A 284770-nucleotide genomic window follows, 5' to 3' on the forward strand; every position below is an offset into this window, starting at 1 on the left:
CCCACCCCACCACGAAAGATCGCTCGCTTCAAGGACGCGAAACGCTTAAAACGGAGAATCGTGCCACTCATAAAGAGGAGAACGTCTGCCTGAGAAGTCTTCCTCCGGGAAGGGGAGGAGGAAGGCGGGGAGGTCACAGGGTGGCGGAGGCCGGGGGTCCGCAGACACTGACCCGCTACGGCTCGGAGGGGACAGTAAACGTTTACTGAGAGGCGACGTTGCCGCACGCAGTAGGAAGAAGTTAGAATAATTAGACGGAGCCGCAGTCCCGGGAGAACCCAGCAGTCTGGTAGAAAGGGTTAAAGAAAATGCAGTACATCGCAGAGGATGTAAACCTCGCCAGCCAGGAAAGCCGCCCAGAGCCGGCGATGACTTAGCGGGATAGGAAGCGGGGTGCGAGGAAGCGGCGACGCAGACACGCAGCACTTCGGGCAACCATGTGTCATTAGGATTCTCCTGGAAGACAGTGGTAGCATTTGAGGTTGGAGCAGTGGGCAAGGGTCCAAAAAATGCTCGTAATGGCTTCTGACCTAACCGGATTCATTCACCCAGCGTATCCAGTGTGCCCTTTTCTGAACCCTGAAGGATAGCAGCGAGCAAAACACTCCTCTCGTGGAGTGGACATTGTAATCGCAGTTCCTACACAGTATAACAACTTCCACAGCATGTAGAAGTTAAATGTCGTAGTTCAGGTCACACTGGGTGGGACTGACCCTGGGCCTTGCCGGCCTATTGATTGTGTAACTGAGCGATTCACCACCTCTGGGCCTCAGCTGTCCACCTGTAAACTATAGATCATAGTTGTGCCTACTTCATAGGGTTGTGAAGATTTAATACGGGCTGGTATGTGTTCTTAGCCTATAGTAAGCGCCATATACGTGCCTGCTTTTAATTATTTACACCACATAGCAAAAGTTCTTAACATATGTTTGAGAGGGAACAATCCGGCCGTGTTTGGACGTGCGCATCCGCAGTCCGTTCTTGTATCTGTTGATTCAGCAAACACTAACCAAGTGATGAGAATAAAAGGTGAAGGAATAAGCTACTTACAGCTTTGCCATTCAATACTTCAGTGTCTTTTACGGGAAACGATGTAAGCAAAGAATGACAAGATTTAGGGCAGTATCTCTGTTATCAGAAGGGAGATTAGTCTGCCTATGGGAGGGGCAGATGTTAGAAGTTTGAGTATTTTGGACTTCAGTGTGTGGACGGGGATTCCAGACACGTGAACAACAAAGGGCCAAGACATGAGTAACAGTCCAAGTTTAAGGAACTCAAGTTTAGTATGACTGGTTGGGGTGACTTTGGAGGTATGAATGGGACCCATTAAGTCAAAAATTGGCGGGGTGGGGGTAGTTAAAATGGGGATAGGCTTGAAAGGGTTAAGACTGAGAGGCAGGAAAACCACTTAATAGATTCCTAAAATAGGAAAGATGACAGAGGATGCATTAGGGCAATCATTAATTATGAGGATGGAGAGGAAGAGATGGGTTCAGAAATACGTAAGAGGTTAAAACAGATGAAGTCAAATGAGAGTAAAAGTCACAAAACTCTCAACTCTGAGGCGTAGGTCAAGGTTGTGCCAGCCACTGACTGACATAGGGCATTCAGGCTGTAGCTAAATTATTAAGATGGATAACTACTTGAAACAACTTGATTACTTGAAGTTACAGCACATACATTCCTGTGGGACAGTATGATCTGATGCTACAAGATTACCAGAGTTCAAAAATATTAAAGACATAAAGAGGGGAGAATTTAACCTTTTAGAGATTGACCAAGGAGTTGCATGTTTCATTTTGTAGCAATATCATAAAAAAGGCCATGAAACAAGTTACAAGAATTTATATCTCAAGCACTGGTCCTTGTGCAAAACTGCAATGCTGGTATGGGCAGCTTGGTAACCATTACAAGAGGTCAGAAAAGATGACAGGAGTCTTCCCTTGCACGAGCCCTGTCGTTCCTTTACAGTTTATTCTGACATCTGTGACATCCTGTTCTAGATTTGGGTGGAGACGCGACGATTTCTGACAAGAGGCAGAATATCTTCCCCCTTCAACTCTCAGGTGAAAGAGACCTAGGTTTGACTCCCACTTACGCCACGGACGAGGATGAAAAGGGGATACACTGTCCATCATCAACTTCATAGTTGGAACCTGCCCAAAGTGGTCTCCAAACAAGGGAAGAACTATGTACGTGCCCCTCACACATTGAATCCAAGCCATTCCAAATGCACAAACTAAGGCTTGCTTTTGGATAAATGGAAATAACTTCTGAGTTTCACCACAGGAAAGCTATATGGAGTACTAAATTATCAAAAAGTTGCTTAGTAAGCAAGGGGTGGCAGATCTTAATGGCTCGTGACATGTGCTATAATGCTGCCACCCAACTCTACAATAAGGGAACTACGACAATGTTTTAGTCCTTGGCAGGCAACCCCTCTGCTCGATAAACATCGCTGATCATCACAACAGCAACGGCTCTTTGCCAGGTACTGTTAGTACGCTCGCTTCACAGCTGAGGAAGCTGAGGCCCAGAGATTGAGAAGGCCTAAGGGCACGTAGCCAGGCTTCAAGCTCAGGTGACACAGTTCTACCTTAGACTGAGCACAAGCACCGCAGAATTCTTTCTGCCCTCACAACATTCATAAAGGAGGAAAGCAGGGCCTGGAGACGAGGGGACTTGCACAAAGTCACACAGCCAATGCGTGTGAGAGCTGAAATGTGAAAATATGTAAGTACGTGCATGATTTCACTTATCACAGGCAACTGCTAGCTAAATTCTGTTATTCTTGTTTTAAGGATGAGGAAATTGAAACTTAGAAAGTTTAAGAATTTGTCTAAGGATGAAAAACAATTTTTTTACACAGTGGATCTTTTTATTAAGATCTGTATGTATAGTCTGCAAATACAAACAGGCATCCAGTAGACACATCCAGAACAAAGAGCATGTTATGGACACCTAACACTTTGTGGTTCCTAGCAGGACAGGTGATTCTTCTGCAGAACACACTCTTCCCTCTGCACACACGTTAAAAATCCATCAGGGGACACTGCCCCACCCCCAGCTGTCCTGCGGCCGGAGGGTGCGGATCAAATAATTAAAAAAAAAAAAAGGATGGGGAAGGTACATCTCAAGTGGTAGAGAGCATGCTCAGCATGCATGAGGTCCTAGGTTCAATCCCCAGTACCTCCTCTAAAAAATAAATAAGTAAATCTAATTACCTCCCTCACCAAAAAATAAATTTTTAAAAGAATTCACTGGAGCCTTCCAAGTCACCACTTAGGAGTCGCAAAGGTGTTACTTGTGAAAGGCATTTCTGGGACAAGGCGTGCAAACCAGTGTGTTTCCAACAATTTGCACAGGAGAGCGCTCCCAAATTCAGGTTAAGGACTAGATTAGGGTCCATTTTGAAAGTGAAAATAGAGATAAGGCTGTGAGCAATGGAGATTATGCAAAGAAAGTAATATACATAATTCACATTCTATTATCAGTATGTTAATGCAAACATTTGTGGTTAACTGAATTTAGTTTCAGGCAGCAGACACTGTTGGTGCAGGCACAGTATCAGCATCGTTTGGAGGGACATAAAAAAGCAGGTGACATGGGACCTGCATTAGAGTGATGCCACCAAACTGAATCAGGACTTGGAAGTGAAATCAAGTGCACCCAAAACCCTGCATTATTTCATTCATTCAACAAAATTTGCATTTGAAGGTGTTCTCTAAGGCAGGCACTGCCTTGTGAGCTGCTTCTGTGAGATAATCCCCTGGAAGTAGAAGACTTAAGTCTTGATAGATTTCCAGAGGATTTTGAAAGAAGAGCTGAACAAATAGCACTTTTTGACCAGCCCCCAGTCACTAGCAGAGCTTGCATCTCCTTCTCAAGGCCCTTCCTCCACCTCCTGACAGTGTCATCTTTCCCTCCGGACCTCTTCTTCCCCCTAATTCTAACCCTGCCAGCTGTCCCCTTCCTGCAACTTGTCCCTGCCTCCCTCAGCAAATTGTTTCCACATTTATCTCTTCCCTCTCCAGTTCCCCCTCGTCACTGGCTTCGGTCCCTGCGTGTTCCCACATTGCAGGCACTGGCCCACATCTGTCTCTGAGTCTTACCAGTTCTTCCTTTGAAATGTTTCCCCGGGCACTGCAGAAAAGGCAGTGAGGTTGGATGTGACCTTGGAATGTAGGAGATGGAATCAGAATGTGCCTGTGTTTGAACACCGCTTACTAGTTGAGCAACCTCCCTGTGGCTCAGTGTTTGTTTTTGGTTTTGTCTCATCTTTAAAATGGGGATAACAGCTAACAGAGAACACATGCTGAGTGTTTCTGTCTCCTGGGCACTGGGCTAATCCACTGACGTGGACTATGTCATGCTCGTGAGACAGCCAGGATATACACGTTGTTTGTGAGCACTTCCAGGGAGGATGTCTGGAAAGGTCTTTGAACAATGCCTAGCTCTCAACAGGATGCTATCGCATAAAAATAACTGTTTTTCTCTCCATTCCCTCCGTCACCAGAGCCTCCTCCAAGGTCTCCTTGACTTCCCACTGAATTCATCCTATCACTACTTCTGAATTTCTGGAGACACGCTTTGCATATTCTCTATTCAAGCCTTTCTCGTTCCCTATCAGCTAAACTTTAACTCCTGGCTTTTTTTTTAACTTGACTTGAATTTATTTGTTTATTTGACGTATAGTTGATTTACAATGTTGTATTAATTTCTGGTGCACAGCATAGTGATTCAGTTATATACACATATATATTCCTTTTCATATTCTTTACCATTATAAGTTATTACAAGATAGTGAATATAGTTCCCTGTGCTAAACAGTAGGACCTTGTTGTTTATCAATTTTATATACAGTAATTAGTGTCTGCAAATCCCAAACTCCCAATTTATCCCTCCCCACCTCCTTTCCCCGCCCCATAACCATAGTTTGTTTTCTATGTCTGTGAGTCTGTCTCTGTTTTGTAAATAAGTTTTCATTTGTGTCCTTTTTTTAATGATTCCACAAATAAAGCAATATCATAGGGTATTTTTTTTCTCCTTCTGCTTACTTAGTATGATGATCTCCAGGTCCATCCATGTTGCTGCAAGTGGGATTATTTTATTATTTTTGTGGCTGAGTAGTATTCCATTTTATACGGATAAATATAATGGAATACTACTCAGTCATCTGTCAGTGGACATTATGTTGCTTCCATGTCTTGGCTACTGTAAATAGTGCTGCTATAAACACTTAGGTGCACATATCTTTTCGAATTAGAGTTTCCTCCGTTTATATGCCCAGGAGTGGGATTGCTGGGTCATATGGTTAGTCTATTTTTAGTTTTTTAAAGGAATCTCTATACTGATTTCCATAATGGCTGCACCAAACTACATTCCCACCAACAATGTAGGAGGGTTCTCTTTTCTCCACACCCTCTCCAGCATTTGTTATTTGTGGACTTTTTAATGATGGCCGTTCTGATTGGTGTGAGGTCATACCTCACTGTAAGTTTTGATTTTCATTTCTCTGGTAACTAGCGATATAGAGCATTTTTCATGTGCCTGTTTGCCATTTGTATGTCTTCCTTAGAGAAATGCTTGTTTAGGTCTTCTGACCATTTTTGGATTGGGTTATTTGGCTTTAGTTATTAAGCTGTATGAGCTGTTTATATATACCGGAAATTAAGCCCTTGTCAGTCACATCATTTGCAAATGTTTTCTCTTTCCGTAGGTTGTCTTTTTGTTTTGTTTATGGTTTCCTTTGCCGTGCAAAAGCTTATAAATTTAATTAGGTCCTGTTTCTTTATTTTTGCTTTTATTTCTATTGCCTCGGTAGAATGTTCTGGCTGGCTTTTAAAGCTGGGTGGCATAATCCACTCTCTACCCCTCCTTCTCCCCACCCCCCACCCCTGAGTCTACATCCCCAGGTAAGCAGACTGCACTAACAGTAAAGGGCTCTCTTGCCCTCTGGCTTCATCCAGCAGGAGATGGAAGGGGCGGGGTTTCTCTTTTCCCATCTCCCTTCCTGCCTTAGGTTGGCGGCTGCTCTTCTTCTAGTGGAGACCACGGTTCGTGAGGGACAGCCCTCCCTCCCTCCATGCAGCGACCATCTCGGGGTTCCAATGCCCTTACCTCTCCCGGCTCTGTTGGACTTGGGCTTCCCGTCTTACTTCCGAGTAAGATGGGAGGCCTCGGAGGGAGCCCAGGGCGCTTCTCTATTCCGTGGTGCTTTATTTTAACCGCCCACAAGCTTGTAAATAATAGCGTCCTTAACTCTCCTCAGTCATCACAGTGGATTAAGCCTTCCGTTTCCTTCCAGAACTCCGATAGGCACTGAGCCCTCTGTAGTGACTCCCACCCCTCTGACTCTGTCCCCTGCGCCTGAACCTGCCCCTCTCCAGGTCTCTCTGCGCTCAGATTTCTTCCTCGTCTGTATACATCGTCCTCCAACTTGAAAAGATCCACCTAGATCCCTAAACCCCTTCCTTCACAAAGTCTTTCCTAAATCATTTTGGTCCTGGTTAATCTCTTCAAAAATCTTAGAATCATCTGTTTTTATAGCCCACGTGCCATCTGTCAGCCAGCCCTGATAAGCCCACCTTCAAAGTCTACCTCGAGTCGGAGCACTTCTTGCCCGGACAGCACAGAGCCCTCCTGTGTCCTCCTCCTTCAGGCTTCATCCTGTTACCACCTGTTCTCAATAGGTAGCTGAAGGATCCTCTTAAAACCAGTCAGATCTGCCCTCCTCTCAGGAAAAAAAAAAAAAAAGGCACTCCGATGGCTCCCATCTGACCCAGAGAAGCCTGCGGCCCAGGAGGCCCCAAGGAGCTGGCCTCTCTGGTACTTCTCTGCCCTCTTATCCCACTATCCTCCCCTCCTCTCACTCTGCTCCAGCCATGCCAGCCACCTTCACGTGCTAGGCATACAGCTGCCTCAGGGCCTTTGTACTTGCTGTTCCTTCCGCCAGGAAGCCTCTTCCCCTAGAAAACTGGATGGCTCAGTTCCTCCCTTCCTTTAGATCTTGGCTCAGATGTTACATTCTCAGCGAGACCTTCCCTGACTACCTAAATAAAGTAAACCTTACCTTCACTCTGCCCAATTTCCCTTTTCTCCTTCCTGCTTCCTTTCTCACCTTCGTGCTGTTGACCTTCCAACTTACTGTGAAATGTGCTCATCTGTTCTCTTTATTGCCTGTCTCCTCCCACTCCATGAAGGCAGGCAGAGATTTACGTGTTTTGCTCTCTGCAATCTCTCTAGAGCTACAAGGAAGTCTGATATATGGTAAGTACACAATAAATATTTGTTGGATGTTTAATGAAAAACTCCTGGACCAGACAGTCCCTCAAATATGAGAGAGTTATGCTCTCAACACTCAAGCATAAATCTTTTGGATGGTGTGATGGTTAGAGCCGGGGACAGCCCACAAAACCCTGCTGGCCTGTAACGAACGTAGCTGGAGACCAGGCCCCCGTGTCCGCGACAAGACCAGCAGTGGTAGAGCATGGAAGGCTGGGAAGCCTTGTCCCCGTCCACGGGTCTCCCCACAGTGACCCTAAGGAAGAAGGGCCTCCCGGCTTCTCTCAAAGGCAGGAGGAAAGAGTTTCAAGAGGCGGAGGTGAGTGGAAAGATAATTTTCAGGGGCAAGAATGGCGCCTGCTTTAGGGGGAGGACCTCGGCGTCTCAGGGATGGGACCTTGTGTCATGCCTTTCCCGCGGGCGTGCTGTGGCCTCTGATCCCTCCTCCCTGGCCACACAGTTCCCCTGTGCCCTGGGAGACCAGCTCACCTCACCCCAACTGCAGCAGCCTCCGGCCTGTGCCCCAGCAGAAGGAAGCCCACCCCGCTGGGTCCCCAGCCTTCTGGTTTCCTCAAGAGGGGAGCGTGGGAGGGAGGGGACATCCCACAGCCCCATGAGGAAGTCTGGAAAGAGGAGAGGACAAAGGGTGGAGGGAAATTCTAGATGGGAAAGGAGAGCTCCGAGGTCTCTGGGCCACTTGCTGGAAACTGCTCCCCTGTGACTCAATGGCTAAGTGTACACTGGGTGCCTAAGGCAAGACTTGCCGTTTTCTGTGCGTGTGACACCTAAGTGCAGTAGTAACGTCCCTGTTTACAGCCCGGAGAAAGCGTCCTGGTTCCTCTTTTTCACTTATGGGCAAGTGGGGCCTAGAGCTGGATAAAGCAACCCACAGTCTAACACAAGACAACCTTAACTGAAAAAAATTAAAGCCACCAATGGTTTAAGATAGGTTTAAGATATTTAATGAGACGAGGTTAAGGTAATGCTTGAGTTAAGAACCCAGAATCTCTAATCTTGTCCTTAACCAGCCCCTTCCTCCCTGGAGTTCTCCAAGGAAAGTAGGAAAGTACGTGGGTGGAGAACATTATTAACTTTAGTAACCCTGCCCCCAGCCCCTGGTGTTCTGGGCGAGGCGACGTGGGGAATTATTTGTTCAGGCCCAGCAGTCTCAGGAGACTATGACACAGTGGCCCGGAAGTGCCAGAGCCAAGGTGGGGTGGGGGAGGTGGGACCCAGTAACCAGAGGGTGCACCCAAGGCTTGGAGAGGCCCATCCCTGCCAAGGATTAGGGCCTGTGGGCGTGGCTCCTCCACCCAGCGGATCTTTCTAGCTACGGGAGAGTGAAAGACTTGATCAGCCTCCTCCCTGGAGAACCCAGCTTGATCTCTGGAAGAATTGGCTGTGTGTGGGGCTGCACGCGGATTGGTTTGTTTCCCAGGCCTTTAAGAGAGCAGAAACCAGCATACTGACCAGCCAGTGGATTCATGCTACTCACACAGAGATAACAGAAGCAGTGCAGTCATAGGCAGAGCCAGAATTATCACAGTGGGTGTGTTCATTACAAATCTGAGAGTAGATTTACTTTCCATACAACTAAAAGATACAATTTCCTAGGGGAGGGCACAGCTCTAGTGGCAGAGTGTATGCTTAACATGCATAATGTCCTGGGTTCAAGTCCCAGTACCTCCATTAAAAAACTAATTAAATGAATAAACTTAATTACCTCCTCCATCAAAAATACACACATAACTACATACATACATACATACATACATACAATTTCCTGCAACAAACCTGTAAGACAAGCTTTGCCAAAATCTAACCTCGCAAAGGTTTCACGTGCCACAAAATTTAATTATAAAGCCTTAGCAGAGTGCAGAATATGACAGGAGAACATCTTACTCTTTGCAGTAAATAATTCAAAAACTCACGATGCCAAGATCCACTGTAAGATACACACTTACCTTGGACCAGATCTTGGTCCCATGTGGCTCATGCTTCCTAAATAGTAGCTTCAGAATTGCTATCATCTAAGTTCTTCAGCTTCCTTTTTTTCTTTATAGAAGAGAGTAATGACCAGCCCACCATCTTCAATTCTCTACAGTCTTAGAACTTTTCAAGGATTCTAACTGCATGGTTGTCTCATTAAGATGGGGTTGGACTGAGCTGCAAGTATAAAGCCTCCTCAGTAGCAAAGAACACAGATCTAAACTTTTGACAGTTACATAAAGCAGGAGACACACAACCTGCCTGCTTTTTCCCGGCCAAGCATAGCTTCCCAGAGCCTCCTACATTCCCCACAAGAACCCCCAGCAAGCAAAGTTTCCATCAGGTGGAAGAACTTTTTTTTTTGGCCATTCTCCTGGTTGTTCTTTTTTTAGCTTCCCAACCATCTTTCACACCTGACACCTCTCTAGGCTTTAATGTCCTGCCACCAAGTACAAAACACCTCAGCATTTTTCTGAATGCATTCTGTGCATTTTAACACACCATGAGTGTGCACCTTAACACACTATTTTGACTAGGGGATGTTATGTCACAGCCTAAAATAAATCAACTGCTACAATTGCATCATTTTAAAAATCAACCAAGGCATGCATGAAGTAGATGCACTCATCTGACCCCTCAGCTTCATTCCAGTGATGAACTTTACCCCATCGCTGGTTCCTGGGGCATAGGGTGTTGGGTGGGGGTGGGGGGAAGGGGAGGTTGCAGAATAACAAGGAGGTCAGGGACAGGGATAAGGGGAAGGCTCAGGAACGGGAGGGATGTGGATGGAGCAGGCAGGACCATGGTTTCCGCGGTACTGGGAAAGCTGAGCATACGCATGCCCTGTGACCCAGCAGCCCCATCTCTGATTACACACAGCAGAGATGCATGTTTGTATTCCTCAGAAGGCATGTGCGCATATGTTCAGGGCAGAACTATTTAGAATAGGCCCAAACCAGAAATATCCAAATACCCATCAACTGTAGAATGGATAAATAAACTGACATTTATTCATAATACTGATAAACTACACAGAAATGAAAATGAACGTTCAGTATACATGACTCATAAACATAAGAGTTGAGCAAAAGAAGTCGGATGACAGAAAGTGTTACGGAGCCCAAACTCGTTCTGCTCGCTGCACGACAGGCTAATAAATTGGGAGACGAGGCGCTGGGGCAAGGAATGACAACTTTATTCAGAAAGCTGGCAAACCGAGAAGATGGCAGACTAATGTCCTAGAGAACCATCTTCCCCAGGTCAGGATTCAGGCTCTTTTTATACTAAAAAGGGGGAGGTGTATGCTTGGTTGTTGCAAACTTCTTAGTGTAGGAACTCTTTGTTTTTGGAATTCATTGTTCTAGCAGCTGTTCACGTGGGTCAGGTCATGGTGTCCCTGTAAACCTCCCACAAAACAATATTTTCTATTCTGCAGTTTGTTATCTCTATATGAATGGAGAAGTGTTACCATCAGAGGTCGGAGCTCTCAGAGAATGGGCTCTCCTGTCTATTTCAGGCTCTAGGCAACATTCTTTCACAGAAGGTGCAGAACCAGCAAGACTGAGCCTAGAAAACAGAGCACAGGGTTCAAGTCAAAGGAACAGATCTCATATGGAATCAGATTTGTTCTTTTCTATTACGGAAGTACATACTACATCATTGCATCAATGTGCAGTTCACAGCCAGGCGAAACTGTGGCACTGGAAGTGAGGCTAGTGGGGTTACCTTTGGGGTGGGGATTGTGACGGGAGCGACACTTCAGGATTTCTGAGAATGCTCTGTTTCTTAATCTGGGATGTGTTACTCACTTGGTGAAAAATTCCTCCAGCCATATGCTTGTGACTTACATATACTTTTCTAAATACATGTTACACTTTGATTAAAAAAAGTTTCCATTAAAACAAAGGAGACGAGGTGGGGTGGGTGTAGCTCAGTGGTAGAGAGCTTGCTTAGCATGAAGAAGGTCCTGGGTTCAATCCCCAATACCTCCACAAACAACAGCGAAAAAAATCTTGGCTCCCAAACATATTTTTAAAAAAGGGGAGAGAGACAAAGAAAACGTCTTATGGTACCCATGGTTGTCAGAATAATGACTCCCCCAAAATGTCCACATCCTACTCCCCAGATTTTGTGAATATATTATATTACATGGCAAAAGAGACTCTGCAGATGTGATTTAGTTAAGGTTCTTGAGATGGGGAGCCTACCCTGGATTATCCAGGTGGGCCAATGCAATCACGAAGGTATAAAAAAGAAAGTAAAGAGTCAGAATCCAGGAAGAAGGAAGCAGAGCTTGGAGATGTGCTTTGAAGTTGGAAGCAGGAGCCGAAAGCCAAGGAATGTGGGCAGTCTGTAGAAGCTGGAAAGGGCAGGGTTTTCACAGGCCCCCCCAGAGCCTCCAGAGGGAGCGCAGTGACTCCCAACACCTTTGGTTCGACCCATTGAAATTCTGTTTTTTTTCCTTCGTCAGGATTTCTCTTTTTTAAAAAAATTGAAATATAGTTGATTTACAATGTTGTGTTAGTTTCATGTGTACAGCAAAGTGATTCAGTTATACATATATATATTCTTTTGCAGATTCTTTTCCATTATAGGATATTACAAGATGCTGACTGTAGCTCCCTGTGCTATACAGTAGGTCCTTGTTGTTTATCTGTTCTGTAGATAGTAGTTTGTACCTGCTAATCCCAAACTCACCTTTTATCTCTGCCCACCTCTCTCCCCTTTGGTAACCACAGTTTGTTTTGTTTTGTTCTGATCTTTTTTTTTTTAGAATTTTATTTTGTTTATTTAGAGGATTCTTTTTCAGACTGTGTTTATCATTTATTTTATTTAATTTTTTAGCTTTTATTAGTTTGTTTTGAGGGGGAGGAATTAGGTTTATTTATTTATTTTAGTGGAGGTACTGGAGATTGAACCCAGGACCTCATGCATGCTAGGCGTGTGCTCTGCCTCTGAGCTATACCCTTCTCCCAACCAGTTTTTCTTTTTTCTTTCTTTTTTTTTCCAGTGGAGCTACTAAGGATTGAATCCAGGACCTTGTGCATGCTAAACACACACTCTACCACTGAGCTATAGCCCACCACCCCCACTTAGTTTGTTTTCTACATCTGTGAATCTATTTCTAGTTTGTATCTTTTTTTTTAAGATTCCACATATAAGTCGTATCATATGATATTAGTCTTTCCCTGTCTGACTTACTTCACTTAATATGGTAATCTCTATGTCCATCCGTGTTGCTGCAAATGACATTATTTCATTATTTTTGTGGCTGGGTAATATTCCATTATATATATATCTCCCACATCTTTATCCAATCATCTGTTGATAGACATTTACTATATCTTGGCTATTGTGAATAGCACTGCTGTGAACATTGGGGTGTACGTATGAAACTCATTTTCGACTTCTGACCTCCACGTTGTAAAATAATAAATTTGTATTAAGCTCCTAAGTTTGTGGTCATTTGTTACAGCAGCAATAGGTACCAGAAGCAACTTTTAAGATCCAAATAATCAACTCCAGTAATATAATTAATAATTTGCCAAGTTACATGAAACCATTTAATTCATCATTCAAAAACTCCAGACTCTGGAAAAGATACCTCTTTCTTCCTTCTTAGCTTAATTAGAGAATTCTCAAAAGTAGGTTCAGATGTGACTCCAAGCTATTTAAATGTAAATGATCAAAGTTATTTCCATCTGGCCACTTAGATTTTGTTTCTTTAAGTTTGGGCTTCTATCAGTTATTGGGGTTTGACCAGAGGAAGCAAACCACTCGGTATAGACAAGGACATGACCTTTTGCCATTGAGGAAGCTGGTCAAACAGTCTGTGTAAAGCTGTTATCTTCCCTTCTGACGCTGGAGTCTGAAGTCCACAGGGCGGGCAGTTGGGAAGAGAAGGTAGACATAGGAGGGTTGAACAAGGACAGAAGAACCCACAGAGACAGAGGGGAGCCCATGTCAGTGACTCACCGCCAGCCTCCAACTTTGAGGATGTGGCATCTGCAACCTCTGTCAAAGAGCTAAGTCACACCTGGAGAAGCCAGAGAGAAAAGAGGAGCTCCGGAGAGGCTGGGCCAGAGGTAGGCGGTGCACATGAACTCCGGCAGCACCTGCATGCCCCGCACAGGCCTGCTGAGTGTAAAACACCACTGGGCCCTGACTCCACTCCTGCCTTCCAAATCTGATGCAAAATGTCTCTCATAGCCCAGCCTAACTGAGGGGGAATTCTGGGAAATGCACTTCAGCTTGAGTTGGCCCATTACAAAGCCACCACATGGCCCCTTTATGAGCTGGCATCCCTTAGGGAAAATTCCTTCACTTCATCTGAAAAATGGAAAGTATAATACTTTCACATGGATTTTCATAAGAGTTAAAAGAAATAATATGCCTAGACTATAAGACCCTCAAAATTTTGTTGAGTTAGCCCATTGATCCTATTACTAACTTAAATGCTCAAAGAATGTGCTTTTGGTCCAAATGTGTCACTCATAAGAATAATTAGCTTTGTTGAAATAGTAAAAGAGGATTATTACATGCAGATTTAAGGTAGTGATAACATCATAAATCTCGTATCCATTTCTGTAGGACAAAAGGCCTGGTGCCATAAAAATGGCTTTGTGGTGAGACGAGTTGGCCCATTACATGGGCCAACTGACTCTGGGCTCGTACGAGTCATGTTGGGTGAACGTGGTGACTATGCTGTTAGTGAGGGGAGTGATGTTCTCGCCTCGCAGAGCTGTCATATTCACTTAGAAAATATAGGTACCTGCTTAAAATAGTACTTGGCACATAGCAAGTGCACAATAAACTTTTTTTTTTCCCTCTGAGTAATAATGATTTTTTTTTTAAAGGAGGTACTGGGGATTGAACCCAGGTCCTCATGCATGCTAAGCATGTGCTCTACCACTGAGCTATACCCACACCCCCGCCAAGGTTATTTATTTTTATGAAGTCAAATGCAATATGACGTGAAAACATTAATTGATCTTAATTTTTTTTTTACTTTTTAAAACTGCAGTATAATTGCCTTACAATGTTATAGATGTTTCAGGTTACGACATAGTGATTTGATGTTTGTACATTACGTGGTGAGTCTGGTTATCATCTGTCACCATGCAAAGTTATTACATTATTGACTATTTCATCTCTTTTGTAACTGGAAGTTTGTACCTCTTAATCTCCCTCACCTATTTCACTCATCCCCCCAGTCCCCCTCTCCAGCAACCACCCGTTTGCCCTCTGTATCTGTGATCTGTTTCTGTTGTGTTATGTGTGTTTGTTTTTGTTTCTCTAGATCCCACAATAAGCCTTTGCTCGCCATCATCATCATCCCTATTAATGTGGAGAAAAACAGCCTGCAAGCAATCAAATCCTAACCTCCGTGTAGGATGTTGGTGGTTTTGTTTTCTTCTTTGTGCTTTCCTATGTCTTCAAAACCATCTACAATAAATTTACATATTGTTTGAAACAGCCTCCCCTCCCCCATAAAACCCTTTGTCTTTTTTTCATAAGCCCCTTTCTTTTGACTCCATTCACACATTCTCTAGTCTGCCTTCTGCTCCTCCTCATATGCAGAGATACTTAGGTCCTTTCTGTGTTCCCAAGACTAGGCACACGTCTCACCCTCTCTATTCAGTTTTCTATCGTTACTCCATCTTTTTTTTCCATTATTTTTATAAATATGGAATGCTTCATGAAATTCCGTGTCATCCTTATGCAGGGGCCGAGCTAACCTCCTCTGCATTGTTCCAGTGTTAGTGTATGTGCTGCCAAAGTGAGCACGATCTTTTAGATTCCTCTTGCTTGCAGAAGAGTGACAGTTTCTGTCCTAACTCCAGATTATTAGGTAAACAGTAGATGGATCTTCTGAATAGTTGTACTGTAAAATTCAAACATGATTAGCATAGGGAGAACATGTTCTTCTAGCCAGTAGGCAAGGCATACCCTGCCAAAATCAACTCTACCTTCTCAATGTCTGATTCAAATGGCAAATATTTCTCCATGGCTACCCTGTGATCTAAATTTAGTTGCCTCAGCAAAAGTATCCACACTTAAAAAAATATTTATTTCAAGATTCCAAATAAATGCCATGCTGAGTTTAACAACGTCAAAGCACAAGCTTGGTTTTATTAACCAAGTGATGCTCTTCTTTGACTGTTGTTTTGCACTTTTCCACTTCTAATTTTTATCTTGACATTCTCAGGCCTATAGAAAAGTTGAAAGACTGGTACAAAGAAATCTTAAATGTCCTTCGTGGAGTTCACCAGTTGTACGACATTCGCTTTGATTCATTTGTTTATCTGACACATTTAAAATCAAGTTGTACACATTATGACTTTTCACCTCAGGTAATTTAATATGCCCCTACTAAGAATAAGGACACAGTCGTACATAATTACGGTACCATGACGACCCCCAAGAAAATGCAATAATTTTTCAAGGTTATCTTCTTGGCAGCATATATTCAAATCTCTCCAATTGTTGAAAATTGCCAATTTGTATATTATGAACAATGCTATTTAACATTTTTTGATATCTATAAAATCCGTCTAACTTTAGAATATAATAAAAACATTTCTCCTAGACCTTCTATAGTTTTAGGTTTTACATTTAAATTTATTCTCCATTTTGGGTTATTTTTTATATACAATGTGAGGTGTTTTAGTGTGTGGATATCCAATTGTTGTAGCACCATTTTTGAAGACTATTTTTCTGCATAAATTTCCTTTGCACCTTCATTGCAGATCAATTGGCCATATCTGTGTGAGTCTCTTTCTGGCTTCTCTACTCTGTTCCATTGATCTCGGTGTCTGTCCTTTCACAAATACTACACTGTCTCAATTACAACGATTTACTATAGGAAGTCTTGAAGTCAGGTAATGTAAATCCTCCAACTTTGTTTTTTTATTTCCCAAATGGTTTTCATTATTTTATTTCCTTTGCTTTTATATACAAATTTTAGAATCAACCTGTCAATTTCTACCAAAAAACAAATTCCACAAACATTTCGGCCATTAATAATCTTTGTCTTCCCTTCTTGTGTTCTCTTGTGTTTCTTTAGGGTAGGTACTAAAAAATGGCATTACAGGCACATGAGAAATAATACATTTCAACTTACAAAGTACTGCTGAAAAAAGTTTTTTAATTAAAAAAAACAAAAATAAAAATGAACAAAAATAAACAACCCCCCAAAATAAAAAAACAAAAAATGAAGAAAAAACAAAAAACAAGAAAAATTGTTTAAAAAAAAAAAAAGAGAAAAGTGGAGGGTGGCGGTATAGCTCAGTGGTAAAGTATGTGCTTAGTACATGCAAGGTCCCAGGTTCAATCCCCAGTACCTCCATTAAGAGGGGGAAAAAAATACTGCTGAATTCCTCAGTCAATTCTTACAACTTCTAGAATGGAGATAAATATAATCAAAGTCATTTCCCAGAGTCTCGAAGATCTAAAAGCATAGCATGTTTGGACAGGTGTTTTAAATACACGTAATTTAGGTTATGTCTCTGCCAAGCCTGTTTGAGTAACACTAATCTCCCATTTGTTTCACTCAATACGTTGTTGCGTGTCTATTATGTGTGGTTCTAAGCTCGGAGGATGAAGAGGTGTGGAAAGCAGACAGGTTCCCACCTGGTAGTAAGGAGTGTGTATTCTCACTGTCATGAACTCAGGTGCTCTGAGCAGTGCCTCGTCCGTCACAGGAATTCAACGCACGCTCGTGCTGTCCTCACTTTGAACACAATAGCCCTTCCTGGTTTACTGGTTGAAACAAGTAGTTTCCCTACTAATAAGAGCCACATTTTTACCTTTCTAAAAATACACCACTGTCTCCAACTTAGTCCATAATGACAGAAACTCAGGAACTCAAAATTGTATCATGTTTATCTGAGAGAAATTAAAACGTGACCACAAAAAAAACCCTTTGTGCCAAACGGGTCACTGCAGCTTTACTCGTAAGAGCCAGCAAATAGAAACAGCCCAGCTGTGCATCAATAGGAAAATGGATTAACAAATTGTGGTCTTCTCATATATTGGATTTCTGCTCAGGAGTAAAAAGGAATGAAAAGCTGGGGCATGCAATAACATGGATGACTCTCAAAAACAGTCCTCTGAGTGAAAGAAGACTGTTACAAGAGAGCACATCACATGGTTCCATTTATGCGAAGTTCTGAAAGAGGCACAACTGATCTGTTGTGGACGAGGGAAGGCCATGCGGGGACCTCAGGGGTGACGGTGATTTTCTTTTTCTTGATAAGAATTTGGGTTACACAGCTGTGTCTCAGCAGTACACCTGTGATTTGTACATTTCATCAGATGCAAATTTAACCTCAAAAGAAAAAATAGAACTGTAAACAAATCTTGAACTCTCCTTTAATAATGTACATGCTGAAATACTAGGGGGAAGTGTACTGATGTCTGCAACTTACCCTGAGATAAATGAAAAAAATAAGATGAATTGTTGTGTGGAGGGAGGAACGGGTAGATGGACATAAAGATACAGAATAAAGCAAGGATAGTGAAAATATAAATTGTGGAATCTAGATGGTGGGTACATGGACGTTCTCTATAAGATTGTCAACCTTTTTGTATATCTGAAAATTTCATAATAACATGTTGTGACAAAAATTGTATCACACATTGGGGAAATGTAACTGAACTTTTATTGTAAGGTTAACATTTAGCCAGATGAAACTGAGTTCAAATTCTAGCCATGCAGTGGAATCTAAAGAAAGGACACAAATGATCTTATTTACAAAACAGAAACAGATTCACAGACATAGAAAACAAATTTATGGTTCTCAAAGGGGAGAGGGGTGGGGGAGGGATAAATTAGGAAGTTGGGTTTAGCAGATACACACTACTATATACAAAATAGATAAACAACAAGGTCCTACTGTACAGCACAGGGATCTATATTCAGTAGCTTGTAATAACCTATAATGGAAAAGAATCTGAAAAAGAACGTGTATGTATAGGTGTAACAGAATCTCTGTGCTGTACATTAGAGGCTAACACAATATTGGAAATCAACTATACTTCAATTTTAAAATTAATTAATTAATAGAATAAAATAAATAAAAGAATAGAATAAAAAAATCAGAAAAAGAAATCCTAGCCATCCAGCTCCCTACCGAGTTTAACCTGTACCTGCTACGGTTTTCTCAGCTGTTATGCGGACATGGTTCTTCTTTTGCAGGGTTTTGTGAGAACCACATTAGGCAGTACACTTAGAGTATATTAAAGACACGGCAGGTGAACAACGAATGGGAGCCTTTATACTGTCATTGGTGACTTTAACGTAAGAGTTCAAAGAAGATAGCCCTCGATGTGGACCGCAAAAATCTAAGGAGGCTTCCTGGGGTGGGGGTGATTTTACACGAAGAGTAGAATTCAGACCGAGCAAATCAAGGGCTTTCCTGGTGGGAGAAAAAGCCTGAGGAAAGACCTAGAAACAAGAATGAGGTCACCAGGGCAAACCTGGTGAGGAGAGAAGACTCTGTGTTTTGTTTCCTTCAAAATAAAATTAAAATATCTGCATATGTCAGGGGAGGGTATAGCTCAGAGGTAGAGTGTGTGCTTGGCATGCACGAGGTCCTGGGTTCAATCCCCAGTACCTCTATTAAAAATAAATAAATAAACCTAATCACACCCCCTGCCACAAAAACTAATTATAGAAGTATATCTGCATATGTGAATCTCCAGATAAAGGAAGACTTGTTGCACAATTTACCCTGCCCCCCTTGAATCCTTTTGGGGGCAGGGTCTTTAAATACTGCAGTGAAGACAATTTTCAGTTCTGTTGTTTGAGAGTAGACTGTTACACTCTACCGCCTTATAACTTTCTTGAAACAAAATTTCATCCTCTGTACCTTTTCTGCTAGAAGATGTGCTGGTTAACTGGACCTGGCAAGAACTGAAGCTGTCAACCAGAGCCCTTTGTCTACTGGGGCTAAAACTCCAGGCCTACCCCCTGCTAAACATGTGGACTAAAGAAATGCCAGAGGAAGGGCGCCCTGAGAGGGAGACCCATCAAAGCACCTGAATCTGAGCCTCCCCCCGCCGCCTTCACTGCGCTCTCCAAGGTGCAAACCATCACCCCTCTCGGCCTCCTGCACGGTCTCGCTTCCGCTTTTGTTCTGTGTCGTTGGCAGATGACGGCCCACGAAGGAGTCCACATCCAGATCCCTGGAATCTGTGACTTTGTTATCCTTACATGACAAAATGGCTTTGCAGGTGGGATTAAGGACTTGAGACGGGAAAATTCAGGAGGCAGGAGGGTCAGAGGTGGAGAAAGCGATGTGACAACAGAAACAGTGCACAAGGTGATGCACTTGTTGGGGGTGGTACACAAGCCGAGGAAGGCAGGCGACCCCCAGAAGCTGGAAAAGTCGAGGAAACAGAGCCTCCCCTAGAGTCTGCAGAAGGAATGTAGTCCTGCTGACACCTTGGTTTTAGCCCCGTGAGACGCGGCTCAGACTTCTGTCCTCCAGAACTGTAAGATGATAAACTTGTGTTGTTTTAAGGCACCAGGTTCCAGTAGCCAGAGGTAGCTTTCAGAACTGTCAGCCAGAGCACACTGGTTGATTCCTTGTTCACGACGCTTTCCCATTGTATCCACAATAAAACCCAAATCGTCTTTTGTGATCTGGCTCCTACGTACCTATTTTTCCCAGCCCCTCCTGCTCTTCCTAACCCTGCTTCAGCCTGCCTTTACTTCCTTCATTAAACCTGGCTCATGTCTACCTCAGGGCCTTTGCATTTGCTATTCTTGCTGTTTCTTCTGATCAGAATGCTCAACCTGCAGACCTTCACACGGGGGGATCCTTTCCTCTATTTCAATCTCTTCAGAGATGACATCGTCCCAGAGCAGTTTTCCCTAAACACACTATGTTAAATAACATCACTCCATTTTCTAGTTTCTTACCCTCTTTTTGTTGTCTTCATAACATGGCTTCCTGAAATTATTTCGTGTACATAGTTTTAATTTGTCTCCTGCTGGTCTTCTCAGTCAGGTGTAAGCTGAAGAGGACTGGGAGCTTGCCTGCTCACTGAAGAATCTCACAGCCTTGGCGGGCACAGGGGGTCACCCTCACAGCTCCATGTTGCATGAGTGCACAGACTGCCTCCCCCATCCTGTACCAGTTTTACCAGGGAACCACCCCCCCGATAAATCACTTTTCATGCCATTTGAGGAAAGACATAGGGTCACTGATTATTTTATTTCCAGGTCTTCCTGGCAGAGCTGGGGATAAATTGGCAAATAGCCCCCAAAGCAGTCACGAATTAAATAAAAAAGAACCCCCATTCAAAAATACCTCCCCAAAATCGAGTAGCAGGAGATTTTTCAATATTTTCAACTTACAATGGGTTTATCGCGACATAACCCTATCTTCAGTCAAAGAAGAGACAGCATAGGTGGGGCAGGGGTACAGCTCAGTGGTAGAGCATGTGCTTAGCACGCATGAGATCCTGGGTTCCATTCCCAGTACCTCCATTAAAAAACAAAATCCTAACGACCTGCCCCCTCCAAAAAAAATGGACTCTTCTTAGGAACATCGTGTTCTTCATTTATTCAGATTTCTTATGTCCTCCAGTCAAGTCTTTGTAGAGAAAAATGCTCATTTTTGATGCTGACCAAGACCCATTCTGAGTCCAGAAGTTCCGAAAAGCAGTGTGCTCCCTTGCTAAGTATCCAGGCTCTGTGTATCCTGATATCTAAAAAAATCACTTCATTCATATTAGCTCAGTTAAATTAGTTGTATTTAATATTTAGTTCACTTTGACCTCAAAGATAAATGAAATAAGAAGTGAAGCAGAAAGCGAGAAGACATGTTACAGTAGTTAAGACTGCCTTTAAATACATTTCTTGTGAAAAACCCAATCAGCACTGGTGGAAATTGTAATCTTGCACATTTTAATATGCAGCCACTTCCTGAGACAGACACATCCAAGCATGCGAGGTTTTCAGCTTTTCTTCTCTATGAATCATGCGTAACAGATTAGTTCAGAAATTTTCATACATAACTTGAATGTATCATTAGTTTTCATACATTTTTCAACTTGAATTTTCTAAAGTGCTTTCAGAGATTAAATATAATATTAACTTAATTTGAAGTTATGAATTAAACCTAAAACGCAACAGTAATAAGGATGTAAGGAAATGCTGAAAGACTTAACAAATGCTGTATTCTAGTAAGATACTGCAGCCAGATCTTATGAGCAAGCTTTCTCGTTTATCATGCTCAACTTGACGCTGGTTAAATCAAACGTATTTTCTAAGGCTTTACTCAACAACATATATCGTTGTAAAAGGGGACAGGTCCACCAGGAATCTAGTTACCGCACGCTCTGAAAATCACGGAGGAATAGTATCAGACACCTTACTGGGCGCTGTGTGCAGGGACTGCTTTAGCTCCTTGCACCCCTGAGAAAGGCATGATTACCCCTCAGTTAAGCCCTGTTACCAGTCTTGCGCCCCTTCCATTGCGGGGTCATGTCATCTACAAGCAAGATGGCAGTGGAGCCGCGGTAACCATCCTTGATCAGATCTGCATGTGCCCCACGTGGAGACTGTCCCTAGCGTCCTTGAGCTGGGGTTCCTTCTCCCCAGTAACTTTCTAATGACGTGGTACATTTCCATGCCCTCGAAAATTTCAAAATACTCGTTTACTTTCTTTAAATGGATGTGGAATCAGCATCTGGAAGGTAACACACTGATTCTAAAAGTGGAACTGGCCACATTGGATTTTTTGGGAAAAATAGCAGCTTCTTGTTAAATTGAATCTAAATCTAACCCTGACAAAACATGTACAACTTCAAAGATAAATTAACAATTTTTATACCAAAGTAGACATTCGTTTCCTGTGATTCTGTTCAGTTTTAATTTCCTATTTACAGGTATTATTTTTAAAATATGCATTTTCATTTGCTTCAAAATGATAAGGATGGGCTAGATTGGCAATGGTTTGATGGCTCTGGGGACTGGTTGACTGGAACATGGGGGTTTAGTATACTGTACTGCTTCTGAATGTGGGTGAAATTACCCCTAACTCAGAGGGAAAAAACCCAAACTGCCAAATCATAGCATAGCCACACAATAAACTATTAAGCAAACATTAAAATATTTTACAAATAAAGAAAACTGCAAATGTGTATAAAAAAATGAACATGTTTAAAATTATTAATTTTAGCTCCTGGGATTAAATGATTTCACTTTACATTTATTTTTCAGTTTTTTAAAAAACATAAACCTAAACATTCATGATCTGAAAACCAATTTGTTACCAAGCTGCATCCCATTATCTTTTTAAGACTCTTCATCAACTACTTAATATATATTTGTTTTTATTTTTAATTGAATTTTTTCCGTATATATATTTTTTTCATCACCTACTTAAGCTTAATGTTTTGAAATTCTGAACTGTCTTGCAATTAAGTATTTTTACTGCACACTCATGGAACTGTGGATTGTCATAGGCAGATAATATATGGAATCTGTCCATAAGGATTAATAGAAATATCCCATATTTTAGTTTCACAGTGCTTGTTATAATGGGAAAAAATGTCTAAACATCCGACAAATTACGTTCTTGAAATAAAATACTGTGCAGTGCTTTCAAATGGAAGTATACTCATTAACCTAGGGGAAAGTTCACAGTTGAGAAAGATTACAAAATAAAATATATGACACCAATTTCATAAATTCATACAAGCATAGAAAAGAATCTGAGAAAAAAGCATCTTAATTAGTAGTCTAGTGAGTGAATTATAGTTTTGGATGTTTTTAGCTTTTTTGTGTTCGAGTTTTTCCCCCAGTATAAATGGCTCCTGTACAAATATTACACACACAATTTTTCCTCCCTGCACTTGCCTAATGCCCCGAATTCCTGTCCGCGTCCCCACACTTCCACACACTTCCCCAACACTCCTACAACAATCTTTTCTTGTCTCTGGGGTTCCACGATCATCAGGTATCTCCGAATCAGGTACCAGGTTCTGTGCCTTAAGTCTTGTGATTAATGCGCAATTAAAAGGTCAAATTCAACCTCTGACAAGCCGAGAGAACGCAGGGTTCTTGCTAACTGGTTTTTCTAGTTAACTAATGAGATCGTCTGATTTGTTAGCATCATTACTAAACAGTTATGTTCCTTGTCCCTCCAGGACGTCTGGTACCTACATTGACCGTTTCTAACACAGCTCTCATTGTTCAGAACTAGTTGTTGAAAAGGCAAAAGATTAACTTTTTCTAAGTACTGATCCCAGAAAAGATGCCTCGACATCATTGACTTTTTAAAAGAAGTAATTGTTTTCTGACAGCTAAGAATATCCAGTTGAAGGTTCATTTTATTATAAAAGGATAATGCTTAAGGCAAGCATGTCATTCCAATTTTCTACAAAAAAAAAAAAAGGAATCTTTTAGGTATTAATCTACAAGTCAAAAATCCCTGTTGTGCTATTTTTTAAGACAAAAATTAATAAATCTCTTTAAACGTACTGCTAGCAATGAGCTCAGAATAAGACAATCTTTATGACTGTAAACACTTCTCACAAACCTAGCAGTGGGATGCTTGGGCAGCACAAACACTGCCAGTTGGGTTACAAGGTTTAAAATTCATTATTTTTTCCCCATTTTTTTTTTTTTTTGCGGAGGGGGGGACATACTTTTAACTGCTACAAGTAATTGCTAGAAATCATGGTACCAAAAAATTGCATGAAGTATCCAAACACACAGCAAATACTCTAGCTCCATGTTTAAATTTTCATATTCACTGACCTATTCCTCCAAAACTTAGAAACTAAAGGAAAATCTGTGTATCAGTTTCAGGCCCTCTACAGCCTCATGACCACCCAGCACTTCCCTATTCCCCAGGGGCTGCCGAAGCCCTCCTCTGGGCGTCAGTTCAATCCAAAGGAACATCTTCGCGTTTTTTTCTGCTGTGTCACGTTTCACATGCCACGCTTCCCGTGAACGCTGCTCGCCTCGGTCACTGCAGTGGCTCACCGTCCTTGCAGAGTTCTATGACCCTCTAGGACTCATCTTTGTACACGCAAATTACTTCCAGGGTAGACATCTGAACTTTGTTCCAAGGCCTCCCCTCTTTAGCAGTAACCGAGGTAAGCTGCCACCTCTGGCCCATTTCTCTATTTGCCAAATCAGGTGTCCACCACCACCTTTAAAGACTACTTAGGTGGCAAAAGTGAAGTGTAACACACACAAAAACAAGTCTCAAAAAAACAGTATGCAAATACAACCCTAGCAGATCTAGTTCTAGCTTACTCAGTATTTATAAACTCACCTCATATGGAGAATGAATAATTATGTAACTCTTTGCTTTAGAGGACACTGAACTGATTTCCCATTAAAACAGGTTAGTCCCACAAACATCTTCAAAGTACACTGTAGAAGTATTGTAGAAAAATGAAATATGTCACTCTTCCAAAATTTTGGGGAAAAACAAATGTAGAAATTCTTTAAAATAAAATTTACACCAGAACTTAATTCATGTGCTTCAAGAAATTCTTTCACAACTGAGATTTTATTGGTTGTTTTGAGGATCAGTACAGACATTTCCATTTGTACACAATTCTTAACACACATACCAAAAATCTAAAATAATCATGTAGTTGTGATTCTTTTCCAAACAGTTATTCCAGTGACTTTCCAGCTGAAAATTTGGAAACAAATTTTCCTTAACAGGATATCAAGTACCAGTATCATCCAATGTTGATATGCTGTTACATCGTAAGTCCCACCAATTCACAATTTAATATCATATACACTACACACTCAAATTTTCAATCGTTCACAGCACATTAACAAAGTTACTAGGAAACTGGACTACCACGACCAAAGATGTTACAGAGTGCACAAAATTCCGATGAGGAGAGCCAAGATCAAGGAGTGGTTTGCTTTAGGAAACAATTCTACCAAAAACAACATGGGAAGAGAAGTAATTTAAAGTGTTCAAGACATTAGATGCACAACTGACTCCAAATTGCGATTTAATTATGCTCTCTGTATTATAGGATATAAAAACTACCCCCCATCTATGGAATGTTAAGCTGACACTGAAGACAATCAAAGCCTCCCATATTCAATATCCCACTATTTTCTGGTTGTATCAAAAAATAAACAACCAGCAAATGATTTCACCTCTTAAAAAAAAGCATTTACACTTAAAAAATGGGATGAGGTGGGATTCCCTCCTTCTTAAAAATGTTTCTAGAGCTACTAAAAAACTTGCATTTACAAAATAGTTGATAAAAATATTCCTCTGGATTGTACAAGAAGGGAGACAGGGACCACTGATAAGACCAGGTGTATGCTATTAATCAGACTTGGCTTCTTTCTCTCCTGCTTCATCAGAGGCTGGGCTCTGCAAATCAAAGGAGAAATAGTGATCAAACATTTGACTTCTGTATCATTGCTATTTAGGGATTTTAGCATTTAATACAATGTTAAGTTTTACTTAGTGTTACTACTGTCTTAGAAATACATTCAATCCTCATTATTTGTAGATCCTGCACTTGTAAATTCGCCTACTCACTAACATTTATTTGTAACCCCTAAGTCCATATTCACGACACTTCCACGGTCACGTGCAGACACAAGGCAGCGGAAAATGTGAGTCACCTGACACGTACGTTCCCAGCTGAGGTTGTTCTGCTTTCTTGTTTCAGCTGTAATGCTGTAAGTAAGTGTCCTGTGCACTATTTAGTGCCACACATTTCAGTTTTTGTGCTTTTGGCTGACAATGTGGACAAGTGTAGGCTACATGCAAGAAAGCTGTGCTGTGCCGCGTGGAGAAAATAAATGTTGGACAGCTTCATTTAGGCACGAGTTACAGTGCCGTTTCTGTTGGTCCTGAATTCAATATAACTTATCAAAAGCTTCTATTAAACAGAAACACACATAAAAGGTTATGGTCTGATCTGCTGACAGAATGTGATCAGAACATCAGAACATTTCAGGAATCAAACCCTGTATTTCTACTACGTGCAACTGCCCAATATTCAGAGCAACCTTACAGAACAGAGCCATCATGAATAAAGAGAATCAACTGTAGTTTAACAAAAGATAACAGAAGCCAAATTCTCCACTTATAGCTGGATTAGTTAATGTCATCTTAATGTCACATGTTTGATGTGTAACTAGAACTAGAAATGAAAAGTAAACTGATTACAAATTTCACAGGAATAAATAGTTGATTACTTTAAAGTCTGATCTATGAATATAAAAGTCTAAAAGTTAATACCCTAAATTATATTTTCTGGTTAGCAAATATAATGGTTTTTTAAAAAAAGGCTTGGCTTCATAAAGGTTAACCTTTTGCAGCCTTGCAAACAACTTATTTCTTAAGACCTCTTTTTCTCATAGCTTAAAAGGATAGAGATGGAGGACATCAATCTTTTTGTTTGATCTTAGTTACTATTTAGTCCTACGTAAGTGGCTACTTCTAAGAAAAATAAACCTTCACTAGAAATGCAAGTGGGAAAAACATGGCAAATGAAGGAAATGGATTACAAAATTTTTTAAAAGCAATATCCAGAATATAAAAACAAACAAGACTCATAGTTCTATAGATGGCAATTTGGAAAAAAAAAGACTAGAATATTTAACAAAACCCTGAGGTTATGTAAAAAGAGAAAAATGTGTTATACCATTTAGTAAAATACACACCAGGAATTAAATTAATAAATGCTGTGTACAATGTAGATGCTTAAAAAATTCATTTACATACATATATATTTTCAAATATGAACTCATAAAAAATCATCTGTCCACTCACTTGGGGTTACTATCCAGAAAAATGTTCAACATTATAAAGGATAAACAGTGCCTTGTCTGCTACGTAAAAATATACAATTTATTACCCACTCTTCTGAGTCAAGGTTAGTAACACAAACACACACACTCCTGACCTCCTCATTTTTAGTTTCTCCGTTTTCTGCAGGTAAATCTTCTTTAGGCTCTTGGTTAGCCACTTCAGCCTGTTTTCCCTTTGCTCCCCTTTTCCCTTTTGTTTGCACTTTTTTGCCTGAAGATTTATCCTATGACAGAATAAGAGTTTATATTTTAAGTATCAATGTTACACGTACTAACATTTTCTGACTTGCTAGAGAGATGTATCCACAACAGCTGCGATGTTAACCCTAGGTCAGCCTAAGTTACACGACACACCTTAAGGTCCCCCCCCAGTCATCAGGACGACGTTTGCCAAGGAGAACCCTACCAGAGCCTGCACACCGAGCCTCACCAGACTTACGATTAAACCTAAAGCCTGAGCTGCAATACTACTTCTCTGCTTTCTCTACCACCCACTAGTCTCTGAGGTTCCACAGGACAGAACAAATGAGGTGGAGAATCACTGGAGGAATCTCTTCCCCACTGAAACCCTACCCACCCCTAAGCTTCTTTTGAGCCCAAATAATAATCAAATTGTCAAATAACCACTGTCCTGACGAGACGCTTACCCTCACAGTAAGATCATTCACCTGAAAAAAGCACCATGTTGTAAGGTCAGGGTGACTATCCTGCTACAGTTAATCCCTTGATATCATATAATGAGTAGCTAAAAGGCTCAATTTTGAGTTTATCGTTTTCATTTAGGTGTTTGAAGAATCTGAAAAGCACAGGTATTAGTACGATGATAAAAAGAGGTTCAAAAGTTAATGCACTTTAATGTGATACAAAACAGTGTTTCTGTATACCATACATTAATGGGGAAAGAGAAACTGAACAAATGTTTATTTCCTGTAAATAGATAACGCAGTAAAACAGTCGAAATAAGGCCACCAGTGAGTTGTGTAAGAACAATACTTGAGTTAAACAGCCACAAACACATGCAAGGAGATCTCACACTTCCAATGCTGAGGTGGAACAATCAGTGCAATTTACTCTGCACCAACGCATTTCACACATAAGGACAGCACGAGGACTATCGCTAAACTCATTATCTTTAAGATAAATAATGCCTTATGTAAACAAACATAGTTGGGACAACACTGTTACATACACGGCTACCATGAAGTGTCACAAATGCTTCTGTACTTAAAAATGATCCATTTATAATCTGATTTCTTTAGACTTCTCATTAATTTCGTAACCATTATCTCAGTAACATAAAAATGTAAAATCTTAAAAGTGAAAACAAAATATGCAATATCCTGGACTGAAATAACACGACTTTTAACTATTAATAGCTGGAAAGCGAGATAAATCAACATGTCTGTAGTACAGTAATCAATATATCAAAAGCTTTACCTTCTGTTTAAGCCTTTAGAATGAATCAATTACAAAGACAAAGATTACAGAAACTAAAGGGGAAAAAAATAGCTCCTCCCTTTCCCCATCATGTTTCCTTTGGGAAAACTGAACTGACAGGTTTGTTTCTCAAGGAACACTGAAGACTTACCTGTTGGCCTCTCATTGAGTGAAAGAAAATGTTGATTACATCTGATTTCCCAGACTCAGCTGGAGGTAAAAATCTGAACTGGTTTCATTAAATTTTTTTTAGACCAGATCAAAATATAGACAGAGGTAAATGAGAATAAGAAGAAAAAAATCTGAGAAAATAGGCATAGTATTTCAGCCAACTGATTTATTAAAAAAGGCAAATAATAAAAGATGTGTAAGAATAGTACGGTGTTCACTCAGACATCTTGCAACAAGATCCACTATTTTCCCCTCCGTTAAGTTTCTAGGGTACTCTATTTTTCGTACAGATTACATTATTTCCTTGTGTGAGAAGTTCTATACTACATACACCTATACCTTCCTTGATCTGTTAAAAAAAGAAATCACAAAATAGAACTTTCTACTGGAAAAAAGTTAAGATTTTTACCCTCAGCTCTTTAAAACGTTTAAACAAAAAAAAAAAAAGGGAAAAAAACTTTTGATTGAGCTTCCACCTACACTTTTCAGAAAGGAGTAATCAGGCTAAGGATTATTTGAGGAGACGTCTAACAGCAAACTCTCACTTAAGCTCTGAGTTAACAGAAATTAATCACACCATGAACTCCCCACAATGAACATGAGAGCTTCACAAAGAATGGTTCCCATGCTATATCCAAAAACAAAGTAACAAATAATACACACGTATTTTGCCCTTCCAACTTAAGTTTTAACGTCATATATCCAAGCACAACTTCATTCCAAAGACCTGCAATGTGAATAATGCCATCATGAATCTATTTTAGAGCAATAGCCATCACGCTACCTACAATTAACTCAAAGCCTGTTATGGTAAAATAATTTAGTGAACTCCTATACATACAACTGTATATAAAATACTTTTAGAATACTGGTAGTCCTGTTACCAGGGAACACAACTCTTTATCTACCCCCCCACACATGATCCCCTACCTTGCCTTGCGAAACTTACATACAAAACTTACATACTCCCCTTCTCCTGGCCTCAGTCCTAGCTTTGCTGTTGTCAAAAGAGGAAGTACAAGCACGTAACCAACAGAGGAGCACTAACCATAACGTACACAACACAAACAATGGATTTCCCTGGTGAGCGAAAAGTATTATTTAGTATTTTCACCCGTCTTAAGTTTACTCCTAAATTCTGCAACAGTATTAAAAGGATACATTATATTCCCATAAACCAGGATGACTACATCCACTGTATTTCACCCAGACTAGGAAAAGATACTGTTTACTTAAGTTATTAAAACACAGAACAAAAGTAGGTAAATAAGTACTTTTTCGACTTTCCGGGAGACGAGGGCATTTAACTGCAAATTATTTTGAGACACTCAAAAGTCAAGATCTTGCTCGCCGGTGGGGCGCCTTAGGTAGCACTGCAGCATTTCCAAGACACCGCGGTCTCTGAAGGTAAGTTTGAAACCTACCTTTCCTGCCGCCTTTTTTGGCTTCGTTTCCACTTTTGCAGGAGCAGGTTTCTGAAAGGCAAAGGTAACACTTGAGTTTCCACTCGCGTAAGATCCCACGGAAAGGAAAGGTTATGGGGCTCGCCTTACTTACAGCTGACAACCTCGCCGATCTTCTCTTGGGCTTTAGGGGAAAAAAAGGAAAATGAGCGAGGAATGAGGGATGCACTGCAAACCGAACCCACCCCCGGGAGAGAAGCGGGGCTCTTACCTCCTCCTTCGCCGCCCCCTCGGCGGAACTGACCTGCGGAAAAGCAGACGGCGAGTGGGCGCAGCCCGCAAACAAAAGTGCCCGCGCCCCGCGCCCGCCCGCGAGAACAATGCCCGGCCGCGTGACGTCAGCGGCTTCCCGCCGCCGCGTTCGAATCTCCCACCCGGCTCCTCGGGCCGCCGAACGTTCCAGAACGGCGCGCCCGGGGCCGCCGCGCGCCCGCCCGCCCGCCGCAGAGCCAGGGAGTCTCCGGAGCCCAGCCCCGTCGATGGCGCGGCGGGGCCGGGGCCTGGGCCTCGCGGGGCGCCGCAGGCGGCCCGGGCGGCGGAGGGGGCGTGTGCGGGCCGCGGCCGGCGCTCACCTTCCTCTTGGGCATCGTGGCGGCGGGGCGGGCGCGTGCCGGGTGCCTGCGGGCCGCGGCGCGCCGAGAGCCTTCGCGAAGCTGGGCTGCCTGGCCGCTGCCGCTCCTCCCGCCGCCCGAGCTGCTGGGACCCGCGGCGGGGGCGGTGGGAGAACCGGATGGAACCGGATTGGGAGCCCGCCCCCTCCTCCCCCCCGCGTCCCCCGGCCGCGGGCTCCCCCTCCCCGCCAGCCGGGCCGCCCCCCGCCCCCACCCCCGTCCATTGGCTGCGGGGCCCACCGCGCCGCGGCCCGCGTCCCGAATAGGTGAGGCGGGCCGTCACTCGACCACTGCGCCCCGCCCCCGCTCTCGGCGCCCCCACCCTGCCCGCCGTCTCGCGGGGCCCCAGACCCAGGCAAGGGGGCGGGGCCCCACAGGCCGCTCTGGCCTCACGGTAGTTTGTTTGAAGCCGAGCCGCAAAGTGCGGTCTGCGCGCCGACTGGCGGAGGCCCGCCACGTGGTCTCCGAGTGATCCCGCCCACAACCCTCCTGGATACCTGGGTGCCCGCCAGCTCCCTTAAAGCCCCGAGGGTCCAGTGTCTCCCTTCTAGGGTGAATTGGGTTGGAAGGTTTGTAGTTAGTCTCATAGACTGGGAAGGGAGAGACAACATGTTCAAGTACGAATCAGTTCGCCCCATCTCCGTTGGTAAGAAAGGCTATCTAATAGGTCTCCAGCTACGCGGGCCTGCGGCGAGTGGGTCCTAGCGCGCAGGCGCCGGAGGGGAGGTCGTGGGAAGGAAGGTAGGCGCGGGCACGCGCGGGGCGCCACTGCGCAGGCGCGGGTCTTTGCGACGTCCGTGACTGGCGATCCGGCAACTCTGTTAGGTTGCTCCGCGTCCGCTCTGGCTGTGTAGCTTCTTTTGGGGCATGCGTTCCTGGAGGAGCAGGGCTTGCTAGCGGTTCGTCTCGGAAGCCTAGTGGGCTCCTGAGTCCTGGTCCTAGGACGTGGACACACTCTCAGGCCCCTGGCCTGGCCGACCCCTCCTCGCAGAAGTGAAACGGGAAGCACGGCCATCGGGCTCCTGCCCATTTTTTTAAACCACTTGCTCACCTGGGCACCTTTCTGAAGTGGAAAAAGAGCTTCGGGCTGGGGTTCTGAGCTGGGAATCCCGGAACCAGTGAGATCACGTTATGTTTCTTTAATGAAGAAGAAACTGTCCTGTTTAAACGAACAGATTTGAGTTGGGTTACTGTAGAAAAAGGTTTTGATCAGAAAATTGTCAGCTGGAATTCATGGAAAGGAGGAAACATTGGAGTACTTTGAGTCCGAAAGATTGAAACAGACCAAATGTCCATCATTTGAAAGGCCCAGGTAAACGATGGCGCCTTCACATAGTGGAATACTGAACTACTGCGAAAAATAATGAGTCTGCTCTTGATCAAAGAAGTGAATTCTGAAAACCGCTAGTCAGCCTCTGTAGCCCCCGATCGGGAACTCTAGTGCCTTCCCTTATTCAAGTAAGTCTTGAGTCCTTAGAGTGGTTTATAAAGTCCTCTGCAGTCTCGCCCCCTTCAAACGGTTTTCACTGCTGGCCACCCTGTTTCACCTTCCTTGCCACAAATAGGCCGGGCAGCCCTGCTTGGGGCCTCATCACCTGCTATTCCCTTGGCCTGATCTGCTTCCTGGGTTGCTTCAGACCAGGGCAGCTCTCTTCCTCGCCTCCTTAGGGTCTTTGCAGAAATGTCACCTCATTGATGCCTTTCCTGACCTTTCAGTTTGGGACTGCAACTCGCCATCTCCAGTTCTCTGCTTTATGTTCTCCATAGCATCTATTGACTAAATAGCTGTATTGAATATGAAGTTGTACATTCATTGTGTATCTAACGGAGGATGGACAAGAACGTGTCCCCAGGGGTTGCCTCTGGGGAGAACGATTGGAGTAGGATAAGATGAAAATTTCTCCTTTTGTTTCTTTTTTCCCCCTCTCCTATCTGCATTAAAAAAAAAAAATTAACATCAGAGTCCCTGAGTTTGTGGCACAAACATGTCCTGAGCACCTGTCATGTGCCAGATGTTCTGATAAGTCCTGGGATAGAGAGACTGCAGACAGGACACTATCCCATGGATTTGGGAGGGTAGTTTAGTGGAGAGATCAAGTACACAAATTGGCCTGGCCTAATAGGGGAAAGGGGAAGCCACAGGCAGGGAAATAGTCCATTCTCAGGCATGCAGACTTTGTGGAACCTGATGGCCCTCCAGGGCCTTCAGAGTGGCAGGGATGGACATGTGGACAGTGGACAGAGAAGATTAGAGAAAAGAGGCAGAAAAAAGAAGGCCGGCCTGCAGAAAGCATTTGATGTCAAGCTAAGGAGTTTGGCCGTTACCCAAGGAGTGGGAGACATTGCAAAGTATTAAATCAAAGGAGTGATATGCTGAGATCTGAACTTTCTTCATAAAGATCTCTCTCTCATGAGAACTGGAGATGCACTAGGTCAAAGGTGATGAATTGGTGGCCTACAGGTGTTTGCTTTGGTCAAGTTTTGTTTTAATTAAAAAAATTTCCCCCTTAACAGAGGCACTGGGGATTGAACCCAGGACCTCCTGCATGCCAAGCATGTGCTCTACCACTGAGCTATATCCCCCTCACCCACCAAGGCTTTTTAAAAGTTGTCATCACAAGCACGTGGAGCAATTGGAACACAGTAGGAAAACTGTTTGTTAGTATCCTTTAAATCTAAACAGACCCTGTGACTCAGTAACTCCACTCTAGAAACATACCCAACAAAAATGCTTCCATCTGCTCACTGGGTGACATGAAGGAGAATATTCATAGCTGACTGATTTCTGGAGGCCCAGACTGGCAGCAACCTAAATGCCCACCCACAGGAGAACAGATGAATAAATGGAAGACTATCAAAAATGAGAAACAGCTGTTCGCAGCTCCGCACAGGTTGTGAGTGAATCTCACTAGCACAGTGTTGAGAGGATGTCGGACCGCAATACCGGGTGATCCTATTCATACGCTGTTCAAAGGCAGGTAGAATGAACCCACTCTGTCAGCAGTCAGGGTAGTAGTGGGGGTGGGTAGGTAGCTAGAGACAGAAGAGAGCAGTAGAGGACTTTAGAGGGCTGGCCGTCTATTTCTTGATCTGACTGTTGCTCACACTGTTGTGTTCACTGTGTGAATATTAATTGAGCTGTTCACTTACGTATACACTTCTGGATGTATATCAGCAGTAAAGTTTTAAAGTTTCACTTTTTGGCAACATATCAACATCAGATGATTTCATACACACACATTCAGCTCTTCACCTTCTCCTGGTCTCCTTTGTGTGTGCATTCCACAGGCTGCACTTGACCTGGTAACTTGTAATGAGGCATCCTTTCTCCAGGGTGCCAGGGTGCCAGCCCTACTGAGTTCTCTCACCTGTATCCTCTGCCTAGCCTCTGAAAGCATTTTAGTTTGAGATGCCTGTATATGAGCGTGGGTAATGAGAGATGCCACCTTTCCATTTATTTTTGGAACAGATTTATGTGGTTCCGAATTCCAAAAGTACAGAATGATTTCCAGAGAAGTCTCTGTTCCACTTCTGTCCCTCCAGATACCCAGCTCTCTCAAGGAGAAACCAGTGCTGCTGCTGTTTGTGTATCTTTCCAGAAATCTCTTATGCACATACAAGCAAATGTGTGTATGTATGTTCTTTCTTTCTATCTTTCCCCCTTATTTTTTGCGCTCTTGGATTTTTCACTTAATGGAGTTTGTTTCCTGTTAGTACTTAAGGTTCCTCCTCCTTTTTATTGCTGCATTGTAGCTCACCATGTAGATGAACCAAATGCTTTAAAACCAATTCTCTGTTGATTGAACTTTTCAAATTGCCTCGAGTCTTTTGTTCCCACAAAGGATGCTGCCACGAATAACCACTCACATACATGTCATGTGGCACATTGTATAAAATAACAAAATGTCCTTACAGACCCCAGTAGTGACTTCAGTTATTTTTATTATAAAGTTCACTTACATCTCTGAACACTTAAAGTAAGGTTAAAATGTTTAACGCTTAGAGGCTTTAAACAGCTCTAGAGCTAAAATTAACTTTGAATCCAGAAATCTCTGCAAAACCAATAAAATTTAAACCAACAACATTAACATGTGGAATGGGTTTTGCTAAAAGCAAATGGCTACATGATATGGTGCACGGCCCATGTGATCCCCATGGAAGTAGTTGTGGCCCTTTATGTGTATAAAGCCATCATCCATTCAGCTCTCTGTGGTGTGACTTCGGTTTCATATGATAAAGATACACTATTTATAAACTAAATCATCTCTGTGCTTTTATAATTACCTGTAAAACTGGAAAGCTGGTCCTACTTGGTGCCAAACCTAAACACACACCCAGCACAGTCACAAAAACATAGGCAGTGCTTGGCTAAAAGTGGACTCTGCTGGGTGATCCGGAATGTCAAATGATCACAGGAATGCACAAAATTTTAAAAATTCCCCAAGAACCCACAGGATCCTTGTGTATATTCATTCACGGAAGTATCCTCACCATGACTCCCCTCTGGGAAAAGCACGCATTGATTCAGGCTGGTTGACTGGGAAAGAGGTGCTTCTAGAAGGAATTCTAGAGAGAAGAGTTTAAAGCTTAACGTGGGGCAGGGCTGGTGGTGACAGACAAGGTTCTGAGGGAAATCGAGGCGGTGGAATCAGCAATAGGCCACAGGCTGCCAGCCTGTGCCTCCTCGGTACCAGGTGCCGCCCTAGACGCTGGGGATACGGCGGTGAGTGCGGGGGTTCAGCTGCCTGGCCTCCTGGGGCTCTCGTTCTGGTGGGGGCACAATAAAGAAGGCAACAAGGGTCTTTCACGTGGTGACAGTGCCTTGAGGGAAAAGTGTCACAACATGGAGGATGCTGGAGGCACCCTGATGGGGCTGCCGTGGGCGATATAGTCAGGGGGGGTCTCTGAGAAGAGACGTGAAGGCTAAGGTGAGCTGGGCCTTTGCGGGATCTGAGGGAGAAGCCTCTGGACAGAGGAAACAGAGATCCTGAGGTAGGATCAACCTTGGTGTACCTGAGGGAGGGAACGTGCGGTGGTCAGGGAGGGAAGCAGTGGCCGGATGTGAGGGCAGGGGCTGAAGTGGGGAACTGATGTCACCGATTTGACCTCGAAGTAGACAGGCTGAGAGGTCGGGATGTGAAGTTGAGCTGCTGGGAGGAGGCTCAGGAGACCAGATGAGACATTTAAAGTTGTCTAGGCAACGAATGACCAGGATGCTGGCTGTGGGGATGGAGGTGAGTGGAGGGAGGATTGGGGGTGTATTTTAGCGGGGGGAACTGGCAGGATTCTTAAGGGGATTGGTGTGAGGGAGAGGAGAGAGACTTCTGTCTAGGAGCAACAAAACCCCAAATCAGCATAAACAGTAGGAAGATGGGTTATCTCCCATCACGGGCTGTCCCTGACCGGGGGGTTTGGCGGCTCGGCGTGTTAGCACAGTCTCAGCTTCTTTCCTGTCTTCTGTTGTGCCTCCTTCTGAGTCGGCTTCATCCTCAGTCTGGAATTGCAGTTTCAGACTCACATCCACATTTATAGCATCCAAGGAGGAACTGTCTCTTTTCCCAGAAGTCCTCAGTCAACGGCCTTTACTTATTGGTCAGAATTGGGTCACATGCCAGGGGGATGGGAGGCCCTCAGACCAAATCAGGCCCACCCCTGGAGTTGGGAGGAGGGCCAGGTGTGGAGGGAGTGCGGGCCTGGACAAAGTAAGGGCTCTGTGAGGAAGGACAGAGAAGGGAAGGGGCTGATAATCATCTACGTTCAGTAGGCTGTGTGGGTCAGGAGCCATTCACCAGGTTAGGGACACGGGTGTGAGGGGAAGCCAGTGGGTTTGGTGCTGACAGACTGAGTCTGGGGTGTTTGGGGAACATCCCAGGCAGTTGGGTCTACAGGCCTGGAGCTTTGGGAAAGGACATGGATGAAAGGAGAGACGTGCTGTGAGGGTTGAAACCACAGTCATATGGATCGTCAAATAGGGATTGGAAAGTGTCTGCTACACTGACGACTAAGGGTGTCCCCACCTGTCCTGATGGAGCGATTTCATTGTGTGGTAGGGAGGAAACCAGACTGAAGTTAGAGAGTAGAAGGGAAGGGCAGAAGTGGAAACAGCCCTAGACCCCACTTTGCTGTGCTGTGCTGTGTCCCAGGAAGCCCAGTCTCTGGGTCAGTTTGTCCACATGCTAAAGATGGAAGATCAACTGGGGCAGGTGTGCAGTGAGCCTGTGAGCAAGGAAAGGTACGAAGTGAGATGATGGTCAGAACACTTGAATGCCTGCTGTTCACTGCGCTGCTGGATATCCTAGCTGCTGCAAGGACGACGTGCAAGGGATGCAGATGAGAGCAAAGGTACAGGCCCTGATCCAGGAGCTCTCGAGGACGACGAGGCTGACGAGTTGGCCAGAAATGTCTGAACACGAAGAAAGAGCCCGAAGATGACCAAAAGTCATAGAACTTACCATATCGTGTAGATTTCTAGCCTGCTTGCAAACTTCATGGATACATGACTATACAAATAACTGTTATTAGATAAGGTCATTGGAATTACTATTGTTACACGCTTTCCCTTCCAGCAGTCCATAGTACTGATTGTTATTTTAGAAAGAGCACTAAGCCAGCTGGAAGTTGGTCATATTATTCTTTCCTGCTCACAGTGAGGTTTGGCTTCCCAATTATGGAAAGGAAATGTCTTAATTTGTTCTTGCTGCTATAAAAAAAAATGCCATAGATTGGGTGGCTTATAAACAACAGAAATCTATTTCTCACCATTCTGGAGGCTGGAAAGTCCAAGATCAAGGCACTGGCAGATTCAGTGTCTGGTGAGAACTCACTTCCTGGCTCATAGACTGCTGTCTTCTAGCTGTGTCCTCACCTGGCAGTGGAGGGAAGGCAGCTCTCTAGGGTCCTTTATATAAGGACACTAATCCCGTTCAGGAGGGCTCCACTCCCGTGACCTAATCACCTCCCAAGTCCCCACCTCCAAAACCATCACGTTGGCGGTTAGGTTTCAGCTTTTGAATTTGGGGGAAAGACAAACATTCAGTCTATAGCAGGAATGCTCCCTGCCTCTATTCCAAATCCCTCAGCTTCTGTGGCTTCAAAAGAGAACCACCCCCTCAAATGGGCAACCACTTCATGATATTTATGGCTTGAGTGGAAACAGTCTACTGCATTGTTAAGGGGCACTTCTTCTCCCTGATTCTTGAAATCATATGTGAGTTCAAGGTTTCCCTGGCTTGGGTGAGCTCTCAAAGTGGAGGCAGTGGTATAGACGCGTTCAGCTGACATGGTTTGAAGGATGCCCCATTCACAAAGTTACAGGAGGAAGCTGTCTCAGGTTTGGTGAGATGTTGCTCCATGTCTGTGGTGTAGAGTGTTGGCCGGAATAACAATTAAAAACAGGAAAAAAAATGTTTACTTAATGCTCCTTTTACATTTTTCAAATAAAAAAGAAAGATTTCTTTCTGAATCCTTTCTCAGATTGTAACTGATGCTTTGTAATTGATGAAGTGTGCCCTTTGGTGTAATTTTCATTAAGGAAAAAATGGGAAGAGAGGGATCATAAGGTGACATTTCATTACAGTTAAGTGACACAGAAATCATATGAGAGAGAGAGAAATCATAGAATGCGATTCCCATCTGAATGACTTCTTTTCCTTGCCAGGCGGAGAAACCAGATACAGGCTGGTCAGCGAGTCTTAGGTATTTTTCCTACTTATTGAGCCTGAGTGTAATTAAGTTGTCTTGTGACTTACGGTCTACATGGTCACGTCGTCTGGCATCACCTTCCTGCTGCTAGCACTGATCATATTTGCACGTTGTAAAATGCTCTTTGCTCCTTTCAGTGGTACTGGGCTGTGTAATCAGCTCAGCCTACCACTCTGTATGAAATACCATAAATTTAGGTTTGATCTAAAAAGAGCTTTCTCATCACCAAAAGGTGCCTGTCCTGTAAGCTGGGCCAGCAATGTTATTCTCGCCATCAACAGCCCTAAGTGGGGTGAGAGACTGAGACTTGTAGATGAGTCGAATTTACTTGTATGCCTGTCTTGCACACCCTTCTGGTCTTGATGAAAGTTGATGTGGAGAGTTTCACCTTTCTCATCTCTCATCCAACCTAAGGGAACAGAGAACTGCCTCTTCTGGTGTAGTGCTGGTGAGTTCACGGTTGTTGGGGGAGGCAGGGGGGTCAGAAGGCTGTATTTTTCTCTTTTTGTTCTGAAAATTTCTAACACAGACCCATTAATCAATCCAGTGGCATGAAATAAAAAGAATGTAGTCGAGGAAGTCCCTCGTTAGTCCTTTCGTGCTCTCCAACCCCACTTTAGATCAGATCCCTCTTATTGAGTAGCATCCTTTTGTACATTTTTGAAAAAAAAGTTTTAAAAGGTGCACATACCATTATTATTTCATCCATAACCCTCTTTTATTTTATATTATTTACTAACAATCTAATGAGTGCCCATAAACCTGTCATCCAACCTTGGAACAAGGACATAGGCAGAAACTTAGGTAAACCTGTGTGTCCCTCCTGAAAACTCTGTATCCTGGCCGTTACAGTTCTTACAGGTATTTGTTTAGTTAGGCCCCAGGGGAACAGACTGGGACGTTTGGTTCCTCACTGAATTGCAGCCAGCAGTTAGTAAAGTGTCTGAGATACAGAAGCCTTTAATACCTACAATTTTTAAAAATTAAAAAAAATTTTCCTTTTTTCTTTTTTAATTTTAGGGGGAGGTAATTAGGTTTTTATTTATTCATTTATTTTAATGGAGGCACTGGGGATTGAACCATTGCTAGGGATGCCCTCTACCACTGAGCTGTACCCTCCCCCCAGACTTTTTAAACTGTGGTTTAAAAAAAAAATCACATAAAACTCACCTGCTTTAAATGTAAAACTCAACGATTCTTAGTAAATCTGTGTAGTTGTGCAATTATCACCACAAGTTTTAGAACATGTAAATCACCTGGCAAAAATCTCTCCTGTCCATTCTCAGCCAATCTTGATCACAGCCTCAGCCCCAGGCAGTTCAACTTTCTCTGTTATTATAGTTTAAAATCTTCTGCTCCTCAAAAGACATGTTTTTAAAAAATTTTATTTTTTTATTGAAGTGTAGTTGATTCACAATGTTACTTTCAGGTGTACAGCAAAGTGTTGCAGTTATACATATACATACATATATATATATATATATATACATACATACATGCATATTTTCAGGTTCTTTTCCATTAGAGCTATTACAAGAAATTAAATATAGTTCCCTGTGCTATATAGTAAGTCTTTCTATTGATTGTTGACCTGTTTTATATATAGTAGTGTATATATGTTAATCCCAACTCCTAATTTATCCACCCTCCCTTTCCCTTTTGGTAACCATAGTTTGATTTCTATGCCCATGAGTCTATTTCTGGTTAGTAAATAAAATTTGTATCTCAAAAGATACTTTTAAGAGAATGAAAATAAAAGCCACAGACTGGGAGAAAATATTTGTAAAGGATATACCAGATAAAGGGCTTGTATCCAGAATGAACTGAAAACTCTGTACTAAAATAAGAAAATAAACTCTGTAAAAAAAGGGGGAAAAAGAGTTGAATAGATCCTTCATCCAGGAAGATGTAAGAATGACAAATAAGCACGTGAAAACCTGCTCAATATCAGCAGGTTTGTACAAATACAACAAAAACAAACAAACCCCAAAAAACTACAATAAGATAACACTACCCACAGATTAGAATGACTGAGATTTAGAAGATTGCTCATGCCAAGTATTGGTGAGGATGTAGAGGAACTGGACTCAAATCTTTCCAAAATGTCAATGTAATAAAAGACAAAACAAGGCTATGGAAATGTTCCAGATTAAAGGAGGTCAAAGAGACATGTTAATTAAATGTAATGGCTGACCCTGGTCTAGATCTTGTATTGGAGAGAAAATGTTACAAAGGACATTATTCAGTCAACTGACAAAACTGGAACATAAATGGCAAGTTAGATAAAAGTATTGGATCAATGTTAACTTTACTGAAGCTGATAAATATACTGTGATTATACAAGGGAACTTTCTCAGCGACATACTGAAAGAGAGAAAGCACATGATAAAGCAGATCAGCTAAAATGTTAAGGTTAAAGTAGGTGAGTATGGGCGTGGCTGGGTGTATATGCTCGGTGGTGGAGCGCATGCTTAGCATGCATGACATCCTGGGTTCAATCCCCTGTACCTCCAAATAAAAAAGTAGGTTAATGTGAAAACAGGGTATTGGGTGTTCTTACACTATTTTTATTTTTTGCAAATCTTCTCGGGTTGGAATTGTTTTAAAAATTTTTTTTAAAAAGAAAGAGCTAATGACAGTTTTATTTACAGACAAATTTCTGGACATAGCACAAAACCTGTGAAAATTTGAGGTCTAAATGAAGTTTATTGCACTAATAACAAGAAGATTAATTTTTAACCTACTGAAATTTGCCTATTGAGAAGGGCAAATTAGCAAAACAAAGAGACTGAAATAAAAACATCTTAAAGGTTATTTGGTTCTAGCAATATTTTTCTAAAATTGATGTGAAATTCGCGTAACAAGCAATTAACCATTTTAAAGCACACAATCCAGTGCATTTGTACATTCACAATGTTGTTCCATCACCAGCTAGCAATAGGAATCTTGTTGCCTTTAAAGACAATTTAACATTTGCATTTCAAACTTTTGCATAAATGCTTTTTTTTAAAACAAGTAGAACAAGTTTAACAAGTTAAGAAAAACAGCAAAATAGCTCAAATTACAATCTGTTATATTTTTCTTTCTGATTAGCTTCCCCCAACACACACACACACACACACACACACACACACACACACACACACACACACACACACACACGAATGTTTGAATACTGAGCTACGCTGAAAAGCAATTTTCTAAAAGATCCTCGTAACTTCACTCATCGTTAGCTATCTTGGACCCTAAAACAGGCTGCTAACATGTAGACAAGTCCAGGCCTCTGACAGCCACTGGGCAATATGACTGCTATAAAATTTGTTTCTAGTTTGTGCTAAGTTACTAAGACAAACACCGCAGATTTTACTTAATTTACTCTGAAAATTGATGTACCCCTAGTTCCCGGTGGAAAGCCTTGTCAGTTTGCTCTAAGCCAGCAATGTATGTGATCATCATCATCATTTTCATTTAGTAAAACCAAGTGGGCAAAGCTCAGAGTAGGTACATTCAGTTCCCGCTGACGTGTTCCTTCTCTTTGTGCCGTTTCCCTTGGTTTGGGAATAGTTGAGGCGATCTCGTTTTCACCTTGCATCTCAGTGTTGCCTCCTGGGTGTGCCTGTCTTGAGAAGAATCTGCCTCGTGTGGGCAGCTGTCAGTCACTGACCTGCCCCTCAATTCTCGGCGCGTCTCTGGTCCCTGCTGACATTCCTGAGTCTCTGACCGAGACTTGGTTTCTGTTAGAGAATTCATTTCTGCAGTCTCAGTCATGACTGGTTTAACATTGACATAAATGCCACTGATACAGAGCTTGCTAAATCCATCCCCTGAAGTCCCATGAAGAGGGATTGTTATATTGTCAGAGGTTCCAAGATCTGTCTGTTCTGAACAAGAAATGCTTTGACGAAAGCCCCCAGTGGTGTTTCTATTTTCTGCCAGTCTTGCTCTGGGCTGAAATCCATTTGTAACACTGTCCCAGTCTTTATCTTCCATGGGATGGATGCTTTTTCCTTTCTTTGTTTTTTAACTTGACGTCTACTGTGAGACTTGCATGGTGTTGGCAGCAGCTGTGACTTGCTAGATTCTTTTTCTTTTTTCTGCTGATATACTTGACTCAAGTCTTGAATTAAAGAGTAGGGTACTCTTATCTGCCTCTAAAAAGTAAGAGTTATGCCTCTTCTCTTAACAGAACTTCTGAAGTTCGTGTAAAGATCTACCTTCCCTTTGCGAATTACATTCCTCAGAATAAACACTGACACTCTTTGAACAGCTTTGGTTACTGAAGGTGGACCGTAACCTTATTGGCTATAGTCTTTGGACTGTATTTCTCACTGTAGTATTAATTCTAGCACTATTTTTTCCAAACGTGCTACTCTAAATGGTTGTTCCTCCTTTTGGCTGAATTCACTATTACCTGATTGGCTTGTCTGACCACTCAAATCAGCATGTGGGACATCTGGGAACTGCTTACTGATCTACCCCCAATTCCATTTCTAGTCTTTCAAATGTTGGGAAGGATTCTTCTATTGTATTTTGCTGTTTTGAACCACCTTTAAATCTAGTCTTTGGAATGTTCTATTGCCATCGGGAGTCACTGAGGCTTGGGTTCTTGTTTGCCTAGCCTGAGGACTATTTGATCTTTGATGCCTATTTTTAGTATCGTCTCTGCTGGCATCTGACTGTTGAATGCCTCTATCTTGATCAGGATTTCAAATCCAGTTCTTTTTTTCATGATTTATGCTGATTTCCAGGTGAAATCAGTACCCCTCACTGGATTTGTTCAACTCACAGATCTCGAAATTTGACTTCTATCTTGTTCATGTCAAGTGTTTAGACATGTTAACACAAAAATCTCCACGATAACTGGCTCCTCAGTCTCTGGTGTGGGCGCCAAGTTTCGTATTTCTCAGCTGAGGCTGAGCTGAGGCATGTGCCTTGACTCATCTAACAGCTGTTGTAGTGCTTCTGATTATTTCCTCAGTGGTGCCTGGAAGCTCATTGTCTCCCTCTGATACTTCAACACCAAGTTTATGAATAAACTGGGTTCTTCTTTGTGGAGCTGCTCTTGCTATCATCTTGGTTCTTTTTCACAAGGATTATGGTCTTAAAGTATGCAGAATAATGGTTTCTCCTGCACCCTCCCCGACCAAATTGTCCACATTCTATTCTCTAGAACCTGTGAATATGTTACTTTATGTGGCAAAGGGACTTTGTAGATGTGATTAAGCAAAATATTTTTAAATGGGGAGATTATCCTAGCTAATCCATATGGATCCAGTGTAACCTCAAGGAGCCTTATAGAGTGAAAGAGAGACACAGGAGGGTCAGAGAGGATGTGACAATGGAAGCAGAAGTCAGAGTGGCATGATTGCTGGCTTTGAAGATGGAAGAGGGTCACAAGCTAAGGGCAGGCAACATCTACATGCTATAAAAAGCAAGAGAATGAACTCTCCCACAGAGCCTCCAGAAGCATCACGGTCCTGCTGCACCTTGTTCTTAGCCAAGTGAAAGGAAGTCTGTATGGGCTTCAGACCTCCAGAATTGTACAACAATAAATTTGGGTAGTTTTAAGCCACCAAGTTTGTTGTACATTGTTACAGCAGCAAAAAGAAACTAATACAGTTTTGAGATGAATTTTGTTTACTACCTTAACTGGATCTACACTGATTCATACTGAGACGTCCTGGCTTTCATATTTTCTTTCCACATGTTAGTGGACTAATTCAATCTTCAATTGTTAGTGCTCTTTTTGAGAGTTGCCCAAATGAAATAGAGAGCTGAGTTGATCAAATTAGGTTGCCTCTGTAGGCCAGGTACTGCTGGTCTTCTCCCGCCACTGTTGCACAGTCAAGGAGACTCTCCAATGTTTTTGTCATATTCTTGCCTCATCAGGAATTGATGATCCTCCTCCTAGGGGGATGTGGTACTGGGTTGGGGTATGTTAGGGGTGGGGAGAAGTCCACACTCTCTCCTGCCTAAAAGGCAGAGGCTGGGGGAGTGGAGACAGGAGGATCTACCATCACTTTTCAAGAGGTGGTTTCTACTTCCAATTCTTCTAAACCTCTAGTGGGTAGAGGAGCTAGTAGCCTGGCTGCAGCTTTGGATGGTCCAGCTGGAGGGGAAGGCTGTGGAGGAGAAGGAGGCTGCAAGCCTGTCTTTTGTTTTGGTCAGTTCAGCCTCACCTACAAGTCAAGAAACCTTTCTATGGAAAAAATTTACTCTACTCCTTTTGAATAGCTTCGCGTTACATGTTTTCTTCAATCAGAAACGTATAGAACCACAGCAAACTGATCATTTTGTTTGGGAATTAGTTCTCGGACTCCAACCACGGCAGAAGAGGCAGCTAACCATCTTTTGCTTTATTTACTGTATGTAAACGTGAATTGGAATACTTTTTCTGTAAAACTTCATCTTCACCTAAATATAGGTTACTTCACCACAGGCTGAATGTAAACAGTGCCTTTTAAATTAATACTTATTTTTGGGGTATGCACTTTTGTAAATTTCTTAGATTTATTACAGTGTTTAGTTTTGAAATGTAAACCCTAACTACTTACTAACAACTACTTACGAAACGTTTTTCTTTTTATGGTTACTTGCTACTACAATTACGGTAGTTTTCTACTTATGGAAAGGTTTATTTAAAAATAAATATTTACTTAGGAATAAAGGTGAATCAGTTTAAAGGACATATTAATTACATAATAACACAACTGGTTTGCAGATACAACAAAGCTCGAGAGACGGAGCAGCGCTAACACCAAACTTTACAAAGCAGGTTCAGCCTCCGTGATGGGGGTGCAGCGGGAAGGCTACGGAAGCCGGGAAGGCCAAGGGGGAGGCTGCAGTTAAGCAGGATCTGGAGGAGAAGCCGGCCCCGCCTCCCCGAGTGCGGCGTAAAGCGCAGGCGCGGCGGCCTGCCTTTGCGGGGCGCTGGGCTCACTGCGCAGGCGCGGCCGTCGGCGTGGTCCCCATGGAGCTGCTTTAGCTGAGCCGGCGTCGCCGCCAGCTTGCGAGATGAGCGCGGCCGAGGCCGACCGCTGGGCGTGGCTGCTGGTGCTCAGCTTCGTGTTTGGGTGCAATGTACTCAGGATCCTCCTCCCGTCCTTCTCCTCCTTCGTAAGTGGCTGCTTGGCCCTTCAGGGGCCGGTGGGCTCTCCGCCTCAGTCCCTGGCGAGCCTGACGTGGACACAGATAAGGGTCTCAAACTGGCCTCTTGAGGGCCGGATTCGGCCTGCGGAGGCGTCTTGGTTGGGCCGTTCTGTGTTTTAAGGTATTTTTGAGGTAGTTGCTAGCGTCTAACAGCTGTAAAGCTTTACTCTCAAATCCGGATTTCTGGATTATTGGGGAGAAGAAAAATACCTGGCAACACTCGGCCACGTTTTCACGTGGCAACCCTCCCCAGGCTGAAGTTCCCAGTGCCCTGTCAGCCGCGCTCACTTCCGTTTCCCCTGGTCCCTGGGGGCGTCGAGCAGCCTTGGGCTGCTGGGGGCCAGTGCCTGGGGCAGGACGGGTCCAGGGCTTCCTCGCATGCGGTGTGAGCTGTGCCATGTCCTGGACGGACGGACGCATCTCAGGTGCATGGGCCCCCATTCTTGGGGGGTGGGGTGGGGTGAGAGTGTAGACAGAGAGTCAGTGCTTTGTGATGTTTCCTGTACCTAAAAGAGCGACGGGCGCTTTGCCCATCATGAGTACTTTACCTCGTGTCCAGTTGCCACAGCTGCTGTGACTGTCGTCTCATCTTCGTTACCTCTCGGAGGAGGTGTCTGACTCAGTCTAGTAATTGTGCTAAGTCATCAAGCTAGTAGTGACTGTTGGGGTGGAGATTTGATCCTCGGTTTGTGATTCTCCTCTGCCCTGCTTTTTGGAGCATGAATAGGGGTTTTGGTGGCAAATTTGATGGGAGGTGTGTAGGGGGAACCTAGGGGGCTGATCCCTGGGGAAGGGCGCCCTCTGTATGCCCACGGTGGCAGTAAAGGACTGACTCGGAGACTTCAAAGGTGGGGTGTACATGTAGCAGTGTCCTGGGAACTCAGTTCTGCCGCTTTTCTTTCCTAGTATAAAGTGGTGGTGGGGGGGTATTTAAGACTAGGCAGGATTTCTACTTTATGTTTCACTCTGTTGGTATCCATTGAGTGCCTGTTTTGTGTAAAAACTCTGTTCTAGGACCTTACCACCCAGGTTCTCCTGAGGCATAAGGAATTCTCTCTTAATGCTATCCCTCCCTCTTCAGAATCTTTACTTATTTTACTTTGTCTTTAAGATGATGTCCCAAGCATTTAGCATGGCATAGAAGACCCCTGAAGAGCAAGCCCTTGCCCACCTGTCTTCTTATTAAAAAAAAAAAAGTGGTAAAATACACACAATAAAAGTAACCATTGTAACCATTTTTAGGTGTGTATATAGCTCAGTGGCATTGAGTACATTCACATTGTTGTGCAATCATCACCAGCATCCATTTCCAGAACTTTTTTATCTTCCTCAACTGAAACTCTGTCCACATTGAACACTGACTCCCAGTTCCTCCTTCCCCCAGCGCCTGGCAACTACTATTCTACTCTGTCTTTATGAAGCTGACTACTCCAGGCACCTCATATAAATGAAATCATATAATATTTGTTCTTTTATATCTTGCTTATTTCACTCAGCATGATGTCCTTAGGGCTTGTAGCCTGTGTTAGGATTTCCCCTTCTTTTTGAAGCTGAAAAATCAATTGTGTGTATATACCACATTTTGTCTGCCCATTCATCTTTTGATGGCCATTTGGGTTGTTTCCACCTTTTGACTGTTGTGAGTAATGATGCTAGAATGTTGATGTACAAGTATTTATTCGAGTCTGTGCTTTCAGTTCTTTGGGTAAATACCCAGAAGTGGAATTGCTGGATCATATGGTAATTCTATTTTTAATGTTTTTGAGAAACTGCCATACTGTTTTCTGGAGTGGCTGCATCATTTTACATCCTCATCAACAATGCGCAAGAGCCCCAATTTCTCATTCTCCAACACTTGTTATTTTTAGATTTTTTTTGATAGTAGCCATCCTAATGGATGCAAGTGGCATCTCATTGTGGTTTTGACTTTTGTTTTCCTAATGATTGGTGATGTTGAACTTCATTTCATGTGCAACTATCTATATTTTGAAAAATGTCTTTTTGGGTCCTTGGCCCACTTTTTAATGGGGCTTCAGGAGCTGTTCCTAGGGGAAGGGTGCCCTCTGGGGGCCCACATTGAATGTGAGGGGCTGTGTTTTTGTGGCTGAGTTAGGAATTCTTTATATAGTCTGGATGTTAACGCCTTATCAGCTATATGATTTGCAAATATTTTCTTCCATTCTGTGGGTTGCCTGCCCATCTTTCTTGCAACGTCACCTCCATTCTTCCTACCCACCCCATTTCACCTGATATTGGAACCACATACGCAGCTAGTCTCAATTGTTCAAAGAGGCTGTGTTGGTTTTGTATTCCTCTATGAATTGTTGCTAATTTCTCATAAGCGGAGGGGGAAGGAGGAATGTGTTTGCGGTATGGCAGCGGCTATAAATAAGACCTGTCATCATCTCTGGCTCCTTCGCCAAGCTTACAGCAAACCTGCGCTCCAGCACACTCTCCTAAGAAGTTATTACTGCAGCCTGCACATGCACGAGGCTTGTACATATCAGGGTGGCTGTTTGTCATTTAGGTGAAAGAGCACTGGGTTCATCCTTAGACCTGTGTCCGTCCTGTGCTGCATCCTACAGGCTGTTCAACCTCTCTAACCTCAAACCAGTTAGCTTCCTAAACCTGCTTCCCCTTGGTAGTAACACTGTTTGGTCAGAGTTGTTAGCCAGGTTCAAAAGCATAACATTATTCTAACCGAGTACAGTCCCTGTTGTTGGCCTTCAAACCGGAAAAGTAATAAAGAGATCTGTTCCCCCTGGTCACTGGGTTTGTGCTGAGGGTCAGTGAAAAGCTGTAGGGAACGCACTGGTCCCGTGTAGCGTAAAATGCTGCTCCTGCACGACCATTGGAGGCTGCCCCGTCAAGAGCTCTGATGTGAGGATGCAAGTGGGAGACTCCCGATGAGCAGTTTGACTGGGAATGTGTCATGCCGCGGTACTTCAACTGTAACTTTCCCCCCAGCCAGAAGCAGGGGAGGGGCGCGCCACCGCTCTAGTCTGGAAGGCCCTTGAGGAGATCTCTCAAGTGTAAGAAGTCCTCACTCCAGCAAAGCGCTGCAAGGACCTGGGATGGGATCTCAGCCAAATACTGGGGTGGGGTGTTGGGGCGTGGATACGGACACCCAGTCCTTAGTGTTCACTTGATTACAATTTTCCTGAGAGTTCTTTATTTTTTCCCCTTCAAGCTGGTCCCAGGACACATGGATGAGAAAGCTTGGTTCATGTATGCGATCCAGGACTTTTCTTCAGCCAAAGGCGTGGGAGGAAGGGACAAAAACGACCCTGGGTAGCACTGTGCTGCGCAGGCCCCCCCAGATCTGGCGTGGCAAAGGGCGAGAGGAGGGTCCTAGTGAGCCACGTCCCCTGCGCAGGCGCCCCAAAACCTATGCGCTGGAGGGCGAGCCGCGTACACTGCGCAGGCGCCCTAGGCTTGGCGTGGTGGAGGAGGGGTGAGGGTCCGGGAGAGCCAACCCGGCGCAGGCGCCCCAGGACCAACGGGCTGGAGGGCGGCCCGAGGGCCCCGGCGAGCCACGTGCACTGCGCAAGCGCCAATGGCCCCTCCCTCACAGATCAGCGTGTTGCGGTCTTTGCACATGGGCACCGCGCAGGCTTCCGTTTTGGGAGTGATTTGTGTGGCTGACCACCAGTTTTATATTTGACTTCAAAATTACCCTTAGTTTTCTGCTCTGAAAAGTGGCCGCCTCCCTTTCCCTCTAGGGGCCTGGGTCACTGAGGTGAGGGGTGGACACTGCAGGACCTGCCACTGCGGGTCTTCCTGAGACCCTCCCAGTTTCCAGGGAGCACGTCGTCTAGGGAGTTCTTGCCGTGGACCAGGCATGAGGATGGGCCCCAAGTATTAGTTGAGGAGATGACAAGAGGGGGCGATGGGGTTGAGTACTCACGAGCAAGTGGGGCCTGGCTGATGGGGTCTTCCACATGTGGGAGACCAGTGCTGCGAGGAGGGGGTCTGACTTGGTGGCCCTGGCCACGGGTGACATGTGGGCCTGTTCTGGGTCTGCAGCTTGGCAGGGGCCTTGGCCCCTTCCCGGGGTAAGGAGTCGGCCCCCGTTGTTAGGGACACACCTGAGTGTGTCATTCCCAGGGGCCCCTGCCGTGTTCCAAGAGGGACGAGCCTTCGAGCTGTAACTGTCCTGCACAGTGTTCACATGGGTCTGGTCCAGCGAATTTCAGCCAGTGAGTGGTGGAATGAGGATTTAAACCTCCCCAGTGTGACCCCAAGTTCAAGTCCTGGCATTTTGTTGGCAACGAGAATATCGAACTTGGACAGGATCCTGAGGGGGATGCTGTGAGCTCACACCAAACAGCCAGCATCTGGGGACAAGAGTTACAGAAGGATTGGTTCTGCCCTTGTTTTCTCTCTAGATTCTCCGACCAGCCCATCGTTTTGATAAGAATGTTAAAAACTTACTGCTTTAGAGTTCTTTGTGAACCCATCTCCAGGTTCTTGAAAAGCTATATACCCCATACAGCTTATCTGTTCCTGTAAAGTGGGAGATTTAATACACTTTTAAGTACATAAAACTTAGATTTATTTTTGTTTTAAAAATTAGTATTAAGAATACATTTACATTCAAATCTTATTAAATCTTACAATTCAGTTAGTAATTCTGGTATATTTTAATGGTCATTTATAAAGAGCTCTTGGATTAATGTTGGTACCTACTGGCAACACTTTTCAAAGTTTTTTTCATACCTCTTAATGCAATCCCCCACCCCCACCCCCATCCCAGAGCACAATTGCCTGATTTTAACTATAGATCTTTTCTGTTGCCTTCAAGTTTATTATCCCACCTTTGTTCACCTTCCACTCCTGAGTAACCGGTTTTAACCAGTTTTTAATTGTTTTATGTACAGTGTACCTTGGAGATATTGAGGGTTCAGTTCCAGACCACTGCAGTAAAGTGAGTATCACAGTAAAGTGAGTCACACACTTTTTGGTTTGCCAGTGCATATAAAATTTACGTTTACACTATACTGTGATCTGTTAAGTGTACAATAGCATTCTGTCTAAAAAACCAGTGTACCTACCTTAATTAAAAAATACTTTATTGCTAAAAAAATGCTAACCATCTGAGCCCTCAGCAAGTTATAGTAGTAACATCAAAGATCACTAATCACAGATCACTGTAACAAATATAATAATAATGAAAAAGTTTGAAATAGTATGAGAATTATCAAAATGTAACAGACAAGAAGTGAGCAAATACTGTTGGAAAAATGGTGCGGATAAACTTGGTCAATGGAGGATTGCTCCAGGCCTTCAATTTGTTAAAAAAAAAAATTGTGAAGCATAGCCTATTTTCTCTGTAGTGCTTATGTGTTTGCCCCTCTATTTCTTTTTAAATCCTAGTTTTAAAAGTCAGGCTTACTGATGTGTGATTTACATTCAACAAAATGCGCTTCTCGTAGGTGGGCAGTTTGATGAGTTCTGGCACACATAATCAGTAAGACAACCATCAAAACAGGATAATCTCTCTGTCACCTCCAAATGTCCTTTCCCCACCTGTTTCTTGATTTACGAAGTTTAAGCAGCATCTGTAGAGTCCTTGCTCGTTAAGATCATTCTCTGATTTTTAAGGATAATTTGCCTCATTCCTATTTTCTTCTCAGGGTGGATCAGGTTGGAGTTTTATGTCCTTTAGTTAGAGTGTTGGGTTGTGGTCAGTCCAGGACAAAGGGGAGAAGGCAGAGCCGAGTTTGAAGACCCCCTACTGCAGGCTTGGGGCCTGCAGGAAGCGGCGCAGTGGTGAACACACTGTACTACTGCGCAGGCGCCCTCTGGAGACCAAAGGGCCTCGGTGCGCAGTCCCTGGACTGGCCTAGGAGACCCGCAGGAGGGGCTCCCCAGCTGGAACTGCAGAGTCGCCCTACTGTGCACCAGGCTGAGGGGACCGGGAGCTAGAGGGACAGACTCACTTATTGTTGACGATAATAACTGTCAGTTGACACACTCACTTGCTATGTGCCAGTACACTTAAATATATTATCCTCTTTCATCTTTTTTATTAATATATTAAAAAAATTTTGAAACAAAAGCAAATGTGCAGAAAAGTTACGCATACAATACAAAGGACTGGTTTTGTTTCCTGAGCCGTTTGTGAGTAAGTTGTCAGTTGAGCGCCCTCTTTCTCTGATACTTCAGTGTCTAAGCAGGGGCCTTGCCCGCAGTACAGCCGTCAGGTACATTGCTGCTATCTGGATCAGGGTTTCTCCTCCCAGCGACGTCCTCTGGAGCAGAAGGACCGCAGTCAGCACTGTGCGTTGTACATGCTTGTCAAGTCTCTTCAGTCTAGAAGGAGTCTGGGTATTTCCTTGGCTTGCATGGGCTGACATTTCCGAGTATCAGAGGGAGTGATTTTGCTGAATGATGTTCCGTGGGCATCTCTGTCCGATGTCTGGTGGGGATGTCACATACAGGTTGCTGTGTTCTCATTGCATCTCATCAGGTACTGTGGGCATTGATTTGGGCATGTACACTCATCATTAGGGGCAGGTGCCTGAGGAATTTTCAGTCCCCATGAGGCTGCCAGTGGACCTCCCCGCACCAGTGCGCTCTTGTGGTCTCCTTGCTCTCCTGGGACCCACGCCTGTCCCCGTGGTTTGTCGAGCGCCACCTGGCAGCCACTGCCATCTGGAGCCCCGCCACGGGTAGTGTTATGGCTGGTGTTGTGTGTGGGTGGGTGCATGGGGGATGCGTCTGGGGACTGCGCGGTGGTGACCTTCACACTCGGGTCGGAGTCCGCTACACCAAGGCCCTGGGGAGGGCGCCTGGGCCAGCTGTCTCCCATGTGGGGCCTTGCTGTCAGAAGTGCCACTTCACAAACATTTATGCCTGTTGTTTCCTCTGTGTATCTGTGGAAAACAGCGAGTTCACCCCATGTTTCCTATTCTAACCCGGCACCACAGGGCTCATTCTAGTTCTCTCCCGATCCTTATTTCCAGCTCCTTTTTCTGACAGCGAGAACACTGGCTCCCCTTTTCCTCAGTGTGTTTACTTGACTTGCTCAGTTCTTTGTAACTGATCTGCCACCTCCACCACCTCCTCCCCAGTATGGATGCCCGCTGCCCCAGTGGGCTCTGACAGAGTGTTCGGCTGGGTGTCTTCCTCCCCTCACCCTGACTCTCGTCCCAGGCAGCCCCTCTGTGGGAATACCCTCCCCACTGCGCCACCAACTCATCCCTGACATCTGCCATCCCGCAGGGAAGAGGATGTGCAGTCCTTGTCACCTGAATGCAGCTCTGAGAATGGCATTGGTTTTCACTTTATAATCACAATTTTACATCTAAAGTGAAGGATATGTGTGTACGGGAGCCATGCATGGACATGCATGCGAAAGGAAAAACATAGCTGAGTAGAGACTCGCCTGGGAGGGAGTTCTTGTTTTTGTGGTTGTTGTGGGTAGCAGGACCAGGACCAGGACCAGGACGAGGCAGCAGAGCCTAGCTCTGGAGGTAAAGGGCAGCTTGCCCAGCAGGAAGAAGCAGCGGGGTAGCATGGTGGAGGAGGTGAGGGGAAGGCGTACCCCACGTGGAAAGGCACCAATCCCAGCTGTTTACTCCCCCAGATGTCCAGGGTGCTGCAGAAGGATGCAGAGCAGGAGTCCCAGATGCGGGCAGAGATCCAGGACATGAAGCAGGAGCTCTCCACTGTCAACATGATGGATGAGTTCGCCAGATACGCCAGGCTGGAGAGAAAGATCAACAAGATGACGGATAAGCTCAAAACTCATGGTACTGATTGCACTTGTGGCATGGAAAGCTTCTTAAGGGCTGATTAATGGAGAATTCTTTATGGAAAGATTCATAGCATATCTGCTTTGATTCTTGAGTGTTCTCAGTGTTGATAGGAAGTTTTAAGTTGTCTAGAAGGGACCCAGTAATAATGATTACTTTCTCCTTAGTTGCTGGTGAACATTTGCCTTCTAAATGGAGAAACATGTAACATCCTCTTAGATTTTCTTCATTCTCTGTAGGTTGACATTTTCGAAATCAATACTTTTCTGAGAGAAGCCTAGAAAAATCCCATAGTGGATTCCTAGGGGCTTTTGTGAGCACTCTCTGAAAAATGCCTGGCGGTGTCCTTGTCTGAGTGTAGACTTCAGGGTAGGGATCAGGCCTTATCCAACTTTATGTTTGCCACTGTTCCTAACAGTCTCCAGGGATGGAGAGCACTTCTGTTGGACAGCCCGTGTGCTGAGAGTGTGTGTGGCTGTGGAAACATACAGCGGGGCCTGCCCGGGCCGAGACAGACTAGCCTCCCACCTGCAGATTAGTGTGCCATGTAGACTGGGACATCGGGAAGAAAAGTTAGTCCTGTTGGTAACTGCATTGTAAAAAGGATCTCTGATTTAGATGAATAGTTTCAAGATTTTTAAAAATTAAAGCCTTATATCTCATAACCTGTGTGTGATTCTACTTTAAATAATGGCATAGCGGGTGACTTTTAAGAAATTCTATTTTATATTTTCTAGGTATATTGAGCACATACATAGAAAATATTTTATGAGAGGAAATAACATTTCTGTGTACTTGAATATTTTCTTCATTTTTGAGGACGAATATGATCATCATCCTGGTTTTCCTTTCAGTGAAAGCGCGGACAGCTCAGCTGGCCAAGATAAAATGGGTGATAAGCGTTGCTTTCTACATATTGCAAGTAAGTGTCCTGTTGTGTCCCCTGCAGCCGTTGGAGTTGATAATGGACTGTCCTCCAGAACTGTGTGGCCCCAGAAACCAGGCCTGGGAATTCAGGCTTTTCGGCTTCCAGCCGCGGTGTTGAGCGGTCCTGCAGGCGTGCCAACTCTCAACACTCTGAATTTATAAGTTTAACTGAAAAAGAAAAAGCCTTTCTTCCTTTTAGTCTCTTTAGCCTTTCTCGTTTAGAGTTGTTAAATACTGGACTTTTTAGCAAATGAGCTTCTCTGGAGTCCTTTCATATCATCTTTATTTCAGTGCAGTGTTGGGATCCTGGGCGACCAAGTGAGGAAGCTTATTTAGACATGGTGTTTTCAGTGACGTGGGCCGCCTCTTGTCACGTGGGGTGCGGACACGTAGATGAGTGTCCACGTTCCAGACGGGGGCACGCCAGTCACTGAAGTCCAGTATCACCGAGGCCCAGCTTTCTTAGCCGGGGGATTTCTCCTTGTATCCTTCCCTGTGGGACTCTTCCTGCTGCTGCGTCCCCTAAGGTCCCGTGTCTGCTGCGTGTAGACTTCAGCGGCTGCTTTAAGTGATTGCTGAGGTTCGTGCTGGTGTGATGTCTGCTGGGGTGAAGGATGCGGGCCCAGCCCCCCACTGCCCAGGCTGCTTGGGTAGATTTGAGTGCGTTGATCCTGAGGCACTGTCACTTTGATTCAAGGTAGGTTTCACGGGGACAGGAGTTAAGCGAGACGCTCTCTTTCAGTTCTGCTCATTTGAGTGGCATAGGCCACGAGGGGGATGAAAGACAGCTGAAGGAACGCTGCTGGGAACAGACGAGAAAGCCGCGCTTCTCCACCCGCCTTCAGACTTAGCGGGCTCGGCTCTGCACGTGGGCGCCGGCACTCCTGCGTGGATGGAGAGCTAGCTAACATCGCTGATGAGGCGTATTTAGCACAAGCTGGCTGCTTGAAGGAGATGCTCAGTGAGAGGACACCTGTCCGATGGGAGACCTTGCTTAATTTATCAGCTAATTTAACAGCATGTGCCCGTGAGCGGTGGCTGTGCCTGTGTGTCTGTTGGCCGACAGAGCTTGAGGTCATTGATTTGGAGAGTTTCTGTTGTTTGCTTTCACGTTTCCCCACCTTTCATAGCGGTCGGTTGTGCGACAGACAGGATGTTCCCACTCACCAGCCGTGTCTCTGCAGGCGGCCCTGATGGTCTCGCTCATTTGGAAGTATTATTCTGTCCCTGTGGCCGTGGTGCCGAGCAAATGGATAACTCCACTAGACCGCCTGGTGGCATTTCCTACTAGAGTGGCAGGTAAGAGGGTTCTGGAAACACAGTGGAAGAGCATGGACTGGCGTGTGTGGAGGTGTGTGGTGGGGACTCTGTCCGCGACGTCAGCCCGCCGCCCGTGGGCAGTGCCCTGTGTCTCAGCCCCGCATGGGGCCTGCAGTGAAGAAACTGACGTGTGGAGAAGCTCTTTAACTTGTCCCGCGCCACTGAAGTGTTCAGTAGCAGAGCTAGAGTTCAGCCCAAGCCTGCTCCCAGAACCCAAGCCCAGTTCCTGGGGTCTGATACCCCGTTTATTGAAGCACCACCTCTAATTCCCAACTCCTGTGGTTCCGTCTCAGGTCCCACGATGCTTAGCCTGTCTGCAGCATTTACTGCTATCAGCCACTTTCATTTTTGAAAGATAATTTCTTTCAGATGTTAAAATCAGTATATATCATTGTAGAATGATTAGAAATAAAAGAATAGTGGAAAAAAGTCTCACTATCTATGGATAACTCTTAACGAAAAGACTGTGGTATACCAGCTTTTTTTCTATCTATTTTTATACAATAGAGGTCATCTAACACGGAAACACTTTTGCCCCTTTTACTGTACCTTACGTATGCTTTCTCCCATATCAATAAACTGCTGTGGGTTAGGAGACTGATGTGCTGCTGGCTGTGCCAAGAGGACAGCTTAAGAAGTTTCTTTATTAAGGGATTTTGAATAGCTGTTCTTCAGTTGGATGTATCCAACAGTCTCTCTGTTGAAGGATACTTACTTAGCTTCCTGATTTTTTGCTGTAGGGAATAGTGCAGGGCACATCCTTGTCGGTCGGCCTTTGGCTGTGATTTATGATAATGTGGAGGTGATTTCCTAAGCCAAAGGGATGACCGTTCCAAAGATTTCCAGTTCAGTCACGCCCCCCGCCACCTCCCGCCCCTTCCCCTTTCCACACCCACCCAGGAGGGCTCTGCTGGTGGTTCTCTGGGTTGCTGAGCCCAGGAGCAAGAGGCCACCCTTCCAGGCATCTTGCCCCTGGTCTTCCTGTCTCTCAGCCGTCTGAGGGGCAGGAAAGGTGCGGGCAAACATTGCTTGGTGTTCATAGTGCTGTTGTGAGAAGGAAGAACAAATTGTCAGACAGGGTGGTTTTACAATCTGTTAATCTCCTCAATACTATCTCTCTGGCAGGAAAGAGAGGTTCGAATCAGTGTTCATTGCTCTGACTAATTCCTGCTTAATAAAGGCAGCTCTGTGAATCAGTAGAAAGTCTGAATATTTTGCACCCACGGAACGCAGTCTTAGCCCAGCAGGACTCAGAAAGAACTGAAGTGCTCTTACTGCCTGTAAATAAGGTAGCGGCGGCAGGAAACGTGGGCGCAGCTCCGGGCGTGCTCTTACCTTACATTTCCTCGTTTTTAGGTGGTGTTGGAATTACCTGTTGGATTTTAGTCTGTAACAAAGTTGTGGCTATTGTGCTCCATCCTTTCAACTGAAAAAGAAGTTGAATACAGCTCTGACACTTTAAAAAATGGATTTTCAGTTGGGAGGTTAAAAATCTGATTTATACTCTTTCATTGTTTTTTGTTTTTGTTTTTTTAAAGGAAACAGAAGTTAGTTTTTTGGTTCAACGTGTTTGTTCTTGGGCTTCGTCAGATTCTCGTAAGAATCGTGAATTTGGGTATTTGTCATGACCCGTAAATGTCAGTCTCACACGTAAGCACTGTCCAGCATGACACCAAATTTGTAGTAAGAAATGTGTGACATTGTGGGAGGTGGCATTTTGTTATTTGTGACTTACACTCTTGATGTATTTTAAAGGTCACATTGACAGCTGGAAAGTCAAAGTTATTTAATAACTTAAGTACTTTAAAGACTTTGTGCTATTTTTAATCCTGACTAGAAAATAACTTAATTTTAATACCACTACTAGAGTTTGAAAATTTATTTTTTAATCTCTGCAGAACTTCTGAGAGAATAACACTAACTGACATAGCTTCTGTTCTTTCCTTCCTCTTGTTTAAAATGTCATTTGTTGGGCAAGACTTCGTTTAGTATTATCTACTTATTCGAAGCTGTTAATTTTTCATTATTGTGTTTTATAAATGTATTTCTGAGACCATAATGCATTGTTTTGTGCTTGAACTGTGTGTTTTATATTTAAAGCATTTCAAATGAAGGGTAATTTTAAAGCATTTAATATTTATGCTCTGTATAAGGAACAAAGTTTAAAAACGACTTAGGAAATCTGATTAAATTAATTTGAATGGATATACATTTGGCCCATAGAATTTAATTCTGCTAAGTATTTTTAAAAACATTTTTTTCTAATTAAAGTTTTTGCAAGTGCTATGTGACTTCTTTGCTTGTGGCCACACATTTGCTACGACCAGTCTGTGGCAGAGGACCATACCCATTAACTAAGTGGGCCACAGCCACATAAAGCTGAATTCTGTCATCAGTTTTGACAAGGTCATTTTTGTATTCCTGTATTCTCTAATGGTGTAATAAGTTCGTTATTATTTCTGCTAATTGTGCTGTGAAAGACAGTGCTGTACTGCGTAGTTCATTGTCACCGGAGTGGGTTTCATGGTCCCCTCCTCTCTCAGACATACGGGCACCCAGTTGACTTAGCTTTGAGGAAGGATGCGGAGCAGGGGACATGGCCGTATTTATAGTGGACGAGCGTCGTGGAGGACTCGGACACCAGCGTCCCACATCCAGTCACCACACTGGGAACGTTTTAGCCACCGAGGATGAGCAGCGACCTGCGGAGGAGTCGCCGCACGAGGAATCTGCAGGGGCTCAGGTCCCTTCGAGGCCACGCGCCCCATGCCTGTTTTTCGGGAGCTGCGGGCAGAAGTGGCAGGTCACACAGTGAACAGTCGGGTGGCCAGGGATGCGTGCCCGGGATGTCCTCGGACCACTGATCCGTGTAAAGCCTCCCTGACAGGACCCTTGTTTATCTGCTTACGGTATATTCTTTCAGTTAATCCTGCCAGGATTCTGACACGTTCACTAAGGCTGGGGGAAAGGATTTAGAGTTCACAGCTGCTAATTCTTTCCACGTTCATTAATAGTTTGTGAAGGTTAAGTAGGGGACATTTAAATATCCCTCGTGTTTCACATCGTTGTGGTTTTTGAAAAATGGTGTTTGTTTTTAAATAGATAATAAACGTGGCACTGAATTCAGAAGATAGAGAAAGGGGTGTGATGAAGGTGCGTCTCCTGACCTGCTCTCACCTGGCCCAGGGTTCCGGAATTTCCTGCTGTAACCAGTTCCTGCGGTTCTTACAGTGTTATTCCTTATGGTTATGAATACTGACGTGTGCTTTTAAAATAACTTTAAAAAATTATAAAAACAATACCTAAAAAAGACCCCACAAAAACTATTCGTCGCCTTTTTTTTCTTTTTTAAATCCTGCTTGGAAAGTACAGAGAAGGAGGAAGGAAGCAGAGTTGCCTCCGCTTCCACAGAACTGGGACTCCTGGTGTCACGTTCATGCTCTTCGCTCCTCTGAAGTTGTATAGGTAGCTCTAGGTTTTATGCTTCTATTAAAAGTCCAGGATCTAGTTTATAGCTGCATATGAAAATAGACATGTGTTTGATTTAAAGTACAGCTGAAGCTCTCTTCGTGCAAGTTCGGTCTCCTTTCTATTTATGGTAAGTCAAGCAGGGAGCTCTTTCTATTTACAAATCCACAGTCATTTCTGTCAGAGGTTAATATAGTTCTTCTGTTGCCACCGCAAGTGGGTGGAATGCTAACTAAACTCGTTTACTCTTCCCTGACCTGGTCAGACTCTGGCCACCCGTGGTTTTTCTTACACAAACATAGCTCTCTGTGGGGGCGGTGTGTCTGTGCTTGTGTGTGCGTGTGTGTGCGTGTGTGCGTGCACACCCGGGCACGCTGATGTTCCTGTCAGTCTATATTTAATTGGCTTTAACACTGTGTATGAAGCCTTCTCTGGACCACCTTAGAACATCGTGTTGTCTTTTTCCTTCCCCTCCTCACCTGAACATCTTAAGTAGTATCAGTATGACTGATCTGCCACCTAATTTTGTATTGACTTGTGTCTGCTGTTACATGTTTTTATTCCTAATGTTTTAGATATTTGTGTGTGTGTGATAAAGGGTTTTCTTCCTGTGAATGCGGCAAGTGCCTTCAGGGCCACCGACTGTTTCTTGGCCTTTTTGTACCCCTCCCAGCATGTTGTTAGTAATTACCCAGGAATATTTAATTAAAAAAAAACCAAACAACTCAGGTAATGGTTTTCTACTAGGGCCATGTATACCTTTCACAGGAAGATTATTTTCATAGTTGAGGGGTTACTAATGAACACTTACTAGAATCTTCTAGGGTACTGCTCTCTTACGAGTCCTCAGGACACGGCTGCTCGGTGGGGTCACCAGCTCCAAGGCTCTGCGTGTGGCGCTCCGCACGCCTCGCGGGCCCTGGGGCAGGCGGCTCGTTTTCTCTCTGGGCTCGCTGTTCTTGTTCGGGTGGGTCCGCTTTTCTGCCCGCACGTCGGCAGCACAAAGTGCGTGCGTCCCTCTTTCCACCCTCAGAGTACTGACTCCTGCGGCTGAGTTCAATCTTAAATTGAATGAATATTGTAGCTTTTGCGGGTATGTTTGCTGTTGCTTGTGCTTTTGGTGTCATCTCTAAGAATCCATTGCCAGAGCCAAGGTCAAAGACTTACCCCTATGTTTTTGTCTAAGAGTTTTAGCTTTTACAGTTAGGTCTTTGGTTCATTTTGAGTTAATTTTATATACAGAGAGGGGTAAGGGTTCAGCTTTATTCTTTTGCCCGTGGATATCCAGTTGTCCAAGCACCATTTGTTGATGAGGTTATTTCCCCATTGGGTGGTCTTGGTGACCTTGTCGAAAGTCAGTTGACTGTCGATACGTGGGCTTACTTCTGGACTGGCAGTTCTGTTCCGTCCACGTGTCTGTTCTCACACCTGTTCCCCAGTGTTTTGATTACTGTTACTTGGTAATACGTTTTGAAATTGGGGAGTATGAACCCTCCAGTTTTGTTCTTTTTAAAGATTGTTTGGCAATCCTAGGTCCCTTGCAATTCCATGTGAATTTTGGGTTCAGCTTTTCAATTTCCACAAAGAAGTTAGCTGGGATTCTGTAGGGGCCGTCGAGTCTGTCAGTTTGGGGCGCACTGCCGTCTTAATGACATCGAGTCTTCCAACCCCTGAACATGGGTGGGTGCCTTTCCGTTTATTTAAATCTTCAGTTGCTTTCAACAGTGTTCTGTAGTTTTCAGATGACAGGTTTTGTACTTATTTTGTTCAATTTATTCATAAGTATTTTATTCTTTTCAGTATGATAAGTGGAATTGTTGTGAAGTTTAATTTCAGGTTTTTTGTTACGAGTGTATTGAAATGGATATTTGTACATTGATCTTGTTTCATGCAACCTTCAGAGCTCATTTAGCAGTTTCGGTAGTTTTTTAGTGGATTCCTTAGCATTTTCCATGTATAAGACCGTGTCACCTGTGAACAGAAAGAGTTTTACTTCTTCCTTTCCAATGAACACTTTTTCTTCTTTTGTGTGCCTAACTGCTCTGGGGGAATGTCCAGTATGATGTTGAGTAGAAGTGATGAGTGTGGACTCACCTCTCTTCATCTGGTTTTGGTGTCAGGGTTCTGCAAGCCTTGTGAGAGTGAGCCAGAGAGTGTTTCTCCTGGTTTTGTATCCTGGGCCAGGTTGCTTAAGGTCTGAATGATTGACTCTTTGCAGGTATGTTGAACTTGCTGGTAAAAGCTGGGTTTTCTCTTATTCCTGATTTCAGTTTCTTTAGTGATTGTAGGGTTATTCAGTTTCATGTTTCTTCTTGAGTCATATTAGGCATCTTAGTGTGGGGATTTATCTATTTCTTCTCAACTTCCAAATATACTGGGATACAATTGTAAATGCTCTGTATGTGATGGGAAATACAAGCTTTAAAATTGTGGGGTGTGGTCTTCTGTGTGTGTCCATTAGGTCAGACAGACTTAACCAGTATCTTATCCAAATCTTTATCTGTAGTTACACTACTGCTCTTTTATTTGCTGAGCTGTCCATTACTGATAAAGGCATGTAAAGATCTCCCACTGTGATGTAGACTTGTAGTTATGTCAAGTTTTGCTGTATGTTTTTAAGTTATTTTTAAATGTATGTATGTGTAGAACTCATATAGCTTCCTAGTGGATTGGGCTCTTTATTATGCTAACCTGTGTTTTCTCTAGTAATAATTTTTGCCTTCAGGTCTTTTTTTTTTTTGATAAACACTAACTCTCATTTGAATGGCCTTTGCCTGGCAAGCCTTTTGTCTCCCTGTGACTTTCTGTATCTCAGTGGCTTAGATATATGTGTAGAGAGCACACAGCTGTATTTTAAAAATCCAACCCATATTGTCTTTTAACTGGAACATATTGAAATTACTGATATATTTGGATTTATGTCATATTATTTTGTGCTTTTATTTTTGTTTTTATTTGTTCCACTTTTTTCTGTTTTCTTTTTTCTCCTTTTCTGCTGTTTCAGGAGAACCTGTAGTTCTTTCCTCCTCCTGTGTTTCTCCCGTGCGTCCCTTCACTGCTCACATGGAACACTCTCCTCCTGACGCTTCTGATCACCAAATGTGTGCGGCTTTTACCCCATAACAAGCAATTCTTGGGGACACCAGTGGGTGTCCAGCAATTTAACTCAATTCTGACACTCTTTACCTGGCGAGATCATCAGATCCTACAGGTTAAGGCCCATAGGACTGCTCCCCACTTCAGATGCCCGTCCCAAGTCCAGGTTGTCACCTGTGCCTCTGACTGATCAGCTGTAAGTCAGAGGGTCCCACAGCCCCCTCCTCAGGTTTGATTAATTTGCTAGAGTGACTCACAGGACTCAGGAAAACCGTTCACTTTCTGTTCACCAGATAATTATAAAAGGATGTGGTAAAGGACAGAGATGAATGTGCAGAGAAAGTGATGTGTGAGGAGGGCATGTGGGGAGGGGCAGGAGCTTCTGTGCCCTCTCTGGGCACGCCCGTCTCCCCAGACCTTCACGTGGTCACCAACCCAGAAGCTCCCCACCCTGCACTTCTGGGATTTTGTGGCGGCTCCATCCCGTAGGCACGGTCAATCATTAACTTCATTTCCAGCCCTTGTCCCCTCTCGAGAATGGGGGTCAGGACTGCAAGTTCTAAGCTTCTAACCACGGTTTGTTCTTTGTGGTGATCAGCCCCCATCCAGGAGCCACCCAGAGTCACCTCGTTAGAACAAAGGACACGCCTGTCACCCAGGGAGTGACAGGGGTTTCAGGAGTCCTGTGTCAGGAAGGGACCAGACGCTGGGACAAACGATGCTCCTGGTGCTCTTGTCACTTAGGAATTTCCAGGGTTCCAGGAGCTCCGGGCCGGGAAGCAGAGGCGGAGACCACCATACATTTTCTATTATCTCACCATTACTTTTGTTTTTCACATCCCTCTGCCATACTTTTTGAAGTTATTTGATTTTTTTTGCTTTAGTGCTTACACTAGAAAATTATCAACGTTTAAGTTAATATTTTACTGTCCCCATCCGCAGCGTAAGCCTAGCTTCCCTCCCGTGCGCACCTGCATGTAGTTAATGCGGTACAGCCATGCTGCCTGGGCTCCAGCTTCCGTTTTTGTAACCCCTCAAGGCAGCGCTTGTGTACAACAGTGATGTCTGTTTAGAATTACGCACACATTTGCCACTGTCTTGCATGCGAGATCTTTTATCTCAAAATACTCTCCTTCTGCCTGAGGTCTATGTTAGAACAGGGTTAACAAACCACTGTTTGAAAAACTAGGCAGCAGCTGGATGTGGCCCGTAGGCGGAAGCGTGTCTGTTTTATTGGAACGTAGTCAGGCCCGTTTGCGCGTTGTCTGGGCTTTTTCCTGGTGCAGTCGGGGAGCTGAGCGGTTATGACAGAGGGTACCTGGCCCAGGCAGCCGAAAATATGTAGTATCCGCTCCTTTCCAGGAAAAGTTTGATCTTGTCACCAAACTGGGTTTGGATCCGCTTGCCCACGGCACAGCAAAGCCAACCTACTGACACCGGTTGTGATGAAGGAATGTACAGTGTTTATTTATTTGCAGGGTGCTGAGCAAGGAGAGTGGGCAGCTTGAGCTCAGAGGACCCGAACTCCCCGATGGACGGCTTCTAGGGGAGGGTTTTTATCTTATGTTTTAATTAAATATGAGGGGGGTAGGGGAGGGTTTTTAAAGGCAACATTCAGGGTGAGGGTTGCAGCTCACAGACTTTCTTCTGATTGGTAACAAGGTGGTTCTGAAAATTTAATCATTAGCCATCTGGTTGCAACCAGTCTGGTGTCCGCTGCTGTTGGTCAGTGTGTGGTCACCATCCTCCACCTGGGTGGGGGTCTTAGTTTCTGCAGAAGGACTCAGAGGTCTGCATCAGATGGTTACGTTTATTCCTTGAGGAGGAACGGGAACTCTGTTTCACTGCTGACTGTTGTTTAAACTGTTGTTACTTTCCTTGCTTGATTGCTTTTCCTTTGTTTCTGCCTGCCTTCTCGTCCCTAATTAGTAACTGCTCGAGTCTGCTCTTTGGAACTCTGGGAAGGCCTAGGAGACTAAAGCCTTTTTTAATAAACAAGAAGCCGGACATGGAGGGGCTTTTGTACCTGGGAGGGCCCCGCAGTGTCCTGCTGGGTCTCAGTCTCTGCTTTAGAATTTCCTTTGGAGAGGCTCTGATGGTGGCAAACTCTGTTTTCGCTTCTCTGAAAATATGTCTCATTCTTTTTTCCCTCAAATATGGAATGCTTCACAAGGTTCATGTCATCTTTGCGCAGGGGTGGTGCTCGTCTTCTCTGAATGGTTCTAATTTTCATGTGTGTGCTGTGGAAGTGAGCTCTCCCTTATTGTTGGTACTTTCAGAAGGTGTATGTTCTGGGATAACAGTGCTTCTGTCAGCCTGTTAAAAATACTGGCCAGTCTCCTGCCTCCTTTGTTGCTCCTGAGAAGTGCAGTTGCTGCGCCTTTGATGATAAGCTTCCTTTTTCTTGTAGGCACTTTTAAGATTTTCTCTTTGTGTTTGGTGCTCTGCATTTTCATTGTGATCTAGCTGGGGGTGAATTTTTTTTATTTCTGCTTATTTTGTTTGGAGTTTATTAGGCTTTCTAAATCAACGGATTCATATTCTTTGTCAGTTCTGGAAACATTAGTCCTGCTCCATTCTTGAACTCGAGCAGGACCCTGTGGGGCCCTTGAGTACCCAAGCCCCTCTGTGTGCCGTTTCTTATTTATAGGGAAAAAGTTTCAGTCTCCTAGACCTTCCTTGGGTTCCAAAGGGCATATTCAAGTGGTTACTAATTAGGAAAGTGAGGAAATATAGAAACAAAGGAAAAGCAGTCAAGAACAATAGTGCAGTAATTGAGGGGGGGGCAGGGTATAGCTGTAGTGGTAGAGCACGTGCCTAGCATGCACGAGGTCCTGGGTTCAATCCCCAGCACCTCCATTAAAATAAATGAATAAATAAACCTAATTACCTTCACCCCCAACAAAACAAAACAATAGAGCAGCAAGAAAGCAGAGCCCTAGTTCCTCCTCAAGGGGCATGCATAACAATCTGATGCATATCTTGGAGTTTTTTTTACAGGAACTAAGGCTCCCCCCACGTGGAGGAGGGTAACTTCAGGCTGAGCACATGATTCCTGGAACATCTCTGTTACCTCCTCACCAACCAGTCAGAAGAAAGTCACACCAAGTTTTGCCTTTAAAAACTCTTCCCTAAGACCCTTCAGGAAGTTGGAGTCTTTTGAGGACAAGGCGCCCGGCCTCCTTGCTGGGCCCCCGAGCACGCGTTTCTCTGCTCCAAAACGCGCCGTCTGGGCTTGTTTGGCCTCACGGGCACCAGGCACGTGGCCTTGGGTTCAGCCATGTTCTCTCTTCCTTCTTCAGAAACAATGTGTTAAACTGTTTCACTCTATTCATGCCTGTGAACCTCCTTCTGGCATTTTCCCTTTGCCTCGCTGAGCTTTCCTAGGGATCATTCCTTCAGCTCAGTCTTTCTACTTTCTTCATTCTGGTCTCTTCTGCTGTTCAGCCTGTTTACTGAGTTAATTTAAATTAAAGTAGTATATGTCTTCTGAGGTTTTTGTTACATATACTGAGTAATTGTTCTTTTTATTCATATTTTTCGAAACTTTTATTTCTTGAAACATTTATTTTCTGTGTATTTTTGACTGGGGGAAAAAATGCACAACGTAAAAGTTGAGAATTATGTTTTGTTACTCCTGAGGACTATAGCCCGGGAAGGCAGCCTGTCAGATAGCTCTGAAGGACTGTTCCAGAATAGTAAAGAAGGAGCCAGGATATATAGGAGTTTTAGCTGAAAAAAAAAAAAAATCCTGTAGTTGAACTTCAAAAGATTACTGCTAATCACAAAAAATGGGCATCTCAAGTTAATGATTTTAGTGCTTTTCTACATATGGGAAGATGCAAGAGTCTGGGCTTTTAAATTTATACCTTTAATATGCATCTTAATTATCTAGGGCCTGTGTCCTGTCTTTCTCTGTCCTGAGCGCCCCTCAGGGTGCACCATCAGGGGCCCCTGCCGTGACTGATGGCTTTATGGCCACTAACATCCTTTGTTTACTGAAGCTGCAGGTGACTTTCTTTGTCCCCATATAATAATACTAAAATGCGGAGTCTGCAAATCTGACCCTGTTGCTCCTTGTTTTCTTGTTTTTTTTTCTTACCTTTCTGGGGGAGTTTCTTGAGGGCGGGGTTAAAGGTAGGTGCTTCTTGAGAAGATTTGCATTTCTACTGCCATGGGGGTACCACCAGCCTAGATCTCTTTAAACTTTAGTTTTAGATTATAGAGACCAGGTAACCCAATTTTAGACTCTCCAACAGGATGAGGGCTGCTTGTGGCTACAGAGGTTCAGAGTTAAGGCAATTCTGGTAGCTCACGGCAGCTGGATGTCCCAGTTTGTGGGAAGGACCCCCTGCTGGGCGCCTACTTGGGCTGACTTTGTCCTCTGGGTTTTGTCCTGGAGGCTTTTTGGATACTCAGCAAATGCCCGCTAGGCAGAAGCTGACTTCAGAGCTCTGCTCCCTTGCCACCCTGGGCACCCACTTTCCCTAGTGTTTACCAGCTAAGCAACTGATTAAAAAACATGTTTGTATAGTTAATACGGCATTTGTAGCTTTTTTACAGCAGGAGTGACAGAGTATCTTGTCTACCAGACTACAGGAAATGGATTTCTTGTTTTTATTTTAAAGCCTTTTTTTCTCCTTATTATAAAGTTATGTCCATTATAGAATATTAGGAGGAGGTGGGTGTAGCTCAGCGGTAGGGCGTGTGCTTAGCACGCACGAGGTCCTGGCTTCGATCCCCAGGACCTCCGCTAACCGACAACAGCAACAAAACCCAAACAAAAAAGAAAATCACAGTAGAAAAAATGCCAAGAATCAACTTAAAAATTGGCCACAATCTCATTCCTCAGAGATAAAAGGTTAGCATTTTAGTTTGTTACCCTGTAACTTCCTATGCATATAATTTTTAAAACAAGATGACTACAAAGTAACGGGCACAGATGATGTTTTTATTGAGTAATTCCCCACAGAAGCACTTTTAGGTAGCTCTGATTTAAAGTTATGATTCGTGCTTTTGTTGTGGGGAGGCATAAGGAAGGACCCCTTGAAAATTCCTCCGTCCTCTGTAGAGCGGGGTCGGCGTCGTGAGACTGGTACCACGCTGGGCAGCGTTTCAGGAACCCTTTTAGTAAATGTCTCCGCATTTAGAGCTGGGCAGTTCTGTCCTTCCACGTGGGTTTGTGCGTCTCCCTGTATGAGCCTCCGAGGATTCCAGCTCTCCTCCCCTCTCCCGCTCCCCCTTTTATCCTGCCTTCTCTTTTCCCCCCACTGTGGTTTTCATAAAGATCAAAGCTTATGCCAGTCGTAGTATTTATCTCATCTTTGGTTTTAAATGCAATTCTTTTTACACCACGACTTTCACTCCCTTTTGGAAGTTTATTTTACTGTTCTCAGTTTTCAAAAGTGTGTTGATATTGATGAAATACAATTCGTATTTTCTGGCAAGACAAGAAAATTCAAACATAAAAACTTTCTCTGCTGGTTGGGCCTCCCCCTCCCTTGGGTGTGCATCATATGCCTGCATTAACCAGTCTCCTGAGGAGACGACATTCCTTCTTAATCTCATGAAAGGTCATGACTCCTTAGAAGATAACCTTCCGTCTTAATTTGGTAAGGTGCAGTGACCCCACTGCTTTGTAGTGTAGATCTGGATTGTGTAAACTGTCAATGATACGTTTGACGTATAACCTCTGTCTAAAAAACGTAACGTAACTGCGCTTTGACCTCTAATGGGCACAATCGCCCTCAAGAGCTTTCTGAAAGGCTGTCTCCCAGGTTGTAATCCTCAACCTGGTTCAAATAAAATTTCCATTTCTTTCTTAGATCAACCATTATTTGCTCTTTTTGTCCAAAGTATTACACACCAACCCATAAACATGTTTGGAAATAGTATGGTCTAAATCTTAAATAAGTTTCCCTTGTCAATAAATGAAGGTAAGTTAATGGATTAACACTGGGAGTACAGCCCCCTCTATATAGTCTGAATATAAAATATTCCGGGTGTAACAAATACATTCATTAGGACTGAACAGCTCACTTGAATGGACATGAATTATACCATTATGCTTGTTTCTAAGAAGACTGATAGAAAAAGGGTCAAGGTACAGGTATGCAACAAATATAAATAAAAAATGCTGAACCGTAGGTGTACATGAGGAAAGTGTCACCTACAAAGGCAGGACATTAGACGCCCAGTTTGGCAGAATAAGAGAACACTCAAAAATAATTTTCATAAAACCAAGCTTGGTCATCACTGCTTTTTTTTAAAACTTAAATTTAAAGAGAGGCTTCTCATTATATGGGTTCCTTTCAGAGCTGCTTCCGTGGTTTTAAGTTACAGAGTCATTTGACTCCTGACACAGTTCTCACTTGCAGGAGATGTGTATGTCTTGGGTTGACTGACTTACTGGCTACAGAGGCTCATGGGATATTGAACCATATAATAAATCAGTCTTCCAAAAGATAGTGGACATGTTTCAGTTGTAGGGAAAAAAAAGATGTAATTTTGTTTTTGAAATGTTGTCCTTGGCTAATGTACAGTGGATTTTAAAGTCAGATGAGCACTAGAACAAAACCTTAATTATCCAAAGTCTATTTAAGTAGTGAAAACACATACACGTATGTAATTAGAATGGTAAGATTCAAGGCCCATAAGACCAGAATATCAAACCAGAGTGGGTTAGGATATTGATTATATTTAAATAATTATTTTCCTCTTTCCTTCTGTCGGTGAAGATGACCTGATAGAACTGACCACAGTTACGTTAGAATCTCCGAAAGCATTGCTGGCGGAGGCCTGACCAGGAGGCACGCGGTGCATCTCACTCTGCAGCCTCTCCTCAGACTCTTTAACGACAGCAAGACCGGCTTGGTCGTTTTTTAAGATGCACCCTGAGCCGAAGAGCTCTTCCATCAGAACGCTTTTCTTCTCCCTGAAAGCTGTGTCCTTCGCTCTTGCTCGGGAAGACTTCCCGCAGGAGGGCGGGCCGGCGCCGGCCGGCCCCTCGGGCCTCGGCTCCCCCGCGGGCCCGCGACGCCGGCCGGTGCCGAGCGCGGCCCTGGCGCCGCCCGGGGCGGCCGGGCCCCCGGCGGGGAGCCCCTGGTGCAGGTTTTCCGTGGCTTCTGTGAAGGAGTAATGCTTCCTCTGTCTGAAGGGTGTCTTGACACTTGGAGCGGCGTTTTTATGCGGCTCGTCGCCCATGTCGTTGACTTCCGGACTTCGTCTAAACTCTTCTCTTCCTGGCTCGTCCTCCTGGCCGCCTTCCCCCTCGGGATGGGCCACCTGAGCTCCTTTCGGTGGCAGTTCCTGGTCCTTCAGTAACGTGGGTTTCCTGTCTGGATCGGCCACTCTCTCTCTCTGCGGTCCAGCGTTCTCCGGAGACGGCTCTGCTTCCGGACGCCCCCCGTCCTGGGATAAGTCTGTGTTAGAAAGGCAGTCAGCTGAGTGATCTTGAAGAGTGATGGGTTTCTACTGCAAGATGGATACTTAGCACACTGAGCTACATCTCCGGTCAGGCACGTTAAAATGACAAAAAGGAAAGAAAACACATGCATCTGACACTAGAATACAGGGGAGGGTGCTGTCATGTGAATTTATTCACACATCGAATAAATGAGAATCATGAAACAAGAGAAAAATGGCATTCATAAAATTTGCGTGATCTCTCCCCCTTCCCTGGGCATCTGCGGGGCGTTCTGCCTGGAGTGCTCGTCTCGGGTGACCCCGTGGGTCACTTCCTCCCTCCTTGCGAGTCCTACTGAGGCGCCATCGACACCCTCATCTCCCCACCACGGCCCCCTCCCCACCTCCTTCTGTCTGGACCGTCTTTGCAGCGCCTGCCACCCGCTCACCTAGACATCCCGCACGTCTTCCCGCCCCGGGACACGCGCACCCAGGGCGGGCAAGTTGCCCTCTCCTCTGGCCCCGCCCCCCAGTGCCTGGATCAGAGCCTGACACACAGCATATGCTCAGAAAATAGTTGTCGAGTGAGTGGCTCAACTTCCTAGGACAATATGAAGTACCAAAAGGACAAAAAAATAGGTGGAAAACGTCAATGGACCGGCGACTATAGAAGGACCTGCACCGGGTGGCGTGGCTTTCCGGGTGGGTTCTGCCGGCCCGGGGTGTTAATTAAACTTCATTCTAAGGCCACACCGCACAGCTCAGGTGTGGCCGCTCCTGGCCTGTACTGAGGCCTCTCCCCGCGGCTCCGGGGGAACCTGGGGAGCTGTTCCCAGTGACTGCTCTCTCCAGGGAGGTTGTGCCTGCCCAGCCGTGTGCAGTTTCACCCGATTTCCCTTGAGCAGTATGTTAACGTGAAAACAACGGGGCAGGATCTTCAAAATTCTGAGGGAAAATGATCTCCAACCCGGAATTTTCCTTCTAGTCAATTATTAGTCAAGTCTAGGGTCGGATAATGACACCTCGGGATGAAAGGCACACAGATTTACCTCGCACGCATCCATTCTCAGGGAGCAAGCAGAGGTTGTGCTGGCAGGATGTGATGGTGTTAACCAAGGAAGGGGAGGATTTGGCGGAGGAAACAGAAGGCCCAGTGGAGAAGGGGCGCCAGGCGCCAGCGGGAAAGGTGAAGGGAGGCCCCATCCTCTGGGGCACAGGCCGGAGGCCAAGGGGCTTAAGCATTAAGGGCTGACCCTCCAGCCTCCAGCGTCCTGGGTCCACCCTGACCAGGGCCTGGCGGAGGTGTCCCCACCCTCTGGTCCGGGCAGTCTGGGTTGGCCGAGGACCCTGGTTTCGCCCCCCAGGAATGCTCGGCTCTGACAGACTCCTGAGAGCTGGACATCAGCTCTGGAATCTGAGCACAAGAAGAACCGAGCAGCCCACCCGGGACTCTCCCTGCACCTGCAGAGCAGCCCTGAGGCCACCCGGCTCCCAGGACCTGTGACCAGGGCTCTGGCTGTGCCCCGGGCCTTCGGGAAGCTGCAGCCAGCCTCCGTCCAGCCTGCCTTCTCTGGACGCTTCGCTAGTCTCCGTGAGGGGTAGCGCTGCCCTTGGCTCAGCGGGGGTTGGGTTTGTGACTCAGTTTTTCAGAACTGAACACGTTGTTGAAGGGTCCGCGCAGGACAGGGAGGGTGAGGAAAGCAAGGGACGACTGGCATCAAACTGAAGAGGGTGGTGCTTCTGGGGGGCAGGGGAGGGTTGTGGTCACGAGGGGCCCACGGGCTGTCCCAGGGGACACCCACGTTCTGCTGCTTAAGCAAGGAAGTGGCTTCACAGGTGTTCATTTTACAACGGTTCTTTAAATGGAAGATCTCTCTTTTATGTGTACTTTTATACACACACAGTAATTCACAATTAAAAAAATAAATGAAGCGTAAAGGAGACAAATCGACTCTACTTCAATTAAAAAAAAGAGTAAAGAGACTTAAAGAGCTGTTAAAATTACCTTCTTGTTTTCTCTTGGAATCCTCTTGGTTTGGGAATTTGCTGATACAGTGAGAAAGTGCGTAGATTATTTCAGTCGGTTTTTCTTTACGCCCAATGTTTCCTGTTGTCTTTTTACCCTGTAATTTAGAAAAGTGGCAAAAACACATTTTGGGGGTACAGATAGTTTTACATTGTGTTTTATTCAATGAATACGAAATATCTTTTGTATAGAGCAAGTGATCATAGACTATTTTTGTAAAGAAATGTTTAATTAGACATTGCAAGAATTCAAATTTGCTGTACCTTAGTTGCCAGAGATGGAACATCTTCTGATTTTTGGGTTTCCTGGTGTCTTACACTTGTAAAGGAAAAACTTCTCCTGTCTGCTTGTACTGACTTTGTTGAAGAAACTACAGAACAGGTAAATCATGTGTAAGAAACATATTTTACATTTGGAAGCAATACTGATTTTACGTATAAAATAACATAGAAGTTTGTGATGTGATAATAAAACAAAATGTACTAGATATTTTCTAAAGGTTTTCAGTAAATTAATAACATTTGCCAGTTTCACTTTCTCACCTCCTGTTTCCCCTGTTTTGTCTCATTTGGGACCACAAGGGTTCTGGGTTCCCAGGCAGAGAGCACCGAACAAGCAGGAGTTAGCCTGGGTCAGCGCTGCTGTTGGGAGACACGGCTTCCCTGCTTGCAGAAGGGATTCAAAGCTGCAGACAGGCGGGGGGAGGGTATAGCTCGGGGGAGAGCCCGTGCTCGGCATGCACAGGGTCCTGGGCTCAATCCCCAGTGCCTCCATTAACAAAAAACACCGAAAACCAAAACCCAAAACTGTAGACATGCAATGGTAAGAGGGTGAGCCACCACGGTCTCCTGTGCCAGAGTTCTTGGCCATTGATGGCTGCGCTGCCCACGCCAAAGGGCATGACCACTGAATCCAGCAGTCACTTTCCTGGAAGTGTTATTCCATTTAAATGACCCCCTGCTTGATTTCAGCGTCCTCTCTGCTGGCTGTCACTCTGGTCTATGAGCCAGAAGGGAACAAGGGAAGGCAGGCCAGGAAATCTGAGGTCACAGCCTTTAAAAGTAAACATGTCGTTACTTCTAGCAGAATGAGAGGGGAGTGTTCCTACTGAACGTCTTCTGAGCAGGATCTTAGGCTGGGAGATCTGGAGGGGAAGATAAGGATGTCTTGTCCTGAAGGAAAAAATACTGCTCAGCAATAAAAAGGTGCAAACTAACCACATGGCGCAACATGGATGAATCTTAAAAACATCATGCTGAACAAAAGCAGCCGGGCACAAGAGAGGACCTGCTGCATGAGGCCGCGCAGGAAATTCCACAACAGGCAAACTAAGCTATTCTGACCCAAGGGAAACCAGAGGTGGCCGCAGGCCGGGGACGGGGGACCGCGGACTGCCAGGGCAGGAGGGGGCCTTCTGAGGAGATGGGATGTTCTGCATCTTGGCGGGGTGGTGGTTACGTGGGTACACGCGCTCGTCAGAACCTACAGAACTGCACGCTTAAAATGCGTGCATTTTATTGAGGTAAATTGTACTGAAATAAAGGTAACTTTAAAAATCCACACACTGGCTAAGGGACATACTTAGAAAGGTCAGTAACTGGCAGACGTTTTGCTTCAAGCCGAAAAGTTATCCTCTAACCTGCCTGAGTAAGGACAGAGAGGACAGAGGACGGGAAGACAGCATCTCTCTTCTCCTCTAGCTGTTTCAACCATGTTAGGTTTCATTATTCTAGAACCACAAAATGTGTTTCAATGCCTAATACAATGATTTTTTTAAAATAAAAAATTAAAAAAAATTTTGATGATATAAATTAGGAAAATCTGACTAGAGACTTCAAAATAGATTCTGAGCAAACACAATGAAAACATACCTTACCTTTTGGATAATCTTCTTTGTCATGTAGATTTTTAAGTATTCGATTAGTATAGATGTTTCTAATTTCCAGCTCTCGGTCCTTCTCCTAAAGGGAACCGCAGTACCAACATTTCTATAAATGTTTGCTTTTTCTCAACCTGAAGTTCTTGTAAAAAACGATTTAGGGTGAGTTCAGCGGTCTTTGAGCAAAACTACAGATTACAGCAGAAAGAGAAATGGGCCATTTTGTTATATATCATTTCTGACATCAGAAAGTACTAGCTTTTTAACAGTGACAAACCATTGTGATGGGGACAACATTTCTGAAGACTCTGCAAGCCAGTTCGTTTCACTGTAGTTTTTCTGTCCCCTGGGACTGTGTCATGAAGTTTTTGTTCTGTGTGGTCCAATACGGTGGCCACAAACCCCGCTGTGATTTAAATTAATTACAAAAAAATTCAGTCCTCAGTCATACGACCCATATTTCAAGCCCTCAGTTGCTGCATGTGAGTGGGGACCACAGTGTTGAACTGTGGGACCGAACAGTTTCCTCACACAAAATTAATTCTGTTAGATGGGCTGCGTTTACACAGCGAGTGCCAGGGGCGCAGCCTGCAACAAAGATATTGTTGTTCAGCTTTAAATCTCAGTGCTGACCTTTTAAAGTCTTGGCAAAACAGAAAGTTTGAAATCCTAGTTTGTTGAGGGAAAAAAAGGTGTTTCTTTTGTTTTTTAAATTGAAGTATAGTTGATGTACAATATTATACAAGTTACAGGTGAACAATATAGTGATTTACAATTTTTAAAGGTCATACTCCATGAATAGTTACTATAAAATATTGGCTGTATTCCCTGTGCTGTACAATATATCTTTGTAGCTTATTTTATACATAATAGTTTGGACTTCTTAATCCCCACCCCATCCTCCCCCCTCCCCTCTCCCCACTGTTTGCTCTCTAGATCTGTGAATCTGCGGTCTGTTTTGTTTTATTCACTAGTCTGCTGTATTTTTAAATTGAATGGGGTTCTGTGTCCCCTTAGGCTCAAATCTCTGGAATAGTCAGGAGTCTAAAACATCCTTAAAGTTTCTACTCCTCTTTCCCTTGGGTCGGCCCTAGAGGTGACGATGAAGCATGAAAGGCAGTCTCATCCTTCCAGATGAGACAGGACTGGTGGGAGGTAGGAGTATATCCTGAACGCAGGAGGGACGATCGGTGAGAGGCCTGAGTTCAACAACTGAGTCAGAGGAAGTGTCACAATGGATGGTTTTAAATTACTTTGTGTAACACACTCCCTGGGTGTCTTATTTTTCTTCCATGTATTTTTTTTAATGTATCTTAAAAAGATATTTTATTTGTAATTGCATTATTTAATTATTTTCATTTTTGGTGGAGGTGGGGGGTTAGTTAGGTTTATTTATTTTTAGAGGATGTACTGGGGATTGAACGCAGGACCTCGGGCATGCTAAGCATGCACTCTACTTGAGCTATTCCCTCCCCTCTGGCTTATTTCACTTAGAATGACGATCTCCAGGTCCATCCATGTTGCTGCAAATGGCATTATTCCAGTCTTTCTTATGGCTGAGTAGTATTCCATTGTGTGTATATGTGTGTGTGTATGTATGTATGTATGTATAAATATATATATAGACACCACAACTTTATCCAGTCATCTGTTGATGGACATTTAGGTTGTTTCCCTGTCTTGGCTATTGTAAATAGGCCAGCACTTGTTTTTGATAGTAGCCATCCTCATGGTGGTTTTGATTTGTGTTTCCCTAATAAACACTTGAGCATCTTTTCATGTGCTAGTTGATCATTTGTCTACCTTCTTTGGGGAAATGTCTATTTCAGTAATTTTTTCATTTTTGAATTGGGTCATTTGTTTTTCCATTGTTGAGTTTTCCATCATGGTCTCTTTTCTGTAAGTTCCCACCATCATCTCTTTTGTTTGTTTCACTTTGCTATTTATTTGTTGTGGAAACTGGGTTGTTTGTGCTGTAGAGTTTCCCACAGTGTGATGTTGATTGTGTCCCTGAGGTGTTATTTATCATGTTCCCCTGTCCCCTGTATTTCTTTTAAATTGGTCGTTAGATCTAAATGTTTAATCAATCAAGGTATAGGTTTTTTTGGCAGGAACACTCCCTGGGTGGAGGTGTGTACAGGAGTCAGGAAGTGCACAGCGTCAGATGGTTTCCCTTTTGTGACGATCATTGCTTAGATTCACTAACTCATTAAAAGCTCCAAAATAGTGATATTGTCATCCTATCATTCCTTTGACATTATTGATCAGAATGCCTTTACAAAGAGGATCTTCCCTCCTCACAAACTATTTGATTACTCCGAGTATGGGAAAGGTGAAAGTGATTGTTTCCTTTCCTTTATTTACCAGTTTTTGAAATAGTGTGCTGGTTCCCTAGTATACTCAAGATGACTAATCACTGAGGTGTTCTGTTTTGTAAGCAGCCCTGTGAACTTTTTGATTTCTATACATTTGATAAGTTTCTGTCCACATAGTTCCCTTTATCAGTCCTCAAACCACCTCATCTCTGGCCAGTAGGAACCTATTCCAGACTGATGGCTCCGGAGTCTCTCTGACATTCCCCTGATAGTTCTTACACTTTCCTTGCTTTTTTGTAGGACAGTGTGTCCCAGGCTCACATAGTATGTCTTTCATGCTCCAGACCTAGAATTTTTTTTTTAAGGTGACTCAGTTCTTTTTAGTGGGTTATGGATTTTGAAGACCAAGCTTGCACTAGGGGTATTCATTGCTAAATGAGTTGGTCGCATTAGGAAATATGTACTTATTTTTAAAGATAGAATGTCATAAATTCTTACTTTCATTTAAATTCACAACCAGGTCTACTGTTTGACCTTATCTGACTTCTGTATTTTCTTTCTTCCATCCCCAAATCCTAGTTCTCAATGACATGAACATAGTTCACCATGTGGTTTATCTCCTAAGATATACACGACAGTCTCAAAATCACCATTCCCTCACTGTCAGCAGGAGTGTGTGTCACTAGGCACATGCAGTGAAATTAACGTGCTTTAGGTCGCCTGGAATGGTGTCTCTCTGCGACATTATGCCAACACCGGAAAATGCAGTGGGTTCATTTTTTTCTTTCATTTTACTTTGGATTTTTAGGGAATGATTTCCAATTTTTTTTACATTTCATTCTGCTTCATAATTAGGCAAAACATTTACATGGTTCCAAAGTCAAATCTACCAAAAATATATTCGAGGAAACCTAGGTTCTACAGCTGTCCCTTCTACTTACTGCTCTCTCCCCACTTCCGTTGTCACCCTACTACGGGTTTTTCTAATTATAAGCAAATATGTGGATGTATTTGTTCTGTCTCCTTTACTTACATGCTGGCATGCTGCACTCTCCTCTGCCTGCCTTTTTCATTTATCAATGTATCCTGGCAATTACTCATATTACAATGTAAAGAGTCCTCATTCCTTTTTACAGATGCACAGAAATCCATTGTGTGGAGGTATATTTACTTTTCTTTTTTAAAATAAACTTTGGATCTTTCTTTTCATTAAATATTTTATCAATCATTAAGCTTTTTTCCTGTCAAAATTGTTTTTTAATGACTGCATAGTATTTATGTGCATATGGCTGCATATGAAAGTACAAATTTATTTTAAAATTCCCTGGTTGTGTCTCCGTGTGTGTGTGTGTGTGTGTGTGTGTGTGTGTGTGTGTGTGTCTGCCTCGACCAGTGGATCTTGAAGCCTCTCCTGTTGGATTTCTAAGCTGGTGGTTATGGCCACGCCCATTTTCTGGCATATTCTCTCTGAAGTTATCCTGAGGCTCCAGAGAAGAAAGGCACAGGACTCTCTCCCTGCTTTACGAGGGAGAGCTTACATCCAGCTTTCTCCCCTAATATCCTTCCCCTGCCTCTCCGTGCTCTCATGGCTCCCAGGAAATCTGAATTCCCTACGTGTCGTAAAAGTTAAAGATTCTTGTTTTAAAGAATTGAGCTTAAGATTTACTAGTTGAGGCTGAAAAGACCTGTTTCTTAAGTATCTTAGCTAGCTTTTCTAACTTGTCAAATACTTTAGAAGTCTTCAAGGCAGAAAGAGCAAAACTCTGAAAAAGTAAATATTTTTAATTCTGATTTTTTAGAGCACACTGTTAAAATATTGAAGTATAGTTGCTGTGCAATATGTAAATTACAAGTGTATAATACAGCGATTCATAATTTTTAAAGGTTATACTGCATTTATAGTTATTATCAAATACTGGCTATATCCCCCGAGTTGTACAATACATCCTTGTAGCTTATTTTATACCTAAGAGTTTGAACCTCCTACTCCCCTAGACTGCCCCCCCCCACTGGTAACCACCAGTTTATTCCCTGTATCTGTGATTCTGTGTCTTTTTTGTTACGTGCACTGGTTTGCTGTATCTTTCAGATCCCACATATAAGTGACCTCATACAGCATTTGTCTTTTTCTTATTTGACTTATTTCACTTAGCATGATACCCTCCAAGTTAGGGCACACTTTAAAAGACAGTTTTGCAAGCATATTGGCAAGTGAGACTGTAAAATGAATTTATGTATATATAAAATAGATATGCTAAAAGGGTTTACTGTATAACACTGAGAACAGCATTCAATATCTTGTAATAACCTATAATGGAAAATAACCTGAAAAAAATAACTGAATCACTTTGCTGTATACCTGAAACTAACACAGTACTGTAAATCAACTATACTTCGATTAAAAATAAATAAATAAATAAATAAAATGAATTTATGGGCCTCTAAAATTACTCTATTTTAATAATGTTAATTTTTTAATTGAAAAACTTATTTGGGTTTCCACTAAAGTGTTAACAAAAACCAGTAATATTACTTCATGTGATGACATAAAATTATAAGTCTTTTTAATGATAGATTAGAGCTTTAATTTTTCTAATTACAGTACATACTCACTAGGCTGTTAACTCATTCTAATAATTTCAGATCCTCTATCTGTTCACATGATTGTAGGGAAAAAAGTTAATTTGAGAAACATATTCCTAAAGTCAAGTAATTACAATTTATATTAGGCATAAATAGCTCTGATATTTTGGGAAGCAGAGTTTCAGAAATTCTGTGACATTTTGCTTTGGAAGAAGTACCTTAAGTTCCTGCTGCAGGCGCTTGACCTCCAGCTGCAGAGCGTTCGTAGCTGCGTGAGCTGCTAAGGTTTTCTGGCTCTCGCTGGCCAGCTGCCGGGTAAAGGCTTTGTTGTTCAGCCTCAGCTGTTTCTCCAAGTTCTGAAAACAGTATACATTTCAACTCTTCTAGAACCAATGTAACATTATACAAAACTTCAAATGTAATGGAACTAATTACATGTATGAAAAGCGCAAAATTTTAATACAATGTTAGTAGGTGGCTTGTCTAGAGGATGTGTATCAGAACTAAAAAGCCCCGCTGCCCCCGACAAAGTGAAAAAACCCAGATCCCAGCTTTAGAGAATAAATGTTTCCGGCCTAATGGTTTTTACATTCTGCACTTGATAAAAAAATTTTTTGAGCAGATCTTGAAAATCAGTAAATGTAATCAATGTCTTACTTTAAAACTAAACTGAAACAGGTCTGTTGAAACGAAGTGTTTTGCTGACCTGGCACGGCACACTCTCTAAAAGGCTTTCAAGCCTCTCTTGCCAGAGCTGACCAGTGTCAGCGCAGACCGTCCGGGACTGCTATTCTCCGGAACTGAGACCGGAGGTTGTGATCGGGACTCAGAGCCACACCACTTAGATGGAGTAGAAGACAGTGAAAGGACTGATTTAGCACAGCGACCGTCTCCAAACACACAGGGCTCACTGCTGCATAGCCACCTTCTCTCTGGGGTGAGACCTGTCTTACTGGAGAATTGTTTGATCTGGATTTTGACAGCAGCTTGGCTAAAAGGGCTTTTCTTTCCCTTTTTTCCACAAAGTGTGGTCTCCCCCATTCTAACATTAATACTTTCTCATTAAAGGAAAGTGGGAAATATGGTCAGCTAATAGGGTGAAGTAATTGCTAAAAAATCCCACTTCCTGAAATATTAGCATTTTAAAAAATGCCTATGTGTTTTGGCCCACAAATGTTTTCCCTCCACCAAATGCCCTACAACCAAATGAAAGTTCCCATATAACCAAGTGCTTCTGCCAGGAAAATAGCGAATTAGTTCTTGAATTCTTTTTGGCTTTGGTGTACAGCATAAAAACAGGAATTACTTAAACATGTGTGTGTCAAAATCTGTGGATGAGAGAGAAACACACTTCCTGTTCCATGACGGAAGATGTTAAGATGCATCCAATTTACCTGAAAGGCCAAACGGAACTTTGGTCTAGTAGTTACATGACTGAAAAACGAGGTTGCTCTTTACTTTCTGTAGCTCACATGTCCATTTTATGTGAGAACAGAGGACGATTTTTACCCAGGAAGAAATAACTGAGATAAAAAAGGGGTTAAAGTGAACTTAATATCTTCTTACTACTTCAAGATCATAGAAAATACTTGTCTCTCACCATTAAGGAATTAAACAGGAAATTGATTCCATTTATGTTCATGTCCATAGAGACCAAAAAATACCCAGTGTAAAACAGGCAGAATTCTCAATATAATCGACGCGTTTCTCCCAAATCACCCTTCATAACGTAATCCCCAAGCTTTTGACAGCCGGGCACGGCTGAGGAATATCAATCTATTCGTTTCTTCAATGATTTAAATTCCTTTTCCCTATTTGTTCCCAGGGATATTATTTGGGAAAAATTCCTGTTTCTAAAACACCAGAAGTGCCTCTGTGGTAATGGCTGGGCAAGCTGGTGAGGGGCACCAGGAGAGGGGCTGAGGAGATGCGGTTTAGGGTTTTAGGGAAGAGCCTTTTACTAAGCAGTTTGAAGTAGCGGTTGCTTTCTGAGAGGTTTCACACAACACAGCCCAACCCAGCAAAACCCCTTCAGCATGTGAACAAACACCCCTGACACCAGCAGCTGGACTGCTGGAGAATGGTCACGTCCAGACAGTGAGCCCAGCCACAAAAGGAGCTGTTTCTGCCTCTCCTCCCCGCCCTCGCTGCACCCCCCATCAGACACCACCATCTGGGTGCTGTGCCCGGTAAAGCACCTGGTCACGCTTCACCCCGCGGGGGCAAGTGTGATGAATGTGCCCCCCTTCATATTAATTTTGGAAACTGAACATTTCTAGGCCTCTGAAATACAGACCTGTATTTTTTTGTCATTTGCCTCCATTTTTGTCGTAAGAACAGACAATCTTTGAGTAAGTTCGTCCCTCTCTGCAAGGTTTTTGTCTTCAGAAAGCTTCTGCAGGGCCTGCAAGGCATCTTTCGTCTTCAACAGCTCGCTGTCTGTTTCTCTAAGTTTCCTAGACACAGTTCTCTCCTTTCCCTGGGATTTCCTAAGTAGCTGCCTTAAATTTTTTACTTCATTCTGATGTTTAACCATAATTTGAGGTAGATTATTTTGTGAATTCTCGTATTTTCCTATCGCTTTCAAGTGCCTAAACTGAAGTTGTTTCAGAAACTGGTTTTCTATGGCTGTGGCTTCCAGATTGCGGTGTAGATCAGCTAATTCGTTTCTCAGTTCTTTAATCTTATGAAGTCTTGCTGAGAGTACGCGGTGAGTCATAGCATCTCTTCTCTGCATAACCATATTGATTTGAGAATTAAAAAAGGCAGCATTCCCGTTGTGCTTTTTTTCGGCTGAGATTTCCTGCTGGCCTGTGTGAGCAGATAACCCAGTTACTAGTGATCTGTCTATAGATATGTAGGTTCGTAAATACACACGTATGTGTAATGCCCCCCCACCCCCACTCACATACACACGGACACACGCCAGCTGGAAGGGGAAGGACCTAGCATTTAATGAATACCCGTGCTTTAGGCCTGGTATTTGTATTTAGCTGTCTCATTTCATACAGTTCTGTAGGGTCAGTAGTAGTCCATTTTACAGCTAGAGATGATAAGTCATTTGTCCAAGGTTACATAACCAACCACAAAGTGACATAAAACCAATGGAAAGTAAGGTCTTCTCTGACACTAAAACCTGTATTTATTTCTATTATAAATCACAGCCGAGAGTCTAGACTCAGTAGAAGATGTAATACATTGTTGGATGAGCCCTTGTCATGAATCCCTGGGCCAGAGCGTTCCTGAATTTTGGGGGGTTTAGTTTTTGTGGTGCACCTATAGTGTTTCCATAGTACTCCCAGCAGGGTTGGCGACAGCGTACTTTCATCAGAGGTGATTTCTGTGGTGAAATATATGACTATATTTCATGCTAAGTGAAATAAATAAAGATCAGTTTCACGTCAGTTCAAATTAGGTTTTTTGCCAAATCAGTTGGTGCCAAAGATATGAAAGACGTTTGGTTTTCAGAGCTTTGTAAATTTCAAATGCAGATAAGGGATTCAAACTGTGGAATCTAACTGTGCACGATGTATGTCCTGTTGTGATAATCTCTACAAACGGCCAGACAGACTTCTAACAGACTCTTCCGTGGGACTTCCACCTCTGGAGATTAAGGTCTGTTAACTTTTTGAGAATTTGGATGGAAACTATGGGTCCTTCTCCCTAGAAAAGTTCACAAATGCAAACAGAGACAAAAAATGCAAAGGATTTCCTGGGGTCCCCAGACATGGGTCTTAGATTAGGAGTCCTTGCTCTGTAACTAGGAAGAAGGGGAACTGGAGAGTCCAGGTGGTCCAGCAGTAGCACAGGGGGTCCCAGGCACAGCTGGTCATCGCAGGCTGGGGGTGGGAGACAGGCTCTGGGTAAACCTGACAGTAGATGTGCCCCGCAGAGAGGAGGCTCTTATTTCCCACCTGGAGACTAAGGGCAGTTCTGATGGTCATAGTGGGAAAAGAGTTCCAGCTATCTCTACACAGGGGTTATTTACAAGCCTAGGATTGCCCACGTGTGAGGAATCACAGTCCGGGCAGGAGGTCAGGGAGCGAGCAGATTGAGGAGATCACACAGCCCATCCCAGTTTGGACCATTAGGAGCTGATGGTGTTGGCACTTTTAAAATCCACAAGGAAATGACATTATTAACAGCCTTTTGAACCAACTCTCTTTCTAAAGACTGTCTTTGCCAATATGCCTCACCGGACTTGAAGACCATCTTCCTGGGCTGTTGAGACAGATATTTACATTTCATTGGCGATGCAAACCTTGATCCTTCAGCTGAGAGGAAGGGCAAAACCCCAGTGAAATCCAGGTACTGCGGTACCTGAAAACGGAACCAACCTCGCTAGTAGGCTGCAGGACGGGAAGTCGTGCCGGGGGCTAGGCGCTACATTCTGAGCCTAGCTTTCCATTCTTTTGTAATTATCCTTAATTTCTCTATTTCCTCATTCCTTCCATAAACATTCACTTATAACACACATTTTCAATCTAGGAAAACAGTAAAACTGAATATGGACCACTGCAAATACTAGTGCTTTAAATAACAATGTGATTATAACCAGAAATTTGGTCTTGGTTGGGAAATTTTGCTTCTTACCTGTAGGCTGGGAGATTTTAGACACATTATAGTTTTTCTTCTCCTCCTTTTTTTCTTTTACTACAAGCTTCTCTAAATAATTTTTAGTAACAGCTGTTTCTGAATATTCAGAGAGAAAGTCTTCTGAATAATCGTACTGAGAACTTAAACTTCTGCAGGAACACTGAGACCTGCTATAATCAACACTCTTATCCGAAGCGTTACTGTTTCTTTGAAAACTGGGGCTGTTCCTCCTGGACTGTGCAGACCTCCTGCCGTTTTCTAAGGCCACACTGGGGAAATGTCTGTCTAGATTTGTTTCTGGTAGATCAGCCAATGACATAGTAAACAACCTAATAGAAGAAATGTATTTTTAGATTTACAGCTATTGACAGTCAAATGAACCTATGCTTTATTATATTTAGAAATGCATAATCAGGAATGCAAGACAACACATTATTCTGAAGTATTTTCTGGAAAAATTTTCAATTTGGTTTTTATATTTTTTTCTGCATAAAATATGACTCCTGAGACTGAACTTTGGTGCGATTACATTCACAGGAAATATAAAGTTCACACTGGATAACACCAGTGACTACGATTTATAAGTGAGTGAATTACAGTCTCATTCTCTAAGGCTGGCTGTTGGTTGGGATTTTCTGCCTTGATCAGAACTGAAGACAATGACAGTATTTGCTAAGTTTGGAGGGCTGCTGTGAAATGCAGCATTTAAGGAAATTCAAACATATTTGTGGAGATGCACACATTTTTATTTACTAATGATGAAATCACATACTTCGGAGATTAAACAAATAGAGTAGAATATAATTAATTTACTAGTTTTCTAGAGCTGATGTTTGTTCTGAAATTAAACTCTTAGTTAATAGTGGGTTGTAAACTCGATCCATCATTATAAAGTTCTTTATACTTTAATTCAGGAAATTTGCTTTCCTTTCTAACCTTCATTTAAACTCTTCTGACATGAATATGACCTCCCTGATTATGTCCCATGTGACGACAGAAGCAGCAATTCAGAATATGCCAGCCTCCCTGGGAAGATCATCTGGGCTTGGAACCTTTCGAAGGAAATCCACCGCATGGAAAATTTACGTTTATTTAATAAAGACCTGACCAGATTTTCATCCATACAAAACCCAAACTTTTATAAATAATGGATTTGGGAAATTCAAAAGTCAGTCTGTTTAATTATGAAAAATTTAACTGTTCAATGTGAAAAATCAAAATCTTTTTTGGGAACAAAACAATAGTAGAGTTAAGGTAGCCTTCAAAGAAATGTGTTTAAAAGCCAAAAATGAAAATGAAGTTTGATGCTGTGATCCTAATTTCTAAAAACTAACTGCATTAAGATGCACGTGGAGTCGCACTGCTTTTATTTAGGGTGAATTTGATTATAATTAAGTACACTTACAGTAATTTAAACATAGTAGTTCTTCATTTACAGATCAGGAATATTTTAGTTTAGTGAATTCATCCCCAAAGCAACTTCCACAGATGCTTCTAGGTTCTATGTAGCTAAAATAACTCTTCAACTTTTTGCTCCTAGCACCTCGCTTAAAATTCAGTGGAAAAAAATTATGGTGTTTCATGTCCACTTTAAATTCTTGGTATAGGGCATAGGCGGTGGTATCAAAGTTGATGGAGCTAAATAATCTGTGCACAGACAAGGCTAGATGGTAATGTCTCTCATGTGTTTTGCACAAACTCTCCCACACTTGCAGGGGGTCTGCAATACTACACTGTGTTGTCCTCACAGTCTAAGGACTCTGGGAGAGGTGACAGCCCACAGTTAAATACAGACTCTCTAACAATCCAAAAGTTTCATACAAAAGTTATCTCTGAAGAACACTGAGTGCAGCTCCACGATAGCTCAAGACGGCTACAAGAGAGCTTGTCACCAGTCCTGATCCTTGATAATTTACAAATAGTGGATTCCAGTGCACACCGACTCCTGACACTGCTGATACGCCCTCTTAGTTGTCCAAAGTGAGAATTTACAATGCAGAGAATAGGAAATCAAGCACAGAAGGACTTCAAATATATACTCTCCGTAAATAAGTAATATACCCTGGTTTAGTTACACACCAGATGGCTCCGCGTTTCTCTGTAATGCTGCCACCAGAATCCCTTTTATATGAGTCGACCTCAACCACAATTGAAACAAAGTAATCCATCTCCCAGGGGTCTTTAAAAGGGTTATCTTTTCACTCAGCACTTTGAATTCTCCTAATTTATCAAGAAAGTAAGAGAGAAATTAGCTGGCATCAGATCCTTCCTAAGAGGGGTCAAATACCAGTCCCTCTGCTGAGAGGTTTTTCCCTGTAATCAGTTTCTACCTCTTTCTGCATCTGATCGACCCTCAAGCTTTCTCCTCTTCTGATGAAATACATCAGGCAGTTCATAATCTCCCTACTACAGGAATCTTAGCCCATGCAATATTAGTGATATTAGCACTGTACTTAATATTTAACTAGTGCGTTTCTACCAACCACGTTCACACCATCTCATACTAAGCGCAGAAAGGGAACAGGCTCGGGCAGGGGAAGTGACTGTCCATGTTTTCCAGCTTCAGGGTCAGGACTTTTCTCATTAAGCATCATGACTGCAAACAACACATTGGTGGTAACACCACACAATCCTACAGCACAGAATCCATCCTTCCAGACACATTCTGCCATGGCAAAATCCTCAATTTTGAAGCTTTGCATCTGGGTTAAGAAGAAACCCAGATATTGGTGTAAGAGACCCCGAGGGACCAAAAACATTCTGCTTAGCCCTCGCAGCCTCGCCTGTCCTCGTCCCTGGGAGCTGGTCCTCCTCACCCTCTTGCTCATGACCTCAGCCCCTGATTTCCTCCCCACCCACCTTGAGGAATCCAGGTTGCCCCAAAGTGGTTGCTAATCTGTAAGAATTTGTCTTTGACCAGCTGTTCCTGACACAAGCTACCCTTCAGCTGACCCCTCCTGCTGAAGCCCCGTCAAAACCCCCTCCTCCTTCCCCAGCCTAGAACACGCCTTCTCGTGCTGGCCTTGTAGGACAAAGGCTTACTTCAACAGTGCTCTCCGTGTGACAGTCCCACGTTGTCTGACAGCTGCAAGAGTGGGAGTGTGACAGAGCGGAAGGTGACAGACATTTGAAGGCAGACTGACGTGGGTTTGAACCTTGGCCTGTCACTTACTTAGTTAAATGACCTTGGCCATCTGTAAAATGTGAATAACAGCAGCGATTTTTTAGGGCTGTTAAAAGGGGGAAGTAAGACAGTGTTGAAATCACGGTGCCTGTCACATAGTAAGCAATCAACAAATACTGGTTTCTCCTCTTGCAAGAGGAATTCTGGGGCAAACGCCAGGACCATCAAGGGCACTGCTGGCATCTTCGTGTGGGAGGTGCAGCCAGGAGTCAGTCTATTTGCCCCCTACTGTTTTCCCGGGGACAACACCTTGACCAATCCCATCTGACTGAAGACTCCCTGCAGACAGAGACTGGGCCTTGTTCCTGTTGCGACTTCAGGCCCAGCAGAGTGCTGCCCCACAAGCAGTATCTGTAAATGCCCGAATGATGGCCACGCCACCGCCATCACCTACTGTACGCCGAGCTCGGAGGTAGGAGCTTACATACACTGCTTAATTAATCGTGACAACAGCTCAGTGAAATAGGTATCATTAACTCTACTTTATGGATGCAAACGAAGGCTCAGAATGATGAAGTAACTCGTCCGAGATCACGAAGCCAGTGACTGGGAAGAACCAGGCTCTGGATCCAGGTCTGTCTGCCTTTAACCTTCCTTTCATTACACATACTGCTTGACCCCAAACAGACCTAATTTGATCCAATTTGTTTATCACTGCAACCTCGCAGTGTTAAATTGTGTCAAGACTTATGGGAAGCCTATGGGAATTACTTGCTATTTGGCTTTTCATTGTTTCAAAATCCTAGAATATGTGAAAATAACCACTTATTCCTTCATTTGTCAGACTTGGTAGGAACAGTGAGATGACAAAGGTAAAGAGGTCAGGGTGGGGAGGTATCTCTCCACTCCTAGATTAGAATGTTGAGGTAGGAGGATGTGGTCCTACCCCCCTATAATTAAAAAACCCTCCATCAGAATCACATGGTCATCAAAATGAGCTTTGACTGCCCCATGGCTGATACAGTAGAAAACTAGCCATCCTGGTCTCTCACTTTAACAAACATTGATGTAACACAGAAAAAGGGAGAAAAATTCTAATGGAAATCCATTGGAGCCACATAAACCTTAATGTCTATAAACAACATCTCTCCTAAAACAGCTGTACCAGATGAAAATGCACCCAGACGGAAGGCTGTCTAGGGTTAGCTGTAAGAGAGGGGCATTTAAAGGCTTCATTGCCCCCTCTCTGTGGATTGGCAAGAGTCACGGCCTCTGTTAAGGGCTGCACTGTCCCCTGTGGGTCTCTATTTTGCAGAGTCTCTATAGCAAGGAGACAGTAACTGTAGTTCTTTTAAAATGTTTGAAATATCACAATTAAAAATGTCTCAGTGACTAGGAATAGACTTACCATATGACCCAGTAATTCCGCTCCTGGGCATATATCCAGAAGGAACCCTACCTCAAAAAGACACCTGCACCCCAGTGTTCAAAGCAGCACTATTTACAACAGCCAAGACATGGAAACAGCCTAAATATCCATTGACAGGTGACTGGATAAAGATGTGGTATATTTATGCAATGGAATACTATTCAGCCATAAAAACGACAGCATAACGCCATTTGCAGCAACATGGATGTCCCTGGAGGATGTCATTTTAAGTGACATAAGCCAGAAAGAGAAAGAAAAACACAATATGAAATCGCTCATATGTGGAATCTAAAAAAAAAAAAAAAAAAGAAGAAGAAAAGAAGAAGACAAATGAACATAGATACAAAACAGAAACAGACTCACAGACATAGAATACAAACTTGTGGTTGCCAGAGGGGAGGGGGGTGGAAAGGGACAGACTGAGTTTGAAATTTGTAGATACTGACAGGTATATATAGAGTAGATAAACAAGATTATATTGTATAGCACAGGGAAATATATGCAAGATTTTGTAGTAGCTCATGGTAAAAAAGAATGTGACAATGAATGTTGTTTGTTCAGGTATAACTGAAAAATTGTGCTCTACACGGGAAGTTGACACAACATTGTAAACTGACTATAACTCAATAAAATAAAATAAAATAAAATAAAATAAAAGTCTCAGTGAGAAGAAGCCTTGGTAGCAAAATTGCTTGTAATCTTTCCTGCTTGACAACTGGCTATTATTAGTCAGAATGAGATGTACCTTGAAAGCATCAAGCAGCTCTCTGGAATATTCAGTCTGTTAAACAGTGGCTTTTTCATTGGTCTGTTAAAAATTGATTGATGACTAATATCAGGCCTATAACTACACTTTTAAGTTGATTAAATGATTTTAGAGTGTCTTTGTAGTAATAAAAATAGGCTACACCACATTGTTATCAGTAAAAAATGTAGGCAATCTCCACACATATGGATTTCTGATTTTGTGGTGTATTATTGAAAAATCTAGGTTTTTAGCCAACCACCTAATGTTCTTCTTAATTGACTAATTAATTCATTTAAAATGTTCAATTAAGGAGCATTTATTTAGTGTCTTCCAGGTACTGGGGTTGGGAAGAAGGCAAACTCTGTCTTCAAGGATTTGAAAATGAAGTTAGTAATTAGTGCTTGCTATATACTTTGCATACTACTTTTTGATATATCAAATTTATGACAGTGTGGAGTTCAGATTTTTTTGGCAGCATCTATATTTTGAACAGTCAGTGTTTACAGTATAACTGTACCCATTTTATTGCACTTGAGGCATGATTGCATTATGTTCCTATCATTTTAGGGCTCATAGCAGTTTCCTTGCTGTTCCGTCGGACTGAGGAGTACGACCCACAGCTGAAAACACTAATGGAAAGACATGATCCTGTCGATGATGCATCCTTTCTGGAATGCACGCACCATGGGGAAAAGGGATGGCCAATTATACGTACAATAAATGTGTATATCACATTCAGTTAATTATTTTTATTATAATTTTTTATCATTAACTATATTATAATTTTTATTATAATTATTCACTTAATTATAGAATGGGAAATAAGAATGTTCAAGATCAATATATATATATCTGAATAATTCTGAATATTACAACATTGTGTAATTGCCTTCAAATTTGCTCTTATAACAGGGCAGACCAAAAATAAACATGTGCAAATACAGCTTACAAGGAACTAACACATACCTGCCGTTCGTTACCAAATGTCCCTAAGATGTATGAAGATCAACTTAATGTTCTGAGCGGAGGGTTCTTCACACTGTAGTATTTATGAGGTTTCCAGGGTAGTGTTTATGGACATGCTTTGGTCTCTTTTTAAGAAAATAATATATTTCAAAAAACCTAGAATGATATTACAAAAGGAAAATGTTAAAAGCTCACAAATAAACATTTATGTAAGAAGAAGAAGAACAAAAATGCGAACCAGTATTAATCTGTGTACATTTATTTGCATATGGATTGCTTTATACTTCACACCCTGTAAGGCTTTTTCTCTATCAAAGTGAATCAGCTGCTGGCAACTGATTGAAAAATTTTTGGTTGTAATTATCAAACAGTCCTGCTGAAACAAGATTTGAAGGTGCCCCAACAGAGCAGGGCCTCTCAAAATTTGGGGCATAAAACAAAAGATTCACATGGCTCACCTGTGCCTTCTTTCCAGTACAAAGTTGAACATGAGTAAGGAAAGGTTTTGGATTGTATGTTACAGAAAACCCTAATTCTTAAAGGTAAATATTCTGTAGCAAAGTTATAATACTTCACAGGGACCATTTAGTTTTGGTTATGACCGTTTCCCAGCCCCAACTATTGTGTGGGTGGGAAACTGTATTATTCTGCACCAGTCCTGCTTCATGGGAAACAGCAGTGCGACTTACAAGTTTTCCCTCTTTTCTCACCCATTCTCAACACTTCCTAGTCTCTTTCCCACTTTCTTTTTCCTCTTAGCACATAGCATCAATCTAATATATGTATTTTACTTATTTAGTTGCCTGAATACCCCACTGAGCTGTATGCTTCGTGGTGGTGGTACTGTTGACTGTTCTGTCTACTGCCGCATCCCCTGTGCCCAGAAGAGTCCCTGGGAAATAGTAAGGGTTCAACAAACATTGATGAAATAAATTAGTGTTCAAGGTGCCTCTGTTTCCTTAATTCCTGTCTCCATATCCATTACTCCTGGCAAACTTGTCGCTACTGCTGACCCAACTCAAAATGCCCTGAACAAATGCTTTCCCAATATGATAAAGAAATATCTATCTCAAACTAAAAGATAACCTCATGCTTAAAAGTGAAACATTAATTTACATTGTTGTAAGGGTTAAGATAGAAATGCCAACTACCACTTCTGTTAACTAATATTTTTCTGGAGGTATAGCCAATGAAATTAGACATGAGAAAGAAATTACAGGTGTAAGTATTGGAAAAGAAAAGGCAAATTATTTATTATGTGCACATAACATGATTTTAAACTTAGCCCCACACAAAACTATAAAGAGAATTCAATAAAACTATAGGCTATTAGATATAAAAATCAATCTTTTCTATATATTAATTAAAATGACTTAGAAAATAGATGAAGAACTCCCACTTATCAGCTAAAAAATTAAAAATATCTGATACAGATTAATTCAAATAATACAAAGAAAACTCTGAAACAACTGAAAGAAATAAAAAAAGATTTATGTGAGTGGAAATACATATTGTGTTCTTATATAAATAAGAAGGACCAAGGGGATAAAGATGTAAATTCTCCCTAATTTAATCTACATAATCAAAATACTCCTAGTAAAGATGTCAGGAGTAATTTTTTAGGAATTTGACAGAATGATCCTAAATTTATATAATTATGAATATGAAAAATAAATGAGAACACAAAGGAACTTGAAAAAATGATGAGAAGGGACTACCTCTATCAGATACTGAGATATAAAGCTACAGTCATTAACAGAGCTGGATATCAGTGCTTGAATAGATAAAGCAATGTAATGAGATAAAGAGTTCAGAAACAGAAACAAATCCATGTGTAAACCTAGCATAAGATAAGGTGGAGAGAAGCAGACATTCAAGAAATGAGACTGAGCGGCAACGGGCTATACATCCGTCTGGAAATCAAAACAAAAGTGAATCGTTATTTCATTTTTTATACTTGAATAAATGTTAGATGAATTAAAAATGTCAATGTTACTACATGTAAAATAGATAAACAACAAAGACCTACTGTATAGCCCAGGGAACTATATTCAATATCTTGTAATAACCTCAACTAGAAAAGAATCTGAAAAAGAATATACATAAATATGTATAACTGAATCACTTTGCTGTACAACCTGAAATACTGTAAATCAACTATACTTTAATAAAAAATGTAAATGTTAAAAACAAATCTTAAAAGCATGGTGTGTGTCAAGAAATAAAGCTCACAAACCACAAAAGAAACTAGTAAAACTAGCTACCTGAAATTAAAAAAAAATTGAGTTATAATTGATTTACAATATTATATAAGTTTCAGGTGTACAACATCATGGTTCTCACATTTTTTAAAGGTTATACTCCATTTATAGTTATCATAAAATTTTGGCTATTTCCCTGTGCCATACAATATATCCTTGTAGCTTATTTATTTTATACATTGTTTGCACCTCTTGATCCCCTACCCCAAACTTCCTCCTTCCCGCTTCCTTCTCCCCACTGGTAAGCACTAGTTTGTTCACCATAACTGTGACTCTATTTCTTTTTAATATTCACTAGTTTTTTTTTAGATTCCACATATAAGTGATATCACACAATATTTGTCTTTCTCTGACTTACTTCACTTAGCATAATACCCTCCAAGTCCATCTATGTTGTTGCAAATGGCAAAATTTCATTTTTTATGGCTGAGTATCACATCTTCTTTATCCAGTCATCTAGTGATTAAGACACTTAGGTTGCTTCCAAATATGGCTATTGTAAATAATGCTGCTATGAACACTAAGGTGCATATATGTTTTCATTCTCTTTGGAAGTATTGCTAGGAATGGAATTGCTGGGTCATATGGTAATTCTATTTTTTATGTTTTTAGAAACCTCCATACTGTTTTCCACAGTGGCTGCACCAATTTACATTCCCATCAACAGTACATGAGGGTTTCCTTTTCTCCACGTCCTCACCAATATTTATTTATTTTTTTTTTGATGATAAGTATTCTTTTTTTGTGGGGGGGGGCAGGTAACTAGGTTTAGTTGCTTATTTTATTTTTGGAGGAGGTACTGGGGATTGAACCCAGGGCCTTGTTTATGCTAAGCATGCGCTCTATCCCTTGAGCTATACCCTCCCTCATGATGATAAGTATTCTGACAGGTGTGAGGTGATAATCTCATTGCAGTTTTGATTTGCATTTCTCTGATGATTAATGATGTTGAGCATCTTTTCACATGCCTTTTGGTCCTTTGTATGTCTTCTTTGAAAAAAGTCTACTCAGATGTTCTGTCCATTTTTTAATGGGGTTGTTTGTTTTTTTGTTGTTGAGTTGTATGAGCTGTTTATGTATTTGGATATTAACCTCTTGTTGATCATATCATTTGCAAATGAGTGTATCATTTGCAAATATTTTCTCCCATTCAATAGGCTTTTTGTTTTGTTGATGGCGTCCTTTGTTGTGCATAAGCTTTTAAGTTTAATTAGGTCCCACTTGTTTATTCTTGTTTTTGTTTCCTTTGCCTTAGGAGACAGGTCCAAAGAAATATCGCAACAATTTATGTCAAAGAGCGTTCTACCTGCTTTCTTCCAGGAGTTTTATGGTTTCCAGTCTTAACATTTAGGTCTTTAATCTATTTTGGGTTTATTTTTGTTTATGGTGTTGGAAAATGTTCTAATTTCAGTCTTTTACATGTAGCTGTCCAGTTTTCCTAGCACCACTTACTGAAGAGACTGTCTTTTCTCCATGTATGTATGAACAGTACCAGCTCTGCCAGTACAACCAGCCATCTGGCCTCAACGGTTTAATGCATGAAATTTGATGACTGTTCTCAATGACTTCTCAGGTTCAGTCCAGCATGAAAATCCATGAATTAAATAACCTATATATATACATATGTGTGTGTGTGTGTGTGTGTGTGTGTATGTGTGTATATGTGTGTGTGTATCAATCAGAAATTTCAAGCTTTATTGGATAACATGGAATTGTGCCATGGTCAGTTTGGGTGGTTATAGACAAGTTATGTAGGTTTCGGTTATTTAACAATTTTATATATTTTATGTATTTTTGACAAAAAGCTCAAATTCATTACCAGACTCAGCAACCAAAGAAACGCCTTCAGGGCTAGAAGCTGCGCCTCTCTACTCCCACCAAGTGGGGACAAACGCCACTACTGCACAGGCTAAAGGAAAAGTCAGCGCTCTTGGGCTAAATTTATAGAAGCGCAAACTTTCAGCTCCCCCTCCTGGCCACTTCTTTTTAGTGTTGACCTGATTGTTTTTTACTAGAATTTTCATTCTATTTTAATAAAATTGCAAGACAATATCCCACATCTGATCTTACACGTTTGCAATTTGCCCATTTCACCCGTTCTTTCAACACACAGGTAAGAGTGCTTATCCTGTGCCAGGAGCTGTGTGAGGCGCGGGGGAAATAGAGAACACGGAAATGTTTCTGTTTCCGTGGACCTGATATGTCAGTAATAAAATAATCACCGTAGGGACTGTTCTCAGCGTTTTAAAGGAATGAGCTACAACTCTGTGAGGACATACGACAAAGATCCAGACTGATCTAGACAGTGACCCGGGAAGTTCCCCCTAGAGGTGTCATCTGACTTGGGAACTAACTGGACAAAGAGGAAGGGAGAGCAGGAAGGCAGAACACTGCAGAGGGCAGTGCCGAGGCTGGCGGGGAGAGGAGGCCCACGTGGCTGGGGCCTAGGGGGAAGGGAAGGGTCAGTGGTCTTAGATGGGTCTCCAGAGGTAGGTGGGATGAAGAGCTGCAGGGTCATGGGAAGGCAGGTTTATGATCTGGATCATTCATGGAAGAGCAATGGGCTATGAGCAGTAAACGAGAAAGAGCCTGGGGAAGGGATGACACCATCAGCTCTGCCTTCTGAAGAGGACTCTGGCTGCAGGGCGGAGGAGAGAACAGAGAAAAGGCAGAGAGTCTCAGACTGCAGAAGGCTGGATGGAGGAAGGCGGGAGCTCAGACTAGGGTGCCTGTGACGATGAGGAGATGGGGAAGATGCAGAGGCGACAGTGTCACCACGGCTTGGTGACCCCTTGGATGCTGTGGTGAGGGGAAAGGTCAAGGAGGAATCCTAGGTTCCAGTGGAAGGGGGCCCCGCGGGGTGGGGGACTGTCTGGTCTTGAGGATGTAAAGTGTAGGTGTCTGGGAGGTATTAAGAGGCAATGCCACTCAGCTAGCTGGACTCAGGGTCTCGCTCAGAGAAGGCCAAGCTGGAGAGATAAGGCTGGGAGGTCAAGAGCACGTAGATGGTGAGCGTGGATTGGTGCCCCATGTCAGAATACAGGGCGCATGGGAGGAGGACATGAGGACTGACACTGCACTTTGAGGAACTGCAATCCAGGAGAGGAGAGCGAGCCGGGACGGAAGCAGGAAGAGCAGATGGCTGGGTGTCGGTGAAGGTGCCGAAGCCAAGGCAAGGCTGGGTTTCTAGAGTGGGATGTGAGCAGCAGCTTCAAATTTAAATGCTGCTGAGAGACGGAGCAAGAGGAGGCCTGGGACCGTCTGACTGGTGGTTTTTGCTTCACGGCAGAGATGACACTGGAAGGCAGACTGGAGGGGGCTGAGGAATAAGACAAGGGATGGGTGCACTGAATACAGCAATTTTTTACAGAAGTTTGCCCATCGAAGGGGATGAGAAGTTGGGCCATAACTGGAAGATGAAGGGGAACTGGGGTAAGGGAGTATGTGTGTTTGCTTTTTCTTCTTTCTTTGTGATGGGAGGCTCGAGCATCTTGAAAAGCCCAGGGAAAGAGCCAGCTGAGATGGAACACGTGATTACGCAGGCCAGAGAATCGAGAGCTGATAATGACAGCAGAGGGCTTCTGACGAGCAGGAGGAGGGGAGATCCAGAGCACAGGGAGGTTTACAGCTGTGGCAGCTGGGGACCGAGGAGACTCCCACCACGTCGCTTTACCTGTCTCTCTGAAGTGGCAGCCTGAGGGGAGGCAGGAGGGCGGACATCCCAATCCCTGTGCGAGTTGCAGCTGCCCTACTTTGTTACTCTGGTCAGGAAGGGTTTCACTCCGTGGAAAAAGAGACAATGGAGGCCGGGGTTTTTTGACTGGCAAGGAGACAGGTGTGTGGGGGCCGGAGGGCAGGGGCCTGTCATATCCATCACTGTATCACTGTGACTGACTGGAATATCGGCGCCCAGGTACTTACTATCAAAGTGATCGGCACAGGAATGACCATTTGTCTCCATTTCAGTTTGCTTCTTTTGGTACTTCTCTAAAAAAACCAAGAAAGAAAGAATAGGGAACAAACAGAGCCTAAATTCCTACATGACTTCTTTTTCTCACTTGGAAGAAGTCTATGCATTCTTTTATTCTTCCATATGGTCAGTTTTAAAGTTCTTGCCCTAGACACCCTGTCATATACTTAAGAAAGTTAAAGGGCATCTTTCCATTTTTAGCTGAATCCTAAGGTGCTAACTTAGCATCCTCTACTTGGTTTAAAAGTTGTAATTCTCAAAATACATATGAAAAAATACTGTATTTTTATCTATGGAAACTGTAAAATTCATATCCTTTTTTCCACCAAAGCTTCCGTGAAATAACAGAGAAAGGAAAAATAGCATGGCTGTCTATTCTCAAGGCAGGGAGACCAAATAGGCCACTGAAATAACCCAGGCCAGGACCAGGGTGGTGATAGTCAGGGTTGGGAGAAACGGCAAGATTGTGCACCTATTCTGGGTACATTTTGAAAGATATGTTGACAGACTGAATGTGCGGAGGGACAAAAACGGGAGTCAAGGAGGACACCAACGACCAGACAACTGGGAGAGAGACTTCCAGCGACTGGGGTGGATAAAGGTGTGGGAGGAGCAGGTTTGGGGCAATGTTTTGGACTTGCTGTGTTGGAGATGCCTTAGACATCTAAGCAGAGATGTAGGCAGGCAGACATGGATCTGAAGTTCAGAGGAGGGTCAGGGCTGGAGATACACCTTTGTGGTTCATTGGAATTTAGGTGAGTTTTGAGACTATGAAACAAGATGAATTCATCTAGAAAGTCATTGTAGATTAAAAAAGAAAAGGTTCAAGGTCATGCTCCGCAGTGAAAAACTGGTCTGAAAAAAGTTACCTGTGGGCCAAAGCCTGCAAGTTGGGGGAGGAGGTGAAATCGGCCCCCGTGTGTCGGGGGTGGGCGGTGGGGTGGGGTGACTGGGGCCTAGCCCCTCCCCCTGGTGGTACCCGGGCCAGCTCCGGGCCGACCCCTGCCCGAACGCCTCCAGCGGCCGGACCGCGTGCGGGCGGGCCCCCGGGCCAGGGTGGCTTGTGAGGGTGCTGCGAGGGCGCAGTCACGCTGTCCGAGCAGGGAAGGACGCCGAGGGCGGCTCTTCTCCAGGCCGCACGCGCTTTGCCGGAGGAAGGTGCGGGACGACCCGCTACGTTACCAACTCGAGTGAGAGCCAGGCAGCGAGGCCCGAGCTCGGCAGGGGCTAGGGTTGTGGGACCGGGCAACACCGGAAGGCTCGGAAAGTCTAGCAGGAGGCTCCGGCTGCAGCTGGGCGGGGACCTCGGGCTGCGGCGGCGGCGGCGAGGCGGTTACCTGCTCCGCGCGGCTCCGCGGTAGCGCCAACCCCGCGGCCTCCGGGCTCGGACGCGTCGCCCTGGAAACTGGCGCGAGGGGCCTCCTGGGACTGGTCTGACGGGAGGGGAGGAGCCAGGGGCGGGGCTGCGAGGTCTGCGCGCACGCGCACTGGACACCGCGTCTCGCCGGGCAGGGGCCAGCGGTCTAGGGCCGGGGTGTGAGTCCCTCCCCACCTGGCTGCCTAGACGTTTGCAAGCGGGCCTCCCGCCGTCCCTCGTTGGCGCCCTGGGCCCGCCTGCACCCTGGCCGCGGCCGATGCACATAGCGGGTTCCCAGCCTGGAAGGGGCGTGGACCGAGAGCAGAGCGCTCCTGTTAACGTCTCATAAAGATGGATTTCTTGGTGAAAGAAAATCTTGATAATAAAGCAGTATGTGTTGGTGTTGAGAATTCACAATGTATAGAAAAGTACCAAGAAAAAGTAAAAATCACCTCAATTTTAGAATTATAGGTGATTCTTATGCAGTGATTGCATAGACATTTTTAGTGATATAAGGGCATAATTAATGAATGTTAATATTACTCTCTTTTCTCTTCCTCACCTCCTCTTCCTCCTCACCTCTTCCATTGTATCAATGCCTTATTGAATGTCCTTGTATATGAATCTTAGGGGTCACCCTGTAATAGAAAAAACAAATCTGACTCCATATTAGATCTGTTCCATTGGCTTTAACCCTGTGTCCTGTTTTCTAGGCTTAGTCTTGTTAGCTCTGCACTCACGTAAAGATAACAAGTTGCAGAATAGAGAATAACATTTGTTTTGTTAGAGGTTTTCCAGGAGCACCGTGAGCTGGCCCACGTGGACAGCTGCAAGAACGAAGAGTTACTACACCAAGAAGTCTGCAACAATCAACCACTCCCCTTCCCCCGTTTTCTTTCTTTCTTTTTTTTTTTTGGTATAAAAGTAACCTGTATTCTGACTGGGGGAAGATGGTTCTCTAAGACGTTAGTCTGCCATCCTCTCGGTCTGCTGGCTTTTCCAATAAAGTCGCTATTCCTTGCCCCAGCACCTCATCTCCCAATTTCTTGACCTGTCGTGGAGTGAGCAGAATGAGTTTGGACTCAGTAACAATCCCTGACTGTTTTCTTAGGATAAATTCCTCCAGGATGCCACAGCCGCCTCCTCCATGAGTAGTAAGAGACTTAAAATAAGACTCACTTATCTCTAGAGGACTTAAATATTCACTCCCTCCTTTGCCCCTAAGGCCCTTGGTCTTGATTTTGAAACCCATCAGAATTGGGTCGCTAGCATTTGAGCTTCCTACTAGATTTTTAATTCTTCTAATTTTCAACACAATTCATATTATCTGTACAAATAAGATGGAGAGAGCCTGTTACAAATATCATTAATTTTCCCCCAGCGTCTTGCTTGTTGGAGATGCCGGTGCTGACAAGCCAGCTACTTCCCTGCCTGGTCTGAGATGTCAGTGAAACCTTACACGGTCCTCCGCTTGTCAGCTTCTGTTCTTTAGGAGAAACAGGTGGGACAGGGAGAAAACTAGAAACAGGCCACTCATAAAGGAATCTATTGTCTGACAGTTCACTGAATTTTTTTTCTTAATCTGCCAGAAAATTTTAAAGTAAGGAAGCCGCCCTTTATTTATTTAAAAACTCCTGTGGCAGGGCTGACCCTTCCTGTATGTTTGCCAAAAGCGCTGTAGACACAGCCTCCTCCGGCCCAAGACGGTGTTTTCTGAGCTTTTCCAGCCTCGGAGAGCGCCTCCCTCCTCCTTCCTCCTCCCTCCGCCCGGAGGCATCTCTCCGCAGGGCTCTGATTGGTGCGCAGCGCAGCCTTGCCTTTTAGGGACTGCTGTCGGCCTTTTAAAATGATAAGGGAAAGAAAGGGTCCAGCGGCTGCTTTTATCAACCAATCAGATATTTTCCTAACAGATCCCCCCGTGTTCCCGGGCCAATGGAGGGGAGAGCCCAAGATGCCTGGGCTGCTCCTCGGAGAGGCAGGGCTTAAGTCGCGCGCGGGGCAGGAGCTCGGACAGCCCCGGGCCCCCGCCAGCCCCCACCTGGCGCTTGTCTGTGTCCCTGTCAGGATTTGTCCAGCGCCGCGTTCCCTCACAGGGGTGTGGGGGGGAGTCCTCTTCCCGACTATCAAAATGGTTATCAAAGTGTTTGTTGCCACATCTTCTGGGTCCATAGCGGTAGGTGTCTGATGGAATTTGGGGAAATTTCTTCCTGTCCTATTTTCCGAATAACTCAGACTTGGAGGTAGCAGGAGCGGGTATGGCCCAGCGCTGGCCTTAAATTTCTTTTTGAGGCGTGTGTAAGTAAACGCGGCTCTGCGGATGCCTGTGAGCCCTTTGCTTTCTGCCTTGGTTTGAATGGTGTTGAAGAAGTGCATAAAATGTGTGATCCGGGGTAGCTGGGTGTGGAAGGGGACTCGAGGAAGGGGGCGTGTTTGATAGTAGAGCTTTTAACGTGTGATGTGTGTCGTGTTGTGTTGCATGTATGATAGACTCAGAGGCGTTTTTTTCTTCCTTTTCTTTTTTTCGTGGAGTGTTTCTGCCATTCATTCTTTAAGACTGAGACTAATTTAAAATTGCAAATAAATGGCACTTTGTGTAACAATATTTGGAGCAGATGATGGACCAGATCACTAAAATGACCCTGGGTGTGGGTGTAGTTACTTGCGTATGTGATGTAACCGTAAGGAAAGTGTAAAGTTAGCATGTGTAAAACTATTTATTATTTGAGGAAAATGATGTCACAGTCACAAGGGCAAACATCTCTAAGGCCACAGATTTAGACACCCTAGGAATCCACACAGACCCAAATTGGGGACTAAGAGCCAACCTCATAACATTGCTTTGTCTGATTTCCTTGCTAGGAATCACCCATCCACCTCTCCAAGTCCAGCCTGCGTTCTGTGCAGTGCAGACCTGCCTTAAGAAACAGGGGTCACAGAGGGACCCGTTTCTCCTTGGAAGGGACCCGGGCTTTAATTTTAGGCTTGAACCTGCAGTGTCTCCCTGGGACTGAAATTTCCGCCAGCATTTTAGCATAGGAGGCTGTGGGGAGAAAACAGTTTTATTAATCCTGAGAGTTGGAGACCAGCAAAGGGGCTGTTTCCTTTTATATCTAGTTCCTGGGACTTCTCAGCTTGCAGCTTGAGTTTCAGTGGTCACTCAGCCAGGGATGATAGCCGAGGCGAGTCGCTGGCAGGGGAAGGAGCCCTAACGGCACCTCCTGAATGCTGCCACCCCCAGCCCTGAAAGTTCTTACAGTTTCCACAGAGGGTAAGAAGAAAACACGAGAAAAGAGCCTGGTTGTCCCTTCTGAGCACAATTGATTGGCAACTGTGTAGTGATCTCTTGAACATCTTTTAACAGGAAAAGATGAGGAGGAATTCTAAATGTAAAACTGCAGAATCTCTTGTGGCTGTTGATGGATGACCTCAGAAACTTTCAGTTCATCTAAAAAAGCACATTTTTGGATTATTTAGATTAAAAAATTTTTTTTAAAGAAAATGGCTTTGGTAGGTTTCAAATAGGCTGTTGATGCTCATTGCTGGAAACTTTTACCACTAACCTGCCAATCTTTTACATATGCTGTAGCCCAGGTTTGAGTGGCCATGTGTATCCTTCTGGAGACAGTGGACAAATTGTATGGGTTTCTTAGGATTTGGTGTCCTACATTCTTGAAGTTTGGGAGCACGATTTAGTTAGCCTGGGAGGATCTGGAGGGGTACTGTTCATTCCAGGATCTTAGACAATCCAAGTTAATTCTGCTGCCCTAAGCACATGTTTTTGTGCCACATGGGACTGTATGACCTTGGGAAAGTTACCTTCACCTTACTAAACCTCAAATTTCCTTAACTGTAAAATGAGGATAAGAATAGTATTCTTCACAGCATTGTCCTGAGGATTCTGAAAATAAGCATGGAGGGCCCAGTGTAGTGCCAAGTAATAAATATCATCATTATTAATGTTGTAATTACTAGCTACGGTTAGCTAATATAATTGTTATAACCATCAGTTATTATAATTATTAGTGAGTGTTAGTTAATATTAATCAATATGATTGTAGTTATTATAATTATTAGTTATTATTAGATGTCTGCTTCTATGATGACATTTCAGAAGAATTGTGTCAAGCCACATGAATGGAAGAATTTCTGTCTTATCCTGAAGAATGAGAACTGGTTATTTCCACAGTGTCGGTGCTAATGGTTCTTGCTGGCTCGGGGAATTTCAGCCAGAAGCCTTTTTGCAGAAGAACCCAGCGCAGCTGCCTGTACTTACACTTTGTGCGTGGGGGTTGGTCTGCAAAACCTTTACCACTTATTTCTTTAGTCTGTAGACTTTAAAAATAGATTTTTGCCTGAAACCAAGGAGGGCACTATGACCTCTGTTGGATGAATGAAATAAATGAAAAAGGGAAAAAACAAATGGTAATCTCTTTACAGGGATTAAACATGCAGCTGCATCTAGCATCTTTATTTTAACAGCTGATGCCAAAGTGTGCTCACATGTTTTACCACTTAACGGAGGGAGTTGGTGACAGACCCTGGGAGCAGAAGAAGGCTGCATCTTCATGTGTGACCCTCCTCTCTTCCCGAAGACTGTTGTCACAGTGGGCAAAGGACAAAGGGAGAGAGGACAGTCCTCACTGTTTTCAAGGTGCAAAGATCCACCTTCTTTAAGGACAGACCCGTAGGTGGCTCCTGGATTTCTCAATCTTTTTTCCAATTTGTTTTGTTTTGTTTTGTTTTTCTTTCTTTGTTTTTATTTTGGGGGGAGGTAATTAGGTTTTTGTTTATTTATCTTTAATGGAGGTACTGGGGAATGAACCCAGGACCTTGTGCATGCTAGGCATGCACTCTGCTCTCCCCTGTCCACCCCTTTTTCCAGTCTTGACTGAGTGTTAATATAGTGGGAAAAACATGGCTCTTAAATTAGATGGAGCTGGATGTGAACCTTGGAAAATTCTTTAATTCCCTGGCTCCTCAGCTTTGTTGTCTTAAAATGGTGATCAGAGTTCCTGCCTGGCATGGCAGTCAGGATGAGGGGATGGCATAAGAGTGTGCTGGGTGCCTGACGGCGCAGTTTCCAGACTGGTGGTGCAAAGTGATTTTCCACACATGCCTTGGTTCTCACCAACACCAGCCAAGAAGGCAGGGTTCTGTCCATTTTGCAGATGAGGCAATGGAAGAGCAGAGCCCCTGCCCAGATAGGAACTTTCCCAGCCAGGATGGAAACGCAGGGCACCTCTCACTCAAGTGCAGTGTGCTTTTTACTACAGTACAGTGACCTTGTTTGGAAAGGTTTCTAACTGTACAAGACAACAGACAGGAGGTGCCAAGTGAGTGACCCAGACATCACTCTGACGCATCGCAGTAACCAACGGTGGCCAGTGACTTCAAGGCAGAGGACAACACTTTTTGATCAATAAATGTAACAGGATAGGAAAACAGCTCTCTGAGCCTCCACTGGGGTCCCAAAGGCTCCAAGTGAAAGACTCCAAGGACCCTGGACCCTCCAGAGGGGCTGCCCAGAAAGACCATGCAGACTGTAGGGCCAGCACTGGCCATGGTGCCCTGGAGAGGGGAGAAGGGCCGACAGGTGGAGGGGGAGTGTGTCTGGGGTGAGGACTACTGAGGTACTGTGCACGCCCCTCCCCTTGATGTCTTCAAGGGGAGACTTCCTCTGGGAGCCGAGGCTGTGTCCCTGAGGTCAGCCCAGGAAGCCACGGGGAGAGGAGCTGTCCTTCGCCAGGGTCCAGTGGGGCTCCTTAACAAGGACACACCAAGGAGGGGGACTACAGCAGGGTGCACCCCAACTCAGGTGGGCATCAGGGTGTGGGCCAGCCAGGTGAGCTCACGTGTTCCCCATGCCCCTGTCCCCTCCTGTGGGCTCATCCTAAGACCCTTCTCCAGCCCTCGGCAGAAGCCAAGTTCTCCAAACAGCCAGATGAGTGATGTGATGCCTTTGGCTCAGTTTAAATCACTGGTGTTGGGGGAGTTCAGAGGGCCAGATTTCATTTTTCTACTCTTTTTTTTGGGGGGGGTGGTAAATAAAATTTAACACTCTATCATGCACCCAATAGTAAGTCAACTGCCCATAGATGTCATTGCTTGTCAGTAAACAGATCCATTTCCCCTCTCCTGTTTTCTCTACGGCTCTTTGACTTTCCAGCAGAAGAAACGTAAGTCAGGACTTTGGGAAATGTCCTTCTATTCAGAAATTGTAAAATCAAATGAAACCCTTTTTCATCCCACCCCGAGTCTTGACGCATGATAAATAGAGATGGAAATAATGCTGGTGATGGGGCAGTGGCCGAGGCTCCCGGGAAGGCATTTGAGGAGGGAAGACAGGAGTTTGGGAATAAAGGATGTTGCCTTCTGAATGTGTAATTAAAAGTCAGCCTATCTAAAACAAAGACGTCTCTACTCTTTGAAACAGCAAAGTTATCTCTGAAAATAGCCAAAGGAGTAAGTAACTTATAAAGTGGCATGGATAATTATGGACAGGCTGGAAAGTACGTAGAGAAATCATGATTAGTTAAAATAATAATTTAGTCCAACAACCTGTCATCAGGTCTGGTGGGGTTTTGTAATATTCAGAAATTCAGCAGTGCAGCTATGGAATTTGGAGCACAGTTTCTGAGATGAGAAGCAGAAGGTCGGTGTGGGGTTTACCCCAGCGGAGCCTTGGGGGAGGGCCCGTCGGTGGAGAAATAGGCTGCCGGTCCTTTGATTCTGAGAGATGTGACACTCAGGAATGTGCCAGAGGACGGATGCCAGAAGCTAAAGGGACATTCCATCATTCCATACCTGTCTGTATGACTTTTATTTTTATTTTTTGTCTACACTTGCCCCAAACTGAAATATTATCTTGGCCTGGGTCTTCCTGATTATCTTAGGGCAGCTAAGAGCAGCCTTTAGTTTATTGATCTCATGCTTGTAGTCACATTATTTTTGCTATGTTGATGGTACAAACGTTAATTAAAAAATAAATGTGTGATTACTGTTTACATATGTGTGTATAGGTAATTTATATACAAAATTTTATATATAATTTATATTTTTTATATATTAATTAAAATTTAAATTATGGTATTTTATATTTATAATTAATATAATATATGCAATCAAGGTACCATCCAAACCAAATTATATAGAATTTAGTTTTGGTGGTGATTTTATTCCAAGACTTAAACATCCAATATACACCTTACTTTTCCTTATATTAAAGAAGAAACACTCTTTTGGTTTTTTTTCTGTTTTGAATGGAGGAGGTAATTTCAGGTTTATTTAGTTCTTTAAACAGAGGTACCAAGGATCGAACCCAGGACCTTGTGCGTGCTAGGCATGCACTCTACCACTGAGCTATGCCCTCCCCCAGGGAAGAAACACTCTATACACAGATGCTGATAGAATCATTCATTTTGGCACAAATGAATAAGAAAAACATTTTTTTTTGGCATACAAATCTCTACAAAATGAATTGGGTTTAACCAAAAGAGAATTTGAGTCTCGATGTTAGGTTTGGGATGGGTGTGTATCGTTTACAGCATTTGTTTGGAATCCTCAGTCTAGTCCCTCGCTGAGAAGCAAGTTACATGAAAGAGACAAGGAGCCTCAAAAAAGTCATCTTTAATGACTGTTTTCCTTATGAGACAATATTCTATTCAGGGTACTAAAAATTAAGATATTAGATATTTTCACATCAAAGGAAATTCTAATTTAAAATTTTAATCTTACTTTTAAGAAATGACCATATTCTGCATCGTTAGCATCTTTGGTGTGTTCTATACCTCGACTGTACAAATGAATTCTTGACATTTTTTTTCACCCAAATAAGCAGCTTATGAATCTGTTCATGTGAGGAGCTTGGCACTATGTTGTGTGTTGAGCAGGGGATCAATAAATAAGTATTGACTGGTTTGTTCAATTGATCTCTCCCGGAGTGCTTACAGCGGGGTCCACACAGTCTGCTGTAACCTGTTTACCGGTGTTTATGAAAGACAGCATCGTGCCTTTCTGGGAGTGAATTCTCAGACAGATGAGAGAAAACTGTAGTTGTTTTTGGGGAAGGAGTTCTGAGCTTTCAAGATGACCACATGCACCAGAAATGGTCGTTGGTAGATGCAGTCATTGCACGGGAACCATGGGAGGGGAAAGGGCGCTGGGGCGTTGTCTTAGGTGTGGCTGGCGCTTGACCTCAGGGAAGGAGTTGGGTGGGGGTCGGACAGGGGGAATCTATGGGAGAAGGGGGTTATTTTACCGCGTTGCTCTTCAATGTGCTGGCAGAAATATCCACCAGCATTTCTAGCTTTTTTTTTTGTCCTTCCCCCTAATAATCTCCACGTGGGCTTGTCAGCTTCCTGTATTATTTCTAAAGCTACTCTTGTCCAACGTGACTCATGTTCCTATGTTCATAACTGTGAATGAAAGGCCTTTGAGGATGGGGGTACTGGGTATTTGAGTTTCCTAGCATCTTTTTCTTTGTAACCAGTTCTTATTTATCTATTTTTGGTGTTAAGGCTTAGCAGAAAATTGAAGGTTATTTGAGAACCTCAAATAAAGCTACGAGGAAATCACCATTATTCTAATTATGTTGAGTATACTGTGATTAAAACGTTGATGAGATTAAAAATTTCAGAATTTAAATGATTACTCTGTTGATCCTTTATAATGGAGAGACGTGATTTTATTGTTTTCCTGGTTTAAATACTTAAAAGTATTCGTGTTGGATGGTATAGTTGGAGACAAGGTTTAATTTATGCAAACATAAGCAAAACAGTTGTTAGAAACAGCCTAACCGTCCTCTTTCTCTGCTCCCGAGCAGATTAGGAAGAAACAGCAAGAAGTAGTGGGCTTTCTGGAAGCTAATAAAATCGACTTTAAGGAATTCGATATTGCTGGCGACGAAGACAATAGGAAGTGGATGAGAGAGAATGTCCCTGGAGAGAAGAAACCTCAGAATGGGATTCCTTTGCCTCCCCAGATCTTTAACGAAGAGCAGTATTGCGGGGTGAGAGCTGATTTCTTGGAAAATTCTTCTGCGTGTGTATGTTTATCAGAAATTATTTAAAGCAGATCAGTTTCGAGGCAGCATTTGCATCTGTTCACATTTTCCAGGTCACGATCTATTTCTTCCGTCCAACACCTGGATGGTAGGTCCATTGTGAAGAATCAATATTTAAGATTTACAAAATGATGGAAACAGTCAAATGATAATTCAGGAATTCTTGGGATGATTTTAGGTTCCTTATTTTATTTTGAAGAATCGAGCTCACTGGTTCAAATAAAATATGCATTCAGTTGGAAAGAAGTTCTGACCGGCCTTGCAGGGTGCTCCTGCACGCACTCACACAGAAGCAGCGCTGGGTTTTCACTTTTGTAAAGAACTTGCAGAAGGAAAATCCTACTGCAGATACAAGAGCAATTTGCGTAAATGCCTCTAAATAATTAGAAGCTGTTCTGGACGTTTTGATTACAACAGCAATTGTGTTTTATACCTTTAGTAGTTCATTTTACCATAAAAATCACTTTTCCTTCAGAGTTTACAGATTATACTTAGTAAGGCAACTTGCTGAAAAGAAACATTTAAAAACCCCAAGCACTGCAGAGCATGAGAGCTAGCCATCTTAGGGGCCATGCAGGCCTTCTAGGCCGCTTTCCGGACGCGGCAGCGGGTCCTGGAAGGTGGAGGCTGCTCAGGCCCGTGCTGCCTCTGAAGCCTGCAGCCTGGCGGGGGGGCCTTGACTCATCTCTTCTCTTCTTGCTGCACAAAACTGCTGGTCGCTTCGCTTACGTTCTCTTTATTATGACATTTCTCTTCTGAAGCAGGCCCCCACACTCTAGCCTAGGGGCCAAGGCCCGCAGCTGCCTGTTTTACTAAGTAAAGTTTTACTGGAGCAAAGGTTTACATCCACACGAATTCATTCACCTGTTGCCTACGGCTGATTTTGCACACGGCAGAGCCGAGCAGTTGCGACAGAGACCACATGACCCACAAAAATATTTACTCTACACGTTTGCAGAAAAGCTTCCTGGCCTCTGATTTGAAGCGTGGATTGTTCAGTTGTTAGGTTTTGTATTAGTTTCCTAAGGCTGAGGTAACAAAACAGCCCTGCCCCCGGATTCACAGGTTGAAGTCCCAGCGCCCAGTGTGGTGGTATCTGGAGACAGGGCCTTTGGGAGGAGGGTTAGATGAGGTCACGAGGGTGGGGCCTTCACGCTGGGATCAGTGCCCCAGCAGGAAGAGGAGGCAGGACTGGCTCCCTCTCTCCTCGCCCTGTGAGCACACAGCTGGAGGCAGCCGTCTGTAAGCCAGGAAGAGCGCTCTGGTCAGAACCCGACTAGGCCGCCTCCGGCCTCCGGAACTGGGAGAGGACACATTTCTCTTGTTCAAGCCCTGTCCCGTCGATGGTTTTTCATTATGGCAGCCCAAGCTGACTATCACAGTACTTTAAAGTAACAGAAATTTATTTTCCCACAGTTCTAGAGGCCTGAAGTTTGAAATCAAGGTGCCAAGAAGTTGGTGTCTTCTGGAGGCTCTGAGGGAAAAATCCATTTCCGGCCTCTCTCCTAGTTTCTGGTGGCGGCCAATAATCTTTGGCATTCCTTGGCTTGTTAATGTGTCATGCCCAGCTCTGCCTCCAGCTTCACAGGGCCTCTCCTTGTGGGTCTCTCTGCATCTTCACAGGGCCTTCTTATAAGGACCACAGTCATTGGAACGGGCTCCACCCTAGTCCAGTATGGCCTCACCATGACCAGCTACATCTGTAAATATCCTTATTTCCAAATAAGGTCACCTTCTGAGGTTGTGGGTGGACGTGGATCTGTGGGGGGACAGTACAGGGAGGTATGAATTTACATGGCTGTTCTTCAGAGGCTTGTCTCAAAGTCCTGTGGGTCTGTTTTCAGTCTTAATGTGGCCAGCACTTGTGTAGTGGAATGTAAATTCCAGTCCAGCTCTCCGGGATTTCAGCTGGAGTTTCAGGAGTGCAGAGAGCACTTCCTCTGTCAGGAAGAGCCCCTCCCTTCCTCCCTGCCCTCCAGCCCTCCTGTCCCCCCGCTCCCCTCCAGACCTGTCACCTCCTGGCATCACTCTGCCCTGACCTGAATTTCTAAGAACTGTGGCTCTTGTTGGATGAGGAAAGGGAGAATTTTTCTGGGGGAAGGTAGTGGTGATGGACAATTTTTATTTTATTTTATTTATTAAAATGTTTTTTGCTTTTGTTTTTTGAGGGGGGAGGTAATTAGGTTTATTTATTTTAATTTATTTTTTCATGGAGGTACTGGGGATTGAACCCAGAACCTCCTGCATGCTAAGCATGTGCTCTACCACTGAGCTATATACCCTCCCCACTTATTTTATTTTTTATGAAATATTTTTTAATAATTGAAAAATGAATACACGTGCACACAGAACAATTAAAATGGTTCAGAAGTTGCTTGCAGTGAAAATTATTCTTCCTCCCATTTCAGAGCCCTGTCACTCTGGTTCTGCCTCTGAGGTGGGCCGGCTTCACAGGCCTGCTGCCTGGGAAGTCACACAGGGCCCCATGCTCAAGAGAGCTCTCTGCCTAGTTTGATGCTCCACTGCCGCTGTCTTGAAATTTATTACGATTTTTGAACAAGAGATACCTTGTGCTTTTTACACCAGCCCTGCAAATTATGTATCCAGTTCCTGCTCTGACCAATCAGCATTGGCAATTTCTAGTTTGGCCTTCTAGAAATTTTTGATGTATATTAATGACTGTATATAACTTAAAAATGGGGGCGTACTCTATACAGTTCGTTCTTTTTACTTAATAATTGTATCTCAGGGAGCATTGCCTAGCTGCACATACTCCTGATTTTAATGGCTGCATAATGTTTCATTGATTGCAACGTTTATTGTTGGCAGAGTCCTCTAAGGGAGAACGGTCTTTCACAGCTACAAATATTGCTGTAGAAATCTGCTTAGGTATCCAGAGCTTTGTATTCAGTCTGAGCATATATGTGTAGGATAAACTCCTAGAAGGTGTGCTGAGGTAGAGCATATATGCATATGCATATGTAGGCAGCTCACGTTTCAGTAGATCTTGGCAAATGGCCCTGGACTGGAATTGCACCAGCTGACATTTTCAAATGTAGTTTGAGAATGGCTAGTTCCCTGTGACTTGGACAACACTGTACATGCAAACTTTTGGATCTCTGCCAATGTTTTAGATGAAAAATGTGTTCTCACTGCTTTGCCTTGGATTTCTGTCTTTATGGGTGAGGCTGAATGTCTCTTCCTCTGTTGATAAGCTGTCTGTGTTCTGTGACTGGCTGTTTTTCTGTTTGGTTACAGATATCGTTTGTTGGTTTGTCTATGTACGACGGGAAGTCGCCCTTTCACTATCATAGATGTTGAAATAGTTTCTCATGTTTCTTATTTGTCTTTTGACTTTTTATTTAAAGTGATTTTTTTGGAATAAAGAACTTAAAAAATTTTGACTTTTTTTTTAATGGTTCCCACACTCCTAGTCTTGTTTAGAAAATCGTTCTGTGCTCTAAAATCATCAAAAGAATCATCTTATGTTTTCTTCTAGTATTTTTCCAGTGAAAGTAGGATTTTCAACGTCTTACTTTTATTTTAACTGTCCTAGTTACAGAAGAGACAATATTGAGGTATTTTCTTTCAACCTATGTTAACTCCCAGGGTAAAAGGTTTGCAGGTATTTTTCTGCTATAAAAATAAAAATAAAACCTCAAAGGCATTTCTTACTCTGTTTTGCTGTGATCTAGCAATGTTTTTCATTTTAATTGTGGAGGAAAAAGAAAAGATTTTCCAAGTAAGAAAAAAGACTTCAATTTTTAAGGTGTATTTTCCTATTTTAAGTATGGCTGTAGTGAAATAAGCATAGAAACTATTTTATGTTTAACTGTATTTAATTCTTTTCAGTTCTGCCTTCAGAGAAGTATTACTCGTTTATCTTACTTGCTGCTTTGCTAAATTCGCTTTTCTGCAGTCTGTGGATATTCTTAACAAAAAAGTGAATTAATGAGGCAGAGGGCTTTGTGTCTAGAAAGTAGTAAAAATGATTATTTGTATTGTAGGTGCAGATTTTAAAAGGAGACTCAAAGGTTCTGAAGGATATGTCAGGTTTAAAATGGCAGAAATCCAGACGGTCAATATTTCTTTCCACAAGATGGAAATGTGTTCTGTCAGAATAACTCTATTATTTAAGTCGACTCACTGGACTTTGGGGATTCTCGAATGGTCACCCAGAGGCCGTACCTGATGATGGCAGCAGGTAGAGGGGATTTCAAGGACAAGCAGTGGATTTCTCGGCACCAGGGCAGTGAGCAGACTGGAGGGCAGGGCTGGTCCTGAGTACCGCTGTGCCCCTGCCAGGCTGAACGCCTACTGCTCTGTGCAAAGCTGATGAAGACGTTATCCCAAGGGCATGGCAGACAGCTCTTAGCTAGAGAAAGGAGACACCGGATGGGAAGCCAGGCACAGCGGAGGCCAGGTTACCTGTCTGGCAGAGGAGTAGTAACTGGGGGTAGCAGATTGGTCTGGCGATGCCAAGTTGGAGTCTGTGCACCTTAGCCGAGGTGAGGGCTGGGATGCCTGCCTGGACCTGGACACAACCAAAGGGGACCTTGACTGTTCAACAGAGAGACAAGTATCTCTGGGGACTCCGGGCTGCGAGGGAGGACAGGATGCCCGCCCAATTAGGGCAGGGGGAGGGCGTTCTCAACACATCGATGCTACCGAACAGGCAACTTCATGTTATTAAAATTTTATTATGCAATATGCTGGAGATGAGAAAAACATATAGCTTACACACGAGTAATTCAAGTGAACAGCCGTGCGCACACCATAGGTTTGAGAAGTGTGATATCCCCAGAAATTTAGAAGCACGCTGAGTGCATCGCCCCCTTCGCGTCCAGCTCCCTCGGCACGAGAGGGAGCCCGTGTTGTGAATTTTGTGTTCGCCATTCCTTTTCTTTTCTTGCATCTCCCTTGTGTATATACCTAAGCAATAGGGTTGTTGACTGGGCTTCCTGAGTCTAAGGACTGGCATCTTCAACAAGTCTAGAAAATTATTAGCTATGTATTTTGAGTATGGCTTCTTCCCCATGATCTCTCTCTTTTAAAAAAATTTTAACTTAAAAAATTTTTATTTTTGGGGGGAATTAGTTTTATTTATTTATTTATTTACTTACTTACTTACTTACTTACTTACTTACTTACTTACTTAATGGCAGTACTGGGTATTGAACCCAGGACCTCAAGCGCACACTCTACCCCTGAGCCCCTGAGCTATACCCCATCCCCCATATTATCTCTTAGTTTCTCCTAAAGCACCTGTAAGACGTGTGTTAGAGCTTCTCGTTTTTCTATAATAATATTTCTTCAGCATTTCCCATATTTTTTCTTTTTTCCTTCTCCAGGTAATGTCTTTGGTTGAATTTCCCAATTAGCTAATTTTTTCATCTGATATGTCTGATTAGCTATTTAACCCACATTTTCACTTTTAGAGGGACTTTTTGGTTCTTTTCCAGGTTTGCTTCCTTGTTCTCTCTAGTTTATTTCTTGTGTTTTCAGGCTTCTCTTTCATTTCTTTATCTATATTAAATATAGATATTTTATGCTTTCTGCCTGATAATTCCAGGCAGAGATCTGAGTGTGTGCTCCGTGATTTCTGCTGGCTTTCACTCATAGGCTATATCTACTTCCCTATTTATTTTGTCATTTTTGACTCTGAACTGTTCATTTTAAAAAACGTTATTTGTGGATACTCTTTGAGGCCTGGAATTTGTTTCTGCTGGTTTCCTGGGAGCTCAATAAAAGCTAGAACCCTTTTACATTGGTTTCTGGACCACACATGCCTTGGGAATTTGGATCACAAGCTCTCATGAATTTTGGCTTGTGTTTAGAACGTCTCAGGGAAGAATGCCTTCTCTTTCACTGAGCACCAAAGTTGAATCAGGCAAGTTTCCTTCCATTATACTTTTCATGGGAGGGTTATTTCTCACTTATATTTACATTGAGCATAGAGCCCTCAATGGGGTTCTAATGTGTGTGTGTGTGTATGTATATATGTGCATGTATGTGTATATATCTGTCTGTATAGATATGTGTATCTGTGTGTATGTTTATATGCATATATATGTATATGTGCACATATTTGTATATATATGTATTTGTATGTGTATCTATGTATCTGTGTATGTCGTGTTCTTGCATGTGCATATGTATGTATATGTGTATATATGAGCATGTGTGTGTATGTGTGCACATGTTATATATGTGTATGTGTATCTATGTCTGTGCATGTACATTCTCATATATTATGCATATATGTGTGTATTATGTATGTATGTGTCTGTATGCATATCTATACATCTGTGTATAAATCTGTATGTATGTGTATGCTTGTATGTGCGTATGTAATTGTGTATCTCTGTGTGTGTGTGTGTGTATGTGTGTGTGTGTATTTTATAAAACTTTCCACCTCAAGGAGACCCTGGCTTTAGCTCCGTCCCTATTTTCTCTCTGTGGCATCAGAGTGGAAGATGAAGGTCTCCTGGGTTTGTAAGGAGCTCTCAGCCTGGATGGAAGCCTTGGTGTGTACTTACTCCTAGGACCCTTGGTCTCACCTGGATATATTCTTCTTTTTTTGTACCAGCTTAGCAATGCATTTATGATTTATTTTTTTCTTAATCTGACTTAAGTTTTTTTTGAGTTGGTGTTTCAGGGCATCTAATCTGCTATATTAACATAACTGGAAGTTGAAAAAAAATTTCATACTTATGATTTTCTACATCTATTTGTTAACATCAAGTAAAAAGCCCTGACCCACTGCTCTTCAGTCTGAAATTCTGAAGAAGCTATTTGGACTTAAGTTGTAGCAAAAGACAATCTCTTCAACTGTAAGAAAGCCTGTCTTGACTTGAAAGCTTCTACAGTTGGCAACTAGAGATGATCAGACATTTATCTATAGAATTTTGGGGAAATGGCATAAATTTACTTTATTACATTTTACCTACTTACTACTACTACTGTTAATGCCTCTGTCCTGTAATCTTTTTAACACCACCTAGAAAGTGTGTGATCCAGGAGTCAATCAGAATTTCTTTTTTTGCTTTCTAACTGCATGTTTCTTTTTTTTTTTTTTTTAACATTTTTTATTGATTTTTAATCATTTTACAATGTTGTGTCAAATTCCAGTGTTCAGTGCAATTTTTCAGTCATTCCTGGACATATACTCACTCATTGTCACATTTTTTTCTCTGTGAGTTATCATAACATTTTGTGTGTATTTCCCTGTGGTATACAGTGTAATCTTGTTTATCTATTCTACAATTTTGAAATCCCAGTCTATCCCTTCCCACCCTCCATCCCCCTGGCAACCACAAGTCTGTATTCTCTGTCTATGAGTCTATTTCTGTCCTGTATTTACACTTTGTTTTTGTTTGTTTGTTTGTTTTTGTTTTTGATTTTTAGATTCCACATATGAGCGATCTCATATGGTATTTTTCTTTCTCTTTCTGGCTTACTTCACTTAGAATGACATTCTCCAGGAGCATCCATGTTGCTGCAAATGGCATTATGTTGTCGGTTTTTATGGCTGAGTAATATTCCATTGTATAAATATACCACCTCTTCTTTATCCAGTCACCTGTTGGTGGACATTTAGGCTGTTTCCATGTTTTGGCTATTGTAAATAGTGCTGCTATGAACATTGGGGTGCAGGTGTCATCCTGAAGTAGGGTTCCTTCCGGATACAAGCCCAGGAGTGGGATTCCTGGGTCATATGGTAAGTCTATTCCTAGTCTTTTGAGGAATCTCCACACTGTTTTCCATAGTGGCTGCACCAAACTGCATTCCCACCAGCAGTGTAGGAGGGTTCCCCTTTCTCCACAGCCTCTCCAGCATTTGTCATTTGTGGATTTTTGAATGACAGCCTTTCTGACTGGTGTGAGGTGATACCTCATTGTAGTTTTGATTTGCATTTCTCTGATAATTAGTGATACTGAGCATTTTTTCATGTGCCTTTTGATCATTTGTATGTCTTCCTTGGAGAATTGCTTGTTTAGGTCTTCTGCCCATTTTTGGATTGGGTTGTTTATTTTTTTCGTATTGAGTCGTATGAGCTGCTTATATATTCTGGAGATCAAGCGTTTGTCAGTTTCATTTGCAAAAATTTTCTCCCATTCCGTAGGTTTTCTTCTTGTTTTACTTCTGGTTTCCTTTGCTGTGCAGAAGCTTGTAAGTTTCATTAGGTCCCATTTGTTTATTCTTGCTTTTATTTCTTCTAGGAGAAAATTTTTGAAATGTCTGTCAGGTAATGTTTTGCCTATGTTTTCCTCTAGGAGGTTTATTGTATCTTGTCTTATGTTTAAGTCTTTGATCCATTTTGAGTTGATTTTTGTATATGGTGTAAGGGAGTGTTCTAGCTTCATTGTTTTACATGCTGCTGTCCAGTTTTCCCAACAGCGTTTGCTGAAGAGACTGTCTTTATTCCATTGTATATTCTTGCCTCCTTTGTCGAAGATGAGTTGACCAAAAGCTTGTGGGTTCATTTCTGGACTCTATTCTGTTCCATTGATCTATATGTCTGTTTTGGTACCAATACCATGCTGTCTTGATGACTGTAGCTCTATAGTATTGTCTGAAGTCTCGGAGAGTTATTCTTCCAGCCTCTTTTTTTCTCTTCAGTAATGCTTTGGCAATTCTAGGTCTTTGATGGTTCCATATAAATTTTATTATGATTTGTTCTAATTCTGTGAAATATGTCCTGGGTAATTGGATAGGGATTGCATTAAATCTGTAGATTGCCTTGGGCAGTGTGACCATTTTAACAATATTGATTCTTCCAATCCAAGAGCATGGACTATCTTTCCATTTTTTAAAGTCTTCTTTAATTTCCTTCATCAATGGTTTATAGTTTTCTGTATATAATTCTTTCACCTCCTTGGTTAGATTTATTCCTAGGTATCTTATTACTCTGGTGCTATTTTAAAAGGGATTGTTTCTTTACTTTCTTTTTCTGTTGATTCATCATTAGTGTAAAGAAATGCAACTGATTTTTGAACGTTAATTTTGTAACCTGCTACCTTGCTGAATTCTTCAATCACCTCTAGTAGCTTTTGTGTGGACCTTTTAGGGTTTTCTATATATAGTAACATGTCGTCAGCATATAGTGACACTTTTACCTCTTCTCTTCCAATTTGGAACCCTTTTATTTCTCTCTCTTGCCTGATTGCTATGGCTAGGACTTCCAAGACTATGTTGAATAGGAGTGGTGATAGTGGGCATCCTTGTCTTGTCCCAGATTTTAGTGGGAAGCTTTTGAATTTTTCACCATTGAGTACTATGCTGGGTGTAGGTTTGTCATATATAGCTTTTATTAGGTTGAGATGTGATCCATCTATACCCACTTTGGTCAGAATTTTTATCATAAATGGGTGTTGAATTTTATCAAATGCTTTTTCTGCATCGATTGAGATGATCATAATCAGAATTTCTGATACCAAAGAATCACTTACTCATGAAGCTGTATTTCCTTAGCTAAGATTTGAGGCAGCTTACAAAAATACTGTCAGTACAAAAGAATAAAATTAATCACTGAGAGAATTGAGGTGGGAGGGAGGAAAATAATGAAGCTTTGGATAGGATAAACACACAGGAATTACATAACATTTTCTTCCCAATAGAAGTGGCCTGTCTTTGGGTTTAAGCTCTTAACACACATAATAGTAGGGCAGGCAGTAACCCAACCACGTTGGTTTGAGGGTTGTCCTGTTCATTCAGGCCAGACTCAACCGTACCTGCTGAAGCCCTTGGCAACACTGTTTTTTTGTTAAAAAAATTTTTTCTAATTAGGTTTATTTACTTGTTTATTTTTTATTTTTTTGAGGGAGAGGTAATTAGGTTTATTTGCTTATTTACATAATGGAAGCACTGGGGATCGAACCCAGGACCTCATGCGTGCTAGGCATGCACTCTACCACTGAGCTAGTTTGTTTAGGGCTGGACCCACCTGGTGACATGTTGACCTGGGTGTGGCCTGGCGTGGGGGGTGGAACTTCACAGGTTTCAGATCACTCTATAGTTTTTCCCATTTTGGCAACACGAGTGTCTTTCTAAGCCTCTGCAATCCTGTGGCTCCTGGTATCGGAGGGGCCTGAGATGGGTCAGGTCTGGGCCCTTAGGGACTGCTGTGATACTAGCAGAGAAATCCTAAGTTGTCAGAGTCTTCTTAGTCCTGTGTTGTTTGGACCCCAATCAGAGTCCAAATCCATAGGACCAAATTACAGGGAAACCGGCTAAAGATGTGAAACTTTTGGAGAAGACTTTTACTATGTATATCTTGTCAACAATTCCTGAACATGGATAATTTGTGTGTGTGTGTGTGTGTGTGTGTGTGTGTGTGTGAATTCTCACCACACTGTAACAGGCATAGTGAAAGGGTGAAAAAAACAAATGTAAACGTCCTACTTTTTGGGGTTAGTCATCTTTGGCAAAGCAAATGAGTGTAATCTTTTGTGTTAGCTCTTAACTTAATGGGTAATAAATATAAAGATCGACTTAGGTCAGAATTCTGGCTCACAAGTGTGTATTGGGTTTAATCATTCTTTTTCTTTGCTTCAAGGATTTTGACTCTTTCTTCTCTGCAAAAGAAGAGAATATTATTTATTCGTTCCTTGGCTTGGCTCCCCCTCCAGGCTCAAAGGTAAGCTTGCATACCCCCTTGGGGCCCAATACAGGTCATAAGAAGTGAGGACAAATTCCACATCCAAGGCTGTTTAATAAGTGGTGATCTTTAAGTTAACATGGTTTTAATACACTCCTTATTCTGACGGAGTCTTTTGCATAGAGATAATGCATGGTTTCTACTAAAACATGTTTCAAAACTGCTTTTATTGTTTGCTCTGCTTACACCTTGTTACAGTAAGCTTTACAATACCTAAGTTAAGAAATATCATTGCATTAAATAATCTCAAGTGCATTAATTAAATATGTAAAAATATACATCCTCAGATTATGTCTATGAAATTACTCTGTTACAAATTTCTCATAACAGCTTATATTAGTTAATTTAATAATGATCTGTGCTCCTAGACAGTTATTTTTATTTAAAATAAATTGAATTTTGATTTTTTAGTCTGATAGGAGGGAAAAAGTAAGGTCTAGACTCAAGAACAAAGTAAGTGTAATCAAGTTTTTCTCTCCCGTGTTGTTTCATCTTTGATTATGTATAATTATATCAGTTAGATAAATAATTATGCTAATAAAGCAAATACCATGAATTTGAGTGCCTAGTGGAGACCACCTGGATTCACTTTTTCTTGTCTTCACTGCATGCCTTGCCTCTTCCAAGTGTCTCATACAGGACTCTGCATAGATACAAGCCAAGCACACATTTGTCTAATTCAGTTACTTAATATTTTTTGGTGGAAGGAGGTAGTTAGGTTTGTTTGTTTGTTTGTTTATTTATTTATTCAGTGGAGGGATGGGGGATTGAACCCTGGACCTTGTGCATGCTAAGCACGTGCTCTACCACTGAGCTATACCTTTCCCTATTTCTTAATTAATTTGTTTGCTTGTGCCCAGTCATTTCAAGAGATTTGTGATGACTGAGTCCAAATTAATTCTCAGTGTAGGAGAAACAGCTCCCAGTCCTGTTTTATGGAGGTGGGTCTGTCTCAGAGGCAGGTGGGCATGTGTCCACATTCTTCAGATCACGCGTCTGTGGTTTCTTAGAACTTGGTTTACATGTGCAGGTGCAGCACCAGGTCCTTCTCCAAAAAGTAACATGTAGATTTCACAGTTGGTTAAGGGTTTTATAGGAGGAAGAAGCCTTGCCTTTTAATGAAATACCTTCTGGCTTTGGTCAACTTAAATGCAACATATTTCACACACTTTATTAACAGTTTTAAAAGTGCTAAAGGCATCACTTTATTTATCTGTTTTATTTGGTATAGGAGTTTGTTAACTGAGTCACCTTAGTTTAGCTGTTACGTTTAAGAGATGGCACCTAGTGTTAAGAGACATTTCTTGGTGAGGACACTTCTGTCTTGAAGAAGGAAAGGAAGGGTGGAGGGAAGAGTGTTTTAGGCAACGGTAAAAGCAAGTGCAAAGGCCCTGAGGCAGGAAAGAGCTTGGCAATTTCTAAGACCTGCCATGAGGCCTGAGTCACTGGAGTGAGGGGAAGGGGCACCATGGGAGGTGGGAAGGGCAGGTGGCCGGGCCATGGGCCACAGCAGGGCTCTGGAGTCTATTTTAGATGCAGTGAAGACATTGTAAGGGTTTTAAGCTGAGGGGTAAAGTCATCTTATTTCCTTCTCTGAAACTCTTTTGGCTACAATGGGATGAATGGATTGAAGAGGCACAAATTACTGTAGTTTTTTGGTGGCTTGGACCAGGATGGTGGTGGGGAGGACAGTACAGAAGTGGATGACTTTAGAGTCTGTTTTGGAGGGAGAATGGGTAAGAATTGCTGATGGATTGAATGTGATGGGGATGGAATGATTACTTCTAGCTGGTGGGTGTAGATACTCACTCTGAAGGAGGACCGCATTTGGAAATGTGGTTGAACTGAGAGGGAGAGTCCAGTTTTTACAATCGAAGACTGCTTTGCGGTTTTCTAAACAAAATGGATTTTTCTATCCCTGGTCAATAATAATCCGGCAGAGCTTTGAAATGAGAGTTTTCCTTTAACCTTTCATAGGTCAAATTCTTAGAGCCGCCCTCTCCACCCAGAGTCACAAAAAACAGGACAGAAAAGTAATAGAAAAATATGTTCTCTCCATGTTCATAGCAAATCCCAGGAATCTTCATTTCTTCCCTTTGCACAGTTCTTTAATGTTTTTTTCATTCTTCTTCTTGTAACACTACAAGTTTTAAACTGTGGCTATTGTCTTCAAAATGATCTTTTGAAACTTTTGTCTAATGCGCTATTAAATTGTATCATGATCAACTTACTCATTCCTTTATTTTTAATCTTATTAGTGTATCATCAACTTGTTTGTGCTGTTATGGCCTCGTAATGGTCCTTTATATAGCTTGTATAATACTCTATCAAGTTGGTGTGACATAATTTTCTTTGCTTATATTTTTGAACATTTGTTGCTCACAAGTTTTTAAAAATTGTAAGTAACTCTTTCATAATTGTGGCCATGAAATTCCCAGTGCTTTTAGTGAGACAAAACTGCTTAAGTATTTTTATGGGCCAGAAATATGCCACCCAATAGCTCTCTGATAGGATGATAACTTTCACGGTGTACCAGCTTCACTATATCAGTGATCGGTGTGTTTAATCTCCTTGATTTTAGGGCCATCAGATTCTATTTTAAAATTTGGCTTCTGATTTTGTTGTGCTACAAATAGAAATTTGGTGTGATGAGTTTCTATCTTAAATGCAACTTTATAACCCAACGTGTATTTTCATTTCTCTACGAAAAGACTTCTTTGAATAATAAAATTTTATTTTTACCTGATTAACACATGTATAACATTGTAAAGGTCAAACAGTGAGGCCAGGATTATTACAGAAAGTGGTCGACGCTGCCTTGAATCCTCACGTATGACTTTTCTTTAGTCTTTTATTTGTGCCTGTTTTTGTTTTTCTTGTTCCTGGGAGATTTTAGGATCTTCTTTTCATTTTGAATTTGTATGAGGAGCTGCTTGGAATTGATCTTTTCTTCCTCGTTTGTGCTGGGCACTTGCTGGGCTTTTTTTAAATCTGGAAAGTCATGTCCCTCAGGTCTGGGAGGTGTTGGGGGCACTATTTCTCTGGTCATTCTCTTCCCATTAGTTTCCATTTCCTTTGCTTTGCTCTTTTTGAAATTCCTTTTATTGGGATGTTGCCCCTCCTGGACTCATCATACAATATTTTATTCTTTGTTCTGGCTTTTTTTCACTTAGCTGTCAAGGTTCATCTGTGGGGCAGTACATGTCAGCACTGCTTTCCTTTTTATGGTGGGATAATATTCCATTGTACGAATAGACCATATTTTACTTATTCATTCCTCCGCTGATGGACATTTGGGTTGTTTCCACTTTGGGACCCTTATGAAAAATGCTGTTATGTCCATTTGTGTATCTTTTGTTTAATTTTTCTTTAAATATTACTATGTTTTATTACAAGCTGCTTTGCAAAAGAATCACTTGGACAGTTTTTTAAAAACTCAGTTTTCAAATTTTTATTCTTTTTTTTTACATTTAAAAATTTTGGGGGGGTTGGGGAGGTAATTAGTTTTGTTTGTTTGTTTATTTATTTATTCATTTATTTAGATGGAGGTACTGGGGATTGAACCCAGGACTTCGAGCATGCTAAGCATGTACTCTACTACTGAGCTATAATCTCTGCCCTAAAAAATTCAGTTTTTAAAAATGTAAGTGAATAAAAGCAGACAGTAGAAGTGTACATTCAATACCATCTCAACTACAAGGGGATAGACAAGGGACAAAAAAATATGAAAGGAATGATGAAAACAAATGTTCACAGCAGATTTCTTTAGGAAGATGGTGGGATTGTGGGTGATTTTTTTCTTTAAACAAAAATTCAGATGACAGAGTTCTACTTCAGACCTACTGACCCTCAATTATGAGGAGAGAGGGTCATGGATCTTCAGTTTTAAAAAGTTCCTTGGTTGATTCTGATGTACACTTCTGTTCAACAGCCACTAAGCTAGGGCTCGCTTAGCAAATATTCATGTATATGCCTCTCTAAAGTGAATGTGATGTCATATTTGCTTTAGTTAAAGAACTCAAACATTACAGAGAAACAATGGGGTCACTTTGTTCCTCTCCCCATCCCTGTTTCCCTCCTTTTTGGGGACCACCAACATCATGGATTTTTAAAAAAACGATATAAAACTATGTATTTATCTTCACAAGCAATACATCTTTTATTTTTATTTTTAATGGTATCGCAAGTTTTTGGAATGTTCTGCAGCTTCCTTTTTTCAAAATCAACATTATGTGTTGAGATACAGCCACACTAATGTATGTAATTCTGTTTCACTCTCTGCTGTGTTTCATCTTACCCAGTTGAAAAAAAGGTTAATCTCAGTTTTTAGATCCTTCCCCCACCCCAGTTTGTGCTTAGGTTCTGTCATATTGTGTGAAGTTCTCTTTGATTAAGTGGAAAAAGGGGATGGCCGTGGAATGATAAAGCCCAGCCCAGAGGGACCTGAGGGGACATCCAGTCCAGAGCCTTCTCTTCCTGGAGGAGGCGGCTGCAGCCCAAGGAGCTTGGGTGGTTTGCACTAATTAGCAGCACTGTCCGAGCTGGAACCTTTGGAGTTGTCAGCATTGCTCGGGTTTACAGGTGTTTATGCCTGGCACTTAGGCAAAGTCCTTCAAGTATCCTTTGGGAAGACAGACACTTGATGATTTATGGAAACGATGTTATTTGTCACAGTATCGTTTTGTAGTAAACAAGTCGTGGAGAAGTGTCAGCAAGGAAATTAATCTTGCTCAAGCTAAAAATAGACACTCTTGAGTATTATGGAGAGAATGTGCGCTTATACAATGATGTTCAGTATCATAAGCAGCATTATTGCTTTTAGAGCACATTTCTTGTCTTAGGTGGGCTGTCCCAGGCCAAGGGCCAGGCCGGTTTTCCCGGGAGAGCTCTGTAAGTACGCACTGTCTTCGTAAGGTCAACCCCAGCTCTTCACAAGCATCTGGTTGTGAGCATCACTCTTAATACCACACCCAGGTGAGGCCTTGGTTGCATAACCAATTTCCAATTATGCCCCGGTAACAGGGGCACAGATTCTTACTGGACCTAGACAAATAATGATACTTCCATAAAAAGTAAAAAGAGTTGAGATTATAGTCATTACCTGTTAGAGAGTTTACAGGAGATTACTTGCCTGTACTGGGATTGGAATTGTCAGTGAAATTAGATTTTCACAACGATCGAGGCTAATACTATTTATAACAATAAAATAATAATTCAAAGAAAAATAGAAATGAAGGGAATAAACAAACAAAAAGAAAGCTGGAGTGCATTAATAATATTATATGTAGAGAAATTCAAGACCAAAAGCATTAACTGAGTAAAAGCACTAAGCTAGGTAAAAGAGGTCTTATATAATGAAAAATGTTAAAAATCTATGAAGAAAATATAATAGTCACGGATCTTTATGGGTCATACTACATGACAGTCAAGTACATAAATCAGAAACTCCTACAAATATAGTGAAACTTGTTAAAAACATACTTTTCAATAAACATATTGTAGTTTGTACATATTATGCACTATTTTAAGCATACAAACACATGGAATGAGCAAGCTTAATTTTTTCCAGCAAACTTAATTTTTAAAAATTTAAAAATTTTTTCTTCCAGCTTTATTGAGGTATAATTGACACGTAGCACAATAGTTTAAGGTATGCAGCATTGTGATTTGACATACATCTGTGATGGAATGAGCCACAGTAAGTATGGTGAACATGCATCATCTCATATAGATACAGAATTAAAGAATAAGAAAAAAAGTTTTCCTTGTGTGAGAACCCTTAGGATTTACACTCTTAACTTTCATATATAATGTACAGCAGTGTTAATTATATTTATCATATTACACAGTATACCCACAGTACTTACCTTATAACTGGAGTTTGTACCTTTTGTCCACCTTTCATCCAACTCTCCTCCCTCTCCTCCTGCCTCTGGTAACCAGAAGTTGTTTCCTATGAGTTTGTTTGTTTTTGAAGTATAATTGACCAACAACACTATGTTAGTTCCTGGTACACAACATAGTGATTCAGTATTTTGGTACATTTCAAAATGATCGCCACAGTAAGTCTAGTTACCATCAGTCATCATAGAGATAATACATCATTATTGACTATATTCCTCATACTGTACAGTTCATAACAGTGATTCATTTATTTTGTAACTGAAAGTTTGTGCCTCTGTTTATTCCCCTGAGCTCCTAGTTCACACTTTATTTGTAGGATAAAACTATTCTTGAAGCTACCTAAATCTCCAAGTGTTCTGAAAAACACTCAGGCACACCAGCAAGCATCTCGATTCAGGCTATAAATCACAGGCAGAAGAGTCAGCAGATTTTGAGAAGGGTCTCAGATTCTCTTGGCATCCTGCAAAGAGGCGTCCTTGGACCCAGTTGCAGTTGGATGTACAATGGGGCTGTGCTCTATGAAGAAAGTCTGTCCTCTTAATCTCCCTTACCTACTTCTCTCCTCCCTCCATTCCCTTCCCCTCTGGCAACGATCTGTTTGTATCTATGACTCTGTTTCTGTTTGGTTATGTTTGTTCATTTGTTTTGTTTTTTAGATTTCACATATAAGTGAAATCATACAGTATTTGTCTTTCTCTCTCTGACTTATTTTACTTGGCAGATCACCCTCTAGGTCCATCCATGTTGTTGCAAGATTCTACTCTTTTTTATGGATGAGTAATATTCCATTGTATATAAATACACAAACCACATCTTCTTTATCCACTCATCTGTTGATGGACGCCTAAGCTGCTTTCATATCTTGACTATTGTAAATAATGCTGCAAGGAATATTGGGGTGCATATACTTTTTCAAATGAGTGTTTTCATTTTCTTCAGGTAAATACCCAGGAGTAGAATTGCTGGAATATATGATAGTTCTATTTTTAATTCTTTGAGGAATCTCCACACTTTCTTCCATAGTAACTGCACCAATTTATAATTTTATCAACAGTGTATGAGGGTTCCCTTTTCCCCACATTCTCACCAACTCTTGTTATTTGTTGTCTTTTTGATAATAGCCATCCTGACAGGTGTGAGGTGATGTCTCATTGTGGTTTTGATTTGCATTTCCTTAATAAGTAGTGATGTTGAGCATCTTTTCAGGTGCTGTTGGCCTTCGGTGTGTCTTCTTTGGAAAAATGTCTATTCAGGTCCTCTGCCCATTAAAATTTTTTTCATGTTGAGTAATATGGGTTTTTTGTATATTTTGGATATTAATCCCTTACCAGCTGTATTGTTTGCAAATATCTTCTCCCATTCAGTGGGCAGCCTTTTGTTTTGTTGATAGTTTCCTTTGCTGTGCAAAAGCTGTAAGTTTGATGTAGTCCACTTTGTGTTTGCTTTTGTTTCCCTTGTCTGGGGAGATGTATCCAAACAGATACTGCTAAGACTGATGTCAAAGAACATACTGCTTATGCTTTCTTCTAGAAATTTTATGGTTTCAGGTCTTACATTTAGGTCTTCACTCCGTTTTGAGTTTGTTTCTGTATATGATATGAGAAAGCACTCCAGTTTGATTCTTTTGCATGTAGCTGTTCAGTTTCCCAACACCATTTATTGAAGAGACTGTCTTTTTCTTGCTGTATATTCTTGCCTCCTTGTCACTGATTAAGTGACCATGAGTGTGTGAGTTTATTTCTGGGCTCTCTATTCTGTTCCATTGATCTGTGTGCCTGTTTTTGTGCCCGTGCCATGCTGTTTGATTTTGCGGCTTTGTAGTATAGTTTGAAGCCAGGGAGCATGATACCTCTAGTTTTGTTTTTCCTTTTTAAGATGATTTTGGCTATTCGGGGTCTTCTGTGACAGCAAGCAATTTAATAGATATGTATAAGTTACATGTACATACACACACGAATAAAAGTATATTAGATAGATATTAATCGAATGTATCCTTCTCTTACACTTTCTGAACAATTTCCAAATCTATTATGTTCTTGGTTACAAAGAAAACCTTCATAAATTTCAAAGAGGGATGATTTTACAGACTACATTTTTATCCCAAGTGTTATCATTACAACTTGAAAGAGAAATATCATAAAAGCTTAAATAATTATATATACCATTTCAAATAACTCCATATCCAAGGGAAAATGAAATGGAGATTACAAATCATCAGATAATAAGCAAAAGAGATTATTTCATACCCCAAACCCAGTATCTAGCCAAATACCTATACAGAGGAAAATTGCTAACTTTAAATAGTATTATAATTAAAAAGGAAAGGTAAAAATTTAGTAAAATAAATATTCAACTTATAAAAGTAGGAAAGCAGAAAAACAGAATAAAAATGTAGGCAGAGGATCAACAAATAGAAAAACCAAGATTAATTTAATACAAAAGGGAAGTACATGTGCGCATCTCTGTGTGTATATATGTACACAACTTACATATAACTTGAGTACATTTATGTGTAATTTGACTATATATAATTTGAACAGACAAATGAAATAGGTGAAACCCCTGACCAGTTGACATGTTACTTAGAACACTTTCAGTTATGCCTGGATCAACTTTTGTTATGCATTCAGAGGGGAAAAGTCTAAATAATACATTAGTAAACTGTATCTAGCAATGAGTTAAAGGCAATACCTCAAATTAAAGTAGAATTTATTTTATCAACATAGTTCATTATATGGAATTTTTAATGAAGAAAATCCATAAGATTGTGTCTATAAATACCAAGAAGATATTTTATATGTCATCAGATATTCCTAGTTAAAACAAACATGGATTAAAATATAGTAGAAGTAAACTGATTAAATATGATAAATGTCAATTATCAAAAGACAGCTGTATCATAATGAACCATGAAATATTGAAGCATTTCTCTTAAAATTAGAAGCAAGATAGGCATGCCTGTCATCATCACATCATTAAACATTGTTTTAGAGGCTGTAGTTATTACAGTAAAGTAAAAAAATGAAATATCTCGTGTATATAACACATATGAAATATAAAAATTATCTTTATTTGTGCATGATATAATTGTATGCCTAGAAATCTCAAGAAACTCCAATAAAAGCCATTAGAATTAGTAAGATAGTTTATGAAATTTCTAGGTAAAATAAAAACATACAAAAAGTAGTAGCCTTTATTTATATCAACAGTAATGGATAGGAAGTTAACATGTAGAAAACAGATCCCATTCAAAATGGTGATAAAAGTCTATAAAATGTTTAGAAATAAATTTATCTGAAAGGCAGACACCAACAAATACTAAATAGAGAGACCTGTGGTATCCCAGGATAGGATGCCTTGACAATAAGAAGCGAAACATTTCTAAAGTAATAAATACATTTACTACTACTTCAATGAAAAGCCTATTAAAATATTTTTGACACTAGAAAAAGTGATCTTAAAATGTATTGGAATAGTGAATGCCTGAGGAGAGCCAAACATTTTTTGAAAAAGGAGACTTTGTGTAGCAACTTGCTTTTCTGGATATTAAAATTCATGTTAAAAACTACTGTGATAAAAGCTATATATTTACATGGGAACTGATAAATATGTCCATGGAAAATGATGGCATATAAATAGTACAGGCACAATTCGTCATCTATCTGGAAAAAAACAGAGCCCTACTTAACATTATATACAAAATTAGATTCCAGGTGGGTTAAATCTGTAGATGTTAATAACTAATATAAAATAATAAAACTACATTTCAGAGAATAAAAGTTAGCTAAATTTGTATATAAAAGGCTACAAAACAAAAAAATCACACAATCTGTAAAAAAATCATAGCCTGGAAAAAAATTTGTGACCTGGTAAAGGCCTAATATTTCTATTATATAAAGAACCTCTGTATAGTCACAGTAGAAGACAAACAACCCATAAAAACGGGCAAAACACGTGAAGGCATTTATCTGAACAGGAAATGTAAGTAGCTAAAACTCATGAAAAATATGCCCTTCCTTTTCAGTAAAGAGGAAAATGTAAATTAAGACAAAAATGAAATTCCATTTTCTCCCCAACAGGTTGGCAAAGATTAAAGCGAGCAATTGTCTTCACTGGTGACGAGGACAAAGGGGACGGGGACAGGCACCTTGTCCCGTGGGGTTGTGAATTGTGGCAATTTCTATTTTTAGAAGGAAATCTAATCTTCCCCACAATTTTATTCAGTTTCTTATAGTGTTGTTGGTAGAGGCACAGACGTGGGAACGTTCTGAATAACCGTCAATCGGGAAATATTTGAATAAATGATTATATATTTAATATGAAGGAGATGTTAAAAAGGATGAGTTAGAACCACATGAATGAATCTGGACAAATGTCCATGAGATATCAAGCTAAAAAATTAAGCTGTCCATAGTGTGTTCCCATTTCTATTTTTAAAAAACCACAAAAATAAAACAAAAATAGCCTCCATGTCTGTATTACAATAGAGTTAGGTACATATAAAAATTCTGATAGTAAGTACTGTAGGAGCCTGGGGCTGGAGGGAGTGTATATGGCTCAAATTATTTCCAGGAGCTTGAAGGGCCTTTGTAATAAAAATAATCCCCCACCCCAGTTTTACTAAGGTATAATTAAAATGTAACATTGTATTAGTTTAAGGGGTACAGCATAATGATTTGGTATATATTTATTGCAAAATGATCACCACAATAAGTTTAGTTAGCATTCATCACCTTACATGGTTACAAGTTTTTTCCTTATGATGAGAAAAATAACCTACTATTTTAAAAGACTGGGAGCCACTGGATAAGTCAAGAAAACATAAAGTAGAAAGTGTATGCCAGCCCTGCCCCTAACTTGCAGTGTGACGCTTTTTTGCCTTTATTTTCTTGTCTCTAAGGTGTGAGCAGTAATGACTGCCCTACCAACTTCGGTTTTGGTGGTGTGGTAAAAATAAAGTGCAGGGTGAAGACAAACATACTTTGAATGATTAAGCAATGTTGGGACACAAGCTATTATCCTCAAGAAAATTCTCAACCAGTCTTAATTTATATGATGCAGGTGACAAAATCGCCCGAGGAGGCGTCTTCCCTTCCCAACGGTGACGTGGCCGGAGAGGCACAGAGCGCTGCAGAGGTGAGAGTCGTGTCTCGAACCATCTTCCCAAAGACCTACTTCCTCAGAACGTAATCTTTCTAATCTTTCTAGAATCCTTCTAAAGATTCTAATCTTTCCCTGTCTAGTTGTCCATCTACCTCCTCCATCTATCTGTCTGTCTGTCTATCTATCTGACTGCCTGCCTGCCTATCTATCTACCTACGTATCTATTTATCTATCTATCTATCTATCTATCTATCTATCTATCCTTTCTATCATCTATCTCTTTCAGTCTTTAAAATTATAAAGCCCCTTTCCACGTAAGCAATAGAAAACCAATACTGCCTAAGTATGGAACCCTTTGGCATTGTCTTCATAAGCCTTAAATGGGTGAATGAACTTCCTGTTAGGGTCTGTCTTACCCTGCATACACGGGAGTTGGCTCTGTTGACTGAACCGACAGATCCAATCAGCAACGTCGAAGTTGGCGACCCTCTCCTCAGGTGGCTGTGATTCATAGGTAGAGGTCCATGTTTGCTTCATTTACATGCTGTGTGTCTAAGTCAGAAAACCACAGCACACGTGGTCTGGTGTTTACCTGGAAGCTTATCCAAGGTTGGTGACACCATTTCCTTTCTGACCAGGGAACGGAGAAGACTGAAGAGAGTGGAGAGCACGGGGCAGAAAAAGAGGAGAATGAAGATGCGGGCGACCTCGCCGGATCTCAGGAAAAGGATGTGAGTGTTTGCTGTTTTCACTGGCTTCAGTTCAGTTCCACAAGTGCTTCTGGAGCTCCTGCCAGGTGTCGGCAGTCCTTCTGGGCACACAACAGTGAGTGTGAAAGTAGGGACCTGAGGGTGCAGTCTGAAAGAAGCAGGTAATTTTCACTCAGCATGCTAATTGCCATGTGGGAGGTAGGTAGACGGCTTAAAGGAAGACCAAGGAAGGAGCCTGGACCCAGGCCTGGAGGGACAGGCCGCACAGGCTCCAACAACTGGTCGTTGTGTTGTTCAGATTAGGTTGGGTTCATGTTCTTTCTAAAACAAGAGATCTTACGGTTTGGTTATGGGCCGTGACGGACTCCCAGAGTATATCCACCAGGAGGCTTTGTGGGGAGCCAACAGGAGCTGAGGCCAAGACCGGGGCTGTGGGGGCGGAAGCCCATGCCAGCTCACATCCAGTCAGGGGAAGGGCAGGTCCTGGCGGAAGCAGGGCCTGTGACCTACTTCTAAAGGGATTCCAGCTCAGGGGCTGCAGGACAAAGGGCCAGGGGGAGACTACGTTGCTAGAAGCACCACGCTAAGGTAGCGGGGGATCAGATAGGCTGCTCATTCAAGGAATTCTGGAGCTGTGGCTGGGAACCCAGGCAAGGTGGAGACCTTGGCATCCAGGGAGCCTGAATAGGGTGGGGTTGCCAGCATCTGACTGAGCTGCCCCTTGGGGCATTTCAGTGCGCTTCTGCCTTGGTCCAGTGTAGCAAAGGCTGTTTACCAAACCCTGATCGTTTGCATTAATACCTATTTATTGTTTCCAGGAGAGGCATGGACAGCTTTTAAAATGACTGGACCCTTGTTCCTAGGAGAAGGAATGTAGTTAGGAAAGGGGCCAAGACTGACGACCCCGCTTTGGAAAAAGCGGGTTGTCATCAGTTTGTCTTTATCCTAAGAAATTTAAATTTGAGAGGAACCAGGGCAGTAAATTCCCTCATATTTGAACACTGCTATTTCAGAATATTGATAATTTAAGAATCTTTGAAGTTTCTGCTTTGAAGAAACACAAGATCTTCAACCTTGACCTAGAAGTTAGGTAGAGTTTCATGGCAGCCTGTATAATTCAGAGATAATAAATTTAAAATGACATACAGTTTACTTATCTTATAATTTAAATAAATCCATGTTTTTATAATTTGAACTTTTCATGAATTGCCTAATGCACTCTTACAGCATTATTGATTTATGCATTGAAATTTAGTTTACTCCTTATAAGACAGAGAGACAAAGATAAAACACATTACACCCCAATCCCTTTTGCCTGGGAGACCAAGAGGAAGGTAGCGTGTTTATAGTCAGACCCTGCCTCCCACAGCAAGACTGGGATTTGCTTCAGAGGCTCAGCCACTGGGCTGGTTAATTTGATGATGTGAAAAGCCATCCAGCCTGGCGATTCTCTTTGTTAATATTTTTTAAAAAAATTGTGAGCCCTTTATAAAGTAAATTATAATCTTGTGACTCCTGTAGAAATTTAAAAAATCGTTTTGTTATTTTTGCACTGGCTGTGATGAAGAAGTAACTAAATAGGAGACATTCTTATTCTGGATGCACAGAGTATTAACATCAGTGACCCATTCTTTAATAATAGTTGCTCTGCGGGAAGATAGATTTTGACTTCTTCCCATCTGACAAGTCATACTCTTTGACTTACTGTAATTCAGTTAAATAAGAAAGAAAAAAAGACCATGATCTGTCAGTGAACATGAAAAACGACATCATCACATGATCAGCTTTGGGACTGACTACATAGAAAACATGATTGAAATTTAAAAAGGAGGCAGAAACGACCTGATATTTAGAATACTCCTTGTGTTTCTGTGCTTCGAGAACCTTCTGTTGGCGTTTCTGGTTTCGGATTGTTTTTCAGGGTTAAGGTAGGAAGGCCGGCCTGGTCATTCGTCCTCACACCTTCCCCGCTGCGCACCCGGGCTTCCGTGGGCTCATTTATGATGAACAGATAGGGCAACTCAAGCACCGTGTTCGACCTTCCTAACATGGGTTTTTAAAGTACCAGTCACATCTTAGTAGGCTTTTCTGGATAATTACTGCCCAGATAAACCCAAGGCTTTTAGATAAAAACTGCTCTGTTGAAACCATCTGGAGAAGATTTCATGGCTTCTTACCTTCTGCTCCTCCCTGCCCATTGTGTATTTGTTTATTTTTGGGGGGAGGTAATTAGGTTCTTATGTGTATGCATGTATGTATGTATGTATTTATTGGGAAGTAATTAGGTTTATGTGTTTATTTATTTCATGGCGACATGGGGAATTGAACCCAGGACCTCGTGCATGCTAAGCGTGTGCTCTGCGCCTGAGCTGTACATCCCCTCCCCCACCACTGTCTTTACACAGCAGCTCCCCGTGCTCCCTTCTCTGACCAGCACGCTGTGAGGGAGGCAACAGCCCATGATATTTGTGCGCTGAGATTTGGTTCCAGAGACTCATGTGCATGGAATGTCGGCGTCAGTGATTCCTCTGGACGTGATGAGATTCCTGCCTGCCGCCCCCCCCCCTCCCCGGGCTGGCAGGAAATTCAATCCCGGCGAGGTGTTTGGGAGACTCAGTCCTCCCTAGGGCTTCAGAGTCATCCTGGCTTCTCAGTGGTGGCGGGACGGGGCGAGGGCTCTGGTTCTTTGTGGTGGTCACGCTGGGATGTGGTTTACGCTGCTCATTGCCGCTGCTGAGAGCTGGTGTCTCCGTGTGGGTCAGGCCCTCTGCCCTGGCTGGGCACCAGCCCTCTGACCGCATTCGGCTGCTCCCTGGGGCAGAGTGCCCAGGTGCTCCCCAGATGCCCCAGTGGTCCCTGACTCAGCCTCTGTATCGGGCGTCACTCCTGGGACACCCACCACCTTCTGCCCGCTTCTCTCTTCCACCTGGCTGCACCCATCTCAGCACCAAGCTCTTCCTTCCAGGGAGCATCGAGCTTCATCGCCTCTCTGAGCCCAGGGTTTTGAAACGCAAGGCCTATCACTTCTTCCCTAGGGACGGGGAACCAGAGCAGGCACATGGCTGTCTTCTTGGCGTGTGGGAGGGACAGTGGCTCTCTTCTCTCTCCAGTTTTCTGTAGTAGGGAGAGCAAAGTGAGAGCTCGCAGCCTGATTCAGCCCACCATTCCTGATGAGGAATGCGAAAGCGTTTTAGCCTTTTATCCTGAAATAGCTACACGCTCTCAGGGACACAGTGCCGAGTCCTGTGTGCCCTTTCCCTGGCGTCCCCCGCGGTGACTCTCAAATGACACAGTAGGAGACGGAAACCAGGAATATCTCTGTTAGGTAGACATACAGACCTTCTTCAGAGCTGGCCATTTTTTCAAGCCTTGCGTTTGTGGGTTAAGAACCATTTTCAAGGGTGCAGTGCTGACAGCTCCCTCCAGCGGCTGGCGGTGTTAAGCCGAGTGATAGAACTGCTAAGTGAGTGTCTGAGTCATGTTCATCTCTGATCTCAACTATTGCCCATGTTCACCCAGCACACACTTGTAGACACTCAGAGGGTGCTATTTTAATGGGGAAAAATGTTTATAGAAGAATATCACATTGATTAAAAAAATGAGAAATGGAGACAGAAACCATGGTCTCCTTTAATGACATGGATTTCCCTGTCCACCAACCCAAGCTTCTGGGGTTCTTAACCACAAGATGCTAAGATGTATATTACCTACTTGTTGACAGGTTGGGGCAGCATTTGGGAGGCAAGATGGTGAACACTGAAAAGACCATTAATTTCTGCCTAGGAAGATCTTACCTGTAGGACTTAACAGTCCCCTCCCCTGATGACCCAGGGAGGATGAAGAGTGGCTTGTGAACAGTACTAGAAAAGTAAAGGAGGAAAGTGGAAGGTGACCTTGGCATCTGGGCACACCCTGAGAAAGGAATTGCAGACGGGGGGTGTCGTGAGAACTTTAGGAAACTCTGGACACATAAAAGATGCAGCTTATTCATCATTGTGTCTGGTTTTCAGCAAGGTCAAAGGTTTTAAAGTTGCATTCTTTCCAACTCAGTGGTCCTCTTCAAAATCTTTTAAGACCTTGGCTTGACTGACTCCATGATTTTGGTCCGTACATCACTTCACTTGGCTTCCTCCAAAATCGGTCTTGAGGATGGTTGCTTAACTGGGAAGTGGGCGTTGGTTTAGGTCCTCAACCAGCTAGTGAGTCTAGGGTTGCATCCGTGTGGTGCCTGCAGATGGAGAGAACCCTGCTCTTGTCCTCAATTTCCAGCCTCCCTGAGATCGGCTGCCCTCCTCCGGTCACTCTGGGCTGGCCCTCCCCTTCCTTTCACACCAGCCACTGCCTGACACTCACCACGGCCGACACCTGTCCTTGGTCCTGGCTGTGTGCCACGTCAGCAGCCGGCCTCCCTGGCCAGGTTCCCAACAGAAATAGCACTGGTGAGGTTCTAAGGCTTCCCACTCCAGAGGCTTCCTCTGACTAGCTTTCTTTGAAGCACAACAAGGTAAAATGATTTTGAGTTGTAGCTTCATCAAGTGAATGGTTCACATCCTGTTCTAAGACCTTGCAAAAGCTTGGCTTAATGGACCACGTGATTATAATGATCTTAAACATAACCTTTTGCCCACATAATAATTTGCTAACCATAAAAATCAATTCAGGCATTATATCTAGATGACTTTTAAGAATCTGCCTAATTCTGATAGTTTACAACGCTGTGAGCTAAGGTTGGACGTTTAAGTTTTTATCTAATTAGTATATCCCACCTCCTCCTAAGAAAGATTTCAGGCAGGAGTGGCATAAATACCTTCATTCAACGTTTTATTGACTGACTGGGTGCTGCCCTGTGCCGGGAAGTCCAGGGACTGGGGATGGAGAAATGAAAATGACCAAATCCAACTCCCAGAGACCTTCTACTCTGGTAGAGCTGGTGATGGTCATATCTAAGATTCTTCAAAGCTTATTTGATTTTTTGAACGTAAGTAGTTCTATGAATTCTGTGAGCAGTTACTTTCTCAAATGTCTCTTTCAAGAAATTAAGGTATATTCAGATATTAATAAAAGTCCTAGTTCTGTTGGTAATTTCTGCTAACTAACCTGTAAAAAGTTGAGACTAGCACTTATAAGTAAGGCCCCCTGCTGCCCTCCAACCTAGCTCTAAGGATCCATTTTTAATAATGTGCTTCTTGTTAATTCATTTGTTTCAGCTGTACACGATTAATAAAAATAATTGGATTTAGAAACATGTAAAACTCTGCACAGCTGATAATTCTGCGTTGCATATCATGAATTTTAATTTGATCTCACATGGATAGGAAAATTAATGTTGTTTGAGATCCAAAGAGTTAATGGCAGACTTTATATGTTTATTTATCCAGTCCCTTAACCCATTCATTGAGCTTGTACCTCGATTCTAGACAGTGGCGGGGTCCTGGAGATCCAAAAATAAATGAAGACACACTTTGTGCCCCAAGGAGCATACAGACTAGTTAGGGAGACAGATAAGTAAATGTTGATTTTGAGAGCCAATAAAGCCTTCTGGGTCAGGAAAGTCTTCCTTGAAAATATTATTTTAAGTAGTGTCCTGGAAGGTGTCCTGGAAAGTGTGGAGGAAGTTGCATGTGACTTGTTGGCTGAAATAAAGAATGATGAGCCTGAAGGGGTGAGTGGGGGCCAGATCATGACGGCCTTTCAGCCAGCCTAAGGTTTATGGATATCATCTTGATAAGGCAAAGGTGGGTTGTGTCTTAGAATGATATCTCTGGCTACAGTGTGGAGAACAGGCTGGAGATAAGGAAGACCTGAGGTGGTGTAACCCCTGGAAGGGAAGATGGAGGTCATGGCAGACGAAGGTCAAGGTGTGAGCAGAATTAGGCGATTATAAAGAGGTGTAATCAACCAACACCTGAATTTGCAGCAAGAGCAGGACCCTCTTTTCCTGGATATTATTTTAACATTAAAATTTGGTGTTGCCGGAATTTGTCTGGAGATCCCAGTGCTGAGAAACCTCTTGGGCTGACTCAACCTGGGCCAGCTGGATCAGGTTTTCACATTTTGTCTTTTCTATTTTTGGCGGGGTGGTGTGGGGTAATTAGGTTCATTTATTTATTTATTGTTATTATTATTTTTTTAATGGAGGTTCTGGGGATTGAACTCACGACCTCAGGCATGCTGAGCATGCACTCTACCCCTGAGCCATACCCTCCCCCCTTACATTTGGTACTTTCCTTGCCAGAATCAGAAATCTGAGAATATTACTCCAGAACTCCAAGACCGTGAGGCTGGGCCAGGCGAGGTGGCAGTGTGGTGGGTCCTCCATCACTTGCCTTCCATGATTCTGCCTTTTCTGTTACTCATCTCAGAGGCAGCGTGGTAGAGTAGGAAGGATACTAAACTAGGAACCAGGAGTCTCAAAATGTTTCCTGGGTCTGTGACATACTTGTTCTCTGATTGTTCACAGATTACTTAAACTCTGTGATCTTGGCGTCCTCATTTGTACGAAGAAGGGACTAAGTAAGAGGGTGTAAGTGAATATAAGATTGCTTTCAACTCCCCCAGTCTAAAATTCCGTGAGCTCACTGCCTGCGTTGTAAGGCCTTAGGGATTTTTAGGGACTGCTCTCCACTGAATTAAAGCAATTGTAGTCCTGTGGCTCCAGAGAGGCTTCTTAGAGGGCCGTTTTGGGGAGGGATGGAGAGGTTCTTACTTCCTTGCAATTTCAGGAGATATCACCTGGTTCTACTACTTTGATCCCGGGGAAAACAGAAATCCCAGTGTGTTGCCAGTGCAGAGACCTGTTTGAGCCTGGGATGGCCTCACCCTTTCTTACCTTAAAGTTTCTTTCTTTAACCAGAAATCAGTGTTAATACTACAGGTTCAGGAATGTTCCCATTTTGTTCTGATGGAGGAAGTTTTTGATCTGCTTTTATTAATTGGTTCAAAACTGAAGCAAAGGCATACTTAGAAGGACACAAAGGCAGAAAAGACAATTTTATTCAAATTGTCTAACTGCTTACGTATGTGGCCTGAATTTCCCCAGATAGCTCTATAGTTCTGCAATATGCTTTGGATATAGAGGCAGAATTAAACATGTAATTAAGCAGTATTACTAATGAATTGTATTTTATCAGGAATAAAAGTGATGAAAATATGTCCTAAATCTTGTGAGATTCCAAAATGCACGAAATAAGTAGGCATTGCTGAGTTATCATATGTTTGCTATTTATATATTTTCTCAATAAACTAATATCTTTAATTTTGATGAAGCATGCATTTTATTATAGTTCACTTAAGTTTTATTTATTTATTTATTAAAATTATTTTTAATGAAGTATAGTTGATTTGCAATGTTTTGGGTGTACAGCAAAGTGATTAATTTATATATATATGTATATATACATTTATTCTTTTTCAGATTCTTTTCCATCATAGCTTATTAAAAGCTATTCAGCATAGTTCCCTGTGCTGTACAGCAGGTCCTTGTTTATGTGTTTTATGTAGGGTAGTGTTGTACATGTCAATCCTAAACTCCTAATTTATCCCTTCCTCCCTTCCCCTTTGGAAACCATAATAGTTTTCTGAATTTTTAAATTCAACTTAAAACTTACATGAACTTCTATTTTTTTCTTTAATTTCTATTTATGGACCTAAGGAAGAAGAGGGAGAGACAGCCACGGAACAGGTACAGTAGCAAACTCCACGGTTGTGCGTAACAAAAACCAGCTTTTAAGTGAGAGAATTGCAGCTTTGGCCTCATTCTCCTTGTGCTTCGTGATATAGAGAAGCTGGTGCAACCTGTGCTCCCAGAACGTCCTCCTCTAGCTGCTGAGAAGAGAGAGATAAAATGAGTTGGAGGCTAATTTATCAAAGGGGAGTGGGCAGAAAAATAGGGAGTTTTGCTCCCTAGCAGGCACTGGGTGAGGAGTCCTTGATAAGGACCTTTAGGATAATTTTCATTAGTTGAGCATGACCACCAGGTCAGCACGCTGTTCTCGGATGGCTGACAACGTGGAAGAGGTGCTACCTGTCACAGTGAGGCATGATTGAGATGCTTACCCGGCTGCTTGCCTGTTGAATCTGCGCTTTATTAGCTGGACACTGGGGAGTTGTAACTTTAAACTTTAACAGGGACAGAATCATGACAATGTGTAGACAGTTCAGAGAGTGTTGGTGGATTCTGGGGGCAGGTCCCAAGTGACGTTCTCAAATTCTCCCTACTCTTACTTCATCCTCTCACGTTAGCTACATCGGAGCTACTTGCATTGTAGTCAAGAGTTTTAAGAGTATTGTCTTTGAACATTTTTGGATTAATCACTTTAAAATTGCTCATTGGAGAGCTAAATGAAAATCGAGAATGCAAAGATATGGAGAATATTGACCCAAAGTCACGTGTGTTGTCTGGGTATTTCAGGGCCGGGTCATCAACATTAGAAAGGGTCTCAGATGTCAAGAGAAACTCCCTCCTCAAACTTGGTGTTGATTTTTGAAATTGCAAATAATTCATGATCTTTACAGACAACTTAGAAAATACAGATAAAAGAAAAAAATAAAAATGGCTTATAAATGCATTTCCCAGAGATAACCACTAGCTACACACCCACACATGCACACACACACATTTATCAAACCTTGATGAGTACACTTTTGTAATCTACTTTTGTTCATGTAATTGATCTATATTTTGGGGGGGATGGTTAAATATAGATTGCTTCATTATTTTTAATGTTATTTCTATCAAAGTAGTCCCTGTTCTTAGACCTAAAAACTATTTTTAGCCTATTCTATACCATGATTCTTTTTTGCTTTTGTCAGTGAAGAACTTTTAATTGGAAATGAGTGACACAAAACATAAAAATAAAAATTCTAGATAGACCCTGTGTCAACGATAGCTGTGTAATGTGTGTATGTACATACACTGACAACAGTCTGAAGGGGAACAGTATGTGCTGATAGCTTAGCTGTTTTACTATTTTTTTATTAAAATTTTTTTATTCTGAAAGAAAAGGGAGTCACAATTGAGGCAATTCTATTATTTCATTGTCCATGATTTTTCATTATAAGTTACAGCTCTTCAATAATAATTCTTCAGTTTCTCTCTTGCTAGGCAAGCTTCCATTTTTAAAAATCCCATTTTTATATATAATAGTAGGACAAACATACTATTCATTTGGAAGTAATTCAGATTATATGTGTTGGTTGCTGAAAGCTTTGGCTTCAAGAAATTAGCTGGTTATAACAAACTATAACCAGCTTAAAACATTTAAAAGCCTCATCTTTTTTGACAAAATTCTATTTGCTGAGATTCTTTTTGTATTTTATTCTCCCATCTGCCTTCTGAATTTTTAAAGGTCATTTGATGAGACTAGTCTGTTAATATGAGTAAAGACTGTATGCTTAAGTGAAATCGTGAAACTCATCAGAAGTAATGCATTGTTCTGCAGAACCATCCCAAATTGTGGGGTCTGTATTTGGGAAGATGATGTCTTTGTGTGTGTGTGTGTGTGTGTTATGTGTTGTGTGTGTATGGGTGTGTGTTGTGTGTGTGTGTTTGGTGTGTTGTATGCTTGTTGGGTGTATAAGTGTTGTGTGTGTTGTGTGTGTGTGTTGTGTGTGTATGGGTGTGTGCGGTGTGTGTGTCAGGTGTGTACGTGTGCCCGGTGGGGGGTGCAGGAGGACCTCTACTCTAATCTGGTCTTTTACGCTCGTTTCCTCACTGTATCTGTTGACCCTGACTCTTCTCAATAACAACGTAATTTTTGTCAGAATGAGACGGAAGAAGTAACAGAGGAGGGAGCAGAAGGGGAGGCAGAGGAAGAGGAGGCTGACAAGGGGGAGGAAGAGGAGCCCGGAGAAGAAGAAGAAGAGGAAGAAGATTCTTAGGCCTCCTCGTGCTTTGTGTGCCTGACTTTCCAGGTAGCCGCGTGGTTCTGGGGGTGAGGACTTGTGTGTCACAGTCTCCTCTGGACCACATTCCACCTGGGGATAGGAGTGGAGTCCAGCTCAGCCTCTTGGTCTGGCTCCCCGAGGCCCTGGGCTGCGCCTTCTGGGGCTGCAAGGCTGGGGAAGCCCGTTTCTAGGGCGCAGTGGTTCATATGATTCCTTTAAAAAAGCCTAACTTTGAGATGAGTAGGGTTTGTTTTGCACTTGTCCCCGCCTCTTCCTCTTTGTTTAAGTGAAAGCACAGGAAATGTCCTGTTGTCCGCGTCCGATCACGTGGATTCCTTTACTGACCAGAACACTTGCATATCTACAGGGGAGTGACAGCTGATGTTCATAATGGTGGCAATAAATTATAACCTAAAACCCCGCGAAGCTGCCTGTTCATGAAAAAAATACTGCTGCTAGAGATTCAGTGATAAGGGCTTGATACTACATTTTCATTTATTCAGTATTCGCCAGAGCACTCAGGTAGGAACACTTTGGAACATGGTGCAGTCACTGTAGGTATCTTTGGCAAGCCTGCTTACCACCTTGTAATTTTAAACTCCTACCGACCGTGAAAAAGAATGACGGCGTTCTCAACAGTCTGGTGAGTGTCACATAAACATATCAATAACGTAATGATAGAGGAGACTGAGGACACAGGGGAAGTGCTCAAATATCATGGACCAAGCAGATAAGACGCTACACAACAAAACACCTAAAGATCACTACGTGCTGTAAAAACATCTGGTTCTAGCCGACACTTAGCCAATAAAACGTTACGTTATTATTAACATTATTTGACCTTACAACCAGATCTGAGGGCAGCCATTTATTTGTTCTCTAGGGCAGTGAAGCTGACAGTTCTTTTTAAAATTTAAAATAAAATACAACTTTTTTTAGTCTCCTTATTGTCCATATTCTGCCTCCACTGAAACACGTAAGACAGATTTTGGGGCAGGAAGGAGAGCATGAGGGAGTAAACACCGGGCACACAGTGGGTCTTCAGTTAAGGTCTGTGGTCAAACTCAGAGCCTTTCTAGGGAAGGATGGACAAAAAGACTCAGCTGGAGAAGGAAAAAGAAACCTTCGAGTTTCTTAAATATCAGCTAACAAATAGCGCTGCTCTGAGTACCAAGGAGCGATCTGAATAGTGTGAACCTCTCCTCTTCATCTCCTTAGGCTTACGTACATAAGCATTAATGTAAAAAATGGTGAATGTGTTTTTAGGAAACCTTGGAGCTGGTGAGAGTAGCCATCTCAATTTGTTCTTGGACCACTGAGGATTCATCACTCCTTTGTTCAGATCGCAAAGCCAGGCTAGCCCATCACTTGATCTTCTTCCACTGGTTTCTCTCCTGTTCTGGACACAGAGACCTTTACTTTAGGGCCAAGTGATTGTCACTTTGGAAGTGATCCCATCTGTTTATTTTTAGTTTTCTTCTGTGGTTACCAGGGAGAAGTCTGTTTTCAGTCTTATTAGCCTCCCTAATAAGGGACCCAGTTTTGACAAAAGAAAAAAGACACATTTATCTTTAGAAATTCTGTCTGAAGAGAGATGAGAAAGGAAAATATATTGATATTCATCATTATTCCCCAAAAGAAAAGCCCAAACAGCAAATACTGTTTAAATACATTTTTAAAAATATGTTTTTCTTCTTCTTCTTCTTACTAATTATAAATTTACTTTTTTGGGGGGTGGCGTGAGGTAATTAGGTTTATTTGTTTATTTATTTTTAAATGGAGGGACTGGGGACTGAACCCAGGACCTTGTGCATGCTGAGCACTCTCTCTACCACTGAGCTATACCCTCCCCCATAAACCCATTTCTATTCACTCTGCTTGTAACGTTCGTTTAAAATCAGGCAGTTTTAATGTGGTAATTAGAAAAAAAGAACTGAATGTGAAATGGCACATTGAGAGAGAATCCTTCACGTGGCCAGGCTGAATTTTTTTTTTTGAAAGGCAAGTACAGTTATGACCAGCACATTTTGCCTGTTTCTCTGATGGTTTCTGGTTTGGAATTTAGTCCCTAATAGTCTGTTGGGAAGTCGACATGTCTGACAGTGAAGGCGTGACTCCGGTACCTCCCTAAGTCCCACCTGACCCTGTGGAGAGATTCAATATCCTCCTTGGAAATGCAACCTGGTGGTGCAGTCATGCAGTCAATGGGGCAAGACACTCCTCTTCCAAAGGCACACCCGCCCCAGAGCTCACAGATATACCAGGCATTTTATTTGAAAAGATGGTTTTCGGGAGAACGTGGCAATGAATGGAACTAGGAAAGATTTCTTGTGTCCTGTGTCTTTAATTGATGCTAAATGAACGTCCCAGGAGAAACAGTGTATAATATGAGATGATTTCCGTCTTCTGTAAAGCTGCTGCTTAACACTGTCCTCTAGTCCAGCCGCGGACCGTTTAAATCTCCTCCTCCAGGGCTAAGCTATATACCCAGCCTCTCCATTTTCCATGGAAACGCAGTGGGGAAACTGTGTTTGGAGATGTCTGCTTCCTTTTGGTGTTTGATGATGTGTTGGTACAGAGAAAAGATAGAAACCTGGTCTGGTTTTCTCCGAGAAAAGCTGAGTTTCCTTTCTTTATGCCTGATGAGTAGTGGTTTCTAGAACAAGAGGCAGTGCTTCCCTTGGTTGCAAGTTAAACAATTAAGTTTGTGGTAAACTTTCTGTCGGTCTTGCACCATCTTCTCCCTAATCTTTCCCCTTTCTTTTAGGAAATCCAAGCCACGAAGCACCATTTCAACTGTCTCCCCAGAAACCGAACTCCACAAAATACTTTGGCTGGAAGCTACCCCCACTCCCTCAGCCCACCCGGGGTTCGCTGAGAAATTGTATGATCTGACACGGTTAGATGTACACCCATGTGTCTACTTAATCATATCAGCATGGAATTAGATGTGCAGATGTCACACGCATCCCTTCATGGGCCTGACATGTGGCCTTTGATTAATTTCTTTTCTTTTTTTTTGCTCTGCATGAATAGACCTTGCTAATACCCTCTAAAAATGATCTCAAAATAGAGAACTTTGTAAAATGACCGAAGTGTTTCCTTGTATGTATCTATGCTTCCTTTCTCAGAATTAGCTTTCCAGAGATCAATCATACAAATAAAAATTAATAGCAAATATCTTGTCTCGAGGAGCATATTTCTTTTTTTCTTTTTTTCTTTTTTTGGGTAAATGGTTTTACCTATTATCTTTTTTAAAATTAATTTATTTTTTATTGCAGTACAATCAGTTACAGTGTGTCAGTTTCTGGCACACAGCACAACATCAAGGAGCATGTTTCTTCATTTATAGTCTCTGTGTAGCCGGAACTCTGTCTGTTGCCAAGTTTGAATTCTCGGTAGAGCTTTTCTGTCTCCACTGGGATGGATGTTTTTTGTGGTGCTGATTCTTTGGTCCAAATGACACTCATTGTCTTATGATGTCATGTTTTGTGTTAGTCACTCTGCTGTGCGTGTTATCTCCGAAGCCTTGTTCACGGGTAGCCATTACTGTCCACCGTGTGTAGGGATAATGGTGTGGACGAATAAATTTGCAACCCGGCATCCTTTGCACGCTTCTCTGCCGACAGGAGTGGCTGCTTCTGCATCTCTTGCCCTTGACTGATTTGCAGCCATGGCTGTGATGTGCAAAGCTTGTGGCTATAATTTTGCCTCCCGGTGCAGAGTGTCTGTTCACCAACAGCTGGTCCAGCCCCGTGACTTGTTCACCAGGTAGATTTGAAGCATTTCTCTGCTCACCTTGCCCCACCTCAGTGTATGAGAGCTATTTTGTCTTTCTTGTAAGATTTTGCTGACACCTCTCCCCTCTCTGCGTAAGTGCTACCTAGCATATTTCTCCTGCTGCAAACATCGCATTTGTACTGTCAGAGGGGCCCTTCTCCTGTCTGTTTTCCTATTTCAGGACAATTATGGCCGTCAACTTGGAGTGGCCATAAACTTTTCCTCCTCCTGAATCTGCCTATTGATTAAAAATTTTTTTTGGTTTTATTGAAATGTAACTGACACAGAACATTGTATTATTGTATTAGTTTTAGGAGTACAGTGTGATGACTTGATGGATGTAAACTGCCTATTGATTTTGCAGCTAAGCATGTTTGTGGCGGTTGGAAATGCCATCCATGGTAGCAGAAGTCGTGTGGATCACGGGAACTCTGGAACAAACAGCTCTTTTCCTGTTACCCTGGTAACAAAAAGAGGCATTTAAAAGAGAATTAAGATTATTTTGTTCCAAATCATTGAAGTAGACAACTTTGGAAACAATTCTCCCTTTGTTAAAAATAGGGTGAGAGACTGCAGTGAAATGGAAATTCATATAGCTGAAAATTAATGTCTCTTTTGTAGTTCACTGAGTTAAATTATGTCCTGTCTGAAAAACGTGCACGGTTTTATAGAAACTCCACACTCAGGTAGGCCCTAAGTGGTTGCTGTTGGGATGGAGACAGTTTATTTAGTGAGGTGCCAATTTTCCTCCTATTTCTCCTGTTTTTAAATGAAAATAAGTATTTGTGCTAATAAGCAAAAATAACAAACCAGGTCACTTATTTAAATTGAACTTTTCCCTATGTTGCCTTTCTATAGTCAGTAATGTTCTAGGAGAGCATTTTTATTTACCCACATTTTATTTTCTTGAAGTTATTATTAAAATGCAAAAATCGCTTATATCAATAATACTATATGACTAGTATCACTTCTCTTCGAGATTTGGTCTCACCTGTCACGCCAACCACCAGTGACTAGTGGGTCCAGTGGCCCAGTGACAAATATGGACTGTGTGATGTCGAAAGATAGTTTAGGGTGGGGGGTGTAGCTCAGTGGTAGAGCGCATGCCTGGTGTACACGAGGTCCTGGGTTCGATCCCCAGTGCTTCCATCAAGGGGGGAAAAAGTGAAAACCACACAGTGAAAAAGAAGGCAAGTGAGGAAAAGAGACATTTCTGACAATACTATTTGAGACCTCGCCTCTTCACGAAATGAACCATTACATTTCCTTAAAAAAAAAAAGAGAGTTAAAAAAAGCTGCATGCTTTATCAATACAGGAAGCTTCTAAAAACTAAACAGCATTATAAATATGTACAAAAGAATAACTCAAAAGAAAAACCCAAGTGAAAATAAACAAAATCCTTCTGCAAAAAAGAAAAGGCCAGCGACATGGAGTAATTATGTGATGACCTGAAGCCAATAGAAGGCTAGAGAGTTGATTTATTAGTCTACAGATGGAACATTCAAAGTAACAGTTTCTTTTTTAATTTGGAAAGCAAGTACACAAAAAACGGAGCACATTTTTCTAATGACCGAACAGTAAATGCTTTCTTCTCCTCATCTGTTCTCCACTCCCCCCACCTCCCCCCAGGGGTTTTCTTGTATTTTTTTTTGGATTGAAATCTTCCTTTGGTTCAAGGATCTGAGATATGAGTTAAGGGGGGGGTTGTGGTTGTCACTGAGTTTTCTAGATCAAATGTGAAAGATGTAGAAAGGGAATGGAATGAATTGCCTACAAAATTCCTTGAAGAATGTTTTAAAATATTTTCTTTAAAAAACAGTGTATAAGTGTCCAAGCTGTGCACGGCTGGTGAATGCAAGGTGACCCTAGTGAGGTGTAATAATAAAGAAGGACCACTAGGTGGTGATGAAAGAGAAGCTTCTTGATACAGTGTTGCTGTCCTGGGAGCTCCCGTGGTACCTACAGGTGAGGGTACTGTTGGGATCAGAAAGCGGGGGTTAGGTATTTGTCCACTGGACAGAGAAAAACAAACAAACACCCTCCACGTGAATTGGTCAGTCAATTAGTGTATCATTTAAAATGCTTTCATCCAAGATAATTAATTTTGGGCAAAATATTGTGCATTGTTAAAAGCTATTAAAACCCATCCGACTCTTTGAATTTCACATCCGTAGGTCAGTTGTCTTCCAGAACTAGAGATCTGGAGGTTGTTTAAAGATGCAGTAATGCTTCCAGGGGTGGAATATTCAAACCGGACAGGGCTCAGCCAGGAGGGTGGGAGTAGCTTGGATGGAGGGGGTGTGGGGGGTGGGGAAGCACGTGGGGGGAACTCATTCAAGTCCAACAGATGCATCTTGTCAGCTCAGGAGTGGAATGCCTCCTCTCACTGACTCACATGAAGCAAACTTACAGTTTAGAATTAAAATTAGGCTGCTGATTATTGTGTTTCACAGTATTTTTATCCACTAGCATTTATTGGGTGCCCATTGTGAGTCAGGCTCTGTATTAAGGGCTCTACGTGATCCCTACAGTAACCCGGTGAGGTAGACATGGTGCCCATTTTAAGGATAAAGAAACTGAGGCAAGAGGGCGTTCAGTACTCGTGTGAGGTCACAAAACTTGGAAATGGCCATGTGGGGACTGAGATCTATGTATGTCCCACTGCAAGGCCAGGACCAGCCTCCCCAGCAAAGCCTTTCCGCTCTGTCCTTGACCACAGCCATGCCCCTGGGACAGTGCCTGGCCGGGCGGAGGGCAGTGTGGGCCTTGTCCTAAGAGCGCCTTCTTCCCTGGAGTCCTCTGGTCCACATAGTCTGTCTTTAGACTCCACGTCATGGTCAAGGTATTCAGGCCCTGGAGGAAGGTGACCCGCCCTTCTCAGCTGTGATCTGTTGTGGGCTGATTTCTTAGTTAATCATCAGAGGGCAATTCCATTCCCTTCTTGCTGTGGCTACCGATGCCAGCCCCAGTTCTAGAGGGATCTGAACCACTGTCAGCCCACAGCACTCTAGAAATTGGTTGGTGGCTTCAGATACTAAGCCTTAAGTTATAAAGAAAAAAACCCTAAAAATTGTCGTCTGCCTTTTCCAGTCTGGTTGTCCTGAGGTGCACCCCACCCACTGATGCTGAAGGATGCACCCAGAATCCTCTGGGGCTTACCTGTCAACTGCTGTCCAGTGATGCACCAGAAGCAGCCAGCCCCTCACGGTATTTGTAGCTGAGAGGATGGTTCCTTCTGGCCCCTTGTTTGGGATGACTTAATAAGGTGAATATGCCTTAATCCCAGGACATGAATTTTAGTTTGCCTGTTTTGTAGCAGGTCACCTTTCTCTGTGGTTCATTATAAAAAACATTTATTTTCTTTGTCTAACCCCTGGAAAGAAACAAAAGTTATCTAAGGAGGAAAATAAAGCTTATATTAAAAAGCTTCACACTCACAGACTAATTTCTCCTCAGATTCTGCAAAAATAAAGCAGAGAAATGCAACCTGGTTTTATTTTTCTCTGAGGACTTCTCCTTAGGTAGTATCTACAGACAGCTTTCTCCAGGCTTTGACTAGATTCATAGAAATTTAAACCTTTAAATACTGTTAGGTCAAACCGACTAGAAATGCACCTTGATGGCGTTTCAGAGTAGTTACACAAAGATTTCTGTTGTTGATGAAAAACTAATCAGTCAATCTGAGAAGGAAATGGAAATTTTTATTTGAGCCAAATTTGAGGATTATAACCTGGGAAGAGAATCTCAGAAAACTCTGAAAACTGGCCCACCAGTTAGAAGTCAAGGTTTATAAGTTTTTCGAGACACAGGGCTGTACATCAAATGATGAATTATTGACAGTTTACACAATCCAGATCTAAGCGTCATCCTAATCCAGATCTAAGAGTCATCCTGTTGGGTGACTTACAAGATCAAGAAGGGATGTTATCTTCCAAGGAGCTGTCTTGCTGATGTTAGGAGAATGTTGCTCTTTATGGTTGAGCAGGTGTTCCTGCCAGTGGGGGAGGTTTGGTCGATGCATGACACAGGTACACAATGCACAGTTGGGGGAGAGAAGGTCAAAGGGCTGTGAAGACATTTTTTGTGTTTAAATTTTTTCTTGTCTTGCCATAAAATAGGAATTTTATTTCACACTGTGCTATCTGGAGATGCTCTGTGCAATACTGAGGTAGGAGAATGGGAGTTCTGCGTGTCTCTGGAAGACACCTGTTGATGGTTCCCCACTTGGCTTGAATTTTTATTACCACGATGGCATCTTTGACCCACTGTGAAGATTCTGGGTGGGGTTCAGACAACAAAGTATTTTTCGAAGCTCCTCAGATGATTAAGATGTGCACCTGGGTTTAAAAAATCCTGGCCAGAAGAAATTTAGACCCTGAGAACACCCAGTTCTTTCTCCCTTACCTGTAGGAGCCAATCAAATGGATCATTCCCGGTGGACTTTTACAGAGGAACCAGTGGTTTTCTAATGCATATTCTTTAAGCCATGGAACTCTTTGGTCAGAAGGATCTGCAGTGTGAAAATCAGACGAGGGAGAGCTGCTCTGAGTATAGTTGTGGAGACCTTGACCCCTATGGGGACTCAATTCAGGGTACAGTTTGAAAACCCTTTGTTTGGCAGTAGATTTTTTTCTTTTTCAATCAACTTCATTGAGGATTAATTTATATAGTAATAGGCACCTGTACTGTTTTTGCAACACTAGCTGTTGGAGGACATGGCTGGCCGGTGCTGAGGGCGGTAAAAGAATTTACCAAAGACAAAGAAAAGTTTGAGAAACAAAGAAGAAGTTTCATAGACACGCTGCTAAAGGCAACAGTGGGCCACACAGATGAGAGGTGTCTGTGTGAGCACCGAGGGTGGATAGGGGAACAGACTTTCACTGGCTATAAGTGAGGTAAGAGAGTTAGTGTCTGTGAAGAGACAGTGGGATTTATGACTCCGATAAGGAGGAAACACGGGCTGAGACAAGGCAGCCTGAGCCATTGTGAGGCCAGCCGTTTCCCAGGGCTGTTAATTCTGCCAGGGCAAACACACAGCAGGAAAGGGTGTACTTTGTTTTCTGAGGCATTGCAGGTGGACATCTGAGAGCCCAGGAGTGGGGGAGGCAGGGCCTCGGCAGACAGCAGCTGGCACTGCACTAGCCGGTTCTCTAATTTCCTGACACTAGTGGGATGTCTTACAATTCAATTCTGACACTAACTGTAGGAGTTAGCTCAGATCCTCCAGGCTAAGGGCTCAGTCCCATAAGACTGCCCCAACTTCAGATGCCAGCTGAAAATGGGGGCCCCAAGCTTTCTGCATTTCTGTCCGGTGGACTACAAATCAAGACATTCCGCCCCCTGCCCTGCCCCGCCCCAGGCTTGACAACTTGCTAAAATGACTCACAGAACTCAGTGAAGCACAATCCATATAATTCACTATGTAAGGTACAAATGACCAGCCATACAGGGAAGGGTCCTGAGCATGCAGCAGAGCAGGACCCCGTGGGGTCCTCCCTCGTACAGATCCTTTCCATGCCCTCCATTTCTTGTTTGTAGGACAGAGGCTTCCTTCAGCCTCCTTGACCTTCCCTGAGTTCCCAGGGGCAGCTTCACCAGGGCAGGAAGGGAACACAGAGGGAGGAGCAGTCAGGAAACAACAGTGCAGCCTTGGGCAGGGTCCTGGTTCCTCCACAAGGAACATACCTAACTGTATCTCTGAGATCTTCTGCAGGAACTAAGGCCCCCACTCACGTGGAGGATGGCAACTTCAGGCTGAGCACAGGCTCCTGGAGTACAGCCCTGTTATCTCCCCACCAGCCAATCAGAAGAAACACACCTGGCAGCCCCCACCCCAAATTTTGCCTATAGAAACTTCTCCCCCCAAAACGATTGCAGAGTTTGGGGTTTTCGAGCATGAGCTACCCATTCTCCTTGCTCAGAATCGCAGTAAACTTTTCTCTGCTCCAGACTCCGATGGTTTGGTTTGTTTGGCCTCACTCTGTGTCCAGCACACAAACGTTTTTGTTCAGGAACCTGCACAGGTGCCTCTGTCCCTGCGGAGCAGGAAGACACCACCCTCCCAGTTCACTGACATGCTCAGCAACTGGGAAGCTTCCCCTAACTTTCACTCATTTATTCCAGCAAGAAATGGATTTATTTCAGGATTCATTCTTTTCAGTAAAAAATGGGTTCATTTTAGGGTTAACAGAGAATTGCAATACCAGGTCTGCAACCATCAGGAGCCACAAGCAAATTGTCTCATGGCAAGGGAAGGAAAACACTTTTCCTTTTTTTAAAATCAAGGTTTCTTTGTGTGGGCACATGTCATTAAATCATTAGGTGGGTGAATGAACATAACCTTCAGCTCCTCTCCCTTCCTGGAAGATGGGGCAGGTGGGGCTGATCCGTTTAACCTTCTCATCACAAGGTTGGTTTTACTGGAAACCAACTCTCAACCTGAAACCACCTAAACTCCCCCCACACCTCTCCCCCTCCCCCAGTTATCTGATGATCCAAAGGGGCTCCTTATGAATAACAAAGTCACTCCTATGTCCTATCACTAGGAAGTTCCAAGGGTCTCAGGAGCTCTGTGCCAGGAACTGTAGATAAAGACCAGATATACAAAGACACTCCTATCTCTTATCACTAATGGAGTTCCAAGGATATCAGGAGCTCTGTTCCAGAAATTGCAGATAAAGACCAGATGTATTTCATATTATAACCATGGCACCCATGTTAATTGTTTGATGAGTTCTGAGAAATGTGCTTACTCATGTCCAGCACCTCTATCCATCAAGATCAGAACATTTCTATCACCGGGTACAGTTCTCTTGCATTCCTTTGCCTTCCAGCCCATCCACAGGCAGCCACCACTCTGCTTTCTGACTCTATCGAGTTCCTTGTCTAGAACTTCAGATAAATGAGGAAAACAGCTATTTTCTCTTTCTTTGTCTGGCTTCCTTCCCTCTTGGAAATGTTTTGGAGATTCATCCACGTTGGTTTGTATCCTTCCGTTGCTGAGAATGGGATTATCCTCTGGTAATTTGTTTCTTTATCCGTCTGTTAATAGGCATCTGAGTCACTTCTAGTTTCTGGCTATTCTGATAAAAGCTGCCATAAACTTTTATAGACAAGACTTTTCGTACACAAGTGTTTTTTTTTATTGATTTATAATCGTTTTACAATGTTGTGTCAAATTCCAGTGTAGAGCACAATATTTTCAGTTATACATGAGCATATATATATTCACTGTCACATTCCTTTCTCTGTGAGCTACCATAAGAACTTGTATCTATTTCCCTGTGCTATACAGTATAATCTTGTTTATCTATTCTACATTTTGAAACCCCCATCTATCCCTTCCCACCCCCCACCCCCTTGGCAACCGTAAGTTTGTATTCTATGTCTATGAGTCTGTTTCTGTTTTGTATTTATGTTTTGGTGTTTTTTTTTTAGATTCCACATATGAGCGATCTCACATGGTATTTTTCTTTCTCTTTCTGGTTTACTTCACTTAGAATGACATTCTCTAGGAGCATCCATGTTGCTGCAAATGGCATTATGTTGTCGGTTTTTATGGCTGAATAGTATTCCATTGTATAAATATACCACAAATGCTTTATCCAGTCATCTGTTGATGGACATTTAGGCTGTTTCCATGTCTTGGCTATTGTAAATAGTGCTGCTATGACCATTGGGGTGCAGGTGTCATCCTGAAGTAGATTTCCTTCTGTATACAAGCCCAGGAGTGGGATTCCTGGGTCATATGGTAAGTCTATTCCTAGTCTTTTGAGGAATCTCCACACTGTTTTCCATAGTGGCTGCACCAAACTGCATTCCCACCAGCAGTGTAGGAGGGTTCCCCTTTCTCCACAGCCTCTCCAGCATTTGTCATTTGTGGATTTTTGTATGATGGCCATTCTGATTGGTGTGAGGTGATACCTCATTGTAGTTTTGATATGCACTTCTCTGATAATCAGTGATTTTGAACATTTTGTCATGTGCCTCTTGATCATTTGTATTTCTTCCTTGGAGAATTGCTTGTTTAGGTCTTCTGCCTATTTTTGGGTTGGGTTGTTTGTGTCTTTCTTACTAAGTCATATGAGCTGCTTATATATTCCGGAGATCAAGCGTTTGTCAGTTTCATTTGCAAAAATTTTCTCCCATTCTGTAAGTTGTCGTTTTGTTTTACTTATGATTTCCTTTGCTGTGCAGAAGCTTGTAAGTTTCATTAGGTCCCATTTGTTTATTCTTGCTTTTATTTCTATTGCTTGGGTAGACTGTTCTAGGAGAACATTTTTGAGATGTATGTCAGATAATGTTTTGCCTCTATTTTCTTCTGGGAGGTTTATTGTATCTTGTCTTATGTTTAAGTCTTTGATCCATTTTGAGTTTATTTTTGTGTATGGTGTAAGGGAGTGTTCTAGCTTCATTGCTTTACATGCTGCTGTCCAGTTTTCCCAACAGCATTTGCTGAAGAGACTGTCTTTATTCCATTGTATATTCTTGCCTCCTTTGTCAAAGATGAGTTGACCAAAAGTTTGTGGGTTCATTTCTGGGCTCTCTATTCTGTTCCATTGATCTATATGTCTGTTTTTGTACCAATACCATGCTGTCTTGATGACTGTAGCTCTATAGCATTGTCTAAAGTCTCGGAGAGTTATTCCTCCAGCCTCTTTCTTTTCCTTCAGTAATGCTTTGGCAATTTTAAGTCTTTTGTGGTTCCATATAAATTTTATAATGCTTTGTTCTAGTTCCGTGAAATATGTCCTGGGTAATTTGATAAGGATTGTATTAAATTTGTAGATTGCCTTGGGCAGTGTGACCATTTTAACAATATTGATTCTTCCAGTCCAGGAGCATGGACTATCTTTCCATTTTTCAAAGTCTTCTTTAATTTCCTTCATCAATGGTTTATAGTTTTCTGTATATACTTCTTTCACCTCCTTGGTTAGATTTATTCCTAGGTATTTTATTACTCTGGGTGCTATTTTAAAAGGGATTGTTTCTTTACTTTCTTTTTCTGTTGATTCATCATTAGTGTAAAGAAATGCAACTGATATTTGAACATTAATCTTGTAACCTGCTGCCTTGCTGAATTCTTTGATCAGTTCTAGTAGTTTTTGTGTGGACCTTTTACAGTTTTCTGTATATAGTATCATGTCGTCGGCATATAGTGACACTTTTACCTCTTCTTTTCCAGTTTGGATCCCTTTTATTTCTCTCTCTTGCCTGATTGCTGTGGCTAGGACTTCCAAGACTATGTTGAATAGGAGTGGTGATAGTGGGCAGCCTTGTCTTGTCCCAGATTTTAGTGGGAAGCTTTTGAGTTTTTCACCATTGAGTACTATGCTGGCTGTAGGTTTGTCATATATAGCTTTTATTAGGTTGAGATGCGGTCCCTCTATACCCACGTTGGTGAGAGTTTTTATCATAAATGGGTGTTCAATTTTATCAAATGCTTTTTCTGCATCTATTGAGATGATCATGTGGTTTTATCCTCCCTCTTGTTGATGTGCGGTATTACATTGACTGATTTCTGTATGTTTAATCACCCTTGTGTCCCTGGGATGAACCCCACTTGATCATGATGTATAATCTTTTTATGTGCTCTTGGATTCTATTTGCTAATATTTTGGTGAGGATTTTTGCATCTATGTTCATCAGTGATATTGACCTATAATTCTCTTTTTTGGTAGTGTCTTTACCTGGTTTTGGTATCAGGGTGATGGTGGCTTCATAGAATGAGTTTGGGAGTATTCCCTCCTTTTCAATCTTCTGGAAGAGTTTGAGAAGGACTGGTATGAGTTATTCTTTTTATGGTAGAATTCCCCAGTGAAACTGCCCAGTCCTGTACTTTTATTTGTAGGGAGGTTTTTTATTCTTAATTCAATTTCATTTCTAGTGATCAGTTTGTTCAAGTGGTCAGTTTCTTCTTGGTTCAGTCTTGATGGGCTGTGTGTTTCCAGAAACGTGTCCATCTCCTTTAGGTTATCCAGCTTGGTTTTATATAGTTTTTCATAATATTTCTTATGATATTCTGTATTTCTATTTTATTTGTTGCAATTTTTCAATTTTCCCTTCTTAGTTTGCTTATTTGTGCTCTCTCTTTTTTCTTTGTGAGTTTGGCTACAGGTTTGTCAATTTTATCTACTTTTTCAAAAAACCAGCCTCTGGTTTGATTGATTTTTTTCTATGGTTTTTAAAAATCTCTATTTTGTTTATTTCCTCCCTGAACTTTATTATTTCCTTCCTTCTGCTGCATTTTGGGATTCTTTGCTCTTCTTTTTCTAATTCTTTTAGCTGGTGGGTTAGATTGTTGATTTGAGGTTGTTCTTCTTTTTTGAGGAAGGCCTGAATCGCTATAAACTTCCCTCGTAGCACTGCCTTTGCTGTGTCCCATATAGTTTGTGTGGTGGTGTTTTCATTTTCATTTGTCTCAAGGTATTTTTTAAACTTCAACTTTGATTTCTTCATTGACAATTCATTTTTTAATAGCATGTTGTTTAATCTCCATGCTTTCCTTTTTTTCTCTTTTGTTTCTCTGTAGTTAACTTCTAGTTTTATGGCATTGTGGTCAGTAAAGATGCTTCAGATCATTTCTATCTTCTTAAAATTGTTGAGGCTTCTTTTGTGCCCAAGTACATGATAAATCCTAGAAAATGTTCCATGTGCACTTGGAAAGAAGGTATATCCTATTTTTGGGGGAGTGTAATGCTTTGAAAATATCCATCATATCTCATTTTTCTATTGTATTATTTAGATTTTCTGTTGCCTTATTTATTTTCTGTCTGGAAGATCTATCTAGTGATGTTGATGTGGTGTTAAAATCTCAGACAATGATTGTATCCCCATCAATATCCCCCTTTATCTCTGTTAGTAATCATGTTATGTACTTAGGTGCTTCTATACTGTGTGCATATATATTAACGAGTGTAATATCCTCATCTTGTATCACTTCTTTTTTCATTATAAAATGTCCTTCTTTATCTTACTTTACGGCCTTTGTTTTAAAGTCTATTTTGCCTGAAATCAGCACTGTTACACCTGCTCTTTTTGCTTTTCCATTTGCATGGAATATCCCTTTCCATCCTTTCACTCTCAATCTTGGGAATGGTTTCTCTGCTTCTTCATATTGCTCATCTCTCTCTGGCACTGTGGCTTATGGAGTATCAGTTATCTATTGTGGTCCTTAAGAAGTTTATTTATCTATCTAATGCCTATGTAGGAATAAAACTTTCAAAAAAGAGAGAGAGAGAGAGAAGGAGAATTTTAAAAGAAGGGAGAAGAAAGGTTTGAAAACAGTGTATAATCAATAATAGAAGAGCAATTTGAATCAGACTAGCAATCGAGTTGAGATGTCTTTTTAAAAACCCTTTAAAAAAAGGAAAAAAGATAAAAAAACAATATTTGAAACCCATGTATAATCAATAACAGGAGATCAAAATCAAAAGAAATGAAAATGAAATCAGGTGGATTTAAAAAAATAATAATATAACTACTTTAAAAGAAAAGTTTAAAAGAAGTTAAAACTGGACTCATATACAATTATTCAGGAAAGTAGAAATTAAAAAGGTAATAGAAAATAGAACAGATAAAAAAAGATAAAATAAAGAGAGAATTTTAAAAGAAGGCAGAAAAAAAGATTTGAAAACAGTTTATAATGAATAATAGAAGAGCATGTTGAAGCAGAATAGCAGTCGGGTTGAGACATCTTTTAAAAACCTTTAAAAAAGGAGAAAAGAGGATAAAAATATTTGAAACCTGTGTATAATCAATTACAGTAGATTAAAACCAAGAGAAATAAAAATGAAATGACGTGGAAATGGTGGAGTAGAAGGATGCTTGTAGCTCACCCTGTCCCAGAAATACACCAAAACTAACAATTACAGACCTACTTAGCCAACCAGAGCACCTGCTGAATTCCAACAGAACATTGCTGTCTTCGAGAGACAAAGATGCCAAAAATCTGGTAGGAGAAAAGGAAAAAAGAAAGAAGGAAAAGCAAAACAGTGCAGGACCAATCCCACGGGGAGGGAGCGAGAAAGGAGGTCTGGCGCTCTTTCACTGGGTCTCCCCTCTCCGATGGAGAGGCCAGCGGATGGAAGGGGAGCTTCTGAGGCTCAGATATGCCCCGAGGACCCCTTGACCAACAGAACTGAATTAAACAGGCACAGAGGGTCCCCGTGACACCTAGCCCGAGACACAAGCTGGCGGCTGGGGCCGGGACAGGCCGCCCGAGCCGGCCGGAGGACTGGGGCAGCTGCACTGAGGCAGCCCTGGGGACTGCAGGGGGCTGTGCGCCGTTACTGGGAGGGGATACAGAGCGGAACAACCTCAGTCCCCCATAAACTGCGAAAAAAGCAAAGCAACATGGCTGGTGTGCCCTGGAGGGAGGTGCGCTGTAGCCTTTGTCTCTTCAGACCCGCGCCACCATTACTGGCACTTCTTGCGAGAAGAGAGACGTGGCGCGGCCAAGGCTGCCACCTCCTCCTGTGCGTAGCGCCGCGGCGGGGGCGGACCGAGCCCTGAATCCAGACCCGGGGGCCCCACAACCTCCTAGGCAGGACTGAGGCTTGTCTACAGCCAGTGGCAGATAGGCTCTTTCTGCCTGGCACCTCAGAGTAGTCGTGCCACCAAGACAAACAACGAGCTGAGATTTGGCACGGAGCAGGGGCGGAGCTGTTCCGTGGTCTTCCCCGAGCCCGCCTACGGAGCGCTAACCTGAGGCCGAGTAGGCAGCTGCACAGAGCAGCAGAGTGGCTAGCACCGGAAGAGGGTGTGCGGCCACCCCAGTTCCTGGCAGGAACTCAGCACCTGACCACGGTGCTGGGAGGGGGCACGACCTGCCCACCTGCCTCACCTGAGCGCAGCATCTGACTGCGGCATCGGGAGGGGCAGTGACCCGACCACCCACTGGGTAAGAGCTCAGCTCCTGACCCAGTGTTGGGAGGGGGGGCGATCTGCTAGCTGTCAGCCACTGGGAGCAGCACAGATGAGGGCACCAACAAAGGGCCTCTGGAAACAGCAAGCTGAGTTCGCAAAACAGGGCAAAGACACAAAGAGTTCTTGATAAAATCATTAAGAGCACACCGTCTCCAGGAGAACTAGATAACTGATACTCCTTAAGCCACAGTGCCAGAGAGATACTAGCAATATGAAGAAGCAGAGAAACCACTCCCAATTAAAAGAGCAAGAGAAATCCCCTGAAAGCACGATCAATGAAAAAGACACTGATGGCCTACTAGATCTTGATTTCGAAAAAGGACTGGTCAAAGTACTGAAGGAACTAAAATAAATAGTGTTTGGAGATATAAAATATGTCAAAAATGAAATAGAAGCTATAAAGAAGAGCCAAGTAGAATTAGTAAACTCATTTGCTGAGATGAGAGCTGACCTAAAGGCCATACAAAGCAGGCTGGATAATGCAGAGGAATGAACAAGTGACCTAGAAGATGGGACAACAGAAAGCACCCAAACAGAACAGCTGAGAGAAAAACAAATTAAAAAACAATGAAAACAATATAAGGGACCTATGAGATAATATAAAGTGTGCCAATCTATGCATAATAGGGGTTCCAGAAGGGGAAGAAAGAACAAAGGGGATTGAAAAGGTATTTGAAGAAATCATGACTGAAAACTTCCCAAACCTAAAGAAGGAATCAGATATCCAAGTACAGGAGGCTCAGAGGGTCCCAAACAGGAAGAACCCAAACAGGCCCACACCAAGACATATCATAATCAAGATGGCCAGAGTCAAGGATAAAGAAATGATCCTAAAGGCAGCAAGAGAAAAGCAAAGAGTGAGTTACAAGGGAATTCCTATAAGGTTCTTGGCGGATTTCTCTACACAAACACTACAGGCCAGAAGGGAGTGGCAAGATATATTCAAAGTCCTGAAAGAAAAAAACATGCAGCCTAGGGTACTCTCTCTAGCAAGGCTATCCTTTAGAATAGAAGGAGAGGTAACTTCACAGACAAGCAAACACTAGAAGAGTTTAGCAACACTAAACCCATACTAAAAGAAATATGGACAGGTCTACTCTAAATAGAAAAGAAGCAGATGCTACACAAATGAGAAACTCATAACTGGAAAGGAGATAACTGCCATGAATTACAAAAAGAATAAACGCAAAATTGTAAAAGAAGACATCTAAATCATGAAGAGTGGGAGAGGGAAGCAAGGAAAGCCACTGTGGGAAACAGCATGGAGATTCCTCAACAGACTAGGAATAGACTTACCATAGACCCCAGTCATGCCGCTCCTGGGCATCTATCCAGAAGGAACCCTACTTCAAAATGATACCTGCACCCCAATGTTCATAGCAGCACTATTTACAATAGCCAAGACATGTAAGCAGCCTAAATGTCCATCAACAGGTGACTGGATAAAGAAGATGTGGTATATTTATACAATGGAATACTACTCAGCCATAAAAACTGACAACATAACGCCATTTGCAGCAACATGGATGCTCCTAGAGAATGTCATACAAAGTGAAGTAAGCCAGAAAGAGAAAGGAAAATACCATATGAGATCGTTCACATGTGGAATCTAAAAAAAAAAAAAAAAAACCAAGAAAAAACCCCCAAAACATAAATACAAAACAGAAACAGACTCAGACATAAAATACAAACCTGTGGTTGCCAAGGGGGAGGGGAGTGGGAAGGGACAGACTGGTATTTTAAAATGCAGAATAAATAAACAAGATTATACTGTATAGCACTGGGAAAAATATACAAGATCTTGGGGTAGCTCATAGTAAAAAAAAAAAAGTGACAATGAATAGATACATGTTCATGTATGACTGAAAAATTGTGCTCTACAGTAGAATTTGACACAACATTGTAAAATAGCTACTACTGAATAAAAAAAAGTAAAACAAAATGAAATGACATGGATTTTTAAACATAATAATAAAAATATTTTAAAAGAAAAAGTTTAAAAGGGAGTAAAACTGGAAGCATATATGACTGTTTAAAAAGTAAAAATTAAAAAGGTAACAAAAAATAGAACAAGTAAGAACAGATTAAAAAAAACGGGGGGTGGGTGTTCTCCTGGAGACTGTGTGCTCTTAATGTGAAGTCTTTCTGTCTTCGTCCTGTTTTGGAAGCTCAGCTTGCTGCTTCCAGAGGCCCTCCATTGGCGCCCTCCTCTGGGCTGCTCCCAGTGCCGGTCGGCACGCAGATCTTGCCCCCTCCCAGCACTGGGTCAGGTGCAGCTCTCCTTCGCTGTGGACGGGCGGGCCCCTGCCCCTCCCGATGCCGCAGTCAGACGCTGCAGACCGGCTCAGCAGGCAGGCTGATCGTGCCCTCCCAGCACGCGGTCAGATGCTCCGTTCCTGCCCGCAAGGCGGGGGGCCGCCTGCCCTCTCCCGGCGCCGGTCGCTCGGCTGCTCTGTGCCGCTGCGCGCTCCGCCCCGGGTTGGCGCGCCGCAGGTGGGCTCCGGGACGACCGAGGGACAGCCCCGCCCTGCTCCGGGCCAAAACTCCGCTTGTTTGTCTTGGTGACTCGAATTCTCTGAGGGACCAGGGCGGAAGGATCCTGTTTGCCTCGGGCTGTAGACGAGTCTCCGTTTGGCCCTTGAGGCTGCGGAGCCCTTAGGTGCGGATGCAGGTTTCGCCCCCGCCCCCACCTGGATGCTCAGCGCCGGAGGATATGGCGACTGTGCCTGAGCCCCGCCTCTCTTTGCTGGAAAACCTTCCGGAGGTTTTCAGAGATGGGGGTATGCACCCTTCCCCCCAGGGCACATCAGCCGTGCTGTTTCATGGAGGGCTCAGGTTGTTCTGCCCTGTGCACCCTCTCATCCACGGCTCACAGCCCCCTGCAGTCCCCAGGGCTGCCTCAGCGCAGCCGCCCCCGTCCACCGCCCGGCTGGGGCAGCCTGTCCCGGCCCCCAGCTGCCGGCTTGCATCTCAGGCTGGGTGTCGCGGGGACCCTATGTGCCCGTTTAACTTAGTTCTGTCGGTCAAGGGGTGCTCCGTACAGATCCGAGCCTCGGAGGCTCCCCCTCCCACCCGCTGGCCTCTCCGTTGGAGAGGGGAGACCCAGCGAGCGAGCGCCAGTCCTCCTTTGCCGCTCCCTCCCCGCGGGACCTGTCCTGCTCTGTTTTGCCTTTTCTTCTTTCCTTTTTCCTTTTCTCCTACCCGATTTTTGGCGTCTTTGTCTTTTGAAGAGGGCGATGTTCTGTCGGAGCACCGCAGATGCTCTGGTTGGCTGACTGGGTCCGTGGATGTGAGTCTTGGTGTATCGGTGGGAGAGGGTGACTTATGAGCGTCCTTCTCCTCCACCATCTTGGCCTCTCCCTGTACACAAGTGTTTTTATTTCTCTTGAGTAAATACCAAGTAGGGAGATTTGATTGTAGGTGTTAGGGACAGAATGTACTTATCATTCATTCACCTCTGTAACCAGAGCACTGTGCCTTAAGCCCAAGCATGAAGTGAATTTCTTGGTCAGAAAAGGGAGCTCATAGTTATTGAATGTTTGCTACGTACCAGATACTCTTTAATGGACTTTTCATTTATTGTCTTATTTAATCCTTCCAATGACTGTAAGACCTAAGTGTTATTTTTATAGAAGTTTATTTTCAGTTGGGGAAATAGAGGCTCCAAAAACGTAAGCAGCCTGCTTAGAACACACACTAGGAAGTTGTAGACCTCGGATTCAAACCTCTGTTTGACTCTAAAGGGCAGTTTTCTTTGTTCCTACTATTTTTGGTCCCTTCGCACACAGCAAACGTGATCTAATCTGTGGGAGAATCCTTAAATTCTCCAGAGAGCCTCTTTGGGATCAGCAGAGACCTTCAGGTTAGGTCCTGCTGCAGTGACGTCTAAGAGTTAGCCCATAACCCTGGGACACTGATTGTTTTTGGCATCATTTACTGTTAAAAATAAGGCCATCATGAGCTGGGTTTAAATTTTCACCTGGGTTGCCTGTGTTGTCAACCTTTTGCTATTAAACTTATTCTCCCTGCCGCCTTGCGGAAGTTTAGACCAGTCACCTGGCACTTCATGTGTTCATTGACAAGAATCAGCTCTTCCACCGTGTTCATTGGCTAGTCTGTATTCTGGAGCTCTTCTCTTGAGTCGTGGGAATCTTCGGGGGCAAAAAAGGGAGATTTGTGGGATCCAGTGTTCAAGACTTTATGTCCATCTATCTTCTTCAAGTGGGTGTAAGATACAGGAGACGGGTCTCTGCAGAGTTCAGTGTGGCACCCAGCACCACAATGAGGACAGAGTGGGCTGGAAGCAGGCTGCCTTTGCTGGAACACCCTGGGTTGCTCATATTGATGAACAAAGTGTTGAAATACTTCTGCAGCAGTCGGTAAATAGTATCCTGCCCTGGCTCTCCTCCTGGGACGCCCTCCTCTCCACTGCCCCATGACCCAGCAACTAGAGGGTTAGCACCCAACTCTGCAGGGCCCCCCTCCCCCACCTGGTTCCAATGTCTTCGCCACCATCCACTCCCACTGATTGGCCACCATGACATGAAATTGCTAAGTCATTTGAACATAACTCTTGAGTAAAAGTTATTTGCAAAACAGATTTATAGGCATTAGGTCACCTGTATTCTTACCTACTTTTCAGTATCAAAAAGCCGACAGCCCATTGTTTTATCCCTTTGTGTTGCGTACATATAATTTAAGTATAAACAGTTGGTTAAAGCCGATTTCCAAGTTTCTCTGGTCGTGCCAAAGCATAAGCAGACATTACGATATAACAGATACAAACATGAATTTTGGGGTCAGACAGCTTCACTTTTTAAAAATAATTTTTAAGTTTTTACAATTTTAAAGGTTACTTTCCATTTACAGTTACTACAAAACATTGGCTCTATGCTCTGTTTTGCACAATATATCCTTGAGCCTGTCTTACACCCAATAGTTTATACCTCCCAGCCCCCACCCTTATACTTCTCCTCCCTGTACCTCCCACTGGGAACCACTGGTTTGTTTGCTATGTCTGTGAACCTACCTCTTTCATGTTACAGTCACTAGTTTGCTGCATTCTTTAGACTCTACGTAGAAGCACTAGGAGACAGCTTCACTTTTGATTTTTGGTTCCACTGCTTCCTAACATGTGTGATCTCTGGTGAGTTATGGAGAGTCACACAACTTCTCTGTGCCTCAGTTTCCTGATCTGTAAAATGGATACAGTAATATCGACTTCACAGTTGTTAGGGAGAAGTGAGTTAATGGGTGCAAAGGCCTCACACCAAGTGCTCCCAACACGTTGGCCGCTGTATCTTGGTTGAATTCTTGTGGCTCCCTCTGATGAGTGCTATTTTAAGACATTTGCGGCTCTAGCTGTTAATTCCAAAAGAGCTTCTTCTGTTGCTTCAGACTGACTTTGTCGGAGTTGATTTCAACTTCGTGCTTTTCTGTCTTTATTTTTTGGTCAGAGATTCTTTCCCTAAGGATTAATTCATTTAAAATAGTAGAAAGTAAAGAGAAAACAGGCTTTACAAATGAAAAGCAAGCTTAATGCTTGAGTTTTGGTCCTTTTTTTTTGCCTATTGAATTGGAGGGGAGGAGGCCATCACTGTGAGCCTTGCCTCTAAAATCAACTGAATACAAAGAAGTGTGGCTTTTCTGGGCAGAAACCCTGTAAATTCCTTAGGGTTTGAATCTTTGATTTTATTTATTTATTTATTTATTTATTTATTTATTTATTTATCTATCTTTGATTTTAAATCATTAATGATAAATATGGTGATTTCTGTTCTGACCAGCCATTCTTTTCCTTGTATTTTTGAGTTGAAGTAACAAAGCTTAAGGGCAAAAGCTATAGCAGCCTTCATTCTAAAAATGTCAGGGAGTTCCACTCTAAAAATGGAAAGACAGGCTTTGTCTTGTGTGTGTGTGTGTGTTTGTGTGTGCGCGCGTGCACGTGCGCATGCGTGTGTGTGAAGACGATAATAAGATCAAAGAGATGGAGACACTGAGCAGGAAGTGGAGAGCAGGGAGTTTCCAGATCGAATGCACAGTCCTCACAATGGCCGTGCACTCAGCCAGTGGTCTTCCTTCTTCCACACACAGACCTATGGAGAAATGGTTACGGACGGTTGATAAAGTTTTTCTAAAAGATAACGATCGTTTCCTATAAGAGTACTTCCTTTCTGAACACCTATTCTTGGTTCAAAGTTCATTTGATGTATCTTGGGGAAGACAGGAAGAAACTAGAATTAGATCTAAGAAATGGAAAGTTTTTCTTTTTTGGTGACGGTGGTGGGAGATTCTTTCAAAAGATGCAATTGCAGATAAGCTTTTATTTGTTTTATGAAAAATAATAATACAGTAGAGGCCCCAGACTCCTCTTTCCTTCTACCAGTATAATCTCGATGGCAGCTAAGGCTAGTTGTCCTTTAAGGTCTGTTTAAATTTGGCTCAAACTCCTGTTTTGTTCATAGAAGAAAACCTGTCCTGCACTGGGAACTTTTCAAAGGACAAGAATGTCTTGATGAGATGTTAGTGTACTGGAGAGAAGAGCTACCATGACGATACGTTTATGTGTACGTCGAACATGTGCGTGTACATGTATCTGTTACAGCTGCTTTGCCTTATGAGACAAGTGGCATAATTTTGTTTGACTAAAATAATTTTTAAGTTAAAAGGATGGGAAGGCAAACAAACCCCCTTAAAATGGATTCTTTCCAAATAATTACAGCATCCATGTGGCTGAACTGGGACTGGTCGGATCTTGCTGTGTTTGGCGCACTGGGGTGTATTTGTGGGTATACTGGTGGCAGAGGCGGGACTCGAATCTGGATATTATGACATTGCACACTTCTCCTGGATGTGCCCTCTGAAGTCATGGGGAGAACTGTGAATTTTATCTGAGTGCCTTTCTTCTGGTCTTGCCCATGTTCAATCTAGTACCATCAGCCACATCAAATTTTATCACGTCAATTCCCTGCTTGAAATCCTTCCTTTCCTGCCTCCTGCTTTTAGCATGAAGTCTGGACTCCTCTGTGTGTCCAACGAGGCTGTGCTGTCCGGAACTGCTCTCTCGCTACACTTCCCGTCACACTTGAGCAATAGTGAATTGATTTTTTTAAAGTGTCTTATGTTCTCTTTTGCTTCTGAGCCACTGTCCCAGCTACTTTCTCCCCTGGGGTGCTTTTGCACATTTCATACCTAGAAAATCCTCATTATTCAAATTTTAGCCAAGACATCATTTCCTCTGTGCAGTCTCCCCTGATGACAACCCCCCTACCCCAATCTTTCCTGTGTCCAGCGAGCCTCTCTTAGCAGTACACACATTCTGTTTGTTTAGAACTCTTATCACCTTGTTAAATGATAAACCCAAGGCCAGCCTGGGGTAACTGGGCAACGGCCACAGCGACCAAGGCTTCTAGGAGGAGCCCATCAGCTCACTCTTTAGTCTTCCTGGTTCACCGGCACAGAAGAAGAGGTGATCCAGAAACGTCATGCCCACGCCTCAGCCTGCTAGGGTCGGTGATCATGCAGCCGTCCCTGAACTGCTACTCAGTTGGCTTGGCCAGGGCTGGGGGATGGTGGGCACTGACAGCACGTGGTGATGGGGTTTCTCGTACACCTCCCTTCCTTGGCTGGGGCAGCGGTGTGCCTGTACGTGCCACTCCCAACTCAGGGACAACTCTGTCATCGAGTCTTTGTCATAGAACCATCATGCACTTACGTTGTGCATATTTCTTTATGAACCACGTCAGAAGAAGAAGGAATCATGGATGAAACTGGATGAAATCAGAATCAACCAGTGAAGGAAACTTATGAATAAACTGAGTTGAGAAGTTCAGGTCAGGAGGCTGGAACATGTAGTGCCACTGCTCAAAAGCATGTTGATGGCTTGTGCTTAAATGTGACATCTCTAAGTCAGTGGTTGGCTCTGCAGGTCAGTGTGTAGTCAGTCTCTCCCTTTGTTCTATTTCAGCCACACAGGTGTACTTGGCTGCTCCTCAGACACCCCACGTATGGTCTTGGTCTTGCCTCTGATTTTGCTGTTGTGTGCCTGGCCCTCCCCCATCTCCATGGCTTATTTAGGTCATGACCTTCAGACGTTTGCTCAGTGTCATCTTGTCAACAAGTCCTCCCCTGACCGCTCAATTTCACTTGTTTGTTTGTTTGTTTGTTTATTTATTTATTTAGGTTGGGGAAGTAATTAGGTTTCTTTCTTTTATTTTTTTAAATGGAGGTACTGGGGACTGAACCCAGGACCTGCATGTTAAGTACGCACTCTACCACAGACTCTACCTTTCTCCGCTGACCATTTGGTTTAAAATGGAACTCTCTCCCCCTAAATTAAACATAGAGTTACCATGTGACCCAGCAATTCCACGCACAGGTCTATCTCCAAGTGACATGAAAACGTATGTCCACACAAGAACTTGTTCACCAATGTTCACAGCAGCATTACAAAGCAGAAACAGCCAGGTGTTCAGTCCACTGATGAACAGATAAACAGATTGTGGTCTCTGGGGGGCGTGGAGGGTTTTCAGCCACAACCTGGAACGGAGCCCTGAATGGAGTCCCGCACAACCTGCAACGTGGGTGAACCTTAAAGACGTTGGGCTGATTGAAAGAAGCCAGACACAAAGGGCCACAAGTGGTAAGACGCTATTTATATGAAATGTCCCAAACAGGCAAATCCAGAGACGGGTAGATCTGTGACTGCCAGGGGCTGGGAAGAGGGAGCAGAGGGAAGTGGCTAAGGGGTACTTTTTTTTTGTAGAGGGGCAATGGATAATGAAAATGTCCTGAAAGTAAATTAGAGGAGATGGTTGCACAACTCTAGTGAATACACTAGAACCCACAGTATTGGGCAATTTAAAAGGGTGAACTATATCCCAATAAAGCTGTTATTAAAAAATGTGAACTCTCTGAACTCCCTCCTGGTACTCATTATCTCCCTTTGCTGGTTTATTTTCCTGCTAATCCCCTTACTGTACCATTTATTCTGTTTACTACCTGTCTTACCCCCCCTGGATTATTAACTCCATGTGAGTAGAGAATTTTATCTGTGCTGTTCACGATCGTATCCCTTGGGCCTAGATTAGTGTATACAGTAGGTGCTCAATAAATCTGGATTGACTAATTGATTGAATACATGTGACTATACAGCCGACCTTTGAAAAATGTGGAGGTTGGGGCAATGACCTTCCACACAGTTGAGAATCTGACTGTAACTTATAGTTGCTCTCGGTATCTGGGGCTCCAAATCTGCAGATTCAACCACTGTGGATGGTGTAGTACAGTGGTATTTACTACTGAAAAAAAAATCCATGTATAAGAGGAGCTGTGCGGTTCCAACCTGTGTTATTAAAGGGTCAACTGTATATAAATTGAAGCTGGCACAAGGATGTCCTTTTGAAAAGATGATAAAAAGATGGTTGCTCAGGTAATGAAAAGAGAATAAAAATGGAGACACTTCCGTGTTAGATGAGCATAAAAAAATGGCTTAATGAAACTGAGTTTGAGTTGAAAACCTCAGTACAGAATTATGACTTAGTGTCAGACTCCATGCTCTCTGTGAATAACTGAAGGTTCCTTTCTGGGGTCACTTTGCCTACAGATGTGTGGTCCAAGCAACTAATAATCAATCTTTCATTCTCTCTTCCTCCAGGAAAACTTTGGTTCCCTAATGTTTTAAAGTATAGTGTATTAAGAGAAAATTTAACTATTTACAATAGCCAAGACATGAAAACAACCTAAATGTCCATCAACAGATAAAGAAGATGTGATACACACATACACACACACACACACACACACACACACACACACACACACACACCCCAATGGAATATTACTCAGCCATAAAAAAGAACGAAATAATGCCATTTGCAGCAACATGGATGGACCTAGAGATGATCATATTAAGTGAAGTAAGTCAGACAGAGAAAGACAAATATCATATGCCATCACTTATATATGGAATCTGAAAAAAATGATACAAATTCTATTTATAAACCAGAAACAGACTCACAGACGTAGAAAACAAACTATAGTTACCAAAATGGAAAGGGTGGGGAGAGATAAATTAGGGGTTGGGGATTAACAGACACATGTTAGTATAGTATAAAATAGATAAACAACAAGGACTTACTATATAGCACAGGGAGCTACATTCAATACCTTATAATAACATGTAATGGAAAAGAATCTGAAAAGAAAAAAATATGTATAACGGAATCACTTTGCTGTACATCTGAAACCAACATAGTAAATCAACTAAACTTCAACAAAAATTAAAAAAAAAGAGAATTTGAGGTTCATTAAGACCAACCAATCAGCAGATGATTGCTACTGAAATGACAGTTTGTTACTCAGAGTTCCTGAAGGAGGGGGCACCCCGTGCCATGGAAGGGCTACACGGGAAAGCAGCCGAGTGGATCAGGAAGCAGAGGGACACCGGGAAATGTGGGCAGGGGGCTTGATTGTGGTTCCTGTGGGAAGGAGCAGCCTAGGCAGGCAAGCAGGCTTAGGAAGGGTTAGTTTGAACAATTCCAGTGGACTCTGGGGCCTAGAGACGGCCTAACTGTCTGGTACCTGGACCTGGGGTGATTAGAGCAGGGGAATAGTGGTCCAGCACATGAGGGGAAGTGGTCAGCGTGTGGGTTCCAGATCGGTTGCTTCTCATTTGGAAAGCATATAGGTTACTGGTTCTCTCTAGGACTTGGCTAGCCCTGGGAGGAGCAGTCTTTCCCGGGTCAGCAAGACCCCAGATGCCAAGGCATCAGAGGTACAGAAAATAAGTCATGGTTAATACTCCTGAAGGGTGCACAGCACTAGAGCTCAGATCTTGGAAACCAAGATAATCCTGACATGTCTTGCTTTGAGAATACAGAAGCACTGGGGGTAAAGCATATGCTGGAGTGGGCACAGAGGCCATCCATGAAGAGGTTCCCAATGTGGGGTGGCCAAGTACTGGGGAGCTGGGCCTGAAAAGCAATGATAACAGCCAGATGGAACAAGCCACATCTAGCAAAACCTTAAGTCTGTGAAGATGCTGAACAGATCCTGAAAGATGCCAGTGACTTGTGTCCTATCCTGGTCGTAATGTTCACAGGGGCTTATGAATTATCTGTTCCAGGCACACTGTAACATATTGAGCTAAGTTATGAGCTCTTCACTAAAATTTTGGCCGACACCCAGACATTATTAGTCTTTACACCCTTAGACCTGTTCAAGTCATTCTGTTGGAGGTTGTGAATGTATACAGTTCTTTTTTATTCTGGCCTACATGTATCTTTATTGAATAATGTGTTTGATACGTGTGAAAAGTCAGAGCTGATTTCTAACAATTTCTAACTATTAATTGTATTTCAAATGCTTAGCTTACACACACTGCACATGCACCTTTGCACGCATGCTCGCACACACATGGTTGGATCTCCTGCTCCAAATTCCTAAAATGGCACCAGAACACTGCTCTTGGAGTCAGGGAAATAACCCTGGTTCTTAGCTTGAAATATGCTGGGGAAATGTCTCAGCAAAAGATTAAAATCAGTGCACCATTATTTCCACAAGCCTTGTTTCTTTGCTAATTTACTCCCTGTCTCTCAGCTCTGAAGCCAACAATTGTTGCACAAAGCAGTAGATGACGTCGTATATTTCCTGCTCCTTGAAGTCCAGCCAATACTTGGTTTTACTGTTGCTTGGTGGCATTTGGAGGGACATTTTATGAGGATGGTGGTTTGGTGGCCCTCACTAATTCTGAGCAATAACCCAGCCTCTGAGTCCCCCTCCTTGGCTTTGCTCTGGAGAATGGACATTGGAACAGAATGACTGTTCTGCAGAGAAAGAGAGTGAGACTGAGAGTTTCTAAAGCTGGATCCTTGTTTCCCTTTCTCCATAATGTTCCTGTTTAACTAAAGGGTGGCTGGGTGGAGTCTTTCCTTTAGTTAAGCTATAAGTAAAAAATTAAACCTATGTGGTCTACAGGGAAGGCGAAACTAACACAGGTCTTTCAGGAGTCACGAACAGTTACATGTCAGACTCAGGATTTGAACTCAGGTCACTCCATATCTCAAGGTTATGACTCAACTTCTCCGCCCTGTTTATACAAGACAGACATTGTAAACATTGTAACTACTCCCTCTGAAACTTTTCTCCCTTTCTCTCCTCTTCCTCCTGGTCAGGGCTCCTCCTTCCAATGCCCCCCCCTCTTCCTCATCCTCCTCTCTTCCTCCTTCTTGTCGTTCTTCTTCTCCCTTTCCTCCTCCTCCCCCACCACCTTTCTTCTCATATTATCATCGGCACCACATACCGAATGCTTACAATATGGTGTCCTGAGTCTCGTGTCACTGTTTTACCTTCCGTGTCTCATAAAGTCATACAATTGGTGTCATCATTCCTATTCCAGCTGACACTCAGAAACATTACATGGCCCACCTCAGTTCTGATGGCTAGCAAGGGGCTGGGATTTGACCCCAGATCTGCCTGTCTTCAAAGCTGTTGCCTGAACTCTCATTGAGAACAGTGCCTTGACATCCACTTATCTGTAACTCTTAATTGTGCAAAAAGAAAAAAAAAAAGCACATAGTTTTCCCCCTTAGAATGGGTTCAGCGGTGCTCAGTCCTTGTAGGTTTTATAAAATTCCGAGGTCAGTAATAATGCCCCTGGTGTTGTTTTATACTTGTGTAGATTGGGTTGAAACTTCATAATGCCAGCTGGGATTCTGATGCCCACCCAGAGCTGGTCACATCTCAGCTTGTGTGACCCTCACATGGTTGATGTGTGGGGCCGGCTTCCAAAAGTTTCTCTGAGAGACCCCTCCTGGAGCTGGAGCTACTACAGTGACACAGACGGCCCTCCAGAGATCTTTGCTTTCCTTCAGGGCCCAGAATGATCCACCTGTGCTTCACCTTGAGTAATTCTGATCACCCAGAAAGAATTTATGCCTACAAAACATCAACTGTGGGTTTTAGTTGGTTGCTGATATTTTTACTTTATTGTGTCAGTAATACATGTTTGAAGAGGAGTGTTTTTTTTTTTCTTTATTGAATTAACTCATCATAGGAACCTCAGTAAGAGGCCCCACCAGGATGTGAAATAGTCATAAAGTAAAGACATTTACATAAAAACATAAATTCCATTCATCGAACCAAGCTGCGTGCATGGCTGTTGGTAAGACCACATCTCACACACAGTGCTCTCCAGTGCCAGATCTGAGATGGATTATTCTTTGATATCAGAGGGTCACGATGGTTTTAATCCAAGAATGACACAGCGTAGAAAATGTGTGAATAGAAACCAAGATGCCAGTTTGTTTTCAAGCAATGTCTGTAATCTGGGAAGCAGGCTAGGAGGACCTGGTAACTATGGCAACAACATTGCCACAGTGAAATGGCCCTCGGAGCTCAAGGTGGTGGGGCTGGGAGGCTGACTCCTACAACAAAGCCTTTTCTGTGTACAGTGAACCCAAGAACGCTGTGGGCTATAGCAGTGGCCGCGATAAACCTACAACCTGAGGACCCGTGAGGAAAAATGTGAGTCTTTATCATTGCACATTAATTATTTTAGGAAAAGATGAATGAAAAATGCTAGCAGACCTGATGAATGTTGCCACGTGATTCGAGCTCTTCTCCTAAAAGGTGTCTTGGCTTCATTTGACATAAGAGATTTGATGTTCGTGGTCCACAGAGTCTGGATGTGTTCTTTAGCTAGTTTTTATTTTATGTACAAAGTGCATGGTGGCCAAAGCTGTCTTGCAAATCTAGAAGGGACTGTAAAAGCCGTCTTTCCTACAGAGTTTGTTTCGAAATAACCCCCAGTTTAGAATATTCTGCCTCCACAAGGTGCTATCTTCGTTGGTTTCGCCATCAGTTCCCCATTCAGAAATTGAAACAGGATTAAAAGTAGCACCTTTTTCGTTGTGTATGATTTCCAAGGTTGTCTCCTGGAGTCACATTATTTAGGGAGTTTATTGTCAACAAACGGACGCTCAGCATGTTATAAATTCAAGAGAAAAGATCCCAAGTTAATACAATATTTGGGATGGAAAGTACTGAGTCTGAAAAGGGGTTTAATTTGGAATTTTAAAGAAAGAGGAGTGCTTAGTTTGGAAGTTTTAGTGACAGTAAAAATGTGTCTGAATTCCAGTTCATTCTGATCTATGACAATGGTCAGAAGTTACAGTGGTAAATCCTAGGCTTTGTGGTTTGATCTTGTTTTTTTTTAATTTTAGATTTTTTTTTTTTATTTTTCAGGTGTAAGATTTTGGGTGAATTACTTAATCTCTTTTTAGGTGAGTCTTTTTTTTTTAAAATTGAGGCAAACTTGGTATATAATATTATATGTTTCAGGTGTACAACATCATAATGTGACAGAGTGGTCACCAACAAGTCTAGTTACCACCCATTCCCACACAATTGACCCCCTTCACCCATTTTGCCCACCTCAACCTCCTTCCCCTCTGGTAACCATCAATCCATTCTCTGTAGCTATGAGCTTATTTTTGTTTTTCTTGTTCATTTGTTTTGTTTTAGATTCCACATATGAGTGAAATCATATGGTATTTGTCCTCTGCCTGACTTATTTCACTTCATGTAATACCCTCAAGGTTCCTGTATGCTGTCACAAACAGCAAGATTTCATTCTTTTTCATGGCTGAGTAGTTCTCCATTGTGTGTATGGAACCACAAATTCTTTATCCACTCATTCATTAATGGACCATCAGATTGTTTCCATATCTTGGCTATTGTAAATGATACTGCAATGAACATAGAGGGTATGTATATTTTTTCAAATTAGTGTTTTCATTTTCTTTGGATAAACACTCAGAAGTGGAATAGCTGGATTATGTGGTAGCTCTATTTTTAATTTTTTGAGGAGTCTCCATACTCCAACTTACATTCTTACCATCAGTGCACAAAACTTTCCTTTCTTCTACATCCTCACCAACACTTGTTATTTGTTGTCTTTTTGATAATAGCCGTTCTGACAGGTGATATCTCACTGTGGTTTTGATTTGCATCTCCTTGATGATGAATGATATTGAGCATCTTTTCATGTGCCTGTTGGCCATCTGTATGTCTTCTTTGAAAAAATGTCTATTCAAATCCTCTGCCTACTTTTTAATTTTTTTTTTGCTGTTATTGAGTTGTATGAGCTTTTTATATATTTTGGATTCTTTTAAAGTGGAAATAAAAATAATGCCACCCTTCAGAATGTTGTGAGCATTTAAATGACATATTCCACATGATGTGCTTAGCTCTGTGACAGTAAGGGTTCAGCACTGCTCTATAACATCAGTATACGTTAATGGAGCAATTATGGCTAAGTTAATCAGATCACGTGTGTGTATCTTTGGAAACTATTATACAGTATAGAATGTGTTGATGGAATGGTATAGTAAAAGTTAGCCTGACTCTTGGCTTGGGTTTGAAGATACTCAAGATGGTAGCTTCAATTTCTGGACTTGACAGCTCACCATAGGATTCACTATGGGATGGGAAAACCATTCTGCTTCATGCTCAGCACCTTGCCCTGGAAATGGGAAGAGATTTTTTTTCCAACAGAGGAGAATTAGAAATGCACGTCTTAGTGAGTGGTATTCCTTGGGCAGCTGCCAGCCTGGGGTCTAGAACAGGGAAAAGGGGACACTAAGGGGAATTCCAAGGACAGGGAATTATAGACTACGGTCCAGGCTCATCTCCAACCTCTGGAAGCTTGAATTATGGCTAAGAGCCCAGCCCCATCCTCCCATATCTTAGAGCCATGTCATCCTGTGTTTCACCTTCCCTTTATTTAGAGACCCAAATTAGTCATCATTATTCTTGTTATTTTATACTGTCTGTGCTTTTCACTGACAGTAGAGTGTTCTGTGAGTCTTAAACTTAAGAATGAAAGCTGTTGGAAGTCTGACTGTGTCTTACAGTAGATGGCTTAGGTGTTGGTTCCTCAAGTCATAAGGTCCTAAGAACAAGATCTGCCACACTTGTGTGAGGCGACGAGTCTAGGGCTCTGGGGGAGAAAGGACAGGCCTCCTGGCTCTTCTGCTTTTTGGTTGCGTGGCCTGGAGTAGTCTTGGTTCATTACGAAAGCCACGAAGAATACTAGCACCTAACCCACTGGGGTGACAGGAAGATTATATTAAAATATACCCCAAGTGCCCAGCATAACTCATAGTGCCTCCGATGTCCTCAGCTCAAATTAGCAAAAGTGCTTCCTAATACAGTGTGGGGGCTTCTGACTGTCCCGTAGCATCAAATTAGGTGAATGAATGAATGAACGAGCAAATGAATGAATGAGTGTAGGATGGGCTGAGATCCAGAGCAGAAAGTGTTAAAAAAAATAGGTAAAATTTTATTGAAACCTTTTATTACTAACTAACGTCATATGAAGATTAACCATGGCATGTAGAGTTAAAACCCAAAGGAGTATGTGTTTTTCTGGCAGGAAGGCAGTGAGGTCTCCACACCCCTGAGAGTGGGGTCAATGCGGGGGTGGAAGGCGCCCCTTAGGGTGCAGGGCGCTGAGGTCTTCGAGGGTCTTGTGTGGAAAGCCAAGTTCAAGGATTCCCACATATTGGGTAAGAGGACTGCTTGCTTTTTTTTTTCATTATATAAAACATATCCTTGTTCCCTCCACCTGATGACATCTGTTGCCTGAGAAGGTAAACACTGTTGAAAGAGCCTCATAAATTTTAAATAATTTTAAATGATTTTTGTACCTTCTGTTTCACGACAGCCTGTATGCATATTGGAATGACAGAGTACACGGAAGAGCAAGACTCTTTTTCTGGGATGTGCACAACGTGGCGGGTGGGGGGCACACGGGGCGAAAACCCCTTTGTAAATCTCTCCACCCCTCAGCAGTTTGGAAACCCTGGGGAAGCGAACATATCCTGGCTTCTGAGTCAGAGCTTCGTATTTAAAGTTACATCCGGCCTCACAAAAGCTGTGTGAACGTGAGCAGGTCACGAGGAAAACTCTCTGAGGGAGCCTTGCTTTCTGGATCTGTAAATGGGGGATAATGCTCATTCCCTTGTATGCTTCCTGTGAAGATGAACAACGCAAGCCAAACAGCTGGCATACAGTAGGCGCTCAGTGAAGGTAAGTGTCCTCTCTCTCGGCATGGGAGTTCCATTAAAATTCATATCCAATCATCAAAAGGCAAAAATCCTCCTTTGAGAAGAGGATCAATATGATTTTGAATATTTGATATCGAAATAGTTACTAGATAAATCAAGCTTTCTCTGCATGAGTTTGGAAGTGATGGTTTCTTTTTCTGTTCTTTGGGTGGCTGTCCTTAAAACTGGACGAGGCACTCGTGACGGGAGCCCAAGGGTAATCCACCCTCTCACCTGCTGTGCGACGCAGACCTTACAGCGCGGAGCCCAGCCCCGTCCTCCCGCATCTTAGGGCCACGCCACCCCGCGTTTCTCCTTCCCTTTATTTACAGCCCCAAGTTAGTCATCATTATTCTTTTTATTTTATACAGTCTGTGCTTTTCTTTTTCTTTCTTTTTTTTTTTTTAAGCTGTCCTTTTCCGTGAAAGTCTACTACTTTCTCTGTGGGGCGGGCATGGGATGGGCAGGGAGCTGTGGGATTCAGGGCTGTAGACACAAGGGTGCTCCCGCCCCCGCCCCGGTGGGCCACGGAAGTTGGTGGAGCCTCCCTGAACAACGCATCTGGGAGAAGAAGGCAGCTTGCTAAGGGTTGTTAGGCCCCTAGTGCTTCCCGAGGCCCCTGGGAAAGAACCGAGCCCTCCGCACTGGCTTAGAAGAGAGGACCGGTAGCAGTGCTCTCCACGTCCACCTGTCTCTTCCCCTGGGCCTCTCTTCCCCTCCTGCTGTTTCTGTCTGTGCCTCTGTCAGTAATGCAGCAATAGAAGCCGCAGGGCCGGGGCAGATCCTACCACACTCCACCCAACTCCGTACGCGTGTGTAATGACGACCCAAAGAAGGTCAAGAACTTTCTCGAAGGGATAAAGGCTCCAAAGCGTGGGTATGAACCATGCTGGGCGTCAACAAACACGGTGCTACAGGAGCAAAATGCATGCATCTGCACCAACTGCCCTTGACCTACGCGGCGAGCCCTCCGCCATTCCCGTCCCCCAACATCTGCATCATTTAAAAAAATTATGAATATAATACATGTTCATGTTAAAAAAAATTCCAACAGAAGGGAAAGTCAAAATTCACTTTCTCTTGCTGATCCTTTTCCTGGTCTTTAGAAGTAATAATAGTTTTTAATAATGGTTAATATTAGTAATGTATTCATAATTAATAAATACTAGTAACATAGTTTTTGTATTTTTTTTTGGAATTCAAATATAAAGTTTTTGTAAGTGAAAAACCAAGTTGTAGAGCGGCAAGAAGACCACATATAGTATAGGGTGGGATTATACATTCTGTTCTGACTTTTTTTTCCTAATTGAAGTATCCAGGCAATCTTTCCAAATCAGCACATACAGATTTTTCTCTGTCTTTTAAAAAACCACGTAGTATTACTGTGCTGACCTCACCAGGCTTACCCTGTAGACTTTGGGGACAGTTTCTACTCATTTGCTGTAGTGAATAATGCTTCCACAAACACTTCTGTGCAGTCATTATTGTATATTTATGCAAATATCCATAGGCTAAACTCTTTAGCAGCATTTCAAGAATTTAAACTGCATGAGTTTGTACATTTTAAATACATGTTGCCAAATTCCTCCCCAGATATTGTGCTGACGCTCCAGCCCACGCTGTATGGGAATGCTTGCTTCCCAAACTGAAACTTCAAATTTTTGCCAACATCGAGGGTAAATCATTTTCATTATTTTTGTCTTAGTTTCTGTAATCATGGCCAGTCTGGAACTGTTTTTCTGTGCTTTCATGTGAACTACCTATTCAAATCCTGGTTTTTTTTTTCTCCTCCCTATTAGGTGGCTCCTTACTGATTTGTAAGAGCTCTTTGTACAATGAAGAAACAGTCTCTTGTGCTCACAGACCATGTTTGTTGAGACTAGTTTAATCATTTGTCATTTGTCTTCTGACTTCGGCTATGCTGTGTTTTTTTTTCCCTCACGTAAAAACTGGGAAGGACTGTGGAGTTGAACTCCCAGCCTCTTTTATGGCTGCTGGGTCGGTAGTCTTTCGCCAGGGAGGACCTTTGCATGAGGTTGACCTTGTGCGCGGGTGGTGGGAGTAGAAGGTCCTATGGTTGGAGAAGCAGCTGTGTCTTGCAGAACAATAGCTGCCGTCCTCACTTTACGGCCCCGAGGAAGTTGCTGGGAATCTAACCAAAATACCTCCACCCTGCTGCTCCCAGGAGTGCTTCTGGCTCTGTGGTTACCCCCTCATGACAGGGGCACACCACTGCAGGTGTCTCCTATGGGAATGACAGCTTGCTCTGCCTGATTTATTGAATGTCGTGGGATGTGGGCCTTTGGTCCCAATTAACTGGGGAAGCTCTGCTTGATCTGGCTCCTGAGTGTTCCGCTGAGACAATTATTTGGGTGAAAACCCCAAAGAATGGGTGCAGAGGGACTAGCATCTAAAATGCCTTCCTTTTCCCCTGTAAGCTCTGGGGAAACCCAATTAAGTCAGATCCAGAGGCACTGGGCCTGTTAGTGACTCGGTCAGACTGTCTCTTGTCAGACGTGGAATGACAGCTTAACAAACCATAACTATCACACTTTTCCAGTTTGGTGTTGTTTTATATGATTCTTTCAGATTATTTGCTTAGGAAGTATTTCCATGATGGTTCAAATAAGATTCAGTTCTCCATGTTTAATTTAAATATATTAGTTTCCTAAGTAACAAATTACCATCAACTTGGTAATTTAAAACAGCAGAAATCTATTGTCTCACAGACCTGGGGAATAGAAGTCCAAAATCAAGGTACCAGCAGGGCTGTGCTCCCTCTGAAGGCTCCAGGAAAGATCCCTCTTTGCTTCCGGTGACTCCAGGAATTCGCTGGTTTGTGGCTGCGTCATCCCAATCTCTGTGTCCCTTTTCACGTGGCCTTTCCCTCTACATCTCTGTGTGTCCTCTCCTCTGATAAGGACACACTGGATTTAGGGTCCACTCTAAATCTAGAATGATCTCATCTTAAAATCTTCAACTCAATTGTATCTGCAAAGACTCGATTTCCATATAAAACAACATCCTGAGGCTGTGGCGGACATGAATTTTGGGGATTTGGTCCATTGAGTCCATCACATCACTATTCAGTTCATCACATCACTATTCAGTTCATTACATCAACTGAAGCAAACAATCTGAACACTTTGGGTGAATGCAGACTTATTTGCAATGGTCTGATAACCTGAGAGCTGCAAGTAGCTGTTGCAGAGTTGACATTGTTGAGGGTGAAATTTAAACTAGTGCCACAAGCTCCTGGAACCATTTTGAGAAGAAACTTATTGTCAACAAATTTCCCCCCCAAATGATAATGCCAAAGCAATAATAGTCTTGAAGAGTCTTGGTAACTTCCCACAGGCAGGCACAATCTTTATCACGATCTTGGCAAGAGCCTTAGAGCCCCCATGTATAAAATGAGGGTAGCAGCATGCTTTATTTACTGGAGTTGTCTGAGTTAAATAAGAAAAATGCATTTGAAGCGTTTTGGTGCATCTCTTGGAATATTGTAAACGTCCAGCAGAAGACAGCGTTCAAACTCTTAAGAACTGAGAAAAGACCCCCAGCACAGCATACACAATGAAAATGACGGGGATGTAGGCGTTTCTTAAAAGCAAGTCATAAAATAAACGCACCTAAGGGCCCAGGCATAGATTTATAGATAGTTGGGTCTTATCAGTCGAGGTCCCCACGAAAAGTAAATCGCACAAGGGAAAGCCAAGAAGGGCTTAATGAAAGCACTAGGTACAGAGGTGCCCAGGCAGAGTATAGGGAAGCCATCAGGGTGAGTGCCCTGATGAGGGCGGGAGGGAGGTGTACTGACTGTCACCATCCTAGGAGCAAGGAATGAGAAAGACGAAGTGGTCCAAGGGTTCTGGAAGGAGAAAACCTCTCTGTAGAATGATTCATTCTACCTTAATGAGAGCAGTGACTGAGTCACTCTGCAGGAGGCAGCTGAGGGAATAAATGCCATGAATGTACTGTTCTTCCTCCTTCCAGTGTCCTGCCAGGGCTCCCCTTTGCTGAATCAATTTTGAAGCCAGAGAGCAAGGGGTGCGGGTGGGGGGCTCAGGGATCACCAGGGTGATGTGTGTGTTCAACCCAGCTCCCATCAAAGCCAACTCCCTGGGGCTGGGGACAGGGTGGAGGAGGCTGGGGACTAGGTCTTGGGGAGGTGCACTGAAAGGCATCTGTCTGACTCACTCTCTTTATTGCTTGAGTTCTTGGTCAGATTGTGGCACGTCCTTTTTGTAGAATAGTATTCAAGAATATTCTCTTGAATAACAGTCAGTTGGTGACTCAGCATTCTCTGCAATGACCGCATGCTGGCGTAGCTTCTGGTGACACCACTGGACAGGCTTCCCTGACAGGCTTATGGTGTCAGCTGGCTTTGGCAAATGATGGAAGACTGTTGTGGGCAACATCGTGGTCTATGGCACCTTCAGGGATGGCTGTAGACACTTCCATACCCCGAGGCAGCTCCTCCTGAGTCCTCTGGGAAGATACAATTCTGGGCTTACTCTCATGTGAATAATCAAAATTGCCTGGAGTACAGCAATTCACAGACTAAAGGGTTGGATCCTGGCTCCTGGAGAAGCACCCATCTCACTGGGTGGCACCTGGGTGGTACTGCTTCATTTCAGCTCCCTGCATCCCATCCCCTGCTCCATCCCTATGTACTTACAGCATGGGCTGATCTGGGACTGGATTCAACATCACTTGATTGTTTTCTGTGTAAGTTTTGTGCCCATATTACCACCCATTTGTATACCCAAGGCTTTCCAGAAGATAGGTTCCAAATGTGGTGGCTCAGCAGAAACTCTCTCCAAAGCAGGGTAGCTGGTGAGCAATTCGAGTTCCACTTTCCAAGTCTGGGAAGTTTGGGGTGTCACCACTCAGCACACCTCAACCCAAGTGTCCCAAGTTGCTTCTAGGGCCAGAGTGAGCTCTTCCTGGATCCATCTGCTTGAAGGTAGACCTCATTACCAATGTGTCCACCTCAGACTCGAGAGGGAGCTGGAAGGCTGCTTGGACCTCGGGGTCAGTAAGGGACAGAGCATCAGGGAGAAAAGAAGGGTTCAGGCTGTGATTTTGGTGTCTCACCGGCTCCCTTGATCTGGTCCACAATGTTAGGGGCCATCTGCCTTGATGGAATCTTGTTTCCTCCAGCCCCCTCTACACACTTCTGCCAACATCCTACCCTAGGGTGTTGTTCTAAAACCTTACTGACCTGGCATTCAGAGATCAAGTTCAAGCTCTCAGTCTGGCCCCAACCTGTGTCCCCTGATTTATCTCCCACTGTGGCCCAACAAAGACTCTCTACTTAAGCCTGGATGTTCAAGTAACACACCTCCTGTCACACCTGCACCCCACACACTTATTCACCATCATCCATCTCTCCAAGTGAAACTCTGTACCCACTGAACACTCATTCCCCATCCCTCCCCTTGGCCCCTGGCAACCATCAGTCTACTTCCTGCCTTGATGAGTCTGACCACTGCAGGTATCACATATAAGTGGGATCATGCAGTGTTTACCCTTTTGTCATCTGTTTATTGCAGTAAATTTTATTTTAAAACACGTCTCCACCATGAACTGTGTAAGAATTTCTACACTCGGGGTCAGAGGTGCTGGGTCATAAGGCTTAATCTCACTAAGCTGGGCCAGACTGTGCTCCAGAAAGCACCCCCTGAGCCTTGACTCCCAGCAGCAGAGCCAGCAGAACGGTACCAGTATCCTTACATCCCTGCCAGTTCTTGGCATGAGCCAGCTTTTGAATTTGTGCCGGGCTAATGGGTGTAAAGTCAGTTTCCATAGGATAAATCTGCATTTCTCTGACTACGAATGCTTTTGAGCGCACCTTCCCATGCAGGCCTCCGTTCCCCGTCCCTCCTCTGTAAACGGCTTTTAACCATTCTTCTCTCACGGTTGTTGAAATGTTTGCATTGCTTGCAGACATTTCTTGTTCCACACGCTTTGATACCTTGTTGGTTTTCTTTGTCGCAACATCTTCTCCCCCTCTGTCATCCATCATCTTAGTCTGTGGTGATCTTTTCTGGAGCAAAAGTCCTTCATTTTCATGTAATCAAGCTTACTAGCTTTTCTGTGCACCTGAAGTTCTGTCCAAGAAGCCGTCCCCCACTTGTTAATTATAAAGACATTCCCTTCTGTCTCTTTCTGTCATCTTCATAGTTTTACCTCTCTCGGGGGTCTTAAGTCCATGTAGAGCACACCATTATTTAGGTAGAGACTCAATTCTATGTTGTTTGATTTACTTACAATTTCCTCAATACCATCTGTGGAACAATCTACTCCTTGCTGACTAGTTTTTGCTACCACCATTACCACACATGAGATTTCCATGTGGACCTAGGTTTCACTCTGCCCTCTCTATTCTGTCCTCTGAACACACTGTCTACTTTCCTGCCTTTTTTTTTTTATTACTATAACTTTGAGGTGTGTCTTGGTACCCTGTTGGAGAAGCCCACTCCTTCGCTTGGCTTTTGAAAAGCTGACTCAGCATTTACAGACCTTTCTTCCTCAGTGGTTCTTGATTTCCTCAAAACACCCACGTAAAATTTTCATTGTGATTGCACTGCATTCATGGGTTAATGTGGGAAGAATGATATCTTTGTCTAGGGTTTTTCTACCTAGGAGTTATATTTCATGGCCCTTGACTCCTTCACACCCAGTGACAAGGGTCAAGAGCGACACTTGAGGGCTTGAAATGAGGCATTCCTGCCCCGGAAGGGGCGCACGTCTCTCCTGGTCTCTACAATCCACCAGAATGGGTTTCAACAAGCCCAAGAGAGGGCCTCGAATGCTATCCTTTCCCCAGGCGCCTCCTCCATCTGTGGGGGCAGAGGGAGGGAACCGATCATCTAATTCTTTCACCTCCAACACCCACAGACTCAGCACGCCCATGTGCCCGGTGACTCGTCTCCATGTGCCTTTTAGTCCATTTGTGTAGGTCACTGCCAGGCCCCCCAGAGTCCCAGGTCCTTCCTGCTCCCCTCACTCCGAGCACCCTGAGATGACAAGCAAGATTCTGGACCAAGACACAAACACAAACAACCAAAAACACTTCCAGGCTCAGGAGAATGAAGAGAAGCAAGTGATTTAGGGTTGACCCTTGAAGGATGAGAAGGGAAGGGGACAAGTCACCCATTTTCGTGGGGTTCAGCCTGGCAGCGTGGAGAAGACAAAAACTCCAATAAAAATCTCTGTTCGTTCTGGCCTGAAGAATCAGAGCAGAGTTTGGTGAAGCCACAGGCACTGAAGAGCCAGGGGAAACCCTGGGAAGGAGAGAGTCAGAGGGGGCTGTCCCCAGTTCTGGGCCTGAGTGTCACCTTCCTGTCTGACCCTTGAACCAAGCAGAGATGGGACAGAGCCCAGCTAAGGAAAAAGGAAGTCAACTGAGAAATGAGTTCCTGCTGGAGAGACAGTTTGCAGTTTGAGTCCAGGGAAATTAACTGTTTACTCAATAAACAAATATCCACATCCTTCAAAAGATGTGGTCTCCAAAGCACCAGACTCATCACGTTCAGGGTCTGATACACAATTCTTTGGTGTATTTTTATTTCCCAGCCTCTGTTCTCACACACTCCTCCTCATAACAGCTGAGTTTTTCAGAGTGTAGTTTAAAATTTGTGATTTCTCAATTTTGACAACTTATCCTTTATAGAAGTGGTTCTCATCATTTGTAGCATGTTAAATTCACTGGGATTCTGATTCAGTTGATCTTGGAGGCAGCCCTGGCATCTCAGAATATTAGCAGCAGCCCCAGCTCTCCTAATGTGCAGCTAAGGTTGACTGCCAGGGTCTGCCCTTCTCCCTGCTCCTCGGGGGCCAGCCTGCTCCCCACCCAGCTCACACTCACCGCTCGCTCCACCCAGGAAGGATCACCACTGGGACTGAGGGCAGGATGGCAGTGGAGTGAGAGGGGTCCAGCTGCCCGGCTGCTCCAAACCCCTGCTCAGGCACCGCCCCCCAACCCCCCTGGGAAGCAGGCTGGGGCGTGAAGGGCCCTGAGAGCCATGACCCTCTTTGTGGATATCTGGGCGTTCCCAAACCAGCCCTTAACTTTCCGTCTTCCAAGGACCCTCCCCTAGTTTCCGGTCCTCAGACGACCCCCGGTTTTCCTGCTCAGTCCTGGGACCAGGGGCTGGAGGCGGGGCTGTAGCATCATCTTGGGCCAGAAGGTCATCCGCTCTCCCTTCAGTTATGAGTTCTCTTCTACCCGGCCTTTTGCTTTCTCTGGAACTCCTGTGCCTGGCTTCCGGACTCTGGCCTTCCCTCCTGGCTTCTATTTCTTTGTGCTTTGTCCCGTGTTTGAGGTATTTCCTCCGTTTGACCTTCCTGAACCACAGCGTGGACCTCAGCCGTGGCCAGTCTCTCTGCTGCTCGTCTTGCAGTTTTCAGTTAGGAAATTTCAGAATGTCTGTTTCTGCTCCGTCTCCCTCTGTGTCTTCCTTTTTCATTTGAAGGCACCTGAACCATCTGTTCAGCCTGGTCTTTCTCCTTCAAGTGGCTGGGAGATGCTGCATTTTAAAAATACTTTTGCCTTCTTGCCAAACTGCTTTCAACAGGAGCTCGCTAATCACACCAGAAAATGAGTGTTGAAACGTTTGATCAAAAATCCCATTATCCAGACATATTATCTGTGCCTTATTTGCCAGGCTTGGATGTGTCCTAAGGGTGAATTCATCTTCCACAAGAGAATGTGACCATGACCCCAACAGAGGGATTTGAACCCTCTTTTGAGCATTGTCAGGATGACTGTTGGGAATGTTAGAATGTCCTGCAGTGGCTGCCGTGAGGACGGTCCTCACTGGAGTGTTCAGACTCGGACACCAAGCGGTCACACCTCAGCAGCATCCTGTAAACTGCATGCTCTGACCTTGTGACGACTGTCCCTGTCTCTGCCAGTTACAGGAAAATCTAAGTACATATTCAACCAGATATTTTCCAGTAGGGTTTTAATAATTCCACAAACAAAGACATATGAAAAAACACAGCCCCAGCTGTTAACACAGTGTTCACAGCTCCTCAGCGTCCCTTCTCCTGACGGTTACCTCATTATGTAATCACACGAACAGAAGTCAGTTACTTACATTAAAAGTAATCCAATCCAGCCCCCCAAATCATAGCTGAATCCACTTTACAGAATTTTATTTGGCTCAAAAGATTCTCTTTAGAGTAATTTAGACATTTAGAATGTCTCATTTAGACAGATGAGCCACTTGCCAAGATTTCAGAGCTAAAAATGAATCTGGGTCACTAAACGTGTCCACCAAGCCAGGCAGCACCCTGCAACAAGGTGAAGTGATATTCCTTTTTTACTAAAACAGGCGTCATTTTGCTTGCCCCATCCCAGCCCTTGCTGAGAGAGTCTTCCGCTCCGCCACTCCCGCCACCACGAAGGAAAGGCGGTGCGCCAACCCGCTGCCTGCCAGCATCCAGTCAGCGCCTCTCTTGAGACTGTTTGAAAAAAGGATGCACTGGGTCAGACAGAGGTGAGGTCAGATCTGTAAGGCCTAGTAGCCCAGGGACTGGTAACCACTGGCCATCAGTCGGTGTGTGCTGATGAACCAACACCCAAAGCTGGAAGCTGAGTGAAGCGGACGTGCAGCAAAGAGCGTAAACATCTATGCGGCTGCGAGAAGGGAGTGTCTCCTGATGACTCCCCATTCCTGAGAGGCTCAGTCATACTTACAAGTCACCTTTTCACTGGATGTGATACTCCTGACAACCAAACCAGCCCTGCCCGGGATGAGAAAAAAAACTTAAAAGCAGTAATGCTGCTTAGAATCATATTACAAATATAAATTTCCTGTTCCTTTTAAAAATGGACTTCTTTTAGGTTAAATAAATATTTTTAAACATCTAAGTTCCTGCTGATTAAAAGAATTATATCTTTTTTGAGTTTTTCCCTTAGTGGTTGAGCTAGGCGTTACAATCTGACTGCAATTTCTTATAACGCACTTCAGACTAACACTCATTTAATTCTGGTAAAATACAGCCTTTGCTCTAATATAGTTCTATTCCTTCCTCCAATTGTCCTGTTGCTATTATATATATTAAATCTATAAATGTTAGAAAACCAACAATACAGTGTTAGAGTTACTGCTTTGTAGCATCCAGTCTATTGAAGAAGTTAGGAGGATAAGAGAGAAAAAATATATTTAGAGACGTCAGACTCCATGTTTACCATTTCTGGTGTTATTAATTTCTTTCTCTGGTTTCGTTACCAGCTAGGGTCATTTTCTTTCAGCCAGAAGGGCTTCTTTATTGTTTCTTGTAAGGCAGCTCTGCTGGCAACGAGTTCTTTTACTCTTTATCCGGGAATATCTTTATTTTGCTTTCATTTTCGAAGGACAGATTTGCTGGATGTGGAATTCTTTTTCTCCCCCAACCAGTTTTATTGAAGTATAGTTGACATCTAACGTTGTGTAAGTTTGAGGTGCGCATGGTGATTTGATACATGTGTATATTGCAAAATGGTTACCACAACAAGTAGAATTCTTGATTGATAGTTTTTTCTTTTTTAAATTTTAAGCATATTGAATATGTCATTCTCCTACTTTCTGGCTTTCACTTGTCAGATAAAAAGATACCTATTAATCATTCATACTGATGCTCTTTGTACTTGAATTGTTTTTCCCCAGATATTTTCAATATTTTCTTTGTCTTTGTCGTTCTACAATTTGCTATGCAGTGTATAGGTCTGGCTAGATTTGAATTTATCCTATTCATGTTCATTGGGCTTCTTGGATATGTAGATGTTACTGATTGAATATTTGGGTTCCTCCCCAGATTTATATATTGAAATCTAATTTCCAGTGTGGTGGTGTTGGAGGTGGGCTTTGGGGAGGTAATTAGGTGACTAGTGTCTGTATAAGAAGAGGCCGCAGAGCAAGCTTGCTCTTTTTCTGCCCCGTGCGGCCACAACAGGAAGTTGTATCTCATCGGAACCCAGCCGTGCTGGCACCCTGATTTGGATGCCGTGTGAGAAGTAAATGCTTGATACTTACATTACCTGGTCTATGGTGATTGCTTTAGCAGACTGAATTAAGATGGTAGAGCAATGCCTTTTTTATAAATTTTGGAAAAACTTGGCCATTATTCCTTCAATTTTTCTTCCACTTCTTTTTCTCTCTTCACCTTTTCTGGAATTTTCACTGCATGTAGAGGTTACATTTAATGACTTCTCACAGGTCTCTGAGGCCCTGTTCACTATTATTCAGTCTTTCTTCTCTCTTATCTTCAGATTAGAAATTTCTATTGATCTGTCTTCAAGTCCATAGAAACATTCTTCTGTCATCTTAAATGTGTTGCTGGGCCCTTCTGGTGAAAGCTTCATTTCAGTTACTGGACTTTTCACCTCCAGAATTTCTGTGTTCCTTTTTATTTAGAATTTCTATGTCCTTATTGAAAGTCTCCATTTATTGATTCATTGTTGTATAATTTCTTTTAAATTTTGTACATGTGATTTTCTTTAGTTCCTTGAATGTATTTATAATAACTGCTTTGGAGCTTTTGTCAGCTAAACCCAACCTTTGGGGACACTCAGTGACAGTGTTTATTGAATTTTTTCCCCTGATGTTATGGCTCATTGTTTTATTTACATGTCTTGTAACTTTTTTTAAAACTTGGTATCTTAGTTAAAACTTGGTATCTTAGACTGTATTTTGCATCAACTCTGAGTTCTGATTCTCCCCTAGATGTTTTTATTGGTCTTTTTTCCTTTGTTCCTTTGTTTAATGACTTATTTAGGCTAAATCTGTGAATTGGCTTTTTTTCCCTGTATTATATAGCTGCTGTTGAATATGCTTTCTATAACTTTTGTTGTTGTTGTTTTGTTTAAAAGCCTGGTTTCTTAGGGTTCACTTCCCTATCTGTGCAGCTTAGCAGTCAGCCAGTGAGGCTGCACAAATACTGAACTCTATTCATGGTAGAGTGGGTCTTGTCTAAGTACACAGATTCTGTCTCTGAAACTCTGTGTTGAAATTCAAAGTTGAGGAAAAAAAAGTGTTAGTGAGGGTGAAACTAGGAAATGGACTGATGAAAACACACACTTAAAAAATTATTGACATATAATATACATTCAAAAAGGGCATGTATCCTAAATATTCAGCTCAATGAATTTTCATAGGCAGAGCACACTTGTGAACTGGAACTTGGATTAAGACTCAGAACATAACCAGAACTCCAGATGTTCCCCTCAAACCCCCTTCTGCTCACTCTCATGCCACCAGGGTTGGCTGCTTTTCTGACTTCTAAAACTGGAGGTTAATATTGCCTGTTTTTGAATTTTGTGTCAATGGAAACTTACAGTAGGTCAGCTTTGCTGTCTGGCTTTTCTCCATGTTACGTCTGTGAGATTGCATCTACATTTCTGCGTGTTGTTGTAGGTGGTGCATTCCTCTTGCTGTACGGAGTTTCGCTGCTTGAATCTATGGTCTGCAAAGTACCCAATTTCCTAAGCACTCCCAGGTTTTACAACAGCAGTATGTACAAATTTGCTCCTTGGGACCAAATGATATGCAGACTTTGATATCAGGCACATGAAAATATGCTCATCATTACTAATCATCAGGGAAATGCAAATCAAAACCACAATGAGGTCTCACCACACACCTGTCAGCATGGCTCTTATCAAAAAGACAAGAAATAACAAATGGTGGCAAGGATGTGGGGCAAAGGGAATCCTTGTACACAGTGGCGGGAATGTAAATTGGTGCAACCACTATGGAAAACAGTATGGAAATTCTTCACAAAATTGAAAATAAAGCTACCGTATGATTCAGCAATTCCACTCTTGGGTATTTATCCAGAATGACAAAAATGAAAACATGAATTCAAAAAGGTATATGCAGTCCTATGTTCATTGCAGCATTATTTACAATAGGCAAGATATGGAAGCAACCTAAGGGCCCATCAGTAAATGAGTGGATAAAGAAGATGTGCTATATGTGATATATGATATATAAATATATATGTGTTTATATACATAAGACATAAAAAGAATGAAATCTTACCATTTACAACAACACTAATGGATTTAGAGGACATTTTGCTAAGTGAAATAAGTCAGACAGAGGAGGACAAATATTGTGTGATTTTACTTACATGTGGAATCTGAAAAACAAAACAAATAAACAAACACAACAAAACAGAAACAGAGTCATAGAAACAGAGGGCAAATGGGTGGTTGCTAGAGCTGGGGGAGGAGAGAAATAGGTAAGGGAGATTAAGAGGTACAAGTGTGAAATTTACAATGTGGGGACTGTAGTTAATTATGTAATATCTTCATATGGAAATGTCGAATCACTATGTTTTGTTACAGGAACTAATACAGTGTGTAGGTCAATTATACTTTGAAAACAAACAACAGATGCATAGAAAAAGAGATCAGATTTGTGATGATCAGAGGCGGGGGGGGGAGGACTGGATGAAGGTGAAAGGTACTAGCTTTCAGTTATAAGATCAGTAAGTATTAGGGATGTGATGCCCAACACAATAAATATAAGTAGTGCTGCTGTCCATTATATATGCAAGTTGTTGAGAGTAAATCCTAAGTGTTCACTCAAGGAAAAAAATTTTTTTCTGTTTCTTTAATTTTGTATGTATGTGAGGTGATGGATGTTTACCAAAGTTAGTGTGATGATCATTTCATGATGTGTATAAGTCAAATCATTACGCTGTCCACCTCAAACTTTTACCATGCTGCATGTCAATTACATCTCCTAAAAATGGGAAGAGAGAAAAGAACTAAGGAAGCCCCAGAAAAGAATGAATGTGTTTTCCTTACAGAAAGCATCTCACAGCTCCAATCAGGGATTCAGAGAAGAAGAGGGCACTTGAAATTTACAGGAGATGAAGATGAGTTGGGAAAGCGGCTCTCTCAGCACATGGCTCTAATTTCCCTTTCAAACAATTTAGTTCCTTCAAAGTCCCTTGCAAGCTGACTGTTGTAGGTGCACATCTTGTGGAGAGAGGAGGGAAAGCAGGTAACTCATTTCTCTTCCAGCATCATTTCTTTGCTCTCCATTTCTCTCCCAGAAATGCTACAGACCAGGAGGAGAGGACACAGTGTTGTGGGGTGGAGTGAGGGAGAAGGAGGTGGGAAAAGAAATATAAATACTGGTGAGAAATGAAAGAATGATGATTTTGACTAAATTTAGAATTTTTTGAAATATGGTTTATCTATTGTTTATAAATACATCCTGAAAAAAAAAATAGGGACAGACTTTAAAACCAGTGGATGGCTGTGTTTATTTTAATTTTGGGTGAAAGGTCAGAAGAAGTCTCCAGGGAATAACTGGAAACAGATAGAAGCCAGTCCTTGGGTGAATGGTTTCCCGTCTGCAGAGACAGCATCTGAGCACTAACAAAGAAAACCTGGAGTTGAGATGATAGGAAATTGAATTATGAACTCTTCTGGACCCCAATAAATGGATTATAAAATGACTGCTTTATGCCCTGGGCCAAACTTCTGTGTTTGGGCAGCTCCACTGCTCTGCTGCCTGAGGATAGGTGGGTTTCCATCACACTCAGGTAGGTTTCCACAAATGCATGGGAACACCTGCATTTTGCACACTGATATAATTCACGTGGAAAGTTTTATACAAATCTCATAACAGAAGCTTTTATACACTGGCGGAAGAAAGACAGCCATAAACTGCTGCTTGAGAAATTATATTTTAGGAAATAGCGTTTTCCTTGGAGAAAACATCAAAATTAATGGCTTAGTAACTTTATCAAAATAATGCACTGAAGACAATATGGTGTCCTTAAGCCTAAAAAACCCATGCAGGTTGCAAACCCAGAGTCGATCAAGGCTATTTAAATGGGATAGAAGTGGATTTTTAAAATGTGGAGAGGCAAATTTTACAATGTTACTGTGAATATTCATACCAAGCCAAGAATTTAATATGCTTTGTTTTATAATGTTGCAGCTCCTTCCTAAAGGGATGTGATTCTGTGCTCTCAAAAGGCATCGTTGAAAAACTCCCCCAGGGGCCAGACTTGACATGGACACACTTCTCTTGTGATGGCTACCTAAGTAATTTACAAATTGATGTGATTCAATCATTCACAATGTATTCAATCAAAACATTTGCAGTTATTGACGAATCTCAGAACTTTGTTATCAGAAACAAAATAACTTGGGGCTATGAAAGAAAAGCTGGTTCAGGAAAAAACCTGCAAAATAAATTGGCCCAAGTCTGGGAAAGTTGGTAAATAAGATCCTAAGGGAAGGGCAAGGCTGCTCTGCTGACCTTCACAGGCCCCCACCAGAGTGGGCGGGGATAGCTCAGTGGTAGAGCACGTGCTTAGCATGCACAAGGTCCTGGGTTCAATCCCCAGTACCTCCATCAAAACAAACAAACAAACAAACACAAAACCTTTAGGCACAGACCCCTTTTGGATACAGCTACATGGTCCATACAGGAATGGGAAGAAACTCGTCTCTGAGCCCCCAAATTACAAAGTCTTGATCAAAACCCATTCCCTTTGCTTTTTAAAAAAATTTTTTTTTATTGAATTGTAGTTGATTAACAGTATCAGTTTCAGGTGTATAGCAAAGTGATTCAGTTATACATATACATACATATATATTTTTTCAGATTCTTTTCCATTATAGGTTAATACAAGATACTGAATGTAGTTCCTTGTGCTATACAGTAGGTCCTTGTTGTTTATCTATTTTGAATATAGTAATGTGTGTCTGTTAATCCCCAACCCCTAATTTACCCCCTCCCTACCCTTTCCACTCTGGTAACCACTGTTTGTTTTCTATGTCCATGAGTGTTTTTGGTTTGTAAATTGAATTTGTATCTTTTTTTTTTTGGTTCCACATGTAAGTGATATCATGACATTTGTCTTTGTCTGACTTTCTTCACTCAATATGATAATCTCTAGGTCCATCCATATTGCTGCAAATGGCATTACTTCATTCTTTTTTATGGCTGAATAATATTCCAGTGTGTGTATATACATATACACACATCTCCTTTATCCAGTCATCTGTTGATGGACACTAAGTTTGCTTCCATGTCTAGGCTATTGTAAATAGTGCTGCCATGAACACTGGGGTGTATGTGCCTTTTCAAATTAGTTTTCTCTGAAAATGTCCCTTTTGCTTTTTACTTAGAACTCTACTTTCTGAAGGAGACCTCAGGGAGGGGCCGGGCTCCCCACATCCTCCCAGACTGTTCTCCTGGTTCCTTCCAAGCTTCTTCCCCAGGCCCCAAGCACCATCTCCTCCTTCCTCCTTTAATTCCAATGCCACCCTTTACAACTGTCTTATGAAAATGAATGCCTGGGTGGGGTGGAAGGAACCCCAGTCCCCCACCTCATCTGCACATGAGCTCCACTTGGACTCCCAGCTACAGTGAAGTGAAATATTTAGCACAATTCTTGGTACGGAGTAGCAGCTCAAAAAATAAATGAGGACACACAGGGGACCAATGCTTGGGTTCCTTGCAAATTCGCTCCCATGCCCTACAATGCCCCACCCACATCTACAGCACAGGAGAGAACACGGCCCTCAGTGACAGGGAATGGCCCACATAACAATCTAGTTGGTAGGTTATGTCTGTCACCCTGCAGGTGTGAAATACGGCAGCTAAGACCCTGGGTGCCGGTACAGGTCTGCATGGCCCGTGTGCGGAGTTCCTCTTGTCTGCTGTCAGGGTGCCTGGGCTTCTAGCCACGGGCAATGCCGACTCCCTCCCCAGAGTGGAGCTGCTTGAATGGGCTGAATGGAGGACACTCAGCTGCTCCCTCTGCAGCTCTCACCCTGCCGGGGAGACTTCTCTCTGTGCTTTTCTTTTCTTTTCTACTTTCTTCCTCCTTATACCTTCTGTGTTTCTTACTCTCCTGGGGAGGGCTGGTTTTCCACGGGTACTCAACCAGCTAGACCGCAGATTTCTACAAGAACTGGGCGTAATCTTTGGAGCCTTGGATCTTCTCCTCTGATTTTGTCTTTTGATGCTGAAGACCTGCTTCTTCCAGATTAAAATGACTTTCGGGGTGGAGACTGGAGGTGAGGGTGTGCATTATGTAACCCCCAATTCATAGACTGAAGTCCTGACCCCTAGTACCTCAGAGAGAGGCTGTTTTTGGAGACAGGTTTTTACCAAGTTGAAATGAGGTCATTATGGTGGCCCTTCATTCAACATGACGAGCCCTTAATAAAAGGGGAAATTCGGAGACAGACTTGTGGATGGGCAGACATCCTGTGACCATGAAAAGAGCCATAGACAAGCCAAGGAGAGAGGCTGGACCAGATCTTTTCCTCGCAGCCCTCACAGGGAATCAACCCTGCCAACACCCTGATTTCAGACCGTAGTCTCCAGAAAGATGAGACAACGCGTTTCTGTTAGTCAAGCTGCCCAGTCTGGGATGCTCTGTTACGGCAGCCCAAGAATGATAAAACGGGGTGACTAACAGACTCAGAACGATTTAGGAAACCTCGTGTTCAAGGTACGTGTGATGGCAAGAAAGAGGGATGTCTATGTATATATGTATATGGACGCATGTGTATTTGCAGATACATACATTTGTATAGTCTCATTTTATTTATGTCTTAGGAATGGGTATCCTTTAAAACAGGAAAATACGCAAACCCCTCAGTCGGTGTATTTGGCTGGGGGCTCAGCCACCAGCCTCTGTCCTCCAGGAAGGGCGGGTTCGACAGCAACATTCTGAGCAGCTTCTTCAGAATTTCACCTTGGATCGCTGCCCAGAAGGCCGAATAACTCATTTAGAAATGATTTTTGTAAATTTTGATTGAGAACATCCTGTTTGCCAAACATGACTACGTCTGAGGCTTCTGATCTTTCTGCCATAAAAGCTCATTTGACCCTTCAGATTCAGTAAAGACTGTCTCAAAGAAATCCTCACATCTTAAGAAGATACATACAGAATTGTTCACCGTGGTTGTCTCTGGGTAGCAGTCAAGGCACTTGGGAAACTTGGCGCAGCCCCAGAATCTTTGGATTATTCCACAGCGAGCGTGTGTACTTTTGATGTTTTTAGTGCAAGTGTGGGAAAAACCCTGTGCTGTTTCGCTTTCATTCCCAAATATCCCTTTTACATTTCAATGAAAATAGAAGGGGCTTCTTGCTTTTGATGTGCTTGTATTAGAAATTCTGAATATGCTCTCTCTTCGTGGCCACAAACTTCTCAACTTATTTTCTTGGCATCCCCTCGACTTGATCTCTTGCTAGTATACAACTTTCCCTCCTTTCTGGATTTTTCTCTTCTCTTTATTTTAAGGAAGTGTTAACATTCAGCAACCTAACTCCAGACTCTGAAAAGGGATATTTACCCATAAGGAATAGAAACTTTGAAAAAATAAAATGATGAATTAGAACTCACGAGTAATACTAAAGGGAAAGGCACCTAGAGAAGACAGAAGGCTGCACAGGATGGTCTTCGAGCTCAGCTTTATGAAGTAATGTACAAAGGATGAGGGGAGGTGCTCTGTGTAAATGGAATAAAACTCTTTGGCAGGGACCTGTAAGGACAAGGTCAGGTGACTGAGAAGTGTAAGATCTCGGTGAGGAAGAGGTTCTTGTGCCCTGGGTGGAGGAAAGCCAATGGAATCACTCAATCTGCGGTCTCCAAAGAGGGTCTTCTGGCTGCAAAGAGTAGAACAGTATATAAAGGGAGGGAGACACAGGAGAGATGAAAAGATAGCCAGAAAGTTGATCCAGCATTTCAATGACAAGTGGACGCTTCAGCTCCAGACCAGTCACATCCCGGAGTATTTCTCAGAGCTCCTACCGGGCACCTGTGAGAAGCCGTAGTCGTGGGCAGTGACGGGGTCCAGACAAGGGGAGAAACAGAGAGTCTCTGCGCTGTTGAACTTAAAGTCAGTCCCTGGGAAACAGGTGGCATCTGAACTTTTACAAGAGGAAATAACGAACACCCTGGATAAAGAGTCTTGCTCCTCCCTGTGTTCTGTTGTTCAAATATGCATAAAAACTGTCATGAAACAGAAGATGCAGAATCATTTAACATTTATGAGACTCATTCAACAGTGTTTATCTTCTCAGGCAACAGATGTCATCAGGTGGGGGGAACAGAGGATATTTGTTTTATTTAAAAAAAGAAAGCAAACATTTCTCTTACCTACTATGTGGGAATCCTTGAACTTGGCTTTCCACTTAAGACCCTGGAAGACCTCAGTGCCCTATACCTTAAGGGGACCTCACTGCCTTCCTGCCAGAAAAACACATACTCCTTTTGTCAGAGCAGGCAGACAGCTAGATATGAGCAGAGAAAAGGGGACACAGACCAAATGGCAGGAATTGGGCAGAAAGGAGGGGCACAAGCCAAATGCAGGAAACCATATATCATGTAAGCACCTGGGGTCCCTGGGCAGAGAAAGAAAAGCGGGAGCCTTTGGGCTGATAAGTGGTCACCACTTTTGGGGTGATGAGTGGCCTGGAGATCGATAAAGAAAGGTGAGAAAAGGTAGGACTTCCCGGTGTCCGAATGTAACCTTTCGCTCATTATGCCCGCATTTCAATAAAATTAGCCTTGTGGATTAGAAGTACCCATCATATACCGATGTCATGACACTTCCAATTGAGACTAAATAAGGACAAAAACCCCTCCTCCCTTTGGGAAGGTGGAGTTGGGATGATAATCTGGGAATGTGACCCCAAAACCTCCCCTCCCCAGTGAATATTCCGTCCATTCATTTTTATACCGTATGTAACTAACTTGCCAAAGAAACACAGGGCGGCCGCTTACCTGAGCTTGCCCACTCTCCCCTTGGGCATGTACTGTCCATCCCTTAATAAATCTTCACTTTACTTTTTTAAATCACTATGTCTTGCCCCTGAATTCTTTCTGGGATGGGTCAAGAACCTGGAACACCTGTTACTTCCACCGGCAACACTTTGGGTTTTAACTCTACACGCCATCGTTAATCTTCATATGATGTTAGCTAGCAATAAAACATTTCAATAAAATTTTACCTTTTTTTTTTTTAATACTTTTTGCTCTGGATCTCAGCCCATCCTACGCTCATTCATTCATTCACTGGCTCACTTGTTCACCTAGCACTTGCTGAAGGCCACTGTGGGCCAGGCCCCATTCTGACCGAGTCCACAGACAGCCCTGAGGTCTGACAACATCACAGCGGCTTGCCCAAGGTTAGGAGCTGGTACACGGAAGGGCCTTGCCTTAGATTCCTGGCATAAGGCTCTCTCATTTTATTGTACATATTTCTATTTAACTTCCTTTCTCTACTTGACAAATCTTTATCTAAATGATTACTTGTTCCATATTTCCTGTACTTTATCAAAGGAGTTTTGCCTTTCTGTAACTCTTTTTTTGCTGGAGGCAAGCTGGTCTGCTGTGAAGTCAGTCCAGGGACGAGGCAGGTGGGGTCCCTGACAGTGTGGGGGACAGAAAGCTCAGGGTGGCTTCTAGCCCTGCCAGGGACACAGCTTAGGGTTGTCTCCAAGGACAGGGGCTCGAGTCCGAGCTGGAAGGATAAGTAGGCTTGGCCGCTGGGCAGCCTGGGTCTGTGTCTGAGGGAAGCGATTGGCTGAACACACTTGAAGCAGAATAGAGCTTCTGGCCTTCAGACCTGAGGGCCGTCCAGGGGGAGATGAGATTTGAGGGGAAATGGGTTCCAGAGGCTTTGCCAGCTCAGTCCGAGTTTATGCCTGGGGTCTCAGTGTGCTGCCCAATGAGCGCTTGTGCTCTCTGTAAAGCAGCAGAATCTGAAAGATGACGGGTCAGTCTTCCTGACCTTTCTTGCCGATAAACACAACCAGGCAGCTGGGCTGAGGGGCTGGGACTCACCTCCTGGGAGGTGCTGGCCGAGCTGTTGGCTGCTGCTGTCCCTGCTGGCCACTTCATGTACTAGCCAGTTGGCCAAGGTCCAGGCCAAGACCCGTGAACAGAAGCTGGAGAGACTCCGGGAATGTGGGATGTTTGTAAGTCAGATCCGAGTGAAGGTGACAGGTTCTCTAGTCTACAGTTTTTACGAGAGTTAAATGGGAAAATGTACAAATTAGAGAATAAATACCTAAACAAATAAACCACCAAGCTAAACCATCACAAACAGAGTTTATTATTCGCAGGTGGGAAAAGTGAGGGTTTTTTAGCTGCCGGAAAGGAGGCGTTCAGGTGGTTGGGGTGATTAAGCACTGAGAGCTGCCCTCTAGGTAGAGTGGGTCAAAAGGAGACCCATTGTTCATGGGTAGGAAACAACGGTCAGTTTTGGTAACTCCTAGACAAGCCAGGCTGTAAGTAGGTTGATTCTTTATAATCTCTCCTCTTGGGCCCACTTCCTGAGTCGATGGGGTGACCGCAAAAAAGGAAGACAAATGGTCACACTTTCAAATCTCCACTGTCATCTTGGTTTCGGTCTGTCATAGATTTGGGATGGTCAGAAAAGTTGGAAATAGAAACTTCATAACTAAACAGTAGTGAACAAGTTAGATGTAAGTCTTATCTATTTGGAGTTATAATAATAATATCAGAATGAAAGAAAATTGTTTTCTTTAAGGCATAATGTATATAAATTTATAAGAACATTGTCAATAATTACCTTAAAGTAGGAACATATTATAGACAGCAGGGGTATTGACAGATTCCCAGCACTTTATCTTAAAATATAAAATGTGTTATAATTGTCCTTAACTGAAAGGTACTTAAATGTAGAAACAAAATCTTTCTTAAAAAAAACAAACCAGTGGGTAGGCGGTAAACATGTCAGCTTTTCTACTTGAACATGACTATCCTTCTCAGCCTGAAAATTACGTAATCACTGACATAGCTTAACTAGCAACAAATTACTCCTATAAAATTAAGCTCAGAGAATTAAATTTCTCTTTAATTCGTTAGGTTTTTCTTATACACCAGGTTTGATAAACAAAAAAGCGCTCATGATAGTTTCGAATTAATTAAAGTCTGGAGAACACCAAACAAACTCAATTATTTTTGTCATTTCTTGTTTTATAAAGTGAAGGAGCCAATATTTATGTTTACTTAGAGGCTGTCCAGGAAACCCCAAAGATATTTAAGGTGTCAGAGACATCTTAACAGCTTCATGATTCTGAAATTGGTCTGAATTTGGGAAGATAATATTAAAATGGCATGTTAGAAGAGATTGGTCACAGAACAAGAAACAGTCGCTGTCTTGGCATCCTCAGGAAGAGCGAAAAGACAGCATTTAAAATGAACACGACGGAAGCTAACATGACAGTAATTAAGAAGTAATATTAATATTAACCCTTACTAGGGAAGAATCTGTACTGCTTCATCTAAAACGGCCTGACACCACCTTCTGGAGCTGGACTATGGGGTAAGCTTTTCTCCACCACAGACTGCAGCTGTGAACTCCTGACAAAAGGCAAAGCAGTTCCCTAATGACTCTGAAAAGTGAAACCAGCAGGCGGATTCAGGAGAGGGGTCAAAGCTTGAAGACGTGACCCACATGGGGTGAATTTTCTGTTTTGTTTAGTTTTTTTAGTTTGTGTGTGTGTTGTGGGGGGGAGTAATGGGGTTTCTTTATTTTCTTCTTTTTAGAGGAGGGACTGGGGAGTGAGCCCAGGACCACGTGCGTGCTAACTAAGCATGTGCTCTGCCACTTTGCATTATACCCTCCCCACTGTTTTTTTGTCTTTCTTTTATCTTTCCATCATTCAGCTCTGACCTGTGGGTTGTCCCAGTTGTGGAACCGTGCACTGAGTGTCGGCAGCAAAAACTTGAAGAAAAGCTCCCCCCCTTTTTTTTCCTGGCCAGAGTGCTGGGAAAAGAGTGCTCTGTAAACCTGACAGTGTGGTTGCAGGGACCTCCCCATATGGTTTCTCCTTCGACCATGTCCCACGTGGTGGTCCTAGTGTAGAGCTGTGTGAAGGTGACGCTGGTAGCTAACACTGTGGGAGAAACCCTATCTTCCTGGCAGACAGGAAAAGTTGGAGAAAGGGGCTCCTGTGTTCCAGAAAGTTATTTTTTCTCTCACTGCTTTGCCCTAATAGAACTCCAGTTGCACAGAACTGCATGACAGCAATGCAGGCATCTAAAACTCTTATAGCAATGTATTTTTTTTGAACAAAAAAACCAGGAAAGAGTTCACTGGAAGCTGGAGAATGTAGCGATAATTCTGACTTTGAAAACTGAACCAACATTGAGACCATTGCCATAGGCGGTGAGACAAAACTTGTAGTCTGAAATTAACCAAGTTGACTGACTGCTAAAATGATAGCAGCAACAACAACAAGGTCAACTTCTCCAGAAGATTTTAACATAACCCAGAGTCTCCACATAATATTCGAACTGTCTGGGAAGCAATGCATATTTACTTAACATATAAAGAACCAGGAAAATGCGACCAATTCTCAAGGGAAAACGCAATCAACAGATGCCAGCCCCACGATGACCCAAATGTTGGAATTACTGACCAAGATGTGAAAGCAGCTGTTGTAATCATACTCCATGAAGTAAAGGTAAACAATCTTGAAATGAATGACAAGTTAGAAATTCTCGGCAGAGAAATAGAAAGTATAAAAAGTAATCGGAAAAGTTCAGAACTGAAAAATGTGACTATCTGAAATTAAAAAAAAATTACTGATGAACTCAATAAAGATGACATAAAAAAAGAGTGAGGGAACTTGAAGAAGGATATAAATAGTGGCCAAAAACTCATCAAATTTGGTAAGACGTGACTGAATAGACTCAAAACACTCAGCAAACTCCAAATAGGATGAAATGAACAAAAAACATATCCAGACATGGAATAACAAAATTGCTAAGAACCAAAGAAAAAGAAAAAAAAATTTAAAGCAGCCACAGAACAATGAAAATTTACATATAGGGGAGTAACTGTTCAAATGACTTTAGATTTCTTATTTGAAAGCATGGAGGCCAGAAGACAGTAGAATAACATCTTTAACGTGCTGAAAGAAAAGAACTGTCAACTCAGATCTTTCCCCCCATCCAAGTACTCCCCAGGCCCAACCCTGCTTAGCTCTGGAGAAGCTCAGGCACGTTCAGGGTGGTTAGATTCCTACACCCAGTGAAAACATTCTTCAAGATTGATGACAAACAGAAGATATTCTCAAATGACTGGAAACTGAGAGAGTTTGTCATCATCAGACCTGCTCTAAAAGAATTGCTAAAGGAAGTTCTTCAGGCCAAGGGAAAATGATACCAGAGGGATACTTAGAACAGGAGCAAAGGAAGGGTAATAAAAATGGTAAATATCTGGGTAAATACAGTAGACTTTTCTTCTCTTCTTAAGTATTTAAAAATATGCATGGCTATTGAAATACAAGATAGTAAGACTGATTATATATGAAGATATAATCCATATGACAACTACAATATAAAGTAAGTTTATAATATAAACCATTTGTAACTATATGGTTATAAATAATACACATTTTACTTTCAGCAGTAAAATATTAACTCTAGGTAGACTGTGAAATCTTTATATACACACATATATATCTATAAATTTATATTATAATACCTAGAGAAATCACTAAAACATACTATGCATATAAAATACAGCCCAAAAGCCTATAGATAAAGTAAAATGGAAATGAAAAACCACTGGAATAATCCAAGAGAAGACTGAAAGGAGGAAAACTGGATCAATAAATAAAAAGATAAAAATATTCAATAAAATGGCACTTAGCCATATTAATAATCATGTGAGATGTAAATGATCTAAAAAATCAGTTAAAAGTCAGAGATTGTCAGATTGGCTAATAAAACAAAACCTAACTGTATGATGACTGCAAGAAACCAATTGTTAAATATAATGACATCGTTAGGTTAAAGAGACGTGAAAGGTATATCGTGAAAATCCCAGTCAACAGAAATGCAGAGTGGCTTTATTAACATCACACAAAGTAGATGGCAGAGCAAAGAAACTTACTGACATTTTGCATTGATAATGGTCAATCACCAAGAAGAATAACAATCCCAATATGTATACACTGAAACTTGAAAATGCATGAAGTAAAACTGGACAGAATTAAAAGTAGAAGTAGATAAATCCATAGCTACACTTGGGCACTCCAATACTCCTTTCTCAGCAGTTGAGAGAACAAATGAATCAGCAAGGACACAGAGGGTCTGAATAGCACTATGAACCAATTTGACATAAGTGACATTTATAGAACACTCCACCCACATATACATTGATTTCAAATGCACACAGAATGCTGACCAAGATAGACCATATTCTGGGTCACAGAACAAACATGAGCACATTTAAAAGAATTAAAATCATTGGAAGTATATTCTCTCATCATAATCAAATTATACTAGAGATCAATAGCAGAAAGTTACTTAGAAAACCCCCAAATACTTGGGAATTTCAAGTAGTTACTTGAAGTTACTGACATGACAAGGGAAATTAGAGTGTATTTTGAGCTGAGTGAAAAGGAAAATATGGCTCATCAAAATTGGTGGAATTCAGCCAAAGCTCTGCGTAGAAGGGATTTTCTGGAATGAAATAGTCTAGTACTAAATGCTTTTGATAGGAAGAAAGAGCTCTTATATCAACATTTTAAGCTTCCACCTTAAAAAACTAAACAAAGCTAAAAGTACATATAAAGGAAAAATAGATTATTCTAAAATTTATATAAAAAGACAAAAGAACTAGAATAGCTATGACAATTCTGAAAAAGAATAAAATGGGAAGAGACAGTCTACTTGATTTCAAGATTTATTATATAGCCACAGTAATCAAAACAGTGTGGTACTGGCAGAGGGATGGACCCACAGATCAATAAAACAGAAGAGAAATCTAGAAATAGACCTGCATAAGTAGGCTCAACTGGTTTTTGACAAAAGTGGAGCAATTCAGTGAGGAAAGGTAGACTTTTCAGGAAATGGTTCTGGAACAATTGGACATTCATAGGAAATTAAGCAGAAATGAAGCACAAAAGTGAGCCTTGACATAAGTCTCACACTTTGTACAAAAATTAAGTCCAAATGGATCCTGAATGTAAATGTAAAACTACAAAAAATTTAAGAAAGAAATACAGAAGAAAAGCTTTGGGATCTAGGACTAGGCAAAGGGTTCTTAGACTTTGCATCAAAAACAGAATCCATAAAAGAAAAGGTTGATAGACTGGACTTCACTGAAATGCAAATCTTTTGCTCCTTGAAAGATCCCATTAAGAGGATAAAACTACAGACAGAGAGAAAATATTTTCAAATCACACATCTGACAAAGGACTAATGTATATAAAGTAAAAATATTAGTAAATTATACACATATACATATATGTACACATGTATAAAGAACTCTCAAAACTCAATTGTAATGTGAATGTTTTTAGATGTGATCAACATTTAAATCAGAAGGCTGTGAGTAAAGCAGATCTCCCTCCATACGTGGTGGGCTTTGTCTAATCAGCTAGTGGACTGCCAGCTTACTCTGCAGATTTTGGATTTCCAGCCTTCACAATTGCATGAACCAATTCCTTAAAATCTCTGTTTCTTTTTCTGTTCACATCCTACTGGTCCTGTTTCTCTAGAAAACCCTGGCCAATACAAGTAGTTGCTTGAGGGGAAAATTCAGGGAGTTTTAAATTCCAGAAAGGGGAAGTTCATGAAAATCATGCTAATGAAGCACTGAATCTTGTCTTCTGGATAGGATGAGATGTTAGGTCTGTACACAGTTGGTCAAAAGAAGTCCCATTGTTCCTCGTTCAGGGAAGTGTCTTCAGTTAAATCCAGTGGGTTCTGACCCCCAGGTCCCTTCAGCTGGTCGAAGCCACTTGAGATGAAACATAATGTCTGTTTTGATAAGTACTTGACAAGTGCTGCTGTGAAGTGGGGAGATTTTCTTTCTGTATGTTTGAAGCCCAGAGTCCAGCACACATTAGTTCTCAATAAAAGTTACATTCAACATTTCCCTTAAGATTCAAGCCATAAAATTGCCATATCAGGAAAAGAAGACTAGATCAAAAGGAAGGTAAGAAATAAACATGAAAGAAATTGAATAGGACCTTCCACTCTTTCCCTTGATATGCTGATGTTAACCTTGGTCAGAAACCCCTCGGAGTAGGAAGAGTTCAGATGACCTTTGGGCTTCATACTGTCGGAACCCTCAGCTCAGAAACCTGCGTGTTATGGTCTGAACTATGCCCCCACCCATTCTTATGTTGAAGCCCTACCCCGCAATGTGACTGTATTCGGGCCCACCAGGAGGTAATAAAGGTTAAATGAGTCCATAAGGGTAGGGCCCGAATCTAACGGGATTGACATCCTTATCAGGAGAGGAAGAGAAACCAGAGAGCTCTCTCTCCAAGCATTCACGAGAAAAGGCCACGTGAGGACTCAGCAAGAAGGCGGCCTGGCTACAAGCCAGGAAGAGAGGCCTCTCCAGGAACTGACCCTGCTGGCACCTGGATCGTGGACTTCTAACCTCCAGTACTATCAGAAAATGAAGACCTGTTGTTAAGCCACCGATCTGTGGTACTCTGTATGGCAGCCCTAGCAGATGAGTATACTGAGATGACTTCCCCTTTGGACCAAGATCAGGGGAGCTAGATCTCCCCGGCTGGCCCACTAGTTAGGCTCCTGTGCACACGAGGCCAAAGACACATCTAATCCATCCTTCCAGCGGGTTCTGCTTGAAAAATTCAGAGTCCACCACTCCCTTGATTTAAGCCTTTCAGTGCTTTCCCAATGGTTGCAAGATCACATGTTAAAAAAAGTTTCCTTAGTAAAAGATGCCATTTGCAGCAACATGGATGGCCCTGGAGATCGTCACACTAAGTGAAGTCAGCCAGAAAGAGAAAGAAAAATACCATATGAGATCGCTCATATGTGGAATCTTAAAAAAAAAAAGACACAAATGAACTTATTTACAAAACAGAAACAGACTCACAGACATAGAAAACAAACTTACAGTTACCAGGGGAAAGGGGTGGGAAGGGATAAATTGGGAGTTCGAGATTTGCAGATACTACTATATATGAAACAGATGAACAAGTGTCTTCTGTACAGCACAGGGAACTATATTCAATACCTGCTAGTAACCTATAAGGAAAAGGCATATGAAAAGGAATACATGTCTGTACATGTATGACTGAAACATGATGCTGTACACCAGAAACTGACACAACCTTGTGAACTGTCTATACTTCAATAATAATACAAAATTTCCTTAGAAATCCTTTCAAAGGCCTTCACATGGTACCAGGTGCAGACCTTGGCCTGCACCCCTTCCACTCCATGTACTCTGTCCCCCTGTGGGTGGAGGCTGGGTGTGGTCAGCAGAGAAATGGTCCCCAGAGATGCCCATGCCCTCATCCCCCACACCAGTGGATACGCCACCTTTCCTGGCAAGAGGGGCTTTGCAGGTACAATTCAGTCCACAGACCTTATAGTAGGGAGATTATTCTGGATCCTCAGGGTGGGTGCAGTCTAATCACATGGGCCCTTAAACGTGAAGGAGGAAGCAGAAAGGCCGGAGAGATGCTGAGAGAAGAGGCAGGAGAGGCTCAGAGAGGGACGGAGGCCTGACTGACTGATGCTGGCTGTGAAGACGAGGTGGGCCGCGAGCCGGGGTGGGAGGCAGCCTCCAGAAGCTGGGAACGTCCCTGGCCCCCAGCCAGCAAGCAAACAAGGCCCTCATTCCTATCACTCGATTCTGCCCACAGCCTGAGTGAGCCTGAGACTGGATTCTCCCCCAGAGCTCAGTCGTGGCGAGACCTTGATTTTCGCCTTGAGAGACTCCAACCAGCAGAGCCCACTGGCCTTCTCCCCTCCAGAGCTGCAGGGAGAGAAATCTGTGCTATTCGAAACCACTAGGTTTGTGGGGGTTTGTTTCAGCCGCAGTAGAAAACCGCGCCCTGTACATTTGGGTATCTGTGGGCCTTTGCTCGTGTTACATGACTGCCAGGAACACCTTTTCTGTTTCTCCACTTCCTGTGACATTCTGCCTGCCCTGCAAGGTCCCCTGAGCAGCCCTTCCCTCGTCCCAGGGCCGGGCAGAATCAGTCACGCCCTGATCTTTATGTCGAAAGTCCTCCTAGGTCTGCACGCGATCACTCATCTGCACGATGGCCGCTCCTTGCCCTCTCTGACCTTCAGTGGCTGGTGTCCTTACCCCCAGCCTAGTGCCTGACAATCTGTCAATCAAGTATTTATCGAGGGACTGTGTTGTGCAGGGCAGACGCATCTTGCGGGGGGTGTGACACAGTGACCCTGGAATCAGTCCTGAGTCCCGTCCCCGTGGACCTTACGGGCCACACACGGCCAGTGCCCAGAAGCATTTGCTGAGTTAACGGAGGCAGTACGCTCCGGGTCAGCAGGAAGCAGGCTGGCCAGGTGTGCCCGTCGGGCGGCCTCCCCCGGCGGCGCAGCGTCCGGGCCGCGGGACCAGGCGCTGACTGGCGGGCTGTGGAGAAGCTGCCCGCCGCGGTTTGCCTGGCGCGTAGTGGTCGGCGCGCTGCTTTCTTTCTTGTTTTGTTAAACTTCCTTTTTCATATGATGGCTGAAATGAGAATATTTAGTTTCCAAATGGCTTTTCCACATTAACCTTACCATTGAATTTTCACAGGGTTATACACATACAGCTGAGAAATCTGATCCTTGAGGAGAATTTCTGAATAGACTGGAGGGTATTGTGTTACGGGAAATAAGTCAGAGAAAGACAGATATGGCATGTTATTACTTGTATGTGGAATCTAAAAAATAAAACAAACAAATGAACATAACAAAACAGAAACAGACTCACCAGTGCAGAGAACACACTAGGCTGCCTCCACGTCTTGGCTACTGTATATAGTGCTGCTGTGAACACGGGAGTGCGTGTGTCTTTTCGAACTAGAGTTTGTCTTTTCCAGATATATGCCCAGAAGTGGGATTGCTGGATCATACAGTGAGTCTGTTTTTAGTTTTTTAAGGAATCTCCATAATGTTCTGCATAGTGGCTGTGCCAAATTACATTCCCAGTTGTCTTTACTTCTTCACTTGCATTTATTTTTGTTATTTTCATGGGCAACGGGAAGTTCTGACTTGAGTCCTGAGAAGTTCTGCCTCAGACATGCCGTCTGGCGGCCTTGCTGGGCACACGGCCTCTCCATCCCAGAAGCTCTGCTCCTTTCTGGTCGCGGTGAAGCCGGGGGAAGGGTTGAACATGCCATATCCAAGATAACAGCTTCTGACAACGCGGGAGCGTAGCTGGGAAAGTGTTGCCCTTCAGAGAGCAGCAAGCCAGCCCCACAGGCAGTTCAGGAGGGTGAGGCCAGGGCCTCTCGTCTTTGTAGGGGTACACAGTTAGCCCTAGAGGGGCTGTGCCTCTCCTCAGCCATTGGTAACCTCCCAGGAGGAAAGATGTGGAAATCTGTACCCGAGGAAGGGCGTTCTGAGGGTATATTACGTGGCTCTGTTTGTGGGAGCTGAGGGGGATTGCAGAGGATGCTCAACAAAGCCACGCTTGGCTCCAATGCTTTCAGGCCCTCTTGAGGCAGCTCCGGTGCAAAGATGGTGAGAACGTGGTTCCGCCCTTGCTTGTTCGGAGGAGCCCCATCGGGAGGAACCAGGCTGTGTAAATAATTGAACAGCAACTTCTCTCACCGATGGGGAGCTCTGACCAATTTCAGAACGGCAATTATCATCACTGAAAACAGAGGCAGTGAAATTTATAGTGCTCCCTTTAGAGACTGGATCATTTAGGCGTTAAACACTGACGCCATTTTCTGACACTATAAATGAGATTAATGATGTATCCTTTTTATGATCTTTTTTCTAAGATCAAAACCTTTGATGTGTCCCTGTTTTAAGACCGGTTGAATTACTTTAACCTCTCTGTCCACCACAGACGCCCACGTCCACCGTGAACTCTACCCTTCTTTTGTTTAAGTAAATAAAACTGATTGTTCAGTTTTTGAGGTTTTCTAACTTATTAACTCCAGTGGTTCGATTCATTCCAGAATTTTATTCACTAACAGTGTGACACTGCACTTTCTTGCTTGAGGACGTTCTTTCATTGTTGGCAATGATTCTATCACCAGGAATACATGAAAATATCTTATTTATAGTTTTGTGGGTGGAACTTGGTTAACCTAAGGCATCCTGATTTGTTTGTCTGTGGCTTCCCATAAGGTACACAGCTAAAATATCAGTTGCACAATTTTACTGCTTTTGAGCAGATAAATAAAAACTGATAGTTCACAGGGTCAAATAATTGCACTATGACCAAGGCTTGAAGTACGTGGCAACATGAACAAAAACATCATTCCTCAAATATTGACCATGATGAAGCAAGACATCCCTCCCTGGCCCCTGTCACTGGCATTCCCTCCCCTCCTGCTGTCCCAGCCAGCAGCCCCTGGCACCGCAGGGACTTCACCAAGGCCAAGGCTGCCGTCTCTGGTGCAGCTCGGCATGGCCCAAGCCACCACTTCCTACTGAAATGTACCTGCCTTGAGTCTCACATCTTAATGTGCCACTCCTTCTGCAAATAACGCTCTATTTTTCAACATAGCTCTTCCACATTTTAGCCTGAATGACTGACCGCTGGCTGTGTCCAGTGATGAAGGTGAGAAACCCAGAACACAAAGAAACTTTGCCACCTCTTCCTCCTCTTCCGTCTGCATGATGCAGCGGCTGGGCTTCTGGGGGGGTCACAGCAAGGCAGGCAGCCATTTCCATGTGACAACACCATGCATGGTTTGGGGGCATGAAAACAAAGGACATGAGGTCTCTGTTCCCAGGTGATGAAGTGACGAACGTGTGAGCCAGCAGCCAGCAGCCCCAGCAGGGCAATGTGGGGAGTGCTGCCGCAGAGGCAGTGACCAATGTGGCAGGAGGCTGAAATCACTAACTCTGAGCTGGGGAGAGAAGGGGTGCATTTGATGTGGGTTCTGATGGCTGAATAGGAGTTTTCTAGGGACCTAAGGAAGGAAAGAGTGGGCATGAGAGCAATAAAAAATGCCACAGTGTTATGTCATCAACATGGTTGGGAAGAGGGGCTGGGCAGGGCCTGGTTGGTACTGAGGCTGAGTGAGCAGCTGAGGCCAAATCATGGTCTATCAGTGTGGGCATGCATCTGGTTAGAAGCAACCATGGTTTTCAAGCAAGGGCCTGGTTTAATTAGGTCAGCTTCTTCTAACAGTGGAGCTCAGGGGGAGGCCAATCATGGGTCACTTGCAAAGCACCAGCTACAGATGGTGAGGCCTGAACTGGGGTGGAGTCAAAACATATGCTTAGAGGGAACTGGCTGGATTTTGTGAGCGAGAGAGGAGGGACCCCAGGCTTCCGACCCGAGTGTCAGGATGGACGGTAACATTGTCGGTCTGGGAAGGGGTCGTAGGTCCATCTGGCTGGTGGAGAAGCTTGTGAGCCCAGTGATGGCGGCCGCTCCGCTGGGGTCTCCCTCTGGGGCAGGAAGGCTCGCTAATGCGTCTGTCGGCCCTCTCTGTCTCTCACCCCTTGCCCTGCCTACTTCACAGTCCTGTGCGCCTTGGCAATTGTTACAGAACAAAGAGATGATGGAAACTTGTGCAGAGGCAGAGCTGGGGTCCAAGCCCTCCCCAGCGTGCCTGGGCTCCAAAGAGATGCAGCGGGAGGAGGTGTGACATGGCCGGGAGAAGCCCACCCACAACGTCTGTTCTGGCACGGATTTGGGCTTGGGCTGGCGTTTCCGTGCCTGGGCATTCTATAACGGGAGCCAGTCCGTTGGCTAGGACTGAGGCTCTTCCAAACAAATAGATCTGGCGTGTCCTGGTTTTCCACTTGCTTTTTCTAGGACAAAGCACATAAGAGCGCTATCCTTGCTTGGCTGTGTTAGAGGCGTGGAAAGGCAGAAAGGGCCAAGAAAACATGTGCTCCTGGTTGCAGGAAGAGAAGGATCCAGTACTGCGCACAATGTGCATAACCACTTGGCTTTTATAATATTTTACTTTGTTTCCAAGTGTGGCCATTGTTTTCTGCCCTGTGGACTTCGGTGACAGTGTCGTCCACCTGTGAATGTCAAAAACCAGGTTCACATCTCCAAGAGCCTCAACAAGTTTCCTTTTGTCTGTGCTTATGAACTTAAATGTCATGCTGTCAGACACAGCGGAAATGACAGGCGTATCACACCATGATTCATTTCCCTTTGAGTGATTTTGCTTTAGAACACCATTCCCCAAAGCGAGGGCTTCAGAACATCCATCCTGCAACTGGTTCTTTGAACAATGAGTTGCATTATTAGATAGGTCTGGAAAAGCTGCATTCCTTATGCCCCACTTGAACATTCACAACTTACAATAAAGGCTCTGAGAAGTCCTGCACTGAAAAACTGCATAGACCGGCTCTCCCAGAGTTGTCAGTACACGAGACCCTAGACCTTGTTTTTAAATATTTTAAAATACAATTTTAATGCCCAGGGGACAGACTTTTGTAAATGCTGCCCTCGCACACAAACCAGGCAGACCTTAAGAGTCGTGTTCTTAAGTCCATCAAAGTGGAAGACAAGAGGCAAAACCATGGGTAAGGGACACCAGGGCTGTCCCTGGACTTCTAGAGAGCACCTTACCCTTTTCTGCATGGCTCTTCCTTTCCTGATTTTACCCTGACTCTAATCAGCTGTTCTTATTGCTCTTCCACCTATCCCTCAATATTCCTTTCCTGAAGGAAATGTTTTGTCTCAGAGGAAAATAAGGTAACCGGTTTCTTATCTTTTTGTCAAAGGCATCCTAGCCAGCCTCCAGCCCAGAGGCCAAGTATGGCGCTAGGGATTTCTTCCTGGAACAAATCTCGGCTAACTTCTGCCAGCTTCCCATTCACTTCAGGCTAAAATGTGAGAAGTCATGTACACACATTACGACTTTAGGGTCTTCCTGGTTGGCCAGAGACTGCTTCCCAGGGGCCGATTGTTTGATTTCTCTGTAGCTTAGTTTCCTCATCTGTAAAATGGGAATGGAACAGCATCTGCCTCACACAACTGTAGTGAACAGAAACGAGTTAAGGCTTGTAAAACATTTAGAGTCATGACTGACCCAGAGATGTAATAATAATAAATAATTTTACTCCTAGAAAAGAAAAGTGAGTGATGAGTTAGCCAGCCAATACCTACATTGACAATGAGTAATTCTTTGCCCAGGATTTACTCAATAGAACCAATAATGAAAAGTCCTGGATCATAGGGCCTTCCCGTTACAGTGTCCTTCAATTACCCGGCAATAAAGGAATGCTAGCAGTTTTCACTTGATTTTGAAGATCAGAAGCGCTTCTCTGGGGACTCAAACAACCACACAAAGGACCCTGGAATAGCAGAGCTAGGGAAGGGGCACAAGGGGGGACTCAGAGGTCTGGGTCCCGGTCCTCAGCCCCCCACTTCCTAGAGACGTGCTGCCGGGTCAGTTACCCAGCCATCGGAGCAGCCGTGCGCGGAGGGCTCACGAGGTGCCGGGCAGGGTTCAGAACACTTTTCCTGCATCTCCTTCATGGGCACAGGACACGGAGGTGACAAGAGGCCACGGGGCTGGAAAGCGGCCTTCGGGCCCGCGATCTCAGCCACCACCGGGTCTCAGCTGCACCTGAAAAACAGAAGCACGTCCCGTGCGCTCCAGCAGGTGGGCTTATCCGCAGCCCGAACGAGACGCCTCGCAGACACGGCGCGTAGGAGGCGGGAGGGGCGCGGGAGCGTGAGAGGCCCTCCCCGCCGCACCGGAGCTTTTGGTTTTGTGCGATCGCACCCCGCGGAGGGGAGCTGACAAGAGGTGCCCTGCCGATTAATATTCCATTTCCTTGCCTTGCCCCGGCAGCCCCACCCAGGCGCTAAAGGGAAGGAAATGTCTAACAAGTCGAAGACGGAGGGGAACTGGAGGGCCCCGCGTATATTTTCGGAAGCAGCCGGTGCTCCGATTTCCCTTAGCCTCCTCCTCGTTCCGTACTTCGGTCCCTTAACCAGCGTGATAGAACCGAAAGGAGACGCCCTTGTCCTCGGGTCTAGAGCTGCTGAGGCTCGTAGGCCGTAGCCCCAGGGGCATTAACCTGGTGTCTCTGGGATGACGGAAGGAAGGGGGGTGTTGAGTGGGCTGGGGTCACCCCCAACCCTCCAGCAGAACAACTCTGACCTAGCTTGTTTTGGGAAATTTGAAAAAGGAGTTTCTTTTTTTAAAAAAATTTTTAATTGAAGTAGTCAGTCACAGTGTGTCACACTGTACACACTGTGTACAGCACAGTGTCCCAGTCATGTATGTACATACATGTATTTGTTTTCATATTCTTTTTCATTAAAGGTTGTTCCAGGGTATTGAACATAGTTCCCTGTGCTATACAGAAGAAAATTTTAAAAAATCTATTTTTATATATAGTGGCTAACATTTGCAAATCTCAAACTCCCAAATTTATCCCTTCCCAACCCTTTTCCCCGGTAGCCATAAGATTGTTTACTATGTCTGTGAGTTTGTTCCTGTTTGAAAAAGGAGTTTCTAATGCTAAAAAAAAAAAGGGAAAACACCTACTGTATAGTACAGAGAATTATATTCAATTTCTTACAATAACATATGATGGAAAAGAATCTGAAAAGAAAAATATATGTGTGTATGTTTATGTATAGCTGAATCACTTTGCTATACACCTGAAACTAACATTGTAAATCTACTACACTTCAATAAAAAATTTTTTAAAGATGGAAAACATCGATGAAGTCCAACCCCCATTTATAACCAAATGGCTCTTCCTCGTTCTCCCATCCCATTTTGTTAAACTTCTGTTAACATTCATGTCCAGATCCAGCTCCTAAAATCATCAGTTATTGATAAGTTGATCTCTCTTCTGCCACTGGGTGTCCCTGAAGGAGAAAGATGCTCACTTTTATCTTTTATTATGCCCTCCTCAAAGGATGATCGATGTATTAAGCCAATACTCCAGAATTTATACGCTTGGAATAAATGTCCTCTCTTGCAAAGGGTCCCTGAGACTTGACCCTTTCTTCGGTGCCTCTCTGGTAGCTGTGAGCAGAGCTCAGGGTACGTGAAACTCTCCTCAATTGTAAAAGAATCTTTGAGTGTGAAGTCGATTTCAACACCTCAAAAAAATCATTTCGCACTAGGTAGTTAGCTTTTCTGACCAGGATGGTGGGTACCTCCAAAGATGGGGGCGGTAAATGCTTCCGAGGACGATGTTGAGGTAAGGGTCGGTTGCACTATCTTACGTAACCCTTGTGACGACCGTTCAGATGCCCACGGTCCAGATGAGGAAGCTGCAGGAGCCACCTTCCAGAGCCAGAAGCTAGGAGGACCACGACAGCTACGTGCTTTGTGGCCCCGCCTCTCTGTCACCTCCCTGGCCTGGAACCTCTATCCTTAAGATACAAGATAAACACATTTTTTTTTTTGACTTTAGAGTCTGGCGAGGTTTAGATGCTCTGGCCGTCACCGGAGGTGTCCATGGAAGCATATCCCCGCATGAATGATGGTGCACTATGCTGAGAATTTCGCACAAATAACCACCCCAACAGCTGAAAATCAGTGGTCATTCTCTAAGAGTCCTTGGGTTTTCCATGTGTCATGCAATTGCTTTATTCTGGAATAATCCTGAAATGAAATAAAATACTCATATGAAAGTACGAAATACAGAACTTCCTGATGCAAGCTTATATGCTGTTTACTACACTTGGGCCGTGGCCTGACAGCTGAAGGGCTCTGTTTTTTCAGAGGTGGCTGGGGTCATCTGAACTCAGCCTTCCTCCCTAACCTGACCCTCTTTAAATCAGTGTAGACCACCCTTTCTGGTCCCACTGAGTGTGAATCCTTTCATGGCCTGGGAAGGCGTGGTCCCATTTACTTATATGAATGAGGGACCACGCTCATCCTAACCTGTAGGGCGTGACTGGCCACAGTCTTGTGTTATGACCATCCTGGCTCCGGCCAGTATTCTCTCCCTGGGGCACATATTCTGGACCCTGAGCCACTTTGAGCCACTTCTCTGAGCTCGGAATCTCAGTTTTCACAGTCCTTCATCTTGGACCACGAGAGCTTTGTTTAACGCTTTAGAAAGCTGCTGTGGGCCCGAAAAACCTCCCTGGCACAGCGATTCTAATTAGGAGAATGGCTACCCTGGGAGCATCATTTCCCAGGCCTGGAACCTCTGATGGGTTTTCTAAATTTGCATGAGGGTCCCTGGGGCTGTCTCAGCCTCGGATGCTGGTTCCACCAGGTTCTTTAATCAGAAGCGCAGGATTTCTGCTGGCCGCAGCTCTAAGCTCTCTGAGATGAGTGCGAAGTATGGAAACCTCCACCTCCTGTGATCATCAGATGAGACAAGGAGGGAAAAATTCTTCCCCCGCCCCCCACAATCCCCGAGACACAACCCAACGGCATAAGTGGGGCTGTTTCCACTCCTTCCGGCTCCTACACGCATCCCTGCTGTTTGTCCATCCTCCCACTGCTCTATCCAACAAGTACTGTTCAAGCATGCACTCTGTGCCAGGCTGAGCTTCTGCCGAGTCCCTCACTCAGCGGCGTCAGGGGGCAGAGCAGGATCAAGTAGGGAGAAACAATAGGGCGGTGAGAGTAGGAGGATGTGGGTATCAGACTCGGTTCAGGGAAGGCCTGTCTGGGAGGCGGCATCTAAGCAGAGATCAGACTGAAGCCGGGGAGAGCCCTGTGGTTATCTGGGAGAATAACATTCCAGACAGAGAGGAGGTGCATAGCCTGAGGAGCTCAACCAGTTTAAGGAGCACAGGAGGCAGGTGTGACTGGAAGGAGTGGACTTCAGCCAGGGGCCCTGTTATGGAGGGAAGCCTTCCAGTCTGAGAAACAGCCCTTTTCCATGGGGCCATCACTGTAGCTATTGGCGGGCTGCTGGGGCCCAATCCTCCCTTTTAGAGCAGTGCTTCTCAATTGGGGGCAACTTTGCTCCCTGTGGGACATGTGGCCATGTCAGGAGACAGTCACTTGTGTGTGTGCACTCCTGACGTCTAGTGGGTAGAGGCCAGGATCCTGCTAAACATCCTACAACACACGGGAGTCCCCACAACAAAGAGTTTGCTGATCCGAAACGTCAATTGTGTCTGGGCTGGGAACCCCTGGTCTGGGTCTCAGCAGCCTGGGAAGCCTGGCTGTTTAGACTGGCAGTCACGTGTGCCCTGCTCCGGAGAGGGAATGGGTGGGGGTGGGGGATGTATGGGCAGAGGTGCCTCTGCTTGTGCAAAATCCCTTTGCTCAGGGGGAGCAGTTTGCAAGATTCCCGGGTGAGACCCACCCTGAGCTGGAGGGGCGACAGCAGCCACTGTCTGGGCTTTTCCAGAAGCTTAGCAGCACCAGCCAGCGGCCGAGCCTTAGATGGAGAGCTCTGGGCTGGGAGACTGTGCTTGCATTTTCCTACCTAACAGGGGTGCCCAAAGCTACACGATTTGTGCACACTGACCTCAGGGTCACCACCCAGTAATACTGAGTCCCGGGCAGGCAAATTGCAGCCTCAGGCTTCACTCTGCCAAGACGGCTTTTCATCTTTCCAGTCTCAGGGGACACTGGCTCCCCCACCCCTTGGTCTCCTTGTCCCCGGGTCCTCTTCTCTAGAACCTGCACCTTCCTTGCTCCTCTCATAGCGATTAAAAGACACCTGGCCTGTGTCCCAGTCCCTGGGGATGCCAGAAGCAGGCCGGTGAGCCCTCTGTGCTAAGGTGCCCGTGGCTGACAGAGGCTCGGCTCCGCACCACCGCGGAACAGAGGAGGAGCTAGGAGAAAAAGGCGGGATTGGGAGGGGCTTGCGGAGGGCTAGGGCAGGGGTGGGAGGCGAGGCTGGGCTTCAGCTCCCTCACCCTCTGGACTCGGCCAGCCCCACCTAAGGGCTGCGGTGGCTGCATCCATCTGGCTATGCTGGCTAAAAAGCGCTCAGCTGAGAGGCCCTTTCGGCGACTCCAGGAAACGTGCTGTATAAACCGAGTGCAGTGCAGAAACGCGGGGGAGGCCGATCACCCCAGGCTCGGGATGGTGCTGCCCTGCCATTAGTGCTGATGACGTTCTGATCAGCCTCTTCCCGGGGCGGGTGCCCTCCCTGTCACCCACAGCTCCGCCCACTTGATCTCTTACCCGGCCTCTTCCTTTCTCTCCAACGCTGCAATGGTTCTGCACCTTTCAGGAGCTGGTGCGGCGGCGCACTAAATCTTTGTGGGGTCTCCTTCCTCCCTCTCCCCCACAATAGCTCACTTCATCTTCGCGCAGGAAGGATCACATGCGAGCCACGCCGAAATAAGGCCTGCCATTGTTCCGAGGCTGCTGCAGATAACATTAAGGGAAAGCAGTCAGTTCATTTGGCCTGGGGTAGGGCCTGAGCGCTGGGAAATTTTAAATTTTCCCAGGCAATTTTACTGTGCAGCCAGGATTGACAACCATTGAATTAGATAATTAACGCTATGTCAACTCCTAAAAAAATACACGTATATATTTGTACACGAATCTCCCTCCCTCCCTCTTTCCCCTTTTTTCCCTGCCAGACAGAGCTGAGGTCTCATTGGCACTTTCTCATCCGACTCACTGCTCATCCTCCACCCCTTTAAAGCTCCTTAACTTCCCTGTGCCTCAGTTTGCTCATCTGTGAAGTGGGAAGAGGAGTAGTGCGTACGTCATCAGGCGGTCCTAAGGATTAAACAGCTCCTGTAACTCCTCATTCCATTATCTGACCTTGACTTTGCTCAGAACCAAACTGTTTGCTATGAAAACAGCATCTCTCAGCTGACAGGGGGAAGGGCGTTCATTCTAGGGGCATCTGGGGTTTGGGAAGCTCGGGACCGCGCGCCTTCCTGCACCGAGAGCGTTTTCAATGTTAACTTTGGGACCGTTTCCCAGGAGGGCAGGACGGTCAACTCAAAGCCTCGGCCTAAGGGGACCTGAGCAGACTCCACCATCGTGAACGTCTGGTGCTCCGTGAAAGATGCTCTTCCCCTGCGGGCGATGAAAGCGGAACACGGCAGGCAGCTTCTGTCGCCCCCCCCCCCCCACCCGCGCTCCCGGCGATCGGCGCGTGGGTCCTGCCACTTTCCCGAGCCCTGCGTGGGGCGCTGACGCGGATTCGGGGCGCCCCGCCACCCCCAGCCGCTGCTCCCCGCGTCCCCGCCCGCCCGCCGCCTCGTCACCTATCAGATTTCCTGTGCGCACCGCGCGCCGCTCCTCCCACCTCCTAAATGCTGTGCGGAGGGGACCGCAGTGCTCCGCCGGGACCCAGCTCCTCCGGGGACGGCGGGGATGCGGCTCTGAGCTCGCCGGAGTGCGGGGCGCACGGTGAGGGCCGGCGGGGCCGGGGGGCGCGGGGGCGCGGGGGCGCGGGAGGCGCGGCCCGGGGGAGCCGGACCCGGGCGCGGGGGCCCGCCAGCGCACGCCGGAGGACCGCGGACTGCGGGCTTGACGTCTGTTCTTTCTGTTTTAAATTAAGGAAAAGGAAATGGTTACAGACAAAATTACAGGTCTAATGGTGTATATTCATATTTAAAATGTATCTTTTGTCATTGTTGTTGAGAACATTTAAGTTCGACTCTCTTTGGCAAGTTTCAGTTACACAACACAGGGTTACCAACTCTAGTCACCTTGTTATACGTTAGATTCAGAACCTCCCTCTGCTTCCCCCACCCCTCTAGCCCCTGGCAACCATTTTTTCTACTCTGTTTCTATGATTTCCACTTTTTAAAAAAGACTCCAGGTATGATTGATGCCGTTCGGTACTTGTTTTTCTCCCTATGGCTTATTTCACTAGGCGTAATGCCCCCGAGGGTTTGCATTTCCCAGACGGTTGGTGATGTTGAGCACATTTTTCATGTACCTGTTGGCCATTTTATGCCTTCTTGGGGGAAAAAAAAAGTCTGTTCAAGTTTCTTGCCCGTTTTTGAATTGGTTGATTTGCTTATTTCTTGCTATTGATAACAGTGTGTTTGTTTTGGAAGTGTTATCCCTAGCGACACTGCGCACCCAGGACGTTGTGTTACTGGGTGGGCACGGTGCGCTCGTAAGACTAGGGAATTAACTTGGATAGGGACTTCTCACAGTTAAAATGAATAACCCAATCTGAAAAAAAAAACCCCAAACCCAAAACCCACTCCTTAGCACTCTGCACAGACAGCTCCCGGCAGCGTGGGCGTTTTGGAGGGTCTGACAGGCAATATGGTGAAAAGAGGCATTTACACTGAATGTCTGTGGAGCTTTGACTTTGTGGAGGGGGCAAGGGTCTCTCTTTGGGTCATTCCTAAATGCAGAGAGGTGCCTTACAATTTTATAACTGACATTTTTGCAATATCTCTGCCAGCTGTGTATGTGTGTGTGTGAGAGAGAGAGATGAATGGAAAACAGTGCATCTAAAATTTTAAAAAAATCCTGTTTCTGTTTCACTTTGTTTGTTTAGTTTTCTGACTTGTTAGGGATAAATACAGCTTCCAAGAATAGAAGACCCTTTCCAAATCAGCAGCAATCAGATATGGTGAAGTTATTTTTCATTCTTCCTTTATATTCGTATGACAAACTTCAAAATAATTTTATGTATTTACCTTGTGTAAATATTAACATCACCTCTCATCTCCGTGTCTCTGTCGTTTACTGTTTCTGCTTTTGATGCAGGAGATGGAGGAGTAGAATTTAATGAAGATGAAGATCTGAGAAAGTGTCACATTCCAGTGAGCGCTGGGTTGGGGGTGGGGAGGGGTGGGGAATGGCTGCTGTGGATTTAATAGACAGGAAGTTCCTAGAGTCACTTTTGTGGGTACAATGCATGCTGATTCTGCCCATCCTTACATGTCATAAAATGTTTCAGTTAAGTTATACAGTCTTGTAGCTGCCTCATCTTTTATGGCGTTGCCTTTTAAACCCCTACATGTAATACGCAGTTTGTTTCAATTTAGAGACAGCATTGAATATCTTCCTTTGAGAGAAAGAAATCAGAGAAGAATACTGTATGATCTCACTTATATGTGGAATCTAAAACAAACAAAAAACCAAAAAAATGAACTCATAGATATAGAGAACAGATTGGTGGTTGGCAGGGGCTTGCGGTGGGGGTGGGGAGTGGGGGTGGGGCAGAGTCAGGGTGGGCAAAATGGGTGAAAGGGCTCAAAAGGTATAGATTTCCAGTTACGAGAAGTAAGTCCTGGGGATGTAATGTACAACATGGTTAAAAAAAAATCTGTCTACCTCTCTCTCTTCTTTTAAAGGAATAGCTGCATATCTATTAAAGTCCTATTTTCTCCATCCTTTCATTTTTTTCCTTCTCAAATCAGTTCATCTTATATAGTTCCTTTGTTAGGTAAATTTAAAAATAGTTAAGCTCTGATATGTGCAGAGAGGGTTTCAGTGTGAGGTCCACTGATGTTTACCTCCTGGAAATGCAACTCAGAGCGTAAAGATATTTCACAACCTGTCACCTCAAAAAATTGACAGGGACAGGGCCATCTTTGCGAAGTTTCTTCCAGACACAGGCACCCTTTCTTTTGTAGGGTTTCTAAGTAGGTGTTATGAATAAACAAAGACCACAATTCATGTCTGGTTTCATGACCAGGTACATGCCTGGCCAGGCGTCCTTGCATGGGTGACAGTCTCCATCCTTTTACTGGGGACACCAGTGCACAGCCCTCCTTCCTCAGACTCAGACTCAGGTCAGTTCAGACCAGTCCTGGAAGAGGGTTGGGGCTCCATCGTGTCCTACCTGGGCAGCCAGGCGCTGGTGTCCCAGGGACCGCCCTCCTCCCCCACCACGCTTGTCTCTTTGATCAGGCTTCTGATCACATTTTTACTTGGTTCTCTGCCAGAACTAGATCCTCATCCAGGAACCTGGTTCCGGTGGTCAGAAATGCTGCTTGGCCCTGGTCAGCCTCTCCCCAGCTGCCTGGGATGCTAAGATGAACCTGGCAGTCTTTGAACCACTACAGCCCTCTCCCCCTGAATGTAACTGTCAACAGTTCGTTGCTCACAGCTTTATTCCTGTCCACCCTCTTACTGGTGGTCTCGGGTGACCCAAGTTTGTAACTTTCTGTGGAGTCCTGTTGACCTTTCTCTTCTGCTGCCCCTCCCTGCCCTCCAGGAAAGTCCCTTGAATGGGCGAGGGCTCCTTCCAACCCTCTCAATTCCAGACTTTTCTCCTTTGCCCTTGGCGTGAGGTTCCTTCCAGCTTGGCGGCTGGCCTCCTGTGGGTTTTGACAAGACTTCTCCTTGCTTACCAAGGGAGTGAGGGTTAACCTGAACCTGGGTTGGAAAAGGCGAGGTGAAGCAGTGGGTGAGGTGATGCATAGAGATTTTGACAACTAACGTGGCCTTCACTGAAAACCAGAATTAAGAGATAGGGGTATCATGGAGTGAGATTCATTCAATCAGAATTTTCACATCTAGTTTTGAACATTTTCCCTGGAGCCTCAATAGAAGAAAAAGAGCCATAAATCGTTTGAAATCAAGTTGTGCAAAGGAAGTAGCTGATGGTCTGTTCACGCTTTCATGGAGAGACAGAGAATTTGGGCTCTGAAGCCAGACATCTGGGTTCCCATCCCAGCTCCGTGGGGTACTTTTATGTGACCTTGGGCAAGTTACTTAATTTCTCTATGCCTCAATTTCCTCAATTGAAATCAAAGATAGTAATAGTATTTATTTCATCAGGGGTGTTATGAGGATTAAGTGGTTACATTTATATTTCATTTGCTTATTATATGTCAAGCACTTAACCCTGTGGTATAAAATTGTTTTGGATCAAGAAAGAGGTGTGGGAGGGGAGGGTGTAGCTCAATTGGTAGAGTGCATGCTTAACATGCATGAGGTCCTGGGTTCAATTCCCAGTACCTCCATTAAGTAAGTAAGTAAATAAATAAATCAAATTACCTCCCCTTTCAAAAAAAAATAATAAAAAAGAATGAGGTGTGAAAATAAAGTAACAAAACTAGTTTTCTTTCACTGAATTAAAAACCAAACGAAACCAAAAAAACCCCTTGTTTTAAAAGCAATTGCAAAAAAAGAAAAAAAAAAGTGCCCAAACTGTTTGAGCAACAGCAGAATTCCTGGAATAAAATGATTAATGTCAGGGGGCACCGTGTTTAATTTGTGGTCTCAGTTTTGGTCCCTTTTATTTAACTTCTGACTGGGTAACTATTCGAAGCTGTTCCTGAGTGTTACTGTTTAAGTTTTCAGCCCTGTCTTTTCTGTTTCTTCCTATTTCTAGTTCATCTATGGGTTTCGTGGAGGTGTTCCGCTCTCAGAGTGTTTCCTGAACTCTGGAGGTTACTTTTTAATCTCATTCCTTCCCCTTATCATCTCATGTTTCCTTACTTGTTTTGCTGATTTTATGTTTTTAGTTTCTTGGAGCAGCAGATCATTTACCATAAAAAATTTTTTTTTGTAGCTTAAGGTGTGGTCAATATTTTTAAAGCCTGAAGTGCATGGTATTCCACAGACAGCTTTAAAAGTCATTGTTTTGAAGCAGTAATCCAGTTTCTAATGAAACATTCCAAGTTCATCTCAAGGCAAAACATGTTCCATCTAGAAGTGGGAGCAGGGATGATGAAATATCCATCCAGATGTTCGCTGAGCATCGCCAGGACCTGGGTGAGAACTCCCCACCCACTGCTGGGAGTGTATGTCCTTCCGCCCTGGCTCCTGCGCTCTGCTTTCCCCTTTTCTTCTGTTGTTAGTACATGTGTACTCTCTACCAGTTCTTTTTATGCCAAGTATACTTAACAAGGGCAGGTTCACCTGCGCCTTCAGACATAATTTGATGGTGTGTCCTTGATCGCTTCTGTCCTGCGAAATGTGCTTTCTTCCCAGGGCTTCCATTTGTGGGTATCAGGTTTTTGCCTGCCTTTTCGTTGCCTGATGAGTTGAAGGAGGAGCTGGAGCTGGAATTGTGGATAATTACGACTTTATGGCTGATGGACTTAGTCTCTTTGTTTTTCCTGTAATTTCATTCAAAGTTGCTCGGAAAGTTCTTGGAAATTCACAGCATGACAGCAGCATTCTTGTATGCTTGTGTCACTTTTTGCACACACGTGTGAGTTTCCTTTAGAGTGCATTTCTAGGAAAGAGTACTTGGGTGAAAGACCACGTTATTTCCATTCCTGGATACCGAAGAATGCTTTCCAAGGTGGCTGTAATACTTTAAACCCCCACTTACTGTATAACTCATAGCTCAGTTTCTGTTTCTCATCAAAACTTAGAATTATTGGGCTTTAAATTTTTTGTTCATTTGACAGGTTTGAAATAGTATGTGTTAATGTGCACTTGCCTGATTCTAGTAAAGCATCTGTTTATACATATGTATATATAATAATAAAATACACATATATATATATCAAATAATCATTCTTCTGTAAACGGTCTATTTCCCCTCTTTAAGGTTTTAATTTTTTTACTTTATTTATTGAGGTACAGTCAGTTTACAATGTTGTGTCAATTTCTGGTGTACAGCTCAATGCTTCAGTCATACATGAATATACATATATCCTCATTTTCATATTCTTTTTCACCATAAGCTACTACAAGATATTGAATCTATTTCCCTGTGCTATAGGGTATAAACTTGTTTATCTATTTTATATATACAAGTCAGTATCTGCAAATCTCGAACTCCCAGTTCATCCCTTCCCACCCGCCTCCCCCCAACAAGCACAAGTCTGAATTCTCTGTCTGTGAGTCTGTTTCTGTTTTATATATAAATTCATCCTTTCAAATTTTAAAGATAGTCTTGCCTATTTTGTTCTAAAAGCTTTCAAGTCCTGCTATTTATGTTTAGATTTTTGATCCTCCTTGGATTTATTTTTGATATGTAGTGAGCTAGGGATTCAAATTTAGTTTTTCCATATGAGTAGTCAGCAGTCCCAGCTCACTCATTCACAGGCAGTCCTTTCCTGGTGACGTGTGATACCATTTCTGTGCACAGATGTGTGGCTTTCTGGGCTATCTATTCTGTTTTATTGGTTGTCTTGACCTGCTCGGGCTGCCTTAGCAAAATGCTATGGACTGGGTGGTTTAACCACAGAAATTAATTTTCTTACAGCTTCTGGAGGCTGGAAGTGGGAGAGCAGGGTGTCAGCAGGGCTGGGTTCTCATGAGAATTCTCTTCCTGGCTTGCGGATGGCAGCCTTCTGGCTGTGTCCTCATGTGAAAGACTGAGGTCCTTCTCTCTTCCTATTCTTATAAGGCCATCATGTTGGGTTAGAACCCCATCCTTTGATCTCACTTATCTTTAATTACCTCCCAAAAGCCCTGTGTTCAAATACAGTCACACTGGGCTTAGATCTTTTTTGGGGGGAAAAATGCCATCTGTAACTTTGGTCTATTTCTCTATAGCTCACAAATACCTCACTAACTTCATTAGGTTAGACTTACACTAAGTCACAATATATTAAGCAAAATTTCCCACTTGGTTTATCTTTATAACGTATTTAGTTATTTTAGGCCTTTTATTCCACATATGGACTTTAGGTTCATTTGTCCTAAGTTTAAAAATTTGTGGGTCAGTTTCTGAGACTTCTATTCTGTTTGTCATGGTTTTGTGGTTTGCCTTGTCTCTGTGCCAGTACCACAGTGCTTTCTTTATATGTCTTGCTCAGATAGGGTAAGTTTCCCCTGCTTGTTCTGGATTCTTTAGCTATGGGGAGAAGTGACAGCATAGTTATGATGTTGCATCTTCCATCTATACCTATGGTATGCCCACACATACTTCATGTCTTTTTGTTATGTTTGTTATTTATTGTATTGCTACTTGTTACATTGTTCATTGAGTGTCCCTTAATAACATTTTATAAGAGAGCAGTCTTGCACATCTTTAGTTAGATTTAGTCCTTGATACCTTTCTTATAGTTTCTGATGCCCTTGTGAGTGAAATTTTTGTTGATAATGTATGCTGCTTTGAAAACTCTTTATTTTGAAGTAATTCTGGACTTACAGGAAAGTTGCAAAACTTGCACAGAGAGTTCCTATATATCTTTCGTCCAGCTTCCCCCTTACATGGTTATGCAAGATATTAACATTAATAGTTCAGTTATTGAGATCAGGAAATTAACATTGACACTGTACTCTTAATTAATCTTCCGACACTTCAGTTTTGCCATTTTCCTTGCTAATGTCATTTTTCTGTTCTGGGATCCCAGCCAAAACCCCACATTGCATTTGGTTGGCATGCCTTCTTAACCATCTCCAATCTGTAATAGTCCCTTAGTCGTTTTTTGTCTTTCATAAACTTGACATTTTGGAAGAGTTCAGGGCAGTTACTTTGTAGCATGTTCCTCAGTTTGGATCTGCCTGACATTTTCTTAGGATTAGATTGAAGTTTTATGTTTTTAATAATAATAACATAGAGATTTGATAAATTCAATTAATTTTCTTATTGGTTATAATAATTTATATGTAGTGTTTATATCTGAGATTTTGGGGTTGTTTGTTAATGCGGCATAACCTAGACTGTTGGGTTTGATACAGTATTTTCTGGTAAATAAGAATAGCTTAGTGTCTTTTCTTCTAATTCTTGTATCTCATTTCTTTTTCTGGTCTTATTGCACTGGCTAGGACCTTGAGTACAATATTTAATAAAAGCAGTGATAGTAGACATTCTTGTCTTGATCTTGACCTTAATGTGAATTCTCTTAAGTTTCACTACTAAATATGATGTTCATGTTAGGAGTTTGATAAATACCCTTTGTCAAGTGAGGAAATTTCCCTCCTTTACTATGAATTAGTGTTGAATTTTATTGATTATATGTATTTTTTGGTTGCATCCTTAAAGACAATCACGTATTTTTTCCTTCCTTTAATTTACTTATATAGTATATTAATAAAAATCTAATATATTATTTAGGAACTTTCCTAATTATCTTTGAAGGAGATATTGTTCATAATTTTCTTTTCCTTTACTTTCCCTGTCTGAAGTTGAGATTTTTTTCCCCCCTATTTCTCTGACAGAGCTTATACAAAAGAAGGATTTTTTAGTAAAGTTTACCTCTAAGTCTTTTTGGATTTTGTTTTTCTTTTTGTCTAAGTCTTTTAGGGTGGGGTGAGGTAGAATTTTGATTACAGGTACAATAACTTTAATTGTTATTTGTTGATTCAGGTTCTATTTCTTCTTCAGTGAAAGTGCTGAAATTTATTACATAAAGCTGTTCATAATATTCCATTATGATTTTTTAAATGTTTCTTTCTTTGTGGTTGTGACTTTTCCCATTTTCAGTCTGATTTATTTGTGCCCCCTCTCTCTTTTCTGGTTAAATATTTCTAGAACTTTACTTATTAGTGTTTCTAATAAGCAGCTTTTGAATATGTAGATATCTTCTCTGTTTGTTTTATTCTGTATTTCATTCCTTGCTACTTATATCCTCATTTCCCCTAGTTTTTGCCTTTTTAATGTTTATTGTCTTTTCTCTACCTTCTGGAATTATATGCTTAATTTATTTTATTTTTTATTTTTAGAATTTATTTAAAATCTTTCTTTTTCAACCTATAAATTTATTCCTAAGTGATTTTTAGTTGCATTCCATGGACTTTCATACTTTATTTTTTCATTGTTATTTGGTTTAAAATATCCATTGTGGAGTCCTCTTTAAGCCATAAATTATTTCATGTATACATTGAAAGGTTTCAAAACATACATTTTTTTCCATTATGCTTTTGTGTTGATTTTTAGTTCCTATAAATGGTACAAGTGCAATTAAAAAGAATGTTTATTCTTTATTTCTCTATATAACTATTAAATGAAGTTTATTTTCTTCATTAAATCATTATTATTACTATCTGGTTTGCCTGTCATACTTTCTAAGAGGAATGTGTACAAATACAATTTATCCTTGTAATACTGTCATTTTGGGGTTATACATTTTGAGGCTATGTTGTGAAAGGCTTACAGGTTTAGCCAGGATCTGTCTTATAAGATTAAATGGCGAACTGCTGTGTTGAGTTGCTGCTTTTGATTTGAATTCTCTACTATGTCAAATAGCTGTGCTGGGCATCTCCCCCATCCCATCTCACTGCCTGATACTGCAGCTATCTGCCCCACCTCTTTTTGTACCTTTACTTTGGATGTGTTGTCTAGACCTACATATAGATGAGTTCCCCCCAATCTAATAAATTCTGTTTTTAGATAAGTGCGTTTAGTCCATTTATAATATGTATGATTTGTGAGGTTCTGGAATTTAATTCTATTATCTCATGTGTTTTTTCTTTGCCAGCTTTTTTCCTTAGTTCTCTTTTCTTCATTTTTATGCCTCCCATTGAATGGATGAAGTTGTCTGTGTTTCCATTTTTCTCCCTTTGCTGGTTTGCAAGCCACAGACTGTACTTGGCATTATTTTAGTGATTACCCTTAATTTTGAGTCATGTTTTTTTAACCATATGTAGTTTAAAGTTTTTCAGTCTTTCTATCATTTTCCCTTTCGTGACAAGGACCTTAGTACACTTTTAATTATCAAACAACCTCTTTCTTTTATTTTGTAACTGTTTCTAGAGTTTGGCTTTAACTTTTTGAACATGAAAAATTTGTTCTTTATATGGGACGTAAATTGATTCAATCACACATTTGGTCCATTTCTATGCCATTGTGTTCCGTATCCCGTGACGTAGGTCTGATTTTGTACATCTTGCTGAAGCACATCCATTAATAGCTATTTTAGTGATGCTACATGGGTCGTAAACTTTCTTACTATTTGTGTGTTTGAAAATACGTGCATGTTAGTTTAACTAAGTATTAATCTCTAGATTGGCGATTATTTCCTTCCAGCATTTTGAAATTAAGACTCTGCTATTATATTATCAGTCATGAGAAATTTCTGTCAATCTAATCATCAGGATTTTGTGGACACTTTGCCTTTCTCTCTGATAGCTTTTGCGACTTTCTCCCTATCCCTCCTTGTTCTGCAGTTCCCCATGATGTGCTGTAGTGCAGGTTTATCTTTATTTATCATGCAGGGTACTTAGGGTGCAGTTTTGATGTGAGGACTTGTGTCTTCAATTCTGGAAAAGTTTCAGCTCAGGTCTCTTCTCTGCTATTCCCTTAGCTCTTTCCTTCTGGAACTCTTGCAAGATTGTGCCGACCCTCTCAGCTTCTCTGGAACATCTCCTCTGGCTTGCTGAGAAGTTCCGATTGTTGCTAGAGGTATCCCTGGGGGAAGATGCTGCTTCTCCTTGCAGTGGGGATCTCCCTTTCCCTGTGGAAAGTGAGAAGGCAAGTCTGGAGGCTTAATCTCATTTTACTCTAGAGGACCGTTTCCCGCAGGTTTCCCACTTCCACCTCTGTTCACTGTTCTACAGCCTGGCGAGGGAGGCAAGTAAGACTCTGACGAATTTCAGTTCCTGACCTTTTCTCACGTTCACCTCCCCGTTAAAGGTGCACGTGAAATTCTGGTGTTTTCAGCATTTTTCCCTGACCGCTGCTTTCGAAGGTTATGCCGAGGGTTGTGTTCCTTCATTTGAGTGTTGCTTATATATTTTAGGCCAATTTGAACTTACTGTTTGCTTCATTTCAGTAGGTATAAAGTGCGGAAAGAAATATCTCACTGCCCTATCACGCAGTTGAGCAATAAGAGTTGCTAATATTATTCTACCCATCGGCAGTGGGTCAGAGTGGGTGTTCAAAGCCTGTTCTGTATGCAGTCTGGCACCATACCAAGGTGATTGGAATCTTTGGAAAGACACAATGACCCATCATAATTGGACGTGAATTAAGGAATTGAGAAGTTCGAATGAGGCAAATAAATAGTAGAGAGATGGCTTTACTAAGGTGGAGGTGAGTACGGAAGGATGGTGTTTGACATTCCGTAGATACAGCCTGCCACAAATGCTCCACAGCTAACTCTCAAAGTTTTCTGGAGAACCCATACATAACTGAAACTGGATTTTTTGATACCCTTATTTGGCTTTCTCAAGAACAAAATGCCCAGATGCCCTCTTCACTAGTTAGTAACTGAGCAAGTTATCCCCTGAAAAAGTACAAGGAAGATTCATTATTCCAAGACTGAAGTTTTTTCTCTCTGTCCTCACTCTCTTATAGATATTGTTCTTGCTCCTGCTCTAAAAGTCAGTTTACCAGCTGACTCCTATGTGAGAAAATCATTTATAAGAAAGATAACTAAACTGCAAGGAAAATGCACAGTTTTCTCTGAGCTGCTCTTTGACAGACCTACACTTGCCATTTTAGACACAGGGTTTTGCACTTAGGTCCATCATCGCACACGCACTTTTTCAGTATCTTGTTTTGCTGACTTCTAACATACTCTTACCACTTGCCTTCAACTGAAGCTCCTTCTTGGATCATCTGTACAGTGGCCGAGCATTCTGTACTTGCTGTTCCGTCAGGTTAAGCGGAGGAGCTTTTTCGGGCCGGCAAAAATCTACAGCGCCCAACACCACGTGGGAGGTTTGAATGGTTAGAGAGGAAGACTGCTGAGGTTGGAAGGGCATTTTTCACGTGGCTGGCTACTCACATTCACAGGGCCTGGCGGCTCTCTCCTCGCTGACCCCGGTCAGTCAGTCTTTTCTTTATCTGTTTGATTTCTTCATTAGTCTGTGGGATACGTTTCCCACACACTGTTTGAAGATCAAAGAAACTTGGGCAACCCTGCCTCTGAATCTTCTTTTGAGATTCACTCTGCATGTGAATTTTGTTAAGCTTCCAAAAAGTTCTGCAGTAAAGAAACCTGTTTAATTTTGTTCAATCTAGTGGTTCCCCAACTTGAAGTTCCACCTCCCTCCCACCCCCCACCCCACTGCCCTCAAACACACCAGGTCAGCATGATGTCTAGGGGTGCACACTGTGGGAAGACCTGCCTTACTCTGCCAGAAAGGACTCTGTATTCCTTCTTACTCTGATTTTGGGCTTCTTTTCAATTCTTTATCCTTTCCTTTCTTTTTTATGAATAGTTTTATTGGAGTATAATATCCGTAGCATACATTGTATCCATGGAGTTTACAATTCCACAACAGTTAGTACATTCACAGTGTTTTGCAACCATCCCCACTGTCCAGTTGCAGAACATTTTCATCACCCCAAAGGAAACACTGGAACCACTGTCAGTCACTTCTTCACATAGTCCCCACCTTCTGGCAACCACCTTCTGCCTTCTGTCTTTATGGATTTGACCATTCCAGGGACCTCATATAAGTGCAATCATACAGTATTTGTCCTTGTGTGACTGGCTTATTTCACTCAGCATAATGTCTTCAAGTTTCATCCATGTTGTAGTGTGCGTCAGAATTTCTTTCCTTTTCAAGCCTGACTACTATTCCATTGTATGTATATGTTGTTTATCCATTCATCCATCAATGGACACCTAGATTTCTTTCATGTTTTGGTTATTGTGAATAACCCTGCTATGAACGTGGGTGTTCAAATATTTGTTTGAGTCTCTGCTTTGATTTATTTTGGGTATATACTCAGAAGTGGAATTACTGGATCATATGGTAATTTTATGTTTTGTTTTGTTTTGTTTTGTTTTAGAAATTGCTACCCTGTTTTTCACAGTGCTGCACCATTTTACATTCCCACCAGCAGTGCACAGGGTGGGGTCCAATTTCTTTACGTATTTGCCAAAACTTGTTAATTTTAAAGAAGATGTGTTTGTTTTTGTAATAACCATCCTGGTGAGTGCGAAGTAGTATCTCTCTGTGGCTTTGATTTGCATTTCCCTAATGATTAGTGATGTTAAGCACTTTTTCATCAGTTTATTGGCCGCCTGAGTATCTTCTGTGGAGAAATGTCTATTCAAGTCTCTTGCCCATTTTTTTAAAACATTTTTTATTGATTTATAATCATTTTACAATGTTGTGTCGAATTCCAGTGTAGAGCACAATTTTTCAGTTATACATGAATATATATATATTCATTGTCACGTTTTTTTCTCTGTGAGCTACCATAAGATCTTGTGTACATTTCCCTGTGCTATACAGTATAATCTTGTTTATCTATTCTACAATTTTGAAATCTCAGTCTATCTCTTCCCACCCCCTACCCCCTTTTGCCCATTTTTAGATCAAGTTGTTTGTTTTTTTGTTGTTGTGGATGAGCCCCTGCTTATTAACCGGTAAGATACTCTTACTGTTATGAATTTTATTTCTGGGAAAGATGTTTATTGGCATTTATTTCTTTTCTGCTTTTATCTCTCCATCATAGTTCCCCATCAGTTATCATTTTTTACTGTCCTTTAGGCTTGACCAGCAGATCTGTTCCTTCTCTCCCTTTTCCACACCCCATGTTTTGAATCTTTGTCTTTTTAGCTGTTGGTTCTTTGTGTGGAAAGTTTGATTTAAGCCAACTTCTCCCTACCACCTTCTTTTTCTTCCTTAGAATTGTCGTCTGCTGTCTGATTTTAGCCACAGTTCCTCCACTGAAGCTGCAATAGCTCTGGCTCCACAATTTTTTGTGCATTGATGATGACTCCTTCCTTCTTTAGTCTCCTTTGGTCCCTGGAACACTTTTCAGTGATGCTGAGGTGGGGATTGAGCAGTGGGGTTTAGGACTGTGGACCTCTGCCTGGCTGTAGATGCTAATTTTGACCATTAATTCACTCTAGGACCCCGGCTGGTGACTTCACTCTGCGGAATTCCCCTTGGTGAAGGAGGACATTAGTGCCCACCTTGTAGGTGTGTGGCGAAGACTGAATGAATAAGCACATGAAATGTGCTTAGCACAGTAGCTTGTACACAGGAAGTGTTATGGTTAGACTTACAGTTACAGTTACGTTACAGCTGGCCCTCTGTATCTGTGGGTTTTGCATCCTTGAATTCAACTGACCATGGAGAGAAGACATTTGGGGGCAAAAGTTACAGAAAATTTCAAAAAGCAAAACTTGGAGTTTACATAGCATTTACATTGTATTTACAACGATTGACATAGCACTTAAAGTGTGTTAAGTATTATAAGTTATCTAGAGATGATTTAAAGTAAACCAGAGGATGTGCACAGGTTATGTGCAAATACTATGCCATTTTATATAAGAGACTTGAGCATCCTTGGATTCTGGTAGTCCCGGGGATCCTGGACCCAATCCCTGGGGGACACCAAGGGACGACTCTAATCTGGCTTTTCTTATATGTGTCCAGTTGATCCCTTTCCACCTCCATTTGTCTTCCCACCCGACTCTTGTTCTAAATTCTGTTCTTTGCTCTTCATTATTTTCTTCCTAGGTATTGTCTTACTCTTGACATTTCAATGTCTGCCTTTATGCCTGCAGATTTTAACCAGGTCAGCTCTCTACATTTTAGTAGGAAGCTTCTTGTTGCATGAAACCATGCTGTATGGACATAGTTTTTGGAGGACATTTTGACTTTAGTCAGATTAGTCCACATCGGCTGCACCCTCACCAGCTTATGCACAGCCATGTCAGTTCCATTTCAAACTTGGAAGAATCTGACCTTTCACTAATTTCTATGAATTGCATTATCTTGAAGATGAAATTACAAGTGTCACCCTGCACAGTGGACCTAGCAGGGCCACACTAAGTGAGTATATCCTGAGCAGACGCAAGAAGGAATGGTAGGGCTTTACAGATCAAATGAACTAAAGTCATGGGAGTCTTAGAATGATCTAGAATAAAGCCTGAGAGCTTACTGGTTCCTGGATACTGTGAAGTACTGATCTGACTTTCACAAAAACCTTAGGAGGTAATCAGTATTATTTTCCATTTTACAAGTTTTCCATTTCTCATTTATAGAGAAACCTGAGTCTTAAGAAAATAAATATGCTCAAGTCTCATAACCAGCAGGTGGCTGACTTAAGATTTGACTCAGTTCCCTTGGGTCCCAAACATGGAACTCTTAACATCTTGATTGTCTTCTCTATGTTATCATTTCCCATTTTTCCATTTTTCATTTCATTTTTTCCTGTCCCTTCTTCTATACTGGATATGCTAGAGCTTAGTCCATTTCAAAGAGAGAATATATATGTACTTATCAATAATATCTTGTTTTAATGTTTGGATTAATTCAATCCTGCTTTTAGTTTTCTTATTCTTGCTCTTTTCTGTAATTTTTGTCTATTTTCTAAATTCTTTGAGAACTTAGTCCTTTTCTTTCTTTTCTTTAATAATGGAAATACTTAAGGCTATGCATTGGCCTCTGAAAGCAACTTTGAACACATTCTAAAGAATCTTATCTAGTGTTCTCTTTTGTTTTGTTTTATTTTATAAGTGATCTGTTATTGTGCATTTAATTTTCCCCCTTCCCTTATTTGTAAGTGGATGGGATTTTTGATGATCTTGTTAAACTTAATGTTAATCCGTGGCTTTCTTGCTCTATTGCCAGGACGATGGCCTGTTGTTTTCCTCTTGAGTCTATATACAGCGACCGTATACAGTTGCTATTCAGGAGTACATGTAGTTATAATAATGGAAATGCTGGCTTAAAGTGAAAATGACTAAGATTTGAAAATGATGCTTATAACTCACTTATTTTAGTATACATTTGAGTTCTTGTTTCTCCAACTGGTATGTCTTGCTTCTTTTATTATTGAAATAAAAATACATATTCTCTGTAAAATCCTTACGGCACGTTTCCAGCTTTGGTTTTTAGAGGAAAATGGTCCCAGCCTGTTCTGTAACAACCAGCACTCAGTGCCAGATACCAGTGGAAAAATGAAGGGGTGTTGTTAAGTGGAACAGTAGGGCTCGCTAACAAACCCATCAATGTTTAACAATTTTAATGAGCTTTTAAAAAGTGTCGTATTTTCACTGTGAATCATTTCACATTAAAATCTGTGGCTTTCCTGCCAAAGTTATCTTTAATGAAATCTGTGCGCTTTCACGCAGATTTGGAGTGAAGTGAATGTGAGTGAGCAGGAAGCAGAATCCATAAGAAACGCATGTGTCTGAGGGGAAATTTCCTGAGCATCTGGGCCTTAGTTCTGTTCACTCGCTCTGGCAACCTCAGCCCCATTCTCCCAACACCCCATGTCAGGAACTCATTCAGGACTTCTTGAGAATTGATGACTTAGGTCAGCGAACTGTCTCTCTCACACATTTCTGGCTCCTTCTGCTGCAGGAAAATGAGGGGCGTGAGAGGACAGTCATGTCCCAGGTCTTGGGAAAGTCCTTGGGATGTGCCTTGTCAAGTGAGGGTCCTTGGCTTCTCATAGGAAAGAATTCGAGAGTAAGTCATAGTAAAGTGAAAGCAAGTTTGTTTAGAGAGATACACACTCCAAAGACAGAGTGCAGGCTGTCTCAGGAGACAAGAGTGGCGGCCTCAGGGCATGGGGTCATCTCAGGAAGTGAGAACAGCTTAGGAGATACACGTTCCATGGGCAGAATGCAGGCCATCTCAAGTGGCGAGAGGCCTTGGGGTGCAGGGGTGATTAGTTTTTATGAGCTTAGTACAGGTGGGAGGATTTTTCCAACTATTTCGGGCATGGGACAGGGATTTCCCAAAATTGGTCCACTGCCCACATTGTGATCTTTTATAGTCAGCCTCAGAACTGTCATGGAACCTGTGGGTGTGTCATTTAGCAGCCAATGTGTTACGATGGGCCTATAAGGAGACTCAAGGTCCACTGGAAGTCAACTCCTCTGCCATCTTGGGCTGAGTTGGTTTTCACCAGTTTATGTTGCATCCTCAATTGCTGAGTCATTCTTTCCATGCTTGGAACCTACCTCCTCCCCTCCTGTCTCACAACCATCAGTGGATTCTGTGCTGGGTTTTCTGTGCAGTGAAAGGCACAGGAGGTGACTGGCATCTGACTAGGAGATGATGTTTGTATGTTAGTACTCTTTTTTTTTTTTCCATTTCAGGAAAAGTGGTTTCTGTAGATTCACTGAAAAGCTGTGGTTACCTAGAGGTGGCCAGAGGAGAGAGGGAAGTCCCTGGGAGGTAAGAGGAGGCAGAAAAAAACAAAGGAAGGATGGGACACAGAGGAATGAAAATAACCCCCAGTTGTTTTCGAGTCTTGAATGTTGTAACCCTTTGTCTACTTTTTGGAAACAGTTCCTGCCTATAGAGCTTTCTTTAAACAGAAATAAGAATCTAACTGGGGAAAATTTTTGGAAAACTTTGGAAAAACACTTTTCCTGTCAAACTATGCACAGAGAGAGGAGGAAGCATGTTCTGACAGATCTAAATGCAACGTTGCTTGTGGGTGGAATTCCGCCTAATGCTGCTATTGTGTTTGCTGCTCAGCAAAGCTCGCACAAAGCCCGTTGCAGATACTCAGATAATAACCACTTGAATAATTTTATTCATCTATTTACTTAGCAAGTGTATAGGTGTTCTAGGACTCACATAACAAAGCACCGCAGCGTGAATGGCTTGTCTCACAGCTTTGGAGGCTGCAAGTCTGAGGTCAAGGTGTCAGCAAGTTCTGGGGCTTTGAGGGAGAATCTGCTCCAGGCCCCTCCTCTAGCTTCATGATCTGATGACAAATTTTGATGTTCCTTGACTTGTAGAAGCACCACCCTGTCTTCATCTTCATGTGGTGTTCTCCCTGTGTGCGCGGTGTGTCCAAATTTCCCCCTTTTATAAGGACACCAGTCATATTGGATTAAGGGCCCATGCTATTCTGGTATGACCTCATCTTAACTAATTACATATGCAATGTCCCTATTTCTAAGTAAGGTCACATTGAGGTCCTGAGGGTTAGGACTTCAGCATTTGGATTTGCGGGGAACACAGTTCCACCCATAACAGGAAATACTTACTTATGCACCCAGTAAATGTTTAATGAGCATCTCTTATGTGGAAAGTACTTTATGAGGTATTGAGATTTAAGTAAATATGGATAAAATATTTCCTGTCCCAAGCCGCTTGCAGTAGAGTAGGAGAGAGGCATATAAACATATAACTATAATCGGTGGTGGCATGGTAAAGATACGTACAAGGGATTGTGGTGGATGGAAGGGGATGATTAAACCTACTTGTTGGAGGAGATGTCAGGGAAGCTTCACTGACAGGGCAAAGTTTGAGCTAGATCCAAAAGAATTAAAAGATCAATTGGTAGACCATGGGCATTCTGGCCAGGGAGAGCAGCATGATGATCTGAAACAAAATGATGCACTCTTGGGACTTTAAACCGTCTTGTGGCAGGAGTGTCTGGGCACTGTGGAAGCGATGGGTTGTCACTGGAAAGTTTTAAGTGTTGGAATGACACTCCTGGACTCGTGGTTTTGAAAAATTCTGATTGACAGCACAGAGGCTGGAGTGGAGGTGGTTAAGTCTAAATTTGAAAGATAGAACAGTGGAAATGGGCACAAATCTGGTACTTGTGTCACTGAGTGGATCCTAATTTCCTTCAGCCTGAAGCGGGGAGTGAGGATGGTCCCTATTGCCTAACTCCAGATCCGAATGCCAAACCCTCCCTCATCAGTGCATTCCTTGGCCAGGGGTCATGGAGTCTACATTTTGTCCAGAGCTCGGAGACAGGGATCTACTTCTGGCCAGGCCAAGGGATCTAGAACCCAATGGGCAGAAGTAATGAGATTTTCTTTATTTCTACTAGAAAAAAAAAAGCTCATTTCCTAGTCATGTGTCATCAGTAGCATCCTCCCACTTTCTTAAAGACAATCAACAAGTAGTGACAAACTGGGAAAAGCTATGTGGTTACTGTATAAGAAAAAATGAGAGGCATAAGGAAATAGTCCACCACCTCGAGGTAGAAATCACCCGCTCATTACAAGATCATCCACCGTGAAATCAGAATGTTTCACCACACCTCCTGCAAGGGGACTGAGGGCCTGAACTAACCCACAGGCCGAAGGACATTCCAGCAGAAGAGAAACGATAGCGATTGCAGTGACCGTCCACAGCCCCAAGAGTAAGCCTGCCAAGGAGAGCGAGGGTGCCGATGTTTGATTCAGCTTTTCTGCTTGTTTGTAGGTTTTTGTGGCTGCCTCCTGTTGGGCTTCAGAGGTAGCTGTGGGTGATGAGCGCCATGGAGAGGAAGTGCTCCCACAGCTAGAGGAAGCGGCAGCTGGAGGGTGGTCTATATGCGCCACGGAGAATGCAGGTATGCGCGCCGGGAGGCGGCTCTGCCGAGGCTGCGCCGCTTCTGGGCCACTTCGGCTGTGCTGACAAATCAGGTAGGCTTTTGAATTTTGTGTTTGGACAGCCTTGGTTTATTATTGGATGTGCACTATTTTCTGAACCAAGATTATCTTCCATCCTCTTAATCATCGTAAGCCTACCTCCTGGAGCCAAAAGGCAAAGGCTGACATTTGTACCGTGGGGACCATTAGCTCCCCATCTTTCTTCTCTGCACGGCTTTTTGTTCCCCTTCATGCTAAAGCATCCTGACAGAGGTTTCTGAGCGTTCCCCAAACACCCCACGCTTTGCCTCTGGTAGCCCGTCAGCCTCCCCCGTGTGAACGGTGGCGGGTGAAAGTCTTAATGTCGCTTCTTCCTCTTCCATTGAAATAAGCCAGGTTCTACTTCTCCTGAGCAGTAAATGAAGTCGTTTGAAAGGTACACAAAGCCGAAATACCTAACGTGCTGAAAAATTTTGCAAACCTGTTTCATCCTCAGGAGAGGCCACAGAAACCAAGCGCTCGTTTTCAGGCCAGGAACTGTATCCCAGTTACAAAGAAGCGCCATTGAGCTTTTGGAGACCTGGGCAACTTCTCTGTTGCTTCATTCACATCTTTCCTTTGGGCTTCTTTGTGTCAAATACTGTGAGTCAGCAGATGCGACAACGGTGGAAAATACAGAAAGCGGCCCCTGCTGTGTCTTTTTGGAGTTACTGACCAGTGGGAAGAGTGGGCGGTCGCCCAAGGTTTGCACAAAGAAATGATAAAATCCCATGGATAAAACTGATAGCATAGCATCCGGTGAGTGGCACGGGGAGTGAAGGAACCCGGCTGCAAGGGGGAGGCAGCAGGAGTGGGGTGCGGGGGGAGGGGAAACGCGCACAAAGCAGGACGTTTGTACAGGAGGGAAGGAGAGAGTCTATTTAAGGATCTGAAAGGGAGCAAGTGTGGCCTGAGAGCAGAAGCAGAAGGGAAGTCAGCCGGAACAGAGAATACATGACGAGGGCTGGTGGATGAGGAACTCGTGGACGGGTGGATGGTCCTGTTGAAGATCGGCTGAGCTCGTTTGTCAAGAAATGAAAGTTCAAGCCATAGAGAGTCAGGGTGCGTCACAGACAGCGCTGACCCACCTGAACGCTCCCTGCTGTTCCCACGGCCTCTCGTTCAGGGCGCGTTCTAGAAACTGAAGGCTGGACAGGCCATGTTTCCGGAGTGATCACCCTCCTTTATTTTAATTATTTTTCTTCCCTGCTGGTGGCTTGCATGCTGAATTCCTGTCACCCTCAGATTCTGTCTTGAGACCTGATTCAGGCACCCCAGCTTCTGTGGCTCTGCCACTTGGACCGCCAGGGCCCAGGATAATCAGGGAGAAGGGGTTCTTAGGGAGGAACTGCTTGTGTTTGTTTTCAAAGTGACGTCTATGGGGCTGAAAAACGTTATCTTTCCTTTATGTCACCAGGCCCAGACAATCAAAGAGTTTCCCCCAAACTTTCAGGTTTTTCTAACCTGGTTTTTACACAGAATAATCAGTGACTGTGTTCGTGACGATCTGCTCTATCCTTTTCTGGTCTATTATTAATTTGTTTTGTTTCATTTTTGGCCAGAAAAAAAGCCCCAATTCTTGGCTTATTGAAGTAGTCAGAAGCTTATCATTTTTAAGCCCATGGTAGACTGTCCTTCTTAAGTGTATGAGCACAAGTTTTTGTTCCTTTTGACACTGTGGATGAAACTGTTTAGTAAAATTAAAATTGTTCAGTGCTATTTGGGCTATTCAGGAAAGAATGCTTCAGAGGTTTAAAAGAATCTGGTTTCAAAATACTTTGAGTTGTGCTCTTGGTTTCTTAAGGATTGGGAGCTGCACGTAAAGACACTTTTTTGGGTTTTTGTTTGTGTTTTTGTAAACAAGACTTCAGCAGAGGGTAGATTGCAGAGCAAGGGTCCGGAAGCTGAACAGAGCACAGACCCCCCTCCACTCCCATCTCTGTCTGACTGTCAGAGTTCGAATCATGAGGTCTGGTGGGGCGCCCTTCTCCATCTCTGGGACAGAAGAAGAGACAGACGGCCCAGAAATAGAGCTTCGCAGGGAGAAGCACACCGGTGGCCTGGAAAAGGGCGGTGCTTCCCTCTGCGCAGCAGTTTACGTGACTGAGGGAAATCCAAGGAGACCCTGGGAACATTCACAGTGACCAGCACCGCCTCTCAGAGAGTCGGTGCCCTGGCAACGTTGGGAGGTGGTCCCTGCTGTGGACTGAATTTTGTCCCCCCCATATGTATTTGATAGTGTGTGGAGTTGGGCTTTTTGTGGGGTAATTGGGTTTAGATTTAACGCACTCGCCCTGCCTCTATCTCTCTGTCTCTCCCTCCCCCTCTCTCCCCCCATCTCTTCACCCTGCCGGACGGACGAGGACTCTCTCCAGAACCCTGGCAGCCTGGTTTCTGACTCCCAGCCTCCAGAACTGTGAGAAAGTAAATGTCAGTGGTTTAAGCCTCCTTGTCTATGGCATTTTGTTATGACAGCCTGACGTGCTTCAATGTCAACCCCTAGAATGCCTTCCTAAAGCTCAGAAGTCATTGATTCTGAGACTGATGGTCACTGGTATGAATCTCTGGGCTCTGCTTCCCCAGTGGCTTGGTTTGTGGGAGCTACCATACTTAGAGTCAGCAGGAGGCTTCTCTGTTGTCTTAGGGATGGAGGAGAGAGGCCCCCTTGGGCCCCAGACTTAGCAGCCCCTAAAGCCTAGAGGAGGCCTGCGGACCGACCCCTGATGTCCTCAGAAAAGCCAGGCTCCTGCCGTGCTCCTCCAGGCCACGCCGAGCTGCCCTGCCGGCCTCCAGCCTCACTTCCAAGCTTCCCCCCAACGCCTGCTGCCTGTTTCTGGGACCCACCAGGCTTTTCTAGATTCCTGCCTCTGCCCGTGTGCCTCCCCAGGGCAGCCATCCTGAACGTCCTCAGGGGGACCTCTGTTCTCCCTTCCACCCTGTCTGAGTAAAGCCAGAGCTGGACCCCAGCTACAGTGGCAGAAGCAGTTCTTACTCCAGTACTGTCAGGGGAAATGAGACCTCGGTGTAGAGCTGGGCTCAGCTCTGAATACAGCCCAGACACGTGGGGGTTTGTAGCCAAGGGCCAGGTCGGAGGATCAGCGGACGGGAAATCACTGGGAGGAGACATCAGGGGTTGGGGGGTTCTGGCTAAACGGAACTTGACGAGATTCTGGCTGAAAGCAGCCCAGGGTGATCAGACACCAAGCCTGAGGGGTGAGGCGTTTGATCGGACGTCATGGGTGGGGGGTTCTGGCGAGACCCACTTCGCAGGGTTCTTGCTGAAACTGGCTGATGCGCAGGTGACATGGGAGCCCGAGGCTGAGGCTCCGCTGAGAAGGGGGTTCGGAGGAGCCTGACTGCGGTTTGCTCAGGGAGGGTCTGCCAGGTTCACACACCTCCTTGCTGGGTTGTGCCACAGCTCTTCCTGCGGGCTGCAAACCCCTCCAAAGTTTGTCTCCTTCATCCTTGGACTGCGGGCACCTGGACTCCGGCCTGCCACAGAGGAGGTGCTCAGAAGAGGTTTTCCGGGGCCGGAAAAGGGTCTGGGATGAGGGCGCAGTGCTCGCTCCCCCCTGACAGCCAGGGCCCGTTATGAAGGCTCTCCCAGTGCGACGTGCTCCTGTCTTAGCTGGTCAGCCTCCAAAGATGGGTGCAGGCTGCCCCCGAGACCATGCCAGTGGGGACACTTCCCCAGCATAATTCCCTCTGGCCTTCGGCAGCATGAAAGTTACATGATGAATGGGATTTTTGTCCACGGTTCTGGCCTGAGCTGATGAGGTGATGGGAGAGGCAGTGAAAGCCACTATTCCTCATGTGGTTGGGAATTTCAAATTCCTTCCTGACGGAAGAGGAGGTCGCAGGCGCCCTCTAAACGCCTCTGTGTGCAGACCTTGGCCACTGGCTCGGTGACGACCCACAGTGTCAAAGGCAGGTGGTGTACATGGTCACAGCCCAAGGATACCGCCTGGGGGACTCAGCTGAGCGGCCACAGGAGCCGGGCTAGAGGGCTTAGAACATGTTTTAAACAGGAGAGGGGTTGACAGAGTGAACGGTTTATTTCGGTAAGTAGGAATATTAAAAAAAAAAAAAGAAAAAACACCTGTCAGCTACCATCACCACTTTTTTTCCCATAAAATTGAAAAACATATTTTAGAAAAAAAATGTGGTGAAAATGTGCAGCTCACAAAGGTTCCAGTCCACCTCTGCCCTGACTCCCAGGCCCCAGAGGGGAAGTCAGATAAAAGCAACGACAAAAACCTTAGAGCGACTGCAAATGGGACGGTGATCTCACCCATGGCCTCAAACATCCACGGTGCCATCTTCCCTCTCCTGGAGTCACTGTCGCTAGTTTTGAGGTGTGACCATCCCTCGGCTCAGGTGTGTGAGCCCGTCTGCAGGTGAGCAGGTGACCCCGAGCACCAGAGCAGGACTAGTACTGTGAGGGCTGGCATCTCGGATGGGAAAAGAATTACGTTATTGTTTTCATGAGCCTTTAACTGAAATGCAGCGCTTTCTTCCATCATGAATATGGGCGCTGTGTTAATTTCCTAGGGCTGTGGTAGCAGAGGACCACAGGCTGAGGCCTTCCGACCAGACGCGACCCAGATCCGGCGGTGTGGCCGTAGACAGACAACAGATGTTTATTCCCTCACAGTCTAGAGGCCAAAAGTTGGAGGTCACAGTGTGCGCAGGGCTGGTTCCTTCCGAGGCTGCGAGGGAGAGTCTGTCCCAGGCTCTCCCCCAGCTTCTGGGGGCTGCTGGCATCCTTGAGGCTCCTCGGCCTGTGGAAGCATCACCCCGACCTCCGCCTCCGTCTCCATGTGGCGTTCTCCCTGTGTGCTCATTTGTGTCCAAATGCCCTCTTTTAATGAGAACACCAGTCACAACTCAATTAGGGCCCCCTCTAAGTGACCTCCTTGTAACTTGGTAAAGACACTCTCTCCAAATAAGGTCGTATTCCTCGGTACTGGGGGTCAGGACTCCAACGTTTGAATTTGGAGGGTGGGGGCACAATTTACCCCCTAAAAGGCACTGACCCGCTTGGGAGAAGAGCCTGTGAGCTTGTATCCAAGAGGATTCATTGGTATTTCACAACATAATAGTCATTGTGGACACTCTCAAATATGGGCGACTCATGCTGCCTTCAAAATTAAGATAATTATTTGACAGGGAGCTAGAAATTATTATCAGATACAGTGCTGAAAAAGGGCATTCTGGCACAGAATATTGCTGGGGCACACTATAAAAAATATTTTGATGAATTTATGTCAGCATAGTTGATTTCCCCTGGACTCCCATATGTTTGGGTTTATGAACTGTGTTGGAAGGGGTCGTGGTATAAAAATGTTTGTGGAGGGTTTGTAGCTCTTCCCTGGCTTCCACAGAGAACTGCAGCATCTTAAGCTGATTCGTGATGGAAACTGGAGCAGGTCCTGATTTAACAATCAGTGAAATACTGAAGCACCCTCACCCAGTGACCAAGGAGCCTGCCTTCCATATCAGGCCAGCTGGTGTTTTAAATAAGCTGTCACTGTTTTAGAGTTTACGGAATAAGCCAACCCTGGACTTTACTTCCTGGGGCGATATTAATCCTATTTTTAATTTTCTGTATATTATGATGTTTTGACATCTTAAAAAACCTTTCTGGCTGCGGAGAAGAGCTAGCCAGTTCCTAGGGATAGCAGAGTGCCCAGCCGGAAGCAGGGCTTTATGCACATGGGGACCCATCTGAAGCCTCCCTTCCTCTCTGTGGCCCTGGGGCCCCAGGAGAATATTCCTCTGTCTCAATCTTCCCAGGGCCAGGTGCCAGGCAACTAAGGGCACCTCTTTAGTTCAAGGCCCGCCAAAATTATTCAGATTAGCCAGTCCTAAAGAGTTCACCCTGCCTTATCTTGAAGGGCCCCAGGCCTTTGTCCCTGTGAGATCTGGAATCTGCTGGCCCCCACGGCACGGGTCACCATCCTCGAAGAGAATGACCCCAGCGTGTCCTGTTTCAAAGACAGGTCTCCTTGTTGTCACTTACTTTGCTGTTGTCCTCCATCCTACCCTTGGAGACCTGTGACTCAATGCTTAGTAAGAAATAAACAAGGAGCAGTTGATCCCACCTGCTAAAGCCCCAGGGAGGTTTCTCAGCTCAGCTTTGACCACACATCTCCCAGCTCACATCCTCAGGCACTTTTAGGTGTGGTTACCTACCAACCTGCTCAATCTCCTCCTTAAACCAAATAGTCACAAGGTCAGGCTCCTGCCCACCGCACGGACCACCTGGGACTGTGGAGAGCTTATCAGGTCAACATGCAGAAGGAGGGAAAAACAGACAAACGATGGCTGGGGATGGACAGGAGACGCAAAAGGAAAAGAAAATGAAAAAAGAAAAGTTAAGTGGCCTAGAGATACCAGCCAATCAACCATTCTGAAAGATTTTGAGAGAAAAATAAAGGGGGAAGGGTTCATCCTAGGGCAAGGTCCCTGCAGACACGGGGCCTCCCTGCTGTCTTCTGACCCGCCTGAGAGAGGAACGGAAGACGCGACTTCAGGTGGCTAAAACCTGAAACAGAAGACAAACCAGCCCACCTCAAATACAGCTTTAGGAGGCTACAAGCCCAAGAGAGAGAAAAGAGAGAACTTGAAACTTCATTTACTGAACAAATGCCTGGTCTGACCAACATTACTCAAGCCGTAGGTTACTTAATGATTTCAAAACATACTGTTAGATGCAGAGGGAGAAATCGAGAGGCAATCAAATAAATTATAGATACACAGAATACTTTAATATAAATGTATGTTATGTAACCGTGAAAGCAAGTTTATGATTAAAATGTTTACTATATTAATGAATGTTGACATTGAACAGATTTTTTATTATTTATAATATTAAATATTTAATTAGTAATATAATAAAAGTGATTATCTATCATTATATTATTAAATTAAATCAAAGCTTTTAAATAAATAGGTACTAAGTTATAAAGAACTATGCAATGAAACAATGTTTCATAAATTGATCCAATTAAAAACCCAACATTTATATAATTAAAAAAATTGTATGACAAAAAAAAGACACTGGTTGGCTTTTGTGACTGGCTTTTTGTGCTCTCTCTGGCCTCAGAGTGGATCATTGCTGTCCGCTCCAGATCTTTCCCTTCAGATCCGAGAAGCCCCCCCACCAACCCTCTTGAACTTAACTTTCCAGACCTTCCCCCTCTGGCTTTCCAGCCCTTGGGGATGTGGACTTCGGGATGCCTTTGTCTCCAGGCCTTGTAACCGTAGGTCCTTTAGCAGAAGCTGGAATCCCTGGTCCTGTGTCACACCATATAGACTCAGTCAAAGATGCAAATGCTTTGTAATGGGGATTCCCAGGTACAAGTTGTGCAGAGTGTTTCTTGGCCACTGCACTGTAGGTAGGAAATTTGTTCCAACCACACATGAAAGCAGACGGCCCCAGGGAGCTTCGGCCAGTCTGGCCGCGGGGGTGGTACTTGCTCTGCCTCCTGCATGCTGTTTGGTGCCTGGCTAGAGACCAGTGCCGTGACTGAGCCGAGCATCCCCTCCTGGGGACTGAGATTCATTCATGCGAAGGATGCCAGGAAGAGGCACAGGAGAGGGGATGAGAGCCAGGGTTTACTACTGAGCGAGCTGCTGAGGGAGAGCCAACTCATCCAGGGAAGGAAGCAAAATAGAATACAGAAATAATTGCATCTTGTTTCTGCGTTGACTCTTAACGTTTCTCTCGCAAATGTATTGTGGGAAAAAATGCAGTTTGGTCCCCTTTACCCCTGCCCCCTGCCCCTGCTTCCCCTCCTCCCCGCCGCCAAGATACACCACACACCTGAGCCCTTCAGTAAACAAGCTCGCAAAGAAAGGGGTAGAATTCTTGGCAGCCCGCAGGCTAAGACGCACCCTCAAAGTCCCTTTGCTTATGGCGGTGATTCCACTGAAGTCGGTGGGGGCTCCAGCTGGTCAGGCATTCCACGGGGCGCCCAGAACAGGAGCTGGCCTGAGTCAGCCTCCAGAGAGTCGGCTAGTTCTGCAAAGCTCCATCCTTGTTCCATTTCTCTTGTGGGGAATGAATTTGGAACAGTTTTCCACTTGGTGAAAAGAGGTCCTCTTTTGCCATCGAAGTAACCAACCCTTTCTTCATTTCACTTGGTCACTTTCTTTTCGTGCTGGCCCCTCTGTCCTCTCGCCCAGGGTAACATTCTGAAAACGGACACTGAGTTGAGAATTGACGGGTTTCTTTGCTGTGTTAGGTTCTTTAAGCATCAGCTATAGACTCTGTTATGTAGAGAAGCTAAGTTATCAATATGAGAAGTTGGACTGTGATTGACTTATGATTACGGGTCTCCTTAAAAAGCTCTGGGTGTTGTCCTAACCCATTAGGCCAAAGAGATTCTCAGATATTCTCATGCTGTTATTATTACTGTTGACAGGTGAACCATGTGGTGGGGTTTATCTTGATCGTACCCATTTTACAGATAAGAAAAGTGAGGCTGAGATTCAACTTCTCATAGGTATGTAGGGCATTGGTCCTACAGCAAATGCTTTAGCCCAACAAATGGTGAAGAGCTGCCGGTGAGGCATGAGTGACTGGAGCAACACTATTCTTTTTTGTTTTTCCTTATAGGGCTTCCTGAGGAAAAGAATCATCTTTTTTTTTTGGTAAACAAACCAAGCCCAGAAGCTGATAGTGCCGGACTTCGTACGCCGACAGCTCTTTGGAGGGAATTTCCTCTTGGAATCTACCCTTTGGCTTCGTTTTCAAAACAGAGGTTCATCTCACCCAAGAAAGAGTGAGTTATTTGCTTTCTTAATGTTATAAGGCTGATGTGGATGATCCTGGATTTGTCGAGAATAAAAGAGTTGGGTGAGCAGAAGATGAAAGAATCAGGAGATTATAAAAAGAAACCTAAAAACCAAACCAAAACAAAAAACAGCCACTGCCAGCAGGAATGGAATTCAAAGGCAGTTGTGGCGCATCTGAAAACTGGTCTTGCATCTCTCTGGGAGTGATGAAATGGTGCTTAAATCAATTAGAGAAGATTGCCAATGGCCCATCCTTTAGAGCTAGAAAGCCTGGTTTCCAGTCTTGCAGGCTCTCCAGCTGGATGCCATTGTGGAGTCAGTCCAGGCAGCACTGGCAGAACTTAGTGATGTGCTTCCGTATCCTTCTAGATTAGGAATCTGATGCTCCCATGGGTGAAGGCTGGCCAGCTCTGGAACCAGGACCAGTGCCCAGTTCCCTGTGGTCCTGATCTCCCACCGTGGAGGGAAAGATGCTGCCTCAGTGTGGGACCACAGCACTCCACTTCTGTGTGCAGTGAGATTCCAGAGTTTTCAAAACATGAGCCGTGAAACATGGATCTCTTTCCCCATCTCAGCCTCCCCGGGGAAAGCTAAACTTGCCCTCCTGCTTTTGAGGTCTGACCGTTTGACTTTGTTCCTTTCAGATGGCTTGTGTGAAGATGAGGTGGATTTATGTTTCCCTGGTGGTCCTGGGAGTCCTTTGTCTGTATCTTAGCCCGTACACTCTGAATCCTTTTGAAGAAGATTCATTTGTTTTCAAGAAAGAAAGTGGAAACTTCCTTCAGCTCCCAGATACAGACTGCAGGCAGGATCCCCCCTTCCTTGTCCTGCTGGTGACTTCGTCCCCCGAACAGGCATATGCTCGCATGGTCATCCGGAACACTTGGGGAAGAGAACAGACCGTGATGGGAAAACAAATCAAAACATTCTTCCTCTTGGGAACCACGCCCGATAAGGACGTCTCGAAAAAAGTGGCCCAGGAGATCCAGCAGCACCGCGATGTTGTCCAGAAGGACTTCTTGGACGCTTATTTCAATCTGACTCTGAAGACCATGATGGGCTTAGAGTGGGTCCATCGCCTCTGTCCCCAGGCCGCTTTCGTGATGAAAACAGACACCGACATGTTTATTAACGTCTTCTATCTGACCGAGCTGCTTCTCAAGAGAAACAGGACGAGCCGGTTTTTCACTGGCTACTTAAAACTGAACGAATATCCCATTAGGAGTAGGTACAGTAAGTGGTTTGTGAGTAAACAGGAATATCCGTGGGACAAGTACCCACCCTTTTGCTCCGGCACCGGCTACGTCTTCTCCAGCGACGTGGCGGGTCAGGTGTACAATGTGGCTGAGAGCGTCCCGTTCATTAAGCTCGAAGATGTCTTTGTGGGGCTCTGCCTGGAAAAACTGAAAATCAAACTGGAGGAACTTCATTCTGAGCAGACTTTCTTCCCCGGTGGGTTACCCTTCACCACGTGCCGTTATAAGAGGATCGTGGCCTGTCATCATATCAAGCCTCAAGATATCCTGAAGTATTGGCAGGCTCTGGAAAGTTCCTGGGAAGAAGAATGTCCACATAGCTGAGGGGAGCCCCAGGCTCATCTGGTCACACGTCGGACAACTCCTGGTGATGGTTTTTGAAAGATCTTGGGTGGTGTTGCTAAGACTCCTCAGGGGGCAGGGAGGGGGCGGGGAAGGAGGCAGAAGAAGAGGGGCCTGGAGCGGAAGCCTGAACGACACGGCCGAGGACCCCCACTTGGCGCCCTGAGCGGTAACAGACAGCACCTCTCGAGTACCTACCTGTTGTACTGTGTCCAGTGGACACCTGTGTGGTCTCCTTTCAGGGGTCAGCATCCTCCAGAGGTGGCAGGTGGTACCATCCCCATTTTACCCAGAAGGAAACAGCAGCTTTGAGAGGAACCGGAACCTGTGCCAAGGCGTGGGGCCGACAGACACTGGAGCAGGGATGAGAATCCGGTGCTGTCAGCATCCAGGCAGCAGCCCCCAACTCAGCCCTCTCTGCCCCGGTGCTGCCTCCCTGGGAGAGGATGGTGGTGAGGAAGGCTGAGGGCAGCCTGGTTGCTGGCATCCATCAGGCCCTTTCTAGGGTCCCTCCGCCTCAACTCCCATCCCTGTGCTTTTAGTACGGACACTGGGGTGGACAGACGCACCGCCAACTGCCTTTGTTCACTTCGATGGGTCCAGTTAACCTGAGAGCCTGTTGGCAGCCTGGCACTCCACTCCTTGCAAAGCGCATCCTGGAAGATACCCCTACAGGGGCTGCAGTCATCCTTGAAGAAACACCCAGCTCTAGCCAGAAATCAGTTTTTACAGTTTTGGCTCAGAAATTACTATGAGGCTTGGCCCGTGGTACAGACTTCTTGGTCCCTCTGCTGAGACCCCAAGAGTGTGGCATCTCCTCCCAGCCATCTTGGCAGCCCCACCTGTTTGCCTGTTCACTCCACATGCCCTTGGTCTGCACTCCAGGTCTCCAAGTGTGGACTGAGGGGCAGTTGTTACCATCTGTGAAGGATTCTGGGAGCTTTTTTGGGAATTCAGGTGGACTCAAATCAAGATACGCTCAAGAACCCCCTGGGACACTGAGAACTGAATGAGGTCTGGTCCAGGAGGGAGTCTCCCTGTGCCCATAGCCCAAACCTCATCCCAGCTCAGCTCCTTTGAATTTCTCAGATGGCCAGGGAACAGCTGAGTTTGTGGTGTGGAGTTTCCCCTTTGATACTCTTCTCCAGAGGTTTGTACGAGCTTGTTCTACAGGGTGGTGTAGAAAGGAGGCACCTCTGCCCGTCAGCCACTGTCATGTGATGTGCAAAGCCATCTTGCTCCCAGTCACTGGATGATCGGTTCTTACTTTTCACTTTAAAGGACTGGACTTTTCCAGCACTCCAAGCCAAGACCTCATGTGGCTTGTAAGTGCTGGACGAAGCTCTTATTCAAACTCAGGAAGAGATGTTTGCTGCAAAATGTTCATGGCAATGTTGAACTGCAGAACGAGGTCTGGCACCCTAGTCTGCAGGGTATTTCTTAAGCCTGGATGGAGCTGCTTCTTGGGAGATGCGTTTCCTTATCCTGGCTGCTGTGAACATGCTCGGGTCATGTTCAGAAAAGCCGCCACCTCAGGTGGGAAAATCAGGGAGTAAGTTTCTCTTTCGAAGCCAGATATTGCCAATGCCACACCCCTCGTAGGACGGGCTGCCTTGGATTCTGGAGACAATGATGGGTCTGGAGAGTGAAAGGTTTGTCTGGCAGTAGGGCTGGGTCGTGCGTTTATGTCCACCTTGTCTGGTATGCTTGTCCATGTGGCCACTGGGATGGGTAGTTGAGATGTGGCTAGCTCAGGGTCCGTCTTTTCAGCATCCGTCCAAACCCCACAGCCATAGGGAGCCCTGAGCACAGGCTCAGTTTCCCCCACAGCCTCTGTATGTTCTTAAAGGGTTTTCTGCAAAACACGTTGTTTTTTCCCCGTCTTGTCTCTTTATGTAATGAAGATTTTTTTTTCCCTTTAGGGAAAAATTATCTTGTGACTACAGAACTTGAAGGGGTCTTTGAGCTCCTGCCATCCTGCCTTTACATAGGGTGAAAAAAAAGCTCAAAGAGACCCAGAGACCTCACTACTTATTTGTCATGGACTGCAGGTTCCAGAGGGAGTCGTCTTCCAGGACACGGTCTTGCCTGTGTGTGGGAGCAAGAAACTGGGGAGGCGTGAATTAGGAGGCAAAGCTTTTCTGGTAACACCCAACGTGAGTTTCGGAGCGGGAGAGGAGAGGAGTTGGCTGGTGGCGCGGCGGCTTCTCTCATAGGCCTCCAGGGAGGAGTGCTGCTGGGAGACGGTGCTGTTGGCCAGGCCCCGAGACAGGGCTTTCCCGGCGTTACCTCCTTCAGTACTCACAACGGCTCCACCGGGGAGGTGACGACCACTTTCCCTGCTTTACAGGTGAGGAACCGAGGCAGAGAAAGCGAGCAAGAACAGCTCGCTCAACGTTATGTAGCTGAAAAGTAGCAGGAATAGGATGTGAAGACAAGCTAGGGGGGCACCGTGCGCGGCGGGCACACACAGGGCGGCGGCCCCTGGCCCTGAGCTGACTCGAGGGGCGCAGGGAGCGTCCTCAGGGATGCAAGCGCCCACTGCCTTGGCACGTAGGCTGCACATCTGGCCCTTCCTCAGTCTCCCACCACCACGCTTGCCCACCTTCCAGCGTCTGAACCTCCCCCTCCTGTAGGAAGGAACCACTGGGGCTCCTATGGCACCAGCCCCTCCGCTTTGGGGCTTCGTCCCCAGCTCTTCTTACCTCTGCGAGAGCAAGACTCCTGCCTGGGCCTCGCTCTCGCCCTCGCCGTCCACCTCCCCTCAGCTGGACACCCCGCGTGCGCATAGGCGGGCCGTCGCTTTCCACCTTCCAAACCGTCTTAAGCATCCTTTCCCGCACTGCCCCGCTTCTGCTCCCTTTGCTTTGTTTACCCCGCAAGAGGATTTTCCATATTTGTCTGCCCAAATTTGTCTCCTGCTCTGTCTGCAATCCCCTCTCATCAGTTTCTGGTGCTTGAGTCCCTCAGACGGGTCTCACTGAGGTCACTGAGGACCCGCGATGCTCCGCCCCCATCTTAGCGCTCTGGTCACCGGTTCCAGGACACCTGGTGCTCCTGGTCCTTCCACTTGCAGGTCACTCCTTTGCTTGTTCCACCGCCTCGCTCTGCATCTAAGAATGGGGCGCCCAGGGCTTGGCCCTGACCTCCTGCTTCCCTGGTTTACTCTGGTGGTCTCACCCAGCCGCAAGGTTTAAAATTCCTCTGTCGTGCTGATGGTGCCCTGCTATCTCCAGCCCAGAACTCTCTCTTGCTCTTCAATCTCATGTACTCCACAGCCTGCCTGACATCACGTAGTGAGCAAACTCAGGCCTGAACTTGGGATGACCCTCTCCCCCACTCTTCCTGGGACACCCCAGGCATGCTCTGCCCGCCTCAGGGCCTTTGCGTGGACTGTTCCCTCTGCTAGGGTCGCCCTATTTCTCAGTCTCATGGCCTGCTCCTTTGCCTCTTCAAGTCTTTGGTCAGCTCTCTCCTTGATGAGACCAACCCTGATCACCTTCTGTGGAACTGCATCGCCCAGCCCTGTGTCCTCTTGCCCTGTGATCATTGCACTCATCACTTTCCAACAGAGTATACAATGTCTATTTATTGTAATGTGTCTGTTTCATTGACTGTTTATAGTTCATCTCACTTGAACAAAAGCTTATGCAGGAATGGGGCTTTATTGTCTTCCTGATTTACTCAAATTCTTAGCACAGTTCCTGGCACATGATAGACGCTCAGTAAAGATCTGTTGAATGCAACTGAAGTGACCTTTATGGAAGATGGTTTTAGAGGGGAAGAGGTGAACTGTGGCGGAAAGGGGAAGGATATTTAAAATGCAGCCAACACTGTGGTTACAACATACAGTTCCTCTACAAATCAGTAAGTGGGTCCTGAAATCCCACTTTTGCTGAAAGCTGGGACCTGAAACCCTAGCACTGCTGTATGGCAGGGCTTCTTGACCCACTCCCCCTTTTTCTAGAATGGAAAACCTCACGCACTGAGAAATGGATAGACCCCTGTAATGTGCCTGTCCTCCAGCCCCCACACGGCTGACCTCCTCCCACCCACCACGGCCGTCTGTTTTCATGATTCTTGACACCTGCCTCTTTTCCTCAACCATATCCAGCTTTTAGTCCCAGGAGAATGACAGCAGTAAACCAAGTTGTCCAGAAACAGACCAGGATCATGAGAATGACTTCAGCCCAGTTGTCTTCTGGGCAGAAGTAACTCCATACGTATGCATCCTTGGGACGTGAGAAACCACGCCACGCCAATATTCAAGGTTACCTTTTAAAACTGGAGCTACGAAGCATCGCCAGCTTTCCCGAGCTGTGCAAGTGGATTCTGGACTCGGGGGCCACTGCTTGGTGTCCCGGGGTCTGGGCAGCCTGGGTGTCAGGAGTGTGGATGGTCCACGGTTACCCAGGAAGGGTGTCACCTTATGGGTCTATTTTGACCTCACTGAAGGGATTTAGCAGCTGAAAGCTGGGCCCTGGTTTAGGAGGCAATTTCCCTGATAAACAAGCCTTCAAGGACTATGTTTAATAATAGAAAAGTAACGTTTAGTTGAACATGTCCTTGTTGACTTCAGAAACTATATATATACAGTGGCATGGAATAAGCCACTTGGATGTGACAGCAAATTGCCCAACATTTTAACTTTACAAACTGCAATCCTTGCCTTTTGTTTAATAACTGGACAGTGTTACCCTGCCGTCCAGTCTCAAAGACACCTAAGGGGAGTCACATCAGTCGTTTGGGTGGAGACCCTAGTGTCACAGCGCCTCTTTGGAGGTTGCATTTTGCACACAGGTCTGATGGAATTATCCTAAAACTCTGTCCCCTTTCCTGCAAGCACAGTCATTGAACTCTTTTGCAGAAGCCTTAGGTGCCCTGTAACGTCCTGCACACATTATATTCTTAAAAACATCTATTCACATTGAATGCAAAGTCAGTCTGTCCTTACTTCCTGTTATGCTCTGAGGTTAACCACTTTCTCTGATACGGGTTCTTACCTTGACCCCAGGACTGGGGTTCTCCTTCTGACCCCACAGACCAGAGTTCTCAGTCTCATCCCATGTCCCAAGGTTCTCAGCCTGATCTCATGGACTGAGGGTCTCACCCCAAAAATGATGGGCCCTGGAAACCCCAAGACCCTCTCACTCTTCTTTTCCTGCTGCCAAGGTGTGTCTGGCCCGGGGTCACGGTCCTCATTTCTGTAGATGAGGGCAGCTGGAATGAAAGGTGACAAAACAGGTTCAGATGAAGGTTCAATTGCTGTGTTTCTGAACGTACAGGGGTTTTAGGGCTCTGGTCCCACCCCTTTCGTTTCGGCATGAAAACCAGAATTGGCAGAGTTCAAGCTTCAGCCCAGCACTCGGAGCGGCTCCTGGCCCTTGGCCTGATGCTACATCCATGGGGCAGAACTGCCTTTTCCTTAGTCTTGTTTTGAGCTAAATGTACTTACTTCCTATTTGTCTTCAAACACACCGTTGTGACCACGTAGCGCTCTGTAAAAAGGCAGGAAGGAAACACACAAACCAGCAAAACCTGTCAGGCCCCCTTTCCTCACTTGAGCTCCGTGTCTCGAGCCAGCAGCCCGAGTAGCCTCTGTTCCTGGAACCCCAACAGGTGCGTGTCTGAAATGCGCAGCTGGAACCACACTCAGCTCCTCCTGCCCCCGAGCCCGGTCTTCCCCTGGGGCTTCCGGTCTCAGGAAGCGCTGTCACCGTCAGTCCCCTCAGTTCTGTGACTTCCCTCTGCCTTGCTTCGCTGCTGCCTTGCCTGACGGTTGCTGATTCCTGTGGATTTGGCCCCTTTCTTCCGTGACCAGCGGTGTCACCTCAGTCCAGGCCACCACCTAGGCTCAGCTGGCCTCAGGCCACATGCTTCTGATTGGCCTCACAGATCAGGTCATGTCGCCTTCCAACCTGTCCTCCACTTTACCTCCAGAATACTTTTTTTTTTTTTAAAGCAGACCTGATTAGGAAACTCAGAGACCCAGAGAAGCTGGGTGATCGCCCCAGCGGACTCTGTCCTCCTGTCCATAAGTTGTGGGCTGTTTCAGAGGTCAGACCAGAGACCCCAGCTTCTGCTGGGCACCCCAGCACAGCTCCAGTTACCCCTAAAGGCTAGCATCATATACTTTTAAAACACAGTGAATGAATTTTCATGAGAGTTCTTTGATCCTATTGTGTGTGGTTACTCTGTTGTTGGGCTGCCAGGGTTTGAATTCTACCTCCCTTCCTCCCTCTATAAGCAAATTACCTTTCCCTCAGTTGTTTCATCTGAAAAATGGGACCATAGTCATTCCCACCTCACAGGTTTATTGTGTGGTTTGAGACAATGTGTGCAAATTGCTTGATAATGTGAGTGTGTCCTGATGATTGGTGAGGTTTGGTCTGTGAATTGTGGTGCTCACTGTAGTGGCATGTTTATAGTGATCTGCAGGCAAATCAAGAGATCTTTGGGGTGAGTCTTTAAGACTTCATTTCAGCTCCTGCTCCGTTATCTTCTTGTAATCTTCCCTGGCACTCTTGCAGAAGTTCTTACCTTCATGGCCTTCAAAATCTCAGATCCCAGTGTTTCTAGACTCGGTTAATTCAGTAGGTGTGACGAACTGAACCGGTTAAAAAAACAAATGGAGCTGGAGGTGCCTTAGAGATTCTCTGCCCTTTAAAAAGCAGCCTCCTTTCTCCAGGTGAGAAAACCCAGGCTCAGGCTCAGGAAAATGGAGTCACTTTGCCCAGTCCTTCCATTAGCGGCTTCTGCAGGATTGGGAACCAGCATCAGAAAGCTCATGTCAGCCATTCATTCTCTTATTTATTCATTCACTGGGCAAACATGCTCAATCCGTTTTATAGGACGTCAGGAATGAGGGTCAAGCTGAGGTTCACGGCCCTTGAGTTCTGCAGACACCCCTTGTCAAGAAGAGGATGTGTTGACAACTGAAAGAAGTGTTTGTTCAGAGCCTTCTCTGTTGACAAACACCGTAGACCATTTCCACACCTGATGTGCCCTTGAGTCCTCACAATAGCTCTTCTCATTATAATGAACCTCCTAGTTTTGAGCTGAGAAATCTGACATTCAGAGTGGCTCACTGTCTGACCAGGGAGGCTCAGATGTGGCAGAGACCACCCCCAACCCTGGACCTCCAATGCCTTGCCCTCCACCAGGGTGTGGTTGGTGAGTCCTCCCATGGCGCTTAGGGACTCCAAAGCCTCCTGGGTTCCCCACTGGAAGCTCAGGGCTGCCCCCGCCCAGCCGCCCACGGGGTCTGCCATCTTGTCTTTCTCCCACTTGCCATCACTTGTTTCCCAAGTGTTGACTGCATCTCTATCTGCTCCTTCTCTGTCCTCTTTGACCCTCTGAGACTTGACCCTTTGTCATCTGTGACGTCCCCCAGAACCTCCTGTTTAGCTAGGTCCTCCAACTTGTCCTGTCCTGACCAGCCCCATCTTGAGTTCATTCAAGTTCTCCATCTGACAGCTCCAACAAGTTCCTGGCTTCAGAATGCCAACTGAAATAAAATGTACAACCTGAAAGTTGAGACTTATGTTTTATTTGGCCGACATTTCTCAGGACTTAAGACTTAAGCCCAGGATGACAGCCTCTCAGATGGCTTTGAGGGACTGTTCCGAAGAGGTAGGGGAGGAGCCAGGATATATAGGCATTTTTATAACAAAGACCAGGCAGTCAGAACATCAAAAGATTCCTGTTAACTAGACCAGACATCTCAAGTTAAATAGTTTAGCGCTTTTCTCTGTATGAGAAGGTGCAAAGTTCTGGGCTCACTGAAATCGCTCCTCTACATGCACCTAGCGGTCCAGGGCCCGTGTCCTGTTCTTCCACACCCTGCGTCCCCTCAGGGGCACCGCTGGGGGTGTCAGCAGAGGTGGGGCTGCCTGCTTGTCTGCATCCTGAGTTCCTTCTCCTCACTGCTGAGGGGGGACGGTAGCGGCTGATGACTTGATGGCTGCGGCATCTTTTGTTTACTGATACGTCTGGCAACATCTTCTGTTCACAGGAACATGAGCCCCTCCCGTGCAGTCCAGCCCACTTTCCACCTCTCTCTACCTAAAGCCCTTGCAAGACAAGCCATTTCTCGAAAGACTGTGGGTTTAACACTCCAGGCATTGGCTTCTATCAGTGTGTGTGTGTGTGTGAAGGTGTGATCCACGGCTCTACACAGAGGCACCACACTCGGGGAGAGCCGGTTTCTCTGTTACCTGCCCTCCCCAGGAGTCTGGGAAGGGCAGTGAGGAGATCAAGGCGACTTTGCTCACGTGGGATGTGAAGAGCAGGTGCCCTGGGGCTCTCAGCCTTCGGGGCAGCAGGGTGGAGCCTGAGAGGTCTCACTTGCCGCCTGTTACACAGCAAGCATGGGCCATGCACTGTGCCTGTTGAGGCGGGAGCACGGGTTGCGGGAATGGACCGCCGTCGCCTTGTTCCGAGACGTTCCTGAACTCCAACTTTCAGGCAGGAAGTTTAGAAAGAGTGAAATAAAGTGAAAGAGATCGGACAGCGTGCTGGATATGGACGTCCTTCTCAGAAACCAGGCCGTGCTCACGCTGCTGTTGGGAGTGGGCTGCAGCGCCCCCGCGGCGCGCCCCGGCTGCCCGGGCAAAGGCCAGCGCGGCGGCGCCCGGCCGCTCTCCACGCGACAGCGGGTGGCTCTGTAACAGGGCCAGTAATTAACAAGCCTGCTGGGCTGTAACGGCTGCCGTGCGCCTCGTTTTCAACACGGATGAGATGTTTACCTTTTCTGTGTGCGTCCCATTTGAAAGTATTTCTTTTCCCATTATTTTTTTAAGAAGAATTTTAGCATTTGTCTTACCGGGACTGACATTTCAGCAATTTCCTGATTGTTAACTTCTCCCGGGCGTCTCCGCCCTCCGCCCAGGCGCCTGGCGTGTGTCTGGCGGGGAGCGGGTGCTTGGTGATCAGCCGCCGGGTTAGGTATCCGGGCCGAGTGCTGGGCGGTCTGACTAAGTAGAGGATTAAGTGAACTGCGGGTCCCTTCAAACGTTAGCTCCTGAAGTCTCTCTTATCGATTATTATTACCACTTATTTTCATTTCTGTTGATTCTACCTGATCCAAAAATCTCTATGTGAACTTGAGCTGAGGTGTCCTGTGAACAAACTCTCAATTCTGTGCCTGGGGATAGGAAATGTGCTCACATTCTCTGTTTTGAATTTGATGGAAGGATTTGTGGCTTGTGGGAACTTAGGGGTTCCTCGATCTTCCTGGTTTGAAAGTATGACCATCAGGAAAAGATGCTTTGTTCCCAGATTTGCCCTGAAACTGAGCCGTGATGCTGCCTGCTCTCTCCCGCTCCCTTCCCCTCCGCCCTCCCCCAACCACCCTTTTGGGGCGAAGAGCCACGAAGGCTGGGTGGGCACAGGGGATGGGGGAGTGGGGGTATGTCTTCGTGCCTGCCATTTGGAAAAGGGACAAACTTTTTTTTTAATTAATTAAAAAAAATGAATTCCTTTCTTACCAGGCACAGTCAACCTTAAATATAAGCAGAAAGCTAAATTCAAGAGCCAAAGGTAGTTTTTGCTGTACCAGTGTTTTGCTTTGTCTGTTCGTTCTGCTACCTCCATCCTCTGGTTTAAGAAGTCCGTGCCCATGTGGGCAGGTTTAGGTGGCCAGGGTGACGTCCCCCCAGCCTGGCCCTGGGCTTGTGCCTGGCATGCTAGCGGGAAGTCAGTGCAAGGTCTTCAAGGGCCCAGTCCTTTAGTTCCCAGACAAAGAGACAAACCAAAGAAGCAGTGATACTCTTAGTTAATTTGGGACTATATCAGATGGGGAGAGTTGATTTATTTTCCACCTGGTCAAATAAGACAACAAGACAAATCTGGCTGTCTGGATTTCCATCTTCATGACTGGAAACTACTTAATGCCAACCGAGGACACTCTGTTTTCCTAAAAGACAAGAAATAAACTACAGAATGACATTTGATAACATTGCGTCCTTGTATTTTAGGGGACTTTACTAGATTCTAATGTCATCTTTTGGGAGTAGGCATATGTTTTTATTTATAATTTATTAATAATGGTATTTATCTTTAATCAAAATTAAATTATTACCATAGCATAATGCACTTAATTACAGTTAATTCTAAGTTGTAGACAGAGCTGGTAAACGGGCTCTTCCTGAAAAATCAGCAATGTAAGGTGGTAAACTGGACAATCTTTTTTTTTTTTTATCTTACATTGATGTTTTCTGTATTTATTTTGAGTTTGGGAAAATATTTTTTAAATTTGACTTTGATTGTATATGCTTAGAAAAATGCTTATCTTTGTAAGAGATGGAGAGCTTCTGTTTCCTTTGAGTTTCAGAAGCACAGAAATGCTGACCCTGGCAGGGTGTTTGGTGGGGAGAGCCCGGGTGAGTGGGGCCAGTGAGGCCTCCCGTCAGGGACCAAGCTCAGGTGTTAGGAGGCAGGTGCCCTGTGGAATTAATTGTCTTTCTCTCAGGTATATTTATATTTTTCAAAAGCTCTCATTTAAGTTTAAGAAATCAAGCCCCTTGAATTGATGTAATTGTACCTTTAGAAGCTTCGTGGTAACTCATCTCAGAGGCTTGGATTCGTGATCTTTCAAAGTGTCATTTCAATGGAAATAAAGCAATTGAAATGGATGTGTCTTTCTCTGACTTGAGCGTGTGGCTGCCACAATTCCTGTGCTGTTACGGGCCTGAAGTCACTGTTCACCCCTGGTCCCCGTGGGCTGCATCCTGGCCCGTCTCAGACACAGAACAGAGGTGGGAGGGTCAGGGAGGGGCTGCAGGGTTATGTGTCGGGGGCGTGGATGCCTGGCAGTGGGCAGAGCAGGGGACATCTTCAAAGGGTGGATGACCCTCCAGCCAGGCCTTGCCTTCCCTGCAATGACAATGTGGGGCTCTCCCTGGTTCCCTCAAAGGCCGGTCCTGTCCCACCTGCCACTCCCTTCCCAGACCCCACTCCCAGCATCGTCCCTTCCCCTATGTCTGCAGCTCCAGTCACCCCCTCCTTTCTAGAACATTCTCACTGCACACAAACATGTTTTCATCTCTCACTCAAAGACGACTTTCTGGACCTCCCTCCTTTTCCAGTCCTGTCCCTTTTCTCCATTTTCCCTTAGTATGAAAATGTCTCAAAGAACAGCTTTCCTCCCCTCACCCATCCTTACCTGGCCTCCACATCGTCAGTTCTGGTGGAGGCCCGTGTCCTCCATCCGGCAGGCACCTGCGGCTGGCTGGAGCCCTCAGCGCCATCTGACATCGCTGAGCCCACCATCCTCCCTTGGGCTCCCCTCCCGAGGCTTCCAGGACAGCACACTTGGCTGCATTCCCTCACCTCACCTCACCTCTTGGCCTCTCCATCCTAGACTCCTTTGCTGATTTCACTTCCTCTTCCCAACCTTGCCAGCCAGCATTTGGAGCATCCCCGGGCTTAGACCTCAGACCTCTGCTCCATTGCTGCTTGCTCTGTCTGAGTCAAATGACCTCTTTCCATGTGTCCTAGTCTGCTCGGCTGTAGGAACTAAACACCACAGACTAGACAACTTAAACCACGGAAATGTATTTGCTCTCCATTCTGGATGCTTAAAGTTCTAGATCAAGGTGCTGGCAACCTTGGTTCCTTCTGAGGCCTTTTGGCTTGTAGATGGCCGTCTTCTTCCTGTGTCCTAATCTTCTTGTAAGGACACCCGCCATACTGGATTAGGGCCCATGCTAACAAACTCATTTTACCTTAAAGACCCTGTCTCCAACTAGCAGATAACCTTGTTGGGTCCTGCTGAATCATGCCCTCTGCCCGTGACAGGCACGGACGCTGGGGGCCACAGCCTGCAGAAGGAGGGAACGTCTTTCCTAGCTTTGGTGGTTCAGTCCCTACAGAGCCCTCTGACTGTCTTCTTCAGCCACAGGCCATGTCTGGGGTCAATCCGTGTTGCTGGGGAGGGGGGTGGAGGAGCTAGGAGGGGCCATGCCTGAGCTGCGGCCCGTCCTTGTGGCCTTGAGGGGTTATAGACAGTGGCTGATACTGTCTCATCGGAACCACAGGGACTGGAGAGCGGGCTGCCTTGCCCTAAGGAGAGACCACTACCCAGGCCAAGTAGGAGAGGCTGTCCACCACGGAGACCGTCAGGCAAAGGGCTGAAGCCAAAGGGGTAACGTTGTAGTAGAGAAATGGCAGAGCGGCTGGTGTGGATCTGTCTTTGGGAGGAGATTGTCTCTTGCTCATACCTCTTAAAAATTACTTCTTAAGTAGCCTCTACCTCTTTTGCCCATGAGTCCACCTCCTGAACAGCTTAAACGGTCCGCTAATCACAAGCATTCTCTACATGTTAGTAATTGACTTAACACGTACTGTTTCATTTAACGCCTATTTGAAACGCCACTAGAATTACCCCACTTTACAACAGACAAAGTGACCTGCATTAGATTATTAAGAAGCCAAAGGAGAAGTGGACTGTGACAGCAGTAATTCCCTTCACACTGGCCTGAGTTTCTCTGTCCACATAGAGCAGGGACTGAACTCAGGAATGTCCCTGGCTGTGACGAAGGCCTCACACAGCTGTACTATTCCATGATGCAGAGCTGTGAGGTAGGTGCAGGAAGGAGTGACCTAGGCAGAAAACCACAGAGGCGACACACTCAGTGCTGCCCTTAAGGTTCTAGGTGGCGCCAGTCTGCATGTTCGTGCCTCAGGGCTGATGTCCATGAGCCACGACAAAACACTCTTCCTCTTCTCATTAGGAGCCTGCGGCCACTCCCAGCTCTGGGAGAACAGATGTTTCTGTTTATTCTCTTGTTGTTTGAACAGCATCGTGGCCTTGAAGATTTTGGGGGAGGGTGCTGTCCTTTGTCAGTAGGGATGAAGATCGGAACTCAACAATTAGATTCCTGTTCAGGGTGAGAACCAGGCTGCATCTACATTAAGACAGTCTTTTAATTGGTGCTTTCAGCAGTAATGCCTTTGGTAATGCTGCTCATCTCGGGTAAGAAGTCAAGAGTATCAGACAGGAGAGGGACCTTGGCGCTCCACAGGTCCAGCTTCCTTATTGTAGAGATGATGAAACTGAGTTAGGTTCTGATGTCTACAGGAGACAACACCAGAACAAGGATTTCCTACTCATTTCACATTAAACCATAGCATGTAAGATCAAATATCAGATCCTGTAATGTGTAAGCAAAGGCCGCAAAGTTAAAACCATCCAACTCAGAGGCTCAGAAACCTTAAATAATTTGCCCAAGGCTGTCCTTGCTCAGGTTTCTGTAGCAAAAATACCATAGACTGGGTGGCTTAAACAAGAGAAATTTATAGCTCACAGCTCTGGTGGCTGGGATGTCCAAGATCAAGGTGCTGGCAGATTGAGCTCCTGGTGAGGCATGCTCCCTGGTTCTATCTTCACATGGTGGAGAGGGACAGAGAGGGCTTCAAAAGAAGAATCCGGGGGAAGAGGGCACAAACATTCAGTCCATAGCAAAGCTGGAAACTGATCCTGGAGTTCTAACTCCAACTGTAAAGCCTAGAATTCAAATTAGAGCCAGAGGTACACATTTTTAAAGCAAGTATATGCTTTGATTTCCAGCAGTTTATGACTGACAGTTGTTCCACATTAATTCATCAGATTTTTGTCTAATACTTACTGTGGGCCAGGGTTCCTGCCCTCTTGGAACGTACTTTTTATTAAAGAAAATGGTTTGGAGACAGGCATTCCCAGTGCAGAGTGATAAGGGCTTTGGTGAGCTTCATGCTGGGTGCAGTGGGTGCACGGAGATGGGATACCTAACGTATTCTCAAGGGACCAGGAATGCTCTCCAGGGAAAGTGAAATCTAACCTGAGACTTGTGTAAGACCCAGCCTCGTGGGAGGAGCAGGAAGGCTTCAGAGAGAAAAGCTATTGTGTGGAAAGGCTGGATGTGAGCAGGAGCGTGGTGAATTGGGGAAAGAAATATTGTTCAACCCAGTAGAAGCACAGTCCAAAGGGGTAGGATGGAGGGATAAGACGGGCTGTGGACTGAATGGTTGTCCCGCCCAACCTCCCACCCAAATTCACAAGTCAAATCCCTAGTCCCCAACATGATGACATTTGGAGCTGGGACCTTTGGGAGGTGACTAGTTTGTGAGGGTGGAGCCCTCCTGATGGGATTAGTGCCTTTATTGGAAGAGACATAAGAGAGATCACCTCTCTCCACCATGTGAGGAGACAGCAAGAAGCCCAAGAAGGCATTTGTCTGAAAACCAGGAAAGAGAATCAATCACCAGGAACCGAATCTGCTGCTGCTTTGATCTTGGACTTCAGCCCCCAGACCCGTGAGAAACACATCTGTTATTTAAGCCACCCAGGCTATGGTATGGTTATGGGAGCTCACGCTGACGAAGACAAGACTAGGTCATTTGGAGCCAGATGATGAATAACTTCACAACATGTGGTGGGACAAAATCCACAATGGTCCTCCAGGACCTCCCACCCAAATCTTCAGGACTGTGAATATGATGAGACAGTACAGCCATGATTATGTTACATTACATGGAAAAAGGGGTTTTGCAGACATAGTTAAGGTTACTAATCATTGGCTTTGAGTTAATGAAAAGGGAGATTATCTGGGTGAGTCCAGTCTAATCAGACGAGCCCTTTAAAAGCAGAGAGTTTTTCCTGGCTGGTGGCAGAAGGAGATGTCAGAATGATGCCAAGATTGAGGGCAATAAAACGTGCTGCTACTGGCTTAAGGATGGAGGCAGCCACTGTCAGGGAAGGTGGGCATCTTCAGCTACTGGCCAGAGTGGAAGTGGGACTTCGGTCCCACAGCTCTGAGGAACAGGACGTGCAAATAGCCTGGATGAACTTGGAAGTGGATTCTTTCCCAAAACTTTCAGATAAGGGCCCAGCCTGGCTGACACCTTCACAATGATGTGAGGTCCTTAGCAGACCCCTGTCCAGCACATTCAGACTTCTTGCCTGCAGAGCTGTGAGATAATAAGTAGTGTGAGGTGATTTGTTACACAGCAACAGAGAACTCCTATTCAAGCCAAGTTAAAAACAGTTAAACATTATCTGAAAAAGATGAAGACAGTATCTTTTAAAAGTCCAGAGAGGGGGCCAGGATGGAGTGGTAGACAGGATAATAAGGCAAGAACCTTCAATAGGCTGCATACAAGAGACCCACTTTAGGGAGAAGGACACATATAGATTGAGAGTGAAAGGATGGAAAAGGATACTCCATGCAGTTGAAAAGCCAAAAAAGCAGGTGTTGCAGTACTGATTTCAGACAAAATAGACTTTATAACAAAGGCCATAAAGAAAGGTAAAGAAGGACATTTTATAATGATTAAAGGAGTAATACAAGATGAGGATATTACACTCGTTAACATACATGCACCCAATATAGGAGCACCTACATACATAAAACAATTACTAACAGAGATAAAGGGGGATACTGATGGAAATACAATCATAGCTGGAGATTTTAACACCACATTAACATCACTACACAGATCTTCCAGACAGAAGATAAATAAGGCAACAGAGAATCTAAATAATACAATAGGAAAATTAGATTTGGTGGATATTTTCAGAGCATTACACCCCCCAAAATAGGATATACATTCTTTTCAAGTGCACATGGAACATTTTCTAGGGTTGATCATGTACTTGGGTACAAAAGAAACCTCAACAATTTTAAGAAGATAGAAATGATCTCAAGCATCTTTACTGACCACAATGCCATGAAACTAGAAGTCAACTACAGAGATACAAAAGAGAAAAAAAGGAAAGCATGGAGATTAAACAACATGTTATTAAAAAAAAAAAAAACCAATGGGTCAATGATGAAATCAAAGTCAAAGTAAAAAAATACCTTGAGACAAATGAAAATGAAAACACAACCACACAAAGTTTATGGGATGCAGCAAAGGCAGTGCTATGAGGGAAGTTTATAGTGATACAGGCCTTCCTCAAAAAAGAAGAACAATCTCAAATCAACAATCTAACCCACCAGCTAAAAGATTTAGAAAAAGAAGAGCAAAACCCCCAAAAAGCAGCAGAAGGAAGAAAATAATAAAGATCAAGGAGGAAATAAATAAAATAGAGATTTAAAAAACAATAGAAAAAATCAATCAAACCAAAAGTCGGTTTTTTGAAAGAGTAAATAAAATCGACAAACCTCTGGCCAAACTCACAAAGAAGAAAAAAGAGAGAGCACAAGTAAGCAAAATAAGAAAGAAAAATGGAGAAAGTACAACAAATAACATAGAAATACAGAATATCATATGAGAATATTATGAAAAACTTTATGGAACCAACATGGATAACCTAGAGGAGATGGACAAGTTTTTGGAAACATACAGTCCACCAAGACTGAACCAAGAAGAAACTGACCACTTAAACAAACCAATCACTAGAAATCAAATCAAATTAGCAATAAAAAAACCTCCATACAAATAAAAGTCCAGGACCGGACGGCTTCACCGGGGAATTCTACCAAACTCACAAAGAACAACCCATACCAGTCCTTCTCAAACTCTTCCAGAAGATTGAAAAGGAGGGAATACTCCCAAACTCATTCTATGAAGCCACCATCACCCTGATACCAAAACCAGGTAAAGACACTACCAAAAAAGAGAATTATAGGTCAATATCACTGATGAACATAGATGCAAAAATCCTCACCAAAATATTAGCAAATAGAATCCAATAGCACATAAAAAGATTATACATCATGATCAAGTGGGGTTCATCCCAGGGACACAAGGGTGATTAAACATACAGAAATCAGTCAATGTAATACCGCACATCAACAAGAGGGAGGATAAAACAACATGATCATCTCAATAGATGCAGAAAAAGCATTTGATAAAATTGAACACCCATTTATGATAAAAACTCTCATCAGCGTGGGTATAGACGGACCGCATCTCAACCTAATAAAAGCTATATATGACAAACCTACAGCCAGCATAGTACTCAACAGTGAAAAACTCAAAAGCTTCCCACTAAAATCTGGGACAAGACAAGGCTGCCCTCTATCACCACTCCTATTCAACATAGTCTTGGAAGTCCTAGCCACAGCAATCAGGCAAGAGAGAGAAATAAAAGGGATCCAAACTGGAAAAGAAGAGGTAAAAGTGTCACTAATGCCAATGACATGTTACTATATATGGAAAACCCTAAAAGGTCCACACAAAAACTACTAGAGCTGATTGAAGAATTCAGCAAGGTAGCAGGTTACAAGATTAACGTTCAAAAATCAGTTACATTTCTTTACACTAATGATGAATCAACAGAAAAAGAAAGTAAAGAAACAATCCCCTTTAAAATAGCACCCAAAGTAATAAAATACCTAGGAATAAATCTAACCAAGGAGGTGAAAGAATTATACACAGAAAACTATAAACCATTGATGAAGGAAATTAAAGAAGACTTTAAAAAATGGAAAGATATTCCATGCTCCTGGATTGGAAGAATCAATATTGTTAAAATGGTCACACTGCCCAAGGCAATCTACAGATTTAATGCAATCCCTATCCAATTACCCAGGACATATTTCACAGAACTAGAACAAAGCATTATAAAATTTATATGGAACCACAAAAGACCTAAAATTGCCAAAGCATTACTGAAGGAAAAGAAAGAGGCTGGAGGAATAACTCTCCGAGACTTCAGACAATACTATAGAGCTACAGTCATCAAGACAGCATGGTATTGGTACAAAAACAGACATATAGACCAACGGAACAGAATAGAGAGTCCAGAAATGAACCCATAAACTTCTGGTCAACTAATCTTCAACAAAAGAGGCAAGAATATACGATGGAATAAAGACAATCTCTTCATCAAATGGTGTTGGGAAAACTGGACAGGAGAATGTAAATCAGTGAAGCTAGGACACTGCCTTACACCATACACAAAAATAAACTCAAAATGGATCAAAGACTTAAACATAAGACAAGATACAATAAACCTCTTAGAAGAAAATATAGGCAAAACATTATCTGACATATATCTCAGCAATGTTCTCCTAGGACAGTCTACCCAAGCAATAGAAATAAAGGCAAGAATAAACAAATAGGACCTAATTAAACTTACAAGCTTCTGCACAGCAAAGGAAACCGTAAGTAAAACAAAACGACAACCTACGGAATGGGAGGACATTTTGCAAATGAAACCGACAAAGGCTTGATCTCCAGAATATACAAGCAGCTCATACGACTTAATAAGAAAAAAACAAACAACCCAATCTAAAAATGGGCAGAAGACCTAAACAAGCAATTCTCCAAGGAAGAAATACAAATGATCAATAGGCACATGAAAAAAAAGCTCAATATCACTAATTATCAGAGAAATGCAAATCAAAACTATAATGTGGTATCACCTCACACCAGTCAGAATGACCATCATTCAAAAATCCACAAATGACAAATGCTGGAGAGGCTGTGGAGAAAGGGGAACCCTCCTACACTATTAGTGGGAATTCAGTTTGGTGCAGCCACTGTGGAAAACAGTATGGAGATTCCTCAAAAGACTAGGAATAGACTTACCATGTGACCCAGGAATCCCACTCCTGGGCATATATCCAGAAGGAACCCTACTTCAAAATGACAGCTGCAACCCCAATGTTCATAGTAGCACTATTTACAATAGCCAAGACATGGAAACAGCCTAGATGTCCATCAACAAATGACTGGATAAAGAAGAAGTGGTATATTTATACAATGGAATACTATTCAGCCACAAAAACTGACAACATAATGCCATTTGCAGCAGCATGGATATTCCAGGAGAATGTCATTCTAAGTGAAGTAAGCCAGAAAGAGAAAGAAAAATACCATATGAGATCACTCATATGTGGAATCTAAAAAACAAAACAAAACAAAACATAAATACAAAACAGAAACAGACTAATAGACATAGAATACGAACTTGTGGTTGCCAAGGGGGCGGAGGGTTGGAAGGGATAGACTGGGATTTCAAAATGTAGAACAGATAAACAAGATTATACTGTATAGCACAGGGAAATACATACAAGATCTTATGGTAGCTCACGGAGGAAAAAAATGTGACAATGAATATATGTATGTTTGTGTATAACTGGAAAATTGTACTTTACACTGGAATTTGACACAACATTGTAAAATGACTAAACTCAATAAAAAAAGTTAAAAAAAAGTCCAAATGTATCCAACAAGAATTTCAGGAGGACGGAGAGAATGGAGGCGGGGCAGGGTGAGTATTCTCAGAGAGAGGAAGAAACAAAAGAAGGAGATGATTATTTTGCTAAAACAAGGCCTCTGTACCCCACTTACTGAGTTGAGACTAAAGGACAGGATTTTGGATGAGGCAGAAAAGGCAGCTTTGTTTCTCTGCCATGCAAAAGAGGTCACAGTGGGCTAATGCTTCTACGACTGTGAGCCTGCTAGGGAGAGAAGGCAAGGATTTTTATAGTAAAAGTTAAGAGTTCAAGGGTGGAGCTGGTTTCCATAGAGACCGCATACAGGGTAACAAATTATTGCAAAGTTGTTTCTGTTTTTGCACATGCCAACTTTCCCTTCCCTCTGCTGAGTATTAAGTTCAGTTCCAGCTTTAGGAGTCTCTTAATAGCTTTGTTTCTAGAACAAAGGATTCATAGGAAGGGACTCTGTGGAAAAGAGCTCTAGAGAGAAACTTGTGCAATTTAAAGTCGGGTTGATAAACGCTTTCAGCCTTTTAAGCAGGCTGAGGCCTGTGACCTCCTGCGGCCGGCTGAGGCCTACAGCTCCAACAATAGGATATAAGGAAACCACAAGGGGTTAGGAGCAGGGCACTGGGGTCAGAAGCAGGGCACTGAGCATGATCCTTGCACACAGCACCACGAGAGGGTTGGGTCGATGACAGAAACCCTTTAAACCAGTACACAGTTAAGCAGTTACAAAACCAGATTCTATAGGCCCTGCAAGCACTCAGCACACAGGGCGATGATCGAGCCCCACCAGCCCCTGGGAGACACCAGCCACCAGGGTGTGTTTGAGCACTCGGACGAAGAGGAGATCTCGAAAGCTCTGGAGAGAAAGAGAACACGTGTCAGAATTGCGCTGAATTTCTCAGTTTTGCTCTCAGGGATTATTTCCAACCTAGACGTTTTTACTTAGCCCAACTATCCATGGGGTGTAAAAGTAGAACAAACACATTTTTGAACATATATGGGTGAAAGAAAGGACTTTCTGTGTGAAAAAGTGAGATTTTACTACTAATAGAGGTAAAGAATCACCGCATGACGGACTTCAGGAAGAAGCCTAGAAAAGTGCACACAATTAATAACTCATGCTAGGTGACACCTCTCAATCCCTACACAGATAAAGGGAGAAATAAGTGTCTCTTCTCCCTCTCGCACAGAACGAACACTGATAAACACTGCCCTGCCCCAGGCTATGGGGAAAATCTTAACAAATGCCTAAAGAGTGACTATCTTGGGGACTGCATTTTCTGACCCCAGTGCAATATAAAAAAATGCCAAAAAGCCAGCCCCAAACCCCTCTTCCTTCCTCACCATCACGTGTTTAGAAGCTGAAGAACGTATCTCTAAAGAATTCATGTGCCAAAGGGGCGAAAACAGACATCACAAATGCAGAGGACTAAACACAGATTCACTTACCTACCACACTTTTGGGACACGACTTGGGCTGCAGTAGACAGTTGTGCAGTTTATTCAGAGCATGAGGGTGCCGGAGCAGGGGGTCAGGACACTAAAAATCTATGGAGCTGAGTGGCACCCTCCCAGAGGTAGGGCATTTTTTTCTGTTACAAATAAGAGTGCCAGCCACTTGCCAAGCTGTGCCCCCAGGAAGCAGAGAGGCACCTTTAAAAGTCTGCACAAAGTGGCCCTAAGGGCTAGTGGAGTCCTGAATGAGGCTAACACGGTACAGGGAAGCCAAGTTGTAGCCCTAGAAGTGTATGCTCAAAAAGAGAGTTTGGAAAGGCTCTAAACATTCAGTACAAAAAAAAAATGCAATGAAATAATTGCAAAAAAAAAAAAGTAATGATAAGAAAATAACAATAAGAGCAGAAAGCAATAAAATGGAAATTAAACAATCAAATACGAAACATAGATTTAAAAGCCTCAAACTGGTTCTTTGAAAGTACTTTCAAAAAGAGGTATTTTTTTTGTTGTGTTTTTTTGGGGGGGGTAATTAGGCTTATTTATTATTGCTATTTTTTAATGGAGGTCCTGGGGATTGAACCAGGACCTAATGCCAAGTAACACTCTACCACTGAGCTATACTATTCCCACCAAAGAGGTTTATTTTTTGGTATGAGGAATTAAGAAAAAAGGAGAGAAGCAACAGACAATATTAGGAGTTTTAAAGAGGAAATCCAATTATAGATTGAGTAGAAAGTGGAAAATTGTAAGGAGAGTATGAGCCAAAATATTGGAAAACATCTAAGAGCTGAGACAATTTTCTAGAAAAACAATGACCAAAATTGGCCCAAGAAGCAGCAGAACTACATCCACATGTAAGCACAACTTCATTATAAACACTGGATCAGTGGTCAATAAAAAGCTCAGGCATTTACAGGACATATTTTATCTTCCAAGATTCAATAACACCCATTGTATACAAATTGTCCTAGAAAATAGAAAAAAGGACATCATTTTTCAATGAATATTATGAGGCTTGTGTGACATCAATACTAAAACCAGGCAGGCCCAGTACAAGAGTGGGAAATTTTGGACCAATCTCACCTACAAAAATAGATGTAAAGATCACGAATAATCTACTACTGAAATGAATGTTGCAGTATCTTAAAAAATATGATAGTATTGTTTAAGATGAGAAACGGTTGGTGTAATTTACAGTAACAGGATGTATTAGGGTGTAAGTTTGGCTCCTGGAACAGAGAGATCTAAAATGATAGCAACTTTAATAAGATAGAATTTCATGTCTTGAACAAAACTCTGGACAGGTGGTCTAGAGGCAGGGTGGTGACTCATGAGCAACAGTGACATAGACTCTGTCATTGCCTTGCCGCCTTGAACATGTGGCTGCCATCGTGTGGTCCATATGGCCACTCCAGCCCCTGCCTTCGTGTTGTACTCTACGTAGAAAGAAGGGAGAATGGGCAAGCAGAGATCATGCCTGCCTATCCCCTGGCCACCCCCGCAACCCTGAAGTGCAAGAAGTGGAAATCACCCGCACTTCTTCAAATCACAACTCATTAGCCAGAACTAATTCACATGGCCATGTCTACCTGCAAGGGATTTGGGGAAAGCATTGAGTAGTCATGTGTCCCCTGAAATTTTACCACAGTGGAAGAAAAAAAGAACAGATAATAAGGGAAATCTAGCTGTCTCTGCCCCAAAGAGGGGGAAAAAAAGATTCTTTTATTGAATGCAGAGAAAACATTTAACAAAATTAAATCCCTTTTGTCATCAGTCAGTGTTCTCCAGATAAGCAGAAAAAGTATATATTTCTACTCAAATTTGTATATTAACAGAGTGCATGTGTGTGTATGTGTATATATACATACACACACAAACAGATTTATTTCAAGCAGTTGGCTTAGGTGATTGTGGAGGCTGGCAAGTCTGAAATCTCTAGGCAGGTCAGCAGACTGGAAACTCTCAAACAAGAGCTGACGTTGCAGTCTTGAGGCAGAAATTCTTTTCTAGGAAACTTCAGTATGCTCTTAAGGTCTTCAACTGATTAGATGAGGCCCACCCTCATCCAATTGGAGAGTACTTCATTGCGGTGTAATCTGTTTTACTTAAACTCAACTGATTGTAGAGGCTGACCACATCTACAAAATATCTCCACTGCCACATCTCAATTAGTGTTTGACTGGATAACTGGGGACTCCAGCCTAGCTGAGTTGACTTTTACCAAACTAACCATCATACCACTCATGCAAAAAAAAAAAAAAAAAAAAGGAAAAAGTAAGTAAATTAGGCTTTGAAAGTATTTCCTTAACTTGATAAAGGCAAATGCAGCCCATATTGGTTATGTTTTACATCTCAATATTTGTGCATATTTTTAGGCTGCCCAGCATCTGCATCTCCTTGGTACATTTGGGAATCCACCTTTCTGTGAATGTCAGTGAGAGTCTAGCCCCATCTACCACTCTAGAAACCCAAAAGGCCAGATCCCACCCCAACTCCTCCCCAGCCACTCTGTCTTTAAGTCTTGCTGATTGGATGGTCTACCAGTGACCTTGATCTGGAATGGGTTCCACAAAGAAGCAGCGCTAGCTAGGGGCTGTCTCTGGTGGCAGCGGCAGAAGCATCTGGCCAGTGTCCTCACCAGGCTGCTCTTGGAAATTTCCCTGGGCTCTGGGGTTCCACCTGGCTTCTTTGGTTCATGCTTGTTCCCTAAGTCTGCTTTTTTCCTGCCTTATTATTGATTCTGTCAGAAGCATGATACCTCTTTGTTGCTGTCGCTTTTGTGATCAGTTTAGCCTGAGTCAGTTTCTGCTGTTTGTAACCATAGACTCTAATTGGTATACACAGAAAGCTGACGGCGGAAATCAAACTTAATTGTGAAATGTTAGAACATCTTTTAGAGTGGTGTTTCTGGACTGGAACAGAGGCAATATTGCTTCCTGGGGGACACTTGGCAATGGCTGGAGGTTTTTCTTGTCCCGGCCTGGAGGAGCAGTGTGCAGGTGGCGGGGAGGGCTCTGTCCTAGGGCATCCAGCATCTGGTGGGTGGGGGCCAGGGATGGTGCTGCACGTCCTGCAGAGTAAACAGTGCTGAGATGGAGAAACTCTGCTTTACAGTAAGAACCAAGACAGGGAGCTTTGCTTTCAGTGTTTCTATTCAGTGTCATATTGGAGAATGTAGAAAACAACGTAAAATAAGTGAAAAAGAGACAGAAGGACCACAATGGGAAAAATGTTTATTTTCTGCTGATGATATGATCTAACACCTGAAGATAACATCAGAAACTAGCAAAACCATAAACACCTCATCACTGCTGCTGGATATAAGATCGACACGTGTAAGTCAGTAACACACCACTAACAACCACTTAAAAAGTAATAATACTACTTCTCTGGGCTAGTTTGCAACTTCTTGTGAATATACAGTTGCATCAAAATGAAAAGTTTTGAAAGCTAATTTCAAAAATTCTTTAGTAACAGGAACAAGAAGTATATGATATTTAAGATTAATTTAGCAAAATTATGTAAGAAGTTTATGAAGAAAATTACATATCTTAAATGAGGAACAAAATAAGAATTAAATAAGAGACATATCATATTCATATTTGGAAAAACCCAATGGGGTAGGATGTCATTTCTTTAAAAATTCCTCTATACATTCAATGCAGTTCCAACAAAAACCCCAGCAAGGTTTTTTTTTTTTTTTTTTTATAGAACTTGACACACTGACCATATGGAAGAGCAAAGGGCCAAATATGTAAACTCTAGGCTGTGTGTACATAGGTGTGTGCCAATTTAAAAAAGTTATAAGCAAAATCTCGCTCTGGCTTTCTCGTACGGGTTGGGTTAAAAGCAGGTAGAACTGGAAGCAAGGAAATCCATGCTGCTAATCCAGGCAAGAGGAAATGACCAAAGCCAGGTGGGTGAATGCATGGAAATATTTAAGGAGTGAGATGTACAGATTGTGGTGATTAATTAAATATGCGGAACAAGAGAAGGAGGAGAATAGGATGATACCAAGGGTTTCAGAGTTGCCAACTTGGTAGACAGTGATTCCATTTCCTGGCTTAGAAAACACAAAAGGAGGACTGGTTTTTGGGAGAGAAGATATTGACTGAGTGTAGATTCTGTCGATGAAAATTCAATAAACTATCAAGTTAAGAGAAAAAAAGCAGGTGCATAATATAAATATATTTTTAAAACATGGAGTTAATATCCAAGAGCATAAAAATGACCCAACTGCATTAACATCTTTTAAAATATAGTCCCTTTCTAATAATAGTTAAGCAGTTTTGTAGCTTTAACATACGACCTAAAGCACAGGAAAGACTATGATGACTCAGCACCACACAATTTATCATTTCACTTACCAAGTAAAAATTCTTGTGTTATTCCTTAATTATTATTATTATTTACAAAATTCTTTGGTGAGTACTGCTTTCAATTCATGTAGTTTCAAAGTGGGGAAACAAAGAGATTAAGTAATGTACTTTAAAAAGAAAAAAAAGAAAGCGAGTTTTATTTGAGCCAAACTGAGGATTATAACCCAGGAAGCAGATTCCCGGAAAGCTCTCAGAACAGTTCCTCCTTAAGAAGTCGAAGGTGTATCTATTTTCAAGACAAAAGATCGTACATCGAAATGACATAATTGATACTAATATTTTACAAGAAGTTCACTAGGGATGTGTAATCCAGGTAAGAGCGTACAAAGCAAGAGCAGGTCACCATGACCCCCTACAGAGGTGGGAAAGAACATTATTCTTTCAAGAAGTTACATTGCCAGTATCAGAAGAAAGGGAAAAATAATTGATCTTTATGCTTGAGCAGGCACTGCCATCTTTGAGGAGCTCTGGTTAATGTGTGCCGTATATGCTCACTGCGTGCTTGGGAGGGAGGAGCCCCAGACAAACACACAGAGAGGATTTTATGTTTAATTTTTTCTTGTCCTGCCTTAAAATGTAAGTTTTATTTTATCAGTTTGGGCAGAGAGAATTTGCACCGGGTGTGGCCATCCAAGTGGACGTGTCTGGGAGGTAGCTGACTGTATAGGTCTGAGAGCCTCAGAGAAAAATCTGGACTGGAGACCTAAGTCTAGGAAACCAGGTCATAATAGAAGCAATAAAAATGAATGAAGATCACCAAGAACAGTCATTAGATAAGAAGAGGGTGTGATTAAGAACCCCGAGGAACAGGCGGAACAAGAAGGAAAAGAGAGTGAGGAGCACTCGGGGGGAGGAGGAGAGCAGAGGGCCCTCTGTCGCAGGGGCCAGGAGGAGAGGCGGCGTGCGGGGGAGGCCAGCAGAGGCCCGTGGCCCAGGTTCACGGGGAAGAGGGCCTGCGATGGGGCTCCTGGGTCCAGCAGCAGGGGCGTCATGGGAAACTTGGCAAGAGCCCTTTCAGCAGCACAGGAGGAGAGGAACCCCGGAGGGAGGGAGTGGATGGTGTGCACCAAAGGCAAAGAAGTGGGGACAGTGGCGTTTCTCTTCTCTCTTAACCAATTTGGGTAACAGTGTGTGTGTGGAGTGGAGATCAAGGACTGACTGGTTATGAATGAGAGGCTTGGGAGCTAGGCTGGAGCTGAGGGTGCTGCAGTTCAGTCTCATTCTAGGTGCTGAAGAGGTGCGTAGACAGGGAATTTCAGCTTTCTTTATCCTGGGTCTGTCTGATGAGAATCAGTGATGAATTACAGAAGGCGGAAGCCATCTAGATGTCCATCAGAAGACTCCCTTGCATAAAGCAGGATGCGTCCACACAGTGGATCACGCCGGAGAAGTGCAAAGGAATGGAGAAGGTTTCTCTATACAGATACGGGCTGATCTTGAGGCCATACTAGGTGACACACACAAGGTGCAGAGCAGTGTTTATGGTGTGCTGCTCCTTGTGTAAATGCATGTATTTGCTTATATTTTCAAGAAGAAAGCCTGAAGGATACATAAAACTAATAGTGATGGTTATCCAAAGACAGGTGTGGAGGGAAGACTTCCATAAATATATTTATTATATAGTCTTTTAAAGAAATATCTTTTGGGGGTGAGATAATTAGGTTTACCTATTTATTTATTACTTTTGGTGGAGGTACTGGGGATTGAACCCGGGACCTCATGCATGCGAGGCATGTACTCTACCACTGAGCTATACCCTCCCCACTTTACATTTCAATATATAGTGTCATTTGGAACCATGCGTATGTTTTATGTAGTTTAATAAATTAAATCAAAGTAAGATAAAAAGCAATTCCTAAAAGCTGAAAACAATTGATCCTACCCCTATGAAGCTGTCACAGAACCGCACAGAAAAGAGATTTCCTTGGTGACTTTAAACACATTGTTTTGAATCTACATATCTAGGAAAAGGTGTTCTAAGGCTCAAAAGAAGAGCAAATACATCTTAAACTCCATCAGTACTCTTACTGACAGTAGTAACAGTAATTTTGTTATTATGAGACTATTATATGTTATTAATGTAAAGCAAATATGTAATTGTTGGACTGTCATTAGAAACCAAGATTTCTAGTATAAAAGAGATACAAGCATAAAGTCAAAGAAGTTAAATAAAAACCTTCTAATATTAAATTTCAATGGGATATATCAGAATGGTCTTATGATTTTTTTTTCCTCTTAGAAAATATTTCCAAGCTCTGTCCATCAAAAAGTCCAAGAAGCAATGACACCCAGACTGTGGTTTCTAATACAATTTCCCTGTGAAAGAAATCAGTTTTGGGGGGGGGGAAGAAAAGGACTGACACGTGGTCTGAGAAAGAAAATGGACAAGGTGAGGCTCGTCTTGTGTCAGAAAGCAAGGATGCTGTTCAAGGGGTACCACAGTGAGGACAATCAGGTGTCACAGGGCAGAGTAAGGACATACACCTAGGAATTCAGGTGGAAAATGGCTTATTAAAAAAATCCAGACCGAACCTGGCTTCTGGCTCCCTAGCTCTGGATTTTGCCATCCCATAAGACTTTTGTATAAAATAGAAAACTGCCCTGTCCTCCTGGCTGCTTAGCTAGGTGCCCTTGGGAAGATCATCTCCTGCATAAACTTAGATGATGGCTGTATTAGTTAGCTAACACTATGTAACAAATTTCCACCACAGCAGCTTAAACCAACAACATCTGTTATCTCACAGTTTCTCTAAGAATCCAGGTATAGCTTAGCTGAGTGTCTCTGGCTCAGGGTCTCTTATAAGGCTGCAATCAAGGTGGTGGCTTATGTCTCATCCGAAGGCTTGACTGGGTGTGGACCCATGTCCAAACTCACTCAGTGATTGTTGGCTGGATTCAGATCTGTATAATTTAGGGATCTACCAGAAAACAGAACCAGTAGGATATGTCTATGCCTATGTCCACATGCACATCTATGTCCAAACCCACACCAACATCCACAGCTACTTCAGCATCTGGACCCACACCCACACCCACATCTACATCTCATCTCATTTCTGTCTATCTAGATCTATATGTTGCAAGGAATTGGCTTAGTAATTGTGGTGGCTGGTTAGGTAAATCTGAAATCAGAGGGCAGGCTGTCAGGAAGGCAGGTGAAATCTTTGGGCAGGAGCTGATGCTACAATCCACATCCTCAGGGAAACCTCAGTTCTGTGTTTAAGGGGTTTCAATTCATTGAATCAGACTCAGGCTATCCAGGAAAATCTCCTTTGCATAAAGTCAGCTGATTCTAGATGTTAATCACATCTATGAAATACCTTCACAACAACACCTGGATTAGTGTGTAATTGAATAGGTGGGTACTGCAGCCTGGCCAGGTTGACACATAAAACTGACCATCACAAATCCCACCCAGCCAGTGGGTGCTCTCAGTTCCCTGCCATGAGAGCTTCTCCATGGGGCAGCTCACAACACAGCAGCTGGCTTCCTCGGAGCAAGGGAGTGAGGAAGTCCAAGCTGGACAGAAGCTGTAGTTCTTTGTAACCTGATCTCTGGAGTGATGCCTCATCACTTTCGTTGTGTTCTTTTCATCAGAAGCAAATCTGTGGGTTTGGCTCACACTCAAGGGGAGGAGATTACCCAAAGGCGTGAGTAGGAGTCTGCAACCTCAGGGGCCCTACTCAGTAAATCCTGGAAGAGTGAGATAATGTGTGTGAAATATTTGAGTAAACCAGTAAGTAAATATTAGTTAGAATCACACAAAATTGCTGATATTAGATTGCTCATTTTTGAACTTACAGACATGTAAATGATTTCAGTAAAATAGGAAATAATAGGGCGTGAAACAACTTCAAAGGTTTTTTGAGGGGCTAGGTGTGAATGGAACCTTGGATAAACCTTGGCAGAAGTGAGAGAGAGAAAAACATAGTGTCAATTGCATTAGGTTTGCATTTGGCTTGTCTTCCTACCTACCTACCTACCTACCTACCATCTATCTATGTATCGTCATCTATCAATCAATCATTTACCCATACCTGCCATTCACCTATCTCTCTATCAATCATTTATCTATTTCTGTCTATCAATAATCCTTATCTATTGACAGATCTATCTATTGATCACCTATTTATTGTGTATTTTGACTGGTCAGCTACTGGGATTTGGGCATATTTAAAATGCAACCCAAGGCCAGTGCTTTGCAAATGTTTTGTCTGCACCTCGAGAAATGAGTTTCTTGTAGACTACAGAAGGGCCCCCTTTTGCGGCATCTGTCCATGCTGGGAACAGTTTACCAGGGCACTCCACTTTTCTGTCTTCTGCTTCTTCTGAAGACAGACTCTGGACAGATCAGGGTGACCTATCACGGGACCCAGCCCTCTTGAATTTGCATTGTATTAATCCATTGTATTATCACTGTATCCCCCAGCAACCTGCAAACAGGGCTGTAACTAGTGTCCCCTTCATTTTGCAGGTGAGAATTAAGAGGTTTAAACTCAGCTGAGGGCACCCAGTCAGCAGGTGGCAGAGGTGGGAACTGAATACAGGCTATCTCAGTCCAAAACCTCCATAAACCACAATGACCATCTATAGCAACACACTTCTCCTTTCTCTAGGTGGGAAATGAGGTGCTTGGCCATGTGCATCTGAGCGAACAGTCAAAGGGAGGAGCTTGACAGGAAGCTGAGGAGGCCCAGAGCGAGCTGGAACCCACCAGCACATCTGTGTCTGTCACTGCACCTGGCCACGATGCCTGCAGAGTATAATGGTGCTTCTCCATTGTACCCTTCCAAACTTTGTTCAAACGCCAATTTTGCCAACTCCACCCAGAACCCTACTATTAATGGGGATAATGGGAAACAAGAGTGTAATTTCACCAAGTTGGCCCCAGGAAACTACCGCAGATTCTTTTGTGAAAGCTCCCGCTTTGGAGAAGGCCTGTGGAGGGCAGTTTGGCAGTCTCTACCGCAACCACAAATGCATCTGTCCTTTAACCAAGAAATTCCAGTTCTGGGGATCTCTCCCAAAGCTACCTGGGCAAAAATACAAAATGCCTAATTCCTGGAGCACTGTTTGTTGCTCGGTGAAGAAAGTTTTGTTGGGGCACAGCCACTCCTGCCTGTTTCGGGGTTGCTGGGGTGGCTTTCCTGCTGCAGCAGCAGAGCTGAGCAGCTCAGCAGAGACGTGTGGACCCCAGAGCTGACAGTCCTTACCACCTGGCCCCAAGGGAGGCTGACTGCATGTTCGCTGAGCGAAAGTTTCTTTCAACCGCTGTACTGAAGATTGTAAATAAAGGGAACATAGAACGAGAATGTTGCCATTTTGCAGCCCATAATTTACAAATGATAGAACCAAGCAATAATTATAAATGACTACTTATTGCAGAGAAAAGAAAGATAACTCAACATTATGGACCTTCTGATAGAATTGAACAATACTATCCATGAAGTATTCTTAAAACAAAACAAAACAAAACAAAACTACCAGTGGGCAGGAAACACAGGGGACAGAAGAACCTGTGTGACAACACAGCACACAGCCAGTAAAGTCCCAGATGGTGGGAAACTCTATGGGACATACAACCCAGTCTCTTCCCGAAATACATTGTAAAGAGGAGAAAAGATGGTGATGTGGGGAGGATGCAATGAATTAAGAGAGAATGAAGCAGCATTTTGAGCAACTGCAATTTATGGCCTTTTTTGGAGGGGAGTTCTTCTGATTCAAACACATAAAGTCTAATAAAACATTTCCAAGACAACCAGGGAAATAGGAACCCATACTGGCTATTCGATGACGTTACAGGATTACTATTAAATTTGAGCTGCGACAGTCGTGCCACGGTTGTGTTTAAGAGTGGTTGTCTTTCACAGACATTTACTGGAACATTTAAGAATTGAAGGATGATGTCTGAGATTTGCTTCCAAATTATTTGGTGTGATTGAGAGGAAGTCGATGGGTGTGTCAATGAAGCAAGATGAGTGGGTAATTATTGAAGTTGGCCAATGGGTACAAGGGTTCTTATGCTGTTCTCTCTACTTTCATTTATGTGTTAGTTTTCTGAGTATTGTAAGAAATAACCAGAAAATTAATGACTTAAAACAACTTAAATTTATGATCTTACATTTCAGCAGAACTCTGAGGTCCGGCATGGGCCTCTCTGGGGTAAGATCGGGGTGCCAACAGGGCAGAGCTGCCTTCTTCCCTGGAGGCTGGAGGCGGGAGACTGTTTCTTGCCCTTTCATCTTCTAGAAACTGCGTGTATGCCTAGGCTGTGACTCTCTTTCTTCCTTCATCTTCAAATCCTCCAAGGCAGGTTGAGTCCTTCTCACACTTTCATCACTCTGGTTCTCAGCAGCCAGGAAAGGCTTTCTGCTTTTAAGGACCCTTGTGATTCCATTGGGCCCCCCAGGTTTATCCAGGATAATCTCCCATCTCAAGGACAGCTGATGAGCAGCCTTGATTCCATCTGCAGCCTTAATCCCCCTGTGCTGCCTAACCTAACATATTCAGAGGTTCCAGGCATTCAGACCAGGACATCTTGGCAGGGGCATTCATTTGCCTACCCCCGTGTATATCAGGCATTTTCCAAAATAAAAAGTAAAAACAGACAAAAAAAATGCCAAAAAACATTTGTGAAAAATTACCCTCCTTGTATTCTTTAGACTGTTGTTTGTAAGTCAATGGCACAACCATCTAGGCTTGGAGCAAAAACAAAACTTCCAGTTGAGTGTGGCCCATGTACGTGAGGATTCTGTTTTTGCCCCATACATCGCACCAAGGAGGGAAAATGTGGGTGTTGTAATCTTGTCACTACGTTCACTGCCTCTAAAGCATGAAACAGAAAGAGGAACCAATATAAGGTGATGTCACTGGTAAAATTTGGTTTGCCTAGTTTATTTCTTATTTTCAAAGCAAAACTGTAACATGGTGCATTATATAAAAAGAAACTAAAATTGGTAAAAAACAACAACAAAAAACCCCCAACAATAACAACAAAACCCCCCATCAATTAAAAGGAGCACTTTACCACCTCAAAACACTTTCACGTACAATCTCATTTGACTTCACAACAGCCTTTGGTTTGGGCAGAACGAGTGTATTTTCTCCTTTTTTTTTGCAGCTGAAGAACTTATTTGAGATGCAGCAGGACCCTGACTGTCTTTAACTTTTGCTAGTTAATTGGCAGGATGGGGAATGGGACCGCCCTTGTTTTACTCTGATGCCCTAAGCGGCTTTTGTAATCCCCAGAGAAAAGCTGAATTGTGCCCAGAATACAGACACGCCCCGTGTTACCGTGCTTCACTTGATTATGCGTTGTAGATATTGTGCTTTCTACAGATTGAAGATTTGTGACAACTCTGTGATGTCAGATGATGGGTAACATTTTTTAGCAATAAAGTATTCTTAAGTAGGTATGTGCCTTTTTAAAGACATAATGCCATTGCACACTGAATAGACTGCAGTGTAGTGTAAACAGCACTTTGATGTGCACTGGGAAGCCAAAGATTTGTGTGCCTTGCTTTATTGTGATATTTGCTTTACTGTGGTCTGGAAGTGAATGGCTCAGTATTTCTGGCTTGTCTGTACTCTGTTTATTAAGGTAAAGACAAGTGTAAATCCACTTTGTTTCCAGAAACACTTGATACAGCAGGTGTAAAAGTCAAGATATCTCCTTACAGTCATTTGCTTTGAAGCCCTTCCTGCTGAGTTCCTGTGTCAACTGATGAACTCTGTGGGTTCCCAGTGAGCCTTTGTATTTGTCTATTAAGAGAGCCACAGTGTCACCAAATTCCGTTTGTTTCCTCTTCCTGGTATGACAGAAGATGGTGTGACCTCTGCTGCCAGGTCGAGGTCAAATGACCAGTTCTAACCAGTAGCCTGTCAGGTGTGGCTTCTGGACTGAAGCATAAAAGAGCAGGTGTGACTTCTTCAGCCTTCTTCTTTGCCTTTGGTAGTGAGTTTGGGGCCCACTGCTGAGACGGTAGCACTCCAGTTGGGAAGCGGCTCACATCTCAGTGAACCAGGAAAGTCTATTTGATGGTAGTGTTGAGGGGCACATTTAAGGAAACTGAGTATGAAACAGTGTGTGTGTTTCTTCCACGAAATCTTGGATGATCACAGTGAGCCAGGGTGTATATTCAATTGAATATTTTTTCTACAGTCTGTCATCAATATATCTTACTTTCTTATTAGAGATTCTTACCGCCATTAAAGAAAAAAAGACTCAGCAAAGACTAAAATGTATAGAGGTTAAGCAATGTTTGTAACTTTTGAGAATTACGAAGATGGGACAGAAAAAAAATATAACTGGACTAGGAAGATAAGCATGCTAGAGATTTAAGTTAGTGGTGTAATTGACAATTATATTGAAAAGAAACCTGGTGGTTGGAGGTTCAGCTCAGTGGTAGAGCACGTGCTTAGCACGCGTGAGGTCCTAGGTTCAATCCCCAGTGCCTCCACTAAAAAAAAAAATTACGGAAGCCTTGCTCACGGATGAGAATGAGGACATGTGGGCTTACTTTACTGAGGGCGGCAGCATGCCTTCTGACCCCAACAGGAGCAGAGGGCAAAAGATGAGGCAGGCGATCCATAACCGTTTTTTTTTTTTTTTCCAGTCAGCTATTCAATTCACAAACCTTAGTTAAGACCTTTAAAAACAAAATGAATGATAAGGAAAACTTCTCCCAGCAATAACAAGATAAAGAGATAATAAACATGTTTATAGACTGTGATTTGGCAAAGAGCACACATGTCCACCTACCGATAATTTAAGAGCCTGCGTTTGTGTGCTGTTAATCATTTACCAACCCCGTTTCCCTAGCACGTCTCAGGCCGACCCCGGGAAGCGGGCAGAGGGGTTAGAACCCCATTTCCTGAGGGCACAGGTAAAATTCCAACACCTGACCCCTCCTCACTTTCCTTAGCTGTCCCCTTGCCTCTCCTGTCTGTTCCTTTGCAGACCCTGCTCTTCGGGGCTGTGCTGCCAGCTGAGCGTATAAGTGCTTGCCTAATAATCCGTGAGCTCTTGTCAGCTCCCAGCCTCCCTTGCAATGAGTTTGGGGACAACACCCCTGGCCAACCACCCAAGATGGAAGCCAGTTAAGAGATGATGTGCCTTATTCATTCTGCTCTTCTCGGCAGAGGTGACCTTGGCGGTGACGTGTTCCAGTTGACAGCGCAGTCCACAGCCTCCATCACACGTCCCACGAGTGAGCAGCAAGCCTTGACTGTGTGAGGTCTCTGCCTCGCAGAGTTTATTTTGTCGTTTCCCCAGAACGTGTCCTGTCCCGGTTCACAGGAGTACCCTCCAGCCCTTCCGAGTGTGTGATTAAGACCCGTGCCCTGAAGAACCCAGAGAAGTCGGTAGCTCTGCGGTTGGGGTGCTGAACCACTTTAGAGGATTAGTGGTGTTGTGTCTACTTTTAAATTTATATGAATTCTCTGTAGGCACACTTTAAAAAAGTAATCGTGTTTATCAAGACAATACAGGTACATAGTGTAAAAGGCCACTGGTGCTGTAAGGCTTCAAGTAGTGAAAACCGCTCCCTTCCTCAGCCGGACCCCTCTGCTGTTTCTTCCAGCATTTATCCTGTATTTCTAGGTAACATGCTTACCGCTATGTATTGTCACGTCACTTCAGACATTTTCTATTGACCTCCTATGACTGCAGATGAAGATTCAGCCACCTCATACCTCCCACCCCTCCTTTACCTCCCTCGTTTTCTCATTATAGCGCCATCTTTGCTTCCTATTTATTGTTTATGACCATGTAAGTATCATTAACTGCTAGGAAAAGCAGTGTGTTGTAGTTATACTTTTTTTTCTGTGAAAGTTCCTCCCACCCTGCTGGAATGAATGTTTATCTCGTTTTCTTTTGCTTAGTTGACATACATAACCATCAATAATTCCTCCCTCTTCAACCAACTGCTTGACAAGTCTATCTTCCACATGCCCGAAGGCAGTGGGAGTCTCCCTGTTGTAACTTGCCCTGCAACCCTCTCTCTCAGAGCTCTTCTCACCCTGGTTGGATCTGGCTTGGTGGCTCTGTTACCAAAATGTGGGTCCAGCTGCTTGCTGCTTGAAAGCCAATACTCACGAAGCCATATTGGTGGCAAGGAAAGTTTGCTGTATTCCGGAGGCCAGAAACCAGTGACAGGGCAGGAGGGGGTGGGAGGAGGGAGGGGAGGGGGGACAGGAAGGTGGACTCATGTCTAGAGGCCAACACCCCCCTTGCCAATCAGTGGATAAGAGCTATTAAAGGAGCATTTCAGGGGGTGTACAGGTGGAGGGAGGGGGCTACATGCAGAACATCATATTCAGCTCTGACAGTCACCTTGAAGTTAGTCATGCCGTGGTCTGATCAGCGTCATCCTGATTTTTTAGGTACAGTTAATCTTCCGTTCCAGAGTCAGTTTGTTTCCATTCCTTTGAGGCCAGTTCTTGGAATTGTGGAGCTTAAGTCATGACTACAGTCTGGTCATTGTATAGTTAACATCTTCCACGTGGTGGGGGTTTCAGTAGCTAGAAGACTGCTCAAAGGACGTGGCTCAGAATATTATCTGTAGCCCTTGGGGAGGAACTAAAGGTCCCTGACTTTGTTTAACGACTCGTGATTATTTTTTGTTTTGCTTGACTATTTCCCTTTGTTTCTGTATTTTTAAAGTTTCTCCAATTAGACTTATTCTCTGACTGAACTTTTTTTCAGATGTACAATTTGATGAATTTTGATAGATGTATATGCCTATGAAACCACCATCACAATCAAGATACCTAACATTTCCATCACTCCCCAAGAGGTGCAAATTTCAAACTCCCAATTTATCCCTCCATCTCCATAACCATAAGTGTGTCCTCTATGTCTGTGAGGCTGTTTCTCTTTTGTAAATAAGTTCATTTTTGTCTTTTTTTTTTTTAGATTCCACATATAAGCAATATCATGGCATTTTTCTTTCTCTGTCTGGCTTACTTCACTTAGAATGATGATCTCCAGTTCCATCCATGTTGCTGCAAATGGTATTATTTTATTCTTTTTATGGCTGAGTAGTATTCCATTGTATGCATGTACCACAACTTCTTTCTCCATTCATTTGTTGATGGATATTTAGGTTGTTTCTATGTCTTGGCTATTGTAAATAGTGCTGCTATGAATATTGGGGTGCATGTGTCTTTTCAAATTAGATTTTTCTCCAGATATATGCCCAGGAGTGTGATTGCTGGATCACATGGTAAGTTTATCTTTAGATTTTTAAGGAAACTTTATACTGTCCTCCATAGTGGCTGCACCAACTTACATTCCCGCCAACAGTGTAGGAGTCCTTTCTCTCCACATCCTCTCCAGTATTTATTGTTTGTGGAATTTTTAGTGATGGCCAATCTGATTGGTGTGAAGTGGTACCTTGTTGTAGTTTTGATTTGCATTTCTCTAACAATTAGTGATGTTGAGCATCTTTTCATGTGTCTGTTAGCCATTTGGATGTCTTCTTTAGAGAAATGTCTGTTTAGGTCTTCTGCCCATGTTTTGATTGGGTTGGGTTGCTTGTTTTCTTCTGTTTGTTTTGTTTTTTGTTTTTGTTTTTTGATATTAAGCTGTATGAGCCGTTTGTATATTTTGGAAATTAGTTCCTTGTTGATTGCATCATTTGCAAATATTTTCTCCCATTCTGTAGGTTGTCTTTTTGTTTCGTTATGGTACCCTTAGCTGTGCAAAAGCTTTTAAGTTTAATTTTGTCTCATTTGTTAATTTTTATTTTTATTTCCATTGTTCTAGGAGCTGGTTTGAAAAAAGATGCAGTGATTTAGGTCAAAGAGTGTTCTGCCTGTGTTTTCCTTTAGGAGTTTTATAGTATCCAGTCTTACATTTAGAGGTAGCTGTCCAGTTTTCCCAGCACCATTTATTGAAGAGATTGTCTTTTCACCATTGTATATTCTTACCCACTTTGTTGTAGATTAATTGGCCATAAGTACGTAGGTTTATTTCTGGACTTTCTGTCCTGTTCCATTGATCTATGTATCTGCTTTTGTGCCAATACCATACTGTTTTGATTACTGTAGCTTTGTAGTATAGTCTTAAGTCAGGGAGTGTGATTCCCTTAGCTTCGTTCTCCCTTTTCAACATTGTTTGGCTATTCAGAATCTTTTATGTTTCCATACAAATTTTAATTTTTTTTTGTTCCAGCTCTGTGAAAAATGTCATTGGTAATTTCATAGGGACACATTAAATCTGTATAATGCCTTGAGTAGTATGGCCATTTTAACAATATTGATTCTTCCAAACCAAGAACACAGTATATCTTTCCATCCGTTTATGTCATCTTTAATTTCTTTCATCAGTGTCTCATAGTTTTCAGAGTACAGGTCCTTTTCCTCCTTGGGTATGTTTATTCCTAGGTATTTTATTCTTTTTGGTGTGATGGTAAATGGGATTATTTCCTTAATTTCTTTTTCTACTATTCCATTGTTAGTGTATAGAAATGCAACAGATTTCTGTATATTAATTTTGTATCCTGCAACTTTACTATGTTCATTGATGAGCCCTAGTAGTTTTCTGCCTGTGTCTTTAGGATTTTGTATGTATAGTACCATGTCATCTGCAAACAGTGACAGTTTTACTTCTTTTCCAATTTGAATTCTGTTTATTTCTTTTTCTGCTCTGATTGCTATGGCTAGAACTTCCAAAACTATGTTGAATAAAAGTGGTGAGAGGGGGCATCTTTGTCATGCTCCTAATCTTAGAGCAAATGCTTTCAGCTTTTCACCATTAAGTATGATGTTAGCTGTGGGTTTGTGATAGATGGCCTTTGTTATGTTGAGGTATGTTCCCTCTATGCCCACTTCCTAGAGAGTTTTTTATCATAAATGGATATAAATGAAACTGATAATTGTTTTCTTTCAATACACTGAAGATTTCATTCCAACCACCTTTTGATTTTCACTGTTGCTCCTGAGAAAGCAGCTACCAGTCTGTTAATTCTTTGCTTTAAGATTTTTTTTTGTCTGGTATTGTGCAGTTTCCTGTAGATGTGGATTTACATTTCTCTCTCCTTTTTGGAATCATTGGACTTCCTGAGTTTGTGAATTGGTGTCTTTCATAAATTTCTGGATCATTATCAGCTAATGTCCTTTAATATATCATTTCTGCTGTTTTCTCTCTCTGCTCTCCTTCTTAAACAACTGTTACATGGTCTCACACTACTCTTCTTTTTAATGTGTTTTTCATCTTTTTGTCTTTGTATAGAATTCCAAACAATTTCTTATATAATACAGCTTCTAGATCATCTCTCTTCTGATAGCTTACTATGCTGTCAAATTCATCTGTTTAGTTTAAATTTGGTTACTGTAGTTTAATTTGGTTCTTGTTATATAATGTATTAGTTCTTTTTGGCCACCGTTTTTGGTTTTCTGTTTGCTAATGATATTTCTAAGGTTCTCTTTCATTATTCAAACATAGGAAACATGGATGTTTTATAATCTGATAATGCCAATAGCTGAAGCCTATGCATGTCTGTTCAGCTGTTATGTTTGATATATCATTATGTCTGTTATATTGTGCTCTTGTGTGGTTGACTTTCTTTGATTACATGCTGCTCATTGTCTTTAAAATTATCTGTGAGATTCCTTGAGGTTTAGGATTAATATGTCTTCCTCTGGTGGGAGTTTGGCACGTAGGCTCACTACCAGTCTGGTGCACGTCAGCTTCGCAACCCAAGGTTCCTTGTCTACTGCAGTGTGGTAAATTTGGGATTCAAATCTGCCAAACACTCACACATTTTGTGACAGATTTTTATTTTCTTGTCTTTTCCTTTCTTTCCTTTCCTTCCCTTTTCTTCTTTTATGTTTCCTTTTTTCTGACCCATGAAGCACCAAAGGTAATAGTCTTCCCAGCCCTTTGTGGATGAAAGAAAAAGAGCAAGTCCATTCCAATGCTAAGGGTGTAACTTTTAATATGATAAACTACAGTTTGCTTGTCATCTCGAGTGATGACCCCTCAACAGCACACAAGCCCTGTACTTAGCCTTATCAAGAGAAACAGATATATATATATAATATTTCTATATTTTTAAACTATTCTACAGATGGAAATATTTAGCTAAAGAAATTTAAAAAAATTAGCAAAGAAACAAAAATGCGCATGGAATAACTTTCCACTTGGCAGGTGCTCCCCCCGCATCCAGCGCAGGCGGGGTGGGGGTGTGTGCAGGAGGAGGACCACGTGCTTGGCGTGACATCCCCCCCTCCTAGTCCTCTCCGGGATCACATTCCTGCAGTGATAGGAAAACACCTTGAGGACAGGGCTCTTATTTCACATATGTTTGTGCCATTCTTCAGAATTAAGCTTTGGGCCGATAAGCCACAGGTGCACAGTGAGTATTTTTCTGGCTAAAATAATTCTGGTGCCATGGTCTCATAATTATTAAAAACTGGAAGTGTCAGAGTGATCATTTCCTTCCTGTTCCAGAGGATTACGTGCTTGCCAGTACAGCACTGTCTTTGGCTGCCAGCACAAGTCTCCCTCCCTGTTTCTCTGCAAACGCTCCCCTCTGCTGACAGATGGGGGGGGCACGTGACCCAGTACTGGCCAATCAGAGAGCTTCCTCTGCCCATAATGGTTCATGGATGGGAAAATCAGGCAAGCCAGACTCCCCCGAGTCCTTTGAGAATGTTCTTGCTGGAATTTGGACAGCCTTCTGATGCTTTAGTCTGGGAGCTGGAAGGATGGGTTCCAGGCTGCTTTCTTCCATATTTCTTGGCATCTGGAGGAGAGGACACTAAGCAAACAAAAGATGTGAGAGACAGAAAAGGGTCCTGTGGTACCAGCTTCCCTTTCCCTGTCTCTGGGTTCCCTGGAGACGTCTTGGCTCCTAAGCCTTTCCTTTAATTCTTTGACATACCCAAGGCTCCTTTGAACAAATTACTCTTCCATTATCAATTCTCTTGAATTGTTTTTCTGCCATTCATAGCTGACACTTTTTTCCTAAATTGTATTTAAAAAAAAAGAAAAGAGTGGGCATAGTCAGAGGAAAGAAAGTTCACACCAGCTTTGATATAAGGTAGGGCAGGTAAACACAATTTTACCCATTTTCTTTGAGTGCATTTCTCTTGTCCCTCTGTTTCTTCTATAGTTTTTCTTGGTCATTATCCTCAGATTCACATACCAACCGTGCTTTCTTACCATCCAAGAAGGGCTGTGTTACTAATGGAAGAGAATGTTACCAGCAATGTGGGCTTTTTAAAACAACTTTGAGGGAACAGAAAATAATGCCACATGGTATCCAGAAATCCCAAATGTTATGCCCTGCCCACACCAAGAAAAAATCAATTTCATGGCACCAAATCCCTCTGGTTTACAGGATGTCACTGAGGTTACACACCTGCTGTCCCCAACTTCTTCCCACTCAACCCCACCCCAATGTGGCCCGAGGGGGAGAAGCATGAAGTTAAGTGAACAGAAGGTATGTGTAGGAAACTGAGGTTTTCCTTTTCTTTTTTCTCCTTTAGTTGTTCTCATTCCCCCAAGACTTGCTCCTCCCCTCAGTCCTTCTGTCTGCAAATAAAATATTGTCTTCTAAACCTGAATACAAGAAATATGATTAAGATTCAGGAATCGACTTCACCTATAGCAGGCACAGGTAAATGCAGGGCAGCACTGTTCATTCTAGCGCCAGATAGGAAACAATCCAAATGGTATGATGGATCATACTGATGTGGTCATGTGGTGGAATACTATACAGCAAAGAAAACGAATGAAACAGCTCTACCGGCAACAATGTGGGTGAATCTCACAAACATGATATTGAGTGAAAATTACACAAAGGCAAAAGAAGAAAATGCATTTACAAAAATTCCCCAAACAGGCAAGACTAATCAGTGCTGTTGGAAGTCTAGACAGCGGTAACCTCTGAGAAGAAGGAGGAGGAGAGCAGCTGGGTAGGGGGTCTGAGAGGGGCCTCTGGGTGCTGACAATGTTCTTTTGCTTTTGTGACTTGGGTGTTCACACAGGTGTGGTCACTTTGTAAGAATTTATTGATTTGTGTACATACAGCTGGTGAACTTTTCTACATGTGACTTATACAGATAAAAAAGTTTAAAATAAAACCAGTACACTAATGGGAGAAAAACGTCATAAAGGAAGTAGCACACTTTGGAAAATCTCCCCGCAAATGATCAGAAGTTGGCTAAGGGGAAAGCCAAGGAAAATTGGGTGGGATCAGGGTTGAGCGGATGTGATAGGAGAGAAATTGAATTCAGAGAATGAGTTCCTTCCCTGGGCTCCCTTGGAGCTCTGATATAAGTGGAATTTGGGCAGAGAGATTGCTTTGCAGTCCAAACTGAAGTCCTTGAAAGATTTCTGAATAACTTAGCCTATTGCCAAACTTAAAAAGAGAACAATTAATCAGCTCATCAACTTTTAGAGAGTGTGAAATCCAAAATCTGTACATAGTTCCAAAATGGTTCAGTGAAACTAAGCAAATCAGAGCCAAGGGCACATCATAACACTCAAAGAACACGGCCATCAGTCTAGCAGCTGGGCCCCAGGCCAGAGCAGGAACACAGGGCTGGGTTTGTCATTGTTCTGACACCAAATGCCATTTAAAAATTTTTCATGCAAAATAGTGATATCTGTTGAGACCTGAGCCACAATGAAAGTACTTCCAAAAAGGTCTTCACCTCATTAAAGTGCAAACCCAGTGGGTCCTGCAGGACTGAGGCTGGAAGGGATATTTTCTTGCCTTCCTTGTCCTTCAGGGTCTCCTCTGTCAATCCTTGATGGAGACTAGACCAACAGGAGAGGAGCTTCTCAGCCCCTTCTCCTCCTGGCCCTCCGCCCTGACCCACACTGCCTTCCCTCCAGCAGCCGCTCCTCTTCTTCGTCAGGACCCCCATCTGAGGGCGTCACCTCCTCAGCACTCATGAAATCGACCCCGGAGCGGAGCGCACTTTCAGCTCCTCCCTCTCCCATCCAATGGGTCAGCAAACTCAGTGGCTTGCCCCTTCCCCCATCTCTGGAGCCGTGGTTTTCAACCTGAGCACATGCTGCAGTCATCCGGAGAGCTCGCTTTCAAGCACAGAGCCCTGGCCTTCCCCCCCCGGGGATTCTGATTCAGTTGGTCTGCAGGCGGAGCAGGGGCATCTGTACTTGGGAAGCCCCCTGATTCTAACCTGCAGCCCAGGCTGAGAGCCTCGGCTCCAGCCGGCCTCTTCCTCTCCATCGTGGCACTGCTTTCCCTTGTTCTCACCCGCAGTCTCTCTTCTTCCACTATTGCAACGGCCTCCTAACTGCTTTGCCAATGTCTGGTCTTCTTAATCATTTACTGTGTTCCGTTGGTGTCCTAAACTAACATTCAAAGTCTGCCAAAAGTCACTCTTATTTGTTTTTTAATCTTATCTCCCCCCACCCACCCGTCCCTGCCTCTCTAAGTGCACAGGTGTGCTCCCTACCTGTCAGTGTACCCGTATTTTCCTGGTACCTGCTGAGGCTGGGTTGCCCATGCCTGCCCCTGAGAGATAAAGGGTCCTTGCCTTGCTTTATTTTGGGTTTATTTCAAAACACCAGTATTTGTCAAAGATGTTTTATAGCTGTGCTTCAAGAGATATGCAGTGGTTAACACTGTGAACCAGCTCTGACTGGGCCACAGATGCACAGATGAGATCTGGAGATGTCCGAAAGTTAAGCTTTCTGCCTGAGGAGTGGGAGGGGAGACTGGCACTCTGCTAGACACAAATGGTGCAGAGTGCAAAGATGCGCGGAAGACTGAGCATGGCCCAGCTGCCCACAGAAATGTCCCCTCCTTTCCTAGAGCCCTGATGACATGCCTGCATCCTACCCCTTAAAATTCCTTTACTTCTCTCCCCTCCAGGAGAAGGTGTTTTTAGAGCGTGAGCCCTCACTTCTCCATTCCTTGATCAATGAATGAAGTTTCTGCTTTGCTGTATAGAACCTGGTTTTGTTTGGTTGGCATTTACAACTCTGGACAAAGTACCCATTGCGGGGCCTTTGGGGATCACAACACCCAGATGGATCTCCATTCCTCTTGAAACCTTCCTAGGTCTTTCCATCGTTTAATGGCTCTCTTTCTTTTCCATTTTCCCCCAGTACATTGTTTATATCCAGGAGATACTCAGAGTCTGCCTGGTGTCCCCGTGTATGAGTGGGTTTTCTATTCCAATGAGATTGAGAGATCCCAGTAGACAAGGCCCCTCCATTGCAGGTGATAAGTGACCTGGTCTCCTCTGCATCTCGGATGATGTGAGTAGAATTCCATCCAAGGGAGGGTTGGGCAATAGCCACTCAAATCATTCTCTGTGCTCTGTGGTTGGACCCCAGCTGAGAAAGACCTTAAAAATGGACGTTTTGTAAACTCGAAATACATGAGATTCTGAATCTGAATTCCAGAGAGAGTGGGATTTGAATCTGTGTTGGATCAATCATTCCACACCCTTTCCCCTTTTTC

At 43.4% G+C, this 284770-nt stretch overlaps 5 protein-coding genes and 6 non-coding genes across 23 annotated transcripts; 6 read left to right on the top strand and 5 right to left on the bottom strand.

Annotated features, from left to right (window-relative positions):
* Positions 1-14953: 14953 nt before the first annotated feature.
* On the bottom strand, positions 14954-15060 carry LOC116279173 (U6 spliceosomal RNA). Its single transcript, XR_004188541.1, has one exon. It is a non-coding gene; the product is annotated as a U6 spliceosomal RNA (small nuclear RNA).
* A 3762-nt stretch (positions 15061-18822) lies between these two features.
* TRNAA-GGC (transfer RNA alanine (anticodon GGC)) lies at positions 18823-18895 on the top strand. Its single transcript has one exon. It is a non-coding gene; the product is annotated as a tRNA-Ala (tRNA).
* Positions 18896-24793: 5898 nt separating this feature from the next.
* Positions 24794-30936, bottom strand: HMGN1 (high mobility group nucleosome binding domain 1). Its single transcript, XM_072969332.1, has 6 exons — positions 30747-30936; positions 30386-30418; positions 30269-30298; positions 30136-30186; positions 27199-27327; positions 24794-25652 (listed from the first exon to the last, which is right to left on the bottom strand). Exons 1-6 carry the CDS (start codon positions 30759-30761, stop codon positions 25605-25607), a joined length of 306 nt encoding a protein of 101 aa, XP_072825433.1. The 5' UTR covers positions 30762-30936; the 3' UTR covers positions 24794-25604.
* A 307-nt stretch (positions 30937-31243) lies between these two features.
* Positions 31244-58954, top strand: GET1 (guided entry of tail-anchored proteins factor 1). 7 transcript variants are annotated; one of them, XM_072969375.1, is made up of 6 exons: positions 31244-31431; positions 50516-50562; positions 53227-53392; positions 54250-54317; positions 55507-55621; positions 56999-58954. In XM_072969375.1, the coding sequence occupies exons 1-6, from the start codon at positions 31395-31397 to the stop codon at positions 57070-57072; spliced, it is 507 nt and encodes a 168-aa protein (XP_072825476.1). In that variant the 5' UTR covers positions 31244-31394; the 3' UTR covers positions 57073-58954. The 7 variants fall into 7 exon arrangements, with proteins under 7 accessions (XP_072825476.1, XP_072825503.1, XP_006205025.1 ...); XM_031685045.2 differs by lacking the exon at positions 31244-31431 and adding an exon at positions 45451-45602; XM_072969402.1 differs by lacking the exon at positions 50516-50562 and having other exon boundaries at positions 31345-31431.
* Positions 58955-64356: 5402 nt separating this feature from the next.
* Positions 64357-64462, bottom strand: LOC116279117 (U6 spliceosomal RNA). The gene has a single exon (XR_004188472.1). It is a non-coding gene; the product is annotated as a U6 spliceosomal RNA (small nuclear RNA).
* Positions 64463-67136: 2674 nt separating this feature from the next.
* Positions 67137-96926, bottom strand: LCA5L (lebercilin LCA5 like). Of its 7 annotated transcripts, none has more exons than XM_072969346.1 (10): positions 96845-96926; positions 95459-95524; positions 89277-89432; positions 83007-83338; positions 80710-81224; positions 78632-78769; positions 73513-73597; positions 71900-72006; positions 71616-71733; positions 67137-69627 (listed from the first exon to the last, which is right to left on the bottom strand). In XM_072969346.1, the coding sequence occupies exons 4-10, from the start codon at positions 83326-83328 to the stop codon at positions 68906-68908; spliced, it is 2007 nt and encodes a 668-aa protein (XP_072825447.1). In that variant the 5' UTR covers positions 83329-83338; positions 89277-89432; positions 95459-95524; positions 96845-96926; the 3' UTR covers positions 67137-68905. The 7 variants fall into 7 exon arrangements, 6 of the variants coding, with proteins under 6 accessions (XP_072825447.1, XP_072825450.1, XP_072825451.1 ...); XM_072969349.1 differs by lacking the exon at positions 96845-96926 and adding an exon at positions 96377-96817; XM_072969350.1 differs by lacking the exon at positions 89277-89432.
* Positions 96927-98819: 1893 nt separating this feature from the next.
* SH3BGR (SH3 domain binding glutamate rich protein) lies at positions 98820-141342 on the top strand. Its single transcript, XM_031684943.2, has 8 exons — positions 98820-99037; positions 105686-105871; positions 116484-116564; positions 127551-127625; positions 128231-128323; positions 135954-135983; positions 138065-138214; positions 140955-141342. The coding sequence occupies exons 1-7, from the start codon at positions 98993-98995 to the stop codon at positions 138179-138181; spliced, it is 627 nt and encodes a 208-aa protein (XP_031540803.2). The 5' UTR covers positions 98820-98992; the 3' UTR covers positions 138182-138214; positions 140955-141342.
* Positions 141343-143044: 1702 nt separating this feature from the next.
* TRNAT-GGU (transfer RNA threonine (anticodon GGU)) lies at positions 143045-143116 on the top strand. The gene has a single exon. It is a non-coding gene; the product is annotated as a tRNA-Thr (tRNA).
* A 69023-nt stretch (positions 143117-212139) lies between these two features.
* Positions 212140-249494, top strand: B3GALT5 (beta-1,3-galactosyltransferase 5). Its single transcript, XM_072969408.1, has 4 exons — positions 212140-212226; positions 230740-230942; positions 239551-239716; positions 240374-249494. Exon 4 carries the CDS (start codon positions 240374-240376, stop codon positions 241307-241309), a length of 936 nt encoding a protein of 311 aa, XP_072825509.1. The 5' UTR covers positions 212140-212226; positions 230740-230942; positions 239551-239716; the 3' UTR covers positions 241310-249494.
* Positions 215683-215756, top strand: TRNAV-AAC (transfer RNA valine (anticodon AAC)). Its single transcript has one exon. It is a non-coding gene; the product is annotated as a tRNA-Val (tRNA).
* An 18515-nt stretch (positions 249495-268009) lies between the features above and the next one.
* Positions 268010-268082, bottom strand: TRNAA-CGC (transfer RNA alanine (anticodon CGC)). Its single transcript has one exon. It is a non-coding gene; the product is annotated as a tRNA-Ala (tRNA).
* Between the last annotated feature and the right edge of the window lie 16688 nt (positions 268083-284770).

The sequence above is a fragment of the Vicugna pacos genome, chromosome 1, assembly GCF_048564905.1.
Source record: "Vicugna pacos chromosome 1, VicPac4, whole genome shotgun sequence".
In the NCBI taxonomy this organism is placed as follows: Eukaryota; Metazoa; Chordata; class Mammalia; order Artiodactyla; family Camelidae; genus Vicugna; species Vicugna pacos.

What these genes read in the sequence shown, in the direction of transcription:
- HMGN1 (XM_072969332.1), bottom strand. An exon ending in AGGGGGCGGCGAAGGAGGAG is followed by an intron (nt 30,299 to 30,385) that starts GTAAGAGCCCCG and finishes TTTCCCCTAAAG; the next exon opens with CCCAAGAGAAGATCGGCGAG. An exon ending in GAGAAACTAAAAATGAGGAG is followed by an intron (nt 25,653 to 27,198) that starts GTCAGGAGTGTG and finishes TTTGATTTGCAG; the next exon opens with AGCCCAGCCTCTGATGAAGC.
- GET1 (XM_006204963.4), top strand. Translation starts at nt 45,501, where the DNA reads ATGAGCGCGGCCGAGGCCGACCGCTGGGCGTGGCTGCTGGTGCTCAGC. An exon ending in GGATAAGCTCAAAACTCATG is followed by an intron (nt 53,393 to 54,249) that starts GTACTGATTGCA and finishes TTTTCCTTTCAG; the next exon opens with TGAAAGCGCGGACAGCTCAG. An exon ending in TTGCTTTCTACATATTGCAA is followed by an intron (nt 54,318 to 55,506) that starts GTAAGTGTCCTG and finishes GTGTCTCTGCAG; the next exon opens with GCGGCCCTGATGGTCTCGCT.
- LCA5L (XM_072969343.1), bottom strand. Translation starts at nt 85,177, where the DNA reads ATGGATTACTTTGTTTCAATTGTGGTTGAGGTCGACTCATATAAAAGG. An exon ending in GAGAAACGCGGAGCCATCTG is followed by an intron (nt 83,339 to 85,088) that starts GTGTGTAACTAA and finishes TTCTTCTATTAG; the next exon opens with GTTGTTTACTATGTCATTGG. An exon ending in CAAAGAAGATTATCCAAAAG is followed by an intron (nt 72,007 to 73,512) that starts GTAAGGTATGTT and finishes CCTGTTCTGTAG; the next exon opens with TTTCTTCAACAAAGTCAGTA.
- SH3BGR (XM_031684943.2), top strand. Translation starts at nt 98,993, where the DNA reads ATGGTTATCAAAGTGTTTGTTGCCACATCTTCTGGGTCCATAGCG. An exon ending in CATCTTCTGGGTCCATAGCG is followed by an intron (nt 99,038 to 105,685) that starts GTAGGTGTCTGA and finishes GCTCCCGAGCAG; the next exon opens with ATTAGGAAGAAACAGCAAGA. An exon ending in CTCCCCCTCCAGGCTCAAAG is followed by an intron (nt 116,565 to 127,550) that starts GTAAGCTTGCAT and finishes TATATGATGCAG; the next exon opens with GTGACAAAATCGCCCGAGGA.
- B3GALT5 (XM_072969408.1), top strand. Translation starts at nt 240,374, where the DNA reads ATGGCTTGTGTGAAGATGAGGTGGATTTATGTTTCCCTGGTGGTCCTG.